The 288,358-nt window shown below is 45.1% G+C and overlaps 4 protein-coding genes, 3 non-coding genes and 1 pseudogene across 10 annotated transcripts; 5 read left to right on the top strand and 3 right to left on the bottom strand.

Annotated features, from left to right (window-relative positions):
• Positions 1–50,571: 50,571 nt before the first annotated feature.
• On the bottom strand, positions 50,572–154,876 carry NOL10 (nucleolar protein 10). 3 transcript variants are annotated; one of them, XM_069494186.1, is made up of 21 exons: positions 154,759–154,876; positions 149,350–149,395; positions 145,398–145,496; positions 141,273–141,350; positions 139,689–139,726; positions 137,933–138,069; positions 136,316–136,381; positions 133,680–133,740; positions 129,321–129,406; positions 123,948–124,026; positions 122,667–122,816; positions 119,409–119,475; positions 111,734–111,786; positions 85,220–85,346; positions 80,862–80,941; positions 80,607–80,705; positions 78,971–79,060; positions 68,787–68,960; positions 68,256–68,503; positions 56,131–56,233; positions 50,572–51,547 (listed from the first exon to the last, which is right to left on the bottom strand). In XM_069494186.1, the coding sequence occupies exons 1-21, from the start codon at positions 154,822–154,824 to the stop codon at positions 51,428–51,430; spliced, it is 2,067 nt and encodes a 688-aa protein (XP_069350287.1). In that variant the 5' UTR covers positions 154,825–154,876; the 3' UTR covers positions 50,572–51,427. The 3 variants fall into 3 exon arrangements, with proteins under 3 accessions (XP_069350287.1, XP_069350289.1, XP_069350288.1); XM_069494188.1 differs by lacking the exon at positions 122,667–122,816; XM_069494187.1 differs by lacking the exon at positions 141,273–141,350.
• On the top strand, positions 82,313–84,005 carry LOC138400075 (large ribosomal subunit protein eL8 pseudogene; annotated as a pseudogene).
• Positions 150,947–151,366, top strand: LOC138400001 (large ribosomal subunit protein eL33). The gene has a single exon (XM_069494794.1). The coding sequence runs from the start codon at positions 150,999–151,001 to the stop codon at positions 151,329–151,331; it is 333 nt and encodes a 110-aa protein (XP_069350895.1). The 5' UTR covers positions 150,947–150,998; the 3' UTR covers positions 151,332–151,366.
• An 11,150-nt stretch (positions 154,877–166,026) lies between the features above and the next one.
• LOC138400442 (small nucleolar RNA SNORA21) lies at positions 166,027–166,162 on the top strand. Its single transcript, XR_011236325.1, has one exon. It is a non-coding gene; the product is annotated as a small nucleolar RNA SNORA21 (small nucleolar RNA).
• Positions 166,163–170,289: 4,127 nt separating this feature from the next.
• On the bottom strand, positions 170,290–170,393 carry LOC138400464 (small nucleolar RNA U13). The gene has a single exon (XR_011236342.1). It is a non-coding gene; the product is annotated as a small nucleolar RNA U13 (small nucleolar RNA).
• A 3,292-nt stretch (positions 170,394–173,685) lies between these two features.
• ATP6V1C2 (ATPase H+ transporting V1 subunit C2) lies at positions 173,686–220,259 on the top strand. 2 transcript variants are annotated; one of them, XM_069493911.1, is made up of 14 exons: positions 173,686–173,814; positions 175,663–175,730; positions 194,052–194,137; positions 195,399–195,428; positions 201,181–201,275; positions 205,579–205,670; positions 208,246–208,344; positions 208,585–208,653; positions 210,472–210,564; positions 210,671–210,764; positions 213,171–213,308; positions 214,146–214,243; positions 219,208–219,340; positions 219,633–220,259. In XM_069493911.1, the coding sequence occupies exons 1-14, from the start codon at positions 173,686–173,688 to the stop codon at positions 219,720–219,722; spliced, it is 1,314 nt and encodes a 437-aa protein (XP_069350012.1). In that variant the 3' UTR covers positions 219,723–220,259. The 2 variants fall into 2 exon arrangements, with proteins under 2 accessions (XP_069350012.1, XP_069350013.1); XM_069493912.1 differs by lacking the exons at positions 195,399–195,428; positions 213,171–213,308.
• Positions 220,260–220,333: 74 nt separating this feature from the next.
• PDIA6 (protein disulfide isomerase family A member 6) lies at positions 220,334–243,844 on the bottom strand. Its single transcript, XM_069493910.1, has 13 exons — positions 243,744–243,844; positions 237,488–237,629; positions 233,704–233,761; positions 232,794–232,920; positions 229,653–229,759; positions 228,249–228,379; positions 227,756–227,870; positions 227,105–227,245; positions 226,495–226,579; positions 226,290–226,362; positions 224,183–224,341; positions 221,409–221,505; positions 220,334–220,803 (listed from the first exon to the last, which is right to left on the bottom strand). Exons 1-13 carry the CDS (start codon positions 243,760–243,762, stop codon positions 220,735–220,737), a joined length of 1,323 nt encoding a protein of 440 aa, XP_069350011.1. The 5' UTR covers positions 243,763–243,844; the 3' UTR covers positions 220,334–220,734.
• A 1,821-nt stretch (positions 243,845–245,665) lies between these two features.
• LOC138400355 (U6 spliceosomal RNA) lies at positions 245,666–245,772 on the top strand. The gene has a single exon (XR_011236252.1). It is a non-coding gene; the product is annotated as a U6 spliceosomal RNA (small nuclear RNA).
• The last annotated feature ends 42,586 nt before the right edge of the window (positions 245,773–288,358 follow it).

Raw genomic sequence — 288,358 nt, 5'->3', positions numbered from 1 at the left:
TATGACTGGTGTCATAAGAAGAGACACAGACACCCAGACACACAGGGAGACGCCATGTGAAGACAGAGGCACAGGCTGCAGTGACGCCTCTGCCCGCCGAGGGGGCTGAGGACGGCTCACACCCGCCAGAAGCCAGTCGAGGCCTGGCTGCAGTGACCGAGGGGCCTGGCCCTGTGGACACTGGAGTCGGGACTTCTGGCCTTCCGGGACTGTGAGACAACACATTGTGTTGCTTAAGCCACCTGGTTTGTGGCACTTTGTGCCGGCAGCCCCAGGGAGCTAACACAAGTGGCCACAGGATGTGGGAGTGGGCAGGTGAGAGGTGGCCGTGCCGCAATGGGCGTGGGAGCCACCTTCGCCTTCAGATCACCTGCGCCTTCAGGGCCTTGTCAAGCCAGCCACATAGATGCCACCTCCCCTGATGACTAACTGCCGCCAGGCACACCGGCCTGTGGCTCCGTGGCCGACACATGCGCAGCTCACACTCGTGCTCACTCGTGTTCACGGCTACCTGGCGTCTCCCATAGCTGATGTTCAGCCAAGGGGCTGTTTGTTCCTCACATGGAGGACACACACCTGGTGATGCATGCGTGGCTTTGCTCTGTCCCTCTGGGCATCTGCGCTGTGATTCCCACATGGGGGCTGGCTGTGGACCCTCCGTTGCCTTCTGGTCTGGCAGAGACACTGGGAGCACCCCAGCATGGCTGGGCCACCGGCTCCGAGTGGCAGAGCTCCCTGCACTGAGGATCGAACCAGCTGGAAAGACTTCCCTTGCTCGGGCCGCAAGACCCGGAGCCTGTGGCGGCGGCTGTTCAGTGAGGGGGAAAGAGCAGCACGTGGAAACACAGCACCTGCTGCCGCCAGAGTCTGTGGGGACTCAGCAGGGTTCGTGCCTCCTTCCCAGGGTGGGGTGCAAAGTTCCAGGACTTACCTCTCATTTTGGAGGGGATATCCCAAACAGTTTCCGAAACTTCGCTCAGCCAGGGAGCTGTGTGTGCATTTTATCATATCCCCTGGCACTCACGTGTCTTCCTGAAGCATCTACCTGACACTGACACTTCCTGTTTGTAGGGTATCATCAAGGAGACGTTCGTGTCCCTGTGGACTCAATTATGGTGAGCAGCGAGGGGCAGCCCTGCGGCGAAGAAAACTGCAGACCCCACCAGGTAGGACAATCCACCTCTTGCCATCTGCATGTGGGAACAGAAAGGGCTTTTCCCTGATCACTGATGCCCACCAGATGCTACCACCAGGTAAGTCTGCTCAAGGACAGAGCCCACAGCTGGAACAATAGCGGCTGCTGCAGCCACCACCGGGCTAGGATTAAGCTCAAACTAACCCACTGTCATTCTGCGGGTCCCTCATGTCTTCTGCAGAAGCCAAAGGAACAGAGTGAAATTCATCGCCTCTACATATTTTGAGTCTTTGATGGTGCAGACAGAGCTCTCCGAATTCACCAGGGATACATTAATAGTACTGCTTTGATGCCTTTCCTAAGGAGGGGGAGCTTCCGAGACACCACCTGGCCCTTCCCGCTGTAACCGTCCTCACCCGTGAGCCTGGAAGCCAGGGTGGGGATCCTGCCCAGGGCTGAGCAAATCTACTCCAATTGTACATCCAAGAAATTAACCATAGGATGGCTGCTGGCCCCACAGGACCTCTGTATGATGGAGCCGGTAAAAACTTGTGTCATTTGACTCCCACAAGCCAATGTTCTGACTGGGGAACACAGTCACTAGTCCTGCTAGCTAGTCCCTAGGCTTTCGAGCTCAGAACCAGTGTCCCACAGTCCCCAGAGTGTCGGTTCTTCCTTTTCCTCCACAGTGACCCCTGCTAACCTACGGCCACAGGTCGCTGGGAAACATTCGGTGGAAGGTTTACAGTGGTGACCGTAACACCCCCTCAGGGGACTTCTCCACAACCCACAACTTCAGGGGCTGCAAGGTCTGGGGAGGGCGTGAAGCCCCACGACTCCCCTTGCTGCGACTAGAGCCAGGCTTTGGCCGGTCGGGGTCCCAGGGATGCGTCCCGTCATCGGCTGGCCACTGCCAAGCCCCTGCGGCCGGCTGGCTCTGGTCACCCCTTGAAGCGGGACCGTCGCAGGCACATGCCCTTCCTTCCCTGGTCTCAATGCAGCAGACCCTGCAGCTGTCCCCCCTTAGAGTGGACAGTCACATGCCCCTTCACAGCTGCAGAGCCACTGTCACCAGTGCAGTTTCAGTGCGGGGCAAAAGGGTCCTCTCTATCCTGAGCGGTGACAGTGAGGGGGGTGGGCTGCACAGCAGGAACCCACAGTGTCCCCAGCCTCATCAGAAAGGAGGGAAGAAAAGGTCAGTGGGCTCTGGGGGTTTGGGAAACTGAGGAAGGCAAACGTTTCCGAAGTCGCCGTTACAGTCCCAGACTCCTGCTCAACGCCGTGGCCGTCCTGTGAGACCCCTGTGGGGGCCATGACCTCACCCTCTGTTGAAATCAGACTCTGCTGGGGTTTTAAGTTGCGTTCGCCGCAGGCTCTAAAGATAAGCTCTCTGGTTCTGCTGGGCGTCTAGCCGGCTGTTTCCTTTCTGGAAATGCACCCCTGTAATTGGGGGCAGCTGCCCCGCACGTCACGCCCTTCACGGTGGTTTACCCCCGCGGCCAAGCAGCCAGACAGACCCGGGTGCCGCAGGTCTGCATCCAGGTGAGCACTGGCCGTCGCTGCAGTCACCTGCTCTCCGCCGTGGGCCATGGAAAGGGTCCCCGCTGCCTGCAAACCCGAGAGGAAGGATGGCCGGTCCCAGGTCCCCGTCTTCCGGAGGGTCTTGCCAGCCTCTCTGCCGCAGAAGCACCGTGTGGGTCAGGGTGAACCTCCTGCAGCTGGGAGTGTGGGTTGTTTTCAGAGTTTCTGAGAGGAGCCAGGAGCCCAGCTTGATGCCACTAACCAGGAGTGACACACTTGGAGAGACACTTAGGGTTCTGGAGGAAGCTCCTCCGCACCCCGTTTATAATGTAGGTTTGGGACTCTAGCATGGGCCCCATGGCTGCCCCGTATGACCCAACATCTGGGCCCTAAGATCCAAGCCCCTAGCTCATGGCTGCCACCTCATGTTCCTCCCTCCTGCCATCTAAGCCCAGCCAGCGGGGGAGACCACCTGACGCAGGCTGAGACAGCTGCGGATGTTGGGAGGGCAGAAACCACCTCTAGACGGTGGTCAGAGTTTGCTTGGTGGAGGAAGGAGAATGTGAATGGGCCACTGAATGAGTGCAGGCTGGTGTCAGACAGGCGGTTCCAGAGGGACAGAGGGGGCTTCCACGCAGAGGCCAACCCGGCAGAGGGACGCGGAGCGGGTGCCAAGGCCGTGCCTGGGCAGGGGAGCACCTGAGTGGCCGGGCCAGGCTGGGCCTCCCCCACGGCAGGGAGCACCTGGAATGCCCCAGCCCTCCCTACCCCCTGTCTGCTGCAATCCCTCCTGCATGACGGGCAAGGCCTGACTGTCACCTCCTCCATCACGGAATGGCCCCAGGATAATATCAGGCCATTTGTGATCCAACAAACGCATTGCTGCCCCCGCCCAGAGCCTGGCATGTACTCTGTGCTCAAAGAACGTGGATTCCCTTTCAGGCCACAGACCTTCGTCCCCTGTGACCTGCTGCTCTGGGGCTCCCCAATTCCCCACCTCCCCTCCCTGTGTTCCACTCTGAGGGATTCAGGGACCCCCCCATCAGACAGCCCCCAGCCCTTCTGCAAGCCCTTCTCCCAGCTGCCTGGGGAGTCCTTCCCTGCCTGTTTTTCAAACAGCTCCAACGGTGCTCATTCTGAATCAAAGCAGGCATCGTACCTGGAGCAGTCTCTGGAGTTAGGCAGCAGTGGGTTCAAATTCTGGCGCTGTCTCCACTTACTGGCACTGCCCCTTTGGGCAGTGAGTTATTAATACTTAATTGCTCTGATCTTCCATGGCCTCATCTGTGAAGGAGGCGAGAATAACACCTAAGAACAGGGATTGCTGTGAAGAAGAAATGCAGCTGCACCTGCAAAGCACCAATCAACATCCTGGCACGTGGTAGTAATCATAACAACAGCAAAAGCCACGCATCCGCTGCAGCTTAGCTCATTTAGCCCTCAAAGCAGCTCTATGCCCATTGTGCAGATGAGGAAACTGAGACTGAAGCAGCATCTCCTGTGGACCTGGGTGCTCACGCCGGCGGAAGGGCCCCAGGACCTCCGTTGACAACAGCCACACTGTAACCACCTTCTCTTCCCGAATTTGGGCATAACTTCCAATGAGAGAAGTGCCTTGTTTTTTGTCCCACCTGGCTCTAGGCCACTGACAGCTGCAGACCCTTCCCAGTCCCTGCTGTGCCCCACCTGGCCTGGCGCTGCTCAGGTGCGCCCATCTCCCCCACTCAGACCCCTAAACCTGGAGGCATTTCTTGCTCGTTGGCCTGAGTGGGCCTCGTCCTCTACTTCCTCTGATGTCCTCAGCAGTCCTGGGAGACACAGAGGCAGGTGACATCCCAACTCACACATGGGACCCCAAGGCCTGGACAGCTTCAGGGCTCCACCAAGGTCACATGGCTGGTACGACCCTTCCCTGCCCGTCACGGGTCCCTTGGCCTCTGCTGCCGGCCTGGGTGCTGCAGGCGGCTTTCCCGAAACAGGGGCTCTTGCCCAGGCCTTCGTGCAGGGTCTCCAGACAGCAGGGTCTCTGACGGCTGAGTCTGGATCTCTGGGCTGGGAGCTGCACGTTGTCTTTTTTAAGCTCCTCGGGGGTCTAACGTGCGGCCATGCCGTGGGTGCTGTGACTCCCACGGGAGGAAAACAAGGGACAACTTAGGCTTTACCTGGAACTCCACAAACGGGACCGTTTCAGAACCGATGGTGCTTGTGGCGGATGCCTCTGAGAGGACCGGGCATACGACAAGGCCAAGGTCACTGGAAACCCCGGCTCGCCCGGGATGTGGGTTCCGTCAGCTTCCAAACAGCCCAGCGAGACGAGGCACTTAGGCAGCCGGGGCTGTTGACAAAAACGAAAGAACTGAATTCAAGAAACAGTCACCAAAAACAAGACAGAAAACGGCCATGGGGTGAGACCACAAAATGTGTTTTCGCTTCCCCATGAGCCCGGGGAGATTCATTCATTCGCTGAGCCCCTGTTGTTTTGTTACCGCTTTTCGGCGGAATGTTCTGGGTTCGGGGTGTCCTGCTGGCCTGTGGCGCAGTCGCGCTCTGGCCTGTGTGTGCTTCGCACGCAGTTGATGAACGTCAAACCCAGTGGCGGGTCTCGGGCTCCCTGCTGACTGCCCAGGCCCTCACTGGGGTCACTGCTTAAAGTCGTCTGTCGCCACTGACTTCTTCTCCCAGAGCCACACAGTGGGAGCCCCCGGTGTTGTCCCCTGCAGGCACACAGGGCACTGCCATTTTCCTGGAGAAAACCCGTGGCCTAGTTGGTGGCTTGCCAGCATCCTGGAGTTGCTCCCAGTGGCCGACCTCTGCTGAGGACACTGTCCCCGATTCCCTCAGTCCAGCCCCAGCTCCTCCCGCTCTGAGATGGACACGTCCCCCCGTCACAGAGCCAGTCGCCCCAAGGAGTGATCTGTACTGCAGTGCGCAGCCCAAACCTCAGGAGTCCCCTCTCCAGAGCCACCTCTGAGCACAGCCGGGGCTGGACGGGGACCTGCACGGGAGCGAGGCCGGAGCTGCTTTCAGAGGCGTCTGCTGGCAGCCCGGGGACTTGCAGCTGGTCCTCCTGGCCCGTCCCTGGGCCATTTCCATCTTGAACTTTGGTCCACAGCGGTTTGGACTGCGGCTGTTCAGAGGTGGCACTGGGCAGCTTACTGTCCTAGAGATTTGGCTTTTCCGTCCATTGCTCCATAAACTCACCTGATCTCTTCACGGCCTGCCATGTGAAGCCTCCGTTTTTGTTCCTGAAAAACCGAAACGACCCCCCAGAGGCGGGGGTGCGATCGAGGATGTGAAAGCCTCTTATGAGGCAGAAACGGTGACGGGCCGGGTGCTGCCTTTCCCAGCAAGGCAGAGGCACGTGGCCCTGCTGCAGGGGGGCGATCCTCTCAGGGGCCGTAACTGCCCCTGAGGGATCACTGAGGGGCACATGTGTCTGGTAGGTTGGCCTGTGTGCCCAGGGTCTCACCCTGTGTGCACAGCCAGAGCCTCTCCAGGGCCTGCCGGCCCTTCTCTTGTCTGCCTCCCGCAGGCTGTCCTGGACGCTTGCTAAATGCATGATCAATGAATGACCAAGTGAGCTCCGTGGACACCGCATTAGTGAATGGACTCCCTGTATTTGAAAAAGAAACCTTGTTCAGTGTCATTGTGCTTAAGGAGGCTGGTGTGGGGCAGGCGGTGGAGGGAGACCGTCCTGTGGTGCCTGGTGCCAGGGAGCTGGGAGCTCTTGGGGGAAGGACACTTGATCCCCCCAGGGACGCTGGGCCGGGGCCTGGAGAAGCACAGGCAGCTACTCCCGGGTGTGTGCCCTCGACAGATAAAAACACACATCCAAAAACTTGTACACAGATGTTCACAGCATCATCCATAGCAACCAAAGAGGTGGAAACAACCCAGATGTCCACCAGCCAACCAATGGAGAAACGAGTGTGGTCTGTCCGCAGCACACAGCGTTATTCAGCCGTAAACAGCAGGGAGACCCTGACACCTGCTAAAACGTGCATGAACCTCGAAACATGACGCTGAGTGAAAGGAGCCAGACGCAAACGGCCACCCAGTATCTGATTCCATTTATGTGACGTGTCCAAAATAGGCAAATCCACAGAGACAGAAAGCAGGTCAGTGGTTGCCTAGGGCTGGGGGAGGGGGAGGGGGTGATTGCTAAAGGAAATGGGGCTTCTTTTTGGGGTGATGAAAATGTTCTGGAATTGGATAGTGGCGATGGTTGCATAACTTTGTGAATGTACTAAAAACCATCGAATTGGTGTGTGACTTGTGTCTCAGTTAAGCTGTTCTTACAAGAAAGCTCGGGGTGTTGAAGCCATTTTCTTCACCCTACAGCCAGGATCTGTGGTGTCACCACACAGCCGTCCCTGTGGGCAGCACCGATGCGGAACTGTAATGTGCCGTTGAGTGTCCCTGTCTCTGAGCAGCTCTCTCACCCTGCCAAGCGGGGGGAAGGTTTGGGATTGGAGCTGCCACACAGCTGGGTGCATGATCAGCGCAGGCAGGGCCAGAGCCCTCGACCCGGTCGGTGTGAGACTCCAGGAAAGGGGAACTGGTTGGGTTCCGGCCTGTGCTCGTTCGTTTATCCACCCAACCTGTGCTTAGCGCTGGGGGTACAAACTACCCATGGAAAAACAAAAATGATCCGATTTGACCTTTGCTCCGTATGACAGTTTTGGCTTCTTTCTTTTGAGAAAAGCCACTGTTGTTTTCCTCTCAGGGTTTGTGTTTTGCTGCTAGAATAAAAAGTTAAATATCTTGTTACACACCAAGCATTTTCAAACAGCAAAGATAAAAAGTCTGGAAATGAAGTTAGATGGGGGGAGAAAAACATGTTCCAAGAACTTGAATCCTGCCACATTAAACCTAATACTTTCTGCTCGGTGTGGTGGCACACCTGTGGTCCCAGCTACTCAGGAGGCCAAGGTGGGAGGATGGCTGGAGCCCAGGAGTTCAGATCCAGACTGGGCAACATAGAGAGACCCTGACTCTAAAAAAATAATAAACAAACAGAAAAAACTCAATGCTTTCCAAAGCCAGAAATGGAGATTTCAGTTGCATTTTAGATTATCATGTTCTAATTACACTCAATATTATCAGCATCCTTTTTGCCACCGCAAGCATTTTTCACTCATCGCCTGGAACTCATAGAGAATGATATATTGTTTAAAGATACTAAAAATAACAACAGAAACAGATAGCCACACAACAAACAAACCTATATGACCAGGTTATGGGTACATTTTCTCACTTTTGTATAGTCTGGAGGTTTTCTGAAACAAGAAGCATCACAAACACTCTTGGAAAATGTTCTTCCTGCCCAAGTGCAGCCCGGCTGTCCTCGCAGCAGGCCCCTTCCTGCGCGGGGAAGGCACTGCAAGGCGTTTGTGGCAGAGGAAAGGGAAGGAGGCGGCAGAGAAATGAGTGGCTGTGCCCCCAGCTGTCCTTGCTCAGGGTGACTTTCCCTGACCCTCGGGTCCTGCTAGCATCGCCCAAGCCACATCCTTTTCCTGTGACCCCGGCTCTGACCCCAGAGGTCACAGCTGGAGGCCGACTGGCAGAACCCAGAGCATTTTAAAAATTGAGTCAACATTTTAAAATATAGGGATCTTACATTAAAATGTGCATTTCTGATTTCTCTGGCAAAATTTGACATTTGGACCTGAGTTCCTGTTTGGCAAAGCTTGGCCAGAGCTTCGGGGAGCTGTCCCTTCAGGTGCTACTGGTTGGCCAGTCCCCCCAGGTCTCTGGGCATTGTGCACCCCTGCCTGCCTCCCTGCACGAGAATACCTGGGCCCCACTGAGGCTGAGTGCCAGTCCGTGGGCCCCCGTGGCACTGGGTGGCCCTCAGCGCCTCCTTCCAGCCCAGACCAGCCACCTCGCAGGGCTCCCCCATGGCTCCCGTCACTCAGACTCAGATCAAACCTGCAAATGGAGCCCTGTGAATCCCCGCCCCACCCCAGGCCTCCACGGAGGGGAGGGCACCCAGCAGTGCTGTAGGGGTCATCGGCAGAGTCCTCACCAAAGGGGTTGGGAACCTGGTCAGTTTCAGCCCCCGCCTCCCCACCAGGGAAGAGCCTCAGGCAGGCCCCTTGCCCTCTGAGCCCATCTCACGAGTGCCGTGATGTGTTGCACCACCTGGAACTCTTACATTTAGCTGCAGAAACCTTTCTTCAATGCCTTCATCCCCCGCAGGCTGATATACCAAATTGGGGCTACCAAGATTGAAGCAGGGGTGGGTTGGGGGCTGGAGCCCCTCCTTCCCCATCCCCAACCTCCAAGGCACCTCAGCATAGCCCTGGGGCTCTGATGGCATCTCTGAGCTTGGGGGTCTCAGGGGGTCTATGGCCTGCTGGGGTGTTCCTGAGAGCACCAGGAGCCACCTGGGAGACTATGGTCATGCTCTGAGCTGGGAAGCGCAGGCCTGGGGACTACGAAGGCAAAGTAAGTGAAAGGCTGAGCGAAGAGAAGGACCTGGCGGGAAGGCCAGATGACCACACATCGGAGGCCAGGGGTCCAGGCCCTCTGAGGACCTGGCAGAGCTTCACGGCCATGGCTGCAAACAGGTGTCTCCTGTCTCTGCCCCTTCTCTCCAGGTCCACCTGAGTATGTCCCAGACTCTCACACCTCCTTCCCAACTGTACTGGGCACTGGTGGCTCTGGGGTGTGTCTGGTCTCTGAGCACGTGGCAGGAGCTCTGAACAGACCCCGAGTCCCCATTCTGCCTCTCTCTGGGGGGACCGGGCAGGCTACTTCCACCTCTCTCCCCGGGCAGGTAACGTCAGTTCCAACGCAACTCTTGCAAAGAGAAGGTCAGAAAGAACTTGCTCGTGCAAAGGATGGGGCGATGTGGCCCATCGGGAACAGGAGTTCTGGTGACAGTCCACTGCCCTGAGCAGCCCGGCATCCTCTGCCAACAGTGACTCCAGTCTTCAGCAAGCGGGAGCGCAGGCTGAGGAGCCGGCTCGGAGGGCAGAGCCCCAGCCCACACGCAGCACCGGATCCAGGAGGCCTGGCATCTGCCCGCCCCAAGGGACTCCGGCGGACAGTGGCTCAGCTCTCTGCCGGCGCGCTGCAACACTGGGCAAGGGAGTGGTGTCTGGCCAGTCTGAGGGCCGCTCTGAACCTCCCCAAATAAGCCTGAGCCCATTCTTTACACAGGACACAGACAAACCGGAGGATACCCAGGAAGAAATGACCAGAACCGCGCAGTGGTTTAACACTCTGCTCTCCCTTCTCAAAATTCGTATCATTTTTGAACAAGGGCGCTAGTGTTTGTTTCACAATGGGCTCCCCAAATTCCGTAGCTGGTCCTGACGGGGGCGGTGAGGGACCTCGTTACATCTGGAACCTTCAGCAGAGCTGAGTGTGTTAACTTGGAGGACACAGAAGACTCGCAGAGAGGGGCGTTGAAGGAAACCAGAATTGCTGCCCTAAAACAAGCCTCTCTGGCATATGGGTTACTTAGAGCTAAAGACCACAGAGAACGAGCGGCCGCCGGCAAAGCTCTGTGGTGGGGGCGGGAGGGGTGACCCCTCCCCTCACCATCCTGAGGGCACAGCCGACATGCCCACAACAAAAGGCAAATTAACAAGAGAAAAGAACAACTGATTTATTAATCAAAGTTTTACGTGACATAGGAGACTTCAGAAATAAAGACCGAAAGGCCCAGGGAAAACCGTCCATTTTTATTTTAGTTTCCATGGTGACGGGACAGCCGTGTAGACGCGTAACTGGACCAAAAGGGTAAAGCTAAGAGTCACAGACCGAGGGGAGGCCCCGCAGGGCCTGTCTGCTCAGATTCTTCTGGGCCTCCGTGTGGCATTCCCTCCTCCGGGGTAGAGGGTGGGAGCCTGAGGAATGAGGGTGTCGTGACCTACTGTCAGACAAGGCAGGTCAGAGGACGTCTTTATGGCCAGCCCTGGGACAGAAAGGCGGGAAGGTTACCATTTTTTAGGTTTTATGGCTGGCTTTGGGGCACAGCAGTTCTAGTTTCTGGGGCCTGCCTCGGGGGAGAGGGGAACAGGAGAAAAAAGGGCCAGGAAAGGTCAGAGAGACCCTGCCCTGGGCCTTTGGGTCAAAGCACTCAGCACCCGCCATACTGTGGGGTGTCGTTTCCGAGCCCCAACAGCCGACACACAGCACACAGTTTTCCTTTTGAAAAAGAAACTTGCATTTGTAAGAGGCGTCTCCCCACGCCTGGAGCAAGAGGACTCTTCTCAGCTCCTATCCCTGGAGAAGGCACTGACTTAAACCTGCGTAAGATACCTACTAAGCCAGCCTCCTCCACCATACTTCTGCTCACCTTCCCAACACTTGCCCACTAGAAACCCCAAGCCCCTTTTCCTCTGTTTTAGCCTAAAATGATAAATAAAGCCAAGTCTGACCGCCCCTTGAGCGACTCATCGCTGGTGCTCCCGCCTGTAGGCGAAGCACTTGCTCATGAACCAGTTTGTTTTACTCTCGTCAGCCCGTCTTTGGCCGGTCTAATTTGCAAAGGCCCCAGCTGAAAACCTAAGATGGGCAGAGGAAGAGATTTTTTTTCTTCCCCTACCCAGTTGTGTTCAAATATCTGAAGTAGCTGGCAGAAAAAAAGAAGGATCCAGCTTTATAGTGCAACCCCAGAGGGCAAGGCCAAGGCCAGTGGCTGGGACCTACCAAGAGTGAGGGTGATGTAGACGCCAGAGCAGCTCGAGATGGAAGAGGCCTCACTCCCCGCCGCTGGGGGTGCAGAGGCTGGAGACACCTGCAGACAGGTGCCGGGGGAGTCCCATATAAAACCTGGGGTCTGGGACTTGATACCTGGAACGTCCTTCCTGGGCCTTAAACCTCAGCCGAAGGATGTGAGCCGTCTGCCGAGGGCTTTGGGAGACCACCAATTGGGCACCCAGGTCTCCTGAGCCACGCAGAGCCACCCGCCCCGGCCTGGTTTCGTGCACAGAAGGCCCAATCACCCTGACTTTTGTTTCTCATGACTGTCCTCTTCTGCACGCATTCTCCCCCAGGTGGGAAGAGGCCCAGGCCCCAGAGCCAGCCCAGGCCCCAGAGCGTCCCCTCCGGCCCCATCGTCAGCCGCCATTTTATGTTCAGCGTTTCTCTGCAGCCTGGAGCTTAGATAGCGAGGCACCTCCTGTCTAACTACTCTTTGGCTATGAGAAACAGAGCCCGTTGCCTCATCCCCCAAGCAAGGCTCTTTAACAAACAGATCTTGCTGGCTCCTTCTTGCTGTCGTTTGCGTAGCTTGGTTCTGACTGGCAGCTTTGCAGTAAAAGAAAAGGGATTTTCCTGGCACAGCCTTTGCAGACAAAAGAACAATCTAGCGGGTTGCTTAGGAGTTCCTTGGCCTTGGAACCTAATATTCTTTTGGCTTTTAGCTTTGATCTTGTATCTGGAAAACCTTTATTTCGTGAAGTGGTGAAGTTTATTCCAGCTCAAGCAGTGTATTTGAAGCAGAGAGGCCAGAGCTTGGGGAAAGTGTTTTCCAGAATGAGGGGTGGCATCGTTCCTTCGTTTCTCAGGACAGAGTGGAGGCTGCTGTCCCCGTGTGCCCAGGACGCTCTTGCTTTTAGCACCGAAAGCCCTACATGGTGGGAGCCCTTCAATCACCCCAGGTCTGTGGCCTGGAGCGTGGGCCCGGGGCTCTTAGAGGAGGTGGGTGGGCGGTTATCCTGAGAACTGGGGGCTCAGGGTTCTCTGCTAATACTCTGATCCCACCGGCACCACTTGAGAAAGAAAAAAATTCTCTTATCTGAGGAATGCAAGCCCCTTTAAATTATCAGGCCCAGAAAGGCATTTAAAATGTAACAGAAGTCACATCTCACTTCCCCTTGAGCTAAATCATTACCTCTTGAAGCCACTTGCTATGCGGGCTCTAGAAGTCACTCGCGGTGTGGGCGCTAGACTAGCTGACCGCAAGTCGCCATAAAATGCCATCCGCTCTATGGTTCAACAACCGACACCACTCACCAATGTTATTTCCGTGAACCAATGAGAATTCCTGACCAACAACTTTTGCCATCGCCTCCTCTCCTGATTTGCTCTTTGTTTCTTTAAAAACTTGAGTCTTTCATTCTCCAGAGTGCTCTCTGCAAAGCAACTTGGAAGTGTGTCCTGGGCTGCAGTCCTCAACATTTGCCCGTGAACAAACTCCCTTTACATTACATTCTGACCCCTTTTGATAATTTTAGGTTGAGACACACAAGCCGCCCCCTGGGCAAAGCCACCTCCCAGGCACAGCCCCACAACCAGCGATGGAGCTAGAAACACCGGCAGGACATCCTCCAACAGGCCCCCCAACCATCGCCTCCCAGAAAACCCTCCTTTTCCAGCATATCCTGTCCCCGCGCCCCTCACTCCGCACATTCCCACAGCTGCTCCTGTGCAGTAAAGAATCCGTCCTGCTCTTGGGAGGCGGCCTCTGCTGCTAAGGCCTCGGGGTTTCTTGGGCGTCAGGAGTGTCTGTTACTCAGGGTGGGCTCCCCTGACACACCTGGTAGTTATGCCAACGAGGTAATGTGGACTCCAGCCAGCCCCTGGGTCATTGATGCCAATGCCGTGACTCTGCTGGGGCTGAGCTTGCCAGAAGGACCACCCGTGGCAACGAGAGGGTTGTTTGGGGCTTAAACCAGCAATATCAACCCTGATCTGGGGGGTTGCTCAGGGATGAGAGATCAAAGTCAACCACACGGCTGATGATTTAATCATTCGTGAATATGTAATGAAACCCAAATAAAAATCCTGGGCACTGGCCGGGCGCGGTGGCTCACGCCTGTAATCCTAGCACTCTGGGAGGCCGAGGCGGGTAGATCGTTTGAGCTCAGGAGTTCAAGACCAGCCTGAGCAAGAGCGAGACCCCATCTCTACTAAAAATAGAAAGAAATTATATGGACAACTAAAAATATATACAGAAAAAATTAGCCGGGCATGGTGGCACATGCCTGTAGTCCCAGCTACTCGGGAGGCTGAGGCAGGAGGATCCCTTGAGCCCAGGAGTTTGAGGTTGCTGTGAGCGAGGCTGACGCCACGGCACTCTAGCCTGGGCAACAGAGTGAGACACTGTCTCAAAAAAAAAAAAAAAAAAAAATCCTGGGCACTGAAGCTCAGACAAGTGTCCCTCATTAGCAATGCTCTGAGTACTGTCACACGTCCATGCCCGGAGGACAGCTCTATCCTGTGGAAAACAGGTGCTTTGCACTCAGAACCCTCCCTGATGTCGCCCTACGGGGCCCTTCCTTTGCTGGGTTCCCGTCTGTATCCTTTTGCTATAATAAAACTGTACCCCTTACGTAGAGCACTTTCCTGAGTCCTGTGTGTTGTTCTAGGGAGTTTTCAAAAATGAGGGAGTCCAGGGTAGCTGGCTGGTCTGAAGTGACTGTGGCCCTGTGGACCCCTGAACCCATGGCTGGTGTCTAAACAAGGTCAGCGTTGCGGAGGACCTTGACCTTGGGTAGCTCCCCTCATTGAGGCCCCATCCTCCCTGCACCCTTCATGGTGACACCGACCCTCTAACCGGCTTCATGCCTCCGTCTCCTCCAGTCTCCTCCAACCTCTGTGAGAGAGAGACCTTCCTAAACTCAATACTGCCCAACGCCCGCCTCTTGAGACCGTCTTGGGCCCCTGTTTTCCTCTGGATAAAGGAGCAACCCTTTGGCCCTGCACACGAAGACCCATGACAGGCTGCCCTCTCCTCCTCCCAGCCCAACCCCAGAGATTTTCCCTCCAGCTTCACCACCTCTTTGTAGCTTCCTGAACCATGTCGTCATAACAGGTCAAAACTTCACTTTGATCTTCAAGGCTTAGCAACAAGCATCGCCTCCTCCTGGAAGTTTATCTTTGACCCACTCCTGTGGCTCATGACTGATTCGGAGCCCCCGCATTCCCCCAGCGCCCCCTCCCGAGATCCTCACACCCGGAGGTAGGATTGCTGGTTTGCCCCTCTGGGCTGACGGCTGAACCGTGGGCTTCTCAAAGGCAACGGCCCTCTCATCCACCCGGTGCCTTCAGCACCTGCCACAGCTTCCAGAACCCAGGAAGCTCTCGGGACATGTTTGTAGTCACTCGACCTCAAGCAGCTTCGAAGACTGTTTCCTAAAAAGGTGAGATTTACAAATATTTACCAGTCAGGTTCTTTGGAACCTCTGGAATTTCTCTTTATGTTGAGTGTGTACCTGTGTTGGTGTGTGGCCTGTGAGCGTGGAGTCTGTTAAGCTATCTGTCTCTATTTCCTTTTTGCCAACTTGAAGCTTGCTGTTGGTGGTATTACACGTGCAGTGCAAGGTCTGGGAGGGTGAAAGACACCTCTGATGGTGGTTTCTCTCGTGGCAGGTTCTGAGGTCTGAGAGGCTAAAAGACACCTCCATCCTAAGGTCTGGGAGACTAGAAGACATCTCTGGCCTGAGGTTTAGGAAATTGGAAGACATCTCCGCCCACGGAGGCAGATTGGCCAAGATGCAGGGATGCCGCTGTTGGACAGGGAAAGAGGATCAGAAACATAATGCACACAGATTTCTGTGGCACTTCGGAGGATCTCCCAGCTGCAGATCCGAGATAAAAGCTATTGAAGCTGTGTGCGTGTATATGTGTTTAGATGTGTTTTGTGTATGTACATGTATTATATGTCTACATGGTACCAAAGTCGGCTTATAAATAAAAGGGATTCTCATAAATTAAATAAATAAGCCCAAATGCCTTTCAAGTTCATGTGAATTTAATAATCTTTGGTAAACAAGCTGGTTTTTTTAAAAAATTATTGATAAAATAACAATAAAAATGACTTTAAAATTGTCAGTATACATTTTTGTCTGGGTTCACTGTTCATTTTTATATTTGAAAGAGTCAGAGTTTGCCACAAAGGTTATAAAACTAAAAACCCAGCCAAAATGAAATGATCTGTGTTTGTGTGACTATTAATAAATAAGACTCATTTAATATTGTTGGTTTAATAAAAATAGCTAAGTTTCCTGAGTTACTGAAAAAAATTCCCATGTGTTTAACTTTAAGGTTCTTACTCAGGTAAAAATGTAGACATGCCTAAACAAAAATAAGTGTCAGTAAATTAGAATAAACACAACTCTAAGTAAATGATAGCAAAAAAACAGAAACTTATGGTCAAAGGTTTATAAAGACAATTTGGTTTTGATCTCTTAATCCTAGTTGCAGATACGGTTTCTTCCACTGACTTTACTGTCTGTGGAAAGATACACACAAAATCTGTTTCTGACTCACTCTTGCTGAATACCGGTGGCAAGCTAGCCTGTTACGTGTACATTGTGTTGCCATAGCAAAGGCCTCTTAGAAAAATTTTAAAAAGAAACCTTGAACTGTTAATTTTTGTATAGTAATTTATTCCAAAATGAACAAAATGGTTATTCTTAGAATCCAAAGAGAATCTTAAAAAATCTTATTCTTTGGAAGTATTACATGTAAGTGAATTTGCACACAAGTAGAAAAATGTTTTGAGACCAGTTAAGATTGTTTTTAAAATAGGTTGATTTTGATCCTTAAGTTAAAAAAATGTTATGACTTCGTGCCATTTTTTGAGATGCTAAGGATTGATGTTAGAGGTTTATCCAGTCTACAGTCAGGTGATGTCATGTCAATAAATTTTATTTTGGGACATTGATATTTCAGAAAGATCAAATTAGTTAACATCTTTAAGCAGGATGTGTTCTAAAACTTCTGTATTTATAGAACTTAAAGATGTCACATTATTGTTAATAGCAAGTCTCACTAGAATACTCATAACATTTGTTATTTTCATTTTTTTTAAGTTTAAAAGTAATAGTTAAAATTATATTTTGTGATTGTTCCTTGGTCTATGTTTTAAAATTCATTTCCTTCTCATTTCTCCCAACTTTGTTTATGAAAATATGTTTAGATATTAAATTTGTTTAGACATTAAATAACTTTGTTGAGGGCACAATTAATCACATTGGTTATATATCTAATATTCACAGGCTATCAAAGTGGTAGGCAAATGCAAAGGACAAAAATATAATAAATTGGAAGAGGTTTTCTATAACCTGCTTCTTTTGAAATTTCTTATATTCATATCTCAGAAGCTCAACTTCTGCTGTGTCACACTGTGTGCTGTGTCACACTGTGTGCTGTGTCACGCTGCCTTCAGCTTGTCCTCCCCTTGAGAAGGGCTGAGATGACAACCTTCTCCTTCAACCTTTCTGTCGGCTCCTGCAGCTTTTTCCCCCTCTGGTTCCAGGTCCGCTGTTAAGGCCTGACGCTGAAATGTTTACCTGCAAAGTTCTGAAAAGCCATGTTTTTTTCTTAGCTTCTTGATATGTCTGACTTGTTCAACATGGTAAAAAAGATCTTCGTATGCTGTTACTAAGAGTTGTGTACCCCCCTTCTCAAAGTATTAGTTTTCTAGTTTCTTGTTTCCTTTATAATATAATGTTCACTCATAGCCCTGATAACTTCTGGTACCCTGTTCATGAGGTTTGACTTCCAAGTTGTCTAAAAGGGTTTCCCATTAAAAACCAACCAACCAACCATTGAACTAAAGAAGGATTTTCTTTACCTTTTGGTAACTGGCCTAAGAAACAAAGATTTTGTTTTATCAAGATAATTCCTATGCTGTCCTTTTTCATTGCTTGGGAAAACTGAGCTTTAGAAGTTAGGGTTTCTTTCCGTGTTGCCTGTACAGTCTTCTGATTGTCACTCTTAGCTAAGTGAACTGCTCTTACTTTACAATAACCTGTGATTCTATTTTGATCAAATATTTTGAGACTTTTAAGATCTTTGACAAATGTCTACAAAATCTAGATAATTTGAATGCTTAGCCACCTGTGAGCTTCATTTTCATGTCATTGTCGGAACCAGGCAGGACTTAAAACATTTTTGTTTAGAATGTTGTTTTTTGTTCTGATACAAGAGTCTCTAAATCCTTAGCTCAAATGGTTTTAACAAATGCTTATGTTTTGTAGCAAATTCCTACAAGTCTGACAGTAGCTTGATGCTTATAGATAAGTTAATTTTATAACCTTCCCTTTGGGGTTTTTTTTCCTCTTATGCGCTTAAAAGGTTTTAAAAGTTGATAAATGCCTGTCCACCTCTGTTCTCGTCTGTCTTAGAGCATTTAATTGGCTATAAGTCTTTTATTTTATTTTATTTTATTTTTTATTCTCCAAAACCAATATACAACAGGATGGCTATAAGTCTTTTGATTTTAAGTTCCTTGGCCACAGGGCCCCACCGAGGGACAGGATGGAGCCGGGCGGGTAGCCACACCACCCCAGCAACAATGGGACAAAATAAAAGTTTGCTATAGATGCTGTCTCTGGCAAATCTTGGCCAAACGGAGAGAAATATAAACTAAAATAAAACCCTCAGCACTCCCCCCCAACTAAATGGACCCCCTCTTGGCTAAGGGGACCCCCCCAAAACAAAAACCTTAAAACTGAGTTCCTGGCCATGAGGGGACAGGGGCTCCGACACCTCATTATACTCCCATTCTGCCAGTCAAAAAATTAAAACAAAACAGTTTGTTCAAGATCTAAGAGCGATAAGTCAAACAGTGGAGGATATTCGTCATGTGCCTCCTAACACTTTCTCCGGGAGTTTTGCCTGGTTTTCAGTAATGGAGTTAAAAGGTGCTTCCTTTTGCATCCTGAATCCCAGGTGCTATTTGCTTTTGAGTGGAAAGACTTAAAGGCTAAAGCCAAATGCCAGCCAGTACTTCTGCGCTGTCCTTCCTCAGACGTTTAAAAAAAACCTCCCTAACAATCTTCGGGAAAATTCTGGCCAGAGATGTGAGGGAAATAGTTTTAGGCAAGGAAATGGTTTTACAGTATGCAGACAACACCCCGATGGCCAGGGGGACTGGGCCGCCAGGACAATGTGCCGTGACTGCGCTGAACTTACTGGCCGGCAAAGGGTCTCAAGCATCTCAGAAAAAGCTCAGATCTCACTTCCCACTGTCACATACTTGGACTTCGAATTGTCTCTTGGAACTCAGAAGCCCCTTCCAGATTGGAGAGGCTGCAAACAAACAGCTGCCCCTCCCACCCACACCCAGCTTTGAGATTTCCTGGGGATGGCCGGGTTTTGCCAGATTTAGATTCTTAGCTTAAGGCTGATAGCAAAACCCCTTTATGAAGCCTTCAAAGGGAAAGGAAAAGAACTATTTGCTTGGACCAAGGAAGGCCACAGAGTTTTCCTGACTATTAAGGAGAAATTAATGACTGCCCCACATTGGGCCCCCTGGACTTACATAAGCCTTTGGATCTGTTCGTTCAAGAAAGGGAAGGAATTGGACTCAGGGTATTGCTGCAAACTTCAGGGGATCATAAGCAAAGTGCACATTATGTCTCTGAGCAATTGGACGTGGTAACAAAAGGATGGTCCACTTGTCCGAGAGTGGTGGCTGCTACTTATGGTATTTTACGGGAAGCTGAAAAGTATACCCTTGGGCAGCTGGTGACTGTTCACACATGCATTATGTATTCCCCGTGCTAGATCAAAAGGGAGGATTTGGTTACTGGTAGTGGCTGGAAGAGTAATCATCAGGCTACTTTGTTAGATAATCCTAATGGAACTCAGAAGGTAGTATCCCCCTTAAATCCAGCCTATGGACTCTTGTTCCCCATTCTGTGATCACATTCAGATCATTGACCAAGTGCATTCTAGTCTCTGGGATTTGACTGATCAACCCCTGCCGGACCTAGGTGAGGAGCTCTTTACCGTTAGGAGCAGAGTTACAGAACAGGGACAATGCAAAGCTGGGTGTGCTGTGGGTACGGCTAAAAGGTAATTGAGGCTCTGTTACTGAAAATTCAGCACTTGTCCCCAAGGCCACATCAGAATGAGGACAAGTAGTTTGAGGAGAAGGAAAGAGAAGTTTATTAATTTGCCAGCAAATGAGGAGGATGGGAGGCTCTCGTCTTAAAGTAACATCATCCTGTCTATAGGAAATACAGAGCTTTCAAAAGGAGTTTTGAGATTGGGGCTATTGTTGTTTAACTACAGTTGATGGTCCTGATTGACTCCATCTCTGGCAAAGACAGTCCTGTGACCTCTGCCGGGACAATCCCTCCCAGAGCCCTCTCCTGTGGTACAAAGAAACAAAGAACACTCCCCTGCCCTTCTGATTACCGGCCTTGGGCAGGATGCAGGTTTTCATTCCCAAAAAGAGTGGGGGGAGGGGGAATTAAAGAGACAGCTTGTAAAACAGTTTACCCTTTTTCAGGCTGTTCCCTCTGTTATAGCACAAGCCCTACGCCCTGGGATGTCTGAAAACATAAGCCCTGTATGTCTAGCTTGTTCTTTGGGGATTTTTGGCAAGACACTCTTTAGTGAAGATCTCAATCTATTGTCTCTTTCTCTAACCTATCTCACTGCTGGATTAGCTACCTGAAACTATTTTCATGAATAACTAGGGAAATGTTATGATGGAGATTCTATCTGGGGAACCCTGGGCCAGATTTCCTGAGAGTGATCCCAGATGGGGGATGGGTACTTCTTTTGATATACTTTACTGTCTTGGTGGGGAGAGGGTACAACTCAACATGGTTCAGTTACAAGCCCAAGAGTTGTGTTCTTCCTCATGCCCCGACTACATCCCATTTCACCAGGAAGCAGCCAGATAGATAGATATCCTCATTCCTCAAGATTGAGAAGTGAACTAAAAAGGACGGAATTGTAACCAGTGCTATGAAAAATTTCAGTTACCCCTATATGTTTTTTATAATCCTCTCCCTTAACTACTTGTTATTTTGAGTTGTTTCCCAGAAATGGTGAGTTTTCTGCAAGACAAAGTGGCTGAGATTCTGAAGGCCCCTGGGCAGACTTCCTGATGTCTCCACCATCCCCGACAACCTGCTCCCAATGCACACAGCCCGCGCCAGTTACACCACGACCTGCCCCAAGGCACGTGGCCCCTCCTTTAAAAGCCATGATCTCCATTAGTCGGGGAGTTGGATTTGAGGCAGCTTCTCCTATTCTCCCGATGTCTATCATATTAAAAATTTCCTTTCTTCCTTGGCAATCCTTGTTGTCTCAATCACTGGATCTTTGTGTGATGAGAAACTGGACCTAGACTGAGATCCCCATGCAGTTTCAACAAGTCAATCTAGGAAAGATTAACTGAAAGTCTGACATCTTCAAAGGTCTGAACAGAAACATTTGCCATCTATTCTCCCTGAAGGCTGTTACCGAGAAGGGCTAATCTGCATAGCAGACCACCTTTGCCAGCCACGCAAAGTCCCAGTCTCACAGGGAGGGGAATCAAAGAACAATTGTTCTCTGAGGTGGGTCAGGATCTCAGGCAGATGAAGAAACTTCCAGGATTTGGGGAGAGCTGATGGTGGTGGGGGCGGGTCAGAGAGACCTCGGGGCTCCTTCAGTCAGTCTAGCAGATCAAAGTGCCATATTCTGGGGTAAAATATTTCTAATTTCCTTTATATTCAATCCGGTTCTTTACAAACTCTTAAAAATTTAAAGAAAAATGTTTAGAAGCTTTTTTTGAAGGTGCTTTTTTAACAGAAAAAGTCAAGTTTAAGAGGCAGTATCTGTGAGCAAATGCTTAAATGGATTAAATAATGGAAAACAAGATGGTAACATACCAAAATCCATTCTTTTGTCAACAAATACTATTGGAGAATGTCTGGAAAAGACTAGTTAAAATTTGAATGTCATGAGAACAAATTATTCAGTGGGATGTTTGCTACAAGATTGGATAAATCTACAGACATTGTTACTGTGTCTGGAAAAGGTTCTCTGTCCGTGATGAAGTGTACAAAGAGCTCCTTTTCCCCCGAGCTACCAGAGGAAGGACGACCAGAGGGTATTTTCTCAACTGTGAATGGCCTCTTGAATTAAAACAATGTACCATTGAAAAGCTCTGTAAGCGAGTGGAGCTGCATTTCACTTGGAATCTAAAAGGAGAAAGGAACATGGGATGAGTTTCAAGGAGAGTGAAACAGGAGTGCGTTACCTTCCTCCCTCCAGCAGGGAGAGGCTGAGGCCAGAGGAGCAAGGCAACAACAAGTGGTCACTTTTATAGAAACAGGACTTTTAACAGTCTAGGATCTTCTCAATACTTTGCAATGAGATGAGGAGTCAGGAATACCTTTTGTTCTGCAGAGATTCACTGGTGATCTTGTGACAGATTATTTAAAAGAGCCACTGAGCTTTAAAGAAATTAACAAAAAGCATGTGCTCCAACGTTAGTGACACTTTCTCACACAATCTGTCAAAAAAGAAAAAAAAAAGTGACATTCTGCTAATCCTAAGAAAGTAATTGCTTTTGTAAGGCTGGTGGTGGGCACCCCTCCTCTCCCTAATGAAAAAAAGAAGAAGCCCACGAGACCTGCTGGGAACAATGCCTGCAGGGCCCAGCTAAGTTAAAGAATAGCCACACCTGGATGGTTACCCTGATAAGGGTCTCCATTCCTGGAATCCATACATACCACCAGCCCCTCCTAGTTCTCAATACCCACCCTAAAACCATAAAGGAAAATTCCCAACTCTTCGCACCAAAAAACCCCCATCCCCCAGCTCTAAAACATATATAAGCCCACACAAAACTTCTGGGTGGCACGACTTCTAGGGACCCTCTCTTGGGACCCTTTACTCTCGCCCAGGAGCGCTCAAATAAAGCCTCGTTGCTTACCCCTTTCTACTCTGCTCATCTTTCTTTCTCTGGCGCCGACCATCCAAAAACCTTACAGCTTTATCTTGTGCAACTGAGCATTTTTGAAAAATCCATTTGGAAAGGTTACCATTGTCTCATTTTTTGGGGGGGGGGAAGGAGCAATTAACAATCAATGTGTCAACTAAAAAATTTTCATATCTGCACACTTAAAAACTGGGAAAACACAAAACTTGAGAACTGGCCAGGCACAGTGGCTCACGCCTGTAATCCTAGCACCCTGAGAGGCCAAGGTGGGAGGATGGCTTGAGGTCAGGAGTTTGAGACCAGCCTGAGCAAGAGCAAGACCCTGTCTCTTAAAACAAACAAACAAAACACCCAGAACATAATTTCTTAACCTGTTTAAAAATCATCCCAATGAGGAGAATTGGTGGATTTTGAACACATTAAAAATATGAAAATCTTTTGGTTAGCTTGCAAGAACAACAGATTGACGAGTTTATTGACAAACAGACAAAAATCTTTGCATAATCAGTGGATTTAAAAGAGAAACATGATTCCATCTGGGTGAACAAGGCCCTTCTTCCTCCTTTCAGTGTCTTTGGCTGCATGATACTTTTCAGCTATCATGTTCATCAAAACCAAATATTTGAAATAAACAACTTAGAGCAAGACCTTCAGATCAGTAAATCAATTATTGAACCAAGTTTTTTTAAAAGAACAAGGCATACCCAATCACACTGCTTTCACCAACAAAATGTTATTATTGATATGACTGAGAGCAAAAAGTTATATTTGTGCCATTAAAAAAAGCAAAAATTATAATCATTTTAAAAATACTAATTTAACTCCATACTAAGTCCTTTCATTTTCATTTTGTGTAAGTTTTATAAGTACATAATCTATCAGTACAATAATACATGTGTGTAGCTTACAAATAAACAAAAATATGAAAGGTTGTTCCAAGACTTTTTACTATCCCCAACAATAATTTGTATCTTACTTGTTCCTTTGCAAAGTAATCTTGCCGCTCCTTCTTCAGGAGATGCAGGCTTTTCCCCTTCTCTTTGAACTTGGGCTTGTTTTGACCAACTAATGCTGTGTAGTTTCCAAGATTTGGCTTTAAGAGATATGCAGTTTTTACCTTGGTCACTTGGGAAGCTCACTCTTGGGAACTACACACCAAGTCAGGGATGTAGGGTGAAGGAGAGGTCCTAGTCTCCCATCCAACTCTGCAAACACCAGACAGATAAGTGAAATGGTCTTGGATATTCCAGCCCCAGCCACCATCTGACAGGAACCTCATGAGGGACCTGAGCCAACAGCATGTGGAGCTGAAGAACCTTCCAGCTGAGCCCTGCCCATATTCCTGACCCACAGAACTGTGGCTATTTCAAGCCACTAAATTTTGAGGTAGTTTATTATGTAGCAACAGAAAACTGAGGCAGGCCATTAGCCTTGGGTGAAGTCCAGATTCCTTAGCACATAGCATTTAACCTCTCAAAAGATGCCTGTACCTTCCAAACTTTTAAAAACTTTTATTTATTTTTAAAAATTTTGTGGTAATGTCAGGTTTCACTCTGAAACGTTGGTTCTTGGTGCATCCCATGGCCGAAGAATGACCAGATGCACCAAAGTAAGGCAAGCATGAAAATGAGGTTTATCGAGAAGAGAAAGATAAGGTTGTAGAGCAAGAGCAAGATATAGGTTTACAGAGCATGATGCATATGCCACAGGTGATGACTGGACCCACTGTCTCAGCAAAAGAGAGCAAAAGGAAGGGGCCAGAAGGGGCCTGGTCATGGTCTCAGTCTTATTTTATAGTGCCCAGATTGGGACCTCCCTGTGGCTCAGGCGTCACCATGGAACCACTTTGATTGGACAGTTGGGAGTTGCGTTACTATGCATGCAGATTGTTCTAGGTCAATTTCTGGACTCTATGGTATCTATGCTGCTTGGCCCATGGGCTAGAGTCCTCTGCATTCTTTTGCAGCTGGCACACTAAGTTCTGATTGGCAGATTCTTAGGGTATTCCCTCCTCCCCCACATATGGCAGTCACTCAGGAGAGGATTAGGGTGGGGCAGGACCAAGATGGGGGCCTGGGGCCCAAGCTTGTCCTTCTTCCCAGTTGGGGCAATTGCACCAAGGCTACAGCACCCACTTTCATCCCTTGGAGACCGGGAATCCCTTAGTATCTACCTACCAGTAAAATAGACATAACGTAAAACGTATCATTTAACCGTTTTTAAATGTGCAGTTCAGTAGCTTTAGCGCATTTACATTGCTATACAGCCACCACACCAACCATCTCCAGAACTTTTTCATTTTGCAAAGCTCTAGCTCAGCACCCATTAAACAACTCCCCGTTCTCCACTTCCCTGAGCCCCTGGCAACCACCATTCCACTTTCTGTCTCTGTAAATGTGACTAGTCTCAGAACCTCACGAGTGGAATCATACTGTATTTGTCCTTTGGAGACAGGCTTATTTCACTTAGTGTGATGTCCTCAAGGTTCGTGCACGGTGTAGCAGGTGCCAGAATTTCCTTCCTTTATAAGGCTGAATAATATTCCATTTGCACCCTCCAATCTCACCTCCCTCCAAACCCCACCTCCACCCTTGCTGTTGCAGCCGGGCTGAACCACGGTCCCCCAAACCCGCCTTTCCCTTTGGGGGGGTTCTTCCTTGTTCTTGGCCCACACGAGCCCTGTTCATGCCTCAGAACTCAGCTCAGCCCCACCTTCCTTCAGGAAATATTCTATGGTGGTGTCCTGACCTCAGGAGGGGGCTCTGCCTGGGGCCCCACAGCACTTCCCATCTGCACTGACAAAGCCCTGTGGGCACCTGCTCCCAGCACACCCAGGGCCTTTGAAGGAAGACCTCGAATTACGTTTCTCTTGTACCTCTGCCTTGCACACAGCAGATGCCTGATAAGTAAACGTAAGATGTACAAATAGTATTATAATTTGCCTAAGTACACCCTGAATGTTTGATTCCATTCATTGGGCGCACACTGTGCCCGCCAGGCCACTCCAGCTGCTCAAGACTGCGCAGCCAGGAGGAGGCACAGCTTGGATTTGAGGACCAACAGGAACGAATTCAAATTCCAGCTGGGCCACTCAGGGGATGTGGGGCCTTGGTCAGCCTCAGTTTATTCATTTATGAAAGGGCAGGTACTATGGGCTTTCTAGGGCCAGCTGAGCAGCTGTCAGATACCACAGGTGAAGTGCCTCATATGGTATTTTTTTTTTTTTTTTTTTTTGAGACAGAGTCTCACTTTGTTGCCCAGGCTAGAGTGAGTGCCGTGGCGTCAGCCTAGCTCACAGCAACCTCAAACTCCTGAGCTCAAGGGATCCTCCTGTCTCAGCCTCCCGAGTAGCTGGGACTACAGGCATGCACCACCATGCCCGGCTAATTTTTTCTATATATATTTTTAGCTGTCCATATAATTTCTTTCTATTTTTAGTAGAGATGGGGTCTCGCTCTTGCTCAGGCTGGTCTCGAACTCCTGAGCTCAAACAATCCGCCCACCTCGGCCTCCCAGAGTGCTAGGATTACAGGCGTGAGCCACCGCGCCCGGCCCTCATATGGTATTTTGCTCTTAAAGTTATGTTGCATGCTTTGGGTTTGTGTGATAGTTAATTTTATGTGTCAACTTGACTGGGCTATGGGATGCCCAGATAGCTGGTAAAACATTATTTCTGAGTGTGTCTGAAAGGGGGTTTCTGGAAGAGGTTAGCACTTGAATGGTAGACTGAGTAAAGAGCTGCCCTGCACAACGCAGGTGGACACCATCCAATCCACTGAGGGCCTGGGGAGAACAAAAATGCAGAGGAAAGTTGGATTGTCTCTTTCTGCCTGAGCTGGAACAGCCATCTTCTCCTGCCTTGGACATCAGAGCTCATGGCTCTCAGGTCTTTGGACTCAGACAGGGACTTATACAACTGGCTTTCCTGGGCTTCCAGCTTGCAGACAGCAGATGTGGGACTTCTTAGCCTCCAAAATCCTGTGAGCCAGTCCCTCATAGTAAATCTCTTTCCATGCATCTCTGATATCCTATGGGTTCTGTTTCTCTGGGGAGCCCTGACTAATACAGTTAGGTAGCCAGACACTGTCCCAGGGTGGCAGGGCATGCTTCCCTACCCCTGCTCAGGTTAACTCTAACCTGCAGTTAGCCCCAAAGCTCCACGGTTGTTGACCTTTCCTTATGGGAGCCCAGTTTAGCAGCTATAGGAATACACTGAGTGTGGAAAGAAATAAAGACAATCTATTGAGTCTTTTCATTGTTAGATGTCCACGTAGCTTTGTCCATGCACTAAGTGACCTTCATGACTATTAATACCCGGTTTCATCCCCAACTGCAAAACCACACCCCCCACCATGACCACTCCGGTCCTTATCTCACAGGAAACAACACTGAGGGTCAGGCTTGGCTCCTGGTCACATGACAACAAAGGGACCGTGCTGGGACCTGGGGCCACTCAGAGGAGAGGGACATCCAGTGCCCTTCCAGCCGAAAGCTGCAGCTGCCTGTTTTGATTCTGACATTTTGCCCCCAAAGCCAAGTCCTTGCAGCAGCTGGAATTCCTGAAGTTTTCCTTGTTGTGTGACTAACTGCACAGCTGGGAACAAGCCCCATTCTCAGAAAAGGCCAGGGGTAGAGGTTCCAGGGGCTTTCCCTTTACTTGTTAATGATTTCTTTCTCAAGGTTATACTTACTTTTTTTTCTTGAGTGACAGGAGTGGGCAAATAGGCTTTGAAAAAACATGAACAATACAGATGTGTCCTCTAAAGAAAAGTATAAAATTTCCCCATCTCCCACCCTCCCCCCAGCAGCCCCTGGAGAAGAAACCCAGGCCGGGGAGAAACTGATGCTATTAGTAGAAAAAGAAGCCCTACTTTGTCAATTTTATATTCTATTCAAAGAAAGTTGGCCTTATGGCTCCCAAAGCTACTCTCCTGTTTTATTCCTATCCCTACGCATTTCCTCAAGAAAGGGGTGGTTTCTTTCTGCTCTGAAGAGAGGGGGCTTCTTGCAGCTGTGGTTTCCCCCACTCTGGCCAACCTCAGTGCCTGCTGCCTGACCGTGTCGGCCACTCCACCGGGACGGCCGTGTCCTCTGGGCACGGAGGCCCTAGTCGGAGGCCTGCTCGGCCCACCCTGGGCTGCCCGGCCACTGGCGGCCAACCCCAGCCCTTCCCTCCTGGACGGCCTTCCTCTCCCAAACTGCGGGACTCTGCCTTGCCACGTGGCTTCGCTCAGATGCCTGATGTGCAAGGAATAGGGGACTTCCTATCTGGGAAGATTAGATCTGAGAGGTGATGTAAGCCTGACCTGTGACCGACCAGCAGAATTCGGGTCAAAAGTAAGCTCGGCATCCCTCAGAAAAGGCCTGTCTGGAACCTAAAAAAGGGAGTTTTCAGAATGAAAAAAAGGAAGTATTTTTGGAGACAGCAGGAAATCACTGTATGGATTTTGTCACTCCCTGGGTAACAGGACTTTAAAAAGTTAGATCGAATCAAACCAAAACCCTTACTATCGTGCTAGATGCTGAAAAGAATACAAAGAAATGTGAACTGCAGACTCTCCCTGCAAGGCAATGTGAGGTCACGGATGGTGCTGTCGTTGGACACATGAATTACCAGATTGGGCGTCCTGTTGTGTCCAAGGCCTTCAGGCTGTGGCCTCCCGGCACTGGCCCCAAATCCCCAGGTCAGGCTCCTCCCAGCTGTCAGCGCCTCCTCCGTGGGGTGCAGGCCCCACCCTCGTGGCCCGAGAAGGCTGCTGGCACTTGGGCCATCACGTCGACATGCTCCCTCCTGCAGGAACAGTAACTCCCAGAGGTGGCACAGGCCGTTCCCGCTCACGTCTCCTGGTCCAGAACTGCGTGCGTTCAAAGGAGGCTCCACTCGGGACAGGTGCTTCCACTCGCGATTTCAGTCGAAGAAGGGAGAAGAGACGCTGGGACACAATGAGCATTCTGGAGTAGCAAACAGCGCACTGCAGTCAGCCTAAAGGGGACGTCGAGGTTTTGGAGGCGCCGGCATCGGGGAGAAACTGTGCCACGTCCAGGTTCCTTGATTGGACCTGTGTGCTCCACTTCCAAAGACGCGTAGGACCTCAGCGCTGAAGCCGTCCAAGCCCACGTGTCCCTGCACCTTCTGTCTGAGCAGACCCGGCCACGGGCGCTCATCACCCTCCCGGGAAGTTTTGCGTTTCTGTGACGGAGATGGTTCTTCTCTAGCTTGAACTTCAACCTGCTCTCAACTTCTACCCGGTAGTAATTTTTTTAATTTTAATTTTTTTTTTTCTTTTGAGACAGTCTTGCTCTGCCACCCTGGCTAGAGTGCAGTGGCATCATCATAGCTCACTGCAACCTCTAACTCCTGGGCTCAAGCGACCCTCCTGCCTCAGCCTCCTGAGTAGCTGGGACTATACGCGTGTACCACCACACCCAGCTGATTTTTCCATATTTTGTAGACATGGGGTCTTGCACTTGCTCAGGCTAGTCTTGAACTCCTGACCTCAAGGGATCCTCCCGCCTCAGCCTCCCAAAGTGCTGGGATTACAGGCCACCGTGCCCAGCCTGCCCGGTAATTAAATGCAGCAACTCCGGTGCCCCCTCTGTGCCAGGTGGGGAGGATTGAGAAGGGAATTCCCATCCTAATGCCCTGCTAAATTGGGTTGCAGCAGATGATGGCAAACAGCAAACCAACAGGTCGTTACGATCCACCAGGTGTGCAGGAAGCGTGAGCAAATAGGTTGTTACAATCCGTGCTGGACTGCGTGTGCCATGGTGAGGGGCAGGTGCCCCAAGACATGGAGGGCAGGCCAGGGGGTGTGGGGGTGAAGCCGCTGAGGGGCTGGGGCTGGATCCCAGGGCTCCAAACACCTTTAGCAATAGACCCCCTTCCCCAGCACCCAGGAGGGCAGCTCTGTTGGGGGGGCCCACCTCTGCCCAGCCTCCTGGCGCCACAGTCCTCTGCCCCACGCTGCCCGGGCCTGGGACTCAGCTCGGCACAGGCTCCTGCTGGCAGCGGGGGCCCCACAGCCCCCTCGAGTGCTGCTGCCCTGTGTGCTGTCAGACCCAACAGCGCTTCAGGCCCCCTGACCCCCAGTGTCGCTGCAGAGAGGAGGCCCTGACCCTGGGCTGCACCCGAGGCCCAGCCACGCACTGCAGGCAGGCGGCTTGGCCGCACCCTGCCGGCTTTTTCCATATTTACTCCTGAACTTTCCTTCAAACAATTCAGAGGAAATACGCGACCCCAGCTGGCCAGGATGCACGTGTCTGCAGCCTTTTTCCAGGGAGGGAGCCCCTCGAGGGCTGCTGGTCACGGGAAGGGAACCCCACCCCGGCGATCGAGGAAGCAATAATCCGCATCACTGGCTCCACGGCCGATCCACTCTCCGGGCCGGGCCGTGAAAGGGAGACGTCGCAGGCCTCCTTAGCGTCGGGGGGCCGCGGGTGCCGGGGCTGCCCCTGCTCTGTCCAGCGAACAGGCTCCAAAGCGGTCTGTGCCCAGGCCAGGCCCACGGCGTGGGCGTCCCTTGGGCACATGCACGGCCCGCCTCTGGGTGGGGTTTGGGCTCAAGTGCAGGGACCTTCTTTTCCAGCCCGATCTATAAGGCCAGCTCCATCAGCCGGGCAGGGCTTTCCCTCCACCACGCCCTGCGAGCCCCTGGGCCCAGCGGGGAAGGTGGGCAGAGCAGAAGCCCCTGCTCCACCGCCCGGCTCCACCCCGACAAGCCAGGCGGCTCTGCCGGAACACTGGAGGGCTGAAACCACAGAAATTAATCATCTCACAGTCCTGGAGTCTGGAGATCCAGGTGTGGCAGGGCTGGTTCCTCCTGGGGCCCTGAGGGAGAATCCGCTCCAGGCCTCCCCAGCTTCTGTGGTTTGCGGCCGTCCTCTGCCTTCCTTGGCTCCTAGAGGCATCGCTCTAAGCCTTCCTCTTCACGTGGCCACCTCCCTGCGTGCTTGTGTCCAAATTCACGCTTTTGGTGAGGATACCGGTTTTGTTGGATTTAGGGCCACCCTATAACCTTGTCCAACCTGATCACTCTGTAAAGACCCCGTCTCCAAATCAGGTCACATTCTGAGGACCTGGGGCTTAGGACTCAAGGTGTGGCAGGGACACAGTCCAACCCTCCACACCAGCCCAGCTCTGGGCTCCCAGTGCCGTGGCTTCCCCTGCCATAATTAGGACGCACTTAATAAAAAGTATTCTTTACCTGGAATTCAGAACTAACTACCATCAGTGTTTTTTTTTTAACTGGCAACTCCACTCTAAGCAAATTCCTCCGGAACAGAAAGATGATGATGAAAGATTAATCACAGGATGTCCTTACATAGCACATTCCTCCCGAGGCAAGGACAAAACTCTGCCACAAAAAGGTGGCCAGCCCGTGTCTGTTCCAAACTTAACCAAAGCAGTGAGGGTCAGTTTGGAGAGAGTTCCAGAAACACTGGAACCCCCTCTGGGTTTGGGATGAGCCAGGGGTGAGCCAAAGGGTCCTAGTGGGATGGCCCCACCTCCGAGTGCCATCCCAGCACTTTCTGTGAAGCAGGACAACGTGGGCAAGTCATCGCCCTCCCTGAGCCTCGGTTTCCTCACTGGCAAACCCGGTGTCTGGGCAGCGCTGTGTGCCCCAGGACTCCTCCCGCTACCCCCTGCCTGGGACAGGGTCCTGAGCTTTAGGGCCAGAGACGTCCGTGTTCTGGGGTTAGGGGGAGGACAGTCCTGTTCGTCCGCAGCCAGGCAACAGGGCGGGACTGTGGGGACGCAGAGGAGAAGAGGGACGAGTGGCTTGAGTGTTGGGGGGCCCGGGGGGTGACGCTGAAGGAGCGGGCCAGGCTTGCTCCAGCCAGAGCGTGAGAGGGGCCCTTGGGTGCACCCACCAGGCCCACCTGGGCCTCCCACACCTCCAGCGGCTCCACAGGCGAGAAGTCGCCGTGGGCAGCCATGGCCCCGCTGGCATGTGGAGCTTTGTCTACTGAGAGAGTCGGAGGGAACCTGAAGACCAGATCATGACTTTATTCCGTGTTCTTGAAATCAGCTTTCTGTTGTGGTGAACACCCCCTGGGGATAATGGCAGGAAAGCCATTCAGAGTATCAGATGCAGCTAAAATCTGCCCATAAAATCTTCTATGTCAAAGACCTGTGCTCACCACAGCTGGGATGTTAAACTGTGCTGTGTCTCACGGACTCTGCACCAATTAGCCAAGGGGCAAGTGGCAGGTCCAAGCAGAAGCTCACGGAAGGACACCATCCGGGCACCTGCGCCCCGTGCCCAGGTCTCCTCTGCCCTGGTCTGCTAGCGACTCGGGGCTGAACGGGACACAGCTGGCATTCGCTGCTGGCAGCCACAGTGCCCTCATGGCACCCTCGTGCTGGACCGGGCCCTTCACGTCTGGCTTGTGTCTGCCCTCAGACGTGCAGCTCACTACCTCACCCTGCTCAGCTCCTGCCAGTCTAAAGCGTTCACCCACAGAGTAGCTCAAACCCAAGCAGTGACAATGAAGGTCAAAATTCCTGGAGCCTGACTCCAGGCAAACACTCACTCGGTGAGGAATTGGGATGTGTGCACGATTTGCGGAATCTGACGAGTCAGTTGTGTGTGACTCAGTGGGCAAGTCTGCTGTGTCCTTCAAATGCATCACATGCTGTGTAACAACACCAGCGTGAGTCTCTTTCTCCTTCTTCAAGAACTCTGGTTTAGAGAACTCTCTGCCTCCCTGATGCAACTGCATCCCCAGAGCTCATGAAGCATCACAGGCAAAATTCCCAGCCCTAGACCCAGCCCACTAGTAGGGGCATGTGGAGTCTTCTGGAATGTTCTTTTGGGAATGGAAGAAAGAGGGACCCTTTCAGAGGCTGGTTTTGTTATGTTTTTGTTTCCAAGCTTTTCACGTGGTGTTGCAAAGAAGGTCTTCTGTTATTCAAGCACATTACAAGGAACTGAAGTAAGCAGTACTAAAATCGTAGGCCACAAGGAATCAGAACTCCCCACTGATAGGAATTTGACAGCTGCACGCAGTTCTTAGGAGGTCAAGCGGCCTTGTGCAGCTAAGGAAGCCCGTGTTCAGAAGGGCAGCCTCCAGCAGTCAGAGCAGCAAATCCTTGCAGGAGGCGGCCAGCTGCCTAACTAATTCCTCAGGGATCTGCACACTGTCCTCAGGTCAGGGAAGTGCCACCTGTTGCCAGACCCGGGGCCAGGGAACCTGCTGGGACTTCACTGCTGAATGAGCAGGTCCTAGACTTGAGGACTCAGCTCACTTTCCCCTGGGGAGACAGAGGAGCCCATGACCCCCGGCATAGTCCTCTGTGAACACGGGAGGGCAGTTCTAGGCACTGAGGGGACAGCTGTCCTCAGCGTCCTCCTAGAGTCCCATCCAATGACTTGAGTTCAGAATGAGAACTCAGGGCACCAGCCACACCCAGCCCGTTTCTACTCCCAGACAGGACTCACCACAGCCAAGGAACTCACGACTTTTCAAAAGATTTTGCCAGAAGGAGAAAGGGTGACTTTCCCCTTGGCTGGCTGGCATCCTGCTGCAGTGACGACACCCTGCTGGAATCACTCTGACACGTCCGGATGGAGCGTGGAGTTGGCATGACGTGGCATGGTGCAGTCACTGGTGACACTATGAGGATGTCAGCTTCCCATTACAATGATTAGGGAAGATTTGGGCAAAGCCACAGTAACAAAAAGCCTGGAAATCACAATGGCGTAAAGGAGCCTTTTGTTCTCTCACACAACGATCTGTGAGGAAGTAGTGCGAGCTCGTGGTGGCTCAGCTCCGGGCAGTCACTCAGGGGCCCAGACTCCTTCCATCCTGTGGCTCTGCTATGTCCCGCAGTGCTGTCTGCATGGGCACCATGCGTGCGGTCCAGATCTCAGGAGGGAAAGAGGGTGGGATGGTGCACAGTGATGACCTTCAATCCATTCACATAGCTTCCGCCACGTGCCATTGGTGGGGAGTTGTCACATCTGCCTCCTGGGGGGCTCCAGGATGCAGCCTTGGGCTGCGTTGTGCACCCAACTACGCCAGGGGTGCCCTGTTGCTCCACAGAATAATAATAAGAAGGCTCCACACATCTAGTGATCACCCCCACACCAGGCAGCATCGGGTGCAGTCAAACATGAGCAGACCCCACACTGGCCTGACCAACAACCCAGCTCTGACCCTGACTCTGACAACCTGGACAAATAGCCTCTGAGCCTCCACTTCTGCAAAGCCAGGGGTGATGCCGTCTGCCCTAAGGGCCGAGGAGCGTTCTATATGTGGGAAAGCACTGGCACACTGCCTAGAATATTCTAGATGCTCTATAGTGATATGACTTATTATGGAGCCTGCAGTTGATCCTCACAACCTCTTAAACGGTGCAGTGAGTCCAACTGAAAGAAGACGTATCGAGTGAACGCCTGAACAGTAGGATCCTCTGTAAGCCTCAGACCGCTTGGAAAGACAGCGGCATGGCTGCAAGATTGTCTGCGGTCACGTAGTTTAGAAGTGCTTTTATACATCTATCTCATCACCCCATATTATCCCGTTTTTGGAGGTGCAGAAGCAGGCTCTGCAAGGTCGTGTGACCTGCCTCGGGTCACAGAATGGAACATCTGACTCCAAGTCCAGGGCCTTTTCCCTCCCTCATGGCTGCCTGCGAAGTCCACACTCAAATCCAGCAAACGCTTCTGCCCAGGGGGATTCTCTCCACACTGGCGTGAATAACAGGCCCCCGGAGTCGGTAGCTTTGGCCTCGAGGTTTGAAAGGCTGCAGCAGCCTCAGCCCTTGCTTGTGGGCACAGGGCAGTGGAACCCCCTGTATCCGGAGCCAGAGAGAGGTCCCGGCTGGGAGAATCGAGCTTCCCATTTACTGGGGAGCTCTCCCTGGTGCCATCTAGTCCAGCTTGGCCTTCTGAAATTACTGGGGTCACCAGAAGACATCTGTGGGCAGAGTTTCCTTGGCTGGAGCAAAGAGTCCTGGTCAGACAGCCCGAGGGTCTGCTGGCTTTGGTGGCATGCCTACACCTCTGGCACAGCCAGTGGAGCCTGTCCCTTGGGCTGTGAGCTCCAACTCAGGCCTCGGCATGTGGCTGTAGATGCCTCCAGATCCTGCTTTGCAGGGAGCAGGCGTTAGAGGCCAGAGATGTGAGAGACCCTGGATGAAGAACTTCCCCCCTCTCACCTGTTACTTCATCCACCTCCATTTCCAGTCTAGTCTCGAGACCCCTGGTTAACCCTAGTAAGGGACACCCCCTCTCCTGGAGCATGGAGTGACAAAGAAGAGCCCTTCCCGGCCCAGCCCACATACTTGAATTTCTGCTTCCAGACATGTGTGCACAGACACATAAAAATCAAATGGGAGAATAAGATGTTATTATCCAGAATATGTAAAGAGCTCCTGTAACTCAACAACAACAAAAACAACCCAATTAAAAAATGACCAAAAGGCTTAAATGAACATTTCTGCAAAGGTGATATACAAGTGGCTGATAGGCACATGAACAGAACTCCCTGGCAACACTCATTAGGGAAAAGCACATCAAAGCCACTGAGGGATACTACTTCACGCCCGCTAGGATGCTATTATCAAAAATGATAGTGATAATAATTTTTAAAAAGCAAAAAGTAACCAAGTATCAGGGATATGGAGAAATTGGACTCTCCGTGCGTTGCTGGTGGGATGGAGGATGGTGCGGCTGTGGTGGAAGGCAGTCAGGTGGCTCCTCAAAAAGTTAAACACAGAATCACCAACTAGCACAGCAATGTCACTCCCAGGTATAGATCCCAAAGAGCTGAAAACGGGGCCTCCAACAGACACGGCACAGCCATGCTCACAGCGGCATTATTCACAGTAGCCCAAAGGTGGAAATGACCCAAGTTTCCGTCGACAGATGAGTGGATAAACAGAGTGGCACCCGCACATAGTGGAACATTATTCAGTCATAGGAAAGACTGGAATTCTAATACCTGGCACCACACTGATGAGCCTTAAAGGCACTATGTTTAATGAAATAACCCAGACACAAAAGGACGTTTTGTGACTCCACTTTACACGAGGTACCTAGAACAGGCAAATTCAAAGAGACAGAAAGAACAACAGAGGTTACCAGGGGCTGGGGGAGGGGAATGGGGAGCTCGGTGTTTAACGGGTACGGAGTTTCAGTCGGGGAAGATGAGAAAGCTCTGGAGAGGGACGGTGGCGATGGCTGCACGGCAATGTGCGAGTGCTTAATGCCACCAAATTGTACACTTGAAAATGGTTACAAGAGCAGAGGAGTTCTCCCCAGGGAAGGGACAGGCCACTGTCCCTGGTCTAACGGAAGGCCGTTTCAGCTATGCCGATGCCCCGTGGCGGTGCGGAGCTCGCCCGGGCCTGGGCTGGGTCCCGGCGTGGTGATGGGGCCGGAGCTGGTGCCCGGGCCTCTCGGGGCACCCACCGCTCTGACAACTGCCGCTCCCTTAGGTGCTGGCTTCACGCATGGAAACCACAAACGGGCCGGGGAGGGAAATTCAAGTTGAGTCATGTGCAGGATGTGCAAACCCGGGCAGGACCTCCAAACTTGGCAACCTCGGAGGAAATGATTTTATTTTTTTTAGACTCTCATGTAACCTAGACACTCAGCTGGGACTCTGTTTCCTATTTCAAGACTTTTCCAAACAGTCGAGCTTTGGAGGACCTTCATGAACACACGTTCAGGGAAGGAACAGGCTGCCCGGGCCTGCCGCTCCAATTCCCCGGGCTCCCAACGCTGGAGTGTTTGCACAGGAAAACGGTAGCGCAGCACAACAGACGGCAGGAAGCGGCGTGGGCCTCAGAAGCTGCTCTCGGGATTTGACCTCTGGCAGTTAAAAAATAGCAAAGGCGAACGTGAACGGAGAGGGTCTTCTGAGCGGCTAGACCCGTGAGGCTCCGCCTGCAGTGAAATGAGGCAGCCGGGGCAGCCTCCCGCCCACCCACTCGGGCCTGAGGCCTCCACTGCCCTCTCCCACCGCCTGGAGACGAGCACTACGGGCTCCTTCGCGCCTTCACGCACCCCCCGGGCACGTGGGGACCCAGGGAGCCCACCTGGGGGAGGCCCGGAGCCCGAGCAGCAAGGCCCGCACGTCCCCCCAGTGCTCTCAGTGCCTGTTTTCCTCCTGTCCCCTTTCCCGTGCAGCACTGCCAGGCTCCAGATGCCACTTATCTGCCCAGGGCCATCTCCAGATGGAACATCCAATTGCTCTGTCTGGAGACATCCACGTTTCCTTCACCCTGTGTGGCCGGGAGGCCGCCCGCAGCCCTTCTCCCCGGGCCCCCCTGTTCCCCCGTCTGTCGGCAAAGGGGAGAGAGACAGAGATAGATCCAGCTCAAGGCGTCTAATCTGTGCCACACCCGCTCCGTGCCGGGTCTCTGGGGACATTGCCCAGAGGATCCACCACGTTGCCCATAGTCACAGGCTGGTACCTGATGCCCCAGGAATCCCTGGTCTGCCGACCCCAAAGCCCGTGCCCCTTCCTCTGCACCCCTTGCCTCCAGGGAACACTCAGCTCCCGGGCTGTGATTTCATTGCACAGAAGCTAGAGCAGAAGTTGGAGGCAGGAAATACCCGGGTGCAGAGAGCCAGAGGGTGGAGGGCGTGGGGGGACCCCTTTGCCATCCATGGGGGAGCTGCCTCCAGCCGTCTGGGGCTGGGACTCCCAGTCTTCCAATTTTTCAAGAGATGCTGGCAATTTGGACTCTCATGTGAAATACCTCAATTTTAAAATTTTAGCAACTGAGACAAAAAACAGTCCATGGGCCAAGCCAAACAGGTCTGTGCCTGGCTTTGCCCACTTGTGACCTCCCGGCTGGAGGACACAGTAAGGCCAGCTGCTGTCTTGAACTAATTCTGAGTGACAAGGAGGAGCCTGGGAGAGGCCCGGGACACACGGGAAAGCCCTGCAGACCGTGCGAACCACAGAGACCCGAGGGCCTGGAGCCTGGGGAGGTGGCCGTAGGTCAGCAGACCACGGTGGGCTGAGGAGCTGACCTGCGGGTCTTCCCAGAACATTCCATGTGCAGGGTAACTCCCGCCTCCCACACAGATTTTGGGGCGGCTGCTGTCACAGCTTCCAGAAGAAGATGCATGGCCTAAGATAAAAAGGAAGCTGGTCCAGGAACAATATCCAACGATGACATCACAAGTGGTCTTGTGGGCAAGAAAGGATGACCGCACCAAGCCAACCCGCCTAGCAGCCCCGGGAACTTCCTGGGGCTCCTGCTTCGAAGGGACTGCGGAAACGCGCGGAGACAAGGCGTGGGTTGGGCCTGACCTCAAGGTGTAACACCAATTTAGGAAACTGGAGTAGAAAAGTTAAAGCCCCAAATGAGGGAGGATGAAGGAATAATGTTGCTTTTTTGTTACACACAAAGCAAGAAAGGAACTGGAATCGCGTCCACGTCTGGGAACGGGTGGTTTAGTGCTAATGAGGAAGAAAAAGCAAACGTCCCCCACACCCATGGCTCTGCCTCCTGCCCTCTCCCGGGGAGGTGGCGGGCACGAGAAGGGCCAGTGGGGAGTGGGTGCTCGGTCCCGCGTCAGGGAGGCGGGCGGTGCCTGCTGGGCGCTGGCGTGTCCAAGGCTCCCCTGTCCCGTGTCATCCTAGAGGACCCTCCCTCCCCACCCACCTGCTCCACTCCTGAGGCCGTGGACCCCCCCTGGGCAGGTCCTTCCTCAGTGGACAGAGGGTCTTGCTCCCAGAGCCGTGGAAAGCTGGGGTGGGGCTGGGGGGCTACTCCTGGGACCCAGTGTGCTGGTGCGAGGGCAGAGAGGAGATGAGGCCCCGGCCCTGGGACACGCCGGCTGTGTCTGTGTGGCTGCCTGAGGACTCCCCAGGCCGAGGGCAAACCGGACTGGTGTCTTTTCATCTAGCCGCTCATCAATCCTTGAAGAAAAGAGAATATGCTGGTTTTTCTTTGCGTGGTGCTTTACCCGACTGTGTTAAAGGTGATGATCCTACTTGCTAGGCCCAACCCTGAGGGAAAATAATTATTTTCCAGCAGAAATGTCTTAAATGATTCTCCAAAGACCCTCCTGCTCCCTCTCTGCAAGAGGGACGCCCTCCGGGGGAAGAGGAGCCGGCAGGTCTGGACAGGAGACGTTGAGCACTGGGGCCTCCCGATCCCGCCAGCCTCACCACCTTCCTCACTGCTGCTTAAGGCAGGCGGCCGTCGCCATCCTTTCATCTGTTCAGCTTTATCCTCCGGTCTGAAGTTCCCGTATCTCGTCCGTATCTGCCCCCACGTCTCAGAGCTGGTCCCAAACCTTCGCTGATAGCCCAAAGTAACACCCGACGTCTGCGAAGTGCATGGCTGGACCCAGCGGGCTTCCCGGTGCCGTGTGTTCACGGATGCAGTGAGTTATTCAACCAGGCTGGAGGGACCCGGGACTCACCGTGTGCGGGGCCCCACTTGGCCCAGTGCAGGGGCCTGCGGGGACCTGGCATCCCCAAACGCCCACGACGGACATGCCAGGTGCCCCGCGGAGTAGCGATCATTGTCCCCGCCTCGCGTTATGCCAGTTGAGGAAACTGAGGCTCAGAGAGGGCAAGTGACATCCCCACCTCGCTCTGTTTTGTTTTCGCTGCCTCAGCCCCTTTCAAACTCCGCCTTCTAACCTGGATGAGGGAGGGGCTCCTGACGCCCGCCAGGAACGTCCACCGGCCCCGCGCCAGGCTGCTCCTCTGCCCTAACCTTCTCTGACTTCCTTATGCCAATGACTCCATTAATATCGGCAGCGATGGAGGCTGTGGGCGCCGCCCTGGCCCAGCCCCTCCGCCTGCCCGTGAGCTGTGCAGCTGCTCGCGCCCTCCTCCCTCTGCCGAGAGGCCTCCTAAGCGCCGTCGTGGAGCCCAGCCTGCAGCACGTGTTTGGGAAGCCCAGGCCACGCACCTGGCATCAGCGCACCATGCCGTCAAAGAGGAGCGTGCATTGGCCGCCTGGTGGGCGAGAACTGTGGGTCTCGGGTTATGGAGAGAGGAGTGACCACCTCAGGTGAGGCTCTGAGTCTCGAGGCTGATGATGCCAACGAACTTTACGATGCCTCATCCGATGTCACTGTTCTGGAACGTTCCACATAGTGGCTCATTGAATTCCCCCAACAACCTGTGAGGCAGGGACTGTTGATACTCCCATCCTCTCATCCTACTGTCGGGAGGCTGAGGCCCAGCGAGGGAAGAACTCCGCCCTGGGTCGGGGAGCCAGCAAGCAGGACCTCGATCTGCACCCGGGGGTCAGGTGGGGCGACTGGGCACCAGGCCTGGCACGTCCCAGGGGTGTGGGGAACATCCGTGTGACTGGGCCACGTCTGCTGACTAACGCAGCTGGTGCCCTCCTCCGACCCACTGAAGGCCTGGTCATGACGAGAGGCAGAGAAGACAGGATTCTGTCTGTCTTCCCGCGGCGGCATTGGTCTTTCCCACCTCCAGACGTCAGCCTTCTTGGGTCTCAAACCTGCTGCCTTCGGACTGGAACTCACCCCGCGGCTCTCCTGGGTCTCCACCCGCCAACTGCAGATCTGGAGACTCCTCAGCCCCCGTAACTGTGTGAGCCAGCTCCCTATAACAAGTTTCTTTCTATAGTGTGTACCCACTGGTCCCGTGTGTCTGGAGAACCCTGGTTCAATCAGCGCTGTCAGTGCCGCTGCTGGGCCTCCATTCCACGCAGCCGTCAACCACCCCGAGCCTGCCGGGGCCAGGCACTGCGAGCTTATTAATTCGACAATGTTTATTAAGTGCTCGCTGTGTGCTCAGGAGGAACGGCCATCCGGCTCTTGCCAGGGCCGAGTACAAGAGGCAGAAGGTCATGGTCGCAGCAATGGTCAACGCCCTGCTGGTGAGGTGCCGTGCAGCTCTCGACGACGACGAAAACCAGCAAATCTAATTGACTTGTTATTGTGAGATTTATGGTGAGATTATGGCCAATTTACACGTGTGCTTTTTAAACAAACCTGTTGTCATGGTAACCCTCTTAAAACAAGATGCGACCTGGCTTAAAGACCCTGAGAGCTCATTCCAGTGGCGCTTGGTATTAGCTACGCCTTTCCTTCTGAGGAGTCCAATGGAGCTTGCTCATTAAGCTCACAAACATTCTCTGAAGTCTTTAAGGGACGGCCACTATTAAACCCATTTTACAGACGTAGACATCAAGGCACGGATGGGCTACGTGACTTGGCCACTAACTGGCAGCTTTGCCACAAGCAAGTCCGGGCCAGACCCAGGTCTCCTCTTGTTTCCTTCTGTTGTCTTTCCTAATGGGACTCCCTCCTGCGTTTTGGAAGCCCTTCATCATTAAGGCCTTAGAGTTTCCCACCGCTGGGTCTGGGAGCCCAGATTCTGCTGCTGTCCCTGTGCAGCAGAGGTGAGCGGAAGGAACAGAGGCGGCAGCTATCGGGTTCAGGGAGTGGGCAGGTCTGCGCAGAGTGCTCCACCGGCTGGGACGTCATGAACCAAGACTGCAGAGCCACACAAAGGGCCCAGGGGGCCCACAGCTCGCTCTGACGCTGCTGACACCAAGCCGCACCTGCCCCCATCATAGGAGAATCATATATTCTGTGCCGGCCACGGTAGCCAACAGCACCTTCCTGAGCACCCAGGCGAACTCCTGCCTTTGCTGCAGCCCCACATTCTCAGGTGGGGGCCCCAGGCCAGCAGCAGCCGCATCTATGACGTTAGAAATGCAAACTTTCTGGCCCTGCTTCAGACTCACTGAATCAGAAACTCTGCTTTGCAAGCCCTCCAGGGCCTTCGGATGCACCTCTAGTATCTCTGCCTAGAACCTTCCTCCGATATCCTAGCCACTCTCTTCCCTCCTCCTGGCTTTTCTCAAGCAAGTCTCACCTTCTCATGGGCCTCTCCTGACCTAGCCAATTCCGTCCAGTCCCGGCCCCACCCTCCTCGCTCCCCTTCCTGTCCACATGGCACTCATCCCCCCATGTTTACTGGAACTTTCTGTCTGCCCTATGAACGTAAGCTCCAAGAGCGCAGGGCCCTTTGCTTAGTCGCACGCACAGATAAACAGTGGCTGAATGAACCACGACTTCTGGGTGGGGGGTGGCGGGGACGGGCTTTGTTCTGAGCACTTGGAACTCCGCTAGCGGTACACAGATCGCACAGGCTGTTTGGGAGGTGGTTCTGGAACGCCGGAGAGAGGATAGCCCGTAGGGAAGAAGAGCCAACGGTTTAAAGACAGAATCCTGGAGCATGTTCGCACCTGCACGGGTGAGGGAGAGTAGCTGACAGAGACCAAGGATGCCAAGGACAGGAAGGAAATGGAGACAGTGTCAAGTGCCACCGAGGAGACTAGTGAGCTGGAGTCTGAGAGTTGGCAAGACTGGGAGATGAGCTTCCTTTCCCAAGAGCGGAATGGAGGAGGGGCCCGGAGGTGGGTCCCAACAAGGCCAGGAGTGACCGTGCAGGAGGACGGGCCAGGGAGTGGGGCGCCAGGAGAAAAATCAAACCTGCTCTGCAGAACCCGGGAAGAGAGACCTAGCAAGGGTGGGAGGCAGAGAGCGGAGGGGTGGGGAGGAAGGTCTCGGCGCCCCAAACCTCTCTCACAGGTCATCTGAGATGGGACAGAAGACCCCGCGTGCCAGCGCTGGCCAGGGAGCTGAAACGGATGTGACAGGGCAAGTCCAACCAGGCAGGTGTCTCAGCCAGCTGAACTCCAAGACCCCTTCCCATCCCGGGAGGCTGGGACGCACGGTTTTGTGCCGTGTTGGAAAGAAACCCAAGGCTACTAGAAAAAACAGTTGTCCTTGCTTCCGCCCTACAACTTTGAAGTTCCATCTGGGTTTACAAAATAGTCACAAACAGGGTCTGGAACCGACGACAGTCAGAGAATAATAATTTCCTCCCACACTTAAGATGTGAGTATGGGAACCCCTGCTGGGCAGGAAGCCCGGTGGGCACCGGGGCGTTGCCCCACCTGCAGGGGAGGTGTGCACCGGGACACGCCAGCACTGGTGACCGTGGCCCTCCTGAAGCGCTTGCTTTAGGCCACCCTGTCTCCACGGGCAAGGACCGAACATTTTCTAATAAATTTCCATTCACCGAGTATGTGCTCGAGATGAACATCAGATGTTTGAGTACCAGTCCCCTAAATAGAATAGTCTCTTCAAATATTAACTGCTAGGTTTTTTACTGCATTCATTTTGGAAAAATTTACGTGTGAATAAAAAATTAATTTTAAAAATAAAAATTATTAGGACTGGAATTTTCCCCATGAGTTCAAAGAGATGTATAGTGTTCTAAACCAAGTACCATAGAAGCCTAAACATAGGGAAACTCCAAATATAAGGCAAGTCCATGTTTTCCCAAGGGGAAGAAAAATATTTCCTCATTGTGTTTATGATTTATACTTTAAAAATTACTTATTCTAACACCTTGCTGTCTTCTCCCAAAGTTTTAAGAATTCAGTCACTTCAAGACACAACATATTCATTTACCTTGGACTTTTTTTTTTTTTTTTTTTACTAAAATACATTTACTCTTAGTATTCTCAAATGCAAAAGAGAGATGTCTTGTACTGGATATGAAAAGTAGACTAGTCTTTTATCAAGAGTAAAATAAAGTTATGTATCAGGCATCATCTAAATTGCTTAAAAATAATGACAGCATAAATTCTAAGATTTTGTTTTAACTTCATGGCTATAAGGGTAAAACTAGGTTTGAAAATCATTTCAAAAACCAAATTAATGAAAAAAACACAGTTTTAAAAAATTCATTAATTCCTTGAGAGATGGAGGTCTGTCTGTTGCCCAGGCTGGAGTGCAGTAGCACAACCAGAGCTCACTGCAGCCTCAAATTCCTGGGATCAAGTGATCCTCCCACCTTAGACTCCCGAGTAGCTGGCACTACAGGTGCATACCAACATGCTAGGCTAACTAAAAAAAAAATTTAAAGATAGGGTCTTGCTATGTTGCCCAGGCTGATGAACTCCTAGCCTCAAGGGATCCTTCTGCCTCAGCCCCCTGAGGAACTAGGATGACAGGTGAGAGCCACTGTGCCTGGCTCTAGACAGGATTTTAATGCATAAAGTACACCTAAGAAAGAACCACAAAATCTTTTAAATTTTCCTACCAATACACTACAACTATTCTTCTATAAAACCTATTTTACATTTAATTTATATTGAAGATAGAGCTTTGAAAAAAAGAGTAAAAAACTTGTGTGTTCAATGAAAAAAAATTCTCATGAAACTCTAGCCAAATGTTTCACTGCACAATTTATCACATTACAAGGAATAGCAACAATTATACATTTGGGGGACAAATTTCACTGGGCTTTGTGAACATACTCCTGGCGAGCAACAGCACCACCAATATGTCAGCCTAGTGGGCAGCGGCTCTAACTCAGGTGGGAGCCATTATTAGTGGTAGTGAAACCAATGTAATGGGTGTGAACTTTATCCGGGCAGGGGGGTTGCTGAGGAGTAAGAACTGGAGGATAGAAGAGAAAATTCCAGAGCACTTTATATGCTGCAAGTTACCATTTTCTAACACCTTTTATACACATGTGTTCTGGGTCACGATGCCCCATGTGGGACAAAGTAAAAAACAATGGAAAACCATGAGATAGAATTTTGGAACCCAGAGAGGCCATAAAACCAGGAGAAAAGAAAAGCAGAACCCGGGCTTCTCACCTGGATGTCCTGTGCTTTTTGACGAAAAGGCAGCAACGAGGTATCCTCTCGGGATGGTCGCAGGGTGGGGAGGTGACGCAACCAGGACGCAGGCTCGCGGCCAAGAGCGAGCCCCGTGTGTAGGAACGTTCAGCGGAAGCTGTGTGGGGGAAAGAGGCTCACCTGCTCCTGGCCCTGCTGCCCACGGCCGCGAGAAACCAGAAGCAATGAGAAGAGAACGCCCACCCGCTTCCCTCACCGCATTTGCCCACCTGAATTCGCCTGTGTGCTCTGCCTTCCCCCTCCTTGGGATCTGCCCCCGTGTCCACGTAAGGTCATCTGTGCAATGCATCCCCTGCCCTCTCTGGCTAGAGTGTTCGTTTAAAAATACATCCACAGATTCTTTCTGGGGTTGCCAAATCTAGCAAATAATACAGGTCATCCACTAAATTTGCATTTCAGATAAACAATAATTTTTTAGTATATCCCATGTAATATTTGGGACATACCTACACAAATAAGCTATTTGTGAATCTCTACCTGGGTGTCCTGTGTTTTATCTGGCTACCCTACTCTGACATGCTACTCAAGCCATGGCACCTAAGTCCCCTCCCACCGAGTGTGGGCTGTTCTTAGTGACTCCGGCTATCAAATGGAACAGAGGGGCTGGGCGAGGTGGCTCGCTCTGTAATCCCAGTGCTTTGGGAGGCCGAGTCAGGGGATCGCTTGAGGCCAGGAGTTTGAGACCAGCCTGGCAACCTAGTAGGACCCTGTCTCTACCAAAAAAATATATTTTTTTAATTTTATCAAAAAAAAAAAAAAAAGGGTAAGTTATGATGCGCAGCTTTCGATACTAGGTCATAAAAGACACTGTGGCTTCCATCTTAGCCTCTCTCACTGTCTGGATGGCTTGCTACGGAGAAGTCAGCTGCCATGTCTGAAGACACTCAAGCAGCCCCATGGAGGGTCTCATGTGGCAAGGAACTGAGACCTCCTGCCAGCAGGCACCTGTGGGAACTCGGAAGGGGGATCGACGACTGTATCCTTGGCCAGTGTCTTGATTGTACCCTCAGGAGAGGACTCGAGTCAGAATCACGCAGCTAAACTGCTCCTGGTCCACTGCAGCTGCCAGGTAAAACTCCACTTGTCGTGGGGCGATGGATGACTACCGCACCCACCTGTGGACACCACTGCAGTGACTGTCCTCCCCTCTCCGGCAACATCACCTCTCCCCTTTCCTGATCAAGTGAGAACCAGCCCTCTGGTATAAAGTTTAATATCCTCTGGCATCAAATCCAAAATTCAATCTCCAGTCCTCATCTAACATGATTCAATTATCCATTTAATAAATAAATACTTATTAAGTAGCTTCCGTGTGCCAGGCATTGTCTTAGATGTTGGATATCCAGCCGTGAACAAAACAGACCGTAAAACCACATCCTGGCCATGACTGAGTTGCACTCAGTGTGGCACAGGGCTGGGGGGCCAGCACCAAACAAGGAAGTAAGCCACCGTGACTATTTATGGGTGAAACAACATGATGTCTGGGATCAAATATTTTAAAATAATGGGAGGCACTTAAAAGAGGGAACCACATTAGCTGCTGGTAATTATTGAAGCTGGTGCTGGGTAACACGGATGCTCATTAAAATCTTCTCTACTTCGGTGTATGTTTGAGTTTTCTTAAAAACTTGTTTTTTAAAGAGCACATGTTGAGCACCACTTGCAATCCAGGTGACAGAGCCTGCTGGGTGCAGGCCGTGACAATTTAAACAGGGTGGGCAGATGAAGTGAGAGTGACAGGCTTGGGAAGAGCATTCCACGCAGAGGGAAGTGCAACTGCAACTGCAAAGGCCTTGGCTCAGAGTGTTCTAGAAACAGCAAGGGCAGGGTGCAGATGATGTGCAGGAAAGGGGAGAGCGCTAGAAGCGGCTGGCTGGGTCACGCTGTGCCTCGCAGTCTGTTGGCAGGATGTGGCTGTTACTCTGAGAGAGAACGCCTGCCCCTGGAGGGTGCTGAGAAGAGGAACATTCCCTAAATCCAATCTAAAATAAGCTTGCTCTAGTCAAATGGGTCCCTTAACCCCTGAACCTGCTTCTGCCGTGGTCTGCCGGGTGCCAGTCAAGGACAACTCCATCCCTGCACTGCCAAGGCCAGCACGCCAAGCCACGCTGGACTCCGCTCCTTCCCGCCTCCTCACCTGTCACTCACACCTGCAAAACCTGCTGGGCCCAACCCTGTGACCCCCGGGGCCAGCCACCACCTTGCCAGGATGCTAGGACACTTCCTAAGTGCTCTCCTGCTTCTGCCCAGGCCCCACACAGCCTCCTTCTCCCAGCAGGTGGAGAATAAATGAGGTGGGTCATTCACAAGAGATGGGAAACCCACACAAGAGTCTTAGGAACTTTAATAATTTCAATTGCAGGCAAAATAAAATACTCCATAATGGTCCTTAAAAGAATGTTATTTAGATTAGCTCAAGAATGTTATATTTGTTTCTCCTCTTCTGACAAATGATAAAATAGAAGCTAAATCTCTATTCTAACTAGAATTGAATTTCTCTCTCAAACTCCACGTAACAAAGATGAAAGAAAATATGTTTCCACCGTTTTACCACATACAGATGTTTTGTAAAGTTACTATGTCCATTTTAAAAACCACCTGGGTTATACTTATTATAGAAACGATTTTTAAAAGGTTCTTTTCTTTGATTTTTAGGTCAAACCATAAATAGGCAAAGAGTTAAATAAATTACAGATCAGCCATATAATGAAATACTCTGAAGTTTCTATTAGGTTATTAAGTATAAAATGTCCAATGTCCTAAAGTACTAAGTTTGACAATTGATATAGCTGACATTTTATTTTGACACTTCTTGTTTTATATTTATTGTGAAGGTACATCCTCAGGCTTCTGAACACTCGTTTTGGTTTGTGATTATCTTCCAAATTTTTTTAGTGCAATTTTTGTGAAACCATGGATAAGTCAAATACTCATGTTATTTTCGAATATGAGTTCCATCGTGGAACCGATGCAGCTCAGCAAGCTCAAAATGTCAACGAAGTGTTTGGGAAGGACGTGGCTAATGAACACACAGTACAACGATGGTTTGACAGGTTACAGTGTGGTGATTTTAATCTTGAAAATGAGCCACGTGGGCAACCTGAGACCAAGGTGGATAACGATGAGCTGAAAGCTGTGCTGGAAGCGAAGCCATCTCAACCTATGCGTGAATTAGCAGCAAGGTTTGACGTTACTATTCCAAAAATATCAGACCATTTGAAACAAATCGGCAAGGTGAAGAAGCTGGATAGATGGGTTCCACATGAATTAAATGAGCATCAGAACAGAAATCTTCTCGAAGTTGCCTCTCTTTGCTGTCGTGACATAAAGGTGAACCATTTCTACACTGTATTGTTATGTGTGATGAAAAATGGATTCTTTTTGACAAAAGCAAGCAGTCAGCACAATGGTTGGATAAAGACGGATTGCCAAACACAGCCCAAAATCAAATATTCATCAAAAAAAGCTAATGGTGTCTGTTTGGTGGTCCAGCGCTGGTATTATCCACTACAGCTTCATGAAACACGGTAAATCGATTACAGCAGATGTCTACTGCAACCAGTTGGATGACATGATGAAGCAGCTTGAGATTAAGCAGCCAAGACTGGTTAATAGAGACAGGCCAATCCTCTTGTAAGACAACGCTTGACCACGTCGCACAAACTACGCTGCTCAAACTACAGAGGCTGAATGTGGAAACTCTGCCATCCACCGTATTCACCAGACCTTGCACCAACTGACTACCACTTCTTCCAGGCTTTGGACCACTTCTTGTAAGGAAAATATTCAATTCTCAACAAGCTGTGGAAAATACTTTTCGTGATTTCATCGCCATCTGCTCTCCAGGCTTCTTCGCAGCTGGCATAAACAAGCTACCGTTAAGATGGCAAAACTGTGTCGACAGTTTAGGTGCGTGCTTTGATTAATTGCACTGCTTCTTGTTTGAGATATAATAAACTACATTTTTGATTCAAAATTGGACGTTTCGTATTTAATGACCTAATGCAAAACAATGAGGTAGGCGGGCATGTTGGCTCATGCCTGTAATCCTAGCACTCTGGGAGGCTGAGGCAGGATGATCACTTGAGCCCAGGAGTTGGAGGTTGCAGTGAGCTATGACGCCACTGCATCACAGCTCCAGCTGGGGCGACAGAGTGAGACCCTGCTTCAAAAAAAAAAAAAAGGAGGGGGTAGATCTTCCTATATATGTACAGACTTGGGAAAATGTCTATTATATTATTAATTATAAAAATCAAGTTCAGAACAGAATAGTGTAATCCCATTTGCATTATCAAGACAGATGTGTATATCGTCCACAGAAGAGAAAAATATTTGAAAAGATATGCCTTATACTGTTATGAGTTATCTTAGGGAAGCAGATGGGAATGGTTTTGTTATGATGGGTACATGTCATTTTGATAAAACAATTCTTTTTCAGTGACACTTTCTATTCAAGTGTCGCATGCACACAGGTGTATGAGTCATGAGCAGCGCAGGGGCGGTCAGAGTGCGCCTGTGGGTGAAACCACCGCCAGGCGGGATCCTAAATTCCATCACATCTCTCCCAACCAGGTTTCCCTCTCTCCGAAAGCCACCACTAGCCTAACTGCCAAAAACTACTTCAGAAAACAATACCTGAGCGTTAGGTCTGGGCTGTCAGAGCCCAGGGCATGTGGGCAGAAGTGGGAAACGGTAACTCAGTAGCCCCCAGCACATCCCGATGTAAGTCCCCACCCCCACCAGCCCCGGCTGTGCTGCTCACACTGGTCCATGAACACCCCTGGGGGCACATTCCCGGTAGAGACCCCGGAGAAACAAGGCCATTTCCTATGGCTAGGGAGTAATAAATATATTACACACACACAAATCATGGAGTATGAAACTTGTATAAAAATTTAAAGCAGGAAACTTCAAAGAAATGTGGGGATTGTAGCAGGTGCTTCAGAATCACAGCCCTGGAGAGGTGCGTCTGTTTTAAGGGCTCAACAGGTAGAAAAATCGTGGCCAAGATAGACCAGTGGAGCCTGGAGGATTCGTGCAGCTGTCTGGTCAGCAAATTTTCTTCACTGTCCATCACAGACTCAGCACAGTCTCTCCATCTGTCCTTTTAGGAATTCTCCAGAAGAAAAACAGAGGCGAAGCTCTGCTCTTGAAAAACTTCAATTAAAGAAGCTTCATTGAGTATTCATGAGCCTCACACAGCGCTAGGTGCTGTACCAGACGTAAGTGCCTCATTTAATCCTCACATAAACCAAGTATTAGGTTGAGTTTATAGGAGGAAACGAGACTCAAAGAGGTAGGTAGTCAAAAGATATAGAACTGGTAGGAAACAGAGCCGGGATTCAACCCTGGGTCAGCGTGGCTCCAAACCCAAGCCCTTTCCACCATGTCCCCAGCCCCTGGTGTCCAGAACTGATCCCATCTCTCCTCCTCCACCTGTTGATGGTCTGGCTTCCTGCTTTTCTAAGACTCCAGTTTCACAAAGCAAATGAGCTCCCTCCCCTAACCTGGAGCGCTGCCTGTGGAATCTGACACCATGGAATCCTGGCTCCCCCCAGAACGAGGCGGTCCCCCAAAGGAAGGAAGGAAAAGAGGGGCCTGGGAAAGCCAGGTGTAACTGTGGAAGAGAGCCTGACCTCAGGAAACGGGTCTAAGGCATAATCACTCAAGCCCTGGGGACAAATTCTAGCCAGCAGAGTGTCCCTCTCTGGCTTCTGAAACTCTCCATCCCTGAAGAAGGCAGCATGGAAACAGAAGGGGATGCAACAGGAAGCCAGAGCCCCTTCCTTTGAGAAGAGGTGGTCAGTGAACAGGAGTTTAGGGGTAAGGAGCTGAAAAGGGAAAGCTCTTTGTAGCAGGGACTGAAACAGTTGGGGACTCTCTGGTACCACAGCACAGGTGCGGACAGCTGCCCAAGTAACAGGAGCTCTCTGTGGTGATGTGTGAACCACACAGACATGCCCCCCTCCCACCCTACATGCCGCACACTCTTTGTTCCTAGAAACAGCCTTCACCTCTCAGACCACGGAAGTGGACACGTGGCCTGCGCTGTTCTCTGCCTGGGGTGCAAGCCAGTCTGCACAGAAGCAGCAGAGATCACAGCAAGGGCCGGGCAGGAAAGATACCAAGAAAAAAGAGAAGGGGAGACTTGAAGAGATAAGGAACAGTATTGAAACAGGAAGAAGAAAGCAAAGGAGAGTCAGAGAGAGAGGGAAGGAGAGAGGGGAAGTGGGAGGGGGAGGGGCAGGGAGATTAGGGGAGGGGGAGAGGGATATCTCACTATATTTGGAACCCCTGATCTGGGTGTTCCTAAGGCCAGTCACATGTTCCAAAGCACGGTTATGTTACTTAATGCATTCTGCCTTTTGGCTTACGGCATTCCAAATTAGATTCGATCATTTATAGTCCAAAGCGTTACTATTCCAATTGTACATAAAGTAACTTAAAAAATCTGTAAAAGTGCCTCCAAAATCACATTAATGTCCGAAAAAGTAAGGGAACCAAAGTTATTTTTCAAGTTCAAGGAATGGGTCTTTTTCAAAGAAGCCATTCAAATGGAAGTATTTATTTATTTTTATAAATGTTTTCTCTACCAGTTTATCTCTAATTGCACTTAAGAAACAGAACAAAGCCCCGTATTTAACCTTGTGCCGAGTCAGAAGAACAGCCATTCCTTGTTTCTTGTTAGTGCAGGTGGAGTATCCCTTATCCAAAATGTCTGAGAGCAGAAGTGTTTCAGACTTTGGAATTTTTTGGCTTTGGGAATATTTAATTTTATTTACTGGTTGAGCATCCCGAATCTGAAAATCTGAAATCCGAAATGCTCCAATGAGCATTTGCTCTGTCACGTCAGCACTCAGAAAGTTTTACATGTTCGGATTTGGGATGCTCAGCCTGTTCCATTAAATTATATTCTCTTGGTATAAAAATATTTTTTAAAAAATCCCAAACTAACACATAAACAAGCTGCCACATGTATCAACATATACTTATAAATACAAACATGGCCAATACACAGACACCAAATAAAACAGGGATATTTTTGGGTGGCTTAATCATGAATGGCAGCAGGCATTGCAAGAAGAAAGTTCTCAGAACGTGATAAATCTTCGTTTTTAGCACAGGATAAACCTTTCATTTCATGGTGCACATTTCACAATATTAAATAGACAACAACCACCTGGTTTACTTGATTAAAATCCGGAGAAAAAGGATAATGTTTACAGGGAGCAACAACTTACAACAGCACCCTGGGGCTATGTTGGCAGATGCCCAGCTTCAAAGTCCAATCCATAAGGCGTGGGGACAGGTTATCAATTCTTTACCTCCGTGTGCAAGAATTTACGTGGGACTTTAAAAATGTGCATTCCATTGCTGGTGCTTAATATCCTAATGATGATCAATCTGGGGGAGATGTGCTCCTTCCCAATCACACGTAGGATCACGTCCACGTTCAATGAAATGGTCGTCCTCTTCTATGTCTCGATTTCAGGTGACCAGCTGAACGACGGAGCTTTTTCCTTTCTTGTCGATGTAGTTTCTCGGCCTCCTGTTGCTTCTTCTGCTGTTCAGACTAAAAGGGAAAATTAAATGAGTACAAGGAAAGAGATAGAAAATTCCAGTATTGTTTTCCTGGTGATGGCAACAGTACTACTACCAATCTCGGGCTTGCTGCTCGGAGAAATGCTACCCACAGGCCCCAGGGCACATGGTCGGGCCACCTGGACTCTGCTGTGACAAATGCTGCCCTGGCAGAAACAGGAGGACAAAGACCAACTTTCATCATCACTGTAAAAGCAGAAATTCTAAACCCCTGGGCAAGCAGGGGAGAGGTGCCGTGACAGACCAGTCTGACTACAAAGGAGGAGACTGGTTTTTCAACCAACACGCCGACTCCTGGGCTCCAGCGATACTGCTACCTCAGCCTCCTGAGTAGCTGGGGCTACAGGCACACGCCACCACACCTGGCTTAGTTTTTAAAACACATTGATGGTTTTGAAAATACAAACTCCTGAACGTGAAGCTCAAAAGAAACCCTTAGCTGGAGGAACTGCACAGACGTTCAGCTGAGAAAGCGCTGTCAGGGGCCTGCGTGTAAAAAGCTGAAACCGATCCTGATGGACGTCTATGGAACCTGCTTCACGGCCGTCGTATATTTCGACACACCTACAAATATTCATTTGTGTTTTACTCTTGAAGAAAAAGTCTCCACATGCACACCCCGCTCCCCCTCGTGGGTATTACCCAATCTTTTTAAAAATAAAGACTTGGGGGTGAAGAATAGTGGGAAAGGAAAGCAATTTGTAATGCCAAAGAAGGATGAATTCCTCCTCTAGGAGGCTCTTCAACTGAGTTTCTGAATAATTATTTAAGTTCCCTTTCTGACTATTATCATTTTCTCCAAGTGCCTTCTCAAAGTAACCCTGGATATCCCTCCGCGGCACACTGCCAGCTCCGCCACCGCTCCCTGTCCGGGGCTCCCAGCCTGTCCTCGCCCGGCCCGCGGTCCTTCCCGATCCGGTTGCTGGGCAGCTGCCCGAGTGATCCCCGCCCCTTCTCTGCTACCCCCCAGAACACTCCCCATGCAACCGCCACAAGGATTTTTAAAAATAAAAATGCTATGTCAGTTCAGTCCTCCGCTTACTAAAACTGTGCCAAGTTGGGTTCCTTCCCAAACACTCTCACGGTCCTCTGTCCTCCTTTGGAGCACTTCCCACAGTTCTGATGATGTAATTAGACGTCTATAATTTGTACCCACTATCTCTCTTTCTCTCTCAATAGACTGAGAACTGTGGTGGCAGGAAGCACGTCTGTCCCCAGCATGCTGCACAGAGCAGGCATTCAACACGCGTGTATTAATGAAAAACTTAGAGGGGAACGACACACCCCCCACCCCCCAGCCGACCAAATGACATCATCAAGGTCTGTGTAGAGTGAACCAATACTGGTTGTTTAATATTTGGTTTCTTCATGTTACCAAGGATCCCTTAAAAAGTGTTTCTTTGCGTAATTTTGGAAAATGATATGCTAAATTAAGATTAAAAGGGCGCCCTGGAGCTTTTAAGTTGAAGTACTTCAGTGAGCCTTCAATATGGACATCCGTCCCAGGTATTTCCCTTGCCTGTCTGATGGCAAAAGCCATCTTCCCTGGTCTTTATGTACACCTCCTGGCACAATTTGGGAAGCTCTGTCAGGCCTTCTTCCAAGGCAGGAGCTCCCGCTCTGCAAACAAACTTCCAGGCAGAGAAAGCACCACCATTAGCCTCTCTCCAAAGGTTGCATTTGGAAGACCTGCCACCGTCTGACTGGTTCATTACAATTTATAGGCCCATTAGCTCTTCTCCAAGTCCCTCCTGCCTGCCTCCTTGCTGTCCTTACTCCTGGCCACCTTTACTACAGTCTACAGCAACCCCGTCACAGAGGCGGGGGACAGATGCAAGCTAGTACACTGCGTCAGCAACAGCCTCGATGAGGAACTGTATTCAATGGTATTTTAAAATCAGATTTGGGACCTAATCCAGTTTTACCAGTATATGATTTTAAATAATATTAAAGCATAGATATTTTTCCCCTGTGAATTTTATTGAAATTTTATTAATAGAAGGTACACAGGAAAATACAGGAAAAACTCAAGATTTTACCTGAATATAACACACAGTATAAAAACAAATTTCTATAAACAAATAAATAAGTCCCTAAATAAGTAAAACTTATTTAAAACTTACTCAAGTAAAACTGAGATTTATTAAGTAAAAGTCTGTTAGTCAAGTGATAAAATACATAAACCAAACATTAACTGAGACATTCCCCAAAACAGTTTCAAAGCCTCTGCTTGATTCAGCTATACGGCCATTTTAAGCCGTATAGTGCTTTTTCTTTAAACAAAAATACAACTTCAGAGCCTTCTTATTTTCATTTTACCACAAATTATAAACTGATATTCAATCAGTACCTTGCAATTTAAAAATCAGCGCGAAGAGGCGTGTACTTTCGCATGACTGCGGAGCAGACGCCCACCCCTAGCAGGGAGAGGGGCTCTCGGGCTGAGGCAGTCACCAGGCTGCAACCTAGCGACCCCTCAGTGCTGTGTGCTCCTGCCTCACACTTGACAGTGCTTGGATTTCAGAGGGAATCCAGGAATGTTTTAAGGTACTCAGAGAATTTATAAGAAACTAGAAATAGGCATACTAAGTTACTCTGAATGCATATCCAGTTTTGGCTTATTTAAATGATAAATTTAAGAGTGCACATTTGCTCTAAACAGAGACAGATTTAACTGAAAAGCTTTCTGCACTAAGAATAAAAAAATTTGTGTCATTTGACAAGCCTCCTGGATGCAGGTAGGGAAAATTTTTGAAGAATCAGAGATGAATGGGCAAAGGATGTGAATAAATATTTCTCCAAAGAAGATATCCAAATGTTATGTGATAAGCACATGACGAGATGCTCAACATTAGGGAACTGCAAATCAGAACCATAATGAAATACCACTTTACAGCCACCAGAATAGCTATAATAAAAAAGACAAACAATAACAAGTGTTGGTGAGAATGTAGAAAGATTGAAACCTTCAAACACTGCTGGTGGGAATATAAAATGGTGCCTCTGCTTTGGAAAATAGTCTGACAGTTCCTTAAAAAGTTAAACAGTTACCATAGGACCCAGCAATTCTACTTTCAGGTATATACCCAAGAGAAAGGAAAGTATATGTGCATGCAAAAACTCACACATGAATTTTCATGCAGTGTTATTCTTATTAGTGCCCCCACAAAAGGAAACAATGCAAGTGTCCATCAGCAAATGAACAGATAAACAAAATACAGTCTATATCCATACAATGGAGTATTATTGAGCCATAAGAAAGAATGTGGTTCGGAACACGAATAAACCTTGAAAACATGTTAAGTGAACAAAGCTAGTTGCAAAAGAAAACACATTGTATGACCCCCTTTATATCAAATGACCAGAATAGGCAAAACTATAGAGACAGAAAGCAGATTAGTGGCTGCCAGGGGATAGGAGGATAGGAGTAGCAGATGACTCCTTACGGATACAGGGGTTTTTCTTCAGGTGATGAAAATATTCTGGAATTAATGTGATGGTTATACCTCTTAATGAATATACTAAAATCTGAATTGCATACTTTAAAAGGGTGAACTTTATGGTATGTGAATTATATCTCAATTTAAAAAAGGAATCAGAGATGAAATCTGTGTCATTCTTTTTTACCTGGTGACTATACTGAAGAGGATCAATTGTGAACAAGAGAAAAATTTTTTGCAAAATAAAACCATACTGTTTGACTCATTAGTTAATAACAAATATTTAAGTAGCTTATTCCTCTTACAATGTGCAATAGGCATTATTACAGGTAGTTAAAGAAATGGGTATTATAAATCTGCAGTCCCCAGCCCCCGATCTGCAGCCACCACACACTCCTTGCCCCGTTCCGTGGAAAAATTGCCTTCCATGAAACTTACGAACCGGGGGGCCACATAGCGGGAGATGAGCAGCAGGCGAGTGAGTGAAGCTTCATCTGTATTTATAGCTGCTCCCCATTGCTCGCATCACTGCCTGACCCCCACAACCCCCGCCTCCTGCCCTCCACCCCGGAAAAATTGTCTTCCACGAAACTGGTTCCTGGTACCAAAAACGTTGGGGACCACTGTTATAAATCAATTTAGAATAGGATGACCACTGGCAGAATAATTTGCCTTCCTGAAAGAATAGGGTCTGGGCAAGCTGGGTATGACTGTCATGAGGTATTAGAACTTGCTGATTTCTGGCTTCCGAGTCCATATAAGCATGAGATATTCTTTTCTACCCTTAGATGGTCAGGATTTTTGCTTTACAGGGCCGTACCTCAGGCCACACAGTGACCCAGAAACCACAACTGCTGGTTTATCAACAGTAGAGCCAACTCTAGGGTCACTGAGGCCCTGCCTGCCTGGGGACACCAATAACATTCCTGGCTCTGCTTTGGTCAAGCACTGTACTCCCAACCCAGCAGGGGCTCAGGCTGCAGGGAAGATGCTAGAAGAGGGAACACAGCATCCTCAAAAGGAGAAAAGCTTGGAAAGGCAACTCTGAGGCTAGACACACGTACAACACTAATTGAAAGCCTATTTTTCTTTTGTGAATTAAAAAACAACTTACCTTCTTTAACGTGAATGTCAATTGTTTGCTGCCAACAGTGGTGTCTGATACACTCAATGTACCATTTTTTGCTTCAATTTTCAAACGATCTTCAAGGGTTTTGCTGTAGAAAATTTAAAAGAATAACATGAGTTAGTATTATGTTTTAATCTAACCATTTGAAACAAGTTTTTTTTTTTTTTTGAGACAGAGTCTCACTCTGTTCCCCCAGGTAGAATGCGGTGGCAATCATCATAGCTCACTGCAGCCTCAAACTCCTGGGCTCAAGCAATCTTCCTGCCTCAGTGTCCCGAGTAGTTGGGACTATACGAATGTGCCATGACACCCGGCTAATTTTTCTATTTTTAGTAGAGATGGGGTCTCGCTCTTGCTCGGGCTGGTCTTGAACTCCTGAGCTCAAGTGATCCTCCCACCTTGGCCTCTCAGAGTGCTAGGATTACAGCTGTGGGCCACTACACCTGGCCTGAAATAAGTTTTAAATATTAGTAGAAATGATCACATGAAGAAAAACTGTTTACATGTGTGGTAAACAGAAAATACTCCTCTAACACAAAGAACGAGGTGCACTCAAGTAGTCATTACTCATACTCAATAGACATACTGCAAAAACAATGACTGGCAAAAATACCCACTAATTTAACATTTTAAGTGGCAGTACCAAAGATTTTGATAGTTGCTATTTATCTTTCTAAATCATATTTCTGAAGGCAAATGCTAGAAGCAATATGTTTCTGAAGCCTGTCATTCATCGTAATGGTCAGTGGCATTTATGGTTCTAAAGCATTTTATATTTAAGCTATGTACAAGTTAGGTACGTGAGTATTTTAGCAATTCATCCACCTTCTACAAAGGAATGAACACAAATTAAGTCCTGGTCAAGCCACAAAGAGCTACGATAATTCTGATTTTTCCTTCACTCAGCCTTAACTCTGTTGACTGCAAGTCACTATCCCACAGTAAGAACAACCTGAAACATGAATCCATCTGATTACACTGAGAGGAAACAAAAGCAACTACATACTTCGGTTAAATTCTAACTGATTCAGCCCTAGTCACTGCTATCTCGCCAGGTGTCTTTCCCTCTAATTTCTTACTTGAATTACTCTTTCTGACATACTTTATCTCAAATTTATATCCATTTCTTTCTTTTTTTGAGAGAGGGTCTTGCTCTGTCTCCCAGGCTAGAGTGCAGTGGCATCATTATAGCTCACTGCAACCTCAAACTTTTGGGCTCAAGTGATTCTCCTGCCTCAGCCTCCCGAGTAGCTGGGACTATAGGCACTCACCACCACACCCAGCTGATTTTTCTATTTTTTGTAGAGAAGGGGTCTTGCTCTTGCTTAGGCTGGTCTTGAACTCCTGGGTTCAATCAATCCTCCCACCTTGGCCTCCCAGATTGCTAGGATTATAGGTATGAGCCACTGTACCTGGCCCATTTCATTCTTTGATCATACTTTTCTAGGGTCTCTTTATCTAATCTGTGTCTATTTAGTAGTTTGCTGTGCCCTGCAATTCATTATCATCTGTATAATTAACACAATCTTGCCCCTGCTTTCCAATAATTTGAATTTTGTATCAGTTAGATAATAATTCATTGCATGTTGTTATAATGTTTTATTATAGATTAGAACTTTGGCCCTTTTTGTTAACTTGGTTTAGAGGTAAATAAACTGAATTAAGCCTAAAGGTATATACTTTCAGTAAGTTTACATAGTTACTCTAACTTGTCTAGAAATAGCTAAAGCAACAGATTTATAGCCCTGTGGTGAGACTGAGAGGGAAGAAAAAAAGAAAGAATATGATTGTCTCTTACATTCTGTTCCCTTCTCAAAAAAAAAGAGTACTTCCATCTTCTACTCTCCTTGTATTACACCAAGACAAATTCAGTGTACTCTTTTAAAGTTAGTACTAAATAATCTGACTGAAGAAAAAGGATAAATTGTGTGAAAGGATCTTCTTTTCCCTGAAATATGATTTTTATAAGTAATTACTGAGTAGAACATAGCTCCTAAATGATCCCTAAGACAAAGTGATGCTCCTTTGAACTTCTGAAGCTCATGTTTGATGTTCACAGCATGAGAGATTTATCTCCACTTCATAACTACTGGTAATGTGCTAAATAAATATACCTTCTTTATATAATTTGAGACATAAAGTGGTTAGCATAAAAGTGGCACTCTTTTCTAAGCAATAATGTTATTAAGAAGCACTTTTAAAGTACTTTCCATCTTCAAAGTTCTTTACAGACCAACTAATTAATCCTTTTAACATCCCTGAGACAGAAGTATTTATCCTCCATAGATGGCAAAAGGGGAGGCAGGGTGTTAAATGACCTGCCTCAGGCCACATAAGGATTCAAGTCTAAAACCAGGATTCCAATTTAAGAATTTTTGGGTTCCAGGCAGGTGTCAGACCATACTTGACTTAGAAAGTTTTGTTCAGGAAACTTGTCCATTAAGTATTCTAAATGACAAGCTTCCCCATGACGAATCAAATGAAATTAAGATTTAGTTTAGCTTTTTTAAAAACAAGAATTCAAAAGTGAAATGCAGACTGACTCTAGCCTGTATGTAAGTTATGTTACCCTAAGCAAATTCCTCAACCTGTTCATTTCATTCTTGTTCTTTCCTTTCATAGCTATAAACTTTTAGGTTTTACAGTTAACAGGAATTCTGAATAACTATGGAGCCACTGAGACAAGATGGTACACAGAAAATACTAATTTGTGAAGAAAAAGACTTTTCAAGTAAATTGTGGGAAATTACTACTCTTTTAAGAATGACCTTATTTCCTCCATGATAGGGCATATAAATCCTGGTTTTCTCTCAATGTACTTTCCATGTGCACTTGTAAAAACTTGTTCTGTCTAGGTTACTTGGAAAGACAAGCTGAGTTTGAGAACGAGCCATGGCAGGAGATCAGACATAGACAGGGACTGTGTGTAGAGATTTCTACATTAAAGAAGTTCCACTTCCCTCCCTTTGAAAGTGAGTTTACTGAACATGGCTGCTACCCAGCAGCTCCGCAGCCTGATGCTCGAGTGTGACTGCAGTCAGAGACGACTTAAGAAGCAGACGTTGCCTGAGATCACCTGAAAACTCCTACTGAACAGAAAAGCAAAATGCAGAGAGCCACGTTGCATGTCCCTCTCAGTGTCTTTCCTCCAGGATGCCGGCCTGTGGCAGGGAAGACAGAGGATGGCGGAGCCTCCCTTCCCCTCTCCCCCTCCTGCCCTGTCCTACTTCTCATCTTTTCCCCACCTAGGCTTTAGGTCTGTTGGCCGTGGGGAACTTTCTCAATGATAGCAAAGTTAGGAATCTTAGGGAAAAGTCTAAGTGAGACAAGACAGACCAAAAAAATCCCCAAATTTATGGTGATTGCTAAGAAAATAGATAAACTTTTAAAAAGTTGAAAAGTGAGTGGAATGACTAAGTATAGGATAGAGAGGGCTCTCAAGGAAGAACCTTAATATAAAAAAGAAAAGTAGGCATTCACTGCAGGGGGAAAGATCAAATTAGATATTTATTAGATGCCCCAGGAAAGTTGATCAACTTACTTCTTTGAGGTTTTAAAGCATATCCACATGTACACTTCTTTAAACAGAAATAGTAAATATTTAATTAGAAATAATGCTCCTCAAAGAGTTTTTTTAATCACTTTGCATGGAAGGGGAAGTAGGAGAGTGAAAGATAATATACATAAAGGTATGTGCTTTAGTATAGAATTTAGAAGAAATTAACTCTAATTAAAATAAAGGAGTCGCCCTTCCATAGTCTATGCCAAAAGGAATACAAAGAAAATGGAAAAAAGAATCCACAGATAAATGAATTTTAAGTATTTTTAAAATTTAATTTTAAGCACTTTGTTTTAAATAACTAACTTTGACAAATATTTACATATACTGTGAAGGTTATTTAAAACTTTAATGCTCTCAGTTTGTATATGTTGCTTCAAAGGCCCTATTTCAGGAGAGAGAAAAATTCAAGCAACTGTGAAATCTGATACTTCATCTATCAGCAAAACTAGGATTTAGAAAGATTCCTAACACCCACTGCTGATGCAAATGTGGGGAAATAGGCGCTCTGGTCAGAGTGCAAAGTGCTCAAGCCCTTTTGGAGGGCAAGTTAACACACCCGTTGATCCAGCCAATTCCTTTACTAGGAGTATATTCTAAAGAAATGCTTGTACATTTGTACACATTTGTACTGTGAAAAAGGTAAGAGAAAAACAAGAAACAAACTTAACATGCACAATTGGGGGAATAGTTACATGAATTATTGTATATCCACCTTATGAAATATTTATGCAGCCATAGGTAGACCTACTGTGCATACAAAGAAAAACTTCCATGACTGACTATTAAATGAAAAGAGCAAGTTAAGCAATGTGATTAGTATGATCCATTCATGTTAAAGTTTAGGTATGTGAGTACGGACACATACAGGACAGAACACACGTCTAAAAGGCCAGGTGCACGCACAGCCACGAGCTGAGGAAGGGAATGTGGGCCTGGACACCTAAGCATTGCAATGACATGACTATACATCATGGAGCACATAGTACTTGAGAAATAAAAGATTCTACTTTTCTAAAGTGTATGTGTGGACTTAAATTACTTTTGAAATTAGATTTTTAAAATGTTTGTATTAAAACACAGCTGCATTACTTCAGCTCTTATCCACTATTGGTGAAGAGTAAAACTATGTCGTATTAATTCACAAAGTGGATAATGTTGTAGACATGATAAGAACCCACAAGAGCTACTAAACTGCTGGTGAAGAAGATGAGTTCCTCAAAGGCAGGAGCTGTCTTAAAAATCTTTGAATTTCCAGGACCTACCACAGGGTAGGCACTTCAAAGGACGCTTTCATAACGTGAACTGCAGGGGCCACCCAGCAGCTAGTATTTATTACCCAAGAAGAGAAGATATTTTTGTCTGCTGAAATTTAGAGAGTTCTCATTCTAAGGACTCTTTTCCTCCACTGTTCACCAACACAGACACCTCCAACACTGTGCCTTGCGGGCCACGCTGCCTCAGATACCAGCAGAGGCTGACGTGCCTAGACGCCTGAGGCCAGCAAGCATGAACATCCCGATCTTTCTACCTATAAACATAATTATTTGCATGCATCCTGACTTTCTTCTCTCAGGTCTTTGAAGGTGTGTACCTCGTCCTTTCTGAGGCTATTTCCTTAGCTTGTCTCCGGACCCCACTGCCACGTGATTCCTTACCAAATTGTACTTTGTCAACTGACTCAATTCTCCCATTTCCTTACTGTCCTCTTTCTGCAGTTCATTCCTCTCTGCCTCGTAACAAATCATATCTCTAAAGCCCAAAAAACCTTTCCCATCAAGTTATTGGAATCAACCACTTCCTTTCACTGCAGAACTTCTTAAAAGAACCATCTACACTAGTTGTTCACAATATTTTTTATCTCCTATTCAATCATCTATCTATTACAGTCAGACATTTGGTCGGACTGTCTGGGAAACTAGTTCCAATAAGACAATCCTCACATTGGCCTTTTTCCAACCTTCAGGCCTGGACCTCTCTGCTCCCGTGGATGCTGGCACCACTCCATTCTCTGAGACCCTCTCCATGTTTGGCTCTTTCCGGTCCCCCCGCAGCCCAACTCTGACAACTCTGTAGCATTTTGACTACCCATCTTCTCCTGTGCCTGTCCTTTAATTCAGAATTCTTAGCCCTAGGTGATCAGCAGATCTGTGACATTTCTAAAATTCTGTGCATCACTTCGTAGGCATTTGTATTTTTCTAAAGAGAGGTATATGGTTTTTATTCAAAGACTCAAGAAAGATATTTTTCTCCATGGTTCCATTCTTAGTCCTCACCTTACTTTACACAATCATGGTAAATCTCTTTTTATTCCATGGTTTCAGCTACTCAATAAAAGCTGGTATCTCTCAGAGCCACATCTCCGGCCTCCTCTTCATGGGCCCCAGGCGGCATGCCATTGGTCTACCGAACATGACCAAGATGACATGTAGGCTCCTGATTTAATGTGCTCAAAATGCAGCTCATTACTTTTAGCCTTAAACCTGTTTTTCACTCTGTATTTTTACCTCCAACATTGCTAAACATCTAAACATCATCCCTGATTGTCCCTTTCTCCCTATGAGATTGCTAGCCACCATTTTCCTTTCTCACTCTTAGGCCAGTGGATAGTTTGGCTCCAAGTCTGCCTGCCTCTCTCCACCCGTGCTGTCCAGCCTCCCAGCCCTTTGACCTGGGCTACTGCAACCGCTTGTGAGCTGGTCTCTGGGTGTCCAGTTTCGCCCCACATTGTCTTCCTAAAATGGAGATGTTTTGTTAATAGGTTTCTGAGAAATAGGGACTTTTAATGCCTATGTGTTTTTATTTTTATTTTTTACAACAAACATACTACTTTTATTATAAAAGTATTTGCAATATTGGGGGAGAGGTTGGAATAGATTTGATAGTGTTAATCTTAGCTTTAAAATCTTCTGTGGCTTTTGGTGCTTGGTTGGGGGATGCACCTCTCAAGCCACGCCTGCCACTGTCCCCGCTGTAGAAGAGCACACCCCTACCCCACGGCCTTCCTCCTGTGCTCACACCGCACCTCTGCCAAGAGCGCCGTCCTTCCCACTCTGCTCTCAGTGCTCAGCTCTGCATCTTTCCAATGACCAGTTTTCAGATGACCCCTACGAAAACTGCCTTAAATTCCCCGCAATGAGCCCCTGCCTTCTTATGCTCCTTTCCCACAAGTGCTGCAGGCACGTGGGCTGCGCCTTTCCCTCCCAAACCTGGGGTCTAGAATGGCACTCTCCTCACACCAGGCACTCAGTGCATGCTCGATGAATGAATGGGTGGGGGGAGAGATGATAAGTGGAAGAATAAATTCACAAATAAAGTTAGCATACTGTAAAGCTTAAAAACACATGTTGACAGACACACGTTTATCTAAAGCCACGTGACCATGCCAAGCAAAGAGGACAACTCACTCAAGTATTATGCTTCCATTTACTATTTACTTTTCCCTTCACAGAAACAGTTTTAAAGCTGGGCAAGTCCAAGTGAACATTTAAACATAATACACTCAATTTTGATGTTGTCTTTTGTTGACTGCTTTGTGGTAACTTGCAGAACAAACATAAGGAGTCACTTTAGTTCTCTCAAGGATAATGGTTCAATGCTTTATTAACTAATATTAAGATATTGCAAGTTCAGGATTTGCCAAAATAATCTAGTCATGACTGGAATACGCAGTTTATGCCAAAATGCTAGCAAACTGTAGGCTATTCATACCAAAGGGTTATTATTTTAAACAACTGGATTCTTATTTTAAGCTCACATAAGTATTATCACTTATATAGTTCTTCTCAAAAAGTATGATTAACTTAGTGGTGTTTAAACTCAGAATATTTAACTGCAGTGTATTAGCTGCTACTGTTTATTCTTAAATATAAATTTTTATCCCTTCTGTTTCATACTTCCATATGCTACTACAGCCTTCAGGCAGAAGGAAGAATGTTAGTGAGATTAGTCAGACCTCCCAGCCCCAAACCATGGCCTCCTATTACCATGGTTACACTCAAAGCAACTGCTCCCAGATTTTCTTGATCAATGGGCTATGGAGGAAATGAGTTCTTTATCAGCAGACCTTGAAGGAGTAACTTCCTGAGTTGACTGACGTGTAGTCATAGCAGAGAAGATTCACACTTTCAACAAGTATTTATCAAGTACCTACTCTGTTCCAAGTACTTTTTCAGGAGCTAAAGTAGCAAATAAAGTAAGACAAAAACAGCAGATACTCTAACAAAAAAATTCATTCCACAGAACCAGAACACTGGAAACAAGCAGACTTCTCTCTACTTCTGAGTAGGACTCCGAATAAAATATCTAAGAATATGAGCAGTATAAAAAGTGAGATGGCACACACTGCTGTTGGGAAAGGAAAATCATGCCACCTCTTTGGAAACAGCCAGTTTGCAAGTTTCTGAAAAGGCTGACCAGCAATTCCCTCCTAGGTATGTAGTCAGAATAAATGAAAACACATGCCTAGGCAAAAATGTATAAACAAATGTTCATAGCAGCATTATTCATAATAGACAAAAAGTAGAAACAATCCAGATGTCCATCAACTGATAAATGGATAAGTCCACTGTGGTATCTCCATACACTGGAACATTATTTGGCAATAAAAACAAATAAAATAGGTTGGTCTGAGTGCAGGATGTTTATAACTAATTGATCACAACCAGTTACAGATTCCTTTGTTCCTTCTCCCCTCCCACTGCTGAGGAGAGGAGAGGGAGAGGAGAGGAGAGGGAGAGGAGAGGAGAGGGAGAGGAGAGGAGAGGGAGAGGAGAGGAGAGGGAGAGGAGAGGAGAGGGAGAGGAGAGGAGAGGGAGAGGGGAGGAGAGGGAGAGGAGAGGAGAGGGAGAGGGGAGGGGAGGGAGAGGAGAGGGGAGGGAGAGGAGAGGAGAGGGAGGGGAGAGGAGAGGGGAGGGGAGGGGAGGGGAGGGGAGGGGAGGGGAGGGGAGGAGAGGGGAAGGGAAGGGAAGAGAAGGGAAAGGAAGGGAGGGAAAGAAAAGAAAGAAGAGAAAAGAAAAAGAAAAGACAAGACAAGACAAGACAAGGTATAGGCAAGGCAGGGCAAGGCAAGGCAGGAAGAGAAGAGAGGAGAGAGGAGGGAGGAGAGAGGAGGGAGGAGGGAGGAGGGAGAAGGAAGGAGGGAGGAGGGAGGAGAGAGGAGAGAAAAGAGAAAAGAGAAAAGAAAAAACATAATTATCCCTCAGTATCTGCGAGGGATTGATTCCAGGACCTCTGCTGGATACCAAAATCCATGGATGCTCAAGTCCCTTATATAAAATGGTGTAGTATTTCCATATAACCTGCACTCATCCTCCCATATACTTTAAAACATCCCTAGATTACTTTTACTATCTAATACAATGTACATGCTTGTAAATAGTTGTTGTACTGTATCGTTTAGGGAATAATGACAAGAAAAAAGTCTGTACTATATATAAAGTCTGTACTTTATATAAAGTCTGTAAATTATAACTGTTCAATACAGTTATAATTTTTTTTTTTTTTTTTTTTTTGAGACGGAGTCTCACTCTGTTGCCCGGGCTAGAGTGAGTGCCGTGGCGTCAGCCTAGCTCACAGCAACCTCAAACTCCTGGGCTTAAGCGATCCTACTGCCTCAGCCTCCCGAGTAGCTGGGACTACAGACATGCGCCACCATGCCCGGCTAATTTTTTGTATTTATATATTTTAGTTGTCCATATAATTTCTTTCTATTTTTAGTAGAGACGGGGTCTCACTCTTGCTCAGGCTGGTCTCGAACTCCTGACCTTGAGCGATCCACCCGCCTCGGCCTCCCAGAGTGCTAGGATTACAGGCGTGAGCCACCGCGCCCGGCCAAATACAGTTATAATTTTAAAAAAAATATTTTCAATCCTTATTGGTTGAATCCATGGATGAGGAACTCATAGATACAGAGGGCCAACTGTACTAATATGTGCTACAATGTGGATAAACATTTGCCAGGTGTGGCAGCTCATGCCTGCAATCCCAGCACTTTGGGAGGCCATGGAGGGAGGATTGCTTGAGGCCAGGAGTTCAAGACTAGCCTGAGCAACACAGTGAAACCACCATCACTTCAAAAAATAGAAAAATCAGCCAGGTGTGGTGATACACACCTGTAGTCCCACCTACTTGGGAGGCTGAAGCAGGAGGATCATTTGAGCCCAGGAATTTGAAGTTGCAGTGAGCTATGCTGATGCCACTGTACTCTAGCTGGAGCAACAGAGTAAGACTCTATCTCAGAAACAAACAAACAAAAAACCCCCGAAACCCCACAAAAAAACAATAACAAAAAACATGGATAAACATTAAAAACCCTGTGCTAAGTAAAAGAAGCCGGACGCAAAAGGCCACACATTGTATAACTCTAATTAGATGTCAGAAGAGGCAAATCTATAGAGAGAGAAAACTAGATTAGTGGTCGCCTTAGGCTGGAAGATGGGGTGGGGTAAATGGAGAGTGGCTGCTAATGATGGGGTTTCTTTTTGGCGTGATCAAAATGTTAGCAAATTGTGGTGATGCCTGCACAACTCTGAGAATATAATAAAAGCCAATAAATTGTACACTATAAGTAGGTGACTTGTATGTTATATGAATTATCTCAAGAAAAGTCATTTTAAAAAAAGTGAGATTGGTAGGTAAAGAAAACATCTTCAAAAGATATCAAGAATATTATAGCTGACTCTTGAACAATAGTTTAAACTGCATGAGTTCACTTATATGCAGACTTTTTTCAATGAAAGTGACATGGAGTATGCCCATCTTTCCTGCCTCCCTTTCCACTTCCCCCACCTCCTCCTCCTCTGCCAGCCCTGAGACAGCAAGACCCACCCCTCCACTTCCTCCTCGTCCTCAGACTACTCAAGGTGAGAACAAGGATGAAGACCTTTATGATGATCCACTTCCACTTAATGAAAAGTAAATATATTTTCTTTTCCTTATGATTTTCTTAATAATATTTCCTTTTCTCTAACTTACTTTACTGTATGACTATAGTAGATAATACACATAACTTATAAAATGTGTTAATTGAAAGTTGACTGTTAAGGCTTCCAGTCAACCACAGGCTATTTGTAGTTAACTTTCTGGGGAGTCAAGTTATACGAGGACTTTTGACTGCTTAGGGGGGCGAGTGTCAGTGCCCCAACCCCCAAGTTGTTCAAGGGTCAACTGTACTAGGCTTCTTTACTCACTAACATCTCTTTTGTTAGTGAATGAGAACCAGAATTTTGAGATGCATCTGGATTCTAAATTGAAGAATTCACTCTTCATCTGGTGTCCCACGTATTCGCTAGAAGCTGGTGAAATAGATGAGTCAGACATATCCCGACTCCAGAAACAATTCAGCTTGTTCACTGATGTCCTCCCGACCTTCTTCCTCCCCCTACTTCTGAAAAAACACCTTGTCTTGAATGGAAAGTGGGGGCTGGAGAAGACAAGGTACAGAAATGGTACTGACCCTAACCTAAGCCCTCATCTGTCCTGCCTGCTCCCCGCCTCCACCCCCAGCCTGCTCCCCTTGGCTCCGCAGATGTTCAAGCTATTCTCTCAAGACATCTCCTGTGACCACCTACCACATTCAAATCTTGCACACCAATACTTTGCCTGGAAATTCTCAAAGCAGAAACTTACATAATTTAGAGCTTATACACAATTTGGACTTGAATACCTAGTTTGCTCCTTACTCAGATGCTTGACAACTGAAAATTGTTGAAATAATATCACTTTTTTTTGTGGAAGGCTGATGGTTTTGGTGGTAAATATTTATGACATAAAATTTACCACTTTAGCCATTTTTACATGGAGAGTTCAACAGCATTAAGTACATTCACATAGTTGTATAACCATCACTACCAACTACCACCAGAACATTTTCACAACTCCAAACTGAAACTGTACCCATTAAACACTAACTCCTTATTCCCTCTCCTCCAGGCCCTGGCAACCACTATGCTACTTCCCATCTCTCTATATCTGACTAATCTAAAACACCACTCTTTTTGTTGCTGAATGATCCCTGGGTCAATGACAAAAAGGCTTAACATTTCTGGCAAATTTTCCAAGTGACTTTTTCAATAATCAGGTAAATTGAGATGGGGTAAACATAACTGAGATCCTAATTTTTAAAAATAACTTTTTGTGATGAGACAAAGAATTTATCATCTCTTAACTACCACTGTCCAAAAAGCTTCAAACCACTGGTCTGTTGGGCACAAAATAAAATAAATATGTATAGGTTAGGGAGCTCCATGGGGAAAAATCCAGGACAACAGAAAAGAGTGTGGCCTTTGCAGTTTCAAAGCGTTCTAAAGTATACTCACCATGCTCACAGGACTACACCTGTATTTTTCTGCATGTAAACTCCACCTCAGCCTGCTGGGTGCTTGCCTTGCACCACCCCCTGCACGGCCTTCCCCGCCCCTTCACTCTTCCACTCCTTCCCTGCAGCCCCCACCATCCAAAGACAACAAAAATGTCATCTTTAGGGCCATGTGCCAACGAGAAGCAGGGGCTCAACCACATGCCAACTAGTCACTAAGGCAGTGCTACTCACTTCATCAGCTTCTGCTTTATGGCAGAATCTTTGAAGCTTCTGAACTCTTCTCCTGCTTTGATCTCATAAAACTGGGGTGTCAGGACTGTCTGCTGGTCCTCCTTGAGTCGTTCCTGCCGCTTCACCTTTTCCTCCTGCTGGATAAGTCTGCGCTGCTTCCTGACCTCTTCAACCCAGTCTTTTTCATCATCTGAACTCTCTGAACTTTCCGCATCACTCGGTTTTCCTTCCAGTTCTTCCTCTTCTTCCTGAAAATAAAAATAGTAAGAAGTGGCTCCTTTCCCCCAACCAAACACTGGCTCATTATTTTCTTTTAAGTAGCATTAGCCATGAGAGTACGTGACAGCTGCTCCATCCCACTGCGCGCACTAGAAGGAATGCCCTTAGTTAAATACAACGTACTCCTAAGCTGAAGGACAATAATATGCAGTTATTACATCTTAAGTAAAATCAAAGATTCTTCTAAATTACACAGAAAACTTAATATTGAAGAAAATAGCAGTAAATTCTAAACAATAAGGAATACATTACTTTTTCACGAAGTTCTTGTTGCTCTAAGAGTCTTAGTTTCTTCTTCCTTTTCTCACTAATTTTTGAAACAAGTGGATTCAAAAGCCTAAATTCTTCACTCTCTTCATCTACTTGGAAGTCAGGGTTCTCAAACATAACTTTAAATCGATCATCGGTGAGAATATTAGGAAGGCTCTACAAGAAAAAGAGGGAAAAGTATGTAAAAATTTAAGATAATATCTGAATAAAATCTGACCACAAAGATGGTTTAAAAAGTTTCATCCTATTATAAATTAATAAGCTGCATCAGGCATAAATTAACAACTCATTATGAAATTTCTTTAGAACCAGTTTCTAGAACTTTCTAATTGCCCCTGGGTTTGTCTCCCACCAACAAAACAAATTCTATTAGTCTACTTTGCAGATGAACTACATTACTTGGTCATCACACACACTGAGCTAAGGATGAGCCTTTTTGGCTAACTTTATGCTTAACACATTAGAAAGAATTTTCTTTAACATATTTAATGCAAAAAACACATTTCAAGAAAATATATCTGAAGCTATGGTGACCTTAAAAAAAAACAACACAAAACGAAACAAAAAAAAAACCCATAATTTTTTCAAACATGGCTTTTAAAGCATAGCTATTATACTGAATTAAAATAAGTGATTCTTTTAACTTTGTATCCCAAAACTGGGAGCAGCATAGATAGATAAGTTAACAATTAACATGGTAGGGTAGAGGGGGGCTGGTGGTATAAGTTTATTGACTTCAACTGAGTTATTTGGAAACATAAGGGATGTTTCCATCCATTATAAGACAGCTTCATCAATTTTTTTCCCCAGGCCATTTAATTGTTCTCAAAGGATATAGTGTATCCTTCATGTAATAAAACTCTGGCTATTGGGACCCATTTGGATAGCTCAGGACTGACACCAAATTCCTTTTTATTTGTACCATTTTTGAACAGAACGTTTACTAAAATGTATTGTAAAGTTATCTGTTCACTTAAACAGATGATGTTTAAGTGAACAAATCTGTTCACTTAAAAAGATGACAGAGAATCTTATATACTTAGGACTCTCTATTGTTTCTTATCTGTTACTGGCTTGGACACCAGACAAAACAACCTACTTAAAATGGTTTATAAATCAAAGTAAATAGCCTGAACATAGCTGGAAAAAGCTAACACATTTGTGATGGACTCTGGCTCTATTGAACAGACCTGATTTTACTGACTGTTTCCCCACTACTGGAAGTAAATAAGGTTGCAGACAGTTGACTTCTGAATACTGTATTTGTGTGACAGATCTATACAAAAATTTGGTAAATCTTAAGACATTAAGGAACTTGGCCTGTTTATTACTTGTTTGTACCTAAAAATCAATTAACCTGTAACTATGAAATAGTGAATTCAATCACTTCTAAGACAGACTCAGGACCGAGGAAGAAAGAAAGATAAGATCTAGTTGTTGATCTTCATCTAGTAAGGAAGGAAAAAACCCTGCAATCAAGTATGCTACCAGAACCTTGTGAAGGCTGCTCGACAAAGTTTAAGGTGTCACAGGAGCGGAGGCAAAGTCATCCCAATAAGGGACATCCCAGGAAGGGCATGTGGACATGGCATCGGGGACGAGGCTTGAAAGATGAGGTTTCAACAGGTAGAAAGAAATTTGAAGAAAGAACATTTCCAGCTGACTAGGGAGTGGTGAACAGTCTGATGGCATAAGAAGAATGGTGTATTTAATAATTTGCAAAATCATTTTTTGATCAGGCCAGATTGTAAAGGATTTTAAATGCCCTGACTGTCATTCCGAAGGCAAGGGGAAACCACTAGAGGGTATGGGAGGGAGAAGGGGAGACGGATGATGAACAGAAGCAGGCTTCACGGCTTTCCAGTGGCAAGAGCTGTGCTCCAAGAGACCGCAGCAGCATGGCTGCTGAGGGAGAAACGGAGAAACCAGCGACATGAGAAGACTAAGAAGCCACTTTAGGAATCTGGCAAAAGAGACGGGGCCTGAATTAGGGCAATGGGAACATAAGGGTGGGAACAGACACCTTTTAGGAAAGTGTACTCATGAGATACACTTCTAAAACAGAATTGACAGATCCAGTCATGGATAAGATGGGAGGCTTAAGAGTTAAAAACAAGGTTAGAAACTTATCTCAAGTGTCTAGTTCAACTAACTAGAGAGCTGGTGGTAGTGTGAGCTGGGACCCCCACTGGCGAGCTTAGAAAAATAGGCGTGGTGTGGGTGCGTGCAGTGAAGGGCAGGAGACCAGGCTCCATCTGAGACTGCTCACGTCTGCAGCACAAGGAGAACAGCGTCAGGATTCTGAGGGCCACCTTTAGGTGTCAGGGCACAACGTGGCAGGTCTCAGGAGACGAGAGGGGGCTACAATGTAAATTTTGGAGTTACCTATAAATATGGAATAGGTGATACTGCCAAAGAGCTAGGTATTTTCAAACGAGTAGCTATGTGCCCATTACATACTTTCAGGTTAAAAAAAACCCCGAGATTAAATTTATTTCCATCTTACTATATTTATTAAAGTAATAATATTTTAATAAATAACAGAAAATGTTAAAAAGATACGTTGCTGATATTCTTAATTTTTTTTCTTAATTTAAAACAAATAAGTTGTATTTCCTAAAGACATGTATGCTTTGGATGAACAATTATAAAATAAAAACTCTTCTGACCTAGCTGTAAAAATATTTCCCCCAGGGATTTTTCCTAGTCTAATTGATTGTTTCCACAGCTGTCTTAAAAAGAAAAAAGTAGGACAAGGTATAGTTAGTGATGTTCTATAGTAGTTTACAAGTGTCTGGCTAGTGATCTGGCCCATAACTACACACATACACATGCTCAATATTTACCATTAAAATGTGAAAAACATCTTTAAGCACTGTTCATGCCACAGCCTTTCCTCAAAGAATTATATGTTTATCTCAGTGAGATGCTTATGAATATTAATATTTTGTCCGAACATAGTAACATACATGAGGAATGCTTGCCATTTTAAACAAATTAATTCTTTCAATGCAGTGGTACCTGTGAATTAAGTTGGTACAGACTTCTGAGTAAAGATGGTGGCCTGAACATAAGCATTTCCTTCTCATCTCTTCTTAAACCACCACAACAATAGAAAAGGGGCTTTTAAAAAACGACACAAACCCTTAAGAGTGAGGAAGAAGCGAAAGAGGCAATAAAAATTTGGAAGCAAGAAAGCAAGTCTACGTAAAATTCCACCCCAGCTCTAGAAAGCCCAGCCCCTGCCCTTTCCCACTGGAGGAGGGAGAGGGGAGGCGCCTGGCAGGGGACCCCGCCCTGCAAAGCAAGGGAAGTGTGTGGTAACAAGGAGAGGAAGTAGAGGCTGGCACTCGAGGCTCAGGGGCACCCCACTGTTCCTCAGACCCCAAGCTCTTGTGACCTAGAGAGGTCAGTTCTCAGAATGCTGGTAGCCGGGTCTTCACCTAACTAGCCAGGTGATGACCTGAAAGATAATAGTATCTGGAGCTTCCCCAAGCAGACAGTTTGGCCAAGTCACCACACAGACACTGAGGGACCCTGTCCCTGCCTCAGTTTTCATTCAGCTTTTTAACATCTGTACTCTTTACTATGAATAAATAACCAAGGATCATGGCAAGAAAAACTTATTAAAATTTTTTTCAAGAAAATTCCCCAGCACCAAGACCTAAGTTTCTAGAACAAAAGGAGCCACCAGCATAGGGGCCAGAATTCTAGACCGAAAATGGACCCACGGCACAGCACAGCCATCCCACGTGAGATTTCCCTGGACACTTCCTCTTTCTGGGCTTACTCTCCTATTTTAGAGGAGCAAATCCTCTAGTAACTTCCTGAGGAAGAACAGCAGGTAATTGACTGTTGTTGAGAACTAGCATGTCTGAAAATATCTTTACCATACCCTCGCACTGCCTGACTGCTTGTCTAGACTGCAAAATACTAGGTTAGAAACAATATTCCTTTAAGAAACCGAAGGTTCTTAAAATTCTTTGTCCAACATGGGGTGAAGTGCAGTGAATCCTCAGGATAATGGTAATGGGAGACTCCAGGATTTGAAGGCGACCAGTTCAGAAGGGAACAGGGCAGAAAGGTCTAGAATCAACTTTTTCAGGAAGGCAAATAAGTATAAAGTCTGATCTATATAAATATCTCAAAACAAGACTTAGACAACTGGTAAAGAATGGGGGGGGGGTGGTTAGTGATAACAATATGGAAAACAAAAGAGACAACAAAAGGCTGTGCAAGAAATGCAGTCATAGATTGCTGCTGACTCCGACTTGGCCGTAAACAGCATTCGCCTTGTCATAACCATGTAAATGTTGAATACTGACTTAACCAAAATTACAATATAGCTTTCTTGGGAGGGAAGGTTATCATATGACAATGCCTAACACTAAAATGTCAAGAAGAAGTACTACAGGCAATATCAAGAGAGAGTTTTATAACAATCAGCTAAAAAGGCAAAAGTAGTTGTCTCAGAAGAGGTGAAAATGGGGTAGGAGGTGGGAGGAAAAGAAGGACTATGGGATAACCTACATTCCTAACAAACCTTGAAGAAATGTTTAGTTTTTAAAACTAGGTATGTATAACTATAATTTTTAAAAGCCCCAATTTTTAATTGGTACTAAAAAAGCTTTAAAAATAATATTTTGGGCCGGGCGTGGTGGCTCACGCCTGTAATCCTAGCACTCTGGGAGGCCGAGGTGGGCAGATCGTTTGAGCTCCGGAGTTCGAGACTAGCCTGAGCAAGAGCGAGACCCCATCTCTACTAAAAATAGAAAGAAATTATATGGACAGCTAAAAATATATATAGAAAAAATTAGCCGGGCATGGTGGTGCATGCCTGTAGTCCCAACTACTCGGGAGGCTGAGACAGGAGGATCCCTTGAGCCCAGGAGTTTGAGGTTGCTGTGAGCTAGGCTGACGCCACGGCACTCACTCTAGCCTGGGCAACAGAGTGAGACTCTGTCTCAAAAAAAAAATAAAATAAAATAAAAATAAATAATATTTTGGGCCGGGCGCGGTGGCTCACGCCTGTAATCCTAGCACCCTGGGAGGCCGAGGCAGGTGGATCGCTCAAGGTCAGGAGTTTGAGACCAGCCTGAGCAAGAGTGAGACCCCGTCTCTACTAAAAATAGAAAGAAATTATCTGGCCAACTAAAATATATATAGAAAAAATTAGCCGGGCATGGTGGCGCATGCCTGTAGTCCCAGCTACCAGGGAGGCTGAGGCAGTAGGATTGCTTGAGCCCAGGAGTTTGAGGTTGCTGGGAGCTAGGCTGATGCCACGGCACTCACTCTAGCCCGGGCAACAAAGCGAGACTCTGTCTCAAAAAAATAAAAAATAAAAAAAAATAATATTTTGGACATTAAAACTGATCTGATGCAACCCAGAGTATCTGTATATAATTATACCCTTTCCCTAAAGAGATGACTGCTAATTTAAAATAAGCTCTTACTGGTATTTAATAATAATTCTCTTCCATGTTATTCTAGTCACAGAATACCCAGGGCCTAGAGATTGGACGCACAGTCCTGCCTGAGCTGCTGCAGAATCCAAGAGAAGTATATTCATACAAGACTTTAAGGCAACAGTGAAAAACTAGCAGAAACGACTAATGCAGAAAATGACACTCACAGGGAATACGGCTCCAACTAAAACTTAAATTCTTACAAGTCAAATGGATCACAGGTGCCTGTGTCTCTCAAAGCTGTTTGTGTACACTGGGAGCTCAATATGTGTTTTTTTTGAAAAAATAAATGAAATAATCCTCAATTAGAATACCACCAAATTTCTGAGTTTGAATAATGTCCAAATAATGCTTGTTGACATTATGTGATGGCTCACTTCCCATTGCAGGTTCCACTTCAACTGTACAGTAAACAACTTATTAGACTTTTACTATGTTATCAGTGGTAGCAATATTTAGGAACACATTTCACTGTCTGTCTCGACTAATTTTAGTTGCAGCCAAAGCAGAACATAACTGCAAGATACTAACTTTCAAATCAGGAGATATCAAAGCTAGTAAAGCTCTTGAGGTTTTGTGGAGCTCAGTTCAAAGGCAAGACTAATGACCTGTTGATGACTATAACAATTCTTTCAAGTATTCTTTACAATTATAATGAAGGATTCTTTCATTAATTCATGAATGATTTTTAAGATCTTCATTTTATATAAGCTAAAACTGTTAAGAAACAAATTATAAAAATTTTTTCTAAGAACAACCTCAGATTTTCAGAAGACCATATATAAGTATTTCTGGAATGAAATGGAACTCAGAATACGGCCTGATTTGAGCCACCAAAAAGCAACTTAGGGGCACATTTTACATACACTACTCTCTAGCAGAATTTTGTTATCAGGTGACATGGCTACAAAGATAGCACTTCCAGCTATGAACAGCTGGAGAGAAACTGCTGTTTGATGGAAGAAGACAAGAATTTCCACAGTTCTTATTCCTGCACTTGCAGTAGAACAGAACACGGTCTGGAAGTTCTGTATAGGATGACCCACAAATAGGTTCTAAAATAAACAAATACTATCTTGATAATTAGAGAGTATGCAGCAGCAAAAACGAATGTCAGTGGAACACAGATTTGACTGTAGATAACAAAGGCAAGTCCTTGATTTGTTCAGAGCCAACAGGAATGAGGAACTATGGTGTAGTTAAATAACACCAGATGCCGTAATAACACAGTTCAAATTTCAGTTACCTCTGTTCATGAACTGTTGAGTATTTGCATAAAGTACAACTCTGTTGCTAGCTCTTCAGTCCACAAATACCTACGTAAATAACACCATGGTCAGTGGCCAATCACATCACTTCTTTCAAAGCCTGTCACTGACTGGTCACTGTGCATGATCCAGTGTGATACCCATCCTGTTCGGTTCACACAGACAGGAAGCATGTCCGCATTGTGTTGCCTCTTTATATCCCAAAGATAAACTTGTGACATTTAACAAAAAATGGACAATTAAGAAAGATCTAGCCAATAAGGATGAAACTGCATAAAAAAATATCAATCAAATTTAAAGACAGTTATAGAAGCAAGAGCTGACTGTGGGACTGTGGATGCTCCCACTGGCTGGGACTCTAGATCTGCAGTCAGAGGATTATGTGACAGTAAATATCTTGAAGTAAGTGAGGAAAGCAGTTATGACAAAAAGGAGGACAATGTCCCAGTAGAAGTGGCACTGGCAAAAAACCTCACTTTAAAGCAACTCCAAGACATTTCATGATATCAAAAGGGCAAAGGATAAAACACCAAAAGCTCATCCAAACTTAGGAAGGAGTAAGACACTTTGCTGGGGCAAAGAAAAATGTTGGCTCCTTATCTTCAGTTAGGGTAAGAAGAAAGTGGGTACTGTTCCAAATACTCTTACATGTCCCCCATCCCGCCAAAAAACCACTCGATTATGCTTTGCTTCTAATATTTTGAATTACAGTATACGAAATAGATACTAGTTTTTCTATTTTTTTTTCCATTTCATTACATTTATAATGGACAGTAAGAGAGCTTTTAATGTTCAACAAAAATGTTTAAAGGCACGGAACGATGGCAATTTTTCCCACAGACTATGAAGATCACTTTGCATTTGTTTAGCTTGCAAGGTCATCTCTACCATCCTGTATGTACTACCATGTACTCTAAATCTTCTCTGGCTGCTCCCAACCTCAACAAAAGTCTATTAAAGAAAAGGGGGTCAAGGAAAAGGGACTTCTCCTGCATTTTTATTATAATCATCTTTATAATCTGGCATACCATGCTGCACAAAGTACCAAAATTAAATTTTAACTTCAGTGCCCTACCCTCTATGATAGATGATAAGGGCTCACGCTCACGCATGAAGCACAGCTGGGAATGCATATACCTGCAGCCTAAATTAACTCTATTCTCTACCTATGGAAGCTTTAAGGCATATAAATCCAAAGATCACTTCCAATTGCCCTGTAAAGTGACATTATGAAGCTGCAAAGTTACTTCCCTAATCATCCTTAGCCTTGGCTAACAAGAAGATCAATGTGGCCGGGTGCGGTGGCTCACGCCTGTAATCCTAGCACTCTGGGAGGCCGAGGTGGGCGGATCGTTTGAGCTCAGGAGTTCGAGACCAGCCTGAGCAAGAGCGAGACCCCACCTCTACTAAAAATAGAAAGAAATTATATGGACAGCTAAAAATATATATAGAAAAAATTAGCCGGGCATGGTGGCGCATGCCTGTAGTCCCAGCTACTCGGGAGGCTGAGATAGGAGGATCGCTTGAGCTCAGGAGTTTGAGGTTGCTGTGAGCTAGGCTGACGCCACGGCACTCACTCTAGCCTGGGCAACAGAGTGAGACTCTGTCTCAAAAAAAAAAAAAAAAAAAGAAGATCAATGTGAGTAGTCTGAGGAGAAAGTCAACATAGCAGGGGGCACTTGCATTTTACATACTAGGAGATATACAGTGGTGTAAATTAGTGCAGTGCACAGCCATAGCACACAGATATAAATTCAAATATTAATAAGCTTAAGTAATTATTTCAACAGTGGCATATTATTCATGTCACAAAAATGGAAACATAAAAACCATCTATCCATTTACTTAAGGAAGCCTTCCCAAAATTAAGATTTAACTAATATATTAAAAGAAAGTAATAGAGCAGGACAAGGGGATGCACAGAGAGGCTGAGGAAGCAGAGGACGGCAAGAGGGAGCAGCAAGTCTGACTCCATTCAGAAATCACAGCATGGAGTGCTCACATCCAGTCTTTGTATGTTATAGACGAGAAAACCGTGACCCAGTGAAGCTGAGGAATCACCCAAGATTACACAACCAGTGAGCAGAAGAGCCAGAAACAAGATTCTTTAGCTGAAGTCCCTGAGTATTGATGAAGAGAGCAAAACAAAAGTAAGTACAAAAAGAGCTCAATGATCTCACATTCACTTACCTGGTTAAAAACCAGAGGACACTAAAAGAATGAGCAAACAAAAAGCCTCCCGAGAGCACCACATGACTGACCCAAAGCTACACGGTTAGCCCCTTACTCAAAGAGTTGGGTCTTGCAGCCTCTCGCAGAGAGATCAGATCGTTACAATGCATTCCAGTATGTAATCAAGCTAGGCTATCTGTCTGCATGCCCGATCTAAGCAGATGGGAAAACAGGATTGGGAAGGACCCAGGAAGTCTTCATATACCTGGAAGAATTAGAAAAATCTCATCTCTGGACGATATCAGCTAAACAAAGCACTAACTCTTATTTATCTTATGACTGATCTTCGTCTATTTCCAAACTGGTAAAGGACAAGCAGCAGTTACATCAGCCTGCGCGCTCTCTGTAACACCAAGTCTAAATTAAGATAGGTTACTTCCGGAGTTACAAACAAATGTTGTTAGTACCAAGAAAAACAATAATCTAGATATTTAACAATGAAAGATTAAGTAAATTATAATGTATCCATAAGACAGAACATGCAGCTATAAAAAATATTTACAAAGACTTTTTAATGGCGGGGCACAGTGGCTCACATCTGTAATCCTAGCACTCTGGGAGGCAGAGGTGGGAGGATCACTCAAGGTCAGGAATTCGAGATCAGACTGAGCAAGAGCGAGATCCCATCTCTACTAAAAATAGAAAAAAATTAGCTGGACAACTAAAAATATACAGAAAATATTAGCCAGGCATGGTGGTGCATGTCTATAGTCCCAGATACTCTGGAGGCTGAGGGAGAAGGATCGCTTGAGCCCAGGAGTTTGAGGTTGCTGTGAGCTAGGCTGATGCCACGGCACTCTATTCTGGGTAACAGAGTAAGATTCTGTCTCAAAAAAAAAAAAAAGACTTTTTAACAAAATGGGAAATCATCCTTGTTATTGTCTAGAACCAGAATAAATATTTTACATATATAAGACTATCTTGCCATTATAGTTTTTAACTTTAAGAGAAAGACAGAAAGGAAATTCATTAAAATATTAATGATGTTTTCTCTGGGTATAGGAGTCAGATAGGTGGCTTTCTTCTTGATATTCTTTTCTATTTTCCAAACTTCCCATATTGAGCATATACTACCTTATAAACAGAAAAAACAAACAAAAACCAAAACTACCTGTGTTTTTAAAGTAAAAAGAAACAATTAGATTCAAGTTACTACCAAGCAAATTTATCAATATTTTCTGTGGTATTTATAAAATCTTACCTTAACTTTCTTTTTCCATGTAGATTTTTGCTTCTCCTCTTCTTCCTCAATTAATTTAAGTGCCAGCTCTTTGTTAACTTTTGGCAATTTCTAATACAGAGAGAGGGAAAAAAAGCTGTACTAAGAATCTACATTTTACTTTTAAAGGTTAACAGTTCTGTAAGGAGTATAATTTCATAAATAGGAGATAGCTAATTCTTATTTTTTATACTTCATTATTCCCAGAGTAGGAAATACAGGTGATGCTATCCGGTGGGCCTCGTGGCCACTGTGGCTTACTGCTGGGGAGGACGTGCCCCCACCCAGGCAGTCCCAGCGCACTGACAGGCTGGGAAAGGCTGTATTTGGGCCACATCAGCCCTCTCTCTGATCGACAGGAGACAAATGGGTCTGGTATTGTAGCTTCTGGCTGGGGTTACAGGGAACTGCTAAAATGTGACCAATAATGCTAACCACACTATTTCCTGTTCCTGAATACTAAATTTCTAAAGGGAATCCTAGCTGTGAGTCTGACAACTCTCAGGATAAAGTTATAAGCTATCTGTTGTCCTTTTCCACTTAAGTATTTTATGTCCCACAGTACAGTAAGTAAAATACAACTTTGACAAGCACCATAAAGCACTGGGGCAAAAGGGCTCCACAGCCCAGCCCAGCCCAGGCCTTCCTTGGCAACACATATACATTCATCACTTTTAAGAACTTTTAAGAGATCGTCCAGAAAAAGGAAAAAGTACTGAGAGTAATTGCTGAAAACCATCACTAGTCTTTTGTACTGAAAGAGTATATACATACACATATAAAATATATAAATACATTTTTTTAACTAATGTTCAGTTATAAATATTGGCATCATTTGGTGATTAAACTTAATCAACAGGGGCGGCCAGAGAGAGACTGCAGGCAGGAGAAGGGGCGGGACTAGCTCTTCCCTGTCTGATCACTGCTTGGGTCGGCATCACACAGCACCAGTTCTTCGCCCTGAAGCAACAGGTGGTCCTGGCAGCAGTGGTGGACGCTGGTTTGCAGTTTCCAGCACTCCCAGGAACATCCTCATTAGGCCTCAAAGTTGGCAGCACCAGCCTGTGGCCTCCCCTCAGAAGTCTGGGTCCCAGCTCCACGGGTTCCGCCTCATTCCCATTCCCCAGCCTTGAACTGGTGGCTGCTTCCTGCAGTTAACCTCTTGCCCATTGGTTTTGTTTTTTCAGGTCTCCATACCTGGTTAATAATTTTTTACACTGAATTCCCTCTACCAATGCAACTGGTGTAGTCTGTTTCCTGACAGTCTAATGACCACTTCCCATGATCCAAACAGAGAGCCTGAGATATGGCCAAAGGTCAGTAATAAATGCAGATTAGCAAAGCTCTAACACTCCCAAAACTGAAAACCCATTTGAAAATGCCATCATATTTTCTTGGTGGTAGTGATAATATCAGTCATTGTAGCATAATTTCCAACAATACCATTACCATAAAGTTCATAGTGATAAAGCTACCAAACAAAATATACCAAAAGTATTAAAGACACAAATTAAAAATGGAAAGCCAAGAAATGAATGGTAGATTTCTTTGGAATAATACACAAAATGAAAATCAAGTACTCTTCTTTGGTAAATTCACTGGTAAGTATAATATTTACCTTTAATTGGACTCTCTGTGCACGTGTTTCTTCTATCTTCTGCCGTATTTTATCTTTCCTATATTCTTCATAAGCAAATGGATTTACCATCAATTTCACCTTTTCGAAATGAAAAAAATAAAAAAAGAATGGTATTTATCAAAATCATTTTCATATATACCCTGACTATTATACCAAAGAATAGGCAGATCCCTTACAAATCGTTAAGTATGTTTTATGAAAGTGCAAGTAGAGAATAAATGGCTTTGTATTTACCTTGTGATAGAGTCTTATGTCCATGAAAAATCCATGCATATATGCCCTGAGAAAAGGCGATCCAATGAGATGTGTGAGCCCTGGGAAAAGTTAATCAGAAGAGGCAGGTCCTTATAGAATCTTAATTAACATTTAAGAGTTTTTCTTAGACAAAAATTTGATTTTAATAAGATTTCACTTCTGAGTAAAACTTGAAGGATTAGAAGACTTACTAATCTTCAATATCTATGGAGAATATTTAAACTACTTCAGCAGTATCATCCTTACTTATTTTAAATGTAATACTAAGCATAAAAACGATGAAAAAGTCTTTAGGAATTATGACAGACTGGTAAAGAGAGCTCCTTATATCCTCTGAGTGGTTCTCAGATTTTTGGTTTCCACAAACCAATTCCATTTAAAAAATAATACTGAGGATCAATAATAAATTGCCAAATTTTATATTGCCAAGTAGGAATAGGGAGAAGGGCAGGAGGAGAAACACTGTTATCGCCCATAATCTCCAAAAACAAAGGACACTGTCAGAACAATAATGTAGTTAAGAACACAGTCTTTTTTTTAGAAAGAACAGCTGACAAATTTCTACCAACATAGATAAACATACCCAGGCACATGAACGCCAACATTACACACACACATACTCTTCATCGTGGACTAATGAAAGGTTCACTGCCAATCAGGGTAATACCTTTCATAGGGTTTCCTAGTGTTAATAGATTACACTTAGAATTTATGATGCTGGTGGTTACATGAGAATCCTCTGCCTACTTCACAGGAATTATGTATTAATTGCAAATATTTACATTGGAAAAATTATGAATCATGTGATATATTCCCATGAAGAGCATCTATGGTATAATACTAAGTAACTATCTTCCTAAGGAAAAGATTACTCTGATTTCCAAATTTTAGAAATATGTATCCATCTAGACCAGAAAATCAGATATTAGGTAAAAATCACATAGTAGTACAAAATAGTACATTCATTATAGAACAACATAAAAAAAGCAAAATTAAGTTTAGGATAATCTCATAACTAAAAGACTTGGTCAGAAATATACTTTCATAGAATTCGTTAGGTTAATCAAACTATAGGGTTTGGACTTTCACAGTGGGGTCTCAAAGAGGGCTGAACCTTAATGAAATGTACCAATGCACAACAATCCAAATTTATGCACGCACACATGTTTATTTTCTAATCATCCCTCAAAATAATTGGTCTGATTAACTATCAAATTATAAAATACATATACTGGTGATAGCAAAAATAATTTTTGTTTCCTCTACTAATGTCACAGAATTATTCCAAGTTAGGTCATAAATAAAGACTAAGCAGAAAGCTTTTCATAGCAAAATAATCCTAAACAGAAAATCTGACCACAGCAGCAGTTCCCACAGTTAGCTCCACAAAACACCTGTGCCCAGAGATCTTCTGAGGAAAAAAAGGTTCTATGGTCAAGTAAGTTTGGGAAATGTTTCATCCTTTCCTCCTCTACCTGGAGATTTATAATATATGGCTATATTAAAGGCTCCAAGAAGTCCATAAGTAAACAAATTGATTTAACTTTGCTTAACCTAGAATTTCCCAAACTTATTTGCCACAAATCTCTTAAAATAATAGTTAACATTCACTTGCTTCAATTTAGACACTGTGCAATTTTTCAGGTGTTATCCAGTTTATTCTCTAAGCAACTCTGTGAGTAGGTACCAACATTATTCCCATTTTACAGAAGAAGAAATCAAGGCTTAAAGAGGTTAAGTGAAAATCGCAGTCACGCAGATATTAAGAGGCAGAGGTAGGATGTAAACCTGTGCCAGTCTACCTCTAACGCCCACGATACTAGCCACTGTGCCATCCACGCGGTCCTTCCACAGAAGGAACATTCCAAGGAACACATTGCGGGAAATACAAAGCTACAAAATCTGTGAAAGGCCATACCTGGGAAGAGTCAGAACTTGCAAATATTCAATATTACTAATCCTGCACTAAAAATAATCTCACTTCTACTTCTAAGATAACCTATTTAGAAGGTTTTATATAAGATGGGGAAATGATAACCAATGGCTTATTTAATATTAAAAGATATTAACAATACACATAAAAATGTTTTCTAACATAACTGGTATTTTGTTGAATACTACATTTACTTCTACAGTTTTAAAAGTGAACGGTATATTTTAACAAGATGTATCTTAAATTCTATACCTGCTTTCCTCACCTAAAATAAACAAAGTAAAGAGACTGAAAAAGCACCCACAATGTACTAAACATGGTAATTTTTTAAAAATCCACAAAATAAGGACTTTTTCTATTCAATTTAAGAATGTAGGCTCCAGCCGCCTAAGACGCTGAAAGGAAAGGCAGCCAAGGGGAATCAGGTGGCTCTGGCCCCTGCCGTTGTGAAGATGCAGGAGGCCAAGAAGGTGGTGAATCCCCTGTTTGAGAAAAGGCCAAAGAACTTTGGCATTGGACAGGACATCCAGCCCAAAAGGGACATCACCTGCTTTGTCAAATGGCCCCACTACATCCGGCTGTGGTGGCAAAGAGCTATCCTCTATAAGCAGCTGAAAGTGCCTCCTGTGATTAACCAGTTCACCCAGGCCTTGGACTGCCAAACAGCTACTCAGCTGCTTACGCTGGCCCACAAGTATAGACCGGAGACAAAGCAAGAGAAGCAGCGGCAACTACTGCTGGCCCAGGCTGAGAAGAAAGCTGCCAGCAAAGGAGGTGTCTCGACTAAGAGATCACCTGTCCTTGGAGCAGGGGTTAACACTGTCACCACCTTGGTGGAGAACAAGAAGGCTCAGCTGGTAGTGACTGTACATGACGTGGATCCCACTGAGCTGGTGGTCTTCCTGCCTTCTCTGTGTCGGAAGATGGAGGTCCCTTCCTGCATTATCAAGGGGAAGGCCACGCTGAGGTGTCCAGTCCACAGGAAGACCTGCACCACTGTCACCTTCACGCAGGTTAACTTGGAAGACAAAGGAGCTCTGGCTAAGCTGGTGGAAGCTATCAGGACCAATTACAATGACAGATACGATGAGATCTGTCCTCACTGGGGAGACAACGTTCTGGGTCCGCCATCTGTGGCTCACATTGCCAAGCTGGAAAAGGCAAATGCTAAAGAACTTATTTGCCACTAAACTGGACTAAATGTACACTGTTGAGTTTTCTGTACATAAAAATAAAAATTATCTTTCAAAAAAAAAGAATGTAGGTAAGTGTGACACAAGCATATTATAAAAATTACGCTGGAGATGTTTAAGAAGGCACTCAGTAGGAAGATCCTACTTCACTCTATTTCATTCACAAGTCATTTTTTAAAGGCTAAATTCAGTTCCTTTCTTTATAAATACATTAAAATGTAAATGACTGTTCTAGTGGTAAATGGCAGAAAATAATTCTGCCTGGATTAACTGCTATGACACAGATATATGTTAAAAATAAAGTTTAAGAACCACTCAATTAATCTATTACATGATTCTATTTTCCTTTAATATTCAACTGCTGTTGCATATCTATTTGTTCCAAAGTTAAGTAAGTTGCCTAGACGTGTGTAGAATGGATCCTATAAGCTTCCTCACTCTCAATAATTTGCAACATAGCCCTTTGCCAACAGAAGAAGAGCACCATGTACTCTGTTTATCCTACAGAAGAGTGCTAGACCACCAGGAAAGACGTGCTCTTCCCAGGGGCTAGTATGGCTGGGGAAGCGCATGAACTCTGGGTTTAAACCCCAGCTTTCAAGTTTACTACCATTGAAGCCTTTGACAAGTTACTTTCGTCTTTCTGTGCCTCAGTTTTCTTATCTATAAAATAGAATAACAGTAGTACCCACTCCATAGGGATGTGAGAATTAAATGAGTTATATGTAGAATGCTTAGAATATTGCCTGCACACATAAGTTTTTGCTATTCTTATAAGACATTTCTTGGCTTGTGACCTTTAAACATAAAGTAACTATTATATTTGAAGACTCAACCGATGGGTTCTAAGTTTTGGATTGGGTCTTCTATAAGCAAACTGGTCTCTGAGGTATTTTCAAAACCTGATTATACTTAAACAGCATTTGAAAAACAAAATCACTGCTTTGTTGACAAATATTGTTTCTATACATAGCTAGTATTCTAAAAGAAATTATTTCTCATTTAAAATACAAAAAACTTCAGTAGGTTAAATTTACCTGAACCTTTCTCTAAGCAGAGATTACAAATCTGACAATTTATAGTATGTTTAATATCTGATTTGGCATAAAGGGAAGTCTGGAATATCAGATAAACATAGCATAGCCCATTCTAATGTTCAAAACTCCAAAAAAGTAGAAATAATTTTATAAACATTTTATTATAATTTTTACCTAAATTTTCAAGGTCTTTCTTGGTGACAAATTTGTAATCATCATAAACTGTGCTTTCTGGATTCTCTTCTAATTCTTCTGTCAAGTTGTCCAAGAAGGAACACCACCTAGGAGCAGGACCCAAAACCTGTAGGTGTTTATTAAAAGGTTAGCAAATGTACATTCTCACCATGCCATCTAAATCTTAGTTATCTTACAACCAGATTTTCTTAAATGTAACTTTTAAATCCTTGTTTCTATTATAAGTATTGAAAAATAAATGCAGTATGTATAATGAACAAATATACAATGCAAGGGAATAAACAAAGTAGGAGGAATTTAGGCTTGTAAGAGAATATGATCTCACTTAGTCTGGGATACAAAAGAATTAAAGTTCTTAGATTAGAACTATCAAAATACAGATAAAAAAATTCAGGTACTTATAATAACATTCATCCATTAACTCCCTCATTCAATATAGCACTAGAATTCTACAAAGGCATATCTGGTCCATGAGATTTTTTTTTTTAAGTTTGCTATCCATAATGAACAATAGCCTAAAATAATAAAAGTTACCTTCTTTCAAGGTTTTCCAACTAATTGCTTGATAATTACATTCCATTCTATATGGTCTACTTAATTCATCTAACTTGTTAAAAATTAAAATTCTATAGTTAAGAATAATATATTATATTATTGAAAATAGTTAAAAGAGTAGATTTTAAGTTCTCTCATCACAAAATATGATAACTAGTATGTAAGGTAATGCAAATGTTAATTAGCATGATTTAGCAATTCCACAATGTATGAATATTTAAAAACATGTTGTACAAGATAAGAATACACAATTTTTATTTGTCCATTTAGAACAATTAATCTTTTAAACTTCTGTATATAGAATTCTTCAGACTTAACCTAAAATGGGTGGCCAGGACCCACAAGTTATCCCAATGAAAGACTGAGGAATAAAAGACTGAACAGAATTTATAACCAACTAATAAAATATGAATGGTTAAGTTTATAATCCAAAATATTGTGGTTGCTTTGTACTTTTTTGCTGTTGATACAAATCTTTCCCAACATGATGCCACGCCCACTGAGGTCAGTGCTTATTCCAGAGGAAACCTGCCCATTCAGTGGAGAAGATATGCTACCAAAACTCTCCTGTAAGCTGGAGGCTTTCCGACATGAGAACACTGGGCTCAGACAAAATGGAACTTCCAATGACGATTTAACCTGTTTATTTCAGTAGCAATTAACTATACAGGGGAAAAAAAAGCCCAAAATCATAATGGAAATTATTAAGTATAGCTTAAACTTTTTGGAGAAGGGAAGGCAGGAGGAAAAGAGTTATAACAAAGAAAAACAGCCCCTGTTAACACCCTCTTCAATTAATAAAACAAAGTAGATGTTATATATTGCCATACTAATTCAGTTATATTATTTTGCCTGGTTGAATCAAAAAGGGTGATTCCCTCCCCTCCCCCCCAACAAAGCTATGGGGCTCATAAACATGAAAAACAATTCTTAATGAGCATAAAAGGAGTCTTATAGCCAAGTTTCATATTAACACAATCTATATAACTTTTAAAAAGCAAAAGTAAAGGTTTTGATATACTAAGTGGTTTGACTCTAACCATAAGACACAAACTTCCAAGAAATGCAAGGTATTTTTAAAAATTGAATGTAGAGTACTTTTTAAAGGAACTGCTATGATTTTAAGCAACTTCAGGACAGCAGCTTGAAGTCAGCAAATATTTACATTAAATACTACTACATAGAAAGCACTGTGCTAAACCAAAGCCATTGACCATGATCTCCCTGAAGAAGTTCAAACTCTAGCTGGAGCAGAAAGGCACGTGTACACACAGGGTCACGTAAAGCAATGAACTCAGGTTGTGCTGAGTTCAAAGGGAAGATGGATGGAAAAACAGGGAAGGTTGAGACACTGAATAAGCATATTTGAAAGGACTTTCAGTTTGGAATGAACACGTGAGCAAGCTAGGAAAATCATGGGGCATTTTCTGAGGCTGAGAGTTTAGGCACTTGAGGCAGAAATCTGCGAATGCACAGCTCTACCTTATAACGGTGTGCTACCTAAAACAGCAATCTTTTCTTCTTTTAGTCAAGATGGAAAGCACACTACTATTGCTTTTCTAGAATATAACATCCAAGGTATTGTCCTCTCGGGAGGGGAGGGACTTCATCTGTTTTGTTAACTGCTTAATTTCCAACCTAGAACAGTCCCTGCCACGTAGTCAGTGGTAAGTAAATAAACCTATTCACACATAAAACACGTACAAATTTCATGTGCACAAGCTACTAAAACTTACAGTTTCTCTTTGGCAAAAGTATTTTTTAAATGGTCTAATTTCCCTTATTCAAATAAAAACACTCAAATTCCTTACCATAAAACTATTGTATATAAGAACATTTTTTGGCAAAAGTCAGATCTATTTTGACTCCTATGCAAGGGGGCACCGTTTACCCAAAGGACCTCAAAATCAAGTACTTTCACCTTTAAATCAATCATAAACATGGGCTTCAAAGATAATGAAAAGATTATACTGTGCACACTAACTTTTGAGGGTGAGGGGCAGGAATACGAAAATATCAGTCCAGATCTTAATGTACTTTCACACAGTCCACTTGTATAATACAATGTTCCACAACACTCTTTTTGATTATCTGGATTCTAATTTAGTTGTTTTAAATTACCTCTCAGGGGATGATGGAACTAGCTATGGTAAATAATCTCTGCAGTCAGATTCATGGCCATTAAATTTTATAGTAGAAAATATTTCCAACAAAAACAAAATTAAATCTAGTGGTTGACTTTATTAATCACATTTCCCCAGTTGCTTTTTAGAGAAAAAAACATGAGAACCATCATAACAAAGTTGAAATTACTGATTTACACTTGTATGAATTGCAGGTTTCATCCACATTAGAGCTTTTCTCAGAGGCTGAACATTAAGTTGCAAAAACAATGGTTGGTTTAAACAAGAAAGGGGGCTTAACCATGTGCTACAGCTCTCTGACATACCAACAATAACCATAATTTAATGTGTAAAATTTCCTTGCTGCCTTTGTAGCCATAACATATGTTAAACCTCAACTAATCCTTAAAAATAGGTTATTTCCTAAATTTCAGGTTTTATAACTTGAAGAAAACATCCTTTTTAATCATAGATGGACTATTACTATTAAATCGGGTTTTCTGTATTGTCATACAGCTATATTCTGTACTTTAATCAAAACTGATTATTGCTTGTTTATCTACTTTCATGCAAGTTTTGAGTTTTGTTTCAGAAAACTGGTGAAGACTGTTCTACTTTAAACTTTTAGTATCTGTTAATGACCTTTCACTTTTAATTTATAAGAATTTCTTAAAGTCACAGGTCAGTAAAAGTAGAAAACTGAAATGTGATATACCAGATTGCTAGAAAGAGATAATGTGGATCCCTTAGCAACTTCAATGATAATCAACCAATCTAATTGGAAATACTTGGTCCTCCAAAACATGAAAGAATCTTTATCTATCAACATGTTTCGAGAAGGCCTCAACTCCAATGCAGCCAAGTATCTGCCTATTCCAATCCATTTGGTCAGAAGAACCAATTTTAAAGGATATGAAAATACATGCCACATGCCCAAGACTATCACTGCTTCTGTGATTACAACCTGCCTTTAAGATGTTAATTATAAATGCTTAATTTTAAAACTCAAAATTCGTATATATTCCAGTAATGGACTACAAGTTGAGAAGAAAATGGATGAATATTAAAATTCTTAAAGAGTTGACAGATATTCCTTCCCCAACTCCACTTTTGCAAAATCACTGTGGTACATCCCAAAGCTGTGCTGACACAGAAAAAGGATTGAGGATTACTGGATGGATGGTTTTAACAGAACAAGGATGACTAAAAAAACACAGTACTATTAATATCATAGACAAAGAACCAAGATGTACTAACTCAGTATAAATGCCACCATTTTTTCCACTTATAATACTATTGAGTATGACAAAATAATTTCATTATTTTATCTACTATTAATATGAAAGGAAAAAAAAACTGATAACATAGAACAAGCACAGAGTTTGAAATTATTATCTTGACTTTTCAACTAATGATTTAAAAGATAATTTAAAAAGTTTTAGCAACTGAGAAAATTCTTAATTACTCCACTTGCTAAAACTGTATAAACAAATAAAAAATAACTCTGAACCAAAATGGGTTTATGTATGCATGGGAAACTATAACTGATATATATGTATAGAAATATATAATAGAGAGCACAAATAGAAAATACATAATATATCCAAGCACATGCAGTCAATTTTTAAAATACTCTTTTATAAAATGCTCAGAATGCATTAATAGTACACAGTGCGAAATAAGATATATTTTTTAAATGATAATTGGAAAGAGAATGACGATAGTGTAAGAAAGTATCTAGAGCTGGGTGTGGTGGCACACACCTATAGTCCCAGTACTTTGGGAGGCTGAGGAGGGAGGATCACCTGAGCCCAGGAGTTAGAGACTAGCCTGGGCAACATAGCAAGACCCTGTCTCACAAAAAAGAACAAAGAAAGAAAGTATTGCATGGAAAAAGGACATAAGTATATTCTTTTCAATTTCAGGGGATAAAACTTGAACCATTAAATTAAGGACTTAGATTTTACTTTCATTTTCATTCATCACATATTTATTATGCTCCAGGTACAGTATACCCTATAAAAATAGGTAGCATAATAAAACCAAAAGGAAAAGAGTTGTTTCAAATACAGCAATACTTATATCAAAGGATGAAATAATTCTTAATTTCTTCAACCTCATTTTTCATTCAAAAAGTTAAGTGAGTATTTACTAAAAGTTAAGTGTTAAATGTCAAACATAAGTAAAATAAAGTGTGGAAAGCAATCAAGCACTGTTGTACAACAGGATCAGTGCCATAATGGGAAAATTTTTTAATGGTTCTGGGAAGCCCTGTATCTGCCAAGGCAGATCAAGACAGCTTTGCAAGGAGCATTTGAGCTAGGCCTTGAAAAACTCTGAGATGTTATGATTTTATAATTAGTGAAGCTTAACTGCCATATTAAAAAGGCAGAATTTAATGCTATACAAAATTAATATATTTCACTCATTATTAATTATTCAGAAAATGCTTGGTTAGAAGATTTATCAATTTTACCTTTTAGTAATGTTATACTATTATAATCCTAAAAGCCCAAGCTAAATTTTTTTCTATGCTATAAAGACACCATTAAACAGGTAAGAACTACATTTACTGACTAGCAACAATGGGAAGTTTGAATACAAAATAGTTTTAACACCTAGAAACCATATAAATTGTCTAGTTATATTGTTATACAACTCTTTTCAGGACATTCTAAAAGCAGATATAAATATTTGTTCTGGAACTAGAGCAATAATAAAAACAGTAACAACAAAAATAATAATAATGACAGCACTAGCAATGCACACTCTAAGAGGGAGAGGGTTTTATACCCCATTTGAATTTAAACCCAGGTCTAACCAGAAATCTGTTATTCTTATTGTGAGGCCGTAAGTCTTTATCAGACAAAACTGGGGCCGGAGTGTGGAACACAGAATTTTTTGCGTTTTAAAAAGGTAATACAGTATGTATACTGTGTATTATGTACAATCTTCAGTGAGGTCTGGGTCAGCAGCCTACGGTCAAATATATTAACACATCTGCAGCAAAACCCACACATATTCACACCAGTGATCTGGGATAAATAGACTAGGAAGAGCACCATTTCACCACAGGGTTGAGTCCTAATGAATCAGGCCAGCCAAGGTTTGCCATCAATGAGTGATAAACAAATTTTCAAGGCTTTTTTGATTTTAAAATTGCAGATAAGAGATGACAGAGTTATACTATAAATATACATACCATATGTAGCTATATACAGTAAATATATACTAAATATAGCTATACTATAATGTAAATATCACTGACTACTATTATGATTAAGGATAATTTTTCAAACTGTATAACCTGCATCTCCAGTGGGAGAATGGGATTTTGCTAATTAATAAGACCAACTCTGCAATCATAAATTCAAAGAAAATTTCCTTTTCCAACTTTTCCTCCATTACTGGTTGAAAGGCCCCACTAGTACCAGCATACATTTTCAGATTCTGACAGCTGAGGCTTAATAATAAACGATCATAAGCCTAAAATAAGAGAAACAACTGGGTTAGCCAAAGGGAGTGGCCATGTCTTTAAGTATGTAATTGCATTTGCAACATAATGAGCTGCCTAATTGCATATCCAAGTTTACATGCATTTGCGTGAGTAATTATGAGTCATTTAAAGGTACTCTACTTGCAGTGTTTTGTTCCTAAAAATCAGATTAGCAAAGGAGCAATTTAATTTCAACATTTTAAAAGATTTATTTTTCAAAAATTATCTGCCATGATTCAAGGGCTAGGGTAGATAGCACACCCCAAGCAAACATTTAAATGCAAAATTAAAACAAATATTAAGAACTACAGAGAGCTTTCAGTTAATAATGGCACCCCATCCTCTCCCAAGCTGTGGGAACCTCAGCTCCCTTTCCTTGGCTCCCAGAATGCCAGAAGCCAAAAACATATGTTGTTGGGCTTTTACTCTAGCCAGCTTGAGCCCCTAACACCTCAGAAAGAAATCAGGGAGTTCTCTGGAGAAAATGAAAGGTGCTAGAAGACAGACTTCAAGATATTATTATCTGGGAATAGTCATTAGCTGAAAAAACTACCAGTGGACAAGACCATCTTAGAGCCTCATTACTAAACAAGAGTAGGTTGCCAAAGTTTACCATTCACGTATGCAATTAAGATATTGTCAGGCACTTTCCCCTTTACTGTGGATACACAGTGAACAAAACAAACAAGAATCCCTACCCTCAAAGAGCTTACCTTCCAGAAAGGGGAAACAACAAACACGGGAAAGGAGTATAGAGTAGACAGATGGAGACAATGCTGTGGGGAAACAAGCTGAGAAGGGTAACAGCGAACAGAGGGGAAGGGGAGAAGGGATGGACACAGTCCTGAAGGAAAGGAGGGAGTGACTCAGGAAAATACCCACCAACTGCACAGGGCTTGAGGGCAGAACTGCTTGGCATGTTTGGGGATCAATGAAAAGACCAGCCCAGTATGGCCTGAACAGATGGAGTAGGGGAGAGCGGGGGAGATGGGTCACGCAGGGTCTCACAGGCCACTGCAGGACTTCTCCTTTAAGCCACTGGAGAGCTTTGAGCAAAGGAGTGACATGATCTGACATGCGTTTATAAGGATCACTCTGGCAAAGGCTGGGAGATTTACTTGTTCCAAGAATTTAAGGAAATCTCTGTTCAACCCTCGGCTGACAATTAAGCAAACCAAGCAGGGACTTCGGGGCCACACATAACAAAGAATCAGATTTTAAAGAATTAGTCCAGGAAGAGTCACTAAACAAACTAACAACAAATGCTGAGGGTGGGGGTCGGGGAGGGGCTGAGTTCCACAATTTCCAAACTATGACATTTAAAGAATCCAGTTTTCGACAAAAGGTTACAAGACATGCAAAGAAACAAGAAAAGCATGGACCATACACAGGGAGAAAAAGCAGTCAATAGAACCCGTCTTTAAGAGAAAGTTTCTTTTAGTAACTCTAAACTTACTAGATAATGACATTCATCAACTGATGAATGATGAACTAGATGTGATATATCCATACAATGGAGTATCACTCAGCAACAAAAAGGAATAAAGTACTAATATAATGCAACAGGGATGAACCATGGACACTTGCTAAGTGAAAAACAAACCACATACGGTATGACTCTGTTTATATGAAATGTCCAGAAAAGGCAAAGCTATAGAGACAGAAAGTGGATCAGGGGTTGCCTGGGACTAGGGGGAAGGAAGGAGAAAGGAGAATAACTGCTATGGAGCTTCCCCTTAGCGTGATGAAATAAATATCTCGGAATTAGATAGTGGTGATCATTGTATAACTCTGAATATACTAAAATCTACTGGAATACACACTAAAAGGATAAACTTCATGGTAATGTGAACTGTATCTTAATAAAGCTGTTATTTTTAAAAAACCTAATTAAGGATCACACATAGCATTAGATTATTATGTCTCTTGAATTTCCTTTAATCTAGAAGAGTCCCTGCCACCTTTATGCCTTTCAGGATGTGGACGTTTTCTAAGAGTTCAGGCTGCAGATTTGTAGAGGTCCCACTGCCTTCCTCTGCTGACTGTTCCTCATAATGAGATCCGGTCAAACATCTGTGGAGAGTCACAGTGGTGATGCTGTGCCACAACAACACAAAACTGTTTCTACATTAAGGGTTTAGCTTTGCAATGATTAGTATTTGTGAAGTCATGTGTTTATAGCACTTTATTTTCATGCATCTTTATACTTTTATATTTTTTCATTATTTTTTGAATTTGGAGTATAAAATAAGGTTCCAGGAAAGGAGGCCCCCAAAAAATTTGTCTAGGGACCATCTCCCAGGAGCCATTTCTTAAATGGGCTTAAATTCCTGATGAAAGCTACCCTGGTCTATAAGAGAGGCCTGAAAAATGAAGAAATATTTATCACCTTCCACCAATACACCCACAAATAAATTGTAAAGACAGATTTGAGGATGGGGCACACTTCACTTCTTTTCAAAAGGAAATGACAGAAAATTACCTTTTAGCAAACTTATCTGAAAAGAACATGTATATGGATGTACTATCTTGTTTTCTTATTTTCACTAAATGAAAATACACAAAATCAATTCATTTCTTTTCCCTTTTAAACTTTTAACTTGTTTCCTTATTTCACCAAATGAAAAGCTGTACAAAATCAATTCACTTCCTTTTTAAACTTTTCTTTGAAGAGCAACTTAGCAGCATTCAGAACATGCAAGCTTGGTGAAAAACAGATATTCCTACCAAATTTAGGAATAAAGGAAATGAAACTACTCTCAAAAGAATCACTGTAGTTTGAGCAAAAATTTTATTCAAAACCATGAAATTCCTTCATAAAACAAATCTCTTAAGGTTCTCTCTTAAGTTTTCAAAACTGGATTTACTTAACCTAAGGTATTCTAATTTGAGGTAGAATGAAAAGCTTTACATTTCTGTCTGCTTTTCTTTTCTTTTCTTTTTTTTTTTTTTTGTACCCTCTGTCTGCTTTTCATGAAAAATTACAGATGGTATTTTAACAATAGCATGAAAAAAATTCTCAGCTTGCATTTTCCTTTAATTCTCAAGGAAATAAAAAAAAGAAAATCTCAACAGTGCCTCAATCTTCTTCAAAGTCCACTGGTAACTCAGTAAGAAAAACATGTTTCTTTTAAGGCTTCCCATTCATTTTTTCCTGAAGAGCCTGGCCTTGCACCTTGGCTACAAACTGACATTTGATATTTATCAACAACTACACTTGAGATTCTAGTGCAGTTTCCTCGAGTTCACATACAGAGTTTGCAATAACAATGACTATAAGTAATGTTAAAGTCCTCTACTTTCAGCCTTTTCTTCTCTCAATTTCCTAACTATGCTAAAATGTTAACCTTGCACACATGCACACACACCTCCTCCATGGGTGCTAAGGGCACTGGGCCAATTTTATTACATGAGAATGTATTTATCTTTTTGGTCACACACCTGGTTATGAGTGCTCCTCAAGAACGTGTTTTGTCATTTTATTCCTGCCAAGAGTTACACAGATGGTTCAGTGTGTTATCCTTGGTTAGCACATCAGTAGTTTCCTGGTTCTACCCTATTTCCTTGCAGGGAAAGGTGTTTATTAACAATTTTCAACATATTCTTAATTCTGAAGTCTACATAAAAACTAAGGGTACCAAAATATTTAAAAATACCCAGGAGGGAAAACTTGGCAGAAACAAAGGAAGAGTAAAACTTTAAAAAATTATACTCAAGGTTCTACACCTTAACAGTGCTATTCTAGGAAGGTCAAAAAATGTTTTGACACTGTTTCGCAGTTACTGATTACCTCCAGGGAGGTCATGCATGGAAAAGGAAATCCTGAAGCACACATTTTAAATACGATTTCCCATATGTCCCTCAAGTAAAGCCAAAGGAGAGCACGATACAGGCACAGCAAAGGGGCACAAAAGAATTCAATTTGGACTCAACTGAATAAAATGGAGCACCATAAAAGTATTTAAGTCACTTTTTAAAGTCCTAGATTTGGAATGTCTACTTCAGAGTCTTAAATATGCACATTTCCCGCTGAGGTGATAAACAGGATTCCCAGACATGTGACAATATTACTGTTTTTATTAAGATACATGACTTGTGGGTATACAGGGCTAGCGGAGGGAAGTGGTGTATATATACTATTAATCTTCGTTTAGTGAAGTCTTAGGCTAGATCTCAAAGACTTCATGTAAAATCTAACCATCTTTAAAAAGACTACGAAGAGATTTAGAAGAAAAATCATATACATAACGAAATCTTTAAACTCAGGATGAAAAGATGATGACATTTGAAAAGTGATGACATTTGATGGGGATGGTGATGAAAGATAAAGACCAACTGCTATAGCTAAAACAAAAATTTAACTTTGGGCTGAGTGGCAAGGCAAAACGAGATGCACAATCAGGCAGAAAGATACCATTTACTTGATAAAGGGAAATATACTGATATGTCTGGAAGGAGAAATTCTCTTTTGGAGCTAAACTCAAGGAGCATATCATAGACCTTCAAAGGAATTCAGCAATGAAAAATATTTATTTGAGACATTTACAAAAGAAACTTTAGGCCAGGCACAGTGGTTCACGCCTATAATCCTACCACTCTGGGAGGCCGAGGTGGGAGGATTACTTGCGCTCAGGAATTGGAGCTTGAGCAAGAAAAGAGACCCGTATCTACTAAAAATAGAAAAATTAGCCCGGTGTCATGGCACTTGCCTAGTTGGGAGACTGAGGCAAGAGGATAGCTTGAGCCCAGGAGTTTGAGGTTGCAGTGAGCTATGATGATGCCACTACACTCTACCCAGAGCGACAGAGTGAGACTCCACGGTTAAAAAAAAAAAAAAAAAAAAAAAGAAAAGAAAAAAAGAAACTTCATATGAGTGCTCAACATCAAAGAAACACCATTAAACTGTAATTTATGAAGGCCAAAGTAACGTGGTTGAAGGAAGTAGCTTGATGACCTCACTTAACTCTGGAATAATTTAGAGCTATGCTGTCCAGTAAGTTAGCCACTAGCTATATGTGGCTATTTAAATTGAAATTAAATTAAATTAAATTAAAAATTCAATCCCTTAAGTACACTAACCACATTTCAAGTGCTCAACAACTACATATGGCTAGTGGCTACCGTGGAGGACACAGCAGATCTAGAACATTTCCATCATCACAGAAACGCTGGTGGTATGCTTTGGTTTACAGCAGCAGTCCCCAACCTTTTTGGCACCAGGGACCGGTTTCATGGAAGACAATTTTTCCACAGATGGGTGGCGGTGGAGTGGGGAGGTGGAGCTCAGGCGGTGATGCAAGCAATGAGGAGTGGGGGGAACAGAGTGGCTATAAACACAGATGAAGCTTTGCTTGCTGTGTGGGGAACCCCCCCTTCCTAAGTTTCATGGAAGACACTTTTTCCATGGACCAGGAGAGGGCTGGAGCTCAGGTGGTAGTGCATGGCCAGATTCCTAACAGGCCACGGACCAGGGGTTGGGGACCGCAGGTTTAGAGAACTGGACAGCACTGGTTTAAAGAATTGAAAAATATGGGTGGTAAATATCTGTGATAGGAAACTATGTAAATAAATTATGATATGTCTATACAACAAAACACTACACATCTATTAAAAAGAATGAATTTGATTTACAGATGTATATGTGCTGACCAGAATGATATATTGTTAAGTGGCAAAAAATACCTCTCAGAATAGTATCCTAATGAGACCTTGATTCCGTTCAAATAAATAGACACGCTAGTGTGTGTGTCCATTGTATGTGACTTGACTGCAAAGACTGTGCACTGATGTGTTAGCAATGGTAATGGGAGGGGTGCTTATGAAGGAATTTTCTAGGTTATGCATTTTTACAATGCTTAATTTTTTTTAATTAGAGCATGTTTTTCTAAAGCAAAAAAATAAATAAGTAAACACCCCCAAAAGGATACAAGCGCACATAAAGGTATAGATACCAAGTGGTTATCAACCCCCTACACTATCAAACTGAAACATCTATTACTTCAAATACTCTTTGTGAAGAAGCAGAGACTCGGTCCATAATTCAGGATTGAAGCTATCAGTACTTGTGCTGCTAACTGAAAAGAGACCTTCAGAGTGTAGATAATAAAGATGATTTTTTTTTTTCTCCAGAAAATTCAAGAACCCAACTCTCAATCTTTGCTCCTTTCCACGGAAATGAACCAAACAAACAAAAATTAAGACTCCCTCCCAGGAAGTAGTTTAACTCATATCTATGGGAGAGAGAATTTCAAGACTGTTCAACATTCCCAAAACTGAATTTAGCATCAATCTGCCTTATCTCTGTGAATCGTGTCACTGTTCATACTGCCCACCTCCTCCCTCACCTTGCCTACTGTCTAATACGGACTCTCATTGTTTTTCTTAATTGATTACAATATATCCTATCCCCTGCTTCCAAAACCACCCCCCACTCTACCGGCAGAATAATCTGACACATATACCTGATCTCACTCTTCCCAAAGTTATACCACTCCACTTAAAATCAAAAGCAAAGATTTTAACATGGTACAAAAAGTTTGGTTTTAGGCCCCGATACCTCTCCAATCTTATCTCTTGTCCCTCACCAACCCCTGAAAAACCCAAGCTTCTCTCAAACAGACTGAACTGATGAAGGCTCATGTCTTATTTTAATTCCCTCTCATAGAATGATCTCCCTTTCTTTCCACCTTCATTGGCTAATTCCTACATGTCCTTCAAAATTCAACTCGAACTTCATTACCCCCTCTGTTGCTCCTACTTAAGGCAAGGTGACTTTTTTAATCTCTTATAAGATCTTGTATAGATCTTATTACCTGTATTATCTGTTCCCTGGCTAGACTATAAATTCCTAGGCAGCAAGGTCAGCATCTTAAAATGTCTTTGCTATCCCCGGCCTTAGTGCAGGTACATGAAGGACACCTACTAAGTGTTTGTGTAATGAATGCCTCTGCCCCTCAAAATACTCAGAACTAACAACTAATTAACACAGACTATCTAGTTAAGCCCGCAATGACAAAAAATACAGGGTGTCATTTTCCTGATTGGCCAATACAAAAATAATGATACTTGCAAATTAAACAACAATGAGATACTGTATCACTATATACCTATTAGAATGGCTAAAATGCAAAACAGTGGTAACACCAAATGCCAACAAGGATATGGAACAAAAGGAACTCTCTCATTCATGACTGCTGGAAATACAAAATGGTATAGACACTTTGGAGGACAGCTTGGCAATTTCTCACAAAACTAAACATATTGTTACCGTATGATACAGCAATCAGACTCCTTAGCATTTACCCAAACAAGGTGAAAACTTATGTGCACACAAAAACATGCAATGAAAGTTTAGAGCAGCTTTATTCATAACTGCCCAAGCTGGAAACAACCAAGATGCCCTTCAATAGCTGAATGGATAAACAAACATGTGGTACAGTAAACAAACTTGTGGGCAGTAAAAAAGGCCAGTGATTGCCAGGTGCTTGGGGAACAGAGGGAGGGAGGAACGAATAGTTGCAGCACAGGAGATTTTTAGGGCAGGGAAACTATTCTGTATGACATTGTAATGGTGGATACCAGCCATTATACATTTGTCAAAAACCATAGAATGTACAACACCAAGAGTGAACCTTAATATAAATTATTGATACAATGATGTATCAATGTGGGTTCATTGTATGTATCACTCTGCTGTAAAATGCTGATGGTGGGGGAGGGTGAGGGGGAGGGACTTGGGCACTCTGTACTTTCCACTCAACTTTGCTGTGAACCAAAAACTGCTCTAAAAAATAAAGTCCACTGAATGATCGGATGATGTAACCCCGTGCAGACATGCAAGAAACATGGATAGGCGTATCTAACCTTTCTTTCAACATGTCTCACTACTGTCATTTATATATTATTTGTTTTCCAACCAAGAATAATGTTCTTCAAGAAGGTAAAATACACAACATTATTGAAGATTTGTGTCTTTGTAAAGATCAAGTATTCATTCCCATTTAACAATTTTCAACAACTACCTTTTAGAGCAATTTATAGTGCTAGTAACATAAGCCATCCCCATCTTCACCCCCCAAAAATAGCATGGGGGAAAAGCTGATAACACGGAAGCAAAGAGATGGGTAGATAAAGAATTTGTTATATTTCTCTCTTTTTATGTATATTTTGAAATTTTTTCATAATATAATACATTTTTAAAAATAATCAATAATATTCATTCCTTTAAACCGGAATAAATTTAATGAGAGCCTATTAAGTATGAGACACAGTTCCAAGCATCAAGGATACAGCAAAAAGTGTAACATATAAAGTTCCTGCCTCATGGAGTTTACATCCTAGTACATGGGGATCGGAAGACAAACTTTCCTGGGATTTGAGAACACTGAAGCAAAGAAAAGACCATGTAAGCCTAGAATTTTCTTATCATTGTCTGTATAAGCTGGGCATTTAAAATGAACGTAGCCCAGACCCCTTATAACCTGCTTTCTATTTTTAAGGAAAAACTAAAACAAAAACCACATGACTCAAACATCATTGGTATGAACACTATATTCTATCACTGCCACCTAAGTGACCATACCAGGACACTGAAAAAAACCAGCTTTACTTACCACTCTATCTTGTGTAAAACAAGGATGGTAAAGAGATCAACTTGGTAAGCACCAAGAAGGAGGGAAAAGCCAGAACTGGTAGACAAGGCCTTTGGTCAATACTGGATTCAAACCAACATCTGAATAGGAAGTCATCATTTATTTTCAAGAAAATGGGCATGCCAGATGTGTAACTGTTTATGCAAAAACAAGTAGCAATGTATGTCATATGTTCATCAAATATTTCCGTGTGGAAATTACATGAATTTTTACCCAATCAGAATTGAAATTAACTTTTGAAAATGTGACAGGATGCTCAAAAAATTACTTCCTGATTGTCACACATTAATGCTTCTGTATCTCTGCTATTCTTGTGACCCAATAAATTGTGATGGGAAATGGAGAGGATGTCCTTTGTTGAGAAAAATGCACAGATACTGTTACTACCTGAAAGTGTTTAGATTAAAATAGGAAGCCCACATTTCCCCTCTGTAAAGTCGCAAACAACCTGTTTGTACTACAAAAGAATATGTATTAGCCACCTGACATTTGTGCCTTACTTCCCATTTCAGTCATGCATATAACTCTTCCACTGACCTGCTGGGTTCTGCCCATAAATGCCTCACATTTTTTCCATAAAATTAGGTCTTTCACCTTCTCTAAGATGTCTTATCCTTCTAGATCTTTCTTACAGGCTTTATCATTAAAATACCTTTCTTGGAGACTAAAATTAGGCATATGCCCCATTTACATTAGTATGAATCAGGACATCTAAAAAATATTTATCCTTGAACCCAAGTTTGAACTCAAAGTTAATCATGTTTTTCATTCAAACTCGTCTTTTTCTTCTTTTAGCAGCTCTGCAAGGTGAGTGCTTCACTTCCGCACACAGTCTGATAGCTCTTCCCACACTCTCAATAATGAAAAATTTCTTCTTCAGCCCCATACCCCACTGTTTCTGTACCTCACATTAGGTACCTTTCTTTCAAGAGCTTATTCTTTTCCTAGATCCTAAAAACATGCCTTCTCTAGATGGTGCCTGAAAACACAATTTCTAAATTCTTTTCTGAGCTTTCTCCAACTCATTACCACTAGCAGTATTTCTGATGAACACACTAGAAGCCCTAAGGCAGCCCCCACCTCATTGTACCTCCTTGTATTTCTCTCCCCATTCACGTGTAGAACCACTGCCAACATTCTAAATATTTATTCCTCTTAGAGTTGACCAAAACCTGCAGAACTTTTTTTTTTAAAGAAATGCTGCTGCTAATCCCTGTCTCATCCATTCTGAACGTGCTGTATTTTAAAAACCTTCCCCTTCTCCTACTCCATCCATTACATTTAATATTTCTGAAGTCGAATTTCATTGGTTTAACCTCTTACATAGAGATCAGGTTCTAAAGTCAAGCAGACAGGACTAAATGGAATACAATCAAAATTAAACTTGAAAAGCCCTTCAGAATATTTTCCTCTGATGTCTAAATAGGACCAGATATAGTGGGTGGCTGGCATTTAGTGGCTGCGTTGTACAAAAAAATCTCCTATCTTAAATTACCAGAATCATATTCAGTATGGCATCTTGATGAGAGGTATTCAGACACAACAGATTTAAGCAGCCTTTTTCAAACAGCATTCCTCATTTCAACCACAGAACACAAAAAATAATTAACTATTTTCTCAAACTTCCAACAATGACACACAACTAACACCATCCTAAATGCACAGGAGAGAAGGTAATTGATCACATATAGTGGACGCTTTCCGGAATCAGGGATGAGTTCTCTCAGTCAAGAAAGGCTCTTTCATCTCAAGTGTAGTCTGGGGAATATGCCCACGCAATGGAGTGGATGGCCACGTAACTGAAACCGCTCAGGAGCACGCGCATGCATTCCCATCCCCACATACACTTCCCTCTCTCCTCCCCAGCTGGTCTTCAGCCCCCAACATCTTAATGGGCTTTTATTTAAATTTATGTAAGGTAAATGAGTTTCTTGTAGAATTTCATTATAAATTCAATCAATAGCTGCTGAAGTATTCCAAATGTTGGCAAGAATGTCTCTGGTGAGACTGTAATTGTTTTTTTCACATTTTTTCTTACACATTAAAAAAAAATTATATATTACCTTTATATTCATAGACAAAATCTACTTCTCAATAATTTCTAAGAGTTTATAATAACACAGGGAAATATTAAGTGGAAAAAAAGCAACATATAAAACCGTATCAACGATGTTTCCGATTAAACGTTGAAAAAAAAAATAGCAAAATGTTTGTCTTTAGGTAGTGGAGAAGTGTTTGAGTTTTCTTCTGCTTGTCTTTATTTCCCATTATTTTCTATAAAGAGTGCTCTTTGATGATATAATTTGGGGAAATGGACTTCACTTTTAAAAATCAGATTTCTTATTTTAACAACCAGATGTTATCACTGCTTTCTGTTTCAATAGTTAACAGCAAACCAACGGCATCAATAGTTTTGTCTCAACTTGTATTTTATACGATCTGTTAACAGACTGAATGATCCTAAATCGTATTTCTGAAATTATTTTCCTTGCTCACATTTAAGATTTTGTCACAACCTTTTCAGTATATCTTTATTTTGCTAAAATAAACATGATATTCCTTCTAAAAGCTACATAACACTAAAAGCCCAGACTTTATCAACCACAACATATATCCATGTAACACAACTCCACCTATACCACCTAAATCTACTGAAATGAAAGAAAAAAAAAGCTAAATAGAAGTCCTTGCCCATGTAACACCATAATTTTTATTCAAATACTTTGCCAATATTCAGAGAAAGAATAGTTATCAAAAAAAAAAAATACTTTGCCAATGGACCCCTTGGATTCTGCTCATTGCAAGAAATATGCTGAACATGAGAAATGATTGAATAAGTATGTCCATTTCATACAACTATCTTACAATATCATGCTTCTTTTGTTGTTCAAGAAACTAGGGCTCAGAGAAAACAACTCACTCATATTCAAGGTAACAAAATTTGTAAGTGGCAAAGCTACTATTTAAACTCAAGTCGAACAAATTCCAAAGTCTAAATTCTTTCTACTGTGCAATGTGGAACAAAGAAATGCCTTCTAGAACCACCTCAGCCACAAATTTGTCATTTCACCTTGAGCAATAACTGGATTCCTCAGCTATAAATTAAAGGCTGGACTAGATAACCTCAAAGATCCCTTCCAGCTCTAATAGCCTATGCTCCAAAGTTTCCCCCTTCGTTTAAAGCACTCTGAAAAATCCTTCGGTGCGGACAAGATTTTAGCAACTCCTGTCCTGTTTATGTTCTGTCTTGAACATCCTTTGTAGGCTGGCAAATTCTCAGGGGATAATTTTCTTTGCATCTGGCACTATCTTCCCAAACCAAGAGAATATACTGCTGGCAGAACTATAAAATGGCAATTTCTAACAAAATTATTTGTTGTTATGTCTAATGGCTCTCCCCTTAAATGTGCATTTTAGATGAAAATGTGATCAATCATTTTTAGGATTCCACATGGACACTAATATTATATATTCAGGGCCATTTCAACATATACTAGGGGGCCAAAGAGATCTCTCATCTGGGGAATTCTCTAGCATATCAAATTAGTAAACAAAAATGAGCCTCTAGTGTTGGCTTTGAATTGAAATAGATCAACTGGACCAGTCCCAGTCCACATTCAAACCCAAATCTTAGGGAGAAGCATATATAGCATTGCCAGCAACTCTAGTTAAAAAGCACAGGTACACATAGGAAGAAAAATAAAAGGCATTACTTCCAATCTTTAAAACAGGTAAGTCCATTGTACCCTATTTACAAAGCCAACTTTCACACAAATCCCAAAAAGCTACAAAAAAGCTAAATGCCCCTGTATTCATATTCTCCTTTCAAGTTTAATTAATCTATCCTCATAAAAGAATCACTATAAATCTTCTGGACAAGGCATTACTTTTAGAAATCTGTCAGTACTCCCAAACACAATTATTGCATCATACCAAGATTTTCAGATCTGGCTGATTAGAAGGCACTGTCAGAGCCAAAGAACTGATGCTAATACTACTGTATAAAAATTATATTCTGGCAGTTATGAACCATGCTCTCTGCTTTTGCATTTCAATAGTGACAACAACAAAAGGCAAATGCAAAATTCCAATCTGGTATAAGGACAGTTAAAAGGTAATGCAAACCAGCCACTGTCAAAGTATATAACCATTGGCTGGGTGCAGTGGCTCACGCCTGTAATCTTAACACTTTGGGAGGCTGAGGGTGGAAGACTGCTTGAGGCCAAGAGTTTGAGACCAGCCTGGGCAACACAGTGATACCCTCATCTCTACAAAAATTAAAATAAAAACACTAGCCAGGCATGGTGGCATGCACCTGTAGTGCTAGCTATGAGGGAGGCAGAGGTAGGAGGATCCCTTGGCCCAGGAGTTTGAAACCACAGTGAACTATGATCATACTACTGTACTCCACCCTGAGCAAGAGAGAATGATCCTATACCCCCACTCCCTCAAAAAAATATACAACCATTTCTAAGATTTCCCAAATTACAGTAATCAGGATACTCACACATATCTGCTCGTAAGTTTTCAACATCTATTAAGTGGGTACCTACAGTGTGATGGACAATGGTTTTAGGTAGGGAGACATAACAGGGAAAAAGAAAAAACAATGTCCCTGTGTCCATGTCTTATACTAGAATGGGGAAAGATTCACATAAAGAAGTAAATAAATAAATGTAGGGAAAATATTTTAGGGCTTGCAGGCCATATGGTCTCTGTCACTGCTACTCATTCTGCCATTATAGTCAGGAAGCTGCCATAGACAATACATAAGTGAATGGGCACCCTGTGTTCAAATAAAATTTTATTTACAAAAATAGGCAGCTAGTGTTTAGTTTGCCAAACCCCTGGTCTACAGCACACCCTTCAAGAGTATCTGATTTTGACTTTATGGAATCTATTTTACAACTCTGCGATTTGTAGGTAACCAAAAACAATGCAAAATAATTGCCTGCTGACATACAAATGAATTTTGGCTGGTAGACAGTTAAACCTTCATCCCTTTGGAAAAGCCCATTTTGTATCCATTTGCACATCCTCAATTCAACACAACTTTATTACATGTAAATTTATGCTTTTTTAGACTTCTCCTTCGATCTGGTTATATATAACATGTACCTGGTTCCCTCATTTAATTAATGGGTTAAATTAAAATTTTTAACATGTATTCATTTTATATCTATATGAAAGTCATGATTTGACTGTTTTGGAAAATTATTCTTTAACAGTTTTGGAAGTCTCACTAAGATATCCAATGGATTCACATGCACAGCCAAGAAAACTTCCTCACCAGAGTGCATTGCACTTGGGATGCTCAAATCCAGGCAGTTTTCCTTGGCTGCCAGAGGTGAATCCAAGGGGCAGTAGAATTTGGCTGTCTCTGTTTAATTTTAAATTTCTTCTGATAATTTTGTGTTTTGGTTAACATACAGCTGATAAGTTATTCCCCATTTATGGAAGCCATGGCTAGGAATTTGGTTTTATGGTCTGACCATTTGCTGATCTCTGTAAATGGATTAATGGTTTGTAGAGATCCATTCTCTGTTGGGTGAGAGAAAACAGAGAATCTGGTTCTTTAGTCTTTTTCTGCTTGTCCATCGCATAGGACTTTTTAAGCTAGGATAAAATGTGCCACTAGACATCTAAGGGGAGAAGCCATGTAGACTGATGGATACACAACTCTGTAGCTCAGAGGGAAGGCAGGAGAGAGAAAACTGGACGTCATCACCACACAGCTGTCTATAAAGCTGAGGGATAAATGAGCTCTCTAGGGAGAGAATACAGACCAGGAAGAGACAAGGACTAAGCCCCAGGGCTCACTAACATGGGGTAGAGGGAGCCACACCCCCAGCCATGGGACACACCATTAGAAGGAGTCAGCAAAGAGAAAGGCCAACTAGACGACAGGAGGAAAACCAGGAAGATGTGTGTTCTAGAAGCTGGGCACAGAGTTTTGAGGAGGCCTGATTAACTGTGTTTCTAAATGCTACTGGGAGATAAAGTAATCTGTACATGAAATGTAAGTTAAAGGAGAAAAGGATCCTATTTGTACAACTGACTGTCCAGGAAAGGCAGTACAGGTTGAGTATCCCTTTTCCAAAATGCTTGAGACCAGAAGTGTTTTTGATTTTGGAGTATTTGCATAAACATAATGTGAATCGTGGGAATGAGACCCAAATTTAAACATAAAGTTCATTTATGTTTCCTCTGTATCTTATACACATAGCCTGAAGGTAATTTTATACCTTTAAAATTTTTATATGTTTTATAATTTTTTGCATGGAATAAAGTTTGTGTAATATCCTTACTGAATAAATAAAAGCACTTGTTGGTCTCCTACATTTACTTTTACAACATAGGAAAGACAAAATAAAAATATTAATAGACAAAAGAGCAAAGAAGTCATCCACCTAAGAAACTGAGGCAGCTATTTCTAAGATATTGTCAAATCTAATGTTAAATTAAAACAAGATATAATTTGGATAGCTGATAAAATGTAGTATCTGCTTAATGTAGGTAAAGTGTAAGGCTATATTCTTAAGCCTTTGGAAAATTATGCCAAAACACACCAGAACAGTAATATTTAAAATAACTGAACTTGATTGAAAAAAGGTATCATTTATGAAAAAGGCCACACAGGGATGATCAAAAAGTATCCATAAAACCCTTTATAACAGACAATCTGACACAGTGGTTGAGTTTAGAATTAGACTAACAAATTCAATTCACCACAGAGAGACCAGTAAAAGTTGTACATAAATTTCTTTGTTTTTATCAGAAAAGCCCCTAGAGAAAAAAATACTGATAAAAAGACTAGAAATCTACTTTTATTTCTTTAGTGAACAAAAAAATCTTACAGACTGCAAATATCCATATATTTACTGCAAAATTTTTCATGCCACTTCTCTAAAACTGACTTCCAAATGCTGCAATTATTTAAAAAGTGCCTCCTTGACCACCCCCAAAACTGCAGCACTTGCTGGCCAGTGGTCTCCACAGGTACTGCAGTACAGACGTGTGCCCTAAACTGGTGGCTAAACCCCATGGGAGGCAGAAGTAAATGAACACCACAATGGTATCAGAAGATCCTGGCTCAGCCATAAATCTTCTGGGGTGATGTGATAACTCACTGCAGTTGAGAGACTTAAAGACATTCACTAAACTGAACTCTTTATTACATTCCACAAAATTTGGCTACTAATAAAACGTCTGTGCATTTTCTTTGGCTCTGCATGCCTCTGTGAGGATGTGTTATGTGTTTTATAACTAAGTGAAGCAAGTACTCTTAAGGTTTTATGCTTTTTAACATGTAGTCTTCTCTATTTATAAAGACAGAGTTTTGCGGGTTTTACGAATTATGCTGGATAAGTTAAGTGATATTTCCTAACAGAAACAGAAGCCCTAGTGCAGGGTAGACATGATCCTTTGTGTTTTTAACTCTGCCCCATTTGCAGGCTCCTAGAGTACCTCCCAAATTTAAATTAAATAGAAATGTTAAAATACTTAACCAATGTGTTTTGATTTTAAATAATCAAAACATTTTAATAGAAATAATATAGGAGTTTTTTCCTAGAAAATGTTTTAAAATAAAATACCTAACTGCCAATATTGAAAGCTGAGTTCAGTGACACTGTATATAATCTTTATAACAGCTTCAATCGACATGTTAAAAGAAACAATACAAACAAAACACACACCCTTAATTAACTGAATCACTTTTATTCTTCTATATCAAATAGCTTCTTAAATGAATAATATATTTTTCTCCTTCACTTTTCCTCAGGTTTACACATCCATATTACCAAGCATGCAGGCAACCAACTACCTAGTAGTGAGCGGCTGCAGGAGCTCACCATACACTAGGGGCTTGGTGCTCAGGAACGTTTCCAACAGAAACAATATTAACCACACTGGCTGGGTTTCGGGTTGGGTGCCATAGGGGACTTGGATTCCCTCTGGAGTCTACACAGTTGCCAAGGGTGTTAATTATAAAGAACTAACCTAAGATTAAATTACATTTCAGAGGAAAATCAAACTTGAAAAATTATTCCTGGCATTAGTCTCTGAAGCTGCAGATGAATTAGACCCTGAAGCAAGCAAACAAACAAATAATAGAACTGGGTTTCTGAGAGGGAACAAAAGGAAAGTACTGAGAAAATGGGACAAAGACTAGAGAAAACCCACCCGGTCTCAAAGGATGAGAGAGCTACAGAGATATCTAAGTGGCAGAGGTTGGTGTAAATCAAGAACTAAAGATTTCAAGTATTCAAGAAAGATGGTATCAAACAGAAAGGCAAAAATCAACAAGTTAAAAGAGTACTAAGCTGTCTTCATCTTCGGAACAGCCCCAAAGGGAGGAAAAAAGAGTTTTCATACTTGATTTATAAGAAATTAATACAAATCACAGTCTAGACCTCCTAAACTTGGTACGGATCATATATTAAACACACCCATCTCTAGTTCTATAGGCCTCAAATGAACCTGCCAAATAGCAGCTTAGTAAGTTTGATAAAATCTTATGAAAAATGGCAGGCTTTCAGACCTGTGGGCTCTCTTTGCTTTGAAGAAGTATTACCAAGAGCAGGTTCCAAGCAAAGACAAGTGGCGCTATAAAATATCACTCAATGGGAAGGCAGCAGGGCCGAAAGGCCAGGAAGGCACTAAACGCTTAGCTTAGCAAGAGTAGCTGCTCACGCCGTCCCCACGTGCAGTCACCTGGCGAAAGGCTCTGTGGATTTTTTTCACAGCTTTCTGTTAGATCTCAGTTACAAAGCTGAAATTAAACAGATCTTCTTAAAGATAAGCTAATATTTGTCAAGAAAGCAATTGTTCATGACCTGGCTATCATCTGGCCCCTCTTGAGCTCATGCTAATTAAAGTCCCCATTATTTAGAAGAAAAAAGCCCACCCTAAGAAATAAAGACCCCTGAGAATCAGAAGTGAATAATGCGTCTCCTATAGTTCTAAGATAATACAAATGTCATAAACCAGTGAAATATAACGAAGGTAACTAAAAATATCTTAGGTAATTTTTAATATCTTGTCATTAACAGTCCTAAGGTTATTTGAAGAAAACGGGATATAAATTCATATATAAAATGACTTCACATTCATAATATTATAAATATAACTGAAAGACAATACATCCAAATATTAATAGTAGTTATAATATTATCAAGAAGGGATAGGTGGTTTTTTATTTTCTTATACTTTGTAACACACTTAGAATACAAATTTGTGTACATTGTATACATAATCAAAAAAGTTGTGTGTCTGTTTCTTTAAAAGGCCATTTTATAAAATGCAGAAAATACCAAAGGGAAAATAATTTCTAACATTTCCCACCTCTTCCCGGACTTGGAATGACATCGTCATCCATAGTTGCCTAAGCAGAAACCAGGGGTGTCATCCTGGGTTCTTTCTTCTTCCTTCCTCCTCACATCCAAGCAGTTACCAAGTCTTTCTCACAACTTAACCACCCTTCTGTTCCATCCTCACTGCCACCATCTTCGCACCAGCCCCTACAACGGCCTTACTGCAATAGTCTTCAGAACTGCTCCCACCCCACGATGAAGCTCTCCGGCCTGTAGTTCCTTCTCCATTTCCTCCTCCGTCTACGCTCCATCTCAGAGTGTTTCTCACCCTTCCACTAGTTTGTTCTATCTACTTTTGACATGGGGAAGGGATCTAAGACCCAGGGCATCAATGGGCAGTTGCTGAAGATCAAAACACAGCAAGTAATACCAAGAGGAAGATGAAAAGAGACCTCTCTCGTGACATAAAGGTTAGGGAGGCAAGGTAAGCTGATTTGTTCTGCTCTTTTGACAACGTTCTCCAAAGGGGCAGAAACTGGGAGAAGACTACATAGTGCTGCTCTGAGGGAAGATACTTCTGGTGTTCTATACCAATCTTTCCCAATGAACACCTCCGAGACACACCACTGGGCACTTCGAAGATAACAAACCCGCTGAAACTACTGCCTGCCAGATTAGATTATCCCAGAACTCAAAAGAGGAGGCCTGGCACAGGCAACGCAGGCACTATCATCTGTCCTGTAGAGTGTCACAGCCTGTTCTTGTTGATTCTGGATTAGATCCTACCTAATCCAGTCGCCTTGCAGCAGCCAAAAGAGTCTTTCCAAAATGTAAGCCTGATCCCATCACTCTCCTGGCTATGACTCTGCCAGGACTCGCTGTCCTACATGCCCACAACTGACTCATGAGACCCTTCCTGATCTGGCTCCTAAACCCCAGGCCCCATACTCAGCCACCTGAGTTACTTTCTCCCTGGGCTCTGCACACACTGTTCCCTCTACTGTCAAGATCCTTTTCCCATTCTGCTCCCCACCCCACCCCGTCATCCAGTCTAATAACCACTGCTCAGGCCCCTCCTTGGAAGTCACTCTCTCTAGGAAGTTTTCTCTCAGCACCCATCACACTTCCCACCAGCTCCCAGCCACACGGGGTGCAAGGTCTCCCCTCCGATGTGCTCTCAAAGTTCCCTTCCCTACTCCTGTCATAGCATTCACCACACAGAATTGAAATCGCCTACTTTCTTGTTTTATTCCCTAACGGTAACTCCTCGTGGCAAGGGGTAGTGCCCTGAACACCTACATTGCCAGCATACAGCACAGTGCCTGACATACAGTTGACACATCCGTAATATTTATTCAACAAAGGAATACAAGGAAAGATGGATGAACTGAAAGGAATATAGAAGCAGCATCTGTGAGAGTCTGGAACACGGACTGGAAAAGGAACAAATGGCAACTTAGGAAAACTACAATGATTCCCACTTGAATGGCCTTCATTTCACTATCAATCAAAAGAAATATCTCAAAGCAGTTTCAACAACATACCAGTTTCCTGACACCACAGAAAGTCAACAGCGAGCAGAACCCTTTGTTTTGGAAATACACACATAGCTGAGCTATTTCAAAAGAACTATCATACATAGGAAGAATTTTCGTAACTGGAGGCTGACAGTGGTTACAGAGAGTTCACCTCCCTCAAGCTCTGATCTTCAATGCCCCTCACCTGACTCTCCTCCTCAGCTCTCAGATAAGGGAGATGTTTACTGATTATAAAGTAATCCAATGCCAACTGTACACTACGTATTTTTCTGTTTAGGAGATTACATTTCTCTGTTTCTTTCCCGTTATAAACCAAAAGGCAAAGGTAGTGAAGCTTCTGGCTATATAAGAGAGAATTCTCTAAGGAGGAAAAAAAAGAATAGATTGTAAACTACATGTCATACTGATCATGTAGATCTGAAATGGTTTCTTTTATTAAGTAACTTAAAAGAAACAAACTACAGTGAGCTGACTGGAAGAGAGCATCAGATTTCTATTTTAGAATCAGACCTCTTCACTAATAGCTGAAAGTTTAAGATTCTGAAACACTTGGAAACAAAAAACAAATGTAAATCTGAAGAATAAATACTAATTTCTAACATCTATTTTAACAATGGTATTAAATAGTTACCAATAAAACATTCCCATAAAAGAAAGCATTATTTTACTGGCTCCAGGACTCAACCTATAAGTGAGTCCACTGTGTGTAATTTACATAGCCACATGTAGACCCAAAGTCCCTCAATACACCCAGTTTAAAAACAAAGTATCTCTGCTTGTCCTATTTTTATTATAACTCTTATTTGTATTACTTACTGGAATGTAATAGATGCCCATCTTGGGGGTTTCATTGGCAGTAAGAAGCATTCCTAAAAATAAAACACATGAAAAGGGTAAACACAGGGGGGAAAAGTATCCTTTCTACTTGTTTTACATTTTGAAACGCTTGAGGTACTCAGTACATGGTGTACAGGAGAAGAGCCCAGCCTGGAAGCTGGGCGCCCCAGGAGGCAAGGTCTGGTCCTTGATTCTTTAGATGGGCGACCTCAAGCTATGAGAAAGGCCAACCTCCCCACCTATGAAATGATCAGGTTGTACTAGTTAAGTAAATGAGCAGGCAGTTTGCACCATAAGGTGCTCCGGTCTATATAAAGTTTGCCATCACTTTTAGGGGGAAAGTTTTAATTTTCAAACACATAGATAAAATGTAGTTTCAGTGCATAATTTATTAGAATAATAATGAAGAAGTTAAGAAAGGCTTCCTTCTGTTAACCAGGAATCAGAGAAACAAGTTAAAGCATTTCCCACAAAATGTCACAGCAAATTCCTTACTTTGGCATTAAACTTAAATGACTATGGGGAATGCTATGTGGAGCTACACCAGAAAGACCTACAGGGACCGATCCTAAGAGCCCTGACTATACCACAGTCACTCTCCCACAAGGGAATTTTAACAAAATGAACCAACGGGGTGAGTAATAATGTAGTCTCCTTGGGACCGGCATTACAAGAAAGCAAAACTGAAGGAAGCAGTAACTCTCTGGCATTCAATACAGGATCCCCCATAACCCCAGGAGCAACAGTAACCTATAAATTCATTATTCTTTGGTACTAAATAATTTAGTATCAAAGCATTCAAATATCGCAGTCCTGTTCTCTTTTCTCTGCCACTTTTGCAACACAGTCCCCCCTCAAGTTTTCAGAAGCAGCTCCAATGTGGCAATATGCAGCTACCAAGACTCCTCATAGCTTCTCTCCAGACTGCTGTACCTCAAATAAAACTCAGGTCAGCAAACATTTAACTAGTCCTTTGTAATACACGTTATCTTAGTGAAAGTGTGACAACCTTCTAAAATAAGAAATATTATCTCTATTTTACTGATCAGAAAAACAAAGCTCAAAGGGACGAGTGAGGGAATGTTACAGCTAAAAGTCAAACTCAAGAGCTCTTATTTTTAAAGACTGTTGCAGACCAACCAAATTATATTCATTTAAAAAATCTGTTTCCAAAATACAGTAAAGGAACCCACAGAGGGAAAACATTTAGATTACCAGATCACATAATCATAATTAAAAACACCAAATGTTAAGGATAATGATTTGATTGTTTAAGGAAAATAATTTGTGTTGCCCTTCCTTTTGTTAATACAAAAGCTTCTAAAAGTGCTAATATTTGATGCTGTTACAGAAATGAAATGCTGAGTGAATAAAGCGAATTACCCCTCAAGCAGAAAGCAGGGATTCAACGATATCTTACCAAAACCACGCCTTGCCTATAACTCAAAAGCGTGAGCTAGCCCTGAACTGGGACCAACGAACGGGTCACCAAAAATACATATACACCCCTGACCCATAAAAACATCTAAAAGTACTTAATGAAGCCTTAAAAAGGCAAGAATACAAGTCTAAATTAAATCAAAACAAAAATCAGAGCTGTTTTTCATAGCTTCTAGCCCATAAAACCTTTCCTCTCAGCACTTCCCCTGGCCCTGGGCACAGCATGTCCACTGAGGTCTACGTGGGAGGAAATGACATCCACTGATTGTGCCTCCCAGGCTTCCACTAACAGCACTGCCCAATTTTCTCCAAGAGCCTTCAGACATTATTAAGGAAGAAGTTTTGGGGATAGAAGCAACATGTTACAACTAAAAAGAAAGTTCCTGAAGACATCTCCTAAGCCTGTCTCCACTGGTTCAACGATGAACACTGAATATTCAACAATGAACCACAACCACACCTACCAAAGGAACCATAGAAAGGGCTCTAATCTAATTACACAAAAGAATTCAAACTGGACGCAGCTCGATTGTGTCCTACAATGGAGTAGGACCTCACTTGGCCATATATGGCCAATGATACGAGCTGATCTGCTACCATACTAAAGTGGGGAGGGTTAGGGCTGAAAGCAATTATAAATGAGAAAAATAACAAACCTCACAAAGCCCAACGAGTATCAGAAGTTTCTAACAAGTAGAAACAGAAAACTCAAACCAGTGAAAGACTTAGTTCAGCAGAAATATAGGCAAGAGAAGAATGGAGTGTGAGCACCAGGTACTTTACAGCCTCAGAAAGTTAACTCATTTGCTCAAGGTCACCACACAGCTAATAAGGAGAGTAGCTGACAGTGTATTGATTCCAAAGCCCATGTAATATGGGACACTAAGACTCCAATAACTAAGATAAAATCAGAAGACTTCTTGCACAATCAAATAATAAACCACCAAAAAGGGTCAGTATAAATACCATATAGCAACATTAAAAATGATTTTGATATAATGTCAAACTTAAAAGCAAAAGATAATTGTATGTATAGCGTGAGGACAATTTAAAACATATGAACGCAGGATGAATACAATAATAATTTCTCTAATAAAAATAGTATTAGTTCTTGTAAAGAGATTGTGGCATAATGGAAGGTTCTGTCCTTTGCATTTCCTTTAATATTGGTGTTTATTATTGTTTCCACAATAAAAATGCAAATTTTTAAAGAGAAAAGATAGCACCTAGAGTCAAAAGAACATGCCTCCAAAATAAAACAGTACCGTACAATGTGCAGTATACAGTGTGCTGTGTAATCATACAGTGAGAGAATTTGATAAAATACTATCTTCCCCAGAAACATGCGCCTATCAATACTCGTCTGCGTGTGCTTCAGGGGCTAAAGGACTCACTGAAGCTCACGATACAAAATCAGTGCTCTTGAAGGGGGTGGGCAAGAAAAAAAAAAAAGAAAAATCAGTGCTCTGCAGCAGTACTACTCAAAGTGTGCACCCAGGGCCAGTCTGCAAAACCAGGCCAGGAAATAAGTGCAAAAATTGAAAGGAAGCATTTTAGAAACCTGTATAGCAATTCAACATTGCAGTGACATCCAAATATGTGATCATTTTTATGGTATTTTACAAAAGTATCAATCTGCAATGGATCAGAAATTTAAAAACAAAGAAAAAAAAAACAGAACAAAATCCTGGTCCTTCACTAGACACGTTTGAGAAGCACTGCACTAAAACATATAGCATCAGCCAGTGCCTTGGACAGCTCAGGAGACAGGCTGTGTGCACAGAACTGTGCCAGCGGGGACTGGCAGGGATGTCCCTGCTCTATGTTAAACTTCTGAGAGAAGTATGGGGCATGTGAACTTACTACACAAAGTACCAAGGACATTTACAGATGACTCCAATAGTTGTTTTCTGTGTATTTGGAGGATACTGATAAAGAAAAGGCTGCTTCACACTCAACAGCACAGGCAATCTCCAATCGCCGACAAGGGAGGTGAGAAAGCTGAGGCTGGATAATTGCCCTCATTAAGCCTGAATTAGGTCTTTCTCAAGCCCAATGCCCACCTTCTTTTCTTTCTATCAATGGTTCTGAAACCACTAATCCTGATTCCACATGTCTGGAGTGGGACTCAGACATACGTAAGCTTTACAAGCTCCCTGTGCCGTGACTCGGATGCACACCAGTCATAGAGTCACGCCACCTCTGCAGGCGCCCCGACCTGCACGGGAGCAGCTGCTCGATGTACAGATGCTATACAGGCAGCTGGATGAGCAACAGGAGCAGGGCCGGGAAATAAGCCAGAGAGGCGGGACCATTTCTCAATATTCTGAGCAGTCTTAGTATTAGAAAAACATTACAAAACAAAAATCATGATTAGACTTTAATTACTCCAAAATGAGTAAGTGAGAAGAAAAAGAAAGTAGAAGGTTTCAGCTTTTCTAAAATATGATTAAGCCCATAATGATTAAGCACAAAACATAAAGAAGAGAGTTGAAGGAAAAAGGTGTGGGAAAGCAAGGGAAAGAGCACACGAACGCACCACACTCAGATCCGAGCCACAGAGAAGCGGCGAGATACTTGTCTCACTGTGCTTGCCATCTTATCAGATAAATTATTGGGCTATCTTTTGTATGTTTGATTAACCTCTTCTAAGTTATTTGACAGTAACAGTCATCCCTCTGTCCGAAACATCGTTCTTAAAATTGTTATTTTTCAGAAAACTGTACTTTGTAATGAAGACAACACCTTAACAAAGTGATCAACTTTATCCTCACCAATACTAAGATGATCTGATGTGATGAGATCCGAGAACCCAGAAGCTGACACATTATTCTTGTCTGAAATATTTAACCTAAACCAAATTAAGACTTTAGACTTAACTTCTATTTTAGGAAAAATACAATGTGGATGAACAAGTTAAATACCACCATGAGAAACAATCACACAGATCCAGGATGAGGGACATTCTACAGGACTACTGGCCTGATCTTAGAAAAGTCAATGTTGTAGAGAAGGAAAAAAACAGATGGGGGAACTACTTTGGATTGAAAGAAACTAAAGATATACAATAGCTAAATATAACAGCCTTAATTATATCCTCATTCAAAAAAACAGGCTAAAAAACAGCCTTTCGGGGACAATTGGAGAAATCTGAAAATGGATGGGATACAAAATAATACTAGGAAAAGGTTGCAATTTTTATTAGGTGTGATGAGGGTCTCTGGTTAAGAGAAGAATGTCTTTCCTCTCACAAGTGCTACACTCGGTGCAGGAGAAGTGCTACCATGTCTACAGCTGGCAGTGCAGCCTGGTATGAACACCAGCCCACAGGGTTGGCACCTGCTTCAGCAGGTGTCTCTTCATTCTTGGTTACAATGAAGACTGAGGCAGCCAACCAGCCTCAGTAATCCCCACTCTACTGAGCCAGGCTCAAGCACTATTAACACCTTGTATCTTACCAGCATCCTAAACCACTACAGATTCCCCAGTACTGTCCAACGAAAATGTGTGAGCCACATATGTGGTTTAAAATATTTTAGTAGCCACATGAAAAAAATTTTAAGAAACAGGTGAAATTAATTTTAATATATTTTATTAACCCAATATATCCAAAATATTTTCATTACAACATGTAATTGATATAAAAAATATTAATGATCTACTTCACATTAACAATGTCATTAAAATCCAGTGTGTATTTCACACTTACAGTACACCTCAATGGCCATGTGTGGCCAGTGGCACCAAATTGGACAGCACCAGGCAAGAAAGTATTTTGTCACCTCTGCACCCTTTTCCTTCACTCCTACCTCAACTCTACCTGCTTCACTCACCTTCCTACTTAGCCCAGACCCCAATGTAGGTCATTTCAATACCTCAACTAGGACCCAATCTAAAATTTATTCATGAACTCAACAGAATTTGACCTCACCCCCATGATTACAATAAAATCCTCTCAACTATCACAGGTGAAATGTGAATTACAAGGTCCAGATCTCATCTTTCTCGGGAGATTAGCATGTAACTAGAACGAGCAAGGGCTCCTCAGTCAGGAAGGCTGGATTCCAACTGTGGCTCTGCCACACAGCTGGGTCACCAACCCTGGACAAATCACCCAGTTTTTCTGACCTCTTAAGAGGTAAGAAAGGCTGGGCACAGAGGTTCACACCTGTTACCCTAGCACTTTGGGAGGCTGAGGCAGGAGAATCACTTGAGGTTAGGAGTTTGAGACCAGCCTAAGCAAGAGTGAGACCCTGTCTCTACATAAATAGAAAAAACAGCCAGGAGTGGTGGCGCATGCCTGTAGTCTCAGCTACTCCGGAGGCTAAGGCAGAAGAATCGCTTGAGCCCAGGAGTTTGAGATTGCTGTGATCTATGATGACACCACTGCACTCTAGCTCAGGTGACAGAGCGAGACACTGTCTCAAAAAAAAAAAAAAAAAAAAAAATAGTTAAGGAAGAAAACAGAGAGAAAGGAAAAAGAAAAAAATCGTGGGCCACTGACTACACAGAGTAACAAAAAGATTAAATGACAAATTTATATTACAGCATCCATCATCCAGATTGATAACACAGTGGCATTCAACAAATCTTAGTTCTTTCCTGCCCCAACTTCTACAACACTTAATACTTGCTGAGCAATGCCCACCGAACCTCTCCTGTACTTCAAAAACTGTGGGTCCTTTTATTGTTGTTCTGTCCATTCCCATGGGGTTTCTCAGCTCCTCCCCCACTTTCTCCCCCAAAAGGAACCAGCTCCTGCTTGCTTCTTTTCTTACTCCAAGCCTTCCCCATTGGTAATCTCATTCACTCCCACTGTTTATGGGACAATCTCTGTTTATATGTCTCAAAACCTTCTATCTGCACACCTGCTTATCTCGAGACCACATTTCTACTGTATACAAGACAGGGCTCCCAAGTGCAAGTATGTGGGTCAGTTCAAGGCTTGCTACACGAGAATCCCTTGAGCAGCGTATTAAAATACACAGTTCTGGGCCCTCTCCACAGAAACTCTGAGTCAGTACACCTGGGATGAGGTCAAGGAATCTGTCCTTTAAAAGCTGCCCAGGTGATGCTGATGGGCAGCCAGGTGAGACCCTGTGCTGGACACTGCCACTGTCCCATCACCTCCTAATACTCAAATGTTAGAAAAAGAATAATCTTTAATCTCTTGCTTGTGCTCCCATCTCAACTCAGAATATCAATCGGTTCCTAGTCATTTTACTTCAAAACCAACCTAGCCTTTCCACAGTAGATAAACTCACCTTCTGGAAAACACAGTCTGGACATGTCCTCTCTGACCACAAACGGAGCCCAGAGGAGCCAGTACATCATGCCCAGACCTCCCCCAGCTGCCACTCTCTGCCCCCCAGCCAGCCTCCCCAGGGCCACCGCAGCACAGGAACATGAGGGTCCTCCCTGTCCCCAAACAAATCCTACATGCCCATCCTTTCTACTAGTCTGACACTGTTCTCCTATGAATCACCTCAGACTCCAACTCCGTTTAGCCAAATCTCACTCAGCACTCCATGCACGATGCAAATCAGTCCTCTTGACACCATCCTCTGGGTGCTCCAGCTGAAACCACTCCAACATGTGGCCACAGTGCTGTCTGTACATATATGACAGGACTCCTCAGGCTTTGCCTTGCATCCTTCTATCAAAATGATCTGTGTATGTCTGTCCTCAGGGTACACTGCTTGAGCATAGGAACTGTTCTCATCCTTATCTCATACCTTGAAATTCTTCATAGATTTGCCTTGAATGTATTGCTAAATTCTGAAATCTATCACGTAATTTGCTGAACAGCATACACCACAGAATATACCAAAACCCATGGCTTCATGAGCCAACCGTGTGCCATCAGGCAACTCCAGCCTTTTCCAAATCCCTATCCTTAATTTCCACACACTATTACTAACCACATAAAAGAGCACACTAAAATAGCATTTTGCCTGCCACCTACCCGTGTATTGTTACCAGTTTCTAGTAATAGCTGGGTGGGCTGAGGACTGACTGAGTCACTAAGAGTACCATTTTCTGAATCATCCACTCCACTTCCTGCTCTTAATTCTTCCAAGTAAGTAAAATATCCAAGAATTGTCCTGACCAAGCCAAACTCTTATCTTAAGAAATAAAATGAACTTAAAACCCAAAAACGTATAGCCTAGATTTGTCTCACTGAATGATCATTCACTACAGAATGCATGCTTACCTGAGTTGGGGTAGAGACAAACATCATTAAGGTCATGTTCTGGCTCCAAAGAAGTAAATATTTTCCCCTAAAATAGTAAGCAAAAATGAATTATTGAAATAGTTAAGGGACAACAACTTTTGGCAATGTCACATAAAGAAAATAAACTGGAAACAACTCAATAACCAACTGCTGTGTAAAGAAATAGAATAACCTGGCTGGGCGTGGTGGCTCATGCCTGTAATCCTAGCTCTCTGGGAGGCCAAGGTGGAAGGATGACTTGAGCTCAGGAGTCTGAGACCAACCTGAGCAACAGCGAGACCCCGTCTCTACTAAAGAGAAAAGAAAAAAAAAAAAAATACACAAAACAACAAAACCCATCCGGGCGTTAACAGCACACACCTGTAGTCCCAGCTACTGGGGAGGCTGAGGCAGGAGGATTGCTCACAGCCCAGGAGTTGGAGCTGACAATGAGCTACAACAACATCACTGCACTCTACCCAGGGCAACTGAGTGACACTCTCTCTCAACAAAAAAATACAAGGCGACTGAGCAACCCCCTCACAAACCTCCACCCCTTCATTCAAAAATAAAAGAAAGAAATAGAATAACCTAATTAGAATCACAGAATTTAAATTTTTAAAAAATCTCAGGGAATTCATCTTGTCAATTTATCAAAGGATCTCAATTTAGAGATGAAGAAACTCAGGCCCAGGGTAAGAGAAGTGATTTGTCAAAAAAAAATAAATACAAAGTTGTAAAGATGATGTCAACATGGTCCTCAAACAAAAAGTTTAAAACAAGTTATTTATCAACCTAAAAAAAAATTCTCAGTCAGGCTCAGTGACTGTTCGCCTGTAATTTTAGCACTTTGGGGAGGCCAAGGTGGGAGGATCACTTGAAGCCAGGAGTTCGAGACCAGCCTGGGCAACACAGCAAGACTTCATCTCTTAAAAAAAAAAAAAATTGTCATAATCTATGAAATATATCCAACTTATATTCAAAGAAACCAAAGGAAGAGAGGTGGCCAATGTGGAAGATGAGGACAACATTGTCACACCTGTACCACAAGGTTGTGAGGAGGGTCAAGTAAGACAATGGATGTAAAATACAAAAAGAAATTCTATAGATACATAAAGTATTAGTTATTGTGTAAAGTAAAGCATTTCTATTTTAAATGTGGGAAAAGGTACTATATTTTTAAAAAATTGAGAGAAAGAAACTAAAAAAAAAATCAGAAGATAAGAAGGTAGGTGTGAGGACAAGTGATGAGAAAAATAAACTAGGTAAGCAAGCCAAGCAAAACCACATAATTTCGGTGTTGGTCAAGAGGAAATATTTAGTCATAAAAAATAAAAAATGCCACAATAAAATTTATTGTAGCAATTACAGTACGATGATTTCAAGATGTGACACTGAAAATTTCTGCCAGCTCTTGCACCTCTAACTCATTACTGGAGGACTGACACTACGACCTGCTGAGCTCCCATGGCAAAGGGGAGCAGAGCTAGTGCCTGGGCAGGATGGTTAGTGCACACCCAGTGAAAAACTGTGGCCAAGACTTAGTTCAAAGACAGTGACATTCACTCAGCTACCTCCCTTTCTTTACAAGTTTCCACTGAAACAGGAAGGAAAAGAAGGACACAAAAGGGAGGGAAGGAGGAAAGAGAACTACAATAGCATGGAACAAAAAAGAAATGGCACTACAGTTTATAGAAATACATACTATAGAAAACTATGCAGCAATTAAAGGGTCTGAAGGATACTCCAAATTGGTAACAGTCATTACCTTGAAGTAGGTTGGAAGCCAGGTCAAGGATAACTTTTACTTTATCAGTATTTTACAAATTTTTAAAAATAAAAACATGCTGGGTGTGGTGGCTCGTGCCTATAATCTCGGCACTTTGGGAGGCTGAGGTAGAGGGATTACTTGAAGCCAGGAGTTTGAGATCAGCCTGGGCAACACAGCAAGACCCTGCCTCTACAAAAAATTTAAAAATTGGCTGGGTGGGTTGGTGCACGCCTGTAATCCCAGCTACTTGGAAGGTTGAGGCAGAATGACTTGAGCCCAGGAATTCAAGGTTACAGTGAGCTATGATCACACCACTGCACTCTAGCCTAGGCAACAGAGTGAGACCCTGTCTCAAAAAAAAAAAAAATGCATTTGCAGTATTAAAAATATTGTTTTAATGTAAATTAGTTTGGACTGCCCGACAGGTGGCTGAACCGTGACAGGGCTGTCTGGGCACCTGTGCCCTGAGCACGAGCAGCCCCCGTGGAAAAGACTGGTGTTTGCCCTCAAGCAATTAACACTGAGGCCAGATCTTCCACTCAACTTCACCTCAAATATGAATTTTTTAAAAGGTGACCCGTTTTTAAAAAAACAAAAGATGCTGAGTTTCTAATTAATTAAATGCAAAGAACTCTTAAAAGCAGCTCTTAAGTCTTAAATGCTATCCTAGATGCAATCTTCCCATTCATCTGATGAACTCATCTTTTACTGTTCTCTCAAAATACTTGGGTTTTAACGAGAAAAATGAAAAGCAGAAGGCAAACTAAAATCAGCAACAGAGGATTTTATTACTTTTCAAATATCATTTGGAGTTGAGGGGAGAAATATTCTTAGGAAAATATTGCTTAAAAAAATTGTTAGAAATTATTATAAAGGTGTCATTCCTAAAATCTAGTTGTTTGAGGTGGAGAAAAGGTATGAAATTGAGAAGTATACTACTGATGTGGAAATGTAATTAGTAGCTCGTAACTTTTCTAGAGTTGTGAGAGAGCCTCAAAATCTAGAGGAATTTCTCGTGGATCAACTTTTTTTAACAATTTTTTTTTTTAAGAGACAAAGTCTTGTGGTGTTGCCCAGACTGGATGGAGAGCAGTGGCTACTCACAGGTGTGATCATGGCGCACTGTAGCCTTGAACTGCTGGGCTCAAGTGAGGAATGACTTTTTAAAACAGTGATTTTTCTCTCTCCCTAACTTAACATATAAAATGCATGCCAGTTGTAGCAAATCAGGAAAACGTTTTAACAGAACAAAGCAATAATGACACTTTAACTAAATATGGATATTATCTACACTGAAATAACTGACCTCCTACTAAGTTCCCAAAAGGATACTCAGTATCTTTCTCAAGAACCCATAATCCAAAAAAGGCAACAAAAAGAAAAGGAATGTATGAAAGAAAAATGAAAAAAAAATGAAGAAAAAAGAAAAGAAACATTAGGAACATATTCAGATAAAGAAGGGAATAATTTCAACAAAAAATACGTACTGAGTTCTTATTCCACATTTTGATAATTCGAGAGTCTGCAGACAAAATCAAATCTAAGGAATCCTGGAAATGAACTGATTTAATGGGCAGCCCGTACTGGTGATCCTTAACTAGCAATGGCTTATCAGATCGAAGGTCATATAATAAAACCTAAAAGAAAAAAAAAACCAAGTTATTTCTGTTTAAACAATATAAATAGAAACATTTAAAAGTTAGAATGACAGCCATTTGCTTCATTACCTTTTTATGAACACAATGAATAAGCTTACTCAGGGTGCTAAGATCCTAAAGCAGGCCATAGTACTCTAGAAAAATCTCTTAAATTACCCTTAGAGTGCAAAGTTTTATGAATTCAACCCGAGAGTAATTTTTAAGCACACTAAGTTTGAGAACTACTGAGCTATACTAAGAAAAGAACAAAAAGAAAGCCCTAAGAATTTGTTTCATTTGTGAATTGAATAAATATATACTGAGGCCTGTTACATACCAGGCCTGTCGTAGCAGATGATGGAAATGAGAATGAAAGGCATAATGAGGAACAGTCCTGGCAGGTTCAAAACAAAAGGTGGTGGCAAGGCTATGACATCTCGGGAGAAGGAGGAATCTCTTCTGTCCCTGTCACTGGAGGCAAGGGAGCTGGGGAAGTTGCGTCTCAGTCTCAGGTGACAGATGTAGTAAATGATTACAGAAGTAGTCAATCTACTAGAGACAGAGTCTCAGACCTCTTGAGACTAACTGAGAAATGTGTGGACTCTGCCTTGAAGGAAAGAAGGGAAGAAAGACGTACTCCTAGGCCAGCATCACTAATGCTGGCCACTCACTGCATGTGGTTAATGGTACTATGTCAAAAAAGGTTCCTCAAATACATAAATTTTTTAAAACATTTACTAAACACATTTCTTTGCAGGAATTCCTCAGAGCCTTCAATATGTACTGAAACCCACTGTGAATCTGCAAGAGTAGGAGTCTGACAGAATTACAAACTTGCCTGACGACAGAATTCTGTTCCATACACAAAGAAAAATGTTCCAAACCACTATTAAGAGAACACCTGAGGCCTACCTCACTGTAGCTCCAGCTTCAAAGCATCTCAGACCAACCACTAAGACAAGAGTCAAGATTTCTCAAGGTGCCAGAAGAATCCAGCAGTCTGGAGTACCCTCCCCACTCTGACCCAAACTGTAATGCCTCATTTTCTGTTTTCACAGTATGTTTCTCACGACACATACATGCCTCTAAACAGCAACTTACATGTGCAGTTTCCAAATTAAACATATTTACCTGCCCTGTGGATGTTCCAACTGCCATAGTCAAGGCACCATTAAATTTCAAAGCAGAGATTGTTGGTAAACTGTTTATCCTGAAAGGCAAAATATTCAAGCTCTATGAATATATGGCCAAATCTCCTTTCAAGTAACAAGTTCATTACTAATCTTCACTTCAAATCTAACAAGAAAAATCATATTTGTAGCCTTCTAGAATGTTTAAAAGGTAATTATATCCAAACTTTCATAATCAAAATTTTAAAATGTTTTATATACAAATATAATCTACCTTTATCTTCCATTTTAATTAAGCCAGGATAAAACATTTACAGAAACATCCCCTTTTTTATTTAAGAGGAAAGAATTTTATATTTGGACATGGGTACATTCATTTCCATTTTAAAATCAGCTATTCCCAGCTAAAATAAAAGACTAATCTCCAAATGAGGACCCTAGAACCTTTCAAAGTACCAAAGGCAGAATGAATGGTATGGCCATGACATTAGAATATGCCCCTCATCTACCAACCAAGAGCAGCAGCATGGGGTAGGGAACCTGCACCCTTCTTATTTCAAGATTGTTCTTTTTTAAGCACCAAAAGAGGCAAGACAAGCTTCATCTTTCTCTGCTGCACCCCTTTTAATAAAGGATTTGTTATGCAAAATTTGGATTTAGTCAAAAAGCCCCATTTAAGGATCAGGAAAGCCACATGTTTCCCCATGGCCTGAGGTTCCCACCCCTCTGTTGGCATCATCAGGTCTCTTCTGCCACCTAAAGCCTCAACCTGTAACTACCCGGAAGCATCGGTTCTGAACTCTGAGACCTCATATCCACATCATGTTTAGTCATTTAATCTTCAAAATGAACTTTATACCACAGCTGTCCGGAAAGTATCCATTCATTATTAACATAACGAGAAAGATTACATGGCTGGATACTTTCCCAATAGCCCTCATATTTTTTCTACTTATTCAAATTTTGTTTCTTAATAAAATTTTCTCATTTTCTTCATATAGGTACTTACTAAGTTTATCCCTCAGTATTTTACAATTTTGTTGTTATGAGAACTGTTTTCCATTGGATCTTTCTAACTGGATATTGCTGATAAATGCCAAAGCCATTGCTTTTTGCACATTTTGTAACCCATTTATTTAACTCTCATATTAATTCTTAGAGGTTAACAGTTGATTCTACTGAGTTTCTTGGGCAGACAATCATGTCATCTCCAAATAATGACAGCTTGCCTGCCCTACTCAATATTTACACTTAATTCTTTCCCATATTGTATTGGCCCCACCTTCCTAAACTTTGTAAAATAACAGAAGTGACAGCTTATAAGGTATGTAGGAAAAAAAATAAAGCTAAGCATAAAAAAGAAACAAGTAAAATCACCTGAAACTGAATTAGCAAGAAAAACTATGTTTACCATTTTGGTATATATCCAAATTTTTTCCTACAACTTCTTACATGTTCATTGTTTTTCTTACAAAAATGTGATAAAACTCTACAGGCAACAGCATGATTTGCTATTCCACTTAAAGGTATATGTGCAGGGGAGATAAAGTGGCAGGGAGGGGAGGGGCAGGTATATTTGGAATATCTTTCCCGAGTATTAAATAAGCTTCTGCAACATAATTCTTAAAGACTGAATAGTATGTATGCCGTTAATGGATATGTTTTCGTCTGTAAAATACAATAACAGTTCCTATAGCAAGGGGTTGTTATATTAAATAAGTTAATGTATGTAAAGTACTATCTGTTAGCTACTATTTCTACTAAGGTTTGTTAGACAATATCCTCAAGCTTTAACACTTTAATATAATTATTATTACTTTTTAGAGATGGGGTCTTGCTATCATGCCCCAGCTATTCTTGAACTCAGGGCCTCAAGTGATTCTCCCATCTCAGCCTTCTGAGTAGCTGGGATTACAGATGTGAGCCATCACACCCAGCTTACTTAAAGACTATTATTTTTTGGGGCCGGGAGCAGTGGCTCATGTCTGTAATCCTAGCACTCTGGGAGGCCAAGGCGGGAGGATCGCTCGAGGTCAGGAGTTCGAGACCAGCCTGAGCAAGAGTGAGACCCCCCGTCTCTACTAAAAAATAGAAAGAAATTATCTGGACAACTAAAAATATATAGAAAAAATTAGCCAGGCATGGTGGTGCATGCCTGTAGTCCCAGCTACTCGGGAGGCTGAGCCAGAAGGATTGCTTAAGCCCAGGAGTTTGAGGTTGCTGTGAGCTAGGCTGACACCATGGCACTCTAGCCAGGGCAAAAGAGCGAGACTCTGTCGGAAAAAAAAAAAAAAAACCAAACTATTTTTTTTAATTTCTTTTTTTTAAGGTACCCATCATGGATGAATGAATGAATGAATTTATTTTTTTAGAGACAGGGTCTCACTCTGTCGCCCGAGCTGAAGTACAGTGGCACAATCATAGCTCACTGCAACCTCAAGCTCCTGAGCTCAAGCAATCCTTCCACCTGAGCCTCCCAAATAGCTAGGACCACAGGCGTGAGCTATCACACCTGGCTCTGACTTTAAATTTATTAACAATAATGTGATAGATGGCCTGGGCTGAGGACAGTTGAGAGAATGTACACTCTAAGCATGTGGGTAGCCATTTAAACTGATGTTAGTTTTCTGTAAGATAATTTAGCAATGTAACAAAAGCCTTTAAAACATGTATGCTGTTTAACATAGAAATTCAGGTTCTAAAAATTTTTCCTCAGTATATAATCATAAAATTGTAAATGGATATCTAATAATGAAAACTACAACTCCTTCATGCACCAATAGGGGTCTGGTTACCTAAATTACATCTTGTTTGTACACAGAAGCCATTTTTACTCTCTTTTGTATTTCTGAAACTGCTGAGCATCTTTTTTATACTAAGGATAAATCATTATTTTAAAATAATAAAACCATGTTTTTAAAAATAAACAAAATAAACACCATCATGACAGCTGGAAAATGCCCCACCTCCAAGGACAAAAGAGCCACTAAAAAATGTTTGTGAATCAATATTCTATTTTAAAAAATTCAATAGAATAAAAAGTCCCAAGTTTCTAAAGACCACAGTTGAAATTATTTTTTTCACATTTCTTCCTTAAATTTTCTACAATGTCACTTCTATTGTAGTAACTAAATTTAAAGTAGAAATAGCCTTAAGACATATTGCAAATGACTCCTGCCAGCCTGTTTTTCCTAAGTGATTTCTCCAAGATGAGAAAATTAATGACAGAACTTGTACCAGACCCAAGTCTATTTTAATTCAAAGACAAGTCAATGTTTAAGAGTAGAAGAAAATTAACCTCTCTGCTTCCTAGGAAGTGGATAAATATCTTTCACTTACAACTGATTTCCTACTTTATAAAAATAAGCAGGCTTCTGATTCGCTTTCTTTCATGCCAATAGGATACTGATATATGATAAGCATTTTCCATTGGCAATATTATTCTATTAGCAAATGTAGAATGAGTGAAATTTACAATTTTTTTTTTTTTTTTTTTTTTTTTTTTGTTGAGACAGAGTCTCACTTTGTTGCCCAGGCTAGAGTGAGTGCCGTGGCGTCAGCTTAGCTCACAGCAACCTCAGACTCCTCGGCTTAAGCGATCCTACTGCCTCAGCCTCCCGAGTAGCTGGGACTACAGGCATGCGCCACTATGCCCGGCTAATTTTTTCTATATAGATTTTTAGTTGTCCATATAATGTCTTTCCATTTTTAGTAGAGACGGGGTCTCGCTCAGGCTGGTCTCGAACTCCTGACCTTGAGCAATCCACCCGCCTCGGCCTCCCAGAGTGCTAGGATTACAGGCGTGAGCCACCGCGCCCGGCCGAAATTTACAATTTAAAATTGTTAAAATGCTACCATGACTAATGAAGTTGTTTGTTAGTATTACTTTAATAAAACTCAGTACTAGGCCAAGCACAATGGCTCATACCTATAATCCCAGCACTCTGGGGGGAATGAGGCAAGTGAATTGCTTTAGCCCAAAGAGTTTGAGCCCAGCCTGGGCAACTTTGCAAGACCCTGTCTCTACAAAAAAATTTTAAAAACTTAGCCAACAGTGGCGGTGTGTACCTGTAGTCCTACCTACTTAGAAGGCTGAGTCAGGAGGATCACTTAAGCCCAGGAGTTTGAAGTTATAGTGAGCTCTGATCATACCACTGTACTCCAGCCTGGGTGACAGAGCAAGACCCTGTCTAAAAAAATCAAAACAAAACTCAGTAATAATCAGGAGAAAAACTGTCCTCTGTTCACATTAAATATCATGATTAAAAGATGAAAAAAACATATTTATTCTTTATTTACCATATAGAAAAAAAATGTAGACATCTTTCTAATTCAGTGATTCTTAATTTTTTTTCTAGGTCAAGGATGCTTCACAAAACTGTTTTTTAAAAGAAATAACTATGAATTCCTCTCTCCCCCAGAAAAATACACACAAAATTTTGCAATGATTCACGGAAGAAGGTTCATAGCCTGCTAGCCATTAAACATTCCATCTTGCCTATGTTAAGACTATGACCAACTGCAATGAGTACATGCGGATAAAATCACAGTACTACGAATATCCAGAGTCCGGAGAAAAGACATTCCAGAACTGATTGCAGCAAATAATCCCATATCCAGGATTTATCTAAGAGACTGGTATGTCTGTGTATGTGTCAACAAGAGCACAGAAAAATTTCTGAAGGACATGTACAAAATTGTGAAATGACAACCACTCTGGTGAATGGGGAAGAGTGGACTTTTACTTAATTCAAGCCCCTACTTTGTTTTAGAGGTTTTCATATCCCAACTATGTATTATTTTTCTAACTGTTAGGCAAACAGGAATAAGAAAAAAATCAAAAACACTTGCTCCTTTCAACCTTAGAATTCAAAGCACACCTTTCTGCCTGTTAACTGGAGTGGTAGACTCCTGGTTCTATCACTAGATCCTACAAAATTAGAATACAAATTCCTGCAGTGCATTTAACAAAATTCCATGGCAAGTAAAGAAATTCTGTAAAGCATTCTGTGTAGCCTACTTTAGAAAGAAATTCTACCTGGCTTACCTACTAGAGAGCTTTTTGCAAGATTTTTATGTGAAACAATCACAGAAAGTATAACTTCAATCAATATAAACCTTAAGAGTTTTATCCTCTAGCAATGTATTTTAATTGAGTATTGATACATTTACTTAAATTAGAAGTTGATGAACTTAGCCAGGCATGGTGGCACACATCTGTGGTCCCAGAGAACTTGGGTGCCTAAGGCAGGAGGATCGCTTGAGCCCAGGAGGTTGCAGGGAGCTATGACTGCGCCACTGCATTCCAGCCCAGGAGATACAGCGATACCATGACTCCAAAAAAGAAAAAAATTGATGAACAATTTCTACTTACTCTGAATCTGCTGTGACACTACTTAATGCGCAGTCTAATAAGCCAACTCTATTTCGAGTTCTTGGGTCCCAGCACTCCACTCGACCCTAAGCAAATGAAAAATAATTTTAAATAAAAGATGCTACTAGAAAAATTTCAAACACATACAAAAATAAGTTTTATTGACATTGATTATCTCACAGGAAACAAAAATTTAACTTTTTACCTGATTCCCTCTTTAGTATTGTTTAAATGTTTTACCATGAGCTAAATTATTTCATAATTAAAAAAAGAAAAAAAAACCAAAGTAATAAAAAGGTCCCAAATGCAATGCATGATCCCTGATTGGACCCTGGATTGAATTTTGATATAACTGGGAAATTTTAAATATTTAAATATTATTGTATCAATATTAGGTATTTAATGTATAACATTATTGCTGGGCATGGTGGCTCAAGCTTATAATCCCAGCACTTTGAGAGGCCAAGGTGGGAGGATCACTTGAGGCCAGGAGTTGGAGACCAGTCTGAACAACACAGTGAGACCCCCATCTCTACAAAAAAATTAAAAATTAGCTAGGTGTGGTGGCGCATGCCTGTAGTCCCAGCTACTTGGGAGGCTGAAGCAGGAGGCTCGCTCGAGTCCAGGAGCTCAAGGTTGTAGTGAGCTATAAATACACCACTGCACTCCAGCACAGCCTAGGCAACAGGGCGACCCTGCCACTTAAAAAAAAAAAAAATTATTGTATCAATATTAAATTTCTTTTTTTTTTTTGAGACAAAGTCTCACTCTGTTGCCCAGGCTAGAGTGAGTGCCGTGGCGTCAGCCTAGCTCACAGCAACCTCAAACTCCTGAGCTCAAGCGATCCTCCTGTCTCAGCCTCCCGAGTAGCTGGGACTACAGGCATGCGCCACCATGCCCGGCTAATTTTTTCTATATATATTTTTAGCTGTCCATATAATTTGTTTCTATTTTTAGTAGAGATGGGGTCTCGCTCTTGCTCAGGCTGGTCTCGAACTCCTGAGCTCAAACGATCCGCCCACCTCGGCCTCCCAGAGTGCTAGGATTACAGGCGTGAGCCACCGCGCCCGGCCAATATTAAATTTCTTAGTAATGATAATGGTACTATGATTTAATAGGAAAGAGTCTTTTTTTTTAAGAAATCTATTTTGAAGTATTTAGGGATAAAATGCTGTAATGTCAGCAACTCCTTTTCGAATGTTTCCAAAACACATTTTTTATATATACACACATACATATTTTTATAGAAAAAGAAAGAAAGCAAATGTGCAAAACACATACAAGTGATTACTGAACTCTTCCAAAGATGTGAATTTTTTTAAATAAAAGGCTGGGGAAAAATTTTTTAGATGAAAAAAAGAACGGCAAACAACAGAGCAAGGGAACAACTACAGTACCTCCATTTAACAGAACATTGGCCCTTACAAAGAATGATGCAAATGTGTACTAGAATCATGTCCACAAAAAAGCAATTTATTTTTTTTTAAAAGTATGATACCATTTGTCTTTTTAAAAAAATGTCTGTATAAACAGAGAAACCTCTGAGAGGATACAGAAGAAATGAATAACAGTTTTTACCTAAGGAAACAGGAGAACAGGGGATAAGGGAATTATACATCTCTCACTTTGTACTCTTCTCTATCATTTGATCTTGTAATGATAAAGGAATTACACAAAGATTTTTAAAATTTGTTTAATATATTGACCACCTTAAAAGCAAAACCTTGAATATATTTATGGAGGTTTTGGTCTCATTAATCTTTTAATATTATTACAAATATGTATGTGGCATAGATGAATAAAGGAAGAGAAACCTTATAAAACATGCGGTAGGTAATTTCAAATGGCCTCATCTTCTATGTCTTTTCAAAATAAGTTAATAGACTTTATGGACACAAAAAAGAAAAGTCGCATTCCAAAACCAAAAATGGGTACACAGATAAATCCTAGAGTACATACAAAATAGTTTTTTAAGCGCGCTTACTTTTTATTACAGAAATTTGAATATTTCTATTGCAAAACCTCCACTCTTAATGCACTTCAAAAAGCACTAAATGCAAACACTGCCTGAGTTTGACAACATTATAACTGTCATAGATGGAACCAAAATCTGACACATAATATCAAAATTAATGTGAAAATGAGTTTTTTTAAGTCTGATCTGACTATGCTTATCAAATTGCAAGTCCCCCCAAATTAAGGAATTTCAGGAAGCCCAGCCTTTGAGCAGCCCTATCCACTTCACCCTCAACATGTCCCAGGGTTGGTCTTGAAACAGCTACTAACACCCATTCTAAACATAACTTCTCTTAGAGAGCACATTTCCAATATTTAGCCTAGGCTGCTCTGTAAGGACTCTATTTAAAAACTATTTTCTCACCAGGTGTGGGGCTTACCCCTGTAATCACCGCACTTACGAAGGCCAAGACAGGCTTGAGGCCAGGAGTTCCAGCCTGGGCAACATAGCGAGACCTCATCTCTACAAAAAATTTAAAAATTAGCCAAGTATGGTGGTGTGTACCTGTATGTAGTCCCAGCTAAGGAGGCTAAGCCAAGAGGATCACTGGAACCTAGGAGTTCCAGGCTACAGTGAGCTATGCTTATGCCACTGCACTCCAGCCTGGGTGACTGAGCGAGACCCTATCTTAAAAAAAAATTTTTTTTTTTCGCAAGGAAACTGTTTAGAAATTTCCCCTTGGTAATCTCAAGTAAAATGATTACCAAGGGAATCCTTCATTGGTCTGATGTAGGCATAATGATACTATAACACATTCAATATAGTTTTATATATGTTAGATCAACCTCATGTGTCCCATTTCAAATCTTAAATCTCTTAACATAAAAATAATTTGAATAAAAAAACCTTAATTTCATCCATATGAAATTGGTTTAATAAATTATAGTACATTCAAACAATAGAATCCTATCCATCAATTAAAAAAATTAGTTTAGCAGTGCAAGTAATTGTAAGTACCAACATACAAAGATGTACATTATATAATGTTAGATTAAAAAAAAAAGCAAATGAGAACTACAGTAGACTATAATTTCATTTTTATAAAAAATTTTAAAAAAACACATATGTATGCATATATTTATATATAATACTTAGGAAAAAATCTAAAAGGATACTACCCCAAACCATTAAAGAGTTACCTCTAAGGTATAGAATTTGGTGACTAGAAGGTACAACAGGACATCTTTTTTTTATCATATGCTTCTGACAAATCAGCATTTTGTTTTTACTATGAGTATTAATATAATTATTGTAAGGGAAAAATGTAAATCTTTTTTTGGGGGGGGGGCACTTTGAATGAATGACCTGGGGCTTCAAAAATGCAAATCTAAAAATTTTTTTTTTTTTTTTTTTTTTTTTTTGAGACAGAGTCTCACTCTGTTGCCCGGGCTAGAGTGAGTGTCGTGGCGTCAGTCTAGCTCACAGCAACCTCAAACTCCTGGGCTTAAGCGATCCTACTGCCTCAGCCTCCCGAGTAGCTGGGACTACAGGCATGCACCACCATGCCCGGCTAATTTTTTGTATATATATATTTTAGTTGTCCATATAATTTCTTTCTATTTTTAGTAGAGACGGGGTCTCACTCTTGCTCAGGCTGGTCTCGAACTCCTGACCTCGAGCGATCCACCCGCCTCGGCCTCCCAGAGTGCTAGGATTACAGGCGTGAGCCACCACGCCCGGCCTAAAAAAATTCTTGACATGTATAAATGACACTGATTCAAAGATATTTTAGTTTAAAAGGAAAACGTGTATGTTCATTTCGACATTTATCGACTGCTACTGCACTGGATGTACAAATCACTATCCTGTACACTCTTATAGTTTCTACTATTTTCATATAGGTGATTTAATGTGATTCTCACCCACACCTCTATAAAGTTGGCAAGGTAAGTAGTATTATCGCCATTTCACCTATAAGGAAACTAAGCCTCAGGGAAAGTAACTAATTCACAGTCATAAAACTAACCTAATAAGTGAGAGAGTTGAGACTCCGGGGCATACTGCCTCCCATTAAGAACAAGTGGGGCTGTCTGCAGGGGTCCCCTGGATCTGGCAATCCAGGAGTAATGGTGGGCTGTGCTCAGCTACTTACATCTTCCTGTCTAGTTCCCGAGGGCAACGTAAATGTGTGCCAAATCTGATGCACAGGGAGAGCAGTCTGCAGCAGTAGAATAGCCAGGTCTTTGTGTGGACAGGTAAGTGTTCCATACAAAAAGCAAACCAGAGACTATCGTCTCCTAATCATCCTGCTTTAAGGAATCAAGCAAACCTATCTTTAAATGAAAACTCCATTATCAAATGTAAAACAAATAATCTTTTTAAAAAAGTCAATGCATACATACCTCTACTGTTCCTGTGGCAAACAAGCCATGCACCGAATTTATGTCACAAACATTATTCTCCCTAATACAGTGAAGCAATAAGAGAGACAGTATTAGTTAGCTTCTAATTTAGGAGGGAATGGGGTATTAAATAAACTTTCTAAGTAAACAGTCAACCCAAATTCTATGGAGAAACAAGACATGCAGATTCTCTCACTAATCTGCAAATGAAAAACACCAAAGCATGAAAGGATTAAGCATGTGGCTCACAGTCACCAGAGTTTCTGATCCCCAGGGTGACACTCTACCTGCTAGGGGATAAACAAGGAAGGACTTGCTTCTGAAATACTACTCCACCACCATGAGAAGAAAGGGACAGTGTATTTTTTCAATATATTGTCTTCCAAGGCAAGGAAACATTCTCAAAAGAACGCAGGCTATAGCGATGACCATCTTGAGACTTGACAAGCTTGAGATGAACTGCTGATCTCAGTTTTCTTTCCCTGTAAAATGGATATTTCACCTACCTCTTGGGGTTATTGTGAGGATTAAATGAAAAAAAAAAAACTGCAAAATGTTCAGCAGTGTCCAGAGTATAGAAGACACTTCATAAATAATAGCTGTTACTATAAACAGGAAATTATTCAGCTAAAGAGCAGATTTTATTATGTAATAATGCATTGTGAAGCTACTACAAGTTTTTTAAAGGAAATAAAAGTATTTCAAGCCAATATGAAACAAAAAAATCTCAAGAGTTTGCTTGATTTTTATCACTATATGTTCTTCGAACCTTTAAAAATCCTCTCAAAGCAACAAGGAAAATTCAATAAACTTATTTATTTATTTTTTTTTGAGACAGAGTCTCACTCTGTTGCCCGGGCTAGAGTGCCATGGCGTCAGCCTAGCTCACAGCAACCTCAAACTCCTGGGCTCAAGCGATCCTACTGCCTCAGCCTCCCAAGTAGCTGGGACTACAGGTACACACCATCATGCCTGGCTAATTTTTCTATGTATTTTTAGTTGTCCAGATAATTTCTTTCTATTTTTTAGTAGAGACGGGGTCTCCCTCTTGCTCAGGCTGATCTCAAATTCCTGACCTTGAGTGATCCTCCTGCCTGGGCCTCCCAGAGTGCTAGGATTACAGGCGTGAGCCACCACGCCCGGCCTCAATAAACTTTATCTACACAGATGAGAAGTAATCCAGCTTCCATATTTACTAATTGTATAGCCTTGGGCAAACTAGTTCACCTGAGCCTCAGCTGTCCTATGTGTTAAAGGGTATTTAGCACAAAAATCTGTTGTGAGTCTAAAATGAGTTAATAGAAGTAAAATGGCTGAATAATGCCTGGCACATAGTAAGTGCTTTCACTATTATTATTATTAATATTTGTTACATGATGGTAATGATGACAAGATTTGTTCCTAAAGAATTTCTCGGCTGACCAAAGTGGCTCATACCCATAATCCTAGCACTTTGAGAGGCTGAGGTGGGAGGATCACTTGAGGCCAGAAGTTCAAGGCCAGCATGAGCAGCATAGTGACACACCATCTCTACAAAAAAATAGGAAAAAAAAAAAAAAAAAAGTAGCTGAGCATGGTGGTGCAAGCCTGTAGTCCTAGCTACTCGGGAGGCTGAGGTGGGAGGATTGCTCGAGAGTAGGGATACGAAATTGCAGTGAGCCATGGTGACACCACTGCACTGTAGCCCGGCAACAGAGCAAGACCCTGTCTCAAAACAAAAACAAAAAGAATTTCTCTTTGAATGAAACATAAATGTAGAGCATAATGTAGGTCTAAAAAGGAAAACAAAAAAACCTTAAAGGGGGCTGGGTCCAGTGGCTCACACCTATATAATCTCAACAATTTTGGAGGCTGAAGGAGGCAGATGACTAGAGCCCAAGAGTTTGAAGTTGCAGTAAGCTTTGATTTCACCACTGCACTCCAGCCTGGGTAACAGAGTGAAACCCCATCTCAAAAACAAAACAAAAACTTAAAGATCTGCTAGCACAAACATAAAAAATAAACATTTAAAAATGGCACTCAGGCCAGGCATAATGGCTCATGCCTGTAATCCTACCACTCTGGGAGGCTGAGGTGGGAGGACTACTTGAGCTCAGGAGTTCAAGACCAGCCTGAGCAACATTGAGACCCCATCTCTAAAAATAGAAAAAATTAGCCAGGTATGGTGGTGCGTGCCTGTAGTCCCAGCTGTTTAGGAGAATTGCTTGAGCATACGAGTTTGAAGTTGCTATGAGCTAGGCTGATGCCATGGCACTGTAGCCTGTGCAACAGAACAAGACTGTGTCTCAAAAAAACATAAAAAATAAAAATGGCACTCCAAGTTAATTCAAAATTTCTCCACAGGAGAAAATATCATAAAACAAGACCATGAATAAAATTTAATGAACATTGCAAATAATAAACTGAGTATTTTTAAAGTGACTTTTAAAAATTTGGGGTATATTTTTAAAATATTTTTTTAATTTTTAAGAAATAACCAGGTCTTTCATTGAATTTTTTGCTTACGAAAAATTTAACAGTATTCTTTTTAACTAAGTTGCCCAGAGTTCTGCTTAAATGCAATACTGTATGCTATATCATAACAAATTGAGCATCTGGCTCCATCTCCTGGTCAAAATAAATACAGCAATACTCACGCAGCATCAGTTTGTAGAGGATTCAGGTATCGTCCTTGTTCCAAATTTAACCTATAAACTTCAGAACTGAAAAGTAATAAAGAAAGTTAAAAATCTGGTAAACTGTCTGGGCAAAGTGGCTCACACCTGTAATCTTAGCACTCTGGGATGCCAAGGCGGGAAGATGGCTTGAGGTAAGGAGTTTGAAACCAGCCTGAGCAACAGCAAGACCCCGTCTCTACCAAAAATAGAAAAAATTAGCCAGGTGCGGTGACGCACACCTGTAGTCCCAGCTACTCAGGAGGCTGAGGCAGGAGGATTGCTTGAACCCAAGAATTGGAGGTTGCAGTGAGCTATGATGACTTCACTGCACTCCAGCCTGTGTGACAGAGTGAGACTGTGAGACTCTGTCTCAAAAAAAAAAAAAAAAAAGAAAAAAAAACACCTGGTAAACTATTAATACAATGAAATTTCAAGTAAATATAAATTTTAGAAATATTTATATATATATATATCACTCATATGCCATTACTTCCCTTTGTAAAACTGATACAAAAATTTATTCTAAACCTAAAAAATATTCTCCTTATTTGTGAATTTATTCATATATAAAAGTGATTTAAATCACTCATGTGCCAAGGAAATACTTTGAAGTCATTAAGCACATTATTTACAAATAACATGGAGAATGTGAGATCCAAAAGCATATATAACACATCTACATATGTATATAAGACTAGAAGGAAACAATAAAATGCTAATAAGGATTCTCTCTGGGTGGCATAATGATGGATGAATTTTTTCTTCTTTATATTTTTCTATATTTTCCCAATTTTCTAAAATGAATATGTATTATTTTTATAATCATAAAAAAGGTAGCATTTAAGAATAAAAAGTCTTAGAATACCATGCAATTGGGCTAAGAAACTGACATCATCAACAATATTCCTCTACTAGGTTATCTGTGTATCTCTCCAGATTTAGAGCACCATGCTAACAGAAGCCAGAGATGTAATCCCTACATGAGGCAACCACTTAGAAACTATACCCTTTAAGCAACTTAAAGGCAGGGATCATGTCTTAGTCTTTAAAGCCCTCTCCCTAAGTTTTTTTTTAACTAGAGTCCATAACCACATATGAACTTAATCACAAAATGATCCAGACAGAAATTCATCACTGATATTGAACAAACTTAAAGCAGGAGCTATAAAGTTATGGAATGTAAACAGAAATCTGGGAAATAACAGGAAAATAAAATAATGTTATGTCCCATATATTGTGGCAACTGGGCTATACTGAACAGGCTTATACATTCCCCATCAGTACTTCCTGATTTAAGCACTGTGACATACAACTATCATAAATATTTTTAACATTAGAAAAGATTTTATTAAACAAGTGTTAAAATAGTACATTATAATGATAGCACTTAAAAATAAAATCCATCAATATGTAGAAAATAGGAAATTTATCCCTTGTTGTCTAAGGTTTTTTTTTTTTTTTTTACAATAGCCACATATCAGCTTTTTATTAAAGCAAGCTATCTAAATAGACAAAATGTACAAGAAATTTAAGAATAGAACCTGGTTGTTTTAGGAGGGTGGGAAGGAGAAAGCAAAAAGTAATTAGATCCAATACCTTGCACCAACGAAGTACAAGTCACAGGATGGATAGTGGTAAGAGAAATCTCTCCCAAACTTTGGTATTCTGGTTTTGTAGTAAAAACCTGATTGTGAGTGAAATTCAATATATCTATCATTATGTAAGAAGACAATCTGAAAATAAAACAAGAAATTAGCTTGTTTGGATTTCTAGATAAGGAGTTTATTTCATCATCACTAGAACAGGCAAAGCAAGAAAAACTCTGATCTCACCTTCACTTTCTCTCAACACATACACTCTCCACCGTGATTAAGAATCAAAACTCTTCATTGGTTCCTTAACACCTCCCTGCATCCTGAAAGCTTTTCTGCAAATCTTACCTTCTAACTGGAAGACTTGAAGCAAACCTTTCATTTACCTGGCACCAATACTTCATAACATAGAGCTGTGTACAGTAACCTCAATGAGCAATTTCCTATTTCACTTAGAAACACATTTTAATAACCCTACAATTATACAAGGTTTGATAAACTCCTTGTATAAATCTAACTTTAAGCTAGGCACAGTAGCACATGCCTGTAGTCCCAGCTACTTGAAAGGTTGAGGTGGGAGAATCACTTGAGCCTAAGAGTTTGAGACCAGCCTGGGCAACATAGCAAGACCCCATCTCTATGAATAAATAAATAAAATTAACTTTACTGTACCTGCAAAAAGTATCTTAAAAATTTACAGATGCTATTTAAAGGCAAATTTATCAATATTTAGAAAAAATACATTCTAAAATTACATTGTCCCCAAACAGATAAATGACTACCATAGGCAAAAGGATAAACTGTAACTCATAGTTTCCAAAACTGAAGACAATATACATAGCCATGTTAGCTATGAAAATTCAATTTTCCTTCCTGTCAAAGATATTTGACATCACTAAAAACTTTTCATTTTAAATTGAATAAGGACTTTATTGACAATTTTATAGCTGCTGAAAACAACCATAAAAGTGAAAGATGAACTAATGACACTAAGAAAAGAAACATATCTATTTAACTGTATTTTGAACTGATTCAAAATATGCCACAACCCCTTCCAGGGTTAAGAAAATTAAATAGGTTGGGCACAGCAGCTCATGGCTGTAATCCTAGCACTTTGGGAGGCTGAAGTGGGAGGACTGCTTGAGGCCAAGAGTTTAAGACCAGCCTGGGCAACATAGCGACACCCCATATTGTAAAAAATAGAAAAATTAGCTCAGTGCTGTGACACACACACCTGTAGTCCCAGTTAATTAAGAGGCTGAGATAAGAGGATCACTTCAGCCTAGGAGTTTGAGGTTGCAGTGAGCAATGATGACATCACTGCACTCTACCCAGGGTGACAAAGTAAGACTCTGTCTCAAAAAGAAAAAAAAAAGAAAGAAAGAAAATGAAAGCAATCTGGCAAATAAATCTAGGTTAAATGCAATAATCAGAAAAACAAATCTAGACTTTAAGATGGTCTAAAAAAGATGACTGCTGCTAATTCTTGAAAATATAAATAGTTTTATGTGTGATAGGAAAACTAATTTTGAGATTAGATTAGACTGGCCAAAGGCTATCTCTATTACTGTTGTTTTAAAATCATACATGTACCAAACTAAAAATATTAATATTTTAATAGAAAATGATGGGTTATATTTTACTACACAGCCATTTGTAATTTAACAGTGGGAACATAATAAAAATGCTTATCACAAATATAAATTCCACTTACTCATTTCTTGGGTGTAGCCAGTAAAAACCAATACTACGGAACATACCTTTGAGTAGTCATCAGACAGAATTTCAAAGGTGACAACTGAAAAACAAGAAATAGTAGGAAAAAATAAGAATATCAATGTTGTTAAAAAATGCAAACGATGCAAAGATTCTAATTCAACACAGAAATTACACATAAATACCAGTTTTTCTTTTCTGCCCCTGTGTAAAACAAGAATAAAATTGCTGTGATCTAAATATATAGTTTTATGAGTTTATACTTCAAAATTTGACATTCCTGTAAATAACCTCACAGAATTTTTTGCTAAAATTCAGAGATACAAGAAGTTCACAATCTACCTTTACTGCAGACATGAAATGTGAACACTTATTTAGATATCAGTATTAACTAAACCTTAGTGACCTAGACTGGTTGCATTAATGCTCACAGTTGGGTCTCCATGTTTCCCAGTAGAAAAAAATCACTAACTTTTTTGAGAAAAATATTTAATATTTCACAATTTCAGTATTGTAATTGTCAATGTAAAGTATACTTGAATGCTTACTGATTAACATTTTACCAATTAATTTTAAAAAAATAAAATTATCATGTTCCCAAAACACCAAATGAAAAATTAAAAGCTTTACAATTTCTCAATACACATCAACTAGATTTCTCATAGAACTGAAGCAAATTCACAAAATATAATGACTTCTAAGTTTTGCCACTATTTTTCTGAGATGTTCAAAACAAAATAATTTTTATAATTTTCAAACATTAAAGAACATTAAAAAAATTGTTGCTTAAAAAAAAACAGTAACTTTTTACCCATTCACAGTTTACTTTCTAAACAAAAATAAAGAGTGAAAACAGTTGTTATTAGTGACACACAGAGTTTCTACTGTTTTCAAAAAACAAAGGGTGAAATAAATTAGGAAAATAGGTATATACAATTTCATAGAACACATATCCCATTAACTTCTTTTCCCTTGATCCCAAACACCAGACCAATGGATAAAAGTACTTGAACTTTCCCATTTTAATTTGCCCTCAGTGCCAGTCAGAATTCTAAGAATGACCCCAGTGACCCATACAACCCCCCTTCTTGAGAGTGTGGGTGGAACCTGTGAATTGATGAGATACCACTCCCATGATTATATCACATTATAAGGCAAAGGGGAGATTTATAATCATAGGAGCCCTCTGAAAGCAGAGTTTTCTCCTGGGGAAGTCAGAGAGATTTGAAGCACAAGATGGATGTGATGAGAAATGCATGCAGCCTCCAGAGCTACAAGTGGCCCCCAGCTGACAGCCAGCAGGAAACGGGGATGCCAGTCCTACAACCACAACAAACTGAATTCTGCCAACAACCTGAATGAGGGTGGAAGTATTAACAGATTCTTGATCAGCATCTCCAGATAAAAGCTCAACCCAGCCAATACCCTGACTTTAGAGCTGGGCATAGCATCTGTAGCAATAGCCACAGAAGTGTGAGCTATTACAATGGATATTTTAAGCCACCATGATTGTAATACAGTAATTTGTTATATATTAATAGAAAACTAATTATACACTATTCCCATTATAAAACCAGAAGACAAATATAAAAGCTATTTCCATGAGTTCAAATTTAGCTCTTACTCACCTTCTGAATCTAAACACCTTTCAAACTTCAAGGACAATTGATAGGTATCATAACATCGGACCCGAGGTTTATATGTTCCTATAAAAAAAATTAATGTGATATAAAACCTAGTCAATATCCTGCAAATATGTTTAGTGTGCTTTTTCTTCAGAGATAAGTAGGATTAATTACAAACAAATCAAAGGAAAGGAATTTAACAGCAGCCCCTCCCAAACATCCCAGGGAGGAAAATGAACAAAGTTAGATAAGCAAGTTGTAAAAAATAAAATACAAGTAACTAATAAACTTCACAAATAATCTAACAAAAATAGATTAAAAATATGAAATAGTTTTTGGCAATCAAAATGCCAAAGATGAAAAAGACAGTTAATATCTATGTTGGTGAAAGTGTTAAAAGTATACTCATACAATGTTGTTGACTGGTATAAAATTAACACAGATTTTTCTGGAGGACAATCCGGCAATATCTGTAAAATACGTGATGTTTACATACCTTGAATCTGTATTTTAACTTATACAAATTGAACCTACAGAAACATATCCATCCACAAGTATACCAAACATATGAAGAGTATTCATTGCAACATTGTTTAAAAATGGCTGGAAACTGAAAGCAAATAACACATCCACTGATAGGGAAATGGTTAAATAAATGATGGTAAGTCCACACAAGGGAACATGGTATATCTGATAAAGAGAATGAGGCAGACCTGTAACTACTAACATGGAAAGCTGCCACAATGTATTATAAAGTGAGAGCACGGAGAGAGCACAAGTGAGTGCTACAGAATGGCACATATAATACGATCTCAATTTTGTAAAACTAAAGAATGATAATGCTAGTACTTTGTATAGCAAAAGTTGGAGGAATAAGTATGAACTTCACAATGACTATCAGGAAAAACCAATAAAGGCATCTTAAACATAAAAGAATGTGAGAGGCACCGTGGTGCAAGCCTAGCTACTTGGGAGGCTGAGGTGGGAGGACTGCTTGAGCCTAGGAGTTTAAGACCAGACTGGGAAACATAGGGAGACCCCTGTCTCATTCATTCATTCATAAATAAATAAATAAATAAAAGAATGAGGTTGTCCTATGTTTACTGGTATGAATCAAAGCTAAAGATCTCATTTTTTTAAAAAAAAGATGTTTAAAAAACAGTAAATATGGACTGGGCACGGTGGCTCACTCTTACAATCCCAGCACTTTGGGAGGCCAAGGTGGGAGGATCACTTGAGCCCAGGGGTTTGAAACCAGCCTGGGCAACATAGCGAGACCCCATCTCTATAAAAAAAAAAAAAAAAAAAAAAAAATTTTTAATAGAAAACAACCAAAAAAAAACAGTAAACATACTACAAGCCCAATGTTATATGACAACCATTTAAGTAAATTTGTATGTATGTATATCTGTATAAATATGATTTAAAAGGCTATATATAGAATTGTTAATATATGCCAGACCTTCATTCTCTTTTTATTTGTCTTTGCTTTTGTTTTTTATTTCTGTATTATTTAAAAGGTTTACATATATTACTTTGGCCAACAGAAAAAAAGTGGCAAAAAATATAAATATAAATAAAAGTAGCCTCCCTGTTTCTTGATCTTCCATCCCAGTGAACTATCGGTAAAGACTAACACCACCACTAAGAATATATTTGAATCTGGCATGATCAAAAACCTAATGTTTCCACAAGGAACCAAGAGGCTGGTCAGTTCTGTAACAAACCAATGCTTAGCACATCCCCTAGGTTTATTCCCCTGTATAGTCTATTTCTCCAGCTAAACTGAAATATTTTCAAGAGCCAATCTAAAATCAACTTGTTTCTAGCCACAAGGCTTACAACACCAAAGGCAACCTGAGAAAGAGGTAGGGATGAGATCAAGACTGAGATCAAAAGAAGAATCTCTATCAAATTAAATGGAGAAGCAAGTGGCACCCAAGTCCACTTCACCTACCAATAGCAAGAAAAGCCCTCTACAAAAGTCAAACCAGAGGGACTGTGGACTCTACAACTGTGCTATCCAATAAGGAGGCCACTCACCAAGTGTGCACATTGAAATTATTTAAAATTAAATCAGATTAAAAATTTAGTTCTTCAGTCCCACTAGCCACATTTCATATATTCTTTATAAAATATTCTTTTTAAGATAAAAATAAAACCAAAGGGTGTGAATAGGAAGGAAAGCAATTAATTTTGCATGGTAGTAGAGGATGACTTCATAAAAGAAAATGCAATTTAACCTCTTAATCTGTATCATAGCTCTCTTAAGTACTTGATCTCTGACCTTGGACAAGTCATTTAATATTTCAGATCTATAAGATAAAGAAAATGAATTAAATCTCTAGTTTCTTCCAGTCCTCAAAAAGTGTATCCATGTATCTTGCATCTCCCCAGTTCTCTTTGCCAGTTTCTTAACATAGAACTGGAGGTTAAGAGAGATGTACAATGTTAGTACTGAGACAGCCATTAACACACAACAATAGAGACTGGCCTGTGTATGCATGAAGGTGTTTTGAAAAAAGAAAAGTGTTTGGAAAAGGTATATAGATAGCATTAAACCAGCGAAAAATGTGTGTGGACAACACACAAGACAGACATATACACCAAAATCACAATCAAAAAGGGCCGGGTGGTACTATTCAATGTTTTAACACATTAAAAGTTCTCTGTATCTCGTGGTTTTTTATAATGATGAATACTGTTAATGTAAAATCTTAGTAATACAAACAAATAGTAAATACAGAAAATCATGTTAAAAGTAATCTTTCCTGGAATCCTCATTGTTAGGAAGATTATAAATGTTGGTGAAAGTGTAAATAATATGACAGTGAAGTGATATGACCACTATGGGTCTGGTAGTTTCCTAGAAAACTAAACATACACATACCCTATGACTCAGAAATTCTACTCCTTAGGTATTTACCAACAAGAAATGAAAGTATATGATCACAAAACAGTCTTGCATAAGATTGTTCGCATTGCTTTATTAATAAAAATCAATAAATGAAAATAGCCCACCAAATGGAAGACAGATAAACTGTGGTATATTCATATAATGAGATACTACTTGTTAATTAGAGAAGAACAAGCTACTGAAACATATAACATGTATGAATCTCAAATACAAAATCCCAGGTAGAATGAGTCCTAGAGAGAAAGAATACAAAGTGTATGACTGCATTTATATCAAGTTCTAAAACAGGCCGGGCACGGTGGCTCACGCCTGTAATCCTAGCACTCTGGGAGGCCGAGGTGGGCGGATCGTTTGAGCTCAGGAGTTCGAGACCAGCCTGAGCAAGAGCGAGACCCCATCTCTACTAAAAATAGAAAGAAATTATATGGACAGCTAAAAATATATATAGAAAAAATTAGCCGGGCATGGTGGCGCATGCCTGTAGTCCCAGCTACTCGGGAGGCTGAGACAGGAGGATCCCTTGAGCTCAGGAGTTTGAGGTTGCTGTGAGCTAGGCTGACGCCACGGCACTCACTCTAGCCTGGGCAACAGAGTGAGACTCTGTCTCAAAAAAAAAAAAAAAAAAAAAGTTCTAAAACAGGCTAAATTTGTGGTGAAAAAAAATCAGAGCAGTGTTTGCCTTTGCAGGGGTGGGAGCAGGGTCTGCCTTCGAGGAGCGTGAGGGAATTTCCTGAAGGAAAGGAATGTTCTGTGTCTTGATAGCGGTTTGGGTTACACAGGTGTGTGCATCTGTCAAAACTCAACAAATAGTAAACTTACAATCTATCGATCTATGCATTTCACTGTATGTAAACTTTACCTAAAAAAAAAAAAAAAATCCATAAATAAATATTGAAAATACTGAACTCCAATCAATGATATACCTGCTGAGGTATGTAGGGGTAAAGTATGCTGATGTCTGCAACTTGCTCTGGTATACAGCCGACTGATGTTTGGACAGAGACAGACGTGATAAACCAAATATTGTAAACTATTTACTGCAGAATTTAGGTTAGTGGATACATAGGTATTTACAGTGCAGTTTTTTTCAATATTTCTGTATGTTTGAAATTTTTTATAATGAAATGGTAGGGTTAAAATAAAAGTGACCTTTCTCACCACAGCAGTTCCTGCTATGAAATGTATTTAAATCATAACAAAAAGATGCTTACCAGTTGCTAAAATATACTGTCCATCTTTTGACACCTTAATAGTGGTGCAAACAGTAGGCATTTCAAAATCCTGAATAAGTTCAATTCTCCTACGGATATCTAAAAAGACAGAAAAAATAACTAGTTTAACTGACAAGTGCTTATTCTCTATCACAGACAAAGCGTGCTGAGCAGTCACAGCAACTACAAACAATAAAATACACCCCAAATGCTTCCAGTACAGTCCACCCCTAAACAGCGAAGGTTTTTTTCTTAGCTCATACATTATTTTTCTAGGCTAAGTATTCTATTTTTACTTTTCAAAAAGTATCATCATTAATTTAAAAAAAAATTTCCCACCGGGCATGGTGATTCCACAGTGCTGTAAACCTAGCACTCTGGGAGGCTGAGGCAGGAGGATCGCTTGACCTCAGGAGTTCGACACCAGCCTGAGCAAGAGCAAGACCCTGTCTCTACTAAAACTAGAAAAAATAAAAAATAAATTAAAAATAGAAAAAATTAGCCAGGCGTCATGGCATGCACCTATAATCCCAGCTACTTGGGAGGCTGAGGCAGGAGGATCACTTGAGTCCAGGAGTTTAAGGTTGCAGTGAGTTACGATGATGGCATTGTACTCTACCCTGGGTGACAGACTCTGTCTCAAAAATAAAAAAATTGAACAACAGTATATGAAACATCCAGTTTTAAGAAGATAGGATGAATGAGAATAAACATTAAACCATTATCATTACCCAATCATGGCAAAGACAAAAATCTTACAATTTTTTCTCCTAAATAATAACAGATTTAAGACTCTAATATCTGAAGTTTACATAAGAAACTGCTGCCACACTGACTTTTGCCTCTGTTGGCACCCCTGATCTGCAGTCAAGAGGACCCAGGCTAGAGGAAGACTTAGTGCAGTCTCTCTGGAGCAGACCACTAACACTGACTCTCACAAAAACCTGTTCCTTCCTACAGGAAAGTGGATTCTTGCTGGTTGCTACCATAAAAATGTGCCTATTGCAAAGACACTATGGAACATTACTGCTTTGTTTATTGAAGCCAAATATAAGACTCAAACCAACTGAGTAGGAGTAGTGCACTCAATTAGAAAGACACATAAGTTCCAAAGTGGGTTGGAAGAAATAATTAATATTTTTTCCCCAAAAAAATCTGAATTTGTTTTGTTACACACAAGAATACTAGAATGGGAGAATCAGATAAAATCGGGATCAGTAAACAGTACTAAAGCAGCAATTTTTGTTTTCCTTTAATTTAAAATTTTAATTTTCTAACTTTAGTACTGTATTTTCCAAGATGCTTGCCTTGCGGTATTTATTTCACATCCAGAAACCCCTTCAATATCTTAGGTTTTGGTTTTTAAAGAATAAGTTAAACAAAATAATGGAAAATAAACTTTCTTTCATACATAATAAGTTATTGTTTTTTTTTTTTTACCATAGGTGAGTAGTCACATAACATGACAAACTGTAATACGTAAATAAAATGAAATCTGGTCACCAAAATGATTTAAGTAATAAATTGATCTCACACTCCTATCTTCCCTGTGGCCGTAAGTTAAAAAAATCAAACTCTTCGGATCTTTATAGTTCATGTTCATACATCCTATATGTAAAATTGCTTTCTTCAGAAAGAAAATGCTCACTATATCTCAAAAATCAATTTACCTAACAGAATAAGATTTTTTAATTTTTTCATTCTTTATTTTTAATTATTATGGGTACACAATAGTTGTATGTCTTTACAGGGCCCATGTGATGTTTTGATATAGGCATATAATATGAATTAGTCAAATCAGGGTAACTGGGGTATCTATCACTTCAGGCATCTAACATTTCTTTGTGTTAGGAACATTCCAATTTCACTCTTTTAGTTGTTTTAAAGTAGACCCTAACTTATTGCTGATTATAGCAATAATCAGCAATTATAGCTGATAACTGCTGATAGCACAACTACTTTGCTGTGCTATCAAATATTATTCATTCTAACTTATTTTTGCACCTATTAACCATCCCCACTCCCTCTCCCCACTACCCTTCCCATCCTCTGGTAACTATCACTCTACTGTCTGTCTCAATGAGATCAATTAATAGTCAGCTTCCACACATGAGTGAGAACATGTGAGATTTGTCTTTCTGTGCTTGGCTTATTTTGCTTAACATAATGTTCTCCAGTTCCATCCAAGTTGTTGCAAATGGCAGGAATTCATTCTTTTTGTGGCTATATAATATTCCACTGTGTATTAATATTTGTATCACAATTTCTTTACCCATTCATCTGTGGATGGACACTTAAGTTGATTCCAAACCTTGGCTATTGCAAATAGTGCTGCAATAAACATGGGAGTGCAGATATTTTTTCAATATATTTAATTCCCTTCTTTTGCATATATACCCAACAGTGGGATTGCTGAGTCACATAGTAGTTCTATTTTCAGTTTTTTGAGGAACCTCCATACTATTCTCCACAGTGGTTCCACTAATTTACATTCCCACCAACAGCACATGAAGGTCCCCCTTTCTCCATATCCCAAAAGCATTTGTTATTGCCCATCTTATTGATAAAAGCCATTTTTACTGGGGTGAGACGATATCTCACTGTAGTTTTGACTTGCATTTTTCTGGTAACTAATGGTGTTGAGCATTTCTTTGTATACCTGTTGGCCATCTGTATATCTTCTTCTGAGAAATGTCTTCAGATCCTTTGCCCATTTTTTAATCAGATTATTTATTTTTTTCCTATTGAGTTATTGGAGCTCCTTATATATTCTAGTTATTAATCCCTTGTCAGATGGGTAGTTTGGAAAGATTTTCTCCCATTCTACGGGTTTCTCTTCCCTTTGTTGATTATTTCCTTTGCTGTGCGGAAGCTTTTTAGCTTGATGTGATCCATTTGTCCAATTTTGTTTTGGCTGCCTGTGCTTTCGGGATATTACTCAAGAAGTTTTTGCCCAGCAGAATAAGATTTTGACACACTAGAGAACAAAGAAATTATGGAACTATTAGGACAGGCTATCCTTCTTGGGCCTCTTTTGTTTCTACAAACTCACTGAATGCAGCAACACTGCAAGGCCCTGGCCACGCTTACCTAAGCCATTTCTCACGGTTATTTATGCAGCTGGGAACCTTGGGAGACAAGATAACAAGTCCCCTATGGACAAAGAGTAGGCTTGCTTACTGCTGGCTATAAAAGCAGTGGACTTCCTAAGTTATATTCCTTAGCTACAACACAAATCCACTGTGTGCCAAGCATCTATCTGGGCTGTGCTAAGTGGCGTCCTGGGACTCAAGAGGGTAACTGGCACCAATATGCTGATGATCATGCTATTTGCTATGCTGTGAGTACTAATGTCCTTGTCACTGACCAGGAGTCTTGTGTTTTCTGCTATTATCCATGAGACAGTAACAGGCTAACTTATTAGCTTATAAATAGTGTAAAATCAAATCCCATATCCAACAGGAACATATCAACCACAACCATAGGTTTCTTAAGAAGGACAAAGTACTGGGTACAGTGGCTCACACCTATAATCCTAGCACTTTGGAAGGTTGAGGCAGGAGGATTACTTGAGGCCAGGAGTTGGAGACCAGCCTGGACAACACAGTGAGATCCCATCTCTACAAAAACTTAAAAAAAAAAAAAAATGAACCAAGTGTGGTGGCAAGTGCCTGTAGGCTCAGCTACTTGGGAGGCTGAGGTGAGAGAATCGCTTGAGCCCAGGAGTCTGAGGCTGCAGTGAGCTATGATTGGGCCACTGCACTCCAACCTGGGCGACAGAGCAAGTCTCCATCTCTTAAAAAAAAAAAAAAAAAGGAAAGGGCAAAAATGTTTATTTTCCACTAAATTAATTCCACTGCATTTTTGTAAATGTACTTATATATGACAACAATAAATGAGTGAAAGCATTACGGCTTACCAATGTAGTTGTAGTGGGAAAAACGATACTCACCTACATCTTTCTTCTGTAATGCTCTCTTCTTCCTATCAGAAAGCCACTTAAAGAAAATGAAAAGACTTTATTTTAAAACAATATTACCTAAATTGCCTTTCTGCTTGCAAAAATAGTACATGCTCATATTAAAAAATTCAAGTCTTACAGGAATATGTAACATAGAAAGTAGAAATATTCTGTAATCTTAACCTTACTGTTAACATTTCTTCTGGACTTTTTTTTATATATACTTAAATACATATACATATCAGACAGCTAATTTTTTTGAACTAGTATGTTTTACACAAGAGAAAACTAATTCATCTAAATCTAATGGAAAACAGTAAGCCTCAAATATGGATTATAACTAATATATGGAAGAATTTCATCTATAATACTTAAGTGAAATTTTTAAAAGAAAAAACATTAAACGGAGAATGTTTCTTATAGGAATATATTTTTTTACAAAGAATAAAACTAGATAAATAACTGACCAAATAACTGACACATGATGATAAAGAAATGATACTTTTTACCATCATATTCACTGATACCAGATTTTGCTCTGTAATTAATGTACCTCAATTCAGCAAGCAGTATAATTCCATTGCATGAATAGGTGCCAGTGATGAAGCACTTGTCAATTACGATTATCCTAAAGCAGTGGTTCTCAACCAGGGGCAATTTTGTGGCCCAGAGGGCATGTGGCAATTCCTGAAAACATATTTGGTTGTCACAACTGGGGAGTGTGCTCCTGGCATCTGGTCGATAGAGGTCAGGCATGCTGCCACCAAACATCCTACAATGCATAAGACAATACCCAAAGCAAAGAATTGTCCAGCCCATAATGTCAATAATGGTGAGATTAAGAAACCCTACCCCTAAAGAAATAAAAGAGGAAAATTGTGATGTCATTTCTAAAAGCACAAACCCAATGTGTAGCCCTGATCAGACACATGACATTATAAACTTTAGGACTCTGGTCAGGCAGACACATCAAGCAAGACCCTAAGTAAGACGCCTGAGGCAGTGCCCACATACGAAGAGGGATAACACTTCTGGGGTGCCTGATTTTGAGCCACAGCTTTCCTCCTGGCTCTGTATTTAGTGCATTGATTTATAGATTTACAGGCCTTTTTGATTATATTGCTCTGATTTTATTTTAGGCAGTAATCTTTCGATTAAAGCTGACGTTGACGTATATTTCTGGGCACTCGATATGTTCTTTTATATCAACCTAATACAAACACAACAAAGGTATATTGCTAGGGCTTCCCTCTAATAACCAGGATTCAGTTTCCTCTTCTCAGGAAGTTATGAGCAAGGAAGGAGGCCATTCACACAATAACTAGTCTCCTACATCTTGAGCATGTGGCAAAGAGGGGCCTAAGATTTCCTCCTAAGTGGGACCCTGAAACCTGAAAGGGCCAGAAGTTCTCAAAACAGTGATGGTAGGAAGAAAGGAAGGTTCATTCAGGAGTTTCTGTACAGGTTGATTTTTTTTTTAAGTGTCTTTTTCAAGCTCACCGAAGATGTGAAAGCTGTCACTAAATTCAGCCATCCTCTCCATATTCTATAAACTCATAACCAATAAAGAACTGTACGCTCTTTCCGCCATCTTGGAGCCTGTGGAGGTCTGCTGGGAACAGGACTTCTAAAAGGCAAATATGTCTGGAAGGCTGTGGTCGAAGGCCATTTTTGCTGGCTATAAGCGGGGTCTCCGGAACCAAAGAGAGCACACAGCTCTTCTTAAAATTGAAGGTGTTTATGCCCGAGACGAAACTGAATTCTATTTGGGCAAGAGATGTGCTTATGTATACAAAGCAAAGAACAACACAGTGACTCCTGGTGGCAAACCAAACAAAACCAGAGTAATCTGGGGAAAGGTAACTCGGGCCCATGGAAACAGTGGCATGGTTCGTGCCAAATTCCGAAGCAACCTTCCTGCCAAGGCCATTGGACACAGAATCCGTGTGATGCTGTACCCCTCAAGGATTTAAACTAATGAAAAGTAAATAAATAAAAGTGGATTTGTGCTCTTGTAAAAAAAAAAAAAAAAGAACTGTACATTATCAATGTCAAAAAATTTCATCAGAAACCTAGTTTAAAAAAAAGCTCTAGAAATGTTGATGACTTAATTCTCTCACTGGACAGGTGCCTCACTGCTGCTGAAAAGAAAACATAGATCCCATCTGATCTCACATTTAAATTAAGGTAAAGCAAAATAGGCAATCTGTTGATAAGTTAGGATTGCTTTATTTTTTACTTATTTATTTTTTTCTGGCTCATCACTGACAGAGGATTACTTTAAAGGAAGATGCAAGACAGAGACACAGAGAGAGACAGAGAGAAAGTAGCAGTTCTCAAACTTTTTGGTCTCAGAATCCCTGAACACTCTTTATGGAGGATCCCAAAAGGGCTTTTGTTTATGTGGGTTATATCTATTAATATTTAATATATGAGACGTTAAAACTGAGAAACTATTTAAATATTTATGTATTTAGTTAAAAACAACCACCTCACTACAGGTTCATCTAAATAAATAACATACCTTTATGAAAAATAGCTATATTCTTAAAAATCTCCTCAATAGGAAACACTTATAGATTCTCATACCTGCCTCTGTAACCAACTTATGATTTTAGTTGAAATGTAAGAAGGATAATAGGCCTCACACAGACGTGCAGCTGGAAAAAGAAGAAGAGGACTTTAGTAGTCCTTTCAGATAACTGTGGCTGTTTTTCTTTGGTATAACACTAAAATTCAACAAGTGGCAGTTTCTTCAAAGTTATCTGCAATGTGGAATGTGAAGCCTATTGATGTATTTTTGGTACTCTGGTATGTTAAAAGTCATTGGTATATCTTGTCTTCTGAATGAGTCTTTTACCCACGCATGATTTTACAACAGACACTGGTCATTTTGGAAAGTATTTGGTTTACTGGGTTATAAGATCTATCCAATGTTGATGCATTTTATCAAATGATATCAAAAATTCACATTCATTAATATCACCACCAATCTCACCAGAAAAGTCTTTAAGTTTTGGAAACTATCAAGCTTATGGTGGCGGATACAAGTTTTCCAAAATTTTGTTTTTCACATGAAAGCACAAATTTTATCAATGTCATTAAATGCTGTCAGTTGTTTTCCTCTGAAGTGAACTTTGTTCATCTTCAAGAAAATGCCTGCCAAATACTGAAGTCTGAAAAACAATGGTTTGTCTGTAAGTCGTTTTTTCAGTAAAAACTTGTTTCATGTAAAAACGCAGTTCCTTCAGCTCACAACCGAAACACGTGCACAAGTGCTTTTTCTCCAGACAACTGTGGTACGTGCTGTGACATACAGAACTGCTTGGCAAGTAAATGTAAAGACTTTCTCTACATTAATAGAACATAAGACCCAGAAAGAGAGAAGCATTATTTACACAGAATAGACAACAACTGGAGTTCCATGTGTAGTTTAAGTATCACACCTCAAAGGAATGCCCAGAAAACATTAATAAGGACAAGCAAAGGTTTCCAAATCCATTCGTCTCAAGCCACTCTCCCTACCACTCCAGTGGAACTACTCACCAAGGCCAGCAGCTTGCTCCTTTACGCCAAAGTCCATGTTCTCTGTGCTCATCTTCCCCCCCTCCCATATATATAACCAGAAGAAAACAGCTACTTTTTAAATCCTTCATTATTATTTTTTTCAGAGATGTGTCTTGCTATGTTGCCCAGGCTGGTCTCCAACTCCTGAGCTCAAGTGATCCTCCCACCTCAGTCTCCTGCATAGGTGGGATTACAGATGAGTGCCACATGGTGGCACAACTGTAAAACTCTTTCCAGTTTCTCTCTCTTGATCTGCATCTGGGCTCACCATACCATACCTCACTCAAGACGATATGATTAAGGCATGAGTCTATAACCTTTCATGATTAAAAAAAACACAAAAACCCAAAAACTTCTAAGACTATTTGCAGGTGATGCTGGAAGGAGTGTATGGAAAACATGAGCACTGTTACAGCGCTAATCTCTGCACTCATCTTATTGGAGCTCTCTGCAGCAGCTGACACAGCTGATCACTCCCTCCTTAAAACACTTGCTTCCACAAAACCACACATTTCTGATTATCCTCTCTTGTCAGTGCCGCCTTCTCTTTCTTCTTTGCTGGGTTCTCCTCCTCTTCTCGGGTGATAAACATTTGACTACTTCAGGTCCTCAGCCCAGTTCTCCTCTCTGTTTGGTCTCACATGGTATGATTTTACCTAGTCTCAGGTATGGCTCCTTTCCATTATTCAAATTTCTGCTCAAATGTCACCTCTTACAGAGAGGCCTTCCCTGAAGGCTTTATCCAAAACACTTTCTCTGAACACTTTATGCACAACAGCTCTCTTCTAGTCACTCATAACTCAAAGCATTTTTTAATATCTGAAATTGCCTTCTCACTTCCTCACTTGTTTATTATCATAATGCCCAACAGGAAACCTTATCTAAGATGTTCACTATGTATTCCAGCACTTAAAACAGAGCTGTTTGCACACAGTAACTTCTCAGTAAGTGTGCAGAATGAATGAACAAAATGAAAAGGATCATGCGGTGTGAAGAACAACTTGAAAACAAGGAGTTATTTAAACCTGAATTTTGAGAACAAAGGAAAAATACAATCACTGACTCCAAATTTTTCAGGGGCAGACACATGGAAGGAGAACTATATTTATTCTGTTTTCCAAGAGCAGGACTCAGACTAACAGTGGCATGCTATTAAGTGGCATGTTTTAAAACCACTTCCTAAAAAGTGCAGAGTCTCAAATTGGAAATGAGCATCCACGGTTTGCTTTTACTGGAAGTGCCTGGACAAAGGCTAGATCATCATTTAAAGAAATAAAAAGCTTTTGTACAAGCCCCTTCCAATTCTGATGTTCTAAGACTATGGAATCAAGTTAAGTTCGGCATGGTTCAAACACACTGTCAATAAATTCTGCAGATGCAAACTCTGCATCTCTCTTGTTCGCTGCTGTAACCCTACGACCTGGCATTTGACAGGAACTCAAATAGCTGATGAGCAGGCATGAAAATGGGGAGGGCCGCAATACCTGGGAGAGATGTCTGTCAATTTGTCCACTCCTAGGTGTGGCAGCGACTGCGAACAGCCATAGAAGCCCAAAGGGAAGCGTCCTCTGTTCTAGAGAACTTTACAAAAGTTCTAGCAAAGCACACCAACCCCTGATCACCCCTATGTCCAGCTTCTGATGCGGTGACAACAGTGTCCTCGTATAACAGCGTCGACCAGTTCCCCCAAGTGCACCGTCAGTCGCCTCGGGGCCACCCCGAATCGAGGGCTGGTCAAGGCCTAGCTAAAATAGACCGGGAAGAGGGGCGGCTGTCCCAAGAGGAGGAGGACCCCGAAGAGTTCGAGAGTGAGGGGGCCTGGAAGTGACTCACCTCAGGAAGTGACTTGCCGCAGCTGAGACTGTAAATCTTCACCTCATTGAGGCTGGAGACCTGCATGGCCGCGTCAAGAAGCGGCAACCCCTGCTATAAACCCCGCTAGTCACGCAACCGCGCGCTACAGCATCCGAATCCCAGGGCCTCGCGGCGTGCAGCCGCTGGCGCCGGCTGATGACGCACTTCCGGGCGCCGGAAGGCGCGCACATTCCCGGAAGACGGGAGGTTACGGAATCCGGGAATGGAGTCCGCGGTGCGAGAGTTAGTGAGGTTCTGGCGAGGGGGCGCAGGCTGGCGGCGACGCTGATGCGGGCCAGGCCGGACACCGCTCTCCCTCCTCTCAGCCTTCGGAGCTTTAGGAGGCGGCCCTCGAGTCGCCACCCAGGCAGAAATGTTGCGGTCCCGGGCGGGGGCCAGGCGGTTCAGCGAGTGAACCCAGCGAGCGAAGGCAGCCAGGGTGCGAATTCGGATTGGAAACGTATTGTTTCTCTCCTCCAGTGTTTCTGCAACATTACGTTACCAGTAAATGCTTTTTAAAATTGGTGTATTGACATATAGTAATAACAGTCATCGGGTGTCGGGCAGGTGGAAACGGGGAGGAGGGGATAGGTATATACACACCTAATGGGTGCGGGGTGCATCGTCTGGGGGATGGACATGCTTGAAGCTCTGATTTGGATGGGGCAAGGGCAATATACCTAACCTAAACATTTGTACCCCCGTAATATGTTGAAATTAAAAAAAATTTTTTTTTAAATTGGTGTGTTGAAAATAGGTTATTTTCGTAAGTATTTGACATCCGCTAATGAGGGAAATAAAAGAAAATGCAAACTAAAAAAGAAAAGGAAAATAGTAAGAGAAGGGGTGAAAATCAGAGGAGAAGTAAAATTGAACCGATGTCTTTTGGGACAGGCGTGTGACGGTAATGACAGACACAGCCCCTCACATACCTATGGTTTTCAGGATGTTTTCGGAAACTTTCTATTGATGTTCAATTACATGGACAACTGCCTTTCCTGTTGTCTAGATCTGAGGACTTGAGAATTCTTGACTTAGCTAGATGAAAACTCAGGGAAAAGTGTTGTCCAACTGGGCAGTCACACGGGTCCTTTAGAAATTGGAGCATAGTATGTAGTTCTCTTACTAAGAGTGCTTGCATTCTTTCAAACCATAGATTGGCAAAAAGAGCCGATAAATTTGCAGTGTCCCAAAATAGCTATGGTAGTCTTGCTACTTCTACACTACATTACCTGATTAATTTAGACCTCACTTTAGGGACAGTCACATTGCTTCTAATAACTTAGTACATGGTACCTCAAATCAAAAGGAGATTTGAAAGTAATTTTATTTCTTGAATAATAGAGACTTCTCTGGCCTGTAGAGCCTGGTTTCAGCCTATTTGAATATCATCACCATGCTTGCTTACCATCTGCCAGACATGTCTACAACTAAATTTTTTATCTGAACTCCTGTCAATATTCTGTGCCCTTTTTCATGGTTAATAGCATTATTGTCTTCACAGTCATGTAGCTAGAACTGTAGAGTCAGCTTCAACCCATTCTTATTCTGGACCCCACATGCAGTATTTAAACCTTGACATTTCTAATTATAAAATATTCCTTTAAAACTCAATCTGTTTTCATTCCTCCTGCCCAAGTTCAGATGTTCATTATTTTTGAATTATCACATTCCCAACTGATCTTCCTACCTCCTTTCTTTGATTTTTTTTAAATCAGGACAATATCAGAAAATTTTCTTTGATTTAATGCACAAATCCGCTTACTGCTTTACTTTCTAAAGCCCAAGTATTATCATTTCACTCTTCTACCCAGAAAATTTTGGAGACTCAAATACCAACACCACATTGCATCTGAATTGGGTTGAGAGTTCTTCATGGACTGTATGTCATTTCTCTTTATAGTCCCTATACTCTCCATTCACCCCTACCCAGTACCAAACAATGCCTGGCCTCTCTTAGGCATTGCTACATAGTTACATTTAACCATGTAAATAGAGATAAATTCCTAAACTCTTCTCAAATTCAGAACCCTCCGGGAAATAATTTTCAATTTTCTGCACTGGATGTGGTTAAGAAAAACAAACCATAAATGTCATTAAGAAAGAGCATAATAAAATGCTTATGATCATAGACTCTGGGGTCAGACTGGCAGGATTCAAATCCTGACTGCCATTTTTACCTGAGCCTGTCTTCCTGACCTATCTCAGAGCACTCTTCATGTAGTGAAGAAAACAAAGTTACACTGTTTTCTTGCTTTCCCTGCCTTGAGCCCTTTGCATTTGCTGTTTTCTCTGCGCAGAGTGCTCTGGCCCCAGCTTTTTCATGGCTGACTACCTTGCACCGTCCAGATCCCAGCTAAAATGTCACCACCCCAGAGATGTCTTTTCCGACCAAAGCAGCCCCTCCCCTAGCCCAGCAGCCTCTGTCATATCCATCAAGGGCAATATCGTCTTCATGGCACTTGGTGTTTGAAACCACCATACTCTTTGACACGTCTGTGTTTCCAAGCGGGTTCCTCTATGCTCCACCAGAAGGTGAGCCCCATGAGGTGATCTGATTGCTATGTACGCCATGCTGAGAATAGAACAAATACAAATATTTGTTGAATGAATGAATGAAAGAAGAAGGTGCTACTCTAAGTGATCCCCAAAGCTTATGTTTCTGTTCTCCAGACTCTTGCTGCTCTCGTGGTCTCCGTCTTGCCTCTCAGACCCTTATCTGTTGTCTGCTATGTCGGAGTTTCCCTGGAGTACTGAAATGCCTGAGCACTAGCCAGGGCCTTCCCAGCCTGGCATGCCATGCCCACCCATCTCCCCATTCCCCTCAATCATCACTTAGGTTTGCCCAAAACCTGCAGAGAAATTTTCCATACCTTAAAAATACCCAACTGGATTAGTTTTCTATTGCTGTGTAACAAATGACCACAAACTTAGTGGCTTAAAACAACACCCACTTACATTTTACAGTTCTGTAGGCTGGAAGTCTGGGGCGGCATGGCTGGGCCCTCTGCTTTGGGTACCACAAGGCAGAAGCCAAGCTGACGTGTCGGCCAGGGGAGTTCTCATCTGGATGCTCTTGGGAAAAAGCAGCAGCTTCCAAGTTCATTCCTGTTGCCAGCAGAATTCAGTCTTTCAGGTCCCCATTTTCCTATTGGCTGTAAGCTGGGGGCCACTCTCATCTCCCAGAAGCCATGCTCATGTCCTTCCCACACAGCCCCCACACACAGTGCACAGTGTAGATGCGTGTGTTCTTTTAGGCCAGCCAGAGCATGTATCTCTGACGCCCTCTTCTGCACGCAGCAGAAAAAACTCTGCTTTTAAAGGGCTCATGTGACTAGGTTAGGCTCTACCTCGAGGTCAACTGATTAGTAACCTAAATTACACCTGCAAAATCCCCTCTGCCATATAACTTAACATAATATCCTATAACATTCACAAGAGAAGTTATACAAGGGTGAGGGCCATTGGTATCATCTTAGAATTTTGCCTACCACAATCACTTACCTAATCATCCTCCTCATCCTCCTCCTCCTCATCATCCTAAACAAGTTATCTTTCCCATCATGGTAAAAAGAGAATCACTCCTCCCTCCATGCAGTGAGTCCTGGCATACAGCAAGGATTTGAGAAATTAAATTCCGTTAAATACATATGTTTGCAGCTGCTAATATGTGTAAACACCATGTTTGAATTTAATTGAAATATCTTTAGGAAGGACGGTAAAATTTTTGTGTTTTCGTATTATTTTAATGCTTCCTTATTCTTGCTCACATGTACTGCAACCATATCCATTTGTGCACTCATTCAACAAATAACAAATATTTATCAAGTTTCTGTACGTGCCAGGCACGATTCAGGCATTTGTCAATATATCTGCTTTAGGTTGTAAGCTTCTTCAAGGCACATTTCAAGTGAAATTACACATAAGGAAATGCTTGGTAGATGACATTGTTATGTAAAAATAAGACATTACTGTGCAGGTCCTTCTCCGTGTGCTAAATCAGCATACAGGTCCCAGGGCTCCGTTGGGTAACGTTAACATTTTCAGGGATGCGTGTGCAGTTTGCACTCTTGCTCTTTATTTTTACACAGCCTTATTTTAAGCCTTTTGTCCATTTTATGTGGCATGAGCAGGAAAGAGAAAGGAATATACAGTTAATATTTTTACTGTTAAAAAGATTTAATTTTTACTGTGTTGAAATCCACAAATGGCCAGTGATAAAATAAATTATAAAATGTGTGATCAGGCCGGGTGCAGTGGCTCACGCCTGTAATTCTAGCACTCTGGGAGGCCTAGGCAGGAGGATCGCTTGAGCTCAGGAGTTCAAGACCAGCCTGAGCAAGAGTGAGACCCCTGTCTCTACCAAAAATAGAAAAAATTAGCCCAGCATGGTGGTCCCAGCTTGTAGTCCCAGCTACTCAGGAGGCTGAGGCAGGAGGATCGCTTGAGCCCAGGAGTTTGAGGTTGCTGTGAGCCAGGCTAACTCCACTACACCTAGCTCAGGCAACAGAGCAAGACTGTCTCAAAAAAATAAAAAATAAAAAAATAATATAAAATGTGTGATCATGGAAACGTATCCTCTAATTATTACATATTGGCATTCAATGTCTGTTGAATGACTAGATGAATAAATAACTAAATTTAAGTGATTAAGGTTATATGCATGTTATTAAGAAAACACTGAACAGAGCAAGATCCTGTCTCAAAAAAAAACCCAAAACAAAACAAAAAAAGAAAATAATATTTCATAAATGTTATTGACATAAATTTAGTATTGTTTTCATTAGTATTATTTATATGGGCATTTAACTGCCACAAGTGAACCAGAATGAGTTATTATCTACATTATGGACAAAGTTAAACTACACTTTAGATTAAGTAAGGCTTTTTGTTTGTTTGTCTTTAGGTGGTGGTGGTAAAGGGTAATGTTAGTTATCTTATTTCCTCGAGATAAAAGAACTCAACCCTGAGAACTCCCTTCCTTTCCTTCTCTGTTTTTTTTTTTTTTCCCCAACTTTCTCTTCCAATTGCCAGGCAAACATTTAGTGGACCAACAGTCAGGCCCCGTGCACATGAGAAGTGATGGGCTGGATAAGACACAGTCCGCACTGACAAGCAGTTCTGGAGAGAGAGAAATAAAGCCAGGCAGCTTGGCAATAAGACAGACCAGAAGATTCCTTGAACTTGACCATGAAGACCCTCACTAGGACCCAGGCCCCAAACCACACCACAGTGAACACTCACACCCAGGCAAAAACAGAGAATGCCACCTCACGTGTGCTTCCTCCTTCGGTCACACACCTACACATTGTACAAATAATACCAAATACAAATGTGCATGTATTTCCAGTCTATTTGTGGGGCGACCTTTTGGGTTGTTTAATGTATAAAATCCTTTGAATAAGAACATTGTCAGGTATTTACTGAGAATAAGCACAGGCTATTTATACTATACAGAATACAAATTGGCCACAAGGCGACTCCTGTGCTTGAATGCTTATCACAACCTCTACCTTTGTGGTGACATTGCTGACCGACATTGTGACCACAAGCGAATTCGTTCCATCAGAACTCACAATGCCTGATCCCAGGGCGCCTCGCACATGGTCATTGGTTAACTCCAGTTTTCAGAACTGAGTAACTGGACTATAATACTAGTGAATGTTTGACCTTCTAAGAGCATTTAAAATGATCGGATTATAACAAAAGAGAAAAGCCATTGATTTGGGAAGAAAGCAACTCACTTCATGGATGACTCGCCTGAGGCCCCAGAGCTCCAGGGCTGCCTGCCCCATGGAAACAGAGACAATAGCAAGCGCGGGACATGCAAAGGTCCCGTTGGGCCCTTCCTGGTTGGTGAACACATCAGGGTGCCAGGAAGGTGGCATGTCTGAGAGGACAAGGAAGCTCCACGCCCCATATCCCATACCATGCCCTGTGCACCCCTTCCACTTGCCTGTCCCTGAGTTGTATCCCTGTAATAAACTGGCAATAGTAAGTGACTGTTGTCCTGAGTTCTATGAGCTGTTCTAGCAAACTAGCAAACCTGAGGGAGCGGTGGTGGGAACGCTGGCTGGTCACAAGTACAGGCGGAAACCTGGGATTTGCAACCAGGGCAGTGACTGAGCCTGTAACTGTGGGGCCTGTGCTACTCCAGTCTGAATTGCATTGAATTGTAGGACACCCAGTTGGTGCAGAGAATTGGAAAATTGGTTTGCATGAGAAAAACCCATACATTTGGTGTCAGAAGTATGGTAAGTAAAAACAATTCAGGCTGGGTGGGGGAGTCCATAGGGTGATAAATGCATAGATTGGTCAAATTCGAAGGGATATGCCATCCGAGGGAACCACTTTTCTTGAAGTAGAAGACAAGGTCATCTACAGAGTGGAGACTGCACAGCCTAAAGCAGGAACCCCAGAAGAACAGTGAAGTTACACTGGCCAAATTGCCTTGGTCACTATTTACTTACTGCCCCCGGCAGGTAAGTTCCCTGAGATCGGGGGTCTGGCCTGTCTGTTGACAGCTCAGTTCCCAGAGCCTTCAACAGTCACGAGCTGTGGCAGGTGCTCAACACATATTTGTTGAGCACATGAACGGGCGAGTGGCCAAAGGGAAGGGACAGCGGGGAAAGGATGCCAAGCCCAGGAATGGGGCAGGTCAGCGCTATGGTGCGGCTCTTCCCAGCACTGCTTCGCTGCCAAGATGTAGGTGCAGAGGACACGCTATAAAGCTGACCTAGCACTCTGGGAGGCCGAGGCAGGGGGATCGCTTGAGGAGAGTTTGAGACCAGCCTGGGCAACACAGTGAAACCCTGTCTCTACAGAAAATTTAAAAAATCAGCTGGATGTGGTGGCACGAGCCTATAGTCCCAGGTACTTGGGAAACTGAGGCAGGAGGATCGCTTGAGCCGAGAAGTTTGAGGCTGCCGTGAGCTAGGCTTGGGCTACTGCACTCCAGCCTCAGTGTGGGAGTGAGAACCTGTCTCTTAAAAAAAAAAAAAAAAGCCAAGCACGGTGGCTTATGCCTGTAATCAATCCTAGCACTCTGTGAGGCCGAGGCAGGAGGCTTGCTTGAGCTTAGGAATTCAAGACCAGTCTGAGCAAGAGCGAGACCCCGTCTCTACTATAAATGGAAAGAAATTAGCCAAACAACTAAAAATAGAAAAAATTAGCTGGGCATGGTGGCACATGCCTTGTAGTCCCAGCTACCCGGGAGGCTGAGGCAGGAGGATTGCTTGAGCCCAGGAGTTTGAGGTTGCTGTGAGCTAGGCTGACGCCACAGCACTCTAGCCCAGGCAAAAGAGTGAGAGTCTGTCTCAAAAAAAAAAAAAAAAAAGAACAAATAAAACTTCTCGCAACTCTATGACAAGCAGTGACTAAAAGGAACATGGCACTATCTACCTTGGTGTTCACATTTTAAAGAGGTGGCTCCTAGTCCCCGAAGGAAAACAGTTCTGGGTTGTAATGTTGGCAAAAGGCTTTATTTATTAAATAGCTCTTTTTTTTTCTTTCCTTTTCTTTTCTTTTTTTTTTTTTTTTAGAGACAGGGTCTTACTCTGTCACCCAAGCTGGAGTACAGTGGTGCCATCATAGCTCACTGCAACCTCGCATTCCCAGGGTAAAGCAATCTCCCACCTCAGCCTCCCAAGTAGCTAGGACGACAGGCGTGCAACACAACACCTGGCTAATTTTTTATTATTTGTCGAGACGAGATCTTACTATGTTGCCCAAGCTGGGCTTCAACTCCTGGCTTCAAGCAATCCTCCCGCTTTGACTTCCTAGAATACTGGCATTATAGGCATGAGCCACCGTGCCTGGCTTGTGAGGTTATTTTAAAGGCAAAGTTTACATACAGTGAAATATATAAATCTTGAGGGTACAATTTGATGCCTTCTGATAAACACATATATTCATGTAAGCCACACTCCATCAAGACATAAAAACTTCCAAAGAGTCTAAGATGCATCCACCCCAAAAAGTTCCTTGTGCCCCTTCTTAGTCAATCCAGAAGGGGGAGCCTTGCTCAAGCACGTAGGGCTCCCTCTTTTCTTTTTTTTTTTGAGACAGGGTCTCACTCTGCTGCCCAGGCTAGAGTGCTGTGGCATCAGCCTAGCTCACAGCAACCTCAAACTCCTGGGCGCAAGCAATCCTCCTGCCTCAGCCTCCTGAGTAGCTGGGACTACAGGCATGCACCACCATGCCCGGCTAGTTTTTTCTATATATATTTTTAGCTGTCCATATAATTTCTTTCTATTTTTAGTAGAGACAGGGTCTCGCTCTTGCTCAGGCTGATCTCGAACTCCTGGCCTCAAGCAATCCTCCCACCTCGGCCTCCCAGAGTGCTAGGATTACAGGCGTGAGCCACCACATTCGGCCAGGGCTCCCTCTTGATCACTGTTGATGGAGGCTTTTCAGCAATACGTTACAGGAGATAAGTTGACATAGACTTCTTAGAGCTGTGATGAGAAGATGGCAGGACAATGAAAGCCAAGCCTGAAAACATGGACATAGGGTGGTAACGAGCACCGTCTTGTCCACCTGCGGATTCGTCACTGGAGGACAGTGTGGTCCCCAGGCCCTCCCTGGCTGAAGTTAGGACCCAATCATAGCTGCCTGCAGATGGCCATGATGAGAGCTTTGAAGTTTATTGCGAGAGCAATGGGAATTGTTAGGTAGACAGCGAGGGATTCCGGGTCTCCTAGGGACGAAAGTGGGTGCTGCTGAAATTCACCCCCCAAAGGAGCTTTCAGAGAGGCTCCTGGGAGATCTGCATTTGCAGTGAGACTCGGGTCATGCACCTCCCAACTGTGCAATCACAGCGGTTCCCCGGTGACATCTGAATCTGAGGGACCGCCCTATGCGGGCACGATAAAACAAGACGCAGACTGTAGCCAACCGCTCTTTTGCGCCCTTCCTTTTGCTCTCCCTTTGCTGTGACAATGGGTCTGGGTGTCATCTGTGGCGTATGTACCATGCTCTGTAAACCCGTGTCTTGCTCTTGCCCTGTAATCCCATCTTTCTCTCCTAAATAAACCTCATTTTTGTGCTCACCTTACTTTGGCATGTCTAGTGAATCCTTGGCCATGAGCGCGCTAAGAACCGCATTTTCAGATTAAAACTTGACAAAATGACTGGAGGATTTTAAGCAGAGGAGTGGTATGACCTGACGCGTGTTACAAACTACAACTCTGGATTGTAGGGAGGCGGATTAGCTACCTGCGGCGGCTTTAACTGATTACCACAAATCGGGTGACTAAAACAACAGAAATCTATTACCTCGCAGCTCTGGAGTCTGGAAGCCCAAATCACAGTGTCAGCAGGGCGTGCTTGCTCTGAAGGCTCTAGGGAGGACTCCTTCCTTGCCCTTCCTGGCTCCTGATGGCTTCCTGCAATCCTTGGCCTTCCTTGGCTGGTAGCTGCATCACTCTAATCTCTGCCTCTGACGTCACATGACCTTGTTCCCTGTGTGTCTCTGAGTCCTTTTCTCTTCCCATAAGGACACCAATAATTGGATTTAGGGCCCACCTTAAATCCAGTAGGACATTATATTAAGAAGTTGAACTAATTACATCTGCAAAGATCCTATTTCCAACAAAGTACATTGTGAAGTTCCAGGTGAACATGAATTTTTGGGGGGTAGTGGGCACTATTCAATCCACAACAAGAAACAAGAGTAAAGAGTATGATCACCTAGAAGTGGGCAATGGTAAGAAGAAAAGTGGGCAAGTTCAAGGTGTTCTTTGGAGGTAGAACTAGTAGCACATGCTTTGGCTGTGCTATTAGGAAGTGACTTAGGGAAGTGGCGAAGAACAGCATAGAACACATGGAAACATTCTTATTGCATATTTTTAAAAGATTGTAATGAAGCTAGGAGAGCCTCATAACAAATATTTATTTGCTTAGCTCAATCTGTAAGCTTTGAAGGTTTGCTCTATGCCAGGCCTGTTCTAGGTCCCTCGGGGTTGGGGGAATAAGGAAAAGTCCAAGCAGGAGAATGTAATTCAAGACACTTAAAATTTGGCCGGAGAAAAGAGATACATAACTAATCATAATAAAAGGTTGAATAATCAGAACAATACTATGTAGCTGATAAAAAAAATTCTCCAACATTGACATTGCGGTATTACTTGGCTTCCTGGAACAAAGTATTGATCACACTCGTATGCATTTCCGAGAACAGAGGATGGGAATATTCAGATGTGCAACTGAGTTTTAGGATGAGGAAAAAGAAACAACAAAAAAGGTGGTCTGTCTCTGACTTTTCTGAGCTTAGGAGTGGGAAGGGTGTACTTGACACAAAACTAGATGGTAATAAATTAATAAATAAATAATATAAAGAGTGTTACCGAAAGTTCGGCACTAGCTGCTGAAGCCGCATCAGAAGAATGAGGACAAGTAGTTTGAGGAGAAGGAAAGAGAAGTTTGTTAATTTGCTAGCAAATGAAGCTGTTAGACTCCCGTCTTTTAAAGTACCAGCTTCTGGCCGGGCGCGGTGGCTCACGCCTGTAATCCTAGCACTCTGGGAGGCCGAGGCGGGTGGATTGCTCAAGGTCAGGAGTTCGAGACCAGCCTGAGCGAGACCCCGTCTCTACTAAAAATAGAAAGACATTATATGGACAACTAAAAATCTATATAGAAAAAATTAGCCGGGCATAGTGGCGCATGCCTGTAGTCCCAGCTACTCGGGAGGCTGAGGCAGTAGGATCGCTTAAGCCGAGGAGTCTGAGGTTGCTATGAGCTAAGCTGACGCCATGGCACTCACTCTAGCCTTGGCAACAAAGTGAGACTCTGTCTCAACAAAAAAATAAAAAAATAAAGTACCAGCTTCCTGCTTCCGAGCACAAGTGCAGAGCTTTTAAAGGTTCTGACTCATCCCATCCACAGCTAAGACAATCTCGTGACCTCCATCCGGACAATTCCCTTGGGCCATCTCCCATGGCACAAGGAACAAAGGACACTCCCCTGCCCCTCCTGACCACTGGCTGAGGCAGGGATATAGGTTTTAGTTCTCACAAAGGGAGAGGGGGTTTTGAAAAGACAGAAAACATTTTTACCCCTTTAAGGCCATTTTCTCTGTTACAAGAGTGGGAAGGGTAGGAGAAGCAACAAAATGAAAGATTTCAGGGCTGGTAACAGAATGGAAAATGCAGAGATGTTATTACCCTTTAGTTACTGGCATCTGGCTCTCCGGATGGCTATCAGTTTTAATCCCATTCAGGGTTTTTCTTGATTTAAAAAATGACTTGTCCCCATTTTAAAAGCACTCAGTAGGCCTTTTGCTGATGACTCATTGAGCTGTCAAAAAGGGCAGAATATAAACACGGCTTGTAGATTAAAGGGCAGCAGGTTGTGTTGCTTTGTTTCAGCTGGTGGTGTGACAGAGTGTTCTTGGAAAAAGAAAAAAGAAAAAAAATTTTAAAAACATGACTTATTCATTATTGAAGTTGGAAATATAGAAAAGGTCAAAGGAAAAAGAGCATCTATAATCACATCAGCCAGGAATAGCCTCTTTTAACATCTTGATGTATTTCCTCTCAATATATATATATTATATATATATGTATTATATTTATGTGTGATTTCTTACAAAATTAGAATCTTGATTTTGGATTTTTCCACTTAAAATTTTGTGACCATATCTTATGTCATTTAATATTCCTCTTAAGAAGTGTTTTTAATGACAGTATGATTATAACATTATTAATTTGTTCAATCCTCTTGTTGGACATATATGCTGTTTCTAATTTTCAGTTTTATAACCCTAATTGAATGACTATAGATGTCACTCATCCATAACATAGATACCCGAGACTTATCTACACAGGATAGATCTTCATGACTCTTTCAACCCATTTAAAATTTAGAAAACAGAGATGTAAGAAGAGCAAAAACATTCTCACTCAGCTCCTCCTTACTCTCCAGGCATTTCTCAGTATTTAAGGTCCTTGCTTCAGGTGCAGTGATCCAAAACATACTCACAGAGTGTCTACTCAGCTCTAAGAACTTGGCGGTGAACCAAGGACATGAGGCTCCCACCATCCAGGAGCCTAAAATCCCAGGGAAGTGATGGGGGCGCTTACCGCGAGTGCACCAGGCTCCAGCATGTGCAGACATTCTGCAGGGTTATCTTGCTCCATTTGCATCACAAATCCCCCGTTAGACCTTGAAGTCCCCATTTTACAGGTGAGGGAACTGAGGTGCTGAGAGGTTGGGTAACTCCGAAGGGCAGGGCGCAGCTAGTAAATGGCAGAACTGAGACTCCGTAGGAGGCTCTTCTCTGTAGCCAAAGGCCCTTCCCAGAGCACGAGCTGCCCTGAGTTTCCCTTTTCTCCTCCTTCCCCAGCTCAGCACTCTGAATTTCATGGGGCCAGGGATCTCTTCTATTCACCTAAAGTGACTGAATGCAGAAGTAACAAAGGTGCCACATGTTTGCAATAGGGCGGAATCCGTGAGGGGAAAAGAGAACTTGGAAATGAGAAATAAAAGGAGGAAAAGAAAAGAAGTAGAGAAGAACAGAGATTTTTGTTTTATTATTATGGTTATTTTTATTTACATCTTTGTATTTTAGCCTTTTTTTCCCTTTCTTTGTTTTTGGAAGGAGTCTCACTCTGTCACCTGGACTAGAGTGTAGTAGTGTCATCATAGCTCACTGCAGCCTCAAATTCCTGGGCTGGGCTCAAGCTATCCTCCTGCCTCAGCCTCCCAAGTAGCTGGGACTACAGGCATGCGCCACTGTGCTTGGCTGATTTTTCTATTTTTTTGTAGAGACGGGGTCTTGCTCTGTTGCTTAAGCTGGTTTCGAACTCCTGGCCTCAAGTGATCCTCTTGTGTCGGCCTCCCAAAGTGTTGGGATTATAGGCCTGTGCCACCTCGCCCAGCCTTGTCTTTTCTTTTGTGTGTGTGTTTTTTTTTTTTTTTCCCTTCAGCCAGAAAGAAGGTGATAATGGAGCTTTATAAAGTAGCTAATACTAATAGCACACCTTGCTTAATATGAACGGGTCACTGTGCCATTTCATTTAATTCCCAGGAAAACCTTGTAAGACAGGTACTGTCATTAACCACATTTTATAGCCTGCTGAAAAGTGTTCTCAAGTTAGGAGACTTGTGTACGTTCACTCAGTTAACAAGTGGAAGAGCCAGGGCGGTAGCTCTATAGGCAGAGCGCTAGTCACTAGTTCTTTGGATAGGGCAGTAAAGGGCCAGTTTAGATCTTACACTGCAATAGACACTTGGTAGAAGAGTGAAGTTCATGTCCTGGTTCTGCCACTAACTGTGCTTTGATCGGATCACTTAATCTCCTTGAGCCTGTTTCTTCATCTGTGAAATGAGGATCATGGGCTTTCTTGCATGTCTACGCCTCATTTCTATGCATGTCTCACATCCTGCTTAGTGTTTTGTACATTAGTGAGTTGGGACTGCTCAACATTCTGTTTACCAGACATGCTTTGCTCTGCTGCTAGTCTGAAAACTCTGGTTCATTTTTGCATGCCCCATAGTGCCTTGCAGATGTCAGCAGGTGGGTGAGGGGACTTGTTAAATGAAGGAAAGAACAGAGGAGATCTTAACTGTATACACCTGGGCAAATAAACAATGAGCATTCCCTGGCCTTATTGTCTCCAACAAAAAGTGACAATTATAATGATGGCTATCCTACAACCAGAAGGGATTTTTGGCTGAAAGAGAAAGTATGGATCAGAGTTCTCTGGGCCCTTGAAGAAAGATACTGGATGATTTCAAGACATCATTACAATGTGCCAACTTAAAGTGTATAAGCCCAAAGAACATCTAAGAAAGCAGGATAATGAGAACTGAGGGGAAATCTTTCTCAGTGGCTCCTGCCAGAAATGCTATCCTCTTATCCTCACAAAAGCCTAAAAAGTGGGTGTATTTGTGCTCCTTTTTTTCAGATGGGAAACCTGAAGCTCAGCAAATTTAAGCAGCTTATCCGATTGTCTGATTCCAAAGCCTAATCTGTTTCTACAACACCATGTTGATTCTCAAGGGACAATTCCACTTACATTTTTCTGCTCTGTAGAGCTGTTCTTCTAGAAAAACTTCCTTAGGTTCTTCTCAGCAAAACCTAGAAAAACCCATATGAGCCAATTGAGAGGCAATTATGTCTGTGCTAATTTGGAATGGGCATCATCTGATGGCTGTGTCTAGGAGGTTATGAAGAAGTCCAAAAACTACGCCTTCTGGGAGTGGCCAGAGAACAACAGACCAGCTACACCAGCCTCGTCCTTCTGGTTCCCAAACCTGACGGGACTGTTCGATCTTGCACAGACTTCAGCTGGCTCAGTGCACCGCCAGTGCCAGCTGCAGAAACATTTTGGAAATATCTAACCAAAGCCAAATTGATAATAAGCCCAAGATGATTCAAGGCTGATGGCATTTCCTCCCCAGCCTTTGTTTCCAGGAAGAGATAGCATTTATTATGACCTAAGTTCTTTATCTTTTGTAACCTGGGGAGTATGTTAAAAGCAGTGAACAAGACACATAAACTCTTAATCTTTTAGCGGCAGATTTCAGAGACTTTGGGAATGTGTGCGGAGGGGAGAGAAAATGGCTTGCTTAATGCTGCTTCAGGCTGATACATGGAACAGAAATGCTTTCCTTGTAGGGTAGGAATGCTAGATCATATTCTTCTAATATAGCAAGGCAGTAGGCTGCACAAACTTTTGATTTATTACTCTGTGTTAAAGACTGATCTCACGTTATTTTATTTATCTTTTTTTTTTTTTTTTTTTTTTTGTGAGATAGGATCTCACTCCGCTGACCAGGCTAGAGTGCAGTGGTGTCATCATAGCTCACTGCAACCTCAAACTTCTGGGCTCAAGTGATCCTCCAGCCTCAGCCTCCTGAGTGGCTGAAACTACATGCACGTGCCACCATGCCTGGATACTTTTTGTAGAAACAGGGTCTCACTCTTGCTCAGGATGATCTCCAAATCCTGGCCTCAAGCAATCCTCTTGCCTTGGCCTGCCAAAGTGCTAAGATTACAGGCGAGAGCCACCACACCTGGCCTGATCACACTTTATAGGGAAACTTGAGAGAAAAACATAAGTTAGCTCAAAACTAGTGAGTCCATATGTGGTTGCCTTTGAGAGATGCAAATCAAAAACCTCTTGGGCAAGATTGTTTCCTCCTCTTTTCTCTGTTTCAAGATGTAAGTTGTCCAACAAGGTGTCTTTATTTGGCTTTGATATCTGACTTGAGTTCTGAGCTGCGGTAAACTGCTGATGACATTGGATTATCCTTTACTGATAAGATACATCTGATAATTTTTTGATCTTTAAAAAGCAATCAGGAGCAGGATGCTAAATTTAATGTATAACATATAATCTCAATCATGCCAAAAAAGTCCATATCTATATATATGAATATGCATTAAAAAGTAACAGAGAATTTGAATGTTAATAGCAGTTATTTTCAGATTATGGAATGACAGGTTATTTTTACTTTCTTCTTTATACTTTTCTGTTTGCCAAATTCTTTTTTTTTTTTTTTTTTTGTCAGATGGATAATGTGCTGATGTCCTAACAAGCTTTGAGGGAGGCACATCTCACACATGTGTGTGAAAACCCAATCATCATGCTTATGACCCACAAAAGGATCTGTTTGCCAAATTCTTTATAAAAGACAGAGAATTACCTCTACAGACAGAGAGAGAAGTTATTTGAAAGAAAAGTGAAGCTACTCCTGCAGCAATAGACATAATCAATTGTAAATTCAGTTATTTAACAGGAAACTTAAGATGTGAAAAATCACAAAGATTTTAGATTTTGAGTAGGAAGATTTTAAGGAAGACAAGAAACACTGTAAGTCCTTATTGTTTTGTTTCCTACTTTTTAGTAGAGACAGAGTCTCACTCTTGCCCAGGCTGGTCTGGAACTCCTGGCCTCAAGCAATCCTCCTGTCTTGGCCTCCCAAAGTGCTGGAATTACAGGCATGAGCCACCTCACCTGGCCTTATCGTTTTCTCAATCAGATGTCCTGGAGTTGTTTGTGCCTGACTTGTTTTATTTCACAAAGCAAACTATTAATAGTTAAAGGAAACCAGCTTTAGAGAAAGAATGGTGCGAAGTCAGAGACACTTCTAAACATGTTGGCCAGTCTCTGAGAAGCCAGGTCCATGATTCTGAACTTTGAAGACCAGGAAAATGTTGGCTGAAATGGAAAGCATGGGTCCTCTCAGAGTGATGACCCAGTCCTGCAGGCTTGTTGGGAGCAGTGGGAAGGACACGAGACTCGATCTCAGGACTGATTTCCATTTGTAGCTCTGCCATAACCAGTTGTGTGACACTGGGCAATTCATGCAACTTCTGCGGGCATCCCTGTCTTTGTTTGCAAATGAGGCGTGCTCCAGCTCTGTGATTGTTTTCCCTGGCTGGATAAAATGGCATGTCTGGATAAAGTCCAAGATTGGAGACCACCCCGGTTTTAATGTTCAACCAGGCCACTCCTTCCCTGGAATAGCCACTTAACTTCCCTGTACACATCGGGTTTCCTCATCCCTCAGTTTCAGGTGTCCTCCCTAAGGAAGATGTTGCAAGGACTGACTAATGCACATTAGTGTCTCAACAACAATGATGCGCACTGCAGGTGCTGGGAGTTCCAAATCCATAATAGGCTCTAAGTATGATCCCATTGTGACCTTAACGCCACCCTTCTGTTCTGGGTCTGGGGCTTCACATCCCACCCTATGTGGTTACAGCTGCTTAAGTCCCAGATGATGTCAAAAACTATTCCCAAAGATCCGAAGGCATTCACAGGAATGGGTTGACAGTGCGACTAGTTCTATGTATTAGGGGAGTCCATTCTCAAGGAAGCAATGAACACCTTTTTCAACAGCGCCCCCCATCCTGAGATTTCTGCCTTTCCCAGAAACCACTGAAAACACTGCCCACAGAGAAGGGTGCTTTGAAGTGTCCTCCTTTAGTCCAGAGGAAATGAATTCTCAGAGTTTCCTTTTGATTCTGTCTTGTTTTCAACGTCCACGTGCTAATCTCTGGGGGTTCCGCCTTTTGATTTCGGACAGTACCTACCAAGAACTCCGATCATGATCCTGGGACGACGGGAGCTTTCAATCCCCGGGATCCACCGGGCAATTGGGAAGGTGGGTAGGGTGAGGTGGGGGTTTCCCGGGCAACCAGGGGTAAGCTCGAGCCCACACGGACGGGAAAAGGTTTCGCTCCTCTGCCCAGGTGTGTGTTCCAAAACATCTGGGAACCCGTTGCGCTGCTTTTCATAGGTCAGCCCTGTCTCTGTCGTGCGCGGGCCTTGGAAACACCTGGGAGCAGATGCTTCCGCCAGACCCGGGTGCGTGGTGGCGGCGGTGTTGGGGGGCGACCAGGAGTGGGCAGCGCAGCCGAGGGAGGGCAGGGTCGTCCCGCGCGCGGAATCCTTTCCCGGCTGTGGCCCTCTCAGCGGTCCGCACGTCCTGGCCTGCTCTGCTACATCGCGGGGCCGCACACCCCGTGGGATGCGCCGCCCGAGCCTAGACCCGCGGGTCCCGCAGCCCTCCCCGCCCGCTCCCCGCTCGGAGCCGAGGCCTGCTCCCCCGGCCAGGTCCCCCGCGGGCGCGACAGCGGGCGGCCCGTATGCAAATGTCCGGCGGGGGCCGGGCCGCCTCCAGCGCGGGGATAAGAGGCGGGGCGGGGCGCTGGGGCCGCAGAAGCCGCCGCCTGCCGGGAGCTGGCCGTGCGCTCCGCCCTGCACCCGCCGCCCGCCGCCGGCAGCCCCGACAGCGCGGTCCGCGCCCCCCGGCCCCTGGTAAGGAAGCGCGGCGCCTCGGGGACCCGGGCGGCGGTGCGGGCAGAGGTGCGGGGCGGCCACGAGAGGGGCAGCGGAGGGCGACCCGCGTCCTTCCCACCCTGGCCGCGCTTTCTCAGTGGGAACGTCGGAAGCCGGCGCCGCCGCGCGGGCCGTGCAGGTGGCATCTCCGCAGGTGTTGCACAGGGCCAGCTTGTCCCCAGGCCATCGGCAGTCAGGCGTTGGGTCTGCGCAGGGTTAGGAGGGACTGGAACGCCCTCGGATTTGAGTGCGGCTGAGAGTCAAACAGAAAGGGCTGCTCAAGGAGTCCCTTTGCTCTCCTGAGGTCACTATCCTGTTTCCCCGCAGCTGTCCGGAGACGCTTTGGGCAGGCGACGCGAGGGAGGAACGGCGGGGAAGGTGCGGGCGCCCACGTCCCAGCCAGCAGGGCGACTCGACGTGAGCGACTCGACGCAGCCCGCGAACTACCCGCCAGGCCCGGCAAGGAGGTACCCAGCTCTGCTCGGCGCGTTGCACAGTGCAAAAAGACACTTAGTTGTTCTCTCTCTCTCTCTTCTATTTCAAAAAAGAGTCCTTGTGAAGTTATTTTTAAAGCAAATACCAATCTCGAGGTTGGCCAGCTAAGATCTGGGGGTTGTTGTGAAAATTCTCCCTCATCTCCTTTCTTCCTCCACCCATCCTACACCCCAGAAGGTGCCATGTGGAAGGAAGAAACATGTCCTCCCAGAAGGCGTCGGGGTCCAGCTTACTGCCCCCCATTTTATGATGTGAGGTAGGGGTTCAGAGCAGGGAGAATGAAAGGATCTTTCCCCTCCTCCTCTGCTCCTTAAAACCAGTCAGAGCCAACCCAGGGATGGAGGAGCTTTGGCCTCTCCTGAGGACCCGAGGGCTTCCCGGTGGAGATAAGCACTTTGCTCTTGCAAACGGGTGTCCTTGGAGCTCTGGAATCTGAACGGGAAGGTGGAGGGGGCAAGAAATAAGAGAGAAAGGAGAAAAGTGATAGATCCTGGAAAGGATTAGTTCTGAGGGCAGGGAGCGGCGAAGCAGGGAAATCTGACACATCTCTCCTCCTGTTTCTGTTTGTGTGTGTTTGTGTTGGGTCTGGGCAGTGCCTGGATTAGAGAAGACTGGAAGCATGTCGGAGTTTTGGTTAATTTCTGCCCCTGGCGATAAGGAAAATTTACAAGCTCTGGAGAGGATGAATACCGTAACCTCCAAGTCCAACCTCTCTTATAATACCAAGTTCGCTATTCCGGACTTCAAGGTAAAATCCCTGGGGAGGAAGAAGGAGGTGAAGGATGAGGGGAGGGGGACAGAAGGGAAGGGGAGGAGGGACAGAGATTACTGCCCCAGGAAACTAAGAAGAAAATAACAGGGCAGAGGCAGGACGCTGAGGACGGACAGGGAGAGTTGGTGGTCTTGGTGGGACTTCGAGCCACAACCCCAAATTATCTGTGGTACCTGTGGACTTGGAGCCACAGGAAAGGATGAATAGTGGAGAAGGTTGTGGGTAGCAGTGTCTAATGCTTCAAAAGGTGGGAAGGGCGTTATACACACTCAGCTCCTCTTGAGCTGTTCTCAGGTTCTTGCTGTTTTGACTGCAACATCTAAGAAGACCTACGACACAGTTTAGATGTGCAGGCTTGGAGGGCTTCGGCCTTGGCCGTACTCTGACTTAGGGGTAGGGGAGGAATCCGGGATCCCTCTGGTTCTGCCAGAGGGGAAGGAAGGGGATTTAGTGGCTACAGGAGCCTTGGGATTGTACTTGGCATTTGAGGGCTCTTGTAGTGGAGAGCAAAGTTCAAATGAAACCAGCGTTAAAGAGAATCGAGACGATGCAATCCTTTTACTTCAAAAAGGGTGGAGTTTTTGTGGTGCTTCCTAAGACTGCAGGTTTCCCCAGGGAAGAAGCTGCTACAGTGTTCTCCCTGACCGCCTGGGCGCAAATGCTGGCGAGATGGCGCTAACCGCCCCCAGTCCACCCTTTGAGAAAACTGCCATATATTCCTCTTTCAAACCTCACTTTGTCCCTCTGTCAAAAGGGTTGCACCATCAGCTGCCGTAGTTGTGGATGATGCTACCACATTTGCCAGCATTTATTGAGCAACATGCTGGTGGCCAGGTGCTTTAAACACATCACCTGGCTAGATGACTAGCCACAACTCCCACTGCCTAGATCAGGGCAGGCTGAGAGCGGCTGAGTGATTACTAGGGTTGTTGAGGTGGTAAGTGACAGTGGCAGGTTCTGAATCCACATCTTGCCGCTTTTAAAGCCGACCTCTGTTTGTCCAGCGACAGACTCCGGAGGTTTGTAAATTCTGCATCCATTCATCATTTACAGTGTGTGCGGCACCGTGCTAGACTCTGGAGGGTACAAAGATTAAAAAAAAAAAAAAAAAAAAAAAAAAAGACATGGCCCCTTCCAAAAGTTGCTTAAAATTACATTGCTTGAAAAGAAGCAACTTCACTTAGTAGAGATATCCAGGCTTCATCATTTCCTAATTATGTTTTAATGTCCTGTTAGTGGTATAACAGGATAGCAAATCTTTTCTTTCTGATTCTGTGAAAAGATTTTTAAATACAATTTTTGGACATTGTAATAATTTCCACACTAAGAAAAAGATCCTAAGTAATCTGAAAAGAAAAGAACCTCCACGAATGATGAAATGGGAGGAAAGGCTGCCCCTTCCCCAGCAAGATCAGGGAACAGAGAAAGGAGTTGGTGGGACTGCCTTGGAACGGAAAGGCTTTTAGGAATGATAACTTTTTAAACTTGCTTTCTGCTGTATCTCTTCCTCAGCTATGGGAGTTAACTGCATTACCAACAGACTGCCACTCTAAGAGGAAAATGAGCTCAGGTCAGACCATGACATAATAGTCACTCTTTCCTATGGCGGAAATACCACGGTTTATCCTATTGCCACCCCCCGCAAAAAAAGACACTTCAAAATCCACTGATTTCTCTTAAGAGTTCTTCCTACTTTCCAGTTTAGCCGTTGACCAGGGACAACTAACTCAAGAGGAGGTGACAGAGTCCCTGCACTGCTGGTGAACTGGCACCATGCTTTGCCAGAGAGTGCATGAGCTTCTGACTTTTTTATGGTCTGTCTAGGTGGGGACCTTGGATTCCCTTGTTGGCCTCTCTGATGAGTTGGGAAAACTCGACACCTTTGCTGAAAGGTAAACTATTTCTTATTTACTACATACAAGTGAGAATTTGACATTGTTGTCAGAGGACACAGTGTTCTTGCTTTGGCTGAACCAAAGTGTGGATTTGTCTAAACCTGGCATCAGAAGTCAGCGAAATGAGCGGGTCAGTCGGCCTGGGGTGCTGGGTCCATGGGAGCATGCACAGCCCTCACATTGTTTTGTCTGCTGGGGGCAGCATTTTTAAGGGGCTGCCTTCAACATGAAGAAGATGATACACAGGTGCTGAAACACTTAGAAAAACCATTGGTATGGTTTCCCCACAAGGCTTTTTGTTTGTTTATTTTTTTTAGAGATGGGGTCTTGCTATGTTGCCCAGGCTGGATTTGAACTCCTGGGCTCCAGCGATCCTCCTGCCTCAGCCTCCCGAGTAGCTGGGATTACAGGTGTGCACCACCTCACCCAGCTCTATTTGTTAACTTTTTTCATAATATGCACATAGTGAAAATTCCAAGTACAAAAGGAAGGATATACAGTGAAAATTAAGTTGTCCTCTCACTTGTTTGCCTTTTTCCCTTCCTCTAGCCTCCCATCACCTCTCTGTTAAGGTGCTGTTACCATAACTTTCTAGCGAGCCTCCCAGAGGTAGCCCATACATGTACAAATAAATATGAATGTAGTCTTAAAATTAATTTCATACAAATGATAGCATATATCCTGCATCTTGCTTTTTTCATTTAATACTGTACCTTAGAGATTCATGTCAGTCCATAACTGCGCATTCTTTCTGCTGGCTATATTACCTTGAATAGAGATACCCTCGTTTCTTTGAATTTCTTCTTCCTAGTGGAATGGTGATATGGGTGCTGCTGCCTTTTCTATTGAATATGTATGAAAAATGTGTGATTAGGAATTCTAATGAGCATACTTGGAGGATTTCTAATCTGCACGTTGGTGCCATGAGCTAAAAATTGAATATTCTGTGTTCTGTTGCTCTTCACCTACTGATTGCTAAGAATAATAGGAATCCTTCGTTAGTGACATTTTGCTGAATGTGGGATGTTGGACTAACTTACCTAAAAGCAGTCCTGGTCACCAAATAGTTTGAGTTCACAGTCTTTGAGAAAGAAAACTAACCTTGGCTATCTCATCTATGAAATGGGATAACAGTGACCATTTCTCTGTTATCAGACAAGAATGAAGGGAAGTAAAATCATGTTAAACCAAGTATTATCAAATCCCAGGGCCTGTCCTATTAAAAGCTAACATCCAAGAAAAAGTGGCTGGGTCCCTAAATGCTGGCTCCTTTCTTAGGCTGCTCTGCACCGCAGAGAAGTCTGACTGGCCTCGTAAAATTTACAGGCTGTCTGAGAAGACAGATTAATCAAGTAATCAAATCAAATAATCAAATAATCCCAAGCCTAAGAAAGGCATCTGGTAGATACCATCAAGGCCAGCCAACTGCCTTAGGCTGGCGATTGTCTTAGGTTTTCTGGGGCAGCTCTGACAAACCACAGTGTGAGGCTGTTTGGTCAGGTACAGTACGGGTGGCTTAAGAAATCAGAATTGCTCCCATGCTTGCTGCAGGAATGACAGTAATTCTAGACCCGTCTTTGCTACCAATGGTCTGCCCTGCTGCAATTCCTTCAACCTCTCTCTTATTTACTGAAGCTCCCTCTGGCTCTGGAATTCTGTGATTCTAGATTATTTATTGTTTCCTTCTTTTAGTCTGCCTTCTTTGTTTGTTTTTTTTCTTCAGTAAACAGTGGTGTTTTGTTCTGTAAATATTGTACTTGTTGCACAAGTGGCTTGTTATGGTGATGTAGCATATGTTTAAGAAAAAATATGAAAATGCATGAACAAGCACAATTATGGCTATCATTGTGAAACAGATAGAACCTGTGTGTATCAGGGTGTTTTCAAACCACAGGGACTAGGTGTGGTAAGAATGAAAATCACTGTGCATTGTTTCAGTTTTCTTTGTGGGCATATATTCTCAAGGGCCTTCCTATCAGGAGGAAAGGAAAACTAGTGTGATCTGAGCATCTCAAAATTCTTATTTCTAGCTTTTCGCTAGTCCAGGGGTCAGGATATCTTGTCTTAGAAGTTAATAATGGAGCGTGGGGTAACCTAGGGTATACATACTAATATATCCAGAGATTGGCTTCAGTTCTTTGAAATGTCCTCTCTGATTCTTTGAAAAGTCCTCAAGTGTTATTAGGTAAATAAATGCTGGCTGGCTCTGTAATCCAGGTAGCATAAACCTGTCAGCACTGCCTCTGCCCAGGAGAACAGAGAAGGGACCAGAGTTTTCAAGGTGTATTGTTTCCGTATCCTTTTATTATTTATTTACCTGGGGCACTAGAGTGTTTTTCCATGTAGCTGGAAGGCAGCTTTTGCTCACAAGAGCTTTCTCTTTATTTTGGGATTAATTCCTCCATGCTGCCTTTGTTAATCTACTCTGTATTTACACCGTAATTCATGAACATTTGAAAAATGAAATAATTTTATGTTTAGAAAAGTCCCTCCCTCCTGTTTTTTAAAAATGTTTGAGTGTTTCCGAGTATGGCAGCCTGTTCTGTGGCGCTGGTTGAAATATTGCCTTTCACAGGCGCGTGGGCACGCAGCTGTGCCTCGCGGGTCCCGCCGCACGCCTGGACTGTCGCTGCCCGAGTGCCTTCCCTGTCTGCGGAAGGCTGCCGGCTTTTGCTCTACCCGCACGGTTTCCTGAAGCTGACCGAGGGTTGGCTCATCAAGGATTCCACGTCTGCTTAGTGATACGAGTGAGTCAGTTCTTGTAAGGGCATTCTAAAGAGAAGCAAAATAGAGTTTTAAAAAAGTACCTGGGCTTCTCGTCTCTGTTAGTGCAAGAATATCAGATTGAAGCCTGCAGTCCTCGCTACTCGGGAGCCTGAGACCAGAGGATCACCCGAGCCCAGGAGTTCAAGGCTGCAGTGAGCTATGATCGTGCCACTTCACTCCAGCCTGGGCAACAGAGTGAGACCCTATCTCAGAAAAAATAATAATAATAATAATAATAACAGTAAAAGAATATCAGATTAAGATTATCTGTGTGACAGTTCATCAGATTCAGTGAATATATAGCAATTGAATGCCTATTAATGCTGCGTGCCTTTTGGTTTCCTCAAAGCTACTTGGCAGTCCTACTGTGTGTGTTTGCTGTTCTCCCACTTTCTATGCTGGTGGTTTCAAACCTCTTCCACCCCTCATCCTCTCCCCTGTTCCCACTAACGCCTTCTCCTGCCCAGCTCCCCTGGACGCTCCACCGCCGCCCACCCCACTGCCCTCAGTCTGCAGATTTCCCTCTCCCAACACAGCGGCGGGGCTCCCTCCTTCACAGGCCTTGCTGCAGTGGACTTTGACATTTTCTTGTGGTATTATTTGGTTAATATTTGTCTTTCCTGTCTTTTGCCCACAATTAGATCCCCTGTACCTGGAACGTTGTAGACCCTAATGACTGACTGAATGCGTGAATGGAAGAAAGAATCTTGGAATCTAAGAGCTGGGCAGACCCTTAGAGACCTAATCTAACCCCTTCATGTTCCAAAGGAGGAAACAGGCCCAGAGAGAAACTCCCAGGAAAAGAGTGGGTGGGGCAGCCGAGGAGGGAATGGAGCCCTGATCTGCCAACTGGCCCACTGATGGTCTGTCTGTGCCCCCTGCCACTGACTGGTTCCCACCTGCCCCGGCAGGGCTCCGTGTCCTGGACTTTACATGGTGCTTCAGGCTCTCGGGGGGCATGGGCAGAACTAACCAAAGGGCCTTTTCCTCCTTCCTTCCACACTCCCAGCCTCCACCATCACTCATTATTATTATTTATGATAACACAATGGTATTTTTTAATCTGGACATTTTAAAATGTCTTACTCATGTCTTATTCATTACTCAATAATTGTTGACATTAAGAAAAGAAGGTTAAATATTTACACATTTAGAAAAGTCAAATGGTACAAAAAGGTAAAAAAGAAAATAGAAAGTTCCACTTTAACCCTACTCTCTCTCCTCATAGGTAATCATTATTAGGGCTTTATGTGTTTTCTTCCCTGGTAAAACAAAACAAAACAAAAAATATGCATATACATATATTCATAATCCAGCCCAAATATTTACAACTCTTGAAGACCTTATTTTGAGATATCTACTAAGCACAAACAATTTTTTTAAAAAAGATATATCTGGCTGGGTGTGGGGCTCATGCCTATAATCTCAGTACTTCAGAAGGCTGAGGCAGGAGGATCCCTTGAGGCCAGGAGTTTGAGACCAACCTGGACAACATAGTGAGAACCTGTCTCTATAAAAAAATTTAAAAACTTAGCCAAGTGTGGTGCCATGCACCTGTAGTCCTAGCTACTTGGGAGGCTGAGGTGGGAGGATCACTTGAGTCTAGCAGTTGGAGCATCAGTGAGCTATGATGACACCACTGCACTTAGCCTAGGTGACAGAGGGAGACCCTGTGTCTAGAAAAAAAAGATATATCCCAAGTATCTAGGGCAGAAACTGGCACATAGTTGGTTCAAAGTTTCTACTGAGAATTTGGGATTATATTGAAATTAAAGGGATAGCATTCTTATAATTTTGACTATTTCTATGAGCATAGTTCATCTTCCATTGACTTAATTCTTTTTTGTTCCTCTAATGGAGCGTTAATATTTTATTCAATAAAGGTCCTGCATAATATCTTAATGATTGTTTCCTAAGCATTTTGTTTTTTATTTTGCTGCTGTTATCAATGAGATCTTTTCTTCATTGCATTTCTAAATGCTTATTATTTGTAAATAGGGATTTTCATGTGTTAATTTTGTGACTTGCCCAGTTATTGAATTTTCTTATTGTTTCTAATGGTTTTTCAGCTTATTTTCTAAGGTTTTCTAGACATGTGATCAAATTTTCTGCAAATAATAATTTTGCTCCCTTTGTTCTCATTTTCTGTCTTTCTTAATTGCATAGGCTAGTGTTCCAGAAAAATGTTTAACTTGTCAGTGATGGTAGTGGACATGTTAGTCTTGTTCTTGATTTTAAATTGAGTATTTCTAGTATCTCATCATTAAATATCCATTGGCTCTTGATTTTATATATCTATATATACACACACGCACACACACAGACAAGATATATATAATGCAAAGAAAGAATCTTTATTTTACAAAGAATTATTTCTGGAATGATTAGCTTCATTGTTCAGCTTCCTTTTGTGGCAGGTAATGAGTTGGTCTTATGTTTTATTCCTTCTCCTCTGATGTATTTATTAATACATATCATAATTATGGAATTATACTTGCAGTCCAGTGAGAACCCCTATTTGTTATGTTGAACTCTGCTAATATTTTGAAATTTTACATCCATATTCGTGAATAACATGATACTAACATCATAAACTACACAATTAACATAACAATAATTCACACTCATCAATTACTTGCTCTACCAGCCCAGAGAAATGCAGTATGTGTTGACACGGTGGTTAGTGGCCAGGGAGTCTGGCTCTAGAATACTCATTCTCAGCCACAATATTAAGATTTGGTATCACACAAAATTAGAAAAAGCCATATTAGTATAAAAATGATGATGGCTTTGTAAAAAGAATTTGGAAGCTTTCCTTTTTTTTAATTTTTTTTTTTTTTTTGAGACAGAGTCTCACTCTGTTGCCCAGGCTAGAGTGAGTGCCGTGGTGTCAGCCTAGCTCACAGCAACCTCAAACTCTTGGGCTCAAGCGATCCTCCTGCCTCAACCTTCCGAGTAGCTGGGACTGCAGGCATGTACCACCATGCCCGGCTAATTTTTTCGATATATTTTTAGTTGTCGAGATCATTTCTTTCTATTTTTAGTAGAGATGGGATCTCGCTCTTGCTCAGGCTGGTCTCGAACTCCTGAGCTCAAACGATCCACCCTCTTCGGCCTCCCAGAGTGCTAGGATTACAGGCATGAGCCACCACGCCCAGCCTTTTTAACTTTATTTTTAAAAATTTACTTTTTAACTGACAAATAAAAAATGTTTATATTTATCATGTGCAACATGATGTTTTGAAATATGTATACATTGTGGAATGGCTAAATCAAGCTAATTAAGATATGTATTAGCTCACATAGTTATTGTTTGTTGTTAGAACACTTAAAATTTACTCTTAATTTATTCTTTTTAAGAATATGATACATTGTTACTAACAACAGTCACCTTGACTTCATTCATTCTCTAGCACCCCTATGCATATTACATTCTGTCCTGAGTTCCACCTGATGGTTTGTCACATCCCTCTTTTGGTAACTACCACTGATTGATGATGAGAATATTGACAAAGAGTCAAGTCATTGACATAAGATTATCATATGGCGCCTAGTGTCAGGTCTTAACCTGGTCAACCTGACTCCCCACACTTGCCCTGGCAGAGGCCCTCGGCAGGTAGCTCTCCCCTGCCTCCCCTGCCTTCATCCCTCAGTTCAGGCCCTGCTAGGATCATCTCTGTATTGCCTTAGGTGACCAGCATCTGCCAGGCTCCTCCCAGCTCCCAGCAGCTCTCACCAAACCAGAAGTCCATCCAGCAGGGGAGGAAGGAATGTAGGCTGGCCACTCCAGGTACAGCGTACATGGAGTAAGGGCCAGCCTGGGGCAATGTTGCGAAATATACAAAATAATTCTTTGGAGGTTAAATTTAGTATAAGGCACTTCCATCCTGGACCCTGCCCAGGTCCTTCAGGGACCCACAGCTCCATTGTTCCCAGATCTCAGCCTCATCCTTTATGCTTAGCACAGTGTGTTGGTGCTCTTCACAGCTTGAGCCATTTAGGCTCTCTCCCTATTTTTCTTTTTCTTCTTTTTTTTTTTTTTTAGAGATGGGGTCTCACTCTGTTACCCAGGCTGGAGTGCAATTGTGCCATTATAGCTCACCACAACCTCAAACACCTGGGCTCAAGCGATCCTCCAGCTTCAGCCTCCCAAATAGCTGGGAACTGCAGGTGTGCACCACTGTGCTTGGCTAATTTGTAAAAAAAAATTTTTTTTGTAAAGGTGGGATCTCACTATATTGCCCAGGCTGGTCTCAAACTTCTGGGCTCAAGCAATCATACTGCCTTAGCCTCCCAAAGTGCTGAGATTACAGACTTGAGCCACTGTGCCTGGCCTAGACCTTCCCTATTTTCAAGAGCTTAAGGGCAGTCTTCAGTGGTCCTTTATATTGGCTTCAAGTCTGAAGTTAGTATCATTCTCAGCTGACAGCATACATTTGTACAGTCCCCTGACTGTGGGGTCTTTCCCATCTCTGTCAAGGGCTCCGTGGGCCCAAGCACCTGGTGCTCAAGCAGATAGTCTGGGCACCACCTACCTGTCTAACCCTCCACTAGAGACACAGTGGTAAGGACCCAGTCCTTCAGACTCCACCTCCAAAACCTGTCCTGTCCACCCACTTCCCAGCAGGTCCATCCAAGCCACCTTCACTGCATTCCTGTAGTTTTGCAACAGAACAGAAGTCTCCCTGCTTCCTTTTCATTCACTCTCCACACAGCAGCCAGAACGATCTTTTTATTTATTTATTTATTTATTTATTTTTGATTTTTTAGATTTTCCTCATTTCTCTGGGAACATACAGAACGATCTTTTTAGAAACACCACAGCACATGACTGTCTTGTGTGAAACCCTCCCATGGCTTTCCCGTGCCCTCGATACAAAATCCCTACTCTGCCCTCTGCCTTCCAGATTCCAGACTGATGGGGCCCCAGGCTTCCCCTTCAAGGCCCGCTGGCCCACCCCTCTCCAGCCACCCTGGTCCATCCTGTCTTGGGTTTGTGCGCAGAAGACCCACCCGCCACCCCAGCCTGGCAGGGCAGCCTCCTGCTGGTCCTCCCCACATTGGTTTAAATGCACCTCCGCTGTGGCCTCCTCCAGACTGCCAGCCAGCCTGGTCCCTCTAGGCCACCCTGTTTTAATTCTCTGCATTCCACAGCCCACTATTTAATCCTTTCCTTGTTTGTCTGTTTTTGTTTATGTCTTCCTGTAAAATATAAATCCCAGGAAAACGGGGACTGTATTTGTATCCCTAGCTCCTGGAATAGTGCCCAGCTCATAGTAGGCGCTGCGTGAATACTTACTGACTGCGTCTCCCTCACCTCGCAGCGGGAGGCCTCCACTTTTAGTGCCCGTATGACCTGGGAAACTTTGAAACATTCAGGTCCTTGGGCACCACCTGGGATTCTGACTGAGCAGGTCTGGGGTGGGGCCCGGGAATCTGCATCCTGAGGGAGGCTGCAGGTGATTTTGAGGCAGGTGGGCTTGAGACGTTGAGCAACATTGCTGTTGTTCAATAAGCATCTTATATGTCCACAATCCCATTTAGTCCTAAAGTTTCTGTAAGAAATCATCTCAAGGTCAGGGATTCCAAACATATATTCGAAAGCTTATAATAAAGCTTTTTTTCCTGAGCAGGGTATTACGTCCACATACATCAAAGAAGAAAGCATATAAAAGGCTGCACAATAAGAAGCCTCCCTTACACGGCCTCCACATCTGACTCCTGCACTATCCTCTTAGGAAACCACTGCGATGAGTTCCTTGGATACATTTCTAGTACTTTTTTATACAAACACAAGAAAATTCCAGTATATCTTTTCATTTCTTGCCCTTTTAAACACAAAGTAGTATTTCACATGTGGTGTTTGGCTTTTGTTTTTATTTTTTAAGAGACTGGGTCTTGCTATGTGGCCTGAGCTGGTCTTGAACTACTGGCCTCAAGTGATCCTCCTGCATCAGCCTCCTGAGTAGCTGGGATTCCAGGTGCAATCCACTGTGCCTATCTCCCAGGTATACTATTAAGTTTAAAAAAAAAAAAGCAAAATGCAAACAGCTGGGTGCAGTGGCTGGTGCCTGTAATCCCAGCTGCTTGGGAGGCTGAAGTGGGAGGATATCTTGAGGTAAGGAGTTTGATACCAGCCTGGGCAACATAATGAGACCCCTGTCTCCAAAAAATTTTTTAAACTTAGCTGAGCATGGTGGCTCTCATTTGTGGTCCCAGCCATTCAGAAGGCTGAGCTGAGAGGTGGGAGGATTGCTTGAGCGCAGGAGTTCGAAGCTATGATTGCACCACTGCACTCCAGCCTCGGCAACAGAATGAGACCCTGTCTCTAAGAAATAAATAAACAAACAGACAAACAAATAAATTTTAAAAATATATGCCCAGGAGATTTTCCCCCTCAGTACATAGAGAGCTTTCTTGCTTTCTAAGTTACCTAGCATCCCACCATGTGGAGGGACCGTCACTTATTAACCATAGTTAATGACTGGTTTATTAACTCCCAGAGACAGACACTTGGGCTATTTGCTTCTCTGAGGAAGAAGGCTGATGCCAGCAGTGCTGTAATGTATAATCTCGCACATGCATGATTACTTTGTGTGTAGACACGTACAGGTATATCTGCAGGGTAAATTCTCAGAAGCAAATTTCTGGGTCCAAGGGTCCTTTTTGACACATGTTGCCAGAGTCTGTCCCCGTGGGATGGATGGCCGCTTTGCACTTCCACCAGCAGCGAAGGAGACAGAGTCCATGTTCCCCTATAACCTTTCTAACAGAGGATATTGTCAGACTTTGTTTGGCTTTCTGTGAACCTGGTAGGTAACCAATGCTACTTCAGCATTGTTTTTTTAAAACAGTGGCTGTATTGAGACATAAATGACATAAAATAAATGGCAAATTTTTTTAGTGTATAATGTGATGAGTTTTGACATGTATGTGAAGTCAACAGGCAAGATAGTGAATAAATCCATCACCCCCAAAGTGTCCCCATGCCCCTTGTCATCAATTTCTCCCCACACCGTGATGAGAATTGATCTGCCTTCTGTCACTAGGAGATTGTTTGCATTTTTAAAAGACCTTTTACATAAATGGAATGACATAGTGTGCAGTTTTTTTGGGTCTGGATTTTCCCACTCAGCATCATTTTGAGAATTGTCTATGTTGCGTGCGTATTAATAGTTATTACTTTACTGCTGAGTGATATTCCACTTTATGGGTAAGCCACAATTTGTTTACCCATTCACTTGTTGGGGGCATGTAGATGGTCTCCAGTTTTTGTTTATTACAAATAAAGCTGTCATGGCTGCAGGCGGTGGCTCACGCCTGTCATCCTAACACTCTGGGAGGCTGAGGCGGGCAGATTGTTTGAACTCAGGAGTTCGAGACCAGCCTGAGCAAGAGCGAGACTCCGTCTCTACTAAAAATAGAAATTATATGGACAGCTAAATATATATACATATATGTATATATATATAGAAAAATTAGCCGGGCATGGTGGTGCATGCCTGTAGTCCCAGCTACTCAGGAGGCTGAGGCAGGAGGATCACCTGAGCCCAGGAGTTTGAGGTTGCCGTGAGCGGGGCTGACACCATGGCACTCTAGCCCGGGCAACAGAGTGAGACTCTCTCTGTCTCAAAAAAAAAAAAAAAAAAACCACAAATAAAGCTGTCATGAACATTCATGATCTTTGTATTGACATAAGTTTTCTTTTCTTTCTTTCTTTTCTTTTTTTTTTGAGACAGAGTCTTGCTCTGTTACCCAGGCTAGAGTGAGTGCTGTGGCGTCAGCCTAGCTCACAGCAACCTCAAACTCCTGGGCTCAAGCGATCCTCCTGCCTCAGCCTCCCGAGTAGCTGGGACTACAGGTGTGCACCACCACACCCAGCTAATTTATTTCTATTTTTTTTTTTTTTTTTTTGAGACAGAGTCTCACTTTGTTGCCCGGGCTAGAGTGAGTGCCATGGCGTCAGCCTAGCTCACAGCAACCTCAAACTCCTGGGCTCAAGCGATCCTCCTGCCTCAGCCTCCCGAGTAGCTGGGACTACAGGCACGCGCCACCATGCCCGGCTAATTTTTTCTATATATATTTTAGTTGTCCATATAATTTCTTTCTATTTTTAGTAGAGATGGGGTCTCGCTCTTGTTCAGGCTGGTCTCGAACTCCTGACCTTGAGCGATCCACCCGCCTCGGCCTCCCAGAGTGCTAGGATTACAGGCGTGAGCCACCGCACCCGGCCCCTATTTCTATTTTTAGTAGAGATGGGTCTCGCTCTTCTGAGGCTGGTTTAAACTCCTGACGTCAAGTGATCCTTCTCGGCCTCCCAGAGTGCTAGGATTGCATGCGTTAAGCTCCGCCCCTGGCCTGATATGTTTTCATTTCTCTTCAGTAAACACCTACCCTTTGAGGTAGCTGGGTCCTGGGTACTGAAAGTGTGAGTACAAACATCCCCTTAAACCTTTGGGTTGATTCCTTGTCCTATGGGCTGGACATGCCTTGGGGGAGAGCAGATGGTGCCTGAGATTCCAGGCGGGCCCCATGCCGTGGGCTAAGCTTGGTATTGCAGCTGCACTGAATACGATGAGATTTTTTGAAAGGTTCACATTCTGTGAGATGAGGTAGATGGGTAAAGAGACAATCTCAATGCTGGTGACAGGAGATTGAAGCCGAGATGTCTGGGGACCGTGGTGGCCTGAGTAACACTGGACCAATGCCCTGCTTACATCTCAGGCGTCTGTGCAGCTGCCGGGCACTGCTGCACACCTGTGTCTTTTCAGGAGCTGCTGTATTGTTGCAGGAGCCGGTGACAGCACCTGGAATAAATCTTCAGAGAGCTCTTTGTTTAGGGGAGGACCCAGGAGAGGAGACCAGCATATTGGCAGTGTCATCACTGACATGGTGGAGGAGGTTTCAGACGTAAGCCCTGTGAGGGCACAACTGAGATCTGTTTTGTTGTTGTTCTTTTTTTTTTTTTTTTGAGGCAGAGTCTCACTCTGTTGCCCGGGCTAGAATGCCGTGGCGTCAGCCCCGCTCACAGCAACCTCAAACTCCTGGGCTCAGGTGATCCTCCTGCCTCAGCCTTCCAAGTAGCTGGAACTACAGGCGTGTGCTACCACGCCTGGCTAATTTTTTCTATTTTTAGTAGAGATGGGGTCTCGCTCTTGCTCAGGCTGGTCTCAAACTCCTGACCTCAAGTGATCCTCCCCCCTTGGCCTCCCAGATGCTAGGATTACAGGTGTGAGCCACCTCACCCGGCCTGAGATCTGTTTTGTTCACCACTATGTCCCTGTGACATCGCCTGGTACCTGATTGGTACCCAATACATTTGTGTCCTAAGTAGCCAGTGCTGTAATGTGTTTGTTAGGGATGACTTGCTTAGAGGAGGGGCCCTTGGACTGTCATAAAGGGTGAGTGGCATCCTGGTGGCCCTGGAAGGCTGGTGCAGGAAGGGCAGGGGAGGGGGTGGGCGCCAAAAGATGATTCTGGGGTGGGGGTATCCTGTAATCTCTGCTAAGGAGTTTAAACGTTAATATTTGAACTTCTTGGGAAAACATTGACGCAGTTTCAGCAGTGCGATGACATGCTAAGATGTGTATTTTTAGAGAGATCCCTCCAGCTGCGTGGGGGGAATGGACAGGAGGGGTCAGACTGGGGTCGGCAGGGAAAGGAGAATGGAGGCTGTTGAAGGAAACCCAGCTAAGGACCCAGCTAAGGACGGTGGAGGATGGCAAAGGATGATGTGGCCTGAGGACAGTAATCTTGCTGAGCGGCTGTACAACAGTCTGCCGAGGGGAACCCCACTAAAGATCAGCCGGTATTTGAACGCCCAATTTCTGAGAAGCAAGACTGGACTTTAAAGCATGGTGTGTCTGTGGCCAGAGTCCTCCAGAGCGGGGAGCCTTCTAGAAGCCTCACTGAACCTTTGTTTTTATAAAAAGAAAGTCACTTAATTGCTCTCCAGTCACATTTTCCTGATGACTTTGCTTCAGGGCTCGTAGATTTCATTGTCCCTTGGCAGAGGAGGAAGTAGAGAGACAAAGGATGGGGTGAGGTGCCCAGGGGCTTCATGCCTCACCAGGAGAGGGGTGACATGCTCCCCACTCTGTGGAGGTTTCTGGGTCCTGCTTCTGGGGCATGGGGCTCCCCCTGTGTGGCACAGGAGGAGGCTGGGCTTGGTGGCTCCTCCTACCGAGACACCCAGGGACTGTGGGCCCCGGGGGGTGGGCTTGGGGCCAGGGGTTATCCAGAAGGGGCCTGTCAGCACCTGGTGTGGTGGGTGGAGACTTGTTTTAGAGGCTGACTCTGCCACCACCAGCCAAGTGACCTGGGCAAGCCCTTCCACCTCTCTGAGCTTCAGTTTCCTTAGCTCAGCTCTAGGACTTTGCCTTGTTTGTCAAGGATGCAGATAAAAATCCTTAGTGCTTTTCTGAGGACTGGGGAAAGCTCCGCAGATGGAAGTGATTGTTATTCTTGCTTCAAAACCCTGGAGACACTGTGTCTTGCTGCCGGTTAGGAAGATCTGCCTCTGCCTGGGCCCTGGCCTTGGTGGGCTCAAGGGGATGGGGGCTCAGCTCTCATCTCCAGATTCCTGCAGTGCCCCTAGTCCCCTGTGTGGCCTGGGAGAGTCCTGGGGCCACTGCGTGGAGGCACCTCCTGCCTTGTCACAGAAGAGCCAGATCTCAGAAGCCCCCGCCCACTGGGCTCTTAGCTGCTGAGCCATCCTACTCCCCGAGGGCAGGGGGGCTCTGTGTCCCCTCGGAGCTCAGGGCTCAGAAATCAGCGGGGCTGAGAGGTGCCCCCATAGGGTCTGCAGAAGGGAAAGGCAGCAGTTTCATCGCACACCTGGGCAGGCAGATGTGTGGCGCCGCCTTGGGCAGCCGCTTCTCCCCGCAGGTGACAGGTGTCTGGGCACTGCTGGCCCAGCTGCCGAAGGCCTCCGCCCCCTACCTGCCCTGCCTCACACCTGGGTGACGCCCCCGCTCCTCCCAGCCCCCTCTTGCTCAACTTCAGGAATTTATTTTATTACTTTAAATATATATTTTCATTATTTATTTACCTATTTATTATCATTTTAACCATTTTTAAGTATACAGCGGAGTGGCGTTAAGTACGTTCACGCTGCGGTACGACCGCTACCACCCTCCATTCACAAGGCTTTTTGCATCTTGCAAAACTGAAGCTCTGTGCTGCTGAACAATAACCCCCTCTCCCATTCCTCCTCCCCACCCCCGCAACACCTGACAACCAGTTTTCTATTTTCCATCTCTATGAATGTGACGGTTTTAGGTAACTCCTATGAGTGAAATCCTACGGTGTTTGTCCTTTAGTGACTGGTTTATTTTACTTAGCATAATGCCTTTGAGGTTCGTTCATATCGTGGCGTGTGTGAGAATTTCCTTCCTTTGTAAGGCTGAGTAATATTCCATTGTATGGGCACGCCACATTCTGTTCATCCATTCATCCATGGACCGATGCTTCAATTGCTCCTACCTTCTAGGTATTGAGAATACTGCTGCCATGTTTATTTTTATTATTTAATATGTATTTTATTATGATGTACTATATTGTTGTTATTTTTGAGACAGGGTTTTGCTCTGTCACCCAGGCTAGAGTGCAGTGGTGTGATCATAGCTCACTGTAATCTTGAGCTTCTGGGCTGCAGCAATCCTCCTGCCTTAGCCTCCCATGTGGCTGGGACTACAGGTGCACGCCACCGTGCCTGGCTAATTTTTTCTATATATTTTTAGTTGTCCAGCTAATTTCTTTCTATTGTTTAGTAGAGATGGGGGGGTCTCGCTCTTGCTCAGGCTGGTTTCGAACTCCCGAGGGCAAGCTATCCGCCTGCCTCGGCCTCCCAAAAAAAAAAATTTTTTTTTAATGAGGTAAAAGTTATACACAATGAAGTGTACACATCTTAGTGAACAGGTTGGTGAACGCTGACAAATCAGTCCTGGCTAGCAGTGTAATCGCCGTTGCAACTGAGGTCTTTATGTAATGTTTGCAGTTGCCTTTTTAATTAAAAAATACGATTTGTTCATCTTCCCTTATCGGTTAATAGAAATTTTTGTCAGGCATTTTACAGAAAGGTGCCAGAGACTACTTTCCACCAGCGTCGAAGAGCGTGGGCTTTCTGCTCTGACGCTCACTTTACTGTGTAGGTGACCTTTAGCTCCCTGTGTCTTGATTTTTGTCACCTCTGAAATGGGGATGTCGCTTAGCTCAAAACATTGCCTCAAGCACTGAGTTCTCCAAAACACCTAAGAGCTCATACAAATCAAAAAAATAAAATTTTTAAAGAGATGAACAAGCCAGTAGGAAAACCAGCAGAACATATGAACATGCCATTCACAGAAGAAAAAACAGCCTTTTATAGAGTCAGTAAACATGAGAACAGATGTGCAGCTTCACTGATGATCAAAGAAATGCAAATGAGAGCAACAATGAGCTATAACCTCTCAGCTGTCGGATCGGCAGATTAGGGAGATTCATAATACCTGCGCGGCAAGGGTTAGGGAAGTGGGCCGTCTGCCCTGTGGATGTGAGTGCACGTTGACTCTGTACGTTTGCAGGGTGGTCTGGGCTGACTTGTTAAAAGTGTACGTATTCTTTATTCCAGTAGTTGCTCATTTAGCAACTTGGTCATCACATGTACCTGCACAGGTGGGCGCAATACCTGTTACTGTAATATCATATCAAAGTGAAAACAGCCCATATGTCCGATAGGAGAGAATTAGTTATGATACAGCCATGCAATGAAATGCTATGTGGTATGTGAAAGGAACGAGTAAGTTCTATTCTTATGGGAAACGGTGTTCACAATGAGCCGTACAGTGACAAACCTAATTTAGAACAGCATATAGGCTCTTAGGTTCCTTTCGCTGAGAAAAATTTTCTCATTCAGTAACACCACATTTGCTAATGACTGTAGTTAATGATCACAGCTAAGTCAGTGCTGTCTCTGTTATGTGGAACAAGTGCTTCTCCCAGCAGTTGAGCTTCGTCAGACCGTGTTATTCTGAGACATTCTGGTGCAGTGTACATGCCCGAGGGCCACACTTGCTGTAGTTAAAAACTGCTTAGAAGCCAGGATGGGGAAGCAGCAAGGAGTCATGGCAAAATGGCGAGTGAGTTTGTTGTTAGGTCCGTTAGGGCAGAAGGGAGCACAGGTGTAATTTTAGGAGCCGTGGAGTGCCTGCCCTCGTTTAGTCATTCATCAGACACTGCTGAGCAGCTGCTGGGAGCCAGGCTCTGTGGTAGGGGCTGCAGTTTCCACCACCTTCACATAAACAAGTGATTATTGAAAGTATTGCAGGGGATATGACAATAGGAGACAGCAACTTGCATGTGTCACCGTAATGATAAAAGAGGAACTGTCCACGCATTAGAGTAGAAGCTCCATGAGAGTGGGGACTTTGTTTTGTCCATAACATCTAGAACAGTGCTTGGCTCACAGTACTTGCCTAATGTATGGGCTTTGCTAAATGAGAAAATGAATGAATGAATGAATTTATTGAGTCAGGGTCCCAACAGATAACAGAGGACACACTCACATTAGGGTAAGCTGAGGAGGGCCTCCTTATAAAGAGACGCAAAGTTGTGTGTGGGCTTTAGGAGAGTCCGAAGGGACAGCACAGGAACCCCGGCTGGTGGAGAGACATCGTCACATCCCCTAGGCTGGAGGGATGAAGGGATGGAGGTTACTGAACTGGGAGGGAACCAGGCTCTCTCTCCCTCCCTCTGACTCGTGCCAAACCTACCCAGGTGGGACCCAGAGGGCAGAGAACCCAAAACAGTGCACCTAGGTTACCTAGAGCATATGTCAAGGTGTCTCACAAACTCCCAGGGACCTGATTCTTTATATGCATTGCACCAAATTCCATAAAACTCTGTGAGATAGGGAGTATTATCCCCATTTTACAGACGAGGACACCAAGATTAGTTAGGCAACTTGCCCAAGGTTATAATCCATAAAATGCTATTAACTACTCTTCTAAGAAATGCCAACACATAGGTGCAAATTGAAGCCCGGGATGGGCCAAAGTAACTGTAAAGACGGCACTATGGCCTGATGGCCAAGAGCCTTGCCCTTGGAGTCCACACACAGACTGGATGGTTGGGAAAGGGCACATTACTTCTCTGGGCCTCAGTTTCTACATCTGTAAAATGGGATAATACTCACCTTTCAGGAATTTTTGTGAGGATTAAATGAGAATGTTTGTCACTTGGTACACACCACTAAATGGTAGTTGCCAACAAAAGAAGGCTTCAACTCACATAATCCGCTCGGGCATTGAGCCATTGGAAATATGCCAGAACGCTAAGTGTATTTCCTCCTGGGTGGGGAGTCTGGTTCTTTTTTTGTTAACTACTTTATACTTGCAGTTTTCAGTTTTTGACCATGAACACTTATTCCTTACATAGTCAGGAAAGGCAGTTGTGACCCTCCTTCCCTCACTACTTCTCTGCTTTTATCGAGGGCTTTCCCAGCACTCCCTGCCACAGTTTTCTGTGTCGGGCCCTGGGCCCCTGGGCTCCGTGCTCTGAGTGGCCAGTGTGGCCAGTGCCTGCAACAGCAGAACACCCTGTACTCCGTCTGGGATTCAGTGGCCCGGGGCCACTTGTCCTGCAAACACCACCCCCTCCTGGGAGCAGGAGAAAGTGGAGAGAGAGCCTGCAGCAGAAATTGGGTCATCAGAACTTTCAGACTTGGATCCTGGTCTGCTGTGATTTCCAGTCGGGTCACGGCTTGATCAGCCGCCCGGAGCAGGCTCTCTCTGCTACTGGGTGATCAGTGCCTGATGAGTTATATTAATATCAATAATAATCCTGCAAAATGGGTATAGTCTGCATTTTATAGATAAGAGAACTGACGGTCAAAGAAGTTAAATCGGTTTGGCTCAAATCATACATACATTCGGTAGCTGGCAGAGTCATGGCAAATTTGAGCCCTTTTGCTTCCAAATCCTACAATTTCCTTTTCTTTGCCATACTTTCGAAAGCCTTCAGTATGTTTTCTGGAGATAAAAAGTTTTAATTTTCTAATTATACAAGCAGTACCAGATCACACTAGAAAATTTGTAGAGTAGGAAGAACATTTTCACATAGTTGCGGCCAGTGCTCATCCTGTCTGCATGATTTTGGATCTTGTTTTTTTCCACGTAACATTATAACACAGGCTTTGTTCCATGGTATTAGAAATCTCTGAAGCTTTATTTCCAATGGCTGCCTAATAATTCCTCAGCTGGATATACCATCATTTACTTAAACAATTCCTTACTGTTGAGTCGTCCAGTGGTTTCAATTTTTTGCTGTCAGCAACAGAGCTGCAGAGAACAGCTTTTTATTCAGAGAGCTTTTTCTGGGTGTCCGTTTCCTTAAGACAGTTTCTCAGAAGTGGAATTACTGGTTCGAAGGCTGTGAACATTTTAAGCCTCTTCGTGCATATTGCCAAGTTATTCCCCTAAAGGTTGTCACCAGTTGCCTTTCCTGCCAGCAGTGCGTGAGAACGTTCCGCGGGCAGCTTCCTACTCTAACCGGCTTTTTCTTCTCTCCCCAAAGCCTCATAAAGAGGATGGCGCAGAGCGTGGCAGAAGTCATGGAAGACTCAAAGGGGAAGGTCCAGGAGAACCTCCTGGCCAACGGAGGTAGGTGGCTGAGGTGTTCTCACTCATGCCGGCTGCTTTCCCTGCTCGTTCGAGACCGTCGCAGCCGCGCCGTGGCCGCGCGGTAACCACGGGTGCTCTGGATTGACCGGCCTGGCAGAGGCCGTGCCCTCCACTTGCAGCTCTGCGCCCCCCCCGGGTTTGGAGCCCGTGCCCTTCGTAAGTTCTGGGCTCTGCCGTTCCTTTCCTAAGGCACATGGCGTTGCTTACCCTGCGGCTGAGCTCAGCGCAATCGGGCGTGAACGTGAGCTCAAGGGGTCTAAGCCCAGCTCGTGCTGTCGGGCCATGGCCCTCTCCACGAGCCTCCACTCCCCCCCTGTGGGAAATTCTGCTCACCCACCTCACCCCAATGACTTTATTCCTTTCCACTAACACCTTTCACACCTTTCCACTAACACGGTGTGAAAAATGCCTTCACGTGCTGAGGAATGCCTCCAACGAGTCTTTAGTTGCTGCCCCATACATGGGAGACAGAGGCCACGCCGAGTGCTTCATGTGGCGTATTTTGCATTTGGAATTTCTATCTCACATGTGCTGATAGGGTACATCTTTAGATTCCAATGATGTTTGGGACCCATTAATTATGTGCATACTGTTTGAATGCATTCAAAATGTGCAAGACAAAAGCTTTGAGACTTTGAAAACTTTAGAATTAAATATGTTTAAATATGTGTAGAGAGAATTAAACTTACGACACTCTATGCATACATATTGAAAATGGGAGTGCAGTCATGTGCCGCATAACGATGGGCCGCATATACAACGGTGGTCCCATAAGATAAAAATACTGTATTTTTACTGTATATTTTCTATGTTTAGATATACAAATGCATACCATTGTGTTACAGTTGCCTACGGTATTCAGTACAGGGACATGCCGTACAGGTTTGTAGCCCAGGAGCAATAGGCGAGACCGTATAGCCTCGGTATGGAGCAGGCTCCACCATCTGGCTTTGTGGAAGTGCACTGTATCCCGTTCAAACAATGATGAAATCCGCTAACAATGCATTTCTCAAAACCCATCCCCATCATTAAGTGGTGCATGACTGTATTTATCGTATATGTAATATTTATGTCTTTTGTTGTAAATATAACATATATTCATATTTTTTCCCTCCTGGAAACATTGAAAGATTTTTTATTTACTTGTTTAAACTGACAAATGGAAATGTTTATGCCCCCAAATGTGATCTTGGCTTTGCATGTCTATGTGGTTTAATAACTCCACCTTATTATATTGCAGGCTTGAAGGAAAAAATGAAATGTTTAAAGAGTAGGTTATGCGTTGTTTGCTGTGTGCGTGCTCAGTGTGATGCCTGCATGTCCCTGGGAAGGTGGAATCTCAGTCTGGTTGTAGGGGTACAGTGATCACGTTGCGACAGTTTCTCAAGTAATAGCCTCGTAGCTTGGTCACGATATCCATATAACACAGATAGCTGCCATTTCATACTTTTCTGCTCTTTCTCCTGTCACCACTGCCTCTCCGGGCTGCACTGCTTGCCGCCTGGAAACTGGGCCCGCTTGGACTCTGCAGAGTTCAAGGTGGACGTCTGCACCTTTTTGCTTGTGGTCTGCTCCCCGCCTCGACGGCTGTGCCTGGTGTCCTGCCGGCCTGCTCTCAGGCTGCCTGTTTTGTGGACAGTGGAAGCTTAAGTGGCAGGTTCGCGTGGCCTCGGTGGGGGTCACTCGCAAGGAGCCTCCTGGGGTGGTCCCTGTGCCCAACAGGCCATTCCTTGTGTGATTGTTAGAAGGAGCCATTTGCTTTGGGTTTTTTCCAACCTGCACAAGCTGGTGGAATTAAAGATAGCAGGTCATTTTATGGCAAATAAAAATCTTTATAGATTGGAAATTACCAAATACCTTCCTAAATGCAATCTGTCTGACACACTGAGATTTCTTTCTGATGCTGAGAAAAAATTACTTTGTCAAGCTGACCAGCTGATCTTACATCCCGGTGGGTGACTCGGGGGTGGGGCTCTGGACTAGACTGCAGAGCTGACCTAAGGGATGGAGCTGCTGTTCTACACACACTAGTCTTTAGGGCATGGAGTTTAAGCTCATACTAAAATAATTATCAAAATGCTTACATTTTACTCCAAATTAATGTAACTTAAAGTTAGATGTTATTATTATGTGTTGTCCATCCCCAGTACCGATGACACTAACTCTGACAGACAGGCGCCTCTCTTCTCAGGAGGAGAAAAATCAGCTTTTTTGTTTAATTTGTTTCATTATCTCTAGGCCTCCTGCGAGTTGGGTCTCAACAACTTCCCAAGACTAGAGCTTCTAAAGCCTGTTCTGTAAAACCAGCCCTACACAAAAGCCCAGGACTGTAGGGCAGGGCCCATGGTAGCTTCCGAACCTTGACAAAGCATGTTAGCATATTAAAGGCTCTGAAAAGTCCTGCAATCAAGAGACCTTTTTAAACTTAATTTGACTCAGGCTTTCCCCATATAATATGAATGAGGAAATCTTTTTCTTCTGCGTGGCACCCACAAACTAGTGATTGACAGAAGTACTAGAGGAACTCATTGCATTTTAATCCTATCTCCTCCAGGGGAATTTAGGGCACCGCTTCCAGGAAGGGCCAGTAAATCGGTCAGACCTGGGCCAAAAGTTGCCTCTTTGGGTCTTACTTTTCTCACCTGTGAATGTACTTGATGATAATCCCTGAGTAGGTTCTTAGCTTTGCCTGGGCGCCTTTTGTTTTCGTTTGCCCTGCGCCTGCAGCTGAGTTGGGAGCGTGGAAGGACATAGATAGCTTTGATGGCCGCAGAAGCTGAGCAAACCACACATGGTCTGGCCTGGGCCCTAGAATGGCCACAGAAGAGAGAAACACCCAAGGGCCTGTCTGGTTAACCAGGCAACGGGTGGCAGCCCATGTGGTCACAGCCCTTCGCTCTGCTGCCTGCTGGGCAGGACTTGTTTTGGTTCTCAGGTGAGATCGTTATTGCTCAAGAGCTGCCGGCCTGTGTTCAGCGTGTTTTGATAAGGGGCGAGCCGGCTGGGGCACAGTCTGACCTCACAGGCCCTTAGCCCAGGCCCCACAGGGCGCCCCTGGCGACCAGGCTTCTCTGACTTCGCCTGGGCAGAAGAGGTGAGGCCCGTTTCCTCTTGAGCAGTACCAGGCGTGCAGGAAGGCCAGAGGAATGGCAGAGAGCCGTCCTCAGATGTTCTTACCCAAGACACTGTGCGAGGACAGGGAAGGGTCCTTGGATGCCTGGTCTGGGACAAGGGTCGGTGTCCAGAGCTAGAGCTGATGTCCGGGACATGGGAGAGGAGATGGGGAAGAGGAAGTCACAGTCATGGACCCAGAGGTTTCTCGTGGCTCCTACTGGGAGACCCCTGTCTGACACCCTCTGAGAGTGTCCTCAGCATACACTGGGCACGTGGAGGTGACCGCCACAGCCCAGAAGCACAGCCTTGGTGGGGGACAGACACACAGCACCAAGCGTAGTGAGGTGGAAACAGAGACCGAGCCACAGGGAGTGGCTGGCTCTCGAGGAACTGTGGGGTGCTTCAGGTGAAAAGGGGGACCTCAGAAAGTCCTTGGCTTCGATGAAAGTGCGTGGAGACCAGAGTGAGCTGAAATGCGTCCCTTCTAAGCAGCAGAGAGTGGGAGCTGGACAGGCGTGGTCAGCAGGAAGGGCTCTGCCAGTGTTCTGAGTGTGTTTGTGGAGCACGTGCTCTGTGGGGGGCAGGCACTGTGACAGGCTCTGGTGGCACAGACACGAGTGAGTCATAATCTCTGCCCTCCAGGAGCCTGAGAGAGCCGGAGCCCCAGGGCGGCCACACAGTGTCAGGCCAGCAGGGGGAGGGACAGTCAGGGCAGCTTCCAGAAGCTTCCATCCATTCGTCCTGTCCTGCGTGTTGAAGGACAAAAGCAGCAGTGAGGAGAGAGTGGGCGCTGAGCGGGACTTGGCTGGGGGGAGCTGCCTTGGGTGCCGGAGGAGGGTGAGGAGCTGTGAGAGGCCACGTCGCCGGCTGTCCTGGCCTGGGCGTAGGTGAGGGGAGCTTGCCGGGCACCTGCGCGGTGGGGCCCAGGACAGACGTGGGGTCCGCTGCCTCTCCCGCCACAGGAGCCCTTCCCGTCCCCCTGGTCAGCCTCCGACCACTCCCTGCTGTTGTGGGCCGGACCCCTTCACTTCCTGCCCAGGTCTGCGTTCTTTGACACGGTCGTGTCACCACCGTGGTGTGGCCAAAATCTGCGTGAATACTCAAACTAATACCAAAATCTGTCTGACTCAGCTCGGGCTGCCGTCGCAGAGTACCCAGACTGGGTGGGTGGCTTGAACAACAGACGTTTATTTTCCAAAAGTCCAAGATCAGCCAGTCTGGTTTCTGATGAGGGCTCAGCTGCCTGGCTTGTAGACGGCCGCCCCCTTGCTGTGTCCTCACGGGGCCTTTCCTTGGTGCATGCGTGTGCAGGGAGAGAGCGCGGGTCAAGCTCTCTGCCGCTGGCCCTTCCTATAAGGACAGGAATCCTCTCTTGTCAACAGGCCAGGACTCGCCATGTTAATTCCGGCACTGATGCTGGGAAGGTATAAAACGAGTTCTCGCTAGGACCCCTCCCAAGTCCCGGTGGTCTCGGAAGTATCGGGCTTCCCTTTCCCACGTGCAGGGTGGCTGTACTCTGACGGTGCCGTGGCAGGGAAGGGAACCGCGGTCCCTTCTGTGTGCCAGGCAGGCGCTCAGGAGCCTCCTGCGCATCTTCTCATTTTATAAGGGCGGTCACACAGCTGTGTGTGCCAGCGTTTCCTCATCTGTAAAACGGGGGTGATGATAGTACTTAATAGGGTTAAAGAATAAATTAAATGAAATAACTCGTGCATCCAGGCCCAAGGTAAGCAATCAGTAAATGTCAGCTACTTGATGGTTGTCATTGTCATCCTGACGATTTTAATTCATTTCCTACCTCTTACATGCTGGTAATCTGCCACCAGCCAGTTCCTCCTCTGAGTCTTATTTTGTTCCCATCTGCTTTTGGGGGACTTATTCACCCACACATCAAACTTAGGCTTGTCCCCAGCTGTGCTTGCCACCTCTCCCCTTTGTGCCCTCTCTGCCGCCTGTGTGGCTCTGTGGCTTAGAGCGTATCCCTCCCTCCACCGAGCCACTCAGCTTGAAGTCTGGGTGTCGCCAGGCCTGCCTTGCGCCTGTCCCTGGCCTCGCATGCTGTGCAGCCAGCCCTCGCCAGCCCTCGCCCTCCCCGGGCTCCTTCAGCCCCTCCGAACGTGCATCTCCCCGACTCCCACTGGCGTCTCTCCTAGAGCTGCCCCCGCCAGCCACGGAGACGCTCCCCAAGTGCCAGCAATGCAGCCCTCTGTGGGCTTGTCGTGACCCCACTTGGCACTGCCTTCCACGTCGGAGCGATCTGTGTCCAATTCCCAGCTCACACTAGGGCCGAGTACTGGGACCCGGTGTGATTGGCACGGGATGCAGAGCAGACGCGACCACTTGTGACTGCCCTTGTCCTTCCCGCTGGGCCTCTGTCCACATTCCCTGTTCCCTCGGCTTTACCTGGTAACTCCCTTGCCCCGAGCACATGAGTCTGCCAGTCGTCCTCGCCTGTCGCCCAGCACCCTCCTCACCGGCCACACGGCCGCCTCCCTTCCCCATCAGGCTCTGCTGCGTGTCGCATCCAAGAAGCCGGCTGCCCCCTCCAGGAGGAGCCGAAGCCAGCTCTTCATCTTCTTTGAGCATCCTGTGTGCTTGTCACCAGCGCACTGTGGTGTGTCCCTGGTGAACTATGAGCACCTTGACGCTGGTCCAGGGGAGGGTGTCTGGCCTGTGTCCCCAGCAGGGTGGCTGAATGTTGTGAGCTTCCTGGTCCTTTTGTGAGCCTGAGGGTAGACCGGGAGGTGCAGGCACACGGAGCCCGGGCTGGGGAATGCGCCAGAGGAAGGTGCTCTCGCTGGGGGTGGAGGGGTTCCAGGGGCCACTGTAGCATCGATGCTTCTGCCAAGTTTCCTGCTTACCACAGCCCTGGCGTATCCAAAGAGGTCACGTACAGGGCGCTGGCACAGCTGGTGCTCTTGAAGTGTGTACAGAACTAATCTGAAGAGAGCAGGCACTTGAGGTGTGTGGCCCCCCCATTTCTCAGGTAAGGAAATGGATTTCGTCCCTAACTTGCCGGAGGCCTTGGGGCCCTGAGTCAGCGGAGCCGCCTTCAGGTCGCTTCTGTCCGGCTCAGCGCTGGGGCGCTCTCCTCCACCCCGCAGCTGCCTGGGTACGCCAGAATCAGCCTGAAGACAGTGGGTTTGTTAGTTATTGAGAAGGAAAACAAAAAAGGCAATGTGTGCAAACACAGGTGTGTTCCGTTCGCTGTGGGCTTTATGTGAAGGGCAGACACTGAGCAAGGCACATCCCTGCCAGGTAGTAAAAACCAGTCACAGACTCCAGTATTTTGCTCACGTTTGAAAAATGCCTTCTTTGAAATAGACAACGTGGCTGCAAATGCCTTGTCTGGTGCGCGGGCACAGGAGGGAGGAGGTGCTCAACCTGCATCAGGCGGCAGCCAGGACAGGCCCCGGCTGCGTGGTTTTTGGGGTTGGCTTGATGCTGCCTGATGTGCCTTTGGGGCCCTGGAAACAGAGTGATAGCCCAGAGGAGGAGTGTGGCCCAAGCACCCGGAGAAGGTGGAGGATAGCCCCGTGCCGGCTCAGAACAGCGGCCAGCTTTGCTTCCGCCGCCAGGGAAGCAGGCTCTCCCACGGCGGGTCCTGGGGTGGCTGCCGTCTGCAGGAGAGCGTGGGGCACCGAAGTGCGTCTGTCACAGCGCCCTTCTGCTGCGGGCGTGTTTTCCAGAGGGATGAGAGGGGGCTCAAGTGGCTCTGCCGATGGCCCCAACTGGCTCAGAGCTCTGCTCTCACAGGGAGTGTTTGCTTCGAGCCCAAGCCTGCCCGCCAGTGCTGTCCCTAACTGCTTCCTTGGTGTCGGCAGTGACGCTTGGCTTAGGGTTTAGCGGTCTTGATCGTGGATGTGTCACGCTGGCTCACTTGTTGAAATGTGTTTGTGTCCTTCCAGTCGATTTGACGTCCTTTGTGACCCACTTTGAATGGGACATGGCCAAATATCCCGCAAAGCAGCCGCTCGTGGGCGTGGTGGACACACTAAGGAAGGTGAGAGGAGGGACTGCTCTTGGGGACACCGGGCCATCTAAGGCAGATCTGCTGGGCTTTCAGAGGGGCGCGATGCTAGGGCTCTGGCCCTGCTGAGTGACCCTGGGTGGGGTCCCCTCCCCGCACTGCCTCCAGCCAGCCCTGACTGGGCTTCCGGGTTTCTGAGGTGGGGCCTCCCTCCATGCCCTGGGCAAGATCGGCACACTGGGTGTCAGGGCACAGGAGGGGCGGTTGGTCACCTGGCCTCCCACGCAGTTGGCTGCGGCCTTACGGGACACTGTCCTCGACCGGCTTGAGCCAGACCCCAGCACCCACGCACCTTGTGCCCTCTCCCTCTCTTCTTTTCCCTCTCTAATCTACTCTTAGGAACCCGACACCCAGCCTCTCGACCCCGGGTGATGATTTACACGAGGAGCTGTTTAAGTAGAGAGTTTGGCTTAGGCATCTCCCTGATGTGCAGGGCGCTCGACGGTCTGCTGTCTTGCTAGGCAGTAGCCTCCACTTGTATCGATGGAATAAAGGCCCCGTAGGACAGGTCCGTGGGGACGTTGTGGGTGTCTGGCAGCCCGGGTGACCTCTGTGTCTCTTCACCGAGGGCGAGCACTGACGAAGGCCCTGAGCTCAAGGCTGTTCGTTTCTAATAGCCTGTCCCTCCCTCTTGCGCAGCTCACCAAGCCCCCAGCGTGTTGTCTCCGCTGGCCTGGGGGGTTGGGAGGAAGTCTCCTTGGGGGGCCAGGAACGAGGTGCCCTGCTATCTGCTGGGAGGAGCAGAGCCACCTCGAGTGTGGCAGGAGGGTCAGGAGCAGCGCTGGCCTTGGGCCCCACCCTGGGCAGCTTCTGCAGGTCTCCTGGGAACAAGGGTGGGGCCTGAAGGCTGAGGACTCTGGATGCGGCTCCTTGGGCACTGGTTACGTCACAGAGGTCCCAGGCCTTCCCAGGACAATTGGCCAGTGGTTCTGGAAGGCTCTTCAAGGAGGGGTTGCCCAGTGCACTTGTGCCAGGTGTGGCTTCCAGGAGGGCGCTGTGCACGTCTACCACAGAACTGGAAATGCACGGTTGTTTGTGGGCTGTCCACACCCTGCCCTGCCCTGTACCAGCTCCGGGTTCTCTGAGTCCCACGGATGCCCAACCCAGTAGGGAAACCCCTCTGGGGCATGTCGGGGGGAGCAGGGGAGTTGTAGAGAAGACCTGGTTTCTCTAGTCCAGGGTACCCCGAGAGTGACTTTGTCAGGAGAGCAGGGAAGGGAGGAGGGCACCGGGTCGGTGGCTCTCCAGGTGTGCTGGGCTCTCCTACTTCCCATCTCACCCCGTGAGGCAGGTGTCTCTTTCCTCTGGTTTTGGATGAGGAAGTAGCTAAGAGGTTAGGTGACATGTCCCAGGACCCACAGCTGTTGCAGCATTTTACTGGGGTGGGAGTGCAGGTCTTGGGGACCAAAGCCCACAGGTTGTGCTGTGTGCATGGCACCAGCTCCTAAGGAAGCCCTGGGCTGGCTCCAAGGCAAGGAACCAGCTCTCAGAGGCCAATGGGGCAGAGGCTCTGGGCTACTGTCTTCCTCAGTCCTTCCTGCACAAGGAACACACATGTGACACCCCCACACCTTGTTCTGCCAACAAGAGGTCTGAATCTGCCAACTAGAGACATCTAGTCAAAGGAGTCCCCCCTATGATGTCACAGTAATTCTGTGGCAGTGAGCTGAGAAAAGTGAAGGAGGTTCCATCGGGTCACACGGCCCGTGAGAACTGGCACTGGCCTTGACATGTGAGCCTGGCCGGTTTGAAAGCCCCCGTCCTCCTGCTGTAGACGGGTCCCAAACCCCCTCGGCAGCTTTTCCTCTGCTTGTGGTGAAGCCAGAAAAAGGACAAGCAGTACATTTTTTGTTTTTTTCTTTTAAAAATAAATATATAAATCTTATTTTAAAAAGCAAAATCTGTGGCTGTACCCATGTGAATTTCCTGGTTATGATTCTGTACTATAGTTTTGTAGTAGAGTATCATTGTCCAGTATAGTTGTGTGGTGCAGTACAGTGTAATTGTATCATTGTCCATCTAGTTGTGGGGTGCAGTCCAGTCCAGTTGTATTGTTGTCCAGTCTAGTTGTGGGGCACATACAGTATAGTTGTATTATTGTCCAGTTTAGTTGTGTGGTGCAGTACAGTGTGGTTGTATCATTGTCCATCTGGTTGTAGGGTGCAGTACAGTATAGTTGTATCGTTATCCGGTATAGTTGTGTGGTGCAGTACAGTGTAGTTGTATCATTGTCCAGTATAGTTGTGGGGTGCAGTCCAGTCCAGTTGTATCGTTGTCCAGTCTAGTTGTGGGGCACAGTACAGTATAGTTGTATTATTGTCCAGTTTAGTTGTGGGGTGCAGTACAGTGTAGTTGTATCATTGTCCATCTGGTTGTAGGGTGCAGTACAGTATAGTTGTATCATTGTCCGGTATAGTTGTGTGGTGCAGTACAATACAGCTGTACCATTGTCTGGTATAGTTGTGCGGTGCAGTACAGCACTGTTGTGCTGTTTTATGGTATAGTTGTGCGGTGCAGTACAGTACAGTTGTATTGTTGTACAGTATAGTTGTGTGATGCATTACACTATAGTTGTATTGTTGTACCGTGCAGATAGTATAGTAGGGTAGTGGTACAGTTGTGTAGTGCAGGATAGTATAGCAGCACAGTTGTACAGTATAGTTATGGTATAATGGTATAGAGCAGTACAGCACAGTATAGTTGTACAGGGGAGTGTTGTATGGTTGTATACTTGTACAGTATAGTTGTATAACACAGTGTAGTGTAGTTGTGTAGTTGTACAGTACAGAATAGTATAGTGTAGTAACGTATTTGTTTAGTAGAGTTGCATAGTGCAGAATAGCATAGTTGTAGAGTTTACGGTGTAGTTGCCTAGCAGAGTATAGTGCAGTTGTGGTTGTACAGTAATGTATTATCAATGAGGGAAATTGCATGTGGGATTTCTATGTATTATTTTTGCAACTTCCTGTGAATCTATAATCATCTCAAACTAAAACGTTTAAAAAAATTGTAAAAAGCAATTAATCTTTTGCAAAATGAAACTAGCAAAATACTAAAAAAAAAAAAGTTAAAGGGCTTCCATGATCATCACCCCCACCCCCACTCCCTTTATTCTCCCAAAAGATAACCAATGTTTGAGGTGGATTCTTCCATATACACAAAATATACATGTTTAGACGCAGAATGGTTCACATCCTACAGATTGTCCACTTTTCCACCTAATGACTCGAGCTCTCCTGCCGTGTCTGTTGATGGCGGTGGCGCTCGTGCTCCCCCGTGGCCAGGGCCGGCTGCAGGGAGGTGTCACTGAACATGGGCTGAGCAGAGAGGGTGGGACTCCTAGGGGCCTCCCCTGCCTGGGTGCCAGTGAGCAGGTGGCCACATCCTCCGTGGCGACGGCCATAGGGTGTTCCACAATGTGGGTGCCATGCTGTTGAACTGATTCCATGTTGATGGACCCTGCTGTCAAATGTCAGCCTGTAGGGGCAGGGCTGGTGCTCTGCATGTAACAGGGACTCACCTCGGGGAAGAAGTGGTTTCAGGGGGCACAAAATGCTCGATGGCAGCCGTCATCTCAATGGCTACTGCTGTGTCAAGGAGCCAGGCCCTGGGCGCATTTTCTTTCCCTTTGCTCATCTCCTGTCCCTGCTGCGGCCCCTCGGGGTGGGCAGGTGGGAAGCCTGAGGCCAGCCGGCCAGACAGCAGAGGAGCCTGGGCCCGTCTCAGTTCTTTGCCCCACACCGCCCTGCTCCTGCCAGCTGGGAGGGGCGTCTGGAGTGTGCTCCCTCAACCCTGGAACTCCAGAACAAGGGGTCCCCCTGGGACGTGGGAATGGTGACCTGCCTCCATGCGGAGAGGAGCCAGGAAGCGGGCACAGCTGTGCCTGGGGACGTGGGCATTTGTGAGCGCTGAGGGTTGAGGGCTGAGGCATCCCAAGCTCCTTCTGCAGAGCCTGAGGAGGTGAGGAGGGGCTGGGCCCCCCCAACAGTGCAGGATGGGCTCGAAACAGGAGGAAGTTGAGCTAGTGTGACCCTGCTCACTCAGGATCTGTAAGGCAGGGACAAGCGCCCCCCCTGCCCTCACGCATGGGCTCCTCGTAAGGGCCAAATGCCAGCACTCCCTGGCGAGCAGGCGGGTGCACATCGGCCATCTTCGGCAAACGGGCTGCGTGGCTGTTTCTCTCAAGGGCACCGTGAGCTGTATGTGGCCACTGTGGAGAGTTTGACCAACTCTTCCAGTGCTCGGGGTCACCAGGAGCTCTTGCTTTCCCCAATAGCAACTGGCACAGATTGAGACAGACCTGAAGACCCGAACGGCCGCCTACAACACTCTGAAGACCAACCTGGAGAACCTGCAGAAGAAATCCAAGTGTGTATCTGCAAGGCTGTGCGTCTGGCCGGGGGCGGGGGGCGTAGGGGTCCCGGCAGGGGCTTAGTGCAGTCCTTCCCGTCCCCGGGTGACCCGGAGCCTGTCCCGTGCCTGAGAGTGAGTCAGACAGACGCTACCATCCCCCCCCCCCCAGGAGCTGCTGCTGGGAGAGGAGCAGGCCAGCAGGGGCGATGGCACTGCCCAATGTGTGCCGGGAGAGGAATGTGCCCCCACGCCCTTCGCTGTGGAGGCTCCACGGAGGGCGAGGGTGGCAGGAGGCCAGGATGTCAGGGCTTGGCCTTTCGTGAGGGGCAGAGGGGGTGGTGGGCTCTGTGGCCCAGAGCAGAGCAGCCTGAGGGACTCAGGCGCCTTCTCCACCCACCTGAAGGGCCGCCATGTGGGGGACGAGTGGGCCGCTTGGGCCCAGCAGACAGACCGGTCACTGAGATGGTGGAGATGTCGGGAGAAAAGCGTAAGCTCAGTGCCACAATGGTGGGGACTCTCTTGTGAGGTAGTGAGCACCCTGTGGCTGGAGGTGTGTAGGAAAAAGCCACGTGAGCCCCCGCTGGGAGGCTGCCCCTGAACAGGGTGGCGCTGGTGTGGGGTGGCTGCCCGTCTCCCCAGACTCTGCGCCTGGTCTGTCCTGGCTCTCTGAGACGCTCCAGAGAAGGGAAGTGGCCCAGGGGACCCAAAACCGGCTGCTGTCCCCCCGTCCCCCAACTGCCTCACCACTGTGAACAGAGAGCATGTCGCCTGGGAGGGCCCCCATTTCTGCTTCCCGCTTCTGAGGGTCACTGGCCAGCCGTCTTCTAGGAACAAAACAAACAGTCCATTAGTGGCACATGAAAAACCACGGAGGGAAAGGTGCACTTCAGCTAGAAACGTCGCTGCTGGTTGCCTGACTTTGTGTGGGAACCACGTGAGCACGAGCTGCAGAGAGTGGGACGAAGGCAGGTGCCAGGCGGAGAGCCCCAAACGGCGATGAGCTGTCGGTCAGTCCTGGCATGCAGCCTGCCGGGCTGTCCACGCCCACTGCATCACCAAATTGTAGATTTTCTTTCTATCTAAAAAAATATTATTTATTTATTTATTTTTAGAGACAGGGTCTTGCTCTGTTGCCCAGGCTGGAGTGCAGTGGGGTCATCACAGCTCACTGCAGCCTCAGACTCCTGGGTTCAAGCCATCCTCCTGCCTCAGCCTCCCGAGTAGCTGGGACTGTAGGCGCACACCACCACGCCCAGCTAACTGTTTCTAATTTTTGTAGAGAGGAGGTCTCATTATTTGTCCAGGCTGGTCTCCAACTCTTGGCCTCCCAAAGTGCTGGGGTTACACAAATTGTGGATTTTTAAAGAATTGGTTGGGACTTGAACAAGCATCTGGTCTTCACTGAATGGGTGAAGTTCATTCATTCATTGATTATTCATTGATCATTCACGGTCACTTCGGTTAACTTACGGAGTGTAGGAGGGGGCGCACAAAGAGAGACGAAAGTCTCTAACTCCCTCCTCCGCTCTTCTCTTTCAACGTACGTTGACTAAGCTATGCCCTCAGGACGTACGCTGGGCCCTAAAGATATTAAGCAGAATAAAATATAATTTCTGTGCTTGGCAGAGCTGACACTTAGTCATTCAAGGAACATTTATGGAAATTCTGCTTCATGCCGGGGGTTCAGGGGTGACCCAGAGAGACAAGTCAGGCAGTATGACGGCAGCGCTTCCCTGCTATGACACGGTGGCTCGTGCCTGTGGCACCTCGGGAGAGGGATCCTGAGGGATGTACCCACGGCCACACCGTGGCTCCGTGGTGGTGTGAACAGGGGACAGGACGGAGTGCAGGTGCCCTGGGCAAGTGGGAGAGCCCCCGGGGGATGGTATGGTACCTTTGACACCGTGGCCTGGGCTAAACACTCCTTGTAGCCTTGTGTGCCGACGTCACGGCCTCTGTGCCGATGCTTCACACAGCCTGGGCAGCCAGAGCCGGGCCCGGCTGCTGGTCCAGCCACCTTGATCCATGAGCTAGTAATACCATAGCCTCCATTCAGACCAGGTCCACTGGACTGTGCAAAGCTATTTCAGGCAAGTGTCCCCTGGCTGCTGGGCGGAGAGGCCTGTAAAGTGATGCGGAGTGCCACCGAGGTTGGCCGCACAGCTCAGAGAGCTGGCCGCTATGCTGACACCGGAGTAACGTTAGCTGCCTGCCACCTAGGCTCCCCTCCCGACAGCCGGTGCTTGCACAGGGCGGAGCAGGTCACTGAGGTGTTGGATTCGGCGGCCCCTCGGGTGACTGGTGATAGCACTTGAGGCCCTGCCAGCCTCCCTGTCCCTGGAGGGGAGGAGGCAGCAGCTCTGGCTGCCCAGCACGGAGCCGGAGCCGGGGGTGGGGGTGGGGCGCACATGGCCCTGGGGCCAGGGGAGAAGGTCGCGTATGAGAGTCACTGCATTCTCCTGGGCTCCAGCGTCCCCGGCGCCTGAGCCTGCCCACTTCCTGCCCGCCCCCAGTCTCAGTGCCTGCACAGGGGGTGTGGGCTCAGCGTGTCCCTTTCTGCTGACCACGCTCTGTTCCACCTGCCTTTCAGGGGGAACCTCTTCACCCGGACGCTGAGTGACATTGTGAGCAAAGAAGACTTCGTGCTGGATTCTGAATATCTCGTCACGCTTCTGGTTATCGTCCCCAAGTGAGCAGGCAGGGAGGAGGGGTTTGGTGTCTTGGCCCGTGGGTGATCACTGACGGAGACTGGCCGAGCCCCGTGTGGAGGCAGGAGGGCCTAAGGGTGACCAGGGTGGCAAGAGGAGGACGCCCCACCAGCCCCGATTCCCAGGAAGCAGACAGGAAAAGGGGGTGCAGCTGCCTAAGCACTCAGGACCCCTAAGGGACTTTTCTGCAAAAATCACCAAGTGATTCTGTGTTCCTGCAGACCACACTACACACAATGGCAAAAAACCTACGAATCGCTCTCGGACATGGTCGTCCCTCGGTCGACCAAGTAAGTGAGACCCGCCTGGCCCCAGGTCCCCTGGGGGGCATTGCGGGTGCTTTGGGGCTCCCAACCACCAAACATGCCCCGAGGGTGTGAGGCGCCTCAACCCTCTCTTGTCCCTTGGCCTGGAATTCCTTCGTGGTCACACACCTTGTCACATGCCGACTGCCTTCCTCTTCCAGAACTCCCTGCCCTGCCCCTGCTCTGGGAAGGCCGCCCTGGCTGCGTCCGGCCCAGGGGCCCCCCCGGCGCGCCGTGGCCTTCGCTGCGTCCTTGCTGTGCCTTCTCAGCTCTGCGTCAGTTCTCCCCACCTGAGGGGCAGGGCCTGGCCAGAGTGGCTGCCCAGTGACCGGCCACAGAGCAGGAGCAGGGGAGGAAGGGAGTCCCAGCGTGTGGCCTGCTGGCCTTAGAGTAGAAGTGGCCGGGGGCAGAGTGGGGGGACACTGTGAAAATGGCAGGAGAACGAGTTAAAAACTGCGTCCCTCGCGGAACACCGCGCAGCCGGGAAACCCACGGTCCAGGGCGGCCTGTGCGCGCAGAGTTGAATGACGACAGCAAGCGCAGAAGGGTTGTGTAGCACGGAGTCTAGACACGGATGGAACTAAAGTACCTGTGACTTGGGCATAGTGGACATGCAAGTGGACAGTGAATCATGGGGACAGGAGGGGACAAGAAAGGCCGCACTCGGGCTGGTGGTGCCCTGGGGCAGAGAGGTGCAGGCCACCGTGTGGAAATTGATATCTTAGCCAGTGGCTGGCACACAGCTGTGTGCTATCCTGCACACCTCTTTGTATGTCTGAAGTGGTTTGCATTTCAGGAGATTTTAGCATGAGCCTCGGGCAGCCCGTTGACCTGTCTCTCCACACGCCACACCGCCTCTGCCCGCGAGCGAAGCTCTGCCCACTGCTGGCCCATCAGGGCTGCGGCTCACAGGAGATCGCAATCAGGAGATAAACTGAGGGATGCAGGAACAGGACAGTCACGGCCTGAGGTCACAGGGGAGGCTAGAGAAGGAACAGGGTGTCCAGAGCACCTGGGGTCCCTGCCAGGACAGGCTGCCTCTGTAGGTGGCTTTGCCTGTCAGACCAGAGCCCTGAGGCCCCTCCTTGTCACAGGGCACCCGGGAACCTGCACAGATGACCCTGGAGCCTGGGGCCGCCCCTGTGAGCGTGGAGCGTGGGGGCGGCTCTGAGAAACGAGAGGCGGCCTGGCCGGCACGCCCGTGAAACCACGCCTGGGCCGCTGTCAGAGTCTCCGGGCCAGCAGCACTCAGAGATGTTGAGACGACTGGCCCTGAGACCTCCCTTGTTGCTGGGGACAGTGGCCCCAGTAGTCCCACATTGAGACACGCAGGGGAGGCTGTGTCCAGTTGGGACGTTGTGACACTGGAAGTGCCCTGCACCTGCGTGACGGTTTCCACCGTGGGGAGATCCACCCAGCTTCACTGTAACGGGGCACAGCAGAGCCTCAGCCACCCGGCCCAGGGGAGCAGGATCCGAACCCCAGACCTCTGCGCTTCCTGCCCCTCGCAAGCCTTTGGAGCCCCTGGAGGCCCCTGAGGCCTTGGCCTGGAGGGGCCTGTGGCAGGGGCCGGAGGGCTGGGAAGCAGCAGGCGGCCAGGAGTCAGGAGATCGCAGGGGTGCCCTTGGCTCCCAGGCCTTGGCTGCTGCCAGGGCCCCGAGCGTGGGCTGTGAAGCCCGCGGGGACCCGGAGGTCCAGCCCTGCAGTGGCCGGCAGCCTCCAAGCCCAGCTCTGGCACAGGGTCTGGCACGTGGCGACCCTGGCAATCAGTCCAGCGAACAGATGCTTCTTTCTCTCCGGCAGGTTGATTACCGAGGACAGCGAAGGCGGCCTCTTCACAGTGACTCTGTTTCGAAAAGTGATTGACGATTTCAAAACCAAAGCCAAGGAAAACAAGTAAGAGCGTGGGCTCCGTGGGCCTCTCTGGGTTGGGTTTGTCTCCCCTGGGAGGTCTCTTGCCCAGGAAGCGTCTTGGTGAAAGCCCATCTTTGCTTGTTTTAAGGTTCATGGTCCGTGAATTTTACTATGATGAAAAAGAAATTAAGAGGGAAAGGGAAGAGCTGACCAGGCTGCTGTCTGATAAGAAGCAACAGTATGTGAGTGTGGGGTGCAGCCGGGACGGCTTCCTTGGGGTGTTGAGTAGTGCCCTCCTGTCCCCGCCCAGTGGCCTGGGGCGAAAGAGCCCTCCCATGTCCCCACCTCTCCGTCTCACTGAACCTGATCCCCTGGGCTCACACCTTCGGGAACTTCTGTTCTCATGGGACGGCCCAGCAGGGTCTGGGGACAGGGTGATGATGGAGTGGGAGCTGGGAGCCCGGCGAGCCTTCCGCATCAGATCCGGCCAGTCCTTGGCACTGCCCTTCCGGGAAGGGGTTGCCGCTCCCCTGTGCAGAGAAGCTGAGCTTGCTGAGAGATTGACTCACGGGCATTTCGCCCAGCTGGGGGACCCTGCCCAACCCTCCGGGGCGAGCTGGGCTGCATGGACGAGCATCTATGCCCAGCGTTGGCCTTGAGGAGTGTGGCCAGCGGTCACCCCACTGTCCTTGGCCATGTGGTTTGCAGAGCGTTCTCAGCACCTGTATTTACCTCCCCTGTGTTCTTAGCAAAGCGCGGGTGCTTATGCTGAGACTTCCGACCGAGCCGCCCAGAAACTGTTCATTGTGAGAGGGCAGCTTAGCTCATGAGGGAAGAAAGCTAGACGCTCAATTTTGAAACCTGCACAGTGTAGCCTCGGGAAAGTCACTCTACCGCTCTGTGGAATGGGCACATTCCAGACTTGGAGACCTCCAGCGGCCACGCTGGACTGAGCTGGGCGACTCCAGAGGAGCCTGCCCGGCTGGGATGTGCTTGGGCACTTCTCCCATGCCCACCCCAGTGGGGGGCTAGTTCTAGGGAACACCTTCCGGCCCAGCCTGTAGGGACAGACAGGAAGGGAAGAATGAGTAGAATGTACTTGAGGCCTTTTGGAGGAAAGTCAGTGTGCAAACATGAGCTGTGAGTACATGCTTGGGGACAAGAGCAGTGGCTGCGGGCCAGGCTAGAAGTGCCGCTGTCAGGCAGATGACTTGGGGGACTGACCTCTCTGGGGACTGCAGAGGGCAGCCACGCCATCAGGAGGGAGCCCAGCCGGGCTCTCACAGGACGGGAACAACAACCAGTAGTAACACAGAAGTCCATCCTGGGGGTTTCTAACCCTCTGCCCTGGAAATATGAACACAGGGATGCTGGCGCGCGTTTGCGTGTGGACGTGTGCGCACAGCCGGTGAGCACGCACGCTCCTCCCACCCAGAAGCTGCCAGGCTCTGGCTGAGGCCCCTCCTGAGGACAAAGGGCAGAGCTGGGGCCGTGGAGCCCAGGCCCGTTGGGTGCTCTGGTCCTCAGGGCGGTGGCCACAGACCCAGCACTCCCAGGCAGGAATGAGTTTCACCAGCAAGAGCTGTGAAATCCAAAACGTCTTCTTCCTTAACCTCAGCTCACCTGAAACCCTCATCACCCAGGGACACCCCAGCTGTTCTCTTTGGCTGGGCCCTTCCCTGCTTGCTCCAGTCCTGACCCCAGGGCCCTCCCTACCCAGTGGCCCTGGATGGAGGCCAGATCATGGCAGTTTTCACAAGCATCCAGCTGGGAGGCCCTGCCCGGGGGACAGGTGGTGAAGTAGGGCCTTTGGCACCCACTTGGGCGCTGGCACAGGCCTGCCAGACCCCTGCGGATCAGGGTGACACACATGAGCCTGACACCTGCCACGCGGGGCTCAGGTTGCCGGCTGGCGTGTTTTACGTGGTGTAGACTTCTGCACACCTACACTGCCCTGGGGAGCCCGGCCGCGGCCTCCCTGTGGGTGGGGGGCGGAGGCCCAGAGAGACTCGCCGAGCTGGGGTCAGCTCCGCCCTGGCTTCCTGAGCACCTCTGTCCCCCTTTGGCCTGTGTGGAAGTGGACATGGTGTGAGCATCTTGCACCCTTTTTGTTGCTTGTCACCCAGAAGGGACAGGCGAGGCCCCGGGGTGTCGGTGTACTTTGAGAGCAGAGTGGGACTTTCCTGTGTTTTCCACCCATGTGCAGAGACAGAATGATACAGGGTACAGTGTCCCTCAACACACCTGACTAATCTTCTGCCCTTGGCTTAAGTGCTCCATGAGTGCCAAGGGGGCCTCCGTGGCGGGGTGTGGTGGAGACTGTGACCTAGCGAGGACAGACAAGCACCGCAGGAGCACTGTTTCCACCAACACCTCCTGGTGCTGTCCTCGTCTGCCCGTGACTGGGGTCCCGACTGAGGCCAGGTGGGGGTGCGGATGCAGGACTGACCCCTCTGCCAGCGACTGGTTCTGTCCTTGGAATATGGAACCCCAGGACTTTGACAGCCCCTGCACTGCCAGCCGCGGGTCCCGAGGGCGGGCCCGAGTTCCTGAGCTTGCTCCCACGTGCTTTGCGGGCCAGGAGAATGATTTGTTTGTTTATGATGCATGTTTGCTGAAAGATTAATAAATCATTTCTGTGCCTTTAGCAAACTTCCTGTGTTGCTCTTAAAAAGGGATCATCCACCTTCCCGGACCACAAGGTTAAGGTAACCCCGCTAGGTCACCCCGATAGGCCCGCCGCGGGGCAGAGCGACAGAGAGAGAGAGAGTGAGGGCGAGGGCGAGGTAAGCATCCCCCCGAATCCCGGGGGTCCCCAGCTCGCATCTCCTCGCCGGCTCAGGCGCCTTCTGAGAAAACAAATCTTGCATTTTCTGATATCTAACTTGGCTTTTGAGGGATTAAATTTGAGGAGCCCAGAATCATACCTTCCTCCGACTCTGCAGGGCCTCTTTGGAGCTGCTGCGCCCGCAGCCAGGGGTGCTTATGGCTGGGCGGTCTGCCCTGGCCGGAGGTGGCTGGAGCTGGTGACGGGCAGGCCGGGCATGGTGGTGGCAGCTGGGCTCTCTCCCCTCAGCTGCCCTGGCCGGACCCACCCTGACCTCCATGGGCATGGGAGGTACCAGGTGGGAGCTCGGAGCTCTTGCTCCAAGACTCTGAGCTACCCCGGAGGACCAGCCACACCAGCATTAGTGGCAGCTGCCGTGGCCATGTGAGGTGGGGCTCTGAGGAGGCCCCTTGAGGCTGCAGTCAGTGGGTGACGCCAGGACCAGAGGCAGAGCCTTCAAGAAGGTGGGCTCCCTGGCTGCGCAGTGTCAGGCAGATGCCTGTTAGCTGCCTGCTGAAAGCCCTGAGGTCAGGGGCTGCCCAGCGCCCCATGCCCCGGTCTGTGGTGGCCCCAGCATGTGCCGGGTGGCTGGCCCCCAGTTCCTCGGCGCCAGGCTCCCTGGACACTGCAGTCCTGAGCCAGCCCTGGGGCATGTCCGGCCGACTCTCTGCTTCTGCTGGCTCCTGGGCACTTCTTCTCAGCTCAGGGCTTGCTCTGTCAAAACCCGAAGTCCTTTCTTGGCTTGGCGTCTGGTGGCCTGGCCAGGAGGGGTCACCTGGCTCCTCGGTCTTTGCAGGGCCCCCTGCTGCGCTGGCTCAAGGTGAACTTCAGTGAAGCCTTCATTGCCTGGATCCACATAAAGGCCCTGAGAGTGTTCGTGGAGTCCGTGCTCAGGTGCGTGGAGGAGGTACCCTGGCGGGGCTGTCCTGGGGGTGGGGAGGACCTAGAGGAGCCGTCTGGGGCCACCCCAGCCCCTGCCTTTCCTCCCACCCCACCCTCTCTTTTCTGCATCTGCGGCTCTTGGTGACCTGCGGGACACCTTGGGTCGAACAGACCCTGTGCTCAGCCCTGTGCCCCTGCTGTCCGCTCCCTCCTTTTCCTGCCTCCCTTGCATCCCACGTGGACCCTCCGCTGGTCCCATCCTCGCCCCTGCGTGGTCTGCAGGGCCCAGGGGCTCCTGGAAGGCAGCCCCAGACTGTCTCAGTCCTCTGCCTCCAAGAAAACCAAAACCAAACCAACAACAAAACTTATTATGCCTTATTAAAAAAAAAAAGTAGGTTCACTGTGGAAAATTTGGAAGCACAATTTATTACAGGTTTGCACAAAGAATGAATAAAAATCACCCAGAATTCTAACACCAGCAGAGAACACTGCTGACATCCTGGCGGGTACCCCTTTAGGTTTTAGGGTTTTTTTTGTTTGTTTGTTATTGAGACAGGGTCTCACTGAGGTGAGGATGCAGTGGGGTCATCATGGCTCACTGCAGCCTCAAACTCCTGGGCTCCAGTGATCCTCCTGCCTCAGCCTCCCGAGCAGCTGGGACCACGGGTGTGTGCCAGAACCCTGGCTAAAGGTTTTTTTTTTTTTTTTTTTTTTATGTATAGATGCAAATGATTTTTACTAGATTTTTATGAAGATGGAATCAAACAGGAAACAGTTTTTGAAGCCCCCTTTTCTGCTGTATTTTGAGTATGTCATGGGTCATTAGGTGTTCCCAATCTCGTGGCATGGCCATGTGGCAGCTCTGACTTGCAGGCCCCTATGTTCCTCCAGCCCCTCAGACCCCCTGTCGCTCTCCCAGACCCCTTCCCTGCCTGTGCTGATGGCTGCCTCAGGGTCCCTCCCAGCCGTCCACCAGCCGACTGCTCCTGACTTTTCTTTGTCTCCTGCCATGTCGCCTGGTGTCCAGGTCCCGTCATTCACCTGCCAGAGGCTCCACCCGGACACCCGGCTCATCGCCCCCAGCCCTTCCTCTGGCTTCCCCCTTTCCGCCAGGCCTCCCCGTCGTTCCCAGCAGCAGACCCCCAGCCTCAGGGTCAGCTTGGACCCCACCTCCCCACTGCGCCCTGGTCACCCCTGGTCCACGCTGCCTTTGTGTCTCTTCTCCATTTTTCTCCCAGCCCAGCTTGCCTGGCTGTTGACATAAACCTCTTTCGCGGTTCTCGGGCCTCTAGTTCTCCCTCCCTGTGGCTGCGCTGTGGGTTTTGCCCAAGTATAGATGTGCCCCTGGCTCTCGGTTCTTCCACCCTGCACGTACACCACACCCACACCTACACACCTACACACACCTGCACCATGCACACACCTACACCACACACACCTACACCACACACCTCCACACACACACCTACACCACACCCACACCTACACACCTACACACACCTGCACCATGCACACACCTACACCACACACACCTACACCACACCCACACCTACACCCCTACACCACACACCCCTACACCACACACCACACACACACCTCCACACACACCTCCACACACACCTCCACACACACACCTACACCACACCCACACCTCCACACACCTACACCACACACACACCTACACCACACACCTACACCACACACCTCCACACACACACCTACACCACACACCTACACCACACACCTACACCACACACCTCCACACACACACCTACACCACACACCACACACACACACCTACACCACACACCTACACCACACACCTCCACACACACCTACACCACACACCTCCACACATACACCTACACCACACACACCCATGCACGCCTGTCTCAGAAGCCTGTCATGGCTCTGATGGCGTCCTCAGGTTGGCGGGTGGACCCAAGCTAATCTGGAGTGTCCCAGCCATCTGTAGTATAGACAGGCCCCGGATCAACTCTACTTGTCTCGGAAATTGGTTGTTCTCAGGCCCAATACAGTGAAGCCCGTCCACACCTCACAGGACGCCCATTTGCTCAAGAGAGGGGTTGAGGCAGACATTCTTAATATCTTAAGTTCGATAAAACAGTATTTCCCCTAAAAGTATGTGCAAAAAGAATCCTCAGAACTATCAGGGTGTGACATCTTTTACTCAATTTTTCCTGAATACAGTTGTCATACCTGAACACAGTAAAAAAAAACAAAAACAACTCAAGTTCAGGAATCTCTGTGGTGGGAAGTGAAAGGTCCTCACCGTCCCACGATGCAGAGATAATCGTGGTCAGTGGCTTTGAGACCCTTGTTATTCCCCCAAAGGGGATTATCTGTACTTCCAGTCCTGCACCTTGCTTGCTTCATTGCCAGTATGTGCACAGCTACTTGATTCTTTTAAATGGCTTTTTCATATTCTATCACGTGAAGATATAACCTAAGAAAACTGATGTTGAACGCACCAGTTTGTTGGCACAAACCCACCTGCTCCCCTGAGCTCCTCCCTGCGTCCCTTTGGCACTTGTGCCACCTGCCTCGCCTCCCAGCTGTGCGTCTTTCCCCTGCACTGGGCACTCAGGCCGACTCCTCTTTCCACCTGGCACCCGGAGTCAGAGTAGATGCGAAATGTCTGTTGACTGAACAAAATCAAGGTAAAGTGGGCACAGTCCTCAGGCAAAGAGGTGCTGGTCATAGATGAAGTGTCACAGGGGCCAAGAGGACAGTGGGTGGGTGGTGGGGCTGCCAGGAGGCTGCCCAGGTGGCTGGTTCATCAGTTCTGGGTGCTGGGAGAGGTCGTGCAGGGAGCAGATGCCAGGGAATCATCAGTGGCAGGTGTCCGGGCAGATTGCCGGGGAGAGTCACAGAGAGAAGTGCCACAGGGACACCCAGCATTTAAGGAGAGCGTGGGGGCAGGCAGAGGAGGCGGCGGGAGCAGTCATGGATTGGGATGTCAGGTGTCCCTTGCATTTGGCCATTCGGAGGTCATTGGTGAGAGGCTGGAGGGCAGGGGTTGAAGGAGCGACACAGGACATCAGACACTCAGCGTTGGCTCTCAGGGAGGACAGGGTCTAGGGAGCTGGTGTTTTATGTTACACAGGAAAGGTGCTGACAAAGGGAGGGGCCAGTAGTGGAGACAGGCTGAGTCCTGCTTCGGAAGAGTGAGGATGGGCGGCTCCCTACCAGGTGACTTCGTGACCAGGAGGGAGCGGCAGGGTCCTCCACCGCATCCAGGAGGGAGCAGCCCGGGGCGGGCGTGAGGACAGCGAGTGGGGAGGACTGGCCACTGCTCCTGGGACATGTTCTGGGCAGAATGGAGGAGGCGGTCATCGGAGTTGATCCACAGGGTGCGTTAGCGGAGGGTGCCAGAGAGAGGGCAGGGACTGGGAGGGTCTTGGCAGAGCCCAGAGGCCGAGGAAGGGTCAAAGGCAGGAGAGTCGAGTACCTGCAGGCAACTTCAGTCAGTACTCACCTCGGCCTCCTAGTGCCAGCAAGACAGACACAGGCCTCTGCCCTCGAGCCCAGGCTGCGGGGGAGGGGTGCTTTGAAGATGGGCGCTTGTTCCAAGTACGTAGATAAACCACCTCCAGGGCAACTTGGCAATGACGGTGGTAGAATCACGAGGTTGCACGATGACAAAGCAGGGTGGCAAAGGGGAGTGTTTGTGTCTGGGTGGCCAAGCGGTGTCTAGCAGTCGCATGGGGAACGACAATGGCAGTCCCTTGGCGTGCACGTGGCCTGGGGGTACAGGACTGGTGGTCACCTGCCATCCGGGACGGCCGCAAGCATTTGGACAGACGTGCTGGTGCATGGCATGGGGCTCCCCAGTAAGCACTACAGCCTCTCTGCTCATTTCCCCTGGGTGACGCCAGAGCTTTGATGACCAGAGATGGGAACAAGAGATGAGGTGGTCAGCTGGGCCATTCGTCTCACCTGGGACCTATGCCGGTGCCACTGTCCGGCCTGTGAACACCTGCCAGCCTCCTGTGGCACTGCCTCCCAGAGGTGAAGGCAACACGGTTAGGTTGGCCTTGAGCTTGGTCAGTGAAAGCAGAAGTGTTGGTAGTTACAAAAGGCCCGTTCACGTGTTTAGGTTTCTTTCACCCTTCCGCAGTATCGCAGGGAATACTTTGCACCCAGTGAGGACTGGGAAGGTTTGGGAGCCAGAGGATAATTTAAGGACATTGGAAAAGAAAACCTCAGTAATACTAACATATCCTGCCCCGGTGATTCACACGCATGGCAGGCCCCAGTTTGGAAAAACCGGAGTCCTAGCTGAGGGGAAGGGCATCTTAAGGACGGCTTTCCCACCATGGCTGGGAGCACAGGTGCTAGGGACTAAACATCGAAGCATTTCCTCACTGGTAGTGTATCGTAAATACTTCCGTAGTCACAAAATGCATGTTTATTACTTACCATACTCGATACAATAATTGTCTTGGGACAACACTACAGGAATAGCTCATCCCAACGAGTGGTTTTAAATATACTCAGGCATACAACCAGGTACATTTAAAATCCTTTCTGTCCATCCAAAAACTCAGCAAAAGGAACTAATAACAATCTTGATAAACCAGATTTTGCATCTTTCCTTTAGTGGAGAAAAACGAAACAGCTGTGCTGGGTTTTAGACAAATGCTTCAGAGAACGTTCAGTCCAACTGCCACCATTCAGCTAAAGCACAAACCAGGGAGGGGTCACTCATAGCCAGGGATGACCTCTTTGCTCCATTGTCAACTATCCCTATCAGAAGAAGATTAGCATGTTCTAGAGCTTTTTCTATCTAGAGAGATCACCTCTGACCCTAGGCATTTTGCCTTAGTTTATTTTTGAGCCGTGTTGGTCGGAACTTTTCATTTCCAGAGTTTGCTCTTTATTCCCCGTCAGGTTCATTGTGTCCATGTTTGCATTTGGAGGAGCTACTGACACGCTTTCTTCTATCTGCAAAGGTATGGACTCCCAGTGAACTTCCAGGCAGTGCTCCTGCAACCACATAAGAAGTCATCCACCAAACGTTTAAGAGAGGTTCTAAACTCTGTCTTCAGACATCTGGATGAAGTAGCTGCTGCAAGTATACTGGATGTAGGTATATGACCCAGAAACAGTGGCATTTCTACAGTAAGGTCAGCGTCCCCATATGAGATACTTTAAAAAAAAAATGTTATTTGCCAGGCTTATGAAAAATCTACATGTCACAAACGTTAAAACATAGGGAAGGGGTTGGGAGTAAGGGACGTGTCGGGGACAGGCCACAGCTAGGCAGGGCACAATGTACGGTCATTGCCTGGAGAGCTTCCTCAAACATATAAATTAAAAATAAAACTGGAAACTAGTTTATGCACTTAGAACATTATTACCATGTCTTCTTTTGTAGGCATCTGTGGAGATCCCTGGGTTGCAACTCAACAACCAGGACTACTTTCCTTACGTCTACTTCCACATTGACCTTAGTCTTCTTGACTAGAGAGGTCAGGTCAGCTGGCACCACCTCCATGTTCACGCAGAGGAACTAATACAGATGCCTCTTTCCCTTAGCCAGAGAAGAGTTTTTAATGTCCTACAGAATTTAGTCTTCTCAGAGAAATTGCTCACAAAAGTTAGTTACAGTTGTTATTTATTTTTTTTAAGTTACAATTAAATGTTTTCAAGTCCTTTGAATTGTCTTTTCTTATGTTCTAACATAATTCAAAAATTTCGTTTTTCTGAATGTTTTACATAAATGGGAACTGCCTATAAATTGGCAGCCTGCTGCTATATTTCATGTCTTAATATGAGATTAGTAATAAAAAACCTTGAACTATATAACCAGCTATTCCCTAATAATCAGCCACTCACTAGTGATGGTCCAAAGTCAAAATATCGGGTATAAACTGCAGTTCTCACTTGACAACCCAGTTTTTCGTGTGAAGTCTACATTGGGGTGGGCATCCAGGCGGCACCACTTGAATCAAAGAGGTATTTTCCATTTTAAATAGGGAGGAAAGATATCAGTATCATCACTGATCATACTAATTTACTGCCTAAACATCAGACTGTGAGTTTATGATGTGGACACTAATTTCATACATTTATCAGCATTGTCCAAAATATTGTTTAATTCTTTAATGGAAAAAGCCATTAATATTCAAATGAAGGAATCACATTAAAAAACCTATACGTAAGAAACAGCCTCCAAGAACATTCATTCAAGCAGCAGTCAGAGGAAGGAAAAAATTTTCAACAGCTGAGTTTTCTTCAAAATATTATGTGACAATACAATACAATTCACTGGCTACAACAATTCATAGAATTTTCAGTGTTTTCTTGAGATGCAAAAGTTCACTGTTGCAGTGTTTTCAAATGACCAATCAAGTGCTACTTCTTGGTTTAAAAGGCCACTGGTAGGTTCATCTGATTGTAAAGATTGTTCCTTCACTGCTAGAAAAATCCGCTGGCTCCCAAGAAAAGAAAACAGCTTGAAGCCTCTGCTGTCATTCTCACAACTCATCTTTCTCCAAGTCATCAAGCTCCACATCACTGAGGTCAATGTCGTCTTCCACAGGAAGCTGGGAGACAGAAAACCACTGTGAGAACCACAGACCAGGGGACACCCTGAAAAGTTAATGCCTCATTTTACAGAAGAGCAAATCAATTTCTAGAGGTATTCTAGATTACAAACCAGTTTCTCCTCAGTCTGGTTCCTACTTTTACCTTTGCCCCTATTACATAGATGGAAAAGCTGAGAACTCAGATGAAACATGATTTTAACACAACATCATTTACCTCTTTAAAACTGAAAGTCATTTAACTTGTTCTTTTGAGGAGGGTGGGACAGAACTGTTCACAAATAAATGCTAACTTCAAAGCTATAATTTTACATTTCTCGAAGACAAAGTAAATGAATTCCAGGTTAAATGTTCACTTTAGGGCCAATAATCAGGAAAGCAACCTCGCTATCGCAATTTATCTTGGATGTCTGTCAAGAATATCAAATATGCCATAAAGCACTTTTTCACATAATAGGGAAGATGAAAGTAAAGAACCTCTTAAAAGGCCCACGGGTCAGAATACTTCATGAATGCCAAGGCTTAGGCCCGATGGCAAGGACTTGACTTCCAGGCGCAGAGATCACAGAGACCGAGAAAGCACAACAGCACTGCCTGGCACTCACCTCACCATCCTTGCCGTCCCAGGGCTCTCTCTCGCTGATGCTGGGGAACGCCCCGCCTCCCACCGGAGCTGTGGAGCCACGCCCAAAAGAGAGCTCCCTGGGGGGGAAATGACCAAAACAAACATACGTTCACATGGACTGCTGATGCAGATGCCTCGACCACTTCAACCACAGTCTGCTTACTAGCTTTATGTACAGGCATTTCTGGCCCCTTGCTGCAGTATATTCCTGAAAAATAGCTCGAGAACATGATGTTTTTAATCACAGACAACAATACAACCAGGCGTGACATTCCTAAGTCCTCTGCATCAGATAAAGCCAGTTGCTACCAGCAAGTTTTTAAAAATAGCAAAGCTTTTTGCTGAAATACAAATTAAGTACATAAAAATGATCAAAGTCACTGTGGTGTCTTCAGGAAAAAAAACTATCAAAATTGATCTAGACTCGGGCTGCCTATGACTCTTGTTTTTCTGAGACTATGAACTTGTACAGAGCACATCACTAGTGAGATGACTGGTTCCAACAAACCCAGACTGGGGCTGGTGTACATGTCTGCTTAGCGGTGAGAAGTGTGAATGTATGTGGAAAAACACAACAGACCTGTTGATCTGGCTATTGGAAAACCAAAGCTGGAAACACTACCAGTGCAAATATGTGTAAGTTCAGCAAACAACCTAGAGCAATTTAAGTTAGTAACAATGAAACTAAACAATCTACAAATGTAGTGGCAGCAATGGGCCAGAATAAGCACATCCATTAGAAAAAATATTACATGAGATAATACTGTATTCAATTTCTAACTTTATGATTAAATAAACAGAACTCTATGACAATCACAAACTTAAGCAATTCCCAGACTTCTTTATGAAAACACCTCCTTAACCATATTAACCAACCACAGTGTACACTCACACTGGGACCTGAATCACTCAAACCATAGGAATTTGAATCATCTAATTTTTTGGGTGCAATAATGGTATTATGGTGTTTTGGAAAGTTGTCTTTTTGAGACACATGTTAAAACATTTGCAGATGAGATGGAATGTGACTTGCTTTAAAATACTGGGGGAGGAAGTGGGTAGAAAAAAAAGGTTGACCATTTTAGTTGGTAACTGAAGTTGAAAATAACAAATACAAAAGTCCTTTAGCCTAGTCTCTCTACTTTTGTACATATTTAAAATTTTCCATAATAAAGAAAAACATTAAAAAGAAAACACCTGTTACCTTGGATTCCATTTATTATGACACTTGGGGAAAATACAAACCAAAAAGGTACTCTAAAACTTGTACTTTGATGTCACATTTTATTGATTCTTATATTTATCTCCCCTTCTTTGTTTAAACAGTTTCTATTTTTTTCTTTAAATTTTTAAAATTTTTTATTTTTATAGAGATGGGGTCTCACTGTCACCCAGGCTGGAGTGCAACGACATGATCATAGCTCACTGCAGTCTCAAATTCCTGGGCTGAAGTGATCCTCCCGCCTCACCCTCCCAAAGTGCTGGGATTACAGGCATCAGCCACTGCACCTGTTTAAACAATTTCTAAATTGAGATGATTTATAACAAATCTTTTAATGTAATACCCTTCCCCAAGTCACAATACACCTCACAATCTATGTGGTCTTAAAAACAGCTAGCATCACTTCTCAGCCTTTTGGCTAAGATCAAGAGTAGTAAAAACCACAGCTGCCATGCCGATGTTTACTCTGTCCGAGGCACTATGCTGAGCTACCCCTGCTGATTTTTCTCTTTCACTTCTCTAAGAGCCCAAACGGGAGGTACTATTATAATAGCATCTCATTTAAAAAACAAGGAAACAGGGGTGCAGGAAAGCTATGTCATTTGCCCAAAGTTAGACAGCTAGAAGAGGAGGAGCCAGGGCCTGCCCCAGGCAGAGGCTGAAGGTGACCTTGCAGGGGCTTCTCCATGCCTCCCAGCCCACTCCAGGTCACCACTCAAAGCAGAGCTAAGCTGTGACCCTGGGCACCTGACTGCAGAGCCTCTACTCTCCACCCAGCACACACGCATATTAATACTTGTGTGTTAAGTAGGAGGGGTGGCAGCAAAAGCAGTGCAGACTTTCAAACGTTATTCTTGTTGCTCATTATTCATCATAACCCTCTGAACTACCTTCTGTGTGCTGAGTATCTTTCATACAGCAGCTGAGAAATGAACAAGGAAGAAAGCAAGAATTGGGAACAAAATCTCTTTAGGTCAATGCCTTATATTTGCCTAAAAGATGATTAAGTCAGTTTTAGAATGAGCTGAATGGCAGAGCAAGATAGAGAGCTCTAGAAATTGTTTTTTAAGTTTGAGAACCTATCATGATGTTTGCACAGTGTTGGAGTAACTTAAGTACACCCGTTTTCAAGGAACTACATTCCAAAGCCAAGTGCCCAGAAATGGAAACCACATCACCTGAGGTCAGGAGCACAGAGGGTGGGAATGCGTGAGACAGAGCTGCCTCTAGCCCCTATGAGACCTTTATGGGACTCAGAAGGAGCCCAGTGCCAGGTGTACAGATGGCAAGCAGGGTGGCCTGAGGGCAGCAAAGCTTTCTCCTCATCCACCATGTAGATTATCTCCATGGAAAACAGAACAGCATACAGGAAGATGATTTAACAACTTTAATTTACAAACACCCAATTTTCTGGAAATTCAAATGCAAAATAATTCCATTTATTTTGGAATTATACACCTAGTGTTAAACCAAAAACCGTAACAGAAACAAACAGAAAAAACAATAAACAACTCAAGAAAATAAGAAATTACCTGAGAAACTCGTTAATGCCTTGTTCACTGAAAGACCCTTTCAGCAGAGCAAACTTCATCTTGCGTGCATTGATGGCGGCCATGGCGGGGTACCCAAACCCTCCAATTCCCAATGCATTCTCAAGTTCATTCTGGGCTCCAGCTTCTGTCCACAGCCACCTAGAAAAGCAGACTGATTTTCAGGGACAAAAATGTCTTTTAAGTTACTTAGAATCTAACTAGTAGATCTTAATTAAAGAACAAAAGATTACACTTCAAATATTTTATGGAATGAAATTAGTAAGAAATAAACCAAAAACAAAAGATGAGTTTTTCTTTTGACTTTTTTTTGAGACAGAGTCTCGCTCTGTTGCCGGGGCTAGAGTGCGGTGGAGTCAGCCTAGCTCACAGCACCTCAAACTCCTGGACTCAAGCGATCCTTCTGCCTCAGCCTCCCAAGTAGCTGGGACTACAGGCATGCGCCACCATGCCGGGCTAATTTTTTCTATATATATTTTTAGTTGTCCATATAATTTCTTTCTATTTTTAGTAGAGATGGGGTCTCGCTCTTGCTCAGGCTGGTCTCGAACTCCTGAGCTCAAACGATCCACCCGCCTTGGCCTCCCAGAGGCTAGGATTGTAGGCGTGAGCCACTATGCCAGGCCAAAAGGTGAGTTTTTATAATATGTAATCTGGACGTGCTCTTAAGTAGTCACAGTTCCTCACTTGTGTTCCCCACACCTCACTCCAGAAGTCTCTGAATGGGCTGGTCTGTCTTTAAGACAGCTTTGTCCTCAGTCCCCAAAGTACCATCCACTAAACTACACGAATTTTCCCTGTGTTACCTGAAATGCCACCAGCATATCTGGGTCACTACCCACAGTCTTGCGTTCTGCAGGCATAACAAACATTGTGGGACAGATGGGGGAGGAACAAGGTCACGAAGGCTGGCAGGGGCAGTGGGCACAGGGAAAGCAATGGATTCCCAGGATGGGAAGCAGAAAGATCAACGAGAAGAACATACATAAGACATACTTTGTTTTAACAAATTAACTGCCATGTGAGTTGTATTTAACTCACACTAGTTTTGAGCACAGGCCTCATGAAGCATATGTAACTCACACTTCTCTTTACCTTGGGAGCCATGTGGTGCGCAGGCAACTCATGCTGCCATGCTGTACCAAACACATTACGTGATGGGTGGCCCCCTGGGCAAAACCCTGCAGTTGGTTCGTGAAAATCTTATTTGTTGATGTTCTTATTGTTACAATTTTTTTTTAAAATAACTATAGGGACAGGGTCTCACTCTTGCTCAGGCTGGTATTGAACTCCTGACCTCGAGCGATCCTACCTACCTCAGCCTTCCATAGTACTAAGATTACAGGCATGAGCCACCGCACCTGGCCTACTGTTACAATTAATATTGACAATTTAATTCTAAAAATGTGGATTAAATGAAGTCAATAAATTTCATTTTTCTATTTATGTTTACCTTTAAATTACACATAACCCTGACAAGAAACACTTTATGAACTATTTTTCAAGTTTTCACATTACTTTTTACATTACAAATTTTTAAGTTTTTATATTACTTTTTTACTGAAGTAAACACAGAAAACAATTTAACAACTAACAAATGTTTCATTAAATTATAAAGGATCTTGTTTTTGAAGTTTTTATTCTATTTTCATAATATAATACTGTGGCCCTAAAGAAAAAATTTTTCTTTCTAGTGTGGTAGTCAATGTGTTAAAAATGTGCCTAGATGCAGCCCTTCCTCAGAAGACAGTGAGGAAATGTGCTTGTTTCCTCTCTCTTTATCCAGCCCTCAAAGGCCACACTAGGATTCAGCTCCACCCCTGTTTCCTTGCTGGCCTGGATCCCCAAGCACCACTTACAGTAAGATTCCCAGGACAGTAAGGCATGCCGTGGAGAAAGCATGCATCTTACAGTAAGCGTGCTACATTACTTCTTTTGCTCCTAGACGATGATAATTTTCATATCTTAAATAAAAACACATGGAGCGTGAACACAGGACACATCCTACAGAAAACCCAGAGGGAACCTCTCAAGCAGCCCTGTGCCCGCCTGTGCCAATGACACTGAGACAATAGGCTTAGTAACTTACCCCCACATTTTCTTTTTGTATTTGTCTGCCAACTTCAGAAGAACTTCCAAGTAAGAATTTCTGCCTGCAGCTCCTGATTTAACCAGAAAAAAAGTTTTAAAGGTAACAATAAAGGAGTCCATATAACTAATCAATCCACTTAGGGAAAGTTCTCAGAGCACCTATCACAGAGCAACTAATGGGAAATTATTTCTGTTCATCTTACCAGTGTCAAGGATGTGAGGCAGCACGGCCACGACACAGAGCTGATGCTCCTCGCACGTCCTCTTGGCGACGTCCTCGTTGATAATCTGTGGGACCAAGAAGACAAGGGAGAGTTGGAAGTCTGCAGAGTACAGCACCCAAAAGGTAAACCTGGAAACAGACTCAGCACCATCACTGTCCTTAAAGACACGGACAGACTTCTCTCAAACAATCCTTCCTGGAATAGAAACACCAACACTGATCCTCCATAAAAGAAGATTTCTGCAACGTAGCAAAACCCCGTCTCTAAAAAAAATTTTAAAAATTAGCTGGCTGTGAAGGCACACGCTTGTAGTCTGAGCTACTTGGGAGGCTGAGGCAAGAGGATCACTTGAGCCCAGGAGTTTGTTGCAGTGAGCTATGATCGCACCACCGCACTCCAGCCTGGGCGACAGAGTGAGACCCTGTCTCTAAAAGACAAAAAAAAGAAAAAAGAAAAGAAAAGAAAAAAGAGAAAGGAAAGAGCTTAGTGTGAACAGACAAAAACAGTATCATGACTGCTTTAATGTTCTTCACTATCAGATGGAAAAAGCTTTCCTGCTTTCCTCACTACCAGCACAAGAACAGTTTACCTCAAGCAGCTCAGGAGGTGGGGCATTATCAGAAAACAAATCCAGAGCCCGGGACACTATGTCGGATCTTGTCCGCCCACCGTCATAATCCACAGGAGACTCGCCTTTCTGAAATATCTTGATTGTAGGAAATCCCCTAATCTGTTTAAAAAAAAAAAAAATCAGAGTACGAAATCTCATTGACATTTAATATAAAATAACACAATCCTTATGTTTCTAAAACCACCTTATGAGTAATTCAATGTGAAAGGGATGACTCACAGAGGTCTATTAATCAATCAGGTGTGGTTAACAGTCTGACCCTGAAGTTTAGTCAAATCATATGCAAGCCCTGGGTATATAATTAATACAAAGTATCTGTTCTTAGACAAGTGGACCAACTTTCAAAAGCCATATGAACAACTTGAAACAGCCTGGGCAAACTGAAACCTCACATTAAGCACACAGTGGAAGCAATGCAATACTGCAGGAAAAAATCAACAGTCCTGAGTTCCAGACGTGTTAGTTACAACAAAGTGACTTAATCTCTTCATTTACAAAATGATTAAACACCTCCCCTCTTACCTCACAGGGAGGCCTGGAGTACTGGATGAAGTAACAGCTGAAAATACCACATACTTCACAAAGAAATGAGCCTTATAACATACTCACCTCGTATCGGGAGGCCAGAACCTGATTGACCGTAGCGTCCACAGCTGCCAATTTCACTTTTCCTTTTGTTTGTTCTTTCACCTCTGAAGCTGCAGCAGCCCATTCTGGCTCCAGGCTATCGAGAAATATTTGTATTTATTAAAAGTGCATTTTAACTCACAGCACAAATACTTCCTAACTGATCTGTGCACCTATGCCCTAGAAAACATTTTGTAGCTTTATGAAAGATATGATGATGCTACCCCCTTCATATTCGCCTCCCAGACATTCATGACACTCCCCAAGTCTGGACGTTAGCCAGCCCCTGATAATCTTTGAAAATATGAAGAGTGCAAACTCTTGGCATCAGTGTCAATGTTTAACATTCATTTGGAGTTTTTGCTGAAGGAGACCTTGGAGATCACCTATTATCTAGTTCGGGCCTTTCAAAAAGAGCTAGATGAACATACTGAAAGCACTGAGCCCGAACAGACTGCTTGGTCCAAGCACTTACTTTTTGCAGTGTCCACACCAAGGAGCGTAAAACTCAACCATCCAAACGTCTTCACTGTCAAGGACATTTTTATCAAAGCTGTCGTCCGTCAGCTCAATCACATCCTTCTTACTTGAACTATCACCTCTCCCCTGTCATTTATGACATTAAACATCAAACTGTAACTTGGCCAAAAAGAACACTTTTCCAACTTTAAATTCAAAAACAATGACCGCTTCTACATCTTAATGAAGTTTTTGAGTTTTTCTTTAGCAAATAATGAAAACTGGGATGCATTCCTTATTATTATTTTTACTTGGTAAATAGTCTTTACTTTCAAACAATTACCAACACAAGTCAGCATAGGATATAACCTATACCTGAATTCTATCACCTGCTATTTTTATTAAGAGAAACCTCAACATGGCTCAAAGAGCCACCCTAATAAACACTGTTTTAATTCAGACTCAAGCATAGCTGCTGCTTCAGCCCAGGATGCTATAAGCTAACTACAGTTACCACCTTTTCACAGATAAAGTTCCCACCATTCAAGGAAGCTAAAAACATTTAGCCATTTTCTTTTTCAAAGAACTTTCTTCAGTACTAAACCTACCCAGGAGGCAGTATTGTTACACTGCTTTCTGTTGCCAAGCTAAAAGCCATGGCGGGGCAGGGGGCTTGGCAACTGTGCTCTTTAAATGTCTAAGTTTGAGATCAAAGGCAAGAATGTGAAATATTTGTGTAAGCTCTAAGACTGTATAAAGAAGCTGGTTTTACTGGTCTCTTAAAAGAGTAAAGGCCGACATATTTACATGTATCTTTAATGCCTTTTCACAGGAACATAGGTACATGAGAGTTAAGCTTCACATTTCATACCAGGGCATCTAAAACACCAGCCCAAGGAACAAGAACTTCCTTCCTCCTCTTCCCTATCCTTTTGTGTAGAATTTTCCATGGATTTAGGGCTGAATGCCACAGATTTAGGCCAAGAAGTCATCCGAATTTCATCACTGCTTGCCAAAGTCAACCTAGGAGAGCCTGTCCAACCCTGTCTACTCTGGACTTACGAATGCCATGGGATGCCAGTGCCCAGCTCCTCCAGCCTGGAGGGCTTTCCCACTGTGCCCACACTCTCTATATCAGCCCTGGGCCTAGGAAGCTACCCGGAGGCCCGGTACTTGGACTGCAGGTGTGGCGAGATGCCCTTGGACTGAATGGCTATTACAACAGTGGTTCTAGGGAAGCTAAATAGCAGGCTGGGTGTCTGACTCACTTTGGGATCAGTTGACCCAACTCCTTATTATCTTTAAATTGGAAGTTCATCAGTTAAAAAAGAAAACAAAAAACCTGTTTTCTATCAAAAGTCCATACCACCCAGGCTTCAAACTTATGACACACATTAAAACTGACATTATACTGCCTTACTTGTTTTCCAGAACTATATCCACCACTCCTTCCCCCGAGGCGATCCTTCACGAGCTGGCGCAGAGCACTGAGTGCAGCATCTACAATGGCCTCACCAGTTCTGCCACCTACAGGAAACAGGACGGGCAGGTGATCAGGTGGCAGGCGGTCTTCAGCCCAGCCTTCGGCACATCTGCCTGACAGTACCTCAGACTTGCACCTTTACATAATTGTCAGCTCCACCTGGTGTTACACAGATCTGCCAACACATGTATTTATGGCAGGGCATACTTCCTCTCCAGAATGCATTTTACGCTAGACTTTACACTTGGAAAACCAACTTCTTGTCTTCAGTTTTATGTTGTTAGTGTGAACAAGAATCCCATGTTCATCATCTGTAAATACCACCTACTAATGAGAAAAATTCACAGATGTTTTCTGAACATGTAACATGTATACAAACAAGAAGCTTAATATCTAGGTAGGAAAGTAGGGGAAACTTCCAAATACAGAAGGAACTATTTCTATGATATGGAACAGAAGAGACTGGCAAAAGTAGGATATGAGGTGTCTTTGAAGTTAAGTAACTGGAAACCAATTCAGGCCTCTTCTATTTTTACCTAAAACACTGTTAAGCTGAACTTAATCCTAATACAAAAAGTAACAAACCTGTATTGAAACTCAATGAGGCAAGATGATAAGTCTGGAAGTTTACCAAAAACCACATGCTTAAGAAAGAGTCAGGGGCTATTAACTGCCACAGAAGCGCAGGGATAACATATGCCATGTGCTACCTTCAGAGTTCAAAGGCAAAACTCTAACAGAACCTCTTCAGAAAGTTCCATCTATCTTTGTTTCTTTCTTTTTTAAAAGTTTTCTAATCAAATTGCCCAGGAAGAGAAAGAACTCTTGAGAACACCTCAGACTTGACAACAGAAAGAAGATACAGTATAGTAATGCTCGGCAGTCCAGATAACCATGCACCGCAGCCCTGGGTGAGACCAACTTCCCAACACGAAAGGGCACGCCTCCATGTACAACAGCCCTCTGCTCCTTTTCTCTGTCAGATGTCCCCATCTTCTGAACCGGTGCCCCTCCCCCCGGCTTTATCTGGACACATGCCAAATCAAGAACTATACTGGAAAAAAGGGAGTTTCCTCACCCTAGACCAGCGGTTGGCAAACTTTCTGTAAAGAGCCAGATGTAAATATTTTTAGCTTTGCAGGACACACTGTCCAGAGCAACTAACTACTCAACTCTGCTGTTCTAGCGCGAAAGCAGCCACCGACAGTACACAAATAGGTAAGGCTACGTCCCAAAGCAGCAGCAGGCCAAATGCACCAAACATGCAATTTTTTACAAGTTAGCAAAACTATAACAAATTATTCAAAACCAGAAAAAAAGACGTTTACTCAGAAAAACGAAAGAGATCATTCCCTAGAACTTTAGAGCTGGGGAGTCTAGCAGACACACTGTATCCAAGGCCACGTCCTCAGGTATTCTGACAGCTAGCTTGGAGATGTGCCAATGACACCGGTGTTTACCAAGTATTTGTCTCACATGCTTTACAGGTACTATTTCAATTAAGCTTCTGATAGCCTAAGGTAGGTTTTCACATCTTCATTTTACAAAGAAGAGACTAAGTAGTGTTTAGGTACAAGGCCGGAGTGTGGAGAAGCCGGCGTTAACCCAAGATGTGCTGCCTTCCAAGTTCACAACTGACAGACCCTGTACCCTCCCCCGTCCTGTTTTCTATCAGCTGGACCCCACATAAGACACCAACTACTGATAAAACAGTTACTCTTTGTTTTACTATGATGCTGATTCTCCTACCCAACCCACAAGCTTGTACTGCTGACACAGTGAAACTGAAGATGGTAGACGAACTTTGGTCACTTTTGTGTCCCATGTAACAAAAAAAAAAAAAAAGTTAAGCTGGGCATAGTGGTTCACACCTATAATCCCAGCACTTTGAGAGGCTGACGTGGGAGGATCATCTCAGGCCAGGAATTCAAGACCAGCCTGGGCAACACAGCGAGACCCTGTCTCTACAAAAGATAAAAAAAAAAATTTTAGCTAGGTGTGGTGACACAAACCTATAGTCCCAGCTACTTGGGAGGCTGAGGCAGGAGGATCACTCAAGCCCAGCAGTTCTAGGTTGCAGTAAGCTATGATGGCACCACTGCACTCCAGCCAGGGTGATAAAGTGAGACCTTGTCTCTAAATTTAGGAGAAAAGAATTATCAAATTAGCTATAACTTAAGCTTTGAAGATATTATGCCCAATACTTTTATTAGGACCATGGATTCTGGCCCAACCTAGCAATTCTGATCATCTTAAATATGATAATATGTTTATGATATCTTATTAAATAAATTAAATAACAGGACTATTCTATCAAAGAATAGCATGGTGCCTGTAGTCCCAGCCACCCAGGAGGCTGAAGTGGGAGGATTGCTTCAGCCCAGGAGTTTGAGTCCAGTCTGGGCAACATAGCGAGACCCCGGCTATTTAAAAACAAAAAACAAAAAAAGAATAGTGACTGAAGTAACATTTAGCCTTAAAGGTTTGGAGCCAGAATTCTATGTTTAGTTGCTTCAATGATTTACAGCAGACACTAACAATTTATTTGTCTACAAAATGGAGAACTTGTTGTACCTATTCATTATCCACATAATATTCAAATGCTATATATGTTTACAAGGCATAAAGTCATGGGCAAAATACTCTCTAGTAGTATCAACAGTTTAAACTGACTTTCAAATCACAGGGTCTTCTTTTTCACATTGGTATGTTACATTGATACATTAGACCCTTCTCCAATAGTAAAAGGAAGAGAGATTAGAGCAAAAAAACACTTGTAGATCTTCATTAAATCTTAAGTAATGGTAATGAGAAAGACAGGAGGGTAGCATAGAACACTATCACCCTATCACTGCTAGGACAGTGTGGCCCATGGTCAGCATAAATGATAACACAAGACTTTTACCTGTATGACACATATTTGTCACAACAACTCAGAGGAGGTAGGAATCACTCTCTACTGCTTATAGATAAGGAAATTCAGGTACAAAGAGGTATAACAGCCTGAAGGTAGCAGGACTAAGCTACCGAGTCCTAGGTTCCCTCCCACCATGGGAATGGAGCAGTCAAAGCCCTTACCCTGGTAATCTTCTGGTCTATTTTTGTTGGATCCAAAGATCTTGATGGTAGGGAATCCCTGAACACCATACTGACCTCCCAGGGACTGATGTTTATCCACATCAACTGCACCAACTTTTACAACATCCTGTGGGAATATAAAATTTTCTTTCAACTAGAGCAGATTTCACAAGAACCCATCACCTGCTTCATGTAGACTCAGAGACAAGGTATAAGGGCAGGGTGAAGTTTGCAAATAGAGTCAACAAGGGCTTGGCCTTGAATACCAGAAGAGAATCTTAAATGGAACAACAGGTGAAATGTCAGTCAGCAGCTCACAGAATTAGCATGGCTGACAGTAATTTTGTCATTTATCTGGGAAACAAAATGAACAAAAACAAACATAAAAATTAAAATGTGTATGACCCCCTTGTTCTCTACATGATTTTGGCAACAGAACCAGCATTTTGAACTTCGATATGCAAATCGGCTTCCTATTAGAACTTAAACCCATCTACATACTTATTTATTTATTTATTTTTGAGACAGACTCTTGCTCTGCTGCCTGGGCTAGAGGGCCATGGCATCAGCCTAGCTCAAAGCAACCTCAAACTCCTATGCTCAAGTGATCCTTCTGCCTCAGCCTCCCAGGTAGCTGGAACTACAGGCATGCGCCACCATGCCCGGCTAAGTTTTTCTATATATATATATTTTTTTAGTTGTCCAAATCATTTCTTTCTATTTTTAGTAGAGACAGAGTCTCACTCTTGCTCAGGCTGGTCTCGAACTCCTGACCTCAAGTGATCCACCACCTTGGCCTCCCAGAGTGCTAGGATTACAGGCGTGAGCCACCGCGCACAGCCAACATACTTATTTAAACATATACAGGTGAACGTTTAAAATTCATACCATGGAAATCTTAAAAACTTACCTTTAATGCAGTTGCTGCTTTCTTCCATTCTGGTGTTAACCTTTGGCAATGACCACACCTTTTAAAGAAAACACAAATAAGGTAACAGTTAAGGCCTTTGAGCCTCAATTCAAAAATTCAGTAAAAAAAAAATATATATATATATCCATCAATGATCTACTGAGTGAGATGCCCTGGGGGTGGGGGCTTGCAAAGAGGACAAGCACTCATAAAACAGCATCAGTGACCTGAGGGGACTCACCATTTTATTACTTACGGCAATCATTTTTGATATCATCCTAATAAAAAAAAAAGCTTCCAAATTACCACTCAGTTAAATCATAAAGAGTTCAAATAATCCCTATTATTTGTAACTCTATACCTGAACAGGCCCTTTAGAATTTATCTGATCCAGTATGCCTCAATGCATGGAGTTATAAGGCTAGGACAAATGCAGATTCTTGGGCCTCATCAACGCAAAGTTCTTAGAGATGGAAACTGCATTATAGTAAGTTCTACTTGTGATTCTTAAACCTATTAAGGTTTGATGTTCCCTGATCCAGTCCAACCTTTGCATTTTATAGAAGAGGCATCCGGCCTGGATCTCCTGTGCCTATGTCTCAGTGCTCCGCCTCTCACAAACTGCTGCTGGAGTTAGAAATGCAAACATAAACCCAAGTCAGTGAGCCTAACAAGCTGAAAAGCACATGACGTGACGCTACAAGATGGTGATGTGAGTGAGTAGGGTGGGGGAAGGAAGGGGAAAGGAAGACAGAACACAAGAAAAGACAACCTTAACCTTGTAGATACCAGTATTTAGAAAATATTATTGTGAAATGCAACACAGAAAACTGCCTCTAAAAGATTATATGCACACCAACCTGTTATGCTTTTACCATTTATCGAGATAAGTGGCTATACTGTTCATTTTCACTGCTGTGTAACATCCATTGTATGCATATACCATAGTTTATTTATCCGTAAGTGATTTGATGCTTTTTAAACAAAGTAAATTCTCTTCTAATTAGGTCTCTAAGGAACTAATGAGCGAATACCATGTGGCAGGACCATGATGAAACTTTTTACAGGGGATTTCATTTAATCCTTTAAATGAAGGCAGGTCTTATTGTTATTTTCCTCTTCTAGATGATGAAATGGATGCTGAGAAGAAATCTACCCCAAAACATAGCCACAGAGTTCCTGACAAGTTTTTGATTCTAAACACCACATTCTTAATCACCATGTAATATCACCTTCCACAGGGGCCTAAACTCAATCTCAATATTTGAAGTCAGCATCTTTCAGGGGAATGTCCTGAAATGCTGCTTCTACATATTTATAATAGTATGTTTTGTTGCTTAGGTGAGACATTCAGAAGTCCACGAGTCAAAGTGTTGCAGGGTTTTGTGTCTCTTTAATTTCAGTTTATCTAAGAAAGGAAGATTCAAATCAAAGAATGTCAGAACCCATACTCCTTCAATTTGAATGTTAGGCAATTTTGATCTGCAGATAGATCAAAATGCCACATAAATATAAACATAGCATACATTCTAACCGAGGGGTTCTTCACCTGGGGTCCAGGTTCCCAAAGGGCTGCTGTATAAAAACTTGGGGGGGGGTCTATGAACTTGGATGGGGGGGAAGTCTCTATTTTCACTAATCTGTAATTGAAATTAAGAATTTTCTTAAATTATCCATAGTTGATAAGTACTTGTGACTTTGTCATGAATAAAAACCACAGCTATTTTTATATCATCACTACAGGTGTTTCACAAACAGTGGGTAGCCATCACTATTTGGAATTATGGTAGATGTGAGACCTGCTGCTGGATCTTGGTACAGGTTGAGCATCCCTGATCCAAAAAGTGAAAAGCTCCAAAACCTGAAATTTTTTGATTGCCAACATGACACCTGAAGGAAATGCTCATTAGACCATTTCAGATTTTGGGTTAGGGATGCTCTTGTGTAATGCAAATATTACAAAATCCAAAAACATCTCATATCTGAAACATTTCTGGTCCCAGGCATTTTGGATAAAGGATACTCAACCTGTATTTACTGTACTATTAAATTACCACATCAAATTTATTTTAATCCTTTGATAACCATATTTCAATCCTTTGTGATCCTATATGCTTTATTTAAAAATGTAAAATCTTTTATTCTAAGAGAGAATTCAAGGCCATTATTAAGCTGCCAAAGGAGTCCCAGCACAAAGAGGTTAAAAGCACCTGCTCTAATTAACCATTCTCTTACCCACAACAGTATGAAGTAAAACTCTGCCAGCGCAATAACAATTAACGACAGATCCAGATCCTGCCTTCTCAATTACGCTCAGATAGTTTTAGAACAAGGTATATTCTCTTGTATTGCAGCTCTCAGAAACAAGGTCAATTACCCATGCCATAAATGATAAAAAGTCAAATTTGTAAAAATTGCATACAAAGGCATTCAACAATATAACAGTTTGTACAACTCTGTACAATGAACTATTTGTACAACTCTGTACAATGTAGTGTTTGTACATTTACTATTAATAATTGAGCTAACTAATATAGAATTAGCATTTTGATTTAACAAAAAACATAGGAGTCTTTAAAAAATAGTAAAGACATTAACGTGAACAGGATTCACAATGTGGTAGCATAAACTTTTAAAATAGAGAGTTTTAGGCTGGGCAAAGAAGCTCACACCTATTATCCCAGCACTCTGGAAGGCTGAGGCAGGAGGATCGCTTGAACTCAGGAGTTAGAGGTTGCAGTGAGCTATGATCGTGCCACTGCACTCCTCTAGCCTGGGTGACAGAGACCTTAAAAAATGTCTCCTAAAAAAAATAAATAAATAAAAAAGTGGGAGCGGGGTTTACCTCAATTTGCTACACTAAACATTAAGTGAAAATAGTCCATGAAGACTGGTGTTTAGTTTCCAAAACTCAGTTTCATGGTCTTCCAAAGAAACAAATTAAAGCAATAAAGGAAAAACTTTCATCAGGGACACCCTAAAATTCACCCATTCAGGTTGTAAGAATTTGACTGAGAATTTCACTTACTATCCCTTACTTAAGGCACTGTTCACATTTAAAAGGACTCCTTGGATTTCATATCACTATACATTTCATCTTTACAGATACATAGTTGGCTGGGGTTTGGTTCTCCTCTCAGGATACTGTGGCTGGCTAGTTTACAGCAGAGACGGCCTCATATACATTTTGCATAGTTTCCACTGATTTGTCTCTTCTATTTGGTGTGGGGTTTTTTTGCACTAAATGCATTAACTACACAAATAATTAGTGCAATACTGTATTTTGACTACATATAATTTTGTACCATTAATTTCAATGGTGATTACCCCTTTACCCCACAAGGGTTTTTCCAGCAATGAATGTAAGGCAAGAGAAGAATTTTTAAGTTAAACCAGATTTTCTAATTACTTCGGGAAACAATCTCCTTTAAGAAACAAAGTAAGTCAATCACTGGTTCTTCCCTTTCCTTTGCTCAAGATTCTTTCTTAGTAGTTTCTCTTCCATCCCCATCAACTCATCAAAGGATAGATCTTCTTAAAATTATATGTTTTTTTCTTTCTGCAACAATTAGCTATTTTAAACACTTAAAAAAAAAGACTCAATCTTTCTGGCTTTTAATAGACTAAACACTTTGTGGAGTTCCCATTTTCCTCTCCTCTACTTCTTTTAAACAAGCAGTAAGCTAGATAAACCAGATGACTTAGCAAAATCAGATTTTTATAGAGCATTTTCCCAATTTTACAAAGTACTATAAATAATCTGCAACTATTTTGTAATACTTACCATGGAGCATAGAATTCTACAAGCCACAAACTATCACTTTGAATGACTTCTTGGTTGAAGTTTGATGGAGTTAATTCGATTACATCATCGCTAGAAGAATATAGACCATTCACCACTAGAAAGAAGGTACAGCTCACCAGACCTAGAGTAACAACAAAAGCACATCAACAGCACTGTTCATGTTTTGACAGGAAAACTTGGTCAACTGGAGTCCTCTTCAGTGGCCTGGCCCCTGGCCCCTCTGCCCTCCCTGCTGCAGTTGGAGCCCCTAGAATTTCATGCCTACTGGTGAGGCGCTAGCAATAAGGGAACAGACAGTCCCCACTCCCATTTCCTGAGGTGCACTGGAAAAAGATTTAACCACTGTTCTTAGTGGCTTTTGTGTATTAACACCCTTATCCTTTACAACTACCCTATGAGATAGTACTATTATTATCATGTTATGGGGAAGACGATGAAAAATTGAGAGGTTACCTCTAGCTGTGGAACCTTGGGCAATCCACACAGGATTTATTCCTCATGTCATTCAGTTGCAATATTAGCACTTACCTTTATTAAAACATTTATTTTTTATTTTTATTAAAACATTTTTGAAGGGAAAAATAATCATTTGTCTCTCCTACTAGACTGTGACTCTCTCAAGGGCAATGATTATTTTCAATAATACTTCAAATAAATATTTTTATTTCTCCTAACACTATCCATAGCACACAGAAAGAATTTTCATGTCAACAATGTTATAAAGGATATAAAGTTAATTGTATTATTATCATTATAGTTTAGCCACACTGTGGATCTTTTTGTTGGCTACTCTGGGAACTTACATGGAATTTGTAACAATAATAAAGGAAAACAAATTCTGTAATATTTTAAGAACCCAAAAGTTTTTTGAATTAGCAATACTATCAAAATTTCACCTCCTTTAAAAGTTATACAGTCATGCGCCACACAATGACATTTCCACCAACAAAGGACAGCATATATGATAGTGGTCCCACGAGATCATAATGGAGCTGAAAACTCTTATCTACCTAGTGATGTCCTGATTATCCTGACCTTGTACAGACCTAGATTAACATGTATGTTTGTGCCTTAGTTTTTAACAAAAAAGCTTAAAAATCAACTCCCCCAAACCAGAACCTTTAAAAATAGAAAAAAGCTTATAGAATAAGGATATAGAGAAAATATTTTTTGTACAGCTGTACAATGGGTTTGTGTTTTAAGCTAAGTGTTATTACAAGAGAGTCAAAAGGTTAAAAAAAATTAACAAGTTAGTTAACAGTAAGATAAGGTTTATTATTGAAATTTTAAAAAATAAATTTAGTGTAACCTATGTGTATAGTGCTTATAAAGTCTACAGTAGCGTACGGTAATGCCCCAGGCCTTCACATACATCCATCACTCACTGACTCACCCGGAGCAACTTTCAGTCTTGCAAGCTCCATTCATGGTTAAGTGCCCACTACAAGTGTACCATTTTTCATCTTTTGTATCATATTTTTCCTGTACCTTTTCTACGTTTAGATACAGTATTCAATACTGTACCAGGCTGTACAGAGTTGTAGCCGAGGAGCAATGGCCTATGCCCCATATAGCTTAGATGTGTAGCAGGTCATAGCACTTAGGTTTGCATACGTACCTATGACATCTGCACAGTGACAAAAATCGCCTGACGAATTTCTCTGAATGTATCCCCGTTGTTAAGCAACACATGACTATATATATAAAATCTGTTTTCTAATCACCTCCAGAACAATGGTAAATAATGGAATATCCTTGGATTATCCTTGACTTTCACAGAAATGTTTTCTCATTTGCATCATGCTAGCTTTTGGACTGAAACAGACATACTTACAATGTTAAAAGAACTATCTATTCCTATTTTTTCAGCATCACTGAAGATGATCATATAATTTCTCTTAATCTGAAATTATAAGCGAGACTGTTCTGTCTTTTAAAGTAGTATGTGTATATGCCATCTTAGTCACATTTTCATATGCTTACTTCATAAACAGAAGTTAGAAAATTTCAAGTGGAACTTTTTGGAAAACCCAATGGTAAATTTCTTCTGGAAGGAGTGTACACCAGTGTTAACCATTCTATTGCTAAATTTCTATCATATATCACTTTCAATTTTCAAATCACTTTCAAATACATTAGATCACTTGATTTTTCACAGCATTACTAACTAGAAAGCAGGAATTATACCCATTTTGTAAATAAGGAAACAAAGGCAAAAAGAGATTAACGGGCCATCCATGGTGATACATATGATAAGGGGCAGGGCAGTTATTTTCAAGCTTTTCCCACTAAAGCATGTTGTCTTTTTAGTGCTCAAGATAAAATGGTTCAGTGTTTCATAGGCATGAACAAACAATTACATTATTCAAGATTCATGTCACATTTGAATTACAGATATGGCTAATATGGTAGGAACTTATAAAATAAAACTGTCGACTTTACTAATAGGTGAAGCCACTAAAGGGTTATCATGCAGGGGTCTAATCAGATTTGCTATCTAGAATGAGTATTCTCGCTGCAATGTGGACAGTGGATGGGGGAATTATCAAGAAAGTGGTGTCACATAAACCAAGGGAAGTATGGAATGGGCAACGGTAACAAATGCTACTGGGAGATAAAGTAGGAAGGATTGAAAACTGTCTATTAGATTTAATGACGAGTCACTAGGAGACCTGGTAGTTGTGGTGCAGTAGTGCAAATAAGCAGCAGCCAGTCTGCGGAGGATTAGAGAGAGCAGGAGGGAACATGTTGGTGAGAACAATACAGATAACGTGCTAATCAAGCTTCATTATAAAGAATGGGAACAAGCAAACGTAGGGTACAAGGAAGTTTTCTTTTTAAAGATGGGAGTGATCTGAGCACGAAAGGAAGACATATATAGAGTGGGAGAAAGTAGGGAATATCTGAACACAATACCTGGAGTCAGCAGGAGGAGAGGAAACCCATAGTAGTGATGGAGTAACCTTGAACAGGACCATCTCCTCTTCCATTTCAAGAGGTGGGAAAGGATGAGCATAGATGGAGGTCAGACCAACCAAAGGGGGGCTGCTCCCCTGATAACTGCGCTGTCCAATGTGGTAGCCACTAGCCACATGTCGGCCACCCAAAACTGAAAAGTGCTCTAAGTGTAAAAACCTCACTGAATTTTGAACTCAGTGGAGGGGAAAATGTAAACTAATCTCATCAATATTTTTCATGTTGAAATTACATGTTGAAATGATTTTAGATATACTGGGTAAATACATATTAAAATTAATTTCACTTGCTTCTTGCCTTTTTAAATATAGCTACCAGGAAATTTAAAATTACATAATTACATATAAAGTTTGCATTATATATTTATAGGAGAGTACTACTCAATAATCTTGTCATTGCTGCAGAAAAGGTTAAGTAGTTTGACATGTTTAACATAGCAAGTAAATCAAGAACATAAATAGAGGCAGTCCTAACACTGAATACGCTTTAATGTAAGATTGGTCCTAGATAATCCTCTATGGAGATCTACTACATTTAAAGAAGTTTATCTTTTTTGTAAAATTGATATGAACTGATACTTGTTTAACACAATGAGCCTATTGTGACATTTTCAAAAATGGAAAAGTGAAAAAGTTAGACATTTTCCATATAAGTAATTATGGATTACTTACTACCCCCATGTGACCATTTTTAATGGCTGAACCATGTTGCAAATCAACTACTCACCAAATTTTGATTGTTTCAGATTTTTCACAATTAATAGCCCAGTACTGAATATTCTCATATTTTCCCCCTCCCTTTAAATGAATATGACTGTTTCTTCAAAACAAATTCTTACAAGGGGGAATCAAGAAGTATGGCTAATATTCTGAGGTATCTGTCTAACCACCCTCCAGAAACTGGGATCTTTTCTTTTCTGAGACAGGGTCTTGCTCTGTTGCCTGGGCATGAGAGCAGTGGTGTCATCATAGCTCACTGCAACCTCAAAGTCCCGGGCTCAACTGATCCTCCTGCCTTAGCCTTCTGAGGACCTGGGACTACAGGTATGTGCCACGACACCTGGCTAATTTTTCTACTTTTGTGTAAAGACTGGGTTTCCCTATGTTGCCCAGACTGGTCTCGAACTCCTGACCTCAAGTGCTCCTCACACCTCAGCCTCCCAAAGTACTAAGAGAACAGGTATGAGTCACTGCACCCAGAAACTGGGATCTTTACTTTTTTTGGCAAGACAAAAATAACAACACTTACATGGCTCTGCGTACCCAGCATTGTTCTAAATATTTTACTCATATATTAACTCATTTAAGAACACTATATGATATGTATCATCCTGCCCATTTTATAGACCAGGAAACTGAGACAGAGAATGGATAACTTGTCTAAGGTCACATAAGTAGAAAGAGATAGACCACTGATTATGCAACCCAAATTTCTAACCGAAGGATTGGAGAACGCAATAATCACATGAAGTGCCATTAGGTAGGCTGTGTCTGAGGAATTAGATACCTTCATTTCTCTTGACAATCAGGGACAGACATAAAGACTGCTCTTGAGGCTACTACAAGTAGACTGGAGCCATGATTTCTCTCCTCAGGAATGTGCTTCCTTTCCATACAAAGATGGTCGTGATTACTGACACTCAGTATAACGTGGGCTTGGGTCCCCCACCCCATGGACTTCTCGTTTGTCTTATTTTGTCTAGTTCTCACAAGAGCCTCCCCTCCTTGTACATGGCTACCCAATGAAAATGTCTTCATGATTTAAGGTTTGAGACCTACATTCCTTAAAAGGCAACGTGACCTAGTAGAGTTATAAGAAATCAAACATACTACTGAGGAAAAAAAAAGACAAAAGTGTAAATTCTGACAGCATAAAAGTAGCCAAAACTCCCTCCCCTCTAAATCCCCAAGAAAAAAAAACTTCGACTCATTTTAGATGGCAAAGTAGGTCAACGGTGCCCAATAATGTTCTATTTCTAAAATTCACATCACCATTCCACGCGGTGATAATGAGCAGCAATGGGAAACTGGAACGTCCCAGTGTCTAGAAACTATGTGAGCAGATGGTTTTGCCATCTGTGGCTTTCCATCCCTCCACAGCAGTCAAGGATGTTATAAATTCACATCAGTATCATCTCTGTCCCACACCTGCTAACAAAAGTATATGGGCCCAAAGCAATCATCTAGAAACCAAGAGTTTCCCAAAAAGGCTGATATTTATTAAAGTAATGAGTTAACTGATAGAATCACAGACTCTCGCAGAGCCTAGTCTGAATTCACTCACGGGAAACTAAACAGAGCCTAAAAGCTTTTTCCCTCATTTATTCTTTCTACAGTAACACATCAAATATTTGTATTTTGTACCAACTCATCAATCCTCAGAACAACCTTATGGACTACTATTATCAACCTCTAAAAAAATGAACTCTGTTGAAAAAGCACTGGCAACGAGTGGTTAAGTAACTTGCTTCGGGTCACACAGCGAGTAAACGGGCGGACGGGAGGGCTGAGATTCAACCCCCAGCGGCCTGGATCCAGAGCTGCGGTTAACGACTGTTAGGGGCCAGCCAGGGAAGGACGGGACCCGCATCCTCGCCCACTACAGTCTCTAAAACATAATTCCTAAGAGTCCAGGTTTCACTTCGTTTTTAAGGAGTTCAACCACATCAGTGCTCTTGCGCCGTGAGGCAAGTCCTTGGAAGGCACTGTTTCCTTAAGGCAACTACAGACTCTTATTTCAGGACTAGGTTCCAATATTTTAGTTTTTAAAAGTAGGAACTGCATAAAACAGGTGGCAGAAATAGGCTGCAGTGCGAGGAGCCCGGAACCTTCGGTCCCCACGCACTCGAGTTTGAGAAAAGGCCCAGAACAAGGTCCCCTCTGGCTCCCCCGGAACACTCGACCTCCCCCAGAGACCCAGCGGAGCCGGGTTTCGCCGCTGTCCCCGCCCGGCTCCTCGGACGCTGCGCCCCGGGCTCGAGCCCACGAACCTCCTGCCCCAGAGTCGCGCACGCTCCCCGCGAGGGCTGCAAGGCCCCCCAAGGCGCCGTCCCCGCCCCACGCCCGGGTGGGGCACCGCACCGCCGACCCGGGCTCCCCAGCCACCCCCTGGGACGCCAGGCAGCAGCCCGCATGGCCGCGCCGGCGACTCCCGAGCACCGCGGGCCAGATCCGCTCGCAGGCGCCTCCCTCCGAGGAGGGCTTTGGGACTAGGGGCCTTCCAGGCCGCCGCCCGCCCTCCGCCGCAGGCCCGCGCCTACCGAGCCCCAGGCGAGCCATGCCGAACGCCAAGCCTCCTGCAGCCGCCGCCGCCGCCGCCGTCCCAGCTCTGCCGCGCGCCGCACCCCCGCGCCCACGTCCCGCCCTCAGCCGGTCCGGCAAACGGCGGGATGGCCGCGCGGGGGCGGGCCGGAAGGCACGCGTCGCGCCGTGGCCGCGGCTCATTGGTCCCAGAGCACTTCGCTCACTCGCATAGCCAATGGGAGGCGGCCGGGTAGAGGTTACCGGTTTGGTTTTTTTTTTTTTTTCACGAGGGCGGTGGCGAGCGGCGGAAGGAGGGGTTTGCTGGGGGCGGGGCCTGCCAGGCCCTCCGCTTCCGTCCACTCCGGTTCCTTAAGTCTTTTCTGGGCTCTCGATACTTCTCTCTGGCTTGGCGGAGGCCAGTACTGGGGTGTCTTGTCTCCCCCCGCCCACCTTTCCTCTGACGTGCCGCCCCAGCCCTTACTCATCCACTCTCCGTCCCATCCTCCTCATCCCATGGGAGAATAACTCTCTTTGGTCCCTGAGTGCATCTACGACCTTACTGGTCGTTCCTCTTGTGCCCAGACAAGTTATTTTGTCAAAACACATTTGCTAAGCACATGCTATACGTAACATAATTCGACAAGTTATTACTTGTAAAGTTCCTGCGTCCAGTGCGCATGACTGCAAAGCCTTTTTCACGTGTATCATCTCTTTCTCTAGAACCCAAGGGGCTGGAGTTGCAGGGCTCCTCACTTACGGGGCTGCCACTACATCCTGGGGGGAGGGAGAGCTGGCAACGCATTCACGTGGGCTTGCGTTTTGTAAAATTTGTAAAAGTAAAATCTTTTAAGCATAAGTTAAGACCACTGTATCTTGCGGCTCTGATTCCCTCGTCTGTGTTTGGAATGGACGCGGATATTTTGTTTTTGTATTAGTAATTTCTCTGTACTGTAGTGTTTAATGCATAAGACCGCTCTGACTCTGGCTTAAGCATTCATGGACACAGGGGTCCAGGAGTGTTGGGGGCTGGCTGGCTGGTGGGCTTCCTGAAGAAAATGGCACTGGAGCTGTGGTTGGAAGATTTGTCAGGCAAACCAGATTCAAAGGTACACTCAACCCTCTGAAATCACTGGGGCCTATCCTATAAGCCACATGCCAGCTCTGATTTACTTCAAGGAGGCCGCCTGGCCTGGGATGGGAATTCTCAGCTCTGGTGCCCCAGGCTCTTCTGTATGTGAAAGTGCCTGAGAAGCCCACCCAGTGATCACAGGGCCATTTGTGGATCAGAGCAAATGGCTGTGACAGAGAAAGATTCAGCCAGGCCTGTTTGCTCTCCCGAGAGAGCACTTGAGGTGCAATGGGGAGTTTGTTTTTTTAACCCCTTCCCTGCACTTTACATATTTTCTCCCTTAAATATTCTACTGTTGCTGATTGAATTATATGAGGTCCTTTTCCTCTAGCCTAGAAAGGGAGGTCCTTTTCCTGCCAGGACATAGGGATTTAGTTCCTCTTGCTCACAGAGGGCCCTCTCATTTCTTTTCATGCCAAGTTAGTGTGTTACTTCATGTTAAACACTATTCATCTGAACTACTTCCATTCACTGAAAGAGATAATGATACATCCTATGACAAGTGTTCTTTGGGTCATATATTCAACTTTGCCTGTGTACCTATAGGCGAAGAAACAAGTTTTCACAGTAAGTCAGAAATTTTGTCCCCATGGGCCACAGACATCACAGTTTCCATGATGCATTAATGGATGGAATTTGTCGACCCCAATCTCTCCAGGCCTGCTGTGCCAGGACAGCAATACTGCTCAGAATGGAACCTTCTAATTGGGGTGGCTCACACTTTCAGTGCCTTCCATGACCTCTGTGGTCTCTGCACTAATCTGCTTCAGGACTGAACCTCTTGGAGAAACAGAAACAAGACATAACGCCGTGCTCGCTTCGGCAGCACATATACTAAAATTGGAACGATACAGAGAAGATTAGCATGGCCCCTGCACAAGGATGACACGCAAATTCGTGAAGTGTTCCATATATTTAAAAAAAAAAAAAAAAAAAAAAGACATAACGCCCTGCTAAATATTCTAGGGCACTGGCTGTTCTCCCGGGCTGTGGTATGGATGTGTAGCTCCATAGATGCACGCCTCCATGATGTGTACTGTACACGCCTCCGTGAAGCCTATACACATACAGGCTTCCAAAAATGCACCAGGATAAGTATCACTCTTTTTTTTTTTTTCATTAAAATAAAATACATAATGTTAAAAGAAAAACTTTAGTTGAATTAAATTTAATAGAGTTTAACTGAGGAAAGAATGATTCTAAAATCTGGCAGCCCCTCAAACCAGAAGAGGTTCAGAGAGACTCCCCGGCTGCCACGTGGTTGGAGAGGATTTATGGACAGAAAAAGGAAAATGATGTACAGAAAACAGAAGTGACGACACACGTGGCCAGATTGGCTACGGCTCGGCGTTTGCCTTATTTGATCACAGTTTGGACAGTTGGCCAAAACTCAATGATTGGTACAAGAGTAGGTTACAACTGTTTACACATCCAGTTAGGTTACAGTTCACTATGTATGGAGAAACCTTTAGGCAGAACTTAAAATATGTAAAGAGGCAGACTTAGACTAAACATAATTGAACAATATTAACGACGTAATTATGGCAGATACCGTCCCAGGCACAGTCCCTGGCCCCAGGGAGCACGACGTCAGCAGAGAGGCACGTTGCGCTGCAGGAGCCTCGTGTTCTGATAAAGAGAAGCCCCTGGTAAAATGGAGCCGGGAGAATAACATCCTTTTTGTCTGTTTCTTCACTGTGGTAAAATACACTTACAATTTTCCATTTTACCCGTTTCGTTGTTGTTGGGTACTATCTAGGAGTGGAATTGCTGGCTCAGATGTGAGTCTATGTTTAGTCTGGGGGGGAACCACCAAGCAGCTCTCCACAGCAGCTGCTCCGTTTTGTATTCCCACAGCAATGCACAAGCAATATAATTTCTGCACATCCTCACCGACACTTGTCACTTTCTGTTTTTTTGATCATAGCCATCCTAATGGGTACGGAGCAAAGAACAATCTATGAGCTGAGCATGGAAGAATGCATAGAACCAGCCAAGCAAAGAATGGGAAAAGAATATTCCTCCAGAAGAGGCAGCAATACCTGCAAAGGCAGGAAGGCCTGAGAGTTCTGGAACCTCTGAGTAGAATGGAGAAGTGGGGATGCCAGGGAAAAGGCTGGGGTGCCAGAGAGAAGCCAGACGCAGAGGGCCACAGAGGTTGCCCAGGCAGTCAGACTCTCCCGACAGCAGCGGGGGCCCCAGGAGAGGAGCAGGAAGGTAGCTTGGAAGAGAACGCAGGGTCTGCAGGCAGCCAGCTTGTGTAGGAATTCCCAGCCCCCTCATCGACTGTGCGTCCTTAGCAAGTTACTCAACCTTCAAGCTTTGGCCTCCTTAGCTGTCAGGAGGGATACAACTGCACTTTGTCACAAGATTGTTAGGAGGTTTCAATGAGGCAATCCATGAAAATCGCTTCACACAGCATCCGACCAGGACCTGGGCTCCCTGAATGTGAGCCATTGTTATGAAGGGGTGTTAACAGTCGTCCTGATAAAATAACAATAGTGCATTCACTTGAGAAAGACTGACTGAGCATGGCCAGGCGTCAGGCACCACCCAGCCGCCATGGAGGACACAAAGGTAAGCAGAGCCTCTTTGCCCAGTGAGCCCCTGCAGAGACCCTGAGGAAGAGCTCACATTGGACTCTGGAGTCAGAGAAGCTGGATTAGAATCCGTGGTAGATTATGCAAATTTTCTGCCAAATGACTGGTGTCATTATAAGAAGAGGAAAAGACACTAGGGATGCCTGCGCACCGGGAAGAGGCCACATGAGGTCACAGAAAGAGGTAGCTGTCTGCAAGCCGAGGAGAGAGGCCTCGGGAGAAACCAACTCTGCTGACACGTTGATCCTGGACTTCCAGCCCCTAGAACTGTGAGAAAATAAAGTCCTGCTGTTTAAGCCACCTCGTCTGTGGTATTTTGTTGTGGCAGCCCTGGAAAGCTAATGTAATCCCCACTAGTTGAACTCACATATGCTGCGTGGTCTAATCAGTGTGAGTAGAGGGGAGGTATGTCATTCCAAGCAGGAGATTTAAGAGCCTGCACGCAGTTGTGCTGTGGGCTCCTTCCCCCTCTGCCCTTAGGACGGCAGCGTTCCTGACAGAGGCTGCTCCAGCGCCTGGGTCCCCGAGGGAAGCTGGCATTGAGCAGAGCTGAAGCCAGCACATGAGTGAGAAATAAACCTGTGTTGTCGTTGTAAGGTTTTTGGATTGGCCAGCGCCAGAGAAAGAAAGATGAGCAGAGTTGAAAGGGATAAGTAAAGAGGCTTTATTGGAGCGCTCCTGAGCAACGGTAACAGGTCCCAGGAGAGGGGGCCGGGCAAGGTTCTCGGGTCCTGGGAGAGAGAGAGAGAGTCTCAAGAAGTTGCGCCACCCAGAAGTCTGAGTGGGTTTATATATGTTTTTAGGGCTGGGGGATGGGGGTTTCTTGGGCGGGAAGATTTCGGTGCAAAGAGTGAGGAATTTCTTTGTTGCAGTTTTAGGGTGGTATGTGTGGACTCAGGAACCGTGACTCTTACCAGGGTAACCATCCAGGTGTGGTCATCCTTTAACTTAGCTGGGCCTTGCAGGCATTGTTCTCGGCAGGTCTCGTGGGCTTCTTCTTTTTCCATTAGGGAGGGGAGGGGTGCCCGCCACCAGCTGTACAGTTGTAAACCACTGGGATTAGGGTTGTTTGCTACTGCAGTGCAACCTGGCCCATCCTATTTTAGAATCTAAACTTCATGGCTGTGATCTTGGGTGCGTTTCTCCCTTTTCTGAGCCTCATTTTCCTTATGTATAAAAGGGGCATGTTAATGCCTACCTTGTAGGGTTCATTCTCTCACTCAGCCACAGTTGCTGAGCACCCACCATGTGTCTGCACTGTGCCAGGCCCCCAGTACAGCCAAAGCAGCAAAGATATGGTCCCTGCCCTCACGGATCTTACGGGACACAAGGAAATGAACAAACAGATGATTACAAACTGTGACCATTACTATAGTAGGCAGAATAATGGAACCTTGAAGATGTCCATGTCCCAACCCCCAGAATTTGGGAATCTGTTACATTCCATGGCAAAGGGGAATTCAGCTGGCAGAAGGAAGGAAGGATTGCTGATCAGCTGATCTGAAAATAGGGCGATTATCCTGGATTACCTGGGGGGGCCCTGTAATCTGCAGGGTCCCTGACAGTGGAAGAGGAAGGCAGGAGGGGAGGGCCGAGGGATGACAGCGGGAGGGGATGCAGTCTACTGCCGCTGGCTCTGAAGATGCGGAGGGACCGCAAGGCAGGATGCAGATGCCTCTAGAGCTGGGAGAGAAGGAAACAGACACCACACTGGAGCTTCCGCAAGGAACACAGCCCTGCCAGCACCTTGACTGCAGCCCAGGGAGACTCATGCTGGACATCTGACCTGCAGAACTGTAAGATAAATTCACATTGTTTTAAGCCATTGAGTTTGTGGTAATTTGTCAAAACAGCCGTGAGAAACTAAACTGATAAGAGGGAGAAAAACAAAGGGCTGCAATAGAAAATATGGGAGTCAGGGGAGAGGTGACAGCTTTAGAGGGTGTGGTCAGGGAGGCCACTGCACACCTGAAACGGGCAGGGCCATAAAGGATGGACAGGGCAGGTCGGGTGGTTTTTGTGGAGGTTTAAGAAGTTAATGACGGTGGCAGCTTAGCCTCGTGCTCGACGCATAGGAAGCGATTCAGTGCGTAGTAACTGTGATTGTAAGATCTATGCATAGTTTTAAGAAATAATATGGCAACTGAGAGAAAAAGCCATGCACTTTCAGGTCTCTCTGCCTTTGCCTGTGCTGTGCCACCTGTCTAGGGCCCCTTTTTCCTTTGTCCCTGACAGGTAGAATCCTGTGCTGGTGCAAGGAGAGGCGAGGACAGATGGCATTCCAGCTCCTTCCCTGAGGGCTCTAATTTCATTGGCTTCTGAGCAAATGCAATGAGCAGGGAAGCCCCTCCAGCGCTGTTTACTATGGGCAGACAGCCTGCCTTCCTCTCCTCTCGGGTACATGGGGTGCGGCGGGAGGCCGGGGGTAAAGGGCAGGGGAGTGGAGCTGCAGCCACGGTCACCCAGTGTGGGGGGCTGAAATGACAAGGGAACCAATGGAAAAGAGACCTTCTGGTTTATTCCTCAACACCTCTACCCCCACATAAAAAATTGTGAGGGAAACACATGCAAAGTTACATCATTTATCATCATCAGCATTACTAACTATATGAAGTGAGGTGGGAATTTGAGTTACTAACTCTGTTCATTGTCCTAGAAAAAAAAAAGTCAAGGTTTGTGGACTGTTCTTTCCTCCCCTTTAAACCATCTAGTTTATTCTTTCCCCGTTGGTGATCAAGGCTTTGAGGGAAGAACAGGAAGCATAGTCAGTCTGTCATACTTCAGAAAACATTCTTTCTGTCTTTTGCAGGAACAATAGCCTGGAGCTAGTGTTGATGGGCACAGCTTGCAGCCAAGGCCAATGGAACTTTCTGAAATTGTCTCAAATCCTGGTGACCTAACCTTGCCCACTCCATTCTTATTTATTGAACACCCAAAGAGCCATATTGAATATGTGCCCAAAGTTCTAGAATACGAGGAACTTTGGTCATGTAACATGTTTTCATTTTCTGCTCCTCAAGCCCACCATGTTGCATGGTTTCTGTCTCTCCAGGTTGCTGTGGCTGCTGAACTGGTGGCATCGACCCCTGGGTGTGAGCGATTCCCCAGGCACTGTGCGCTTTTATGCTTGTGTGCTTCGCTCTCCAGCCTGCCCCGGTGGAGCATCCGCCTTCTGCCGCCCACCTGACAGACCCCTTCCCCATCAGACCCCCTCAAGTGGACTGAGTTACTATTTTACTCTGTGATCTCATAGAAATTTCCATATACACCTTTTAAAACAAATTTTTTTTGAGACAGAGTCTTTCTCTGTTGTCCGGGCTAGAGTGCCCTGGCGTCAGCCAAGCTCACAGCAACCTCAAACTCTTGGGCTCAAGCAATCCTCCCACCTCCACCTCCTGAGTAGCTGGGACTACAGGCATGCACCACCACGCCTGGCTAATTTTTCTATTTTTAGTAGAGGCAGGGTCTCACTCTTGCCCAGGCTGGTCTCAAACTCCTGCCCTAAAGCAATCCTCCCACCTCTGCCTCCCAGGGTGCTAGGATCACAGGCCTGAGCCACCACGCCTGGCCTCCCATATACACCTTTACTATAGTATTTTTTTAATTTACCTGCCTCCCTCATTGGACTGTGAGGTCCTACAGGCAGGGAACTTCTCTTAATCATCTTTGTATCCCTGGGATCTAGCACAGTGCCTGAAATCAGTAGATATTCAGTAAATACTTCTCGAAGGAAGGAAGGAAGGAAGGAAGGAAGGAGAGAATTAATAAGTGAACTGTGGGCCCTTCCATTGTTTGCATCTGTAGCCAAAGCCACCTTTATACTTTGGCTTTCAGCTTCAAAGCCCGCCAGACCATTCTAGATTATAGCAAAGTGTACTGACAAATCTAACTTTTGATGGTGGAAACTGTGCTTTTTATATTTCTGTTGTGCTCCCACAGCATCTAGGACACAATAGGCCTTGGGTCCATAGCCGTTGAGGGAGGAACCATCATGTCCAGCTCCGTAGACTAGCCAACCCTTTTGTCATAATTTAACACAATCCTTGTGTTTTGAGTGTCACCTATTAAATGCCCCTGGGCCTGGGATTTGCATGTATTTTTTAGTAAGCACTTTGTGGCCGGGAGTATTTGCCAGAGCTGGCATTTAAGCTGTAACACAAACAGTCCATCACTCCCTAGGCAACACTTTGAAAATAGCTTGCGGCTGGGCGGGAAGGTGTGTGTCCAGGTCTCCCAACGTGCGCTGTGCCCCCTACCGACATGAAGTGGAGACCACCCAAGTGTCCATCCACAGGAGGACACCTAGACTGTGAAAGTCTGCCTTTCTGAGTCTGCCAGGTCAAGCAGCAGGTCTTGCACCGTGAAGAGTCCCCCAGAAGTGGGGTGGGGGAGTGACTGTCCCCTGGAGACAGGCAACTTCCCCGAGCTCCTTCTCCTTTTACGTGCTGGTGGTGTCCACTCATTCTGGCCCTACAGACAGCACAGGGGCTCACTGGCCCTGGGTTTCTTCAGTTGTACTGGGAGGGGTTCAAAGCTAATAGTCAGCCCTTGTGAAGGTGAAAAGTACCTGCCTTCGGGGCCCAGGAACCCGGAGAAACCAACTACGCAGCCTGTCTTTTTGGAAGCGAACAAGTTCCAACCAGGGGCCATGTGGGGAAATAGCTCAGTGGGTTCTGCTGCTAGACTACCTGGGCTCAAATCTTGACCCTGTCACTTGTCAGCTGTGTGACCTCAGGCACCCAGTTAGTCTCTCTGGGCCTCAGTTTCTATATCTGCCAAATGGATATCGTAATAATTGTACCCCATCTCATGAGCTGGTTGAAAAGCTTGAAAGAGTTAATACATAAAAGTTCTTCGCAGTGCCTTGCTGGGCATATTGGAGTCTGAGGCAAAAGGAAAAATCTGCTATGCTGATCTTGTCTTTATTTAAAAATTTGAGATTTTGTTTATAATGAATTTTGCATTAATTTTTATTTTTAAAAATATTGCATTAATGTATTATTTTTCTTGATGATTGAATCTTTGATACCCCCTTGCATTTTGCATCTGAAGTGAGAGCCTCAACCTCCCCACCCTGGTCCTGGCCCTGGTTCTTAGAACAATGTTTGGTGGATACCAAGTTCTGGCCACTATCCTTCCATCAAATGCCTTTCCCCGCCCTGATTCTAGAAGTCATAATTGTCATGACAGAAAATACACGAATGCATAAGAAAGAAATAAACATCACCCATAACATCACTTCCTACAAAGGACTAACACGTACATTGGAGTGCACCTCTTTCCAGTCCTTTTTCTTCTGTGAATAGATATATATTTTTAAATTGGGATCATATTTCATGTATGTGCTAGTATTTTTTAACATAATCATTCATTAAATGTTTTTCCATCAAAACATAAGCTTCAATTATGTGATTTTTTTTGGCAGACTAATTGTCTTTCTCATGAATGTACCATAATTCATGTAAAAGGTCCTCAATTGTCAGACATTTTGTTTCCTTTCTTTTTCTGTTGTAAGTGATCTTGTACTGACCATTGTACCCATTATTAGTATTGATTATAAGCAATATCTGGCCCAAGCTTTTTTTTTTTTTTTTTTTAAAGAAACAGGGTCTCACTATGTTGCCCAGCCTGGAGCGCAGTGGTGTAATTATAGCTCACTGTAGCCTGAAGCTCCTGGGCTCCAGCGATCCTCTTGCCTCAGCTTCTCCAGTAGCTGGGACTACAGGCATGTGTCACTTCACCCAGCTAATTTTTCTTATTTTTGTAGAGATGGGGTCTTGCTATGTTGCCCAGGCTAGTCTCAAACTCCTGGTCTCAAGTGATCCTCCCACCTCTGCCTCCCAAACTTCTGGGATTATAGGCGTGAGCCACCACGCCCAGCCTCAAGCTCACTTAAATAGAATAAGAGAACTGCATGTTAAGGACCGGGCTGTCTCACAGAGCCCAAGGGCAGGAGTGTAGCCCGTCTTCAGGCACAGACCAGACCAGGAAGTGACAGGTACCAGGAATTGAGATGCCAGCTCACCATCACTCACCTCTCCATCTGTGTCATTCTTTCTTCTACTGAATCTGGTAGAAGATGGCCACTGGAGCAGTTTCCTAGGTCTGCCATACAAGGTGTCATATATTGAAAACAGCAGAAATTTATTACCTCACAGTTCTGTAGGCCAGAAGTCTGAAATCTAGGGATCGGCAGGACCACACCGTCTCTGAAAGCTAGGGGAATCCTCCCTGGTCTCTTCCAGCTTCTCGTGGTTTTCCGGCAGTCCTGGGCGTTCCTTGGCTTGTAGACACAGGTTTCTGATCTCTGCCTGCGTCATCACATGGCTTTCTCCCTGTGTGTCTGTGTACTTTGTGTCTGTGTACCTGTGTCTCTTCTCCTCTTCTTATGAGGATGCCAGACATATGGGAACAAGGGTCTGTCCTACTCCTATATGATCTCATCTTAATTACATCTGCAATGATCCTATTTCCAAGTAAGGTCACATTCCGAGGTACTGGGGTTAGGGACACAAGTCAACCCCTAACATATAATGTATACTTGGAATATATTTCCAAGTATGGGAATTTCTGACACTGGCCACAGTTTGGGTGGATATTTAAGGACTGGAAAGGAAATTTAAAAATAACTTTTTATTTGGAAAGAATTCAAACTTATAGACAAGTTACAAGAATAAAAATAGTACAAAAAAATGCCCATATATCCTTTTCCCAGTCACTGATTACTAACCAATTGCCTCATCATTTGCTCTCTTTGTGTGAGTGAGTGTGTGTGTGTGAGTGTGAGTGTGTGAGTGTGTGTGTGGTTATTCTCTTACATAACCGCAGGGCAGATATCAGCTTCAGTTTGACATCGGTACAATACTTCATCTAATTTTGTCAGTTGACCCATTAATGTCCTTTTTTACAAAACACTTTTTCTCCCTCTTTTACAGGATCCAGTCTAGAGTCAGGTGTTGAATTATGATGCCATGTCTCAACATTTCTGTGGCCTTTGTTTGCATTTTATGACACTGACACTTTGGAAGAATACAGTCTCTTTTCCCCACTTTTTAAAATATAACATTCTTCATTTGGGCTTATTGGAAGTTTTCTTGCGACTGGACTCATGCTGTGCACGCTTGCCAGGAAGGGCACATCAGTGACTGTGGCTCTTTTCTTCACGAAGCCTTCCTCTGATCCAGTCATCCCGCTTTCCGAGATCGCAGTGGGCCAGCTTCTCCTCCACAGGATGGGATTATGGCAGGGCTGAGGAAGACCTCTGAGGATCTGACCTGAACCTTCTATTTTATGGTGGGAGGAGTGGAGGTGGCTCTCCAGGAAGGGAAGCCAGGTGACTTGCCCAAGGACACTTACACAATGTGTGCTCAGCACATTACAGGCTTTCAAGAAACATCCTCATTCAACTTAGCTCATGGCATATCAAAGACCAGAACCACATTCCTTGATTCCCAGATTCAAGCTCTTTCCCCCATAATCTGCTGCCTCCTGCGAGACTTGTGTGATTCCTCCAATCCTCCACACTCACAGTTCTCTGCTGACGTCTGCAGGAACACAATTCACATGTGCAAACACACCCATGGCACCTCCAACCTGCCAGGCATCACTCTAACTTTGTCTTCTACTCAGGAAGCCCAGCTGGCTTTTCATAAGTGAAAGTGATGTTATTAAAAGGCTAACTTTAATTGCTCTCTAATTTAGATAAATTAGTCAATGGTTTGCAGATATGAGTACTTCATATTAGTAGCAAAAAGTCACTTGCCTCATACCTAATAGCCGATGGTGACTCTGTACTGCACAGCAGGCAGAGTTGTGGCTGCAAACCTCCATCTAACTCCAGGAGACTCCCTGGTGCCAATTCTGAGTTCTGGTCACCCAGACTATCTTTCCGGATTGTGGCAGAGACTGTGAACCATCAAAATCCTTTCTCTTCTTTGTCTGCAGTGACAGAATTATAGCCAGGTACGCACTGCCTGCTGCTACACGACACCCCCACCTTCCCTGGCAGTTGTCCACGGCCTTGGCAATGGAATGAGAGCGGAAGTGATACTCACAACTACTTACCCTGGGTGTCTCCTCCCTCCTCCCACCAGCTGGTGCTTAGACATGGGGCACCTCAACTTCTACCATGCAGGCCAGCACAGTGCCCTTGGGGATGCTGGAGCAGTGAAGTGGAAGGAACCCAAATCTAGAATGACCAGGAAGATCAGTCTTGTGCACTGACCTGGACCACTCACTGTGTAGCTGTTACTTTAGAGAGAAATAAGATTCTGGAGTTTTAAGCCATCATACTTTAAAATCATTTGCCCTGGCGGTTTAGCTTTACTTTAACTAATACATGCTTAATGTTCCCACAGTGAAGAATTTGGGCTAACATACCAACAAAGAGGACTGGGCAGACCCAACCAGGGGACATGCACGTCTTCCCAGGGGTGCCTGGGAGACAGGCATCACCTCCTCTCTGGACCTTCTCGTCCATTCTGAGGCTCGGGTCACAGGCAGAGTAGGGTCTTGCTCATAGGAGGGAACAGGCAGGTGAAGGCTTTTAAAAAATTGTGAAAATACACATAAAATGAAATTTATCACTTTACCATTTTTAAGGGTACAGTTCGGTGGCATTAAATATGTTCACCTTGTTTTCCAACCATCAGCACCTTCACCTACAGAGCTTTTTCATCATCCAAATGGAAACTGTGCCCCCATTAAACACGAACTCCCCGTTCCCCGCTTCCTCTAGCCCCTGGCAACCACCATCCTACTGTCTGTCTCTGTGAATGTGACTACTCTGGACACCTCAGATTTGTCCTTTTGTGAGTGGCTTATGCCACTTAGCATAGTGTTGCTAAGGTTCACCCACGTTGTAGCATGTGCCAGGATTTCTTTCCTTTTTAGGGCTGAATCACGTTCCATTGCATGGAGAGACCACATTTCTGGATCTATTCTTCTGCTGGTGGACACTTGGGTTGTTCCACCTTTTGGCTCTTGTGAACAGATGGAGGCTTCTACTCTGGGGGTTTCCTCTCCTTTCTGGGTGCATCAGCTCTGGTGGTTGTTGGGTACCTCATGGGCCTTCGCCTTGCCAGGGAGTAGGCAGGAGAAGACGTCTAGGCTGAAAGCGAGCCAGAGAAGAGGAGGGGAGAGGGGTGGGGAACGGGAGAAGCCATCACTGGGCATACACCATATGCCAGGCCTCACACACGCGAACCTGTTAACACTGCTTTTGTTAACAACGAAACGTTACAGTGCTGAAAATCTTACGCCTTAGAAGCACAGACGGTTAGAAATGTGGCTGCTGGAGATACATAGGGTAAGAATGGAATATTCCTCTCTTTTCTGAAGGACCCGAGTCATTTGGACACTGAGAAGAAGCCTCAATTAACAGCTCAGGGCTTTCTGGACACGACATTGCACATTCGTCTTAACTTCGTAGTTCCAAGGAAATAGGACCTGAGTCCACTTTGTAGCCCAGGGTTGACATTAATGCCGTTATACACAGTCCTGTTTTGCTTTGAGCCTATTAGAACACTACTTCACTTAAATGTTACCTATACTCTTCCCTTCTCCAAGACCCTCTAGAAATCCTGTTTCTTCCTCTGTTGGGCGAGGGTTACTCTGCAGTTCCCTGAGTGCCCCCTCGCTGCGGCAAGCCAAGACGCCTCTCCGTGCCGCCTGCAGCCGTGCCCCTGCGGTCTTTAGCAATGGGCATTCCACATATTGCATCACGTTACATATTACTATTCTCATCTTACTGAAGGGGACGCTGGTGTCTGGAGAAGTTCTCTGCATGGCTTTAGCTGGGGTGGCCTGGAGGCGGGAGCCGTTTGCAGCCCTGCTCACTCACACGTCTGGAAATTGTTGCTGACATTGGCTGCCGGGACCTCAGCTGGGGCCGGTGGTCGGAACACCTGCACGTGCCTCTCCCGGAGGTCTCTCCTCGTGGGCCAGTTGGGGTGTCCTCTCTCGCCTGGAAGCTGAGTTCCGAGCGTGAGCGTCAGGAAGAGGAAGCTGCCAGTTTGAGGCCTGGGAACCGACATTAGGCAAGCAGGTCATGGGGCCCAGATCGAAGGGAAGGGGACATAGACCCTGCCTCTCAGTGAGAAGAGTGCCAAAGAATTTTGAGGTCATGTTTTCAAACCGCCTGTGGAGTTTTACTTTGTTAAGGAGTTGGAAATGTATTCATAGGTTAGAACGCCCTCTTCCCACCTTTCTGATGTTGAAATCCTGCCTGTCCTTTACAGCCTGGCTGAAATCTGTCCCCTTCCTGCTCCTTTCTCTTTCTTCTCAGTTGGAATTAATCACAGCCTCCTTGGCTTCCACAGCCCACCTTTGTCTCTGGCTTCCTGTGTCCCTACCACGGCACTGTAAGCCAGTGGGAGGCGAGATGGACTGACAGAGTGCCCGACACAGGCACATGTACCCATCCGTGAGTGTCGAATAAATGAATAACAGCTGGGAAGGCAAGGGGGTAGAGAGAAGAGAAAGAGGAGTGGGGGGGGGTGCTGGTCCCCAGTTTCCCCTGGAGGCCTCCGGCTGTGTGGTTGGGTGGTGACTTCCCTCAGCAGTATCTGAGTTCATGCTAAGTAAACATCTAGGAGGAGGAAGCATTGTTGGCGAATTCAGCAAGTGTCCCTCTGCAGGATTGTTTCTGTGGCTTTAAAGATCCCAGCCAAGGGCAATCATAAATGATTTTTAATGTAGCACAGCAAACAGAGATAAGTGGGCATGTGTTACTTATCGGGAAACTTCCATAAGGAGGCATTTAGTAGGGTAATAATATCTCCACCCTCTGTGTCATCCAATGAATCAATTAGGCAGCTCAAGCACTGACTCCGTAGCATTTGATTGTATGTTCCTGCCTGGCTTTACGTTCCTAAATAATTTGAAAATTTTCCAGGCAAAGCTAAAACCAGAAACCTATGGCGGCCACTGCAAAAGTGAGGTCAGAGGCTGAGCCTTTGTTATGGATGTTGCTGCTCTAGCTGTGAGTGCAGCTTCCTGTGGACAGAAGGGACCCCCCCACCCCCATCTGACTGTCCTGCGATGCCAGCTGTCTAGTTGGACCTTGGCTACAGGTCGTGGAGAGCTTTATGTCCTGTATCCCTGTGACTTGTCTGGGGCTTGTCTTAGAATACTCTGGTGTCCTGGGTTTGTTTGTATCAATCTGGTCTAGGACTAGACTATGCTGATGACGTGCTGTGGCTCATTTCTCCAGAAGCAGAGATGGTCTGTACAAATCACCTTGCTCAATCTTTCTTGTGTTTCAGAGGTTAAAGCTCTGATGCTAAGGCATCCAAGGGAAAAAACCCAAGGGTTTACTCTAATTGGTGACAGCCAAGCCCACCTGCCACTAAGCGGTTCCCCTCTTCTCATCTGCACTGGCACCATCCTCATTATTTGCCACTCGGGAGATAGCAGGTGACTGCTAATGCTTTGTCATGCCTCTAGTCTCTCACTACCTCTAATGCATGGTCTTCCAGGTTGCTAGTTCTAAAGCTTCCTTAAAACCCTGTCATGGCTCTGCATAATCTTCAAGATAAAGTGGGAGAAGATTGGGAAGAAGGAAATGTCTATTCAGTACCTCCTTTCCCATTAAACACTTTCTCATCTGCATCAAGACACCACCATCCAGTTGCTGGAACCAAAAATCTCATTGGCTCTCTGTCCATCACTCACTTCCAACACTCACTAGCAGGTTCTGACAGTTCTAGCACCAAAACGTGTTCAAAAATCTGCCAACATTTTCTTCCATCTTCCCACAACCATTACCGTGCTGGTTCCAGTGGACTTTGCAGTAGCCTCTCAGAGGCCACAGTGACGGCTCCCTGCCGTGGTGGATGCCGTGGCCTGCACCCGGGTCCCGTGTCAGGATGTACACTCATTCCCCAGCCGCTGAGAGTGTTGGCTGCTGTCACCTCAAGGCTGTGTCCCTCTATTGGCCAAAAAGAGCAGCCTCACCCAAGCTCATGCCCCCTCCCTGGGGGCAGCCCACACTCTATGATTGGTTAACTTGGGGATACAAAGGATTGCCCGTTGTGTCTCACTTTAGGGCAACTCTGAAGTGCTGCCCCAGCTTTCAGCTCCCTGTGGGGTCCACTGAGGCCCTCATAGCCCCCATGTCATAATTCAACTTCTGCCCAGTCTTATTTTTGACACATCCTCACTGGTGGTGTTCCACAAGCACACTCTAGTAACTTCTCTGCAGCCAGATATCCGTTGCAGGGTCCCTTCCAATGGGCCACAAAAGTAAAAACGACCAATTTGGACTTCATCAGATTAAAACCTTTGTGCTCCAAGGAACACCAAAAAGGAAGTGATGACCCACAGAATGGAAGAAAATATTTGCAAATCGTGTACTTGGGAATGGACTTGGATCTAGAATGTATAAGGAACTATTATAACTCAATAATAAAAATAGTCCAATTTAAAAATAAGTAAAGGATCTGAATAGACATTTCTCCAAGGAATATATACAGATGGCAGAGAAGCACATGAATATATGCTCAACGTCATTAATTATTAGAGAAATGTCAATCAAAACCACAATGAGAGACAATTTCATTCCCTCTAGCATGGCTAGAATCAGAAAGTCAGAGAATAACAAGTGTTGGTGAAGACGTGGAGAAACTGGAACCCTGCTACTCTGGCTGGAGGGATGTAAAATGTTGCAGCTGCTTTGGAAAACAGTCTGGCAGTTTCTCAAACCACTGAACAGAGTGACTGTAGGACCCAGCAATTATACTCCTAGGCATCCATGCAAGAAAAATGAAAGGACACGTCCCCAGGAAACATGTGCATGAATGTTCATAGAAACATTACTCATGATAATCAAAAGGTAAAAACAAATATTCATTAACTGACGGATGGATCAACAAAACGTGTCCTATCCACACAATGGGATTACTACTCAGCCATTAAATGAAATGAACCACTGTCGCATGCTACAATATGGATCACCTTGAAAACATTACGCTAAGTGAAAGAAGACAGACACAAAAGACCTCGTATTACATGATTACATTCACATGAGAGTCCAGACTAAGGAAATCTATAGAGACAGAAAATACATTAGTGGGTGCTTAGGGCCAGGGTTGGGAGGACAGAAGGACAGGAGGTGACAGATAAAGGGAATGGGGTTTCTTTGTCGTGTGATGAAAATGTTCTAAAATTGCACCTATCTGTGAATATACTAAAAACTGCTGAATTGTACTGTACTTTAATTGGGCAAATTGTATGGCGTGTGGATTATATCTCAACAAAGCTGCTAAACAAACACCTCTCCAACAGCTTCAAGAGAGCAGACCTACAGCATCCTGCCTCTGACATCATCTCAAAACCCTCTCCCCCACTCTTCCCCACTGCCATTCACACTAGTCTTCTTCTGGCTCCTAGCCCCAGGGCCTTTGCACGAATTGCTCCTTCTTGTCACTGCAGCCTCAGCTACTGCCACCCCCCCAGGCCTCTCAGACCAAGCAATATTCAGTGGGAGTGCCCCCAGCTGGCCAGCCATTCAACTCAGTGTTTGTTTTCTCCATAGAACTTGCCAATTTGTAATTACCTCAATTATTTACAGATTTATTTATCATGTCTTCTCCACTAGAATGAAAGCTCCACAAGGGAAAAGAGGAGGGCCTTTGTCTCAGTTCATTTTGTGTTGCTATAAAGGAATACGTGAGGCGAGGTAATTTATAAAGAAAAGAGGTTTATTTGGCTCATGGTTCTGCAGGTGTACAGGAAACATGGCGCCAGCGTGGGCTTCTGGTGGGGGCTCAGGGAGCTTTTACTGACGGCAGAAGGCAAGGAGGGAGCAGGTGTGTCACACCACAAGAGAGGGAGCAAAACAGAAGGGAGGTGGTGCTACACTCTTTGAAACAACCAGCCCCGCCAGGCGAGGTGGCTCACGCCTGTAATCCTAGCACTCTGAGAGGCCGAGGAGGGAGGATCGCTTGAGGTTATGAGTTTGAGACCAGCCTGAGCAAGAGTGAGACCCCGTCTCTACCAAAAATAGAAAAATTAGCTGGATGTGGTGGTGTGTGCCTGTAGTCCCAGCTACTAGGGAGGCTGAGGCAGGAGGATCGCTTGAGCCCAGGAGTTTGAGATTGCAGTGAGCTATGATGATGCCATTGTACTCTAGTCAAGGCAACAGAGTGAGACTCTGTCTCAAGAAAAAAAATAAAAATAAAAATAAATAAACAACCAGCTCTCCTGTGAACTAATAGAGCGAGAACTCACTCCTTACCACTAGTGTCACCAAGCCATTCATGAGGGATCCGTCCCCATGACCTAAACACCTCCCACCAGGCCCCATCTCCAACATTGGGTATCAAATTTCAACATGAGACTTGGGGGGCACAAACATCCAAATTATATCAGCCTTCCTGTGCACTGATGAAATCTCAGAGTCTACAACAGTGCCTTGCAGTTTAGTTATTAACTGAAAATTTAGGTTTTTAAAATAAATGTAAGAAAAAAATTTTTTTCTTGCAATTCTTTAGAACTAGAGTAAAAAAACAATGTTTATGAAAGCTCAATCTTTTGATTTTTACTTTAAAATCTTTAATGCAATTTAAAAAAATTAATAGACTTTATTATCTTAAGCTGTTTCAGGTTCACAGCAAAACTGAATGGAAAGAACAGAATTCCCCAAAAACTCCTCACCCCCACCACGCACATAACCTCCCCAACTATCAACATTCCCCGCCAGAGTGGTACATTGTGACAATGGATGAACCTACATTGACACATCATTATCACTCAAAGTCCATAGTTGACACCAGGGTTCACTCTTGGTGTTGCGCATCCTATGGGTTTGGACAGGTGGACGATGACATGCAGCCACCACTGTAGTATCACACAGAATAGTTTCACTGTCCTAAACATCCTCCGTGCTCCAACGATTCATTCCTCCCTACCTCCAATTTACTTTATTTTTATATCCATTTTTCAATTAAAAATGCATCAGAAACTCACTGAGCAGGGAGGGGCTGTGGAGGGGAAGGGGAGACGGCACAGGTAAGCTGCACTTAGTCAAGTTTCCCCTTTAACAAGTGCAGCGTGTCAAGGCCACAGGCATAGGCTTGAGCATTCAGTTCTAGCATCTACCCAAGTCAATGTCGCCAAGGAGACCAGAGGAGTATGAGGGCTTGTCTCTTCTCCTCCTTGCACCCACCAGGGCCCAGGACACCCTCCCATCTGTGCAGATGGCAGCCAGGCCAAGAGCGGCAGGCACACACCACGTCTCCACCTGGTCTATGCTGGGAGGCTACGCTGGGCATGGCACAGCCTTGCTGTCTCAGGTTTCCCCTGCCTGCCCCTGTGGACTCACGTCTGATTCCTTGGAGGAGGACAGGGGGCTGGGAGACTTTGGGGCACAAGCAGGCTGCTAGGAAACTCCCCCTTTGGAGGCGGCACAAAGGACAATGACCCCTGGATCTGGCTCTCTGGGAGCCGTGGAGTGACTCCCCAGCAGCAGGCCATAAGACATGCAGGCACCCTGGGGACGTCCAGAAATGCTCCAGGCACTCAGGGAGCCTGGGCACCTGGTCAGTGAAGCAGGACTCACTCCTCCCTGCCTACTAAGGTGCTCACTTCATTTGCCCCAATACTGCCATGGTCTGGGACAGCTGATGTATCTTGGCATTCCCAGTGTCATCCCTGACACTGTCTCCAGTGACCCAGGACATCCTCTCTCCCAGGGCTGGGTCCCCAGGCAGCTTCTGTCATTGCACCAACCTCAGCAGGTCTCCACGCTCTCCTCATTCCTGAGAGAGAACCTGCTTTACCTCGTGCTGCAGGAAGAGGGATGTTTGGCTGGACAGATGCGGGCTGGGAGAAAGGTCTGTGTTGTGCCCGGCCCCCTCAGCTTCTCATCCCTCGGAATGTCCTCTCTCCCAGGGTGTCTTCTGGACCACCCACACCCAGAGCGCTGGCTCATGGAGACCCCTGCCGGCAGCCCCGCAGCACGGCTGGCTCCTGCAGCCTCTGGAACCCCCCTGACTCATGTCCTTCTCCCCTCCCTTGGTTGGGCAGTTCGGCTCTGCCCTGCTTCTCCAAGCGCCCGTTCTCCCGCCTTCCATCCCTGCCAGTGCCTACAACTTTGCCAAAAGCAGAACACCAAGCATGTTGACTTTATGCTCTCCAAACAATGGAGTCATTGTTTTATGCTGTCATTACTGGATCTGCCCTTTGTTAGAAGGCACAGTGGGGATTATAAACAACTTTTTTCCCCTTTCACAAAATCAATCACCAAATCTTACCAAATTTGAACCCTAAATGACATTTTCTCCTCTCCAGCCAGAATAAATTCTGGCTCAGGTTCCAGCGTGTCTGGCCTGGGCTACTGCAGCAGCCTCCTGTTGCTCTTTCCATGTCTTCCTTCCCCAAAGCTTTCTGGAGGCTGAGAGGCCCAGGCCCCCTCTTTGTTTTACTTTTTTAAATACTGAAAAACAAACACATATCAAAGCAGCGTTACAAGGTTATGATAGATTTTTAAATGTTTATACTTTTTTTTTTTTTTTTTTGAGAGAGAGTCTCACTCCCTTGCCTGGGCTAGAGTGCTGTGGCGTCAGCCTAGCTCACAGCAACCTCAAACTCCTGGGCTCAAGCGATCCTCCTGCCTCAGCCTCCCGAGTAGCTGGGACTACAGGCATGTGCCACCATGCCTGGCTAATTTTTCTATATTTAGTACAGACGGGGTCTCGCTCTTGCTCAGGCTGGTCTTGAACTCCTGAGCTCAAGCAATCCTCCCACCTCGGCCTCCCAGAGTGCTAGGATTACAGGTATGAGCCACCTCGCCCCTTAAATGTTTACTTTTAACAGAATTGATGCTTTAAATTAAAAAACTATAATTTTATCTATTGTGCTAGTCACAAAGTAATAGAAGATATTTTTTTTTGTTGTTGTTGTTGTTATAGGACTCTACAAGCCATGTGACCTGGTCCAAGCCAAAAAAGGTTTATGAACATCACATCTTCCTACCCTGCTGTACATCCTTGTGATTACATTTTGAATCTCATTCGGAGATGACCTCCAGAGTCCAACCATGGATTCCTTTGAGAATGAGAAGCCAGGCCAAAGGGTCCCTCCGGCCACCTATCATGGCACAAATCAAACTTCGCTGGCTCTGTGGCTGCGCCATGAAGTCCAAATGCCTTCCCCAGGCCGCTGGGCTCGCCTTCTGAGCTCCGGCCATCCCAAGGTGCTTCAGGTGTCTTGCATGAAGCCTTTGCTCTCTGTTTGTCTTCACCTAGAACGCCTGACCCCACCCTGCCTGGCTGACACTCACCCTTTAAATCCAAGACCACATGTCACCCCTTCTGGGAAGCTCCCCGGCCACCGGCACCCAGGGAGGGTGAGAGCCTGCTCCTCCTCCAAGCTCCCCGGCATCCTGTGCTGCTGCCTTCTCACCATGTGTGGACTGGATGTTCGAGTCTGACGCTCCAGCGTTGGTGCACCGCTCAAAGACAAGGTCCATGTCTGGGTCTTGTCTACATTTCCAGCTCCTACTAGCATGGCCCAGGAAGACGAATGAATAAATGTGCAAGTTTGTGAAATGCCACAGACCTCTGTGCCTATCAGTTCTTTGTTTTGGGCTGGCTGGTTTTGTTTGAACTGGTGGAACTCTGTGAATTTGCAAGACCGCTCCTGCAAAGTTCCGGCCCAAGGGTCAAGGTTCCCTAGTGTAACTTCCTGGGGGGCGTGGTTATGGCGCAGGAGGGACAACCACAGGGACCAGCAGGTGGCGCCAGGTCCCTTTGCTGGAAAGTTGCGATGCGTCTGCTCTGCAGGGGCTGGGGAGCACGTTCCAATTCCAAGCACAGTTCTAGATCGTTTCAAAAAATCGCAAATCCCAAGTCAAGGCCATGGGGACAAAGCAATACAAAGCAATTTCGTAAGAGAGATCTAAATTCAGTTCAAGGGAGAAATTAGTCCAAGTAAATATGCAGAATGTAGCCTCAAACTTAGAGCTGAACTGAACTGCTCTCACAGGTCCTCTGGTCACCTCCTGCTCCGGCAGCCGAGGTCCCTGAGAGGGCGTGGCTGTGCTCCTGGACACACATGGAGTCCACCTGCATAGAACAGGCTTCTCTGTGACCCCCGCGGCCAGGGTGGCAGAGCTGCCCTACCCCAGGCCAGTTCACACTGCAGTCTATGTGGGCGGCGCCTCTGAACTCGAGGAAGCGCCTGGACTGGCTCATCTCTGAGGGTTGTCCCAGCTGTGCAAAGTCACTCAGCTTATGAGAATCAACCGCCCTGGCCCCATCCCTTCTCCAGGTCCCTGCTGACGGTATGCCTCTCCTGGCACTGTGGCTATAGCCCCTCAACTTCCACCTGCAAACACTGCATGTTGTCTGAGAGTCCTACATCTCAGAGCAACGATGGATCATTTGTCAGACCTCTCCATAGCTGGATGGGCTGTGTCAGCAAGTGCTGATTCAGGTACGACAAGCAGCCTCTGGACTGCACCATGATGTCCCAGCTGCTTCGGTGCCCAGAGGGGTGTAGTCTGGTCAGTGGACAGGTTGACCTTCACTGAACACGAGGTGATTGACACCATTATCTCCTTCACTAAGTGACTCTCTCTGTGTCCAACAGAACCCAGGGCCCGAAACCATGGAGTTTCTGAGCTGGTTCCCTCCTTCTCACTGCCACACCTTCCTGGCCCTCTGCTGTCCTTTGCTGGGCAGCCAGTCCTGGGGAGTGAACATCCTCTCACTCCTCTCCCCCGAAACCTCACTCTCTCTCATGTGCCAGGAAGTTTTTTGCTGGGTGTTGGGGGTTGTCCCCAGGCCTCTGAGACCATCCTTGTGTGGCAAGATCAGAGCGAGAGTGCTCAGGCGGCACAGGGAGGGGAGCCTCGAGGGCATCCCACAGGACAGATGTTCTCTGTGGCTTACAGGAAGTGAGGGCGTTGGCACCCACTTCTGTGTTCATGACTCTATCCGGGCAATAAGAGACTTGGCCCCCTGGACTGCCAGGGCCCTGTGTGGAGCCACACCCTGTGCAACACTCTCGCAGGCCACAGAGAGAGTGAGTGGTGCTGAGGCCAGAGGCATGATGACCTCTGGTGGCTGTGCCGCTATGCCTGCAGAGGCAAATGCTAGGCAGAGCGTTCCCGTTGGTTCCTTGGGGCCAGTAGATTTACCAGTGGGCCCAGGAGGGCTGTGCAGGCACTTTCTGTGGGAAGGTTGGGCATGCAATGGCATCTCAGTGCTCCGCTGGCATCCTAGGATCCAACACGACCCAAAACCTCCAAAAGCAAAGGAAGGGACTGGGTGAATCATCAATATCATTCCCCCCATAAGGATCCAAAACTGCAACATCAGGTTCAGGAAAAAAACCAAACCAAATTTTATCCCTTTTTTTTTTTTTTTTTTTTTGGTCATAAGGAGGAAAAAGGAGTTATACATTTTTTCAGATTATAAGTTCGTGAAACTATGTTATAAATATTTTTGAAGATATAAAAGAAAATAATTCCTATTATTCTACTCCCCCAGCCCAACCCGGTTAGAATTCATTTCAACAGATATTTACAGAGCACCTGCTATATTCCAGGCACAATTCTAGGTGCTGGGGATATGGCAGGTAATGAAACAGATGACAATCCTACCATCAATGGCGTCACAATAAAGCACACCCACCCCACGGCCCAGCAACTCAACCCCAGGCACACACTCAGCACACAGGTACATAAGTTCACCAAAAGGCAGACACTGGAATGCCCAGAGAGCAGCAGGACTTGTGACCACCCTACTGCCCATCAGCAGTGGAAGGACAAATTGTGTCTACAGACATACTCATCATCTACGTCTCACAAACAGAACATGCAGGGGACCCTATCTGTGCAAAGTCTAAGCCAGGAGACCTGATCCCCGGTGTCCTAGCGGGTACCCCTGGTGGGAGCAGTGACCCCAAGGGCCACAGGGGGGCGCCTCTGCTCTGCTCCTCCTCTACGTGGTTTGCTCTGGTGTTATCGTGGAATTTGAGCTGTTTGCTTGGGATTTCTGTACTTTTCTCTGTAAGTGTTGTACTTCAGTGAAATGTTTGCATTAAAAAATTTGTGCTAAGGTGGAGCCTGCAAAGCCTCTGACACACAAGGTGGCCCCGACCTCAGGCCCCTGGGCCGGCTGAATCTTGCTGTCAGGGTCCCTTCCCCACTAGTGGGCAGGTCCAGGAGGAAGAGGTCATCTGGGAAAAGAGGCATTTCCCAAGGGGAGGGACAGTTGGCTTGGAGGGTGAGGCTGTGGCTTGTGCCGGGAACAGGGAAGGGAGGTGGTGAGGACCACCTGGGCTGCTGGGCAGTCGGAGCACACAGGAAAGGCAAGGTCAAGTCCAGCGCTGGTCTGACCCAGCCACGGAGACCCAGACCCCCAGGAGCCGGAATCCGGGAGGCTCCCAGAGGACCAGGTTTCAGGGTCACTTTTTGCACAAGGCCTAGTGGGGTGGGGCTGGGGGGTGTGAGTGTGATGGAGGGGCTCAAAGATGCCAGTAGGGCATGGAAAGAAGCCAGGAGTCTGGTGCCCCCAGAACAGAGAGCTTGAAAGCATCCCCTCACCCGCTTGGGGCAGGGTCCCGTGCGGAGCTCTGGCTGTGTGACAGGGACAGCTGAGGCTGCGCCCACTCACCAGCCCCCTTGGTCAGGCCAGCTTTGCAGAAGGGGAGATGTCAGTTTGGCCTCCATACCTCCTCTGGCCCAGGCTGGGTTCCTCCTGCCCAGAGCCTGGCGTCCTGCACGGCTGGGACTTGGGGTTCTCAGGGCCCCTTCGCTGCTGTTTCTCTGAGTGTGAATGCCCCCCGCCCCCCACGGGGTGTTTCAATCAGTCACTACAGGTGGGCCGTAAACCTCACTGACAAGGCGAGAGGCCCCCGAACCTCAAAACCTTCACGGCTCGTTCCCTGACTCCCACCAGGTAAAGGGAGCTGGGCAGTCTTCTCAGAACACGTCTGAGCCCCTTCTCAGAAGTTTCCAGAACACCAGTGTACTCAGCACAGGCCCGTGAGCTCCTGTGAACAGTGACACCTCTGACACTGATGCGGCGAACTCCCAGAGGGCAGGGTCTGCATTCCTCAGGCAAGGCGCCCGCACACAGTGCACCCCAGTGACATTCATGAAACAAGAGGGTATGGAAATTGGGGCCGGAAAGGTTAAAGGACGTCCCCAAAGCTAGAAGCTACCAAGAGTCTGGAAGCGGAACTTGGGGCACCAGGATCCCGAAGCTGCAGCCAGTGTCTGGCTAGGGGAAGCCTCCGGCGCTCATTGTGGAGAAACCTTCGCTTCTCCTGTAGGGAAATGGAATTCTTCAATACATGCCTCTCCCTGCCCCCACCCCGAACTCTTGACTATTTAAACTGGGTATTAGGCATTTTCTAGATACTGTTGCCAAATTCCAACAGCTTATATAGTGAGCACAATGCAGATCTAAAGAAAAATCCCCAATGAACTTTAATTCTCCTTTGGCAGGCGGCAGCTCCTCGGTTTCCTTCAGGCTGCGCTTCTGAGCTGAGATTAAAAAGGTAAAACTCGGCCGGATCAAAGACGAGCTCTCTTTCTATGCGGTCTTGTGTGCTGCCTGCAGCCTTGTGCTCAGTGGAGAGAGAACATTCTGGAACCTTCCAGCTTTGTAAGCCGCCTCCTCTGAGAGGCTTCCCTCCGTGCCTGGGGCCGGTCACCCCTCGCTCTGCTGTGTGCTGCCACTCTGCACAGATCTACAGCAGGCATCCCCCGGGGACCCCCACCCAGATGGGGGGTCCGGGAGAGGGTCTCACGGCCCTGAGTGCCCGGCAGACACCGTGGGTGAAGGAGCCAGGCTCCTGTGGCCCGGGGGTGCGGGCCTTTGTTGCAAACACAGAGGTGAGTCCCCTCCCTTCCCCGCTTGGGACACTGAGGCCCAGCACGCAGGGACCCTCCAGCGTCTGTGGGCGGGTCAGTCCCACAGCCTGCATCTGCGAGTGTGGGCACGCGGCCGGGCTGGGACACGCGTGTGCTCACTGAGGCTCGTTCTGTGGGGCCACCGAGCTGCGCACGTCACCTGATCCAGCTCCTGTCAGCCTCACAAGCGACCTGTGAGGAGTGGCATTTTTATTTTCCACCCAAGAAGGTGGAGAGATCCCGGGCTCCCGGGGTCACAGGGCTGGGAGGCGGGCGAGGTGGTCGAATACCCAAGTCGCAGTCGGGCCTCTGAGCCCACCTTCCCGACTGCGCTGCCCTGCAGCGAATCAGCGCGATTCCACCTCCTGACACGTCGCTGTGTGGCCTTGTTAATGGGCTCATTTCTCGCAGGTGCGCCCTCGCAGGTGCGCCCGCTCAGGCCTCTCCGGGAGCTGGGTCCTCGGCCCGCAGGTGACGAGCCCGCCACGTGCACCAGGGGGCGCTGCAGGCCAAGTGGCCTCCAGAGCCCAGCGGGCGGGCGGGGCAGGAAGCCGGGCTCCCACCTGCCTCGCTTAGAGACCGGTCTTGCTCTGCTCCCCGGGCTGGCGTGCAGCCCAGTCCTAGCTCACGGTATCCTCAGACTCCTGGGCTCAAGCCATCCTCCTGCCTCCGCCTCTCAAGTAACCGGGACTACAGGTAGGTGCCACCACACTTGCTTGATATGTACTCTTTTTTTTGAGAGACGGATCTCACTGTGTCACCCAGGCTGGTCTCAAACTCCTGTCTTCAAAGTGATCCTCCCACCTCAGCCCCTCCCAAAGTGCAGGGATTACTGGCGTGAGCCACTGCACCCGGCCCCTAGGTGCATTTAGATATCCGTTTTTAGGTGTGTGAAATCAGGAAAACGTTTTAGTAAAAGGAAAGCAAACATCTCTGACCCATGAGGAAGCTGGTGTGGGCCCAGCCTGGGTTTGGGTTCCAGCTCTGAGCTGCACCGGCAGCCTTGGCCCTGTCTGCCTCGCTGGGCCGGGGGAGCAAATGAAGCAATGGATGCAATCACGCTTGTAAACTGTAAATTGCTTTCACGCCCGACATGATCCTATCAACCCAGGTGCCAATGAGGGAAATACGTTATTTGATGACTGGCTGTTTCCTCCCATTTTGGCTGATTTCTCTGTGGCAGAACTTCTTAGAGTTCTGTGTTAAATGGCAACGGCCTTTGTCCATGTGAACGATGACAACAGTAACTGAAAACAAAATCTTGCTTCTTGCGTTACTTTGTCTAATTCTCACGCTGAGTCCTCTGTCCTGGGACTTAAATGAGGGCCCGAAAGAAGGAAACATTTCTCAGGTCAGGGCTGAAAGGCCCGCCGTGGTCTGCGTGCTCAGGGAGGTCGAGTTGCATCTGTTTTCCTGCTGATACTACGCTCTTCCTCTGCAGTAAGAACTCATCAAAACAGGTTATGTTTTCTTTCTCTTTGATAAATTAAAATTACTTTTATCATTAATGGAGTGGAGGAACCTACCCCTCATTTTCCAAGGGTCTCTCCAGAGAGCAAATACAAGCTGAGACTTCCCGTAATTCAATTATACATGGCCACACATCCTTAAGGCACACTCAGCTCCCGAGACAGCTGCCATGGTCACTGTGACAACAGCAGGCCTGGGCATCCTTGTCTAGAAGGGTCTAAACCTTTGAGGCTCCATGGTTTTATTTTTATTTATTTATTTATTTTGAGACAGAGTCTTGCTCTGTCACCCAGGCTAGAGTGCAGTGGCACAATCATAGCCCACTGCAGCCTCCGACTCCTGAGCTCAAGCGATCCTCATCTCTCAGCCTCCTGAGTAGCTGAGGCTGCAGGTGCTCACCACCACGCCCGGCTAATTTTTCTATATTTAGTAGAGATGGGATCTCGCTCTTTGCTCAGGCTGGTCTCAAACTCCTGAGCTCAAGTGATCCTTGGGACTCCATGGTTTTAGATGAACCTTCTTATAGGCTTTTAAAAAAATAATTAAAAAATATTTTATTTTTTCTTTCAGAGAGGTGGGGGTCTTGAAATGTTGCCCAGGCTGGTCTTGAACTCTTGGCCTCAAGCAGTCCTCCCGCCCCAGCCTCCCAAGTAGCTGGATTGGTTTTTTGTTTTTTAATTGAGAGAATTTACATGCCATAGGATTCACCCTCTTACACTGTCCATGTCAGTGGTTTTCAGTGTATTCACACGTTTGTGTGACCCTCACCACTAATTCCAGAACATTTTCATCCCTCAGAAAGATACCTGTACCCATTTCCCCCTCCTCTCAGCCCCTAGGGATCTACCACTAATCTACTTAAGCTTATACTGTGTTTTTGTGTTGCCATTTGTGTTCTATGGGGATTGAAAAAAAATAGACGGCTTACTTCATGTGACCAGGAAGGGCCGTGTGTCTCAGTGTAGCAGACACAGCTGTGGGGGCCTCCTGCAGTTAGAACCCGGGGTCCCCCTACTCCTCACACTAACGAGCTGGATGAACATAGAGAAATGATAAAATCTCTCCGACCTTCCATTTTCTCATTCTGAAGGATTAATAATGGTTAATAAAGACACTTGTCCCACTTACAAGGAAATCCTACCTCTCATAAAAAATAGAACCCCAAATCTGCCTGGGTTTGATGCTGGGAAGAGAATCTTCTAAAGGCAGCGGGATTAAGGAGCTGGCTCTATCCTCGCCTCTCCCTCTCCCATTAGTGCGGCCCCCAGAGGTACTGCTCCCCACGCAGGCACAGCCCCGGGGTCCCCCAGCCCAGCTGCAAGGGCTGACACTGAAGGAGACAGGCTGAATATTCAAGATGACAGGGAAAGGAGAGCACAAAACACATTGTTTGTTTATACCTGCTTAGTGCCCAAAAGTATTTGTGGCAGCTTGCAAAGATGCATTCAATATGACAAGATTAAAAAAATTTATGAAGAAATTAGAGAGAAATGAGGGGAGGAAAAACAAAGATGAAGCCAGGGTGAGGTTGGTGTGGAAAATCCAGACAGGGACTTACCGAGCACTGACACAACACACGTACCACATTCCAAGTGCCATAGAAGTAAATAAAGCCATTTAATCCTCACGACCCCTTACGAGGCAGACGCTGTTATTATCCCCATTTTACACACAGGGAAGCCCAGGCGCAGGAAGGCTGTGCAGCTTGCCCAGCGGATCCCAGCTACAAGCAGCAGACCTGCGTTTCAGACCTGGACAGCCTGGTGCACGCGTTCACGCCACCCCTGCCGCTGCTTCGTGACAGCACATGCGTGTGCTGGGGGCAGGCAGGGGAGCCCAAGCTTAGCACGGCCAGCAGGACATGTCTTGGACGTCTGGATCTGCTCTGAGAAATCATGTGCATTTCTCAATTTTTCCCATGATGTTTCTAGATCTGTGCAACAGAATGTTTAAAATTAGATTTTTTTCTGTCTGAGTTTCACCCGAGGCCCCAAAGGGTGCTGAACAAAGCTTAAGGTGTTAGGTAGACCATCTCCGTGGGGAGCTGAAACCTACTTCTTTTTTTAATTATTTTTTTATTTATTTATTTTTCCGGTCAAATTTAGTGAAACCTACTTCTGCCAGCACTGACCTTCACTCACCTCCAGGGAAGGTGACAGGACTGAGCGTTTGTTTGGGGAGGTTACGGAGACTGGTACAGGGGTTGCTCAGGAGAGGTTGCCCATGTGCTCTGCTCTCCCAAGTCCCAGGGAGGCGTCCGTAGGCTGGCATGTGTCTCTGGAATTGGAGAAACTGGTGTCTGAGCTCCCTAGAAAATTCTCATGATGAGAGGCTGTGGCACGTTAGCTAAGAGGCTGGTGTCGGGAGCTGCCCCTCATGCATTCATTCAACAAATGTTTATTAAGGTCCAGCATGTGTCTGCATGTTCTAGGTACTAGGGTCCAACTGTGGACAGCACAGATTGCCCTGTGACCTTACATTCCAGTAATGAGGGTAAGGTCTTCGGAGGGACCCTGCACACAAGTGTGGGGATAGGGCTTGTGGACGAGGAGTGGGCTGCGGGGGTTCTGATGGGATGGCTGGGAGAGGCGCCGGGCCTGTGGCCAGATCCCTGCACTCAGTGTGCCCCGAGATAATGAACGGGTGCAGCATTTATTGGTAGCCTACTGTGTGCCAGGCACTGTACATACGGAATCTCTAATCCATGTACCCCTAGAAAGTAGGGATCATCACCCCACTTCGCAGAAGGCTCCTGGGAAGGAGGGTGCTGAGATCACACAGGGTTCTTTTGCTCAGAGCTGACCTCTCTCCTGCGGCTCTGATGAGCTTCTTTTGGTGTCGGAGAATGGAGAAGGCAGGCACGGAATCTCTTTGAGCTCCATCTTCGCTGCGATCTGACACACATCAGGGGTTGTGTCAATTCTCCCAGAGGCTCCAGGCAAGGAAAGCTCCTTCTGGAAGCCTCTCAGGCTGTGTGACGGTTTGGATCTGGGTGGAGCCCCAGGGAAGCAGGCACTAAGCAATTCTCTCTGATCATTTATAGGTTTTTATCTTGTGAACAGTCCCCAAGAGTTTAACCAAGTGCTAATACCATTGAGATTGTCTTCTTAGTGATTACCTTGGCTTGTATTAGGAAACTGAAGAACAGGAATTGATAGTAGGAAAATGTGTGCTCTCTTTGATTCTGACTGATGCTATTTGCTTCTGTGACTGTGCTTGCTTTTAGTTGTTTGATAATTATAGTTAATTAGATTGAAAAACAGGTATAAGAGCAAGGGTAACTCCATGATAGGCTGGGCTTCCTGGATGTGAGAAGCTAACAGCCTAGTTCTGCTTCTGTATATATGGCTTGCTGGCTTGGTGCTTAGCTTAAGTGGAGCCATGGCAGGCTTCACTAAAGTAAAGGAAAACAAGGCCCTGGGGGGGTAACTGCAAGTTATTTCCTGATAAAGAGCTGGAGAGTCCAGGGGCCTCCAACCAACTAAGTAGATAAGGAGGGCAAGACATGATCAGCGCGTGAACGGCTTGTGCAGGGCGTGTGTTCCCAGGATCGCTTGTAATAAAAAACTAGAAGGTATGCAACAACAGCCCCCCTCCCCGTCGGAGACCCTCCTCTTCCCCTGGATGACTACAACTGGCGCCAGCGCGAAAAGCCCGAAGCTTAGAGTCAACCAATCAGGAGCCAATGCGATCAGCCACTTCTAAAAGAACAAATAAACTAAAGGGGAATGGAGTGCAGACTAGTGTGTCGTGTGTAGACCAGCGTGTCGTGTGCAGACTAACGTGTTGTGTGCAGACCAGCGTGTCGTGTGCAGACCAGCGTGTCGTGTCCAGACCAGCGTGTCGTGTGCAGACTAACGTGTCGTGTGCAGACCAGTGTCGTGTGCAGACTACCGTGTCGTGTGCAGACTACCGTGTCGTGTGCAGACCAGCGTGCCGTGTGCAGACCAACGTGCCGTGTGCAGACCAGCGTGCCGTGTGCAGACCAGCGTGCCGTGTGCAGACTAACGTGTCGTGTGCAGACTACCGTGTCGTGTGCAGACTACCGTGTCGTGTGCAGACCAGCGTGCCGTGTGCAGACCAGCGTGCCGTGTGCAGACCAGTGTGTCGTGTGCAGACTAGCGTGTCGTGTGCAGACTAGTATGTTGTGTGCAGACTAACGTGTCGTGTGAAAACTAGCATACAGAAAAGTATAAAAGCTTAGCCTTTACCCCAGGGCGGGGTCCTAGTTCATGGAGAGGCCACTGCGTTGGTGCTCTGGAATTTGGACCCTGGCCCGGGGCTAGTCAATAAACTCCTTTGCCTTTTTGCAGCCTCGGTGACTCTGCCTCTCTGTTCCTGGGGCCAAGGGGAACCGGTTCTAACAAAACGGCTTAATTAGCAGTCAGTTTATTTCAGTCTAGAATACTACAAGATTCCAGGTGGTCTTTCTACAGGACATATCTCCCTTAAAGCAAGATCTCATTATCTGACTTGTTTCTAGGAGGAGACCCATGACTGACCCAGGTTAAGGGTGTGGCTCAAGGACACAGGAGGTGACAAATAGGGAACAACGCTATCTTAGTCCATTCAGGCTGCTGTAACGAAATACCATAGACTGGGTGGCTTCAAACAACAGACATTTGTTTCTTATAGTCTGGAGCTGGGAAGTCCAAGATCAAAGCACCAGCAGATTTGGTATCTGGTGAGGGCCCATTTCCCGGTCCACAAATGACCATCTTCTCACTGTGTCTTCACCAGGCAGAAGGGGCAAGGCAGCCCTCTGGGGCCTCTTTTATAAGGGCACTGATTCCACTATCCAGCAGCACACTGGGCTCTAGGATTTAACATATGAATCTGGGGGGGACACACACATTCAGCCTGAAGCCAAAGCCCTAACCACGGCCAGCGTTCCATCTTCCCTGTGTGTGACTGTGCTGCTCCTCAGAAACCAGGACCCATAATCAGAGAAAGTTCTGGTTTCTTGCTCTGCTTCTGGAGAGGACTGTGTGGAAGTTTCCTCTGCCAGGACCTGCCTTGTCTGTATGAGAAGTCCCATAGGACACTAAAGGGTTCAGCAGGAAGCGGCCTTGGTCAGCAGCAGGCCTGACCATACAGTATTTTCCAGAACACCAAGGGGAGAGAACAAAGGTGCTGAATTTTAGAAAGAAAACCCAGATGGTCCAGGGTTTCTTTGAGGTGGTTATTTTTAAAAATCTGAATCTGTAAAACCCTGAGTATGTAATAACAGTATTTTTTCAGATTTGTATTCTAATAAAGTCTGAAATGTCAACAGCTAGGTCAACAATACTCGTTGAGCACCTACTACATGCCAGACACTGTTCTCGGTGCTAGAGAAATAAGTACGGTAATCTTAGGTACAGATGCATGCAGGGAAGTTTATGAAAGGAGGCCACATGGCAGGGGTGACTGGGAGGCCAGTGCCAGCTGGTCAGGCTGGCCAGGAAGGCCTCTCCTGGGGGAGACGCAGAGTGGAGGCCTGCACGAGGAGGAGGAGCCAGCGTAGATGCCCTGGAGGACTCAGGCCAGGTCCAAGGAGTGGCCATAGCAAAGGCCTGGGACGGGGATGGTGTTGGGCCTGGTGCCATCTGGGCAGGGGGAGATGCAGGTATGAGACAAAAGAGGACCGTGACCATGGGGCAGAGTGTGGATTTCATCTGGGCTGGGAAGTCTCCAGGGTTTAAGCAGGGCAGGGTGGAAGGAGACTGCAGACAGAGGGCGTGGCGGCAGTGGGAGGGCGAGGGACAGATGGGAGTTATGGTGACTCGAATTAGTGCCATGTACCAGTCAGGGGAATTTGAACAGGGAAAATGTAGTAAAGAGAATTATCAGCTAGCAAAAAAATGATGTTATGGGTTGAATTGTGTCCCCCAAAAAGACATGTTGAAGTCCTGACCCCTAGTACCTGTGAAGGTGACCTTATTTGGAAATAGGGTCTTTGCAGATGTGATCGAGGTAAGATGGGTCATTTCAGGGGTGGAATGCCATGGTGTGAGCACATATGTCCCTCTAAAATTCACGCTGAGCCGAATCCCTGTCATGGTGATATTAAGAGGTGGGGCCATTTGGGAGGTGATTAGGTCCTGAGGGCTCTGCCCTCGTGAGTGGGATTCGTGCACTTACAGCAGAGGTTGAAGGGCACGTCCTAGCTCCTTAGCCCCTTCTTCCCTGTGAGGACGCAGCAACAAGGAGCAGCCCTCACCAGACACTGAATCTGCTGGCACCTTGACCTTGAACTTTCCAGCCTCCAGAACTACGAGGAATACATTTCTATGGCTTATAAACTATCCAGTGTAAGGCGTTTTGTTATAGCCTCTGAGTGGACCAGGACACTGCAGTCTTTGGTCTCTGCTGATATGATCAAGGGTACTGGTGTGGGCCCCTTACCCAGTATGACTGATGTCCTTACAGGAAGAGGGAAATTTGACACAAAAACACCGGGAGTAGATGGCCACCTGATGGCAGAGGGAGGGACCGGAGTGATGCAGCTGCAGGCCATCACCAGGAGCTGGGAGAAGGCCGGGAAGGCTCTCCCCAGCGTCTCAGGGGGAGCACTGCAGGGAGCACCTGCTGGCACCTTGACTTCAGACTTCCAGCCTCCAGAACTGGGAGAAGAAGTTTCTGTTATTTTAAGCCACCTATTTGTGCTACCTTTGTGATGGCAGCCCTGAGATACTAATACAGGGGGTTAACTGCTAAAAGGGGTAAGAGAGGTCTCTAAGGAACCCAGGAATAGCAAATGCAGGAAGCAACTGCTACTTGGAAGAGGCTTCCACCCCCTAAAGCTGGGACCCAGACCTTCAGAGAGGGTGTGCCTGCTGCAGGAACACAAAGCCTGCTGGTGGCCAGAGTGGTCTACAGGACCAGCCCATGCAGTGGCCCCAGACTCACTAGAGCGAGAGAGGCCAGAGCTAGTCCGTGAAAGTGGCTCCCAGGGTGTGAAGTTTGTGGCAGAACGAATGCCACCCGACTCCTGCACACCAAGCCCGCCGACAGCTGTGCCACAGGAGGAAACGCTGTGCACTGGCAGCAGAAACAGAAGCCCCTTCCTCCGCGCTGGCCTTGTGGCTCCCTCTGCTGCCCTCTATTGACAAAGCCTAGCATTGCGCCAATTGACAAAGGAAATGTTTACAGGGTCCCCCTCCAGCATCCCAAAGCAGGGCAGAGAAGGGTGACTTTGGAACTGAGTGACAATGCACTGATAACTGGCATAGCTGGTAACGAGAAAGGTGGGGGACTGGTGTGAGGGGACAAGGGCTTGTGCCCCCCACAGTTCATAGTTTTGTGATATCAAAAACTTGCACTGAAAAAATTGTGATAGAGGTGAAACTGTACTCTACTCAACCTCATAATCCATGTCTCCTTGCTGTCATCTGCCCTCTTAATCTACATCATTTTCAATCATCCCTGCTGCACAAGTGAGTACATAGAGGCGCAGAGATGTTGAATGCCATGTTTGCAGTCCTGCTGCTAACAAGTGGTGTCCATCTGCCTCCGAGGCCTGTGTCCCGGCTGCTGTACCTGCTGTCTTTCCCGCAGGGAACTGGAACGCCTGGTGCATTCTGCTCTTGAGAGCTCAGTGCTGCCTTCATCAGCCCCGAGAGGACCCTGGACCCTGGGCGCACAGGGCACAGGGGACCTAGCAAGTAGGTCTCACCTCTAGAAGGGTACAATCCAGTTTTCAACTGCTTCTCTTGTTTACCACTTAAAAGGGGTTCTGCCTCTTAAAAATGGAAGGATTTCTCCTTTGAAGGGAAGTGAGCTGGAGATGGTCCTGAGCACCCTTCCTGCAGAACACCTCCTCCTTTGGCTTCTCGGTAGATAGCAGTCTATACCCACATTTCTAGATCTCAAAAAATAGAAGAATCTGGCAGGTAGAGAGACAAGCTTGTCCGATAAGGACTGGATCCAGCCAAGTGCCAGCTTGGGTCGGATGTCCCATCCCTTCGGCAGGAAAATAGATGATCTTCCACGGGGAGCCAGAACTCCATGGAGAAAGCCCGTGAATATTGTCGACCAGCTCTTTATGGAAGGTTACAATCGTGCACCCTGTGGGAAAGTCACTTCTCTTGTCTGAGCACTAGGGCGCAAGGGGGTTGGATTTTTCTAGAAGAGCTTTAAGGATCCTTCCAGATCCTGTATCCATCCGTTCATATATTTATCAACATTTATCGAACCTACTTCGTGCCCGGTACTACAGTAAAATCTTTCATGAGTTATTTAATCTTCACAACTGTGTGAAGTGGGCACTGTTGTCCGTGTTTTACCGATGAGGAAACTGAGGCTCCAGGAGGTTAAATAAACAGGAGGCAGTACCGTGGGGAGACTTGGTTCTGGCAGTTTCCGGCAGTCTGCCTGGAACTGCCGGATTGCTGTGCATCCCCTGAGAACAGGCGCTTCTCTTCTGGTGCACTCTGTGCAGGTCTGGCCCGGGGTGTGCTGGTGCACTTGCCTGTGTGTCCTCCCGGCCTCGCCCCAGAGGGCTTGAGCTGCTGTGCCAATGTACAGATCAGGAGGAGAGTGTGTGGAAAATTCAGGGCCAAGAAAAGTACAGGTAGAGTGAAAGAGAATGCCTGCAGGAATATTAATATGTGCATATTCAGTTACAAATCCAGGCAGAGATTCCTAAGACCTAAAGTAGAGAGAGAAACAGATTAGTTAATGTGTTGACTACTACTCACTAGGTACAATAAACTAACTAGTCCTATATGAACCTGCATTTTTAGATCTCAAAAAAAAGTGAAAGGTTGAGTGGAAAGGCAGATGAAGAAAAGAAAGCTCAGAGAGGTTAAGTAATGGGCTCGAGGTTGTAGAGCTAATAAGTGGCAGACGCAGGATTCAAATCCAAGTGTTTCTGCATTTGGAGCTGGGCTCGAATTTAGGGCACCACTTTTTTCTTCCATTTCAAACAGAACACAATCCTGGCCCTCGAGAAGAGGAGCGGAAGCAGGTACACAAGTGGTTCCTCGAGCTCCACTGTGATGAGCGCACTGGAGACGGAGGCAGGCTGTGTGCAGAGGCCAGAGCTGGCACGATGGGGGTGCACTGGGGCTGGGTGGGTAGCCAGCCATTCCCGCGGAGGGCGCAGCGCGAGCAAAGGTCCGCAGGCTGAAGATCGCTGTGTGCAGGGAGGCTATCAGCAGTTCAGTGTTTCTGGAGTTTACAGAGCCGGGCTGGGGTCACGTAGGATGAGGCGGGGGCGATGGTGGGGATGCCGAGAGCTCGTGGTCCATGATGAGGAGGATGGATTATAGCTTTAGGTTACCCCATAGAGTGAGGAGGCAATTTAATGCCCACACCAGGACACTTGTGGGAAGGAAAAGGCGCTAAAAATAATTAGCAGGTGTTAATTGCTCTGTAACAGGCATACACTGACCTTCAGAGACACCCTTGTCATTCATAGAGAGCCCCTGGAGAGTTTTAAGTAGAGTGTGACATAACCAGGTTTGCGATTTGAAAAGTCACTGGCTGCGGTGCCAGACGGATTGGATGCATTTCGTTAAGAATTCAGACAGCACGGAAGTATACAGTGGCAAGTTAGGCCCCCCTCCTACCCTTATCCCCAAGTTCTCCTTCTCAGACGCAGCAATCATTGTCCCCAGTTTTAGCATTTTATTCCAGAGATAGTCTGAAATGTGTGTGTGTGTGTATATATGTATATATAATCCCCTTTTAATGCAGGTGGCAGCACATTGCACACCCAGTTCTATACCTTGCTTTTTATTTATAGGCCATGTAAGTCGTTCTATATTAGTACACGTAGGGCTGCCTCAATCGTTTTATTGCCTGTAAAATATTCCATGGTTCTAGCATATTATATTCAACTTCTTTCCCATTGACGGGCATTGATCCTAATTTCTTGCTATTATAAACAACGCTGCAATTCATATCCTCATACATAGGAATGTGTGTATGGAATGAGTTCCCTAAAGTGGAATTGCTGAGTCAAAGGGTATATGCATTTATAATTTTGATAAATATTTCCAAATCGTCCTCCATGGGAGGTTCATTCTCTGCACACATTCCTGTGCTTGGAGATACTAATTGCAGCAGTAATGCATTGCGCCCTGGATGACTGGGCAAGCAGGGAGAGTGATAATGATGACAGCAGGAGGACAGGAGAGAGGTGATGAGGGGGGATAGCTAGGAGGCTGTGACTTGGAGAAATACATCACATCAGGAAGGGGCTGGGCATGGTGGCTCACACCTGTAATCCCAGCACTTTGGAAGGCAGAGGCAGGAGGATTGCTTGAGGCCAGGAGTTCAAGACCAGCCTGGGCAATAGATTGAGACCCCCTCTCTATGAAAAATAAGAAAATATTAGCTGGGCATGGTGGCACACACCTGTAGTCCCAGCTACTCTGGAGGCTGAGACAGGAGGATTCCCTGAGCCCAAGAGTTTGAGATTACAGTGAGCTATGATTGGGCCACTGCACTCCAGCCTGGGCAACAGAGTGAGATCCCGTCTATAAAAAATTAAAAGACAGACAGACAGACATCAGGAAGGAAGGAAGGTTGCTTTGAGGTATGGGGGTGGGGGTTGGAGGGTTTTGAGGGTAGCAGGGGGCTGGGAGGGGAATCCAGGTAGAGACATCCAGAAGTTGGATGCACAGGCCTGAAGCCAGGGAGAAACTCCAGGCTGGAGGCACAGGCTGGTGGTGAGGCCACCAGGTGCCTGGGATGCCGCAGGTCCTCGCTCTGGGGCACAGGCACTGCACTTGCACGCCTTGCGAGGTAGAGCCTCCTTGCACTGTGCTGCCCGGGTGCCTCTCTTGCCTCACGCTCGTCCTGGCCCTGGTGAGGGGCCCATGGTGTCAGCCATATATTTAAGGGGCTGGTTGAGCAGAGAGACTCAAGTGAAAGAAGAAAGAGGTACAGGAATTCGTGGAGAGGGAGGTGTCCCAGGGGGCAAAGTGCTGAGCTCCCAAGTTCGTGGGAGAAGGCAGGGGAGGACCAGAAAGTGCCCATTAGATACACCGATTAGGAAGTCACCAACACTCACGGTGAAACCATTTTAATAAAGTGACAGAGGCTGGGTAGTCTCAGATTCTATGAAGCAATAATAGCAAGTCAGGGTGTTTACTCATTGGTCGTATCCTAGCAACAGTGTGTTCTCAACAGGGGCAAGTGTTCTAGAATGTGCAACCAAATTATACGAGAACACAATATTCTAGAATGTCTGCATGAGTTTGCCAGTCAATTTCTTACTAAGAGGTACACAGGAGATTGTTGAAAACTATTCCCTTTTCCTCTAAGTTTCCAGGTAGTCGATGACAAGCATTTATGACACTCGTAGAACTTAAATTCTTAAATGCTCTGCCAGGGTCACTTCCCCGAATTCAAAGTTAATGTGAGGGAAGAAGTGTCCCAGTGGGGAAAATGAGCTGTGAATTGTACCTTGACACCCTTTAAAGCTAACAAACTTGATGTTGTTCAGAATTCACGTGGGATTATGCGTTCTCCCAAGACAGCATGAACAATGCATTCCTTTCCCTCCCCCGTGGGTCCTCGCCCCCCCCCCCCCCCGCAGTAGTGGCTGATTTCACCCAAATTCACTGTGAGCAGCTTTTAATTATGCACAGAAATTTAGGGGGTGGTTTGTCTAATCTAGACTCTTCCTCCAATGCTGCCATTCCCGCTTGGCCTCCCTCCCGGAACCCTGCCCACCTCACCTGGAGCGCTTGGCACACCCTGATGCGTGACACTCGTTCTCTTCCAGTGTCTCCCGATAGCTGGGCTGTGAGCTGGGCGGGGAGGCGGGCTCAGGCCACTCTGGCTCTGGACCAGTCTTGGGCGCCATGGCTGGGCAAGCTGTCCCGTCCCCTCAGTGGACAGGAATCCTGCTTCCTGGGATGCCACGGTACTTTGGACCTGTCCTTCTGTCCCAATCCTCCTAGGCAGCCCCTCAGCCCTGCCAAAGGCCTCCCCGGAAGCAGCCCCAGCATGAGCTGGGTCCAGACCAGCCTGGCGTCCTCTCTGCTGGTGGCTTCCTTGTGACTCAGCCCACTCCGTGTCCGGTCCCATTTCTGCCCGGTCCCACAGCCTGACACCCCAGCTCTGCGACTGCCTGAGGACCTGTGAGTATCCAATCCCGGGTCACCACCCTCACTGTTCCCTGGTCTTCTCACGGAGGGTGCTCTCCCCAGCACGCTGGCTGGCAGGTTCCCAAGCATCTCCAGGGAGGGGCTGAGCTCACCTGTCAGCCCAGCGCCTGGAACAGGCCTGCACGAGCACTCAGCAAAGCTGATGAGTTGAAATGACGGCAGAAGAGAAACATTCAGCTGGTTTTCCTATGAAACCATCTTTTTTGTCAATTATCTTCTTTGTTATGCGGGAAGGATGGGATGTAATTATGCCCTGCCTCATAACATAGTCAGGAAATCAAGCTCTCCTTATCCTGGAGGAAAGAGGAACCAAAGCAGAATTTCAGCTGCTCTGGACTAACGGGCCACTCAGGTCTACTGTGCAAGAGCAAGATTTATTTGGGGGAGCAGGGAGGCTGCTGTGCAGGAAGAAAGAAGGCGAGAGCGGGGCCTGGTATCAAGGAGAGGTCACCTGCGGGCCCTGAGATGGGCCTGGGGGCCTGGATGCTGGTCTCAGAGTCGCCCCAGGACAGAGAGGTGGTGGTGGACCAGTGACGCCCCTGCAAAGCTGCGTTGTGTTCCAGGCGCAGGAGAGAGTCTGCGATGCCTCTGGTCTGCAAGAACTTTCCCTGCCTGGCACCGGGGCCGACCCAGTAGCCTCCTGTGGGTACCGGGGGTCTTCAGCCCTTGCTGGGGTGCGTCCTCGGGAGCTGCTCCATAAGACCAGCCGGCTCCGTCTGATCACCGAGTCAGGCACGCAGGGTCACAACCACTGACCTCCCACCGAGACCCTGCATGCGAAGAGCTCGCTCCCACCCGGCGGCGCGGCTCACCTTCCCATGCGTGCAAGCCGGTCCTCGCCCACGGAGGTCACACAGCCCATGGCGGTGGCCTGGGGGATGTGAACTCGGGTCTTTGATACTCTGTGAGCTGTCACGGTTGACTAAGTTGGAGGCGACTTCAGGGAAGCTTCTGGGGATGCTCTGAGGCTTTGGCTCTGGATCGCGCTCGTCTGTGTTCTGCGTGAGTAGGATTCTGGAGAACCAAGGACAGGAGAGCTGCAATTAAACTCTATTTTAAACAAGAAATGAAAACACTGTTTAAAATAAGTTCTGTGGAGGTATTTGAAATGGTAATGTTAATGAAAGTATTGGGTGTTTACCGAGAGGTAGGTATTGTTTTAAGCTAGTTATAGGAGTCCACGCACTTAATCTTCATAGCAATTTCGTGAGATCGGCCCTGGAGAGGGAGCCAGATTGCTGCCGGCTTCTCCCTTGCAGAGCGACACCTCCAGACACGCGGCTGGCAGCTCGGGATGCCAGGAAATGGTGTTCCTTTTGCACATTGGTAGCTATTTCTGCATAAAATCCTTCTCAGAGACTGGAGATAATCGACAAGTTCTGCGAACGGAGCCCAGGGAACATTTCTGACCCTGGCTGGGATGTTTTCCTCCTGCCACATCAGCCTGAGCACGGCTGTGCGTGTGTTCCTGTGTGGGGCTCCAGAGGGAGCTAAGTGAGACATAACCATGGTAACTAACAGGCAGTTAACTCCAATAAGCGCTAATCACTCGGCTAGAATTTCCTTAGGAGCCTCTCACAGGATGCTGTGAGGGGCACAAGTCCCACCACGTGGGGACTGTTCCCAAGGCCCTGGGACGGATGCTGCTGGAGGGACACACCTGCCTCTGGTTAGGAGTCCCGTGTGACCTTGGGCAAGTCGCTTCCCTCCTGGTCCCTGGGGTTCCCATAGGGAAGTGGAATGATACTTTATGGCCGCCCTGAATTCTCGTGGGAACACAAGGAGTTAAAGCTTGTGAAATGTGTTTTGTAAATAATATGCAAACCTCAGGGGCTCCTGCCTTACTTCTCAGTCCCATGGGGCATCTCGTGGGTGGCAGAGTGTGGGAAGTTGGATGATGCAGCCTTTGGTTTTTTTCAAGCCTTTTGTTACGGTGACTTTCAGATACAAACGAAAGTAGACAGAACAGAATAATGATCTTCCATGGACCCATCGCCAGGGTCAAAAATTAACTGGCCTATCTTGTTTCATTCTTCCCTTTGTAAAATTCAACTCTATTGAGGTATAATTTATATACAAATAATGTACCTAAGTAATTTTTGATGAATTTAGACAAATTTCAACACTATTAAAGAAAAAATTATTCTGACACTTGTTCAAATGGTGAGGAAGGCTTTACGCAAGACGATTAGAGTAGCGTCAGCCCCATTACAACAGGCGAGAGGGGTGGGCTCAGCCCGGTACAGCAGGACCACGGGGTGTTGTGACCAAGGAGAAGAGTGGGGGTCAGTGACGGAAAGTGACTGAGAGGAGACACCCAGGGAGGGGGACACTTGCTGAAGGCAGGTCCAGGACTTGGACGCCAAAGTGGGGGATGAGGAACCTGATCAGACGTCAAGGGAGGTCAGACCTGAGGGTGGGATCTCGCCAAACTGCTTTAGCAGGATTCTCACTGAGGCTGGGCTGGGCAGGCCGAAGACAGGAGGGCCGAGGTCGAGGCCTAGTGGAGCAGGAGCTCAGAGGAGCCTGAATGACGCTTGGCCAAGGGGAGGGTCTGTCAACATGTGTTTGTGCAATCACCACCACGCTGAACACTTAACATCTTCACCACTTCCAAAAGTTCTCTCATGTTCCTTCCCCAGCAACACGCATGGTCCCAGGCCTGGGCAGACCAGACCAGGGAACATGCACATCTTTTTAGGGGTACACAGGAGATAAGCAGGGCCCCTCTCTGGACTTCTCGTTCATTCTGAGGCTCAGATTACAGGCAGAGTAGGATCTTGTTTTCAGTGGAAATAGGCAGATGGAGGCTTTTTCTTTTTCTTTCATTTTTGTTGTGTGGTAAAATACATACAACAAAATTTATCATTTCAGCCATTTTTAAGGGTACAGTTCAGTGGCACTGAAGGGGATCAGAACTGCCACCCCCAAATATGCCATTTTGGCATAAGCATTATTTTGAGCTGAAGGCAATTGAGAAACAGCAGGCAGGAAAATCTCTCTGCCCTGCCCCATCTGTCTAAAAGCAGGGCATAAATTTCCTTTTCCATATCAGGAAGCAGAGAATAAATCTTATGGCTGGAGACAGCGCCAAGATGAGTCTGCATAAACAGAACCTTGCTCAATAACCCTTATCCGCCAGCCGTTCGCCCCACATATTCACCTGCCCACAATTTACGGCCCCTAGAAACCCCAAATCCTTTCCTTTTGTCTTGTCACTTCTCCACAAATTTATTACTTTTTGCTAAAGTGGTATATAAGCCTTCATGTCTCTCTCTGTGAATTCTCATTTCTTTTCTATGAAGCCCTCTAGGTGCACATAAAAATTAAAATAACATCACATAAAATTTATATGCCTTTCCCCCTTTTAACCTGTCCTTTGTCAGTTTAATTCACAGGCCCTAGCTGCGGAACATAAGAGGGTAGAGGAAAGGGTTTTTCCTCCCTAACGGCACTAAGTACATTGACACTTGTGCAGCTGTCACCAGCATCCACCTCTGTAACCGAGGACAAAGTGTATACTACTCACCGCAAAAAAGTCAATAAGTTGAGAGGGAAGGTTTTGGGGCAAGGAAAGTGACTTTTATTCGGCAGTCAGCAAACCAAGAAGATGGCAGACTAATGTCCCAAAGAACCATCTTAAGTTAGTATGAACTTTAGGCTCCTTTTTATCTTAAGGGAAGAGGGGGATTGGGTTGTGAGAGGTAACGGAGGACTGCAGACCTCTGGGCATCAGCTAGGGTTTGAGGAGGTTGTAAAAATTCCTTGGTCTTGGTTAGTTAACTTTGGAGGAAGAAAGTCAGGATGTTTCTAAACATCTTTAACATAGCATTGTTACTTAGGTGTATACTTTTCCTATCTCCCTGGGAGTTAGTTTTGGAAAAGGGACGGTTGTCACCTTCCTTCTGGCCTACGTGCAGAGCTCTGCAGAAGCTTTTAACCCAAAGGATATTACTGCAGGGGTCAGAAGCAAAGTGGAGCCAGTTATGTTAAGCTTCCGTTCCACTGTTGAGTCTCCAGAACTTTCTCATCCTTCCAAACTGAAACTTCACACCCATTAAACAATAACTCCCATTCTTCCTTCACCTCCAGCCTCTAGCAACAACCACTCTATTTTCTGTCTCTATGAATTTGGCAACTTTAGGTACCTCATCTAAGTGGAATCATACAGTACTTGTCCTTTTGTGCCTGGCTCACTTCACTTAGCATAGTGTTTTCAAGGTCCATCCATGTTGTAGCCTGTGTCAGAACTTCTTTTTAAGGCCATGTGATATTGTGATATAAGAAATATATATTTGGTTTTTGTTCTCAGTTCCTGAACTTCTAAAACCCTTGCGGTTTCCTGAGTGATAGGGATGATAGAAGCATTTTTGTTATAATATTTGGCCTTAGTCCCCAGTTCCTGACATAAGAGCATCTAAGACCCTTGGAATCTCCGGAGCGGTGGGTGTCTCATATGCTAATGAGGTGACTGGTGTCCCCTAGATAGCTTTAGGATGAGGGCTGGTCTCCAGAATGACTACGGCATGACTAGAAGGTTGGAACTTTCACCCTCAATCCCCGACCTCTGGAGAGGGGAGAGGGGCTGGAAATTGACTCGATCACCAAGGGCCGGTGATTTAATCAATCAAGCCCACGTAATGGAACCACTCCAGAAACCTGAAACAACAGGATGCAGTGAGCTTCTGCGTTGGTGAACACGTTGAGGTGCTGGGACGGTGTCACATTCAGAGGGGCCGTGGGAGCTCTGCACCCCTCCCCCATGCCTTGCGCAATGCATCTCCATTTAGCTGTCCCTGAGTTGTACTCTTCATAATAAACTGGTAATAAAATGCCCTCCTGAGTTTTGTAAGCTCTTCTAGCAAACTGTTGAACCAGAGGAGAGGGTTGCGGGAACTCCTGATTTGTAGCTGGTTGATCCTAAGTATGGGAGGTCCAGACTTGGGATGGTTGTCTGAAGTGGGAGCAGTCTTATGCGTTGGAGGCCTTAACCTGTGGGGTCTGAAGCTAACTCCGGCAGGTAGTGTCAGAATTGAATTGAGTCACTGTAAACCCGTTTGGTATCTGAAGAGTTGGAGAGTTGGTTGTTGGTGTGGAAAACTCCACACATTTGGTGTCAGAAGTATGAGTAGAAACAGATCGTAGCAGTGGGCTGAATAATATTCCACTGTGTGCCTATGCTGTGCTTTGCTTATCGGACACTTGGGTTGTTTCCACCTTTTGTGAATAATGCTGCTATGAACATGGGTGTACAAATATCTGTTCAAGTCCTTTCAATTCTTTTGAGTATATACCCAGAAGTGTAATTGTTGAGTCAAATGGTAGTTTATGCTTAATTTTTTGAGGAATTGTCATACTGTCTTTTACAGTGGCTGGACCATTTTATATTCCCAGCAGTAATGCACAAGGGTTCTAATACCTTCACATCTTCCCCAGCACTTGTTATTTTCTGTTTTTGCTTTTT

The sequence above is a fragment of the Eulemur rufifrons genome, chromosome 19 (assembly GCF_041146395.1).
Source record: "Eulemur rufifrons isolate Redbay chromosome 19, OSU_ERuf_1, whole genome shotgun sequence".
Classification (NCBI taxonomy): Eukaryota; Metazoa; Chordata; class Mammalia; order Primates; family Lemuridae; genus Eulemur; species Eulemur rufifrons.
This window is presented reverse-complemented; position numbering and strand designations above follow the sequence as displayed.

Bases quoted from the DNA above. Each gene is read 5' to 3' on its own strand.
- PDIA6 (XM_069493910.1), bottom strand. The intron at 227,871-228,248 runs GTAAGTGCTTGG...ATTTCTCGATAG, and splicing joins TGGTGTGGACACTGCAAAAA to CCTGGAGCCAGAATGGGCTG. The intron at 221,506-224,182 runs GTAATTTCTTAT...TTTCCCCCCCAG, and splicing joins GGCATTAACGAGTTTCTCAG to GGAGCTCTCTTTTGGGCGTG.
- LOC138400001 (XM_069494794.1), top strand. From the start codon at position 150,999: ATGTCTGGAAGGCTGTGGTCGAAGGCCATTTTTGCTGGCTATAAGCGG.
- ATP6V1C2 (XM_069493911.1), top strand. From the start codon at position 173,686: ATGTCGGAGTTTTGGTTAATTTCTGCCCCTGGCGATAAGGAAAATTTA. The intron at 208,345-208,584 runs GTGAGCAGGCAG...GTGTTCCTGCAG, and splicing joins CTTCTGGTTATCGTCCCCAA to ACCACACTACACACAATGGC. The intron at 219,341-219,632 runs GTAGGTATATGA...CTTCTTTTGTAG, and splicing joins CTGCTGCAAGTATACTGGAT to GCATCTGTGGAGATCCCTGG.
- NOL10 (XM_069494186.1), bottom strand. From the start codon at position 154,824: ATGCAGGTCTCCAGCCTCAATGAGGTGAAGATTTACAGTCTCAGCTGC. The intron at 145,497-149,349 runs GTGAGTATCGTT...CTGTCTTTTTAG, and splicing joins ATTACAGAAGAAAGATGTAG to ATATCCGTAGGAGAATTGAA. The intron at 139,727-141,272 runs GTGAGTAAGAGC...CTTGTTTTTCAG, and splicing joins AAGGTGTTTAGATTCAGAAG to TTGTCACCTTTGAAATTCTG.